We start from the raw sequence: 256,186 nt of genomic DNA, 5'->3' as shown, positions 1-256,186 counted from the left end.
ACAACAGTCCCAGTACAGTCCAATAGCAGTCTAAATTCAATACACCAAGGTCAAATCCAGCAAACCAAAGATGCAGCTTCAATCTACTTCCTGCATGTCGGATGCATCCTCATACCTCTCAAGAAGTAGGACTTCTTCAACAGCTTGTGAGCTGGTCTCCTCCACAACGTCCTCATTATAATTGATGCTTGATCATTTGGTAAATACAGTTTGAGTGTGTTTGAAGATCATCCAATGAGAACCTCAAAGATAACAGCACAATCTCAAAGAGCAAGATGACAAAATCCTTCACAGCTTTGTATTGTCTACCTCAGCATATTTGCCTCAGGATGTGCACAATTGGGTGGACAGGGTTGGCTTTCAGGTGCATCTTAGCCATCGTATAACCCATGGGTGATTTGTGTTTTCGAGCCTGAGCCTTCATTAAGCTATCCATGTTTGCAGTTCAGTCATAGGTACTGGTCACAGTATGGGATGGGAAGGATACAAGCTGGTTGGATACAGTCACCTTTTCCACCTTCTTGTCTAGGATTTGCTTCATGAGCTTGCACAGGTTGTTAAACTTGGCTCAATCATCTTCATGCTTCTTTTCATCATCATCCTCAGGCAGTTCAAGACCCTTCTTTGTGATAGAGATAAGCTGCTTACCATCAAACTCCTTCACCTGCTGCACTCAATATTTGTCAAAAAGCATTGTCACGTAAACCACCTCAAAGTCCCACTTCCTCACAGGCTCCATAAAGGCAGAATTAGCTGCTAAATCTTGGTTTTCACCAGTTATGTAGCAGATACACTTCTGGTTCTCCTTCATGCAGAGACAAAGTCTGCCACTGGAGTGAGTTCATCTCCACATTGCGAGGTGTGACAATATAGCAGTTCGGGCAGCTTCTTGCAATTCTGGCGGTCCGCATGAATACAATGCATGAGATTCTTGGAGAACTGGAGGTAATTGGATTTTAAGTAAATTGATCAGATGAAGGAGCGTCGCTCCGAAAGCTAGTGTGCTTCCAATTAAACCTGTTGGACTATAACCTGGTGTTGTGTGATTTTTAACTTTGTATACCCCAGTCCAACACCGGCATCTCTGAATCATTTAATATATGATGACTTTAGGCCAGATGCATATGGATACAAATGCTGAGAATAATTTAAAAGATGTAAGCAGAAAACATGGAAATAAGCAACAGGATAGGCAGCATTTGTGGAGAGTAAAACATTGGCTTGAACCATCTGAACATTGACAATGACAAGCAGATTGCTGCTGCACTTATAAATGTTGCCACCTGAAGCTGCTGTGCATTTCTTCCAGTGTCTTCTGATCCTAGTTTACACAAAAATGTAATATGGTCAAGCAACCACAGGCCCAAAATCAGTCTTTCTAAATTGATATATAGCTGGAGAAATTGTCTCTGACAGGAAAGTGGCCAAACTAAACAACAGCTATAGCTACAGCTAACTGTGGAAACCAAAGTCAGAGGTCACAAAGATTCAGGGGAAACCAGTTACAGTACAACCAACCCAAGGATTGTGCATTGGAGAAGTATTATGCAGACATTCTGGGACCAGTGGCTACCTCCAGCCAGTGCCTGAGGTCGTGCACTTTACACCTTCCCAGCATGGCAACAGTGAAGGGTTTATAACTGTACTGATAGATGAGCTGTTTAAGTGTATGGGTGGGTAGCTGGTTAGAAAATGGTCAGGCTGGGAGGGTCAGTGGTTTGAGAGTAATGAGGAGGGGAAGTCAGGGTAGGAAGGATAGTCAGGTGAAGTTGTGGGAATAGTCAGGTTGGGTTGGATCCACTAACAACTGAAAGAATTGAACTTGATGTTGATTTACCAGATTTAAATTCATGTTAACTGATTCTGATATAATTGATTTTAAGTAAATTGTAATGTTTTATTTTTCCCTTTTTGGCTGAATGTGTTCTCCAAACCATTCCCCCTGAGTTTTGTATGTACTGTAATGAACTGTACATTATTTTAATTGTAAAGAATTGCTGTGGACTATTGTAAATTGGATTTCATAAATAGGGAAACATGCAGCTAGGAGGTCCTCTGAAGACCTTCTCATGCTTGTGCTGCCACCTAGCCCCGAAGTTTCCATGGTTTTACTCCTGTTCATCCACTGACTTCAGTCCCGGCACCCCCCATCCATTAACACACCAGTTCCTGTTCCCAACGTCCGTTCTTATCTTTAAACTCTCCAGTATCCACATCTCCCTTAACTCCTCTTCTGAATTTGAAGTGATGTTTTGGGCCTTGCCTTGTGTCAGGAATTGGTCAGTGCTAGTAGTTCTGCCTGGACTAACCATATTCTGCATCTAGGCAAGTGTAATTTTAACATGTATGGAAGGATCCAAATTGGTGGCGACCCAGCAAGTCTGAGTCTACAGTTCTCCTCCCAAGACTTGGGCAAAGTGAGCCACCCGCCTCCACCACACTCACCAAATCATTTAAAATAGCTTTTACTTAATATAATTAGTTTCTTAGTATTGAATTTAACAATTTAATCTCCAGTAAAAATGACTAAAGGGAAGGGAGCCCGCAGCTCTCAGCAAACAGGAACCCCTCCCCCACCCTCTCCAGGTGAAGCAGAGGCATCCGCAGCCGCCCCGGGGGACTTACCTACAGTGGAAATAACTTGACGCGAAGATCGATACCTTCATCGAAGAGTCCCGGAGCAGATGGAATTCGCTCTCGGCCGCGCTGCAAAAGCACGACCGAGACATTAAGGAAATCGAGCGCCGAGTCGGAGGAGCGGAGCTAAAGGCCGCGACCTCCGAAACTACAGCACAATCGGCCGTGGATCGGGTCCGGACTCTCGAACAGTGAGTCCGGACCTTAGAGAACCACATTGACGACCTCGAGAATCGAGGTCGTCGAAAAAATATTCGTTTGCTGGGCCTTCCCGAACGGGAAGAGGAAGGCCAGCTTACAGCGTTTCTCGAGCAGTGGCTGCCACAGCTTTTAAATCTGGAGGCTGGATCAGGCCAGGTAAGGGTGGAATGGGCCTACCGGGTCGCAATATGCGGGCCTGGCTCGAACCAGCGACCCCGCCCGGTCCTGTTTCGGCTGCAGAGCTACAAGGAGAGGCAGATACTCCTAGAAGCCTCCACAAATCTTGGAAAAGATCCCCAAGCCATGATCTATAAAGGATCCAAGATCATGTTATTCCAGGACTTTTCCCCAGCTCTGGTCCGAAAGAGGAAGGCGTTCGAGGAGGCGAAGTAGTGTTTAAGGGACTTAAATATTCAGTACTCCTTGCACTACCCAGCGACGCTACGCTTTAACCATGAAGGATCCGTGTATAACTTCAGATCTCCAGAAAAGGCCAAGGAATTTTTGGACTCTCTTAGATAAATTGTAACAGTTAATTGATGTTGTTTTGCTCTCTCCCCAGTCCGGTTTACACACTTTTGTTATATTAATCCCTTTCTTTACCTTCCCTTAATATTATCTTCGGGGAGTGGGGAGAGGGGTTTATTTATTTGTTCTCTACTTATCGATTTTCTCTCCCTTTTCTTTATATATATATATATACGTACATATAGGCCGGGGGGTCTAGTTAATGTTGGTGGGGGGAGGTGGTTACCTTATACTATTTTATTTCTGTCTTTAGGAGCGGGGTTGTTTTCCCCTGTTAATTTTGTTACTATATTTAATTATTACTTGTTGAGGCTGTAATTTTATAGTTATATATGTTTATACAAGATATTAACATTACCAAATATATCCAGGTGTTGGTGTGGGTTGGGGGGTGGGGGTAGGGTGCTCACTGTTAACTCTAGCTCTGTAGTATATTTGAATTTTCTTCATCCTATCGTGGGGCACCTGGGTCAAGGGTGGAGCATTGGTTGGGAGAGGATATGATGGACTTTTGGAAAGGAAGTGATGCCCCCTGGGAACAAGGGGGGAAATCCCCATTTAAATACATTTTTTTTATTTAGAAATAGTTTTTTATTATATTGATGTGAGTGTATTAAAGAGCCTTTATTTTTGTGGATTTTATATGCTCTATGCTCGGGATGTTCTGGATAGAGTTTCCCCTCCCAAGGGGTCTCAGATTTGCACGGACAATTATGGTTGATCAGTCGGTTAAATGGTGCACCTGGAATGTCAAGGGGAGTAATTCACCAGTCAAAAGGAAGAAAATATTATCAAAGCTCGTCATACAATTATAGGGGGAGATTTTAATTGTATTATGGATCCGGAAATAGATAGGATTCCCAAGAGTACTGCAGGAGTATCTCCCAGATCTAGACAATTGTTGGATCTGAACAAAGAATTAGGATTAGTAGATGTATGGAGATGTCTTCATCCACAGGACAGAGATTTTTCTTTTTACTCCAATCCACATAAATGTCATACCAGAATTGATTTGTTTTTTACCCCCTCGATTTTTTAAAATTCCATATCATCCTGTAAATTAGGCAGTACAGCAATTTCCGATCACGCCGCTGTATATATGGAAATCAAGGTGAGGAACAATGAGACATCCCCCCGGCATTGGCGTATGGACCCTTTCCTGATGAAAGATAGTAAATTTGTAAGGTACTTCTCTCAAGAATTTAAAACTTTTTTAGAAATTAATTCAGGTATGGCTAGCAACCCATCAATGATGTGGGAGAACATCAAAGCTTACGCGCAAGGTTTGATCATCTCATACTCAGCGACTCAGAAAAAAATTAAAGGGAGAACAACAGTGTCTGCTCGAAGCAAAGAAAAAGAAGGCCCCTCAAACTATCACGTCTATCAAGGAAAGTATGGGTATTTTGACTCATGATCATAAAAGGATTAACGCAATTATTAGAAAATTTTATTCTGATTTATATAAATCGCAGGATTGTGAAGACAGGACTAGGAGGATGCAATCATTTTTTAAAAATTTGACCTTTCCGGACCTAACTTCGGAACAGGTATCGGTCTTGAATGTTCCCCTAACAATCCAAGAAATACTTGACGCAATCAGGCCACTTCAGAGCGGTAAGGAACCTGGCCCAGATGGCTTTAAAGCTGAATTCTATAAAGAATTTACAGGGATATTGGCTGGTCCACTTATGGACATGTATAACTACTCATACAGTCAGGGCTGTCTCCCGCCTTCGTTGAAAGAGGCAAATATCTCTCTTATCCTTAAAAAAGGAAAAGACCCAGAAGATTGCGCGTCATACAGACCAATATCCTTGCTAAATGTAGATTTTAAAATCCTCTTTAAAATGTTAGCATTGAGGCTAGAAAGGGTATTGCCACATATCATAAAGGAGGATCAGACGGAGTTTATTAAGGGCCGTAGATCATCCAATAATATTAGAAGGGTTTTGAATATGATTCAAGCCTGCCATCAGGGAAAGCTACCAGGAGTAGTAGTCTCATTAGACGTGGAAAAGGCATTCGACAGGGTTGAATGGTCATATTTGTTTTACACATTGGAAAGGTTTGGCATTGGAAAGGTGTTTACCAAATGGGTCTCAACACTGTATAATGATCCCAAAGCAGTTGTGATTACCAATGGATTAGGTTCGGATAGCTTCAGTGTGGGTAGGGGCTGCCATCAGGGATGTCCTCTCTCGCCATTGCTATTTACGCTAATAATTGAGCCACTAGCAGAAGCTATACGAGCTGACCCTAATATAATGGCCCCGAGGATTGGTACAGGTAAACATAAAATTACCCTTTATGCAGATGATGTTCTTCTATTTCTCAGTAATCCTTTAGATTAGATTACTTACAGTGTGGAAACAGGCCCTTCGGCCCAACAAGTCCACACCAACCCTCAGAAGAGCAACCCACCCAGACCCATTCACCTACATTTACCCCTACACCTAACTCTACGGGCAATTTAGCATGGCCAATTCACCTAACCTGCACATTTTTGGACTGTGGGAGGAAACCGGAGCACCCGGAGGAAACCCACACAGACACGGGGAGAATATGCAAACTCCACACAGTCAGTCACCTGAGGCGGGAATTGAACCCAGGTCTCTGGCGCTGTGAGGCAGCAGTGCTAACCACTGTGCCACCGTGCTGCCCAGGGTGTCCATGCCTCACTTAATCCAAGTTATTAATACATTTAGTGCATTCACAGGCTATAAAATTAATTTCTCAAAATCGGAGGCTATGCCAATGGGTGGCCTTGCTAGTATATCCCACTTAGTGGACGGATCCTACTTTCCCTTTTGGTGGTCCCTGGAGGTTTCTTATATTTAGGCATTTTTATCACCCCAGTATTTGGTCAGTTATACAAGGTTAACTTTGTGCATTTACTGGAAAGGATAAGGCAGGACCTCCAGCGATGGGGAGACCTTCCAATTTCCTGGCTGGGTAGAATAGCACTAATTAAAATGAATGTCCTGCCCCGTCTCCTATATCCTGTGAGACTGCTTCCGGTGATGCAGACGAGACTGGCACTACGTAAATTATATGGCAGGTTGGATTCCTTTATCTGGAATCATAGACGGCCCCTCATTAAGCTGAAGAAGCTACAGCTTCCACAGGCAAGGGGAGGATTGGATTTCCCAGATTTCAGGAAATATCAGTTAAGTTCCCTATTAAGTTACATAGCTGATTGGGTCTTGTCTGACCCGCAATCAATCTGGCTGGACATTGAGGCTTCTCAAGCAAAATGCCCACTTATTAACCTCTTATTTTCAGACAAGAGGAAAATCATTACGGATCAATGTAAAAACCGTATAATACTAAACACAATTAAAGCTTGGAATATAATGTGGCAAAATGAGGGCAACTCACATAAAACATCCCCCTATGCACCGATAGTGGGAGCATGGGGATTTCAACTGGGGCTTACAGATGCCACTTTCAAACTCTGGAGATCCAGGGGTATCTCCTGTTTAGGGGATCTGTTTAAAGAAGGGGTCCTGATGTCTTTTGAACAGCTGCATCAGAAATTTGGATTACCTAATGGAGACCTCTTTCGATACTTCCAAATTAGAGATTACATACAGAAGAAGACTACGTTATTAGATAGTCTTTATAAATCAGATGGAGAATAAAGAGTGCTATGGCCAACGGGGGTATCTTCCGTCAGCACTATTTATCATTTACTACATGATGAAGTATCAGGAGATATGGACAATCTGCTTAAAACATGGGATCAGGATTTGGGACTGGAAATCACTATAGAAATGTGGAATAACATTTGGGAAAATGCCAGAAGAATCACCATCTGCAACAGAACTCAGGCTATTCAGCTGAAGATACTTCATAGGGCCCATATAGCACCGGATCGATTGGCAAAATTTAAGGCAGGAGCATCTCCAATGTGTCCCAAATGTAAAATAGAGGTGGGCACTCTTGTACATTGCTTATGCACCTGTCATAAGATCTGTAGATATTGCACTAAAGTATTTGACAGAAATCGTAGGAACGGAAATTAGAGTGGATCCTGTATCTCTCCTTTTGGGCTTTTCGAACTTACCCTCCCTGGATATGCACGGGAAGAGATTAGTTTCTATTCTCTCTTTCTGTGCAAGGAAAAATACTTTGGTAAACTGGGTGGCTGAGGGCCCCCCTAGACTTTCAAATTGGCACAGATTAATCATGGAATGTATTCCCCTTGACTTCCTTACAAATATGGTGCACTGAAAGACCGCATTATTCCATGAAAGAGTTGTCCAGGGAAGAGAGTTGTCCAGGGAGTCCTCAAGATCAACTCCAAACCCTATGAACTCTTATTGGCATCAAGTAAAACATGAGCAAATAAACCTCCTGCTGAATACCACATGCCATATCCCTCCACCTCCATTCTTGTCTAATGAATCAGTACTCCTCCAAGTTGAACACTATTTGGAGGAAGCAGCGAGTGTGACAAAAGCACAGATGTTCTCTGGGTAGGGGACTTCAAGGTGGTACAACAGTGGCTCAACAGCAGAACTACTGATAAAGCTAGTTGGACATAGCCGAAGACTAATACACATAAGGTTGTGAGGAAACCAACGAAAGGGGAAAACATACTTGACCTCATCAATCTGTCTACTGCAGATGCATCTGTCTATGACAGTATTAATGAGTGCCTACTACAGTCTTTGTCGAGACAATGTCTCACCTTCTCATTGAGAATAATCTCCATCATGTTGTGTGATACTAGCAGTTTTAAATGGAACAGATTTGTTCAGATCTAGTAACTCAAGCCTGTGGATCATCAACAGCAGTTGAATTGCACTCCAAAACAATCTGAAAACTCATGGGCTGCATATTCCTCAATCAAACATTCATCAAGCCAGGGAATGGATTCAACGGAAAATGCAGGAGGGCATGGCAGGAACAGCACCAGGCTGCCTAAAAATGAGGTATCAACCTGGTGATGCCACTAAACAGGACAACCTATGTGTTAAACAGCATAAACAACAAGTTATAGAGCTAAGTGATCCCCCAACCAATGGATCAGACCTAAGCTTTGCAGTCTAGCCGTATCGTCATGATTCCTTTTCATGTTACTGAATAAATTTGGTGTTGTCATTTTATTCTGAGTCACAGTCAGAAGCAAATTGGGCTTTTCTGTTGATTCACTGACTTTTAACATCTTGGGAATATTGGGGCTTGATTTTCAGTGCACTACCCCAATAATTCATGACAACATGCTTGCTTGAAAAAGCTATCTATAGTTCAGGTGAAAATGACTGCCTGATCTTTGCAAAAATAAAAAAAAGTCACGTTCACAGAACTGAAGATGAAATCAGTTTTACTTAGATTTTAAAATCTAAATTTCCCAAATAATAATATACTGCATACATATATCACACCATCCCTAAAATGAAATTTTTAGGGCAATACCATTTCTGATGCCCTGGCATGTGATTAAATATTTATCTTCTTTAAAGGTTTTCATTTTATGTTCACCAGTTATGTTCTAGAGACTTTTCCCACTCTGTGAGTTTAATGCAGGATTCCCACAAAACATTTTGGAATGAGACCTGAATCATTCATTCTTTTAAACTGATCAATGATCATTTGTTTTAAATAACTGAAATTACAACTTTCCTGGCGCTCCACTCCTAAATAATGTGAGTTTCCTGCTGGCGCTGTTAATACCGTTTTTTTTTAATCTAGTTGTACTACATTGTATCCTCACACTATGGCAGCAACACCCAACCTGAGCTGCAATTAACTTTAAGTTCTCACACTTTCAGCCTGAATTACTGTATAGTATAGTTAGGGTTAGGGTTATATACTATATAATTACTGTATAGTTAGGGTTAGGGTTAGGGTTAGGGTAACTATATAGTAACTATATAGTATACTGTATCACGGATATTTATATTTGACTGTTGCAAGTTCCAATGTCTGTTCGTTCACTGACTTAAGGAATTGCTCCCACAGACCACTGTGCTATGATTCAGCCTGAATGTCTGCCTTGGAGCTGCAGTTTCTTTCATTTCAGCGTGCTTCTTAACAGGTCTGAAATACTTTCTACTGTTCTTTGAGATGTTCTTCAGTGTTGTGTGTTGCCACAACGATTTTTGGGGTCAACTATCCTCAGCAATAAGTGCATCTGTTTTCCGTGAAGTCATATCAGCAAGGTTGCCTTATTGAGACCAGTGCTGCTAAATTAAATCTTCAGATTCCACCCCGATCATGATGTGTTATCGTCTGTATCTTTGAAGTGCATGGGTTCTTTAGTGGCTTACGCGATCTATTTTGTAGAGTGAAACCAATTTCTGGTCAAATCAGAAGTCTTGTAGAGTAAACAAGATGCAAGGATAGGCTCTACATTACCACAAAGCTCGTAACTTCCCATTGGTCTCCCACAAGATCCCGATTACTTTTCTACTAAGTCATTATGACATTGTCAAAGTGGAGAGTGCTATTTCAATCAATCAATATCAAGAAATCCTCTTGTGACATTTGAAATGTTTGTGCTGTGTATGTGGGATCAAGAATAATATGAGTAATATGATAAAATGTTTTCATACAGTGGCTAAGGACTGGAACAATGTTCTCTCCAAGCTGTATGACTGCACGCACGCTCAGCCACTCCATTGTTCCACACACAATGATTGGCATTGAAAGCCAACTGTAACACTGACTTCTGGTTCTGGTACATGGATCTCAGAGGCCACACAGCCAAGAAGAAAATTTGAGTCTGGAATTCACTGCCTGATATTATGGTGTTAGCAGGTTCAAATGAGGCATTTAACAGGGAATTGGACAGTTATTTGAAGGAGAACAATGTGCATTTTATAGGGAGATGGAAGAAGAATGGTAGTAAGGGAACAGCTTAATTGGGAGTTGATATATGCATGATAGATTGAATTGTAATAATTTTGTGATCCTATGACCTACTATCAACAAAATACTCTTGGAAGTTGGAAGTATGCATCTGAAGCAAACAAACATCCTGCTGGGTTGAAAAATACGGTGTACTGAATCACGTGAGACGTTTAACACTCCCCTGGTGCTTTTTGTCTCAGTTGAGATACATGAAGAACTCATATTACTGAACCTTGAAAAGGCCACTGATTCCTTAGTATCTAAAGAAATCAGCAAAAATGGAATTCCACCTGAATTGCTGAAGCATTGAAAATATCACATTCATTTATACCTTTATGAGATACTACTGAAAGGTAGTACCTGTTGCATGAGACATATTTGATGAAAATACCATCATATTCTCCAAAAAAAAGGCGACAGAGGAGATTGCAACAACTACAGAGACATCTCACTTAGCCATCAGTGGGAAGACCTTGGCTAAGGTAATATTCAACAGACTTTTACCTACGTGCAAGTAGTGTTGATCGGAAGGACAATGCAGTTTTGTGTCTGACAGATCTAAAGTGGACCTAATCATCTTAGGCTAGCTGCAACAGAAGCCTAGAGAACAGGAGTTACATATCCCTCTAAACCCTTCCTATCCATGCACCCATCTAGATGCCTCTTAAATGTTATTGTGCCAGCTTCCACCAATTCGTCTGGCTGTTAATTCCATACACGTATCACCCTGTGTGAAAAAGTAGTCCATTAGATTAGTTACAGTGTGGAAACAGACCCTTTGTCCCAGCAAGTCCACACCAACTCGCCAAAGCGCAAACCACCCAGACCCATTCCCCTACACCTAATGCTACAGGCAATTTAGCATGGCCAATTCACCTAACCTGCACATTTTTGGACTATGGGAGGAAACCCACGCAGACACGGGGAGAATGTGCAAACTCCACACAGTCAGTCGCCTGAGGCGGGAATTGAACCCGGGTCTCTGGCGCTGTGAGGCAGTAGTGCTAACCGTGCTGCCCACATTAGTTCCCTTTTAAATCTTTCTCCTCTCACCTTAAACCTATGCCATCTAGTTTTGGACTTCCCAATTCTGAGGAAAAGACCTTGACTATTCATCCTATCAATGCCCCTTATGCTTTTATAAACCTCTTTCAGATCATCGCTCAGCCTCCAACACTTCAGGGAAAATAGCCCTTGCCTATTCAGCCTCTCCATACAGCTCAAACCCTCCAAACCTGGCCACATCCTTGTAAATATTTTCTGAACCCTTTCAAGTTTCACAGCATCTTTCCTATAGCAGGGAAACCAGAATTGAATACTGTATTCCAAAAGTGCCTAAGCAATGTCCTGTACAGCCGCAATATGACCTCCCAACTCCTCTATGAGGATATGATTATTGTCACTGACCAATAAAGGCAAGCATACCACATGCCTTCTTCACTATCCTGTCTGCCTGTGACTCCACTCTCAAGGAACTATGCATCTGCACTTCGAGGTCTCTTTGTTCGGCAACACTCCCCAGGTACCTTACCACTAAACTTATAGGTCCTGCCCTAATTTACACTACCAAAATGCAGCACTTCACTTTTATCTAGATTCAACTCCATCTGCCGCCACTCAGCCTCTGATCAAGGTCTCATTGTATTCTGAGGTCTCATTGCACACTGCTGGCCTCCAGTCTAAATATCGATCCTCCATCACCACCCTCTTTCTCTTACCTTTGAGCCAACTTTGGATTCAAATGGCTAGTTCTCCCTTTATTCCATGTGATCTAACCTTGTTAACCAGTCTACCATGCGGAACCTAGTCAACTGCTTTACGAGGTCCATATAGACAACTTCTGCCACTTTGGCCTCATCAATCCTCTTTGTCACTTCTTCAAAAAAACTCAATCAAGTTAATGAGACACAATTTCCCAAGCACAAAGCTATGTTGACTATCCCTAATCAGTCCCTGTCTTTCCAAATACATGTAAATCCTGTCCCTCAGAATCCCCTCCAACAACTTGTCCACCACTGATGCCAGGTTCACCAGTTTTTAGTTCCCTGGCTTTTCCTTACCACCTTTCTTATAGAATGGCACCATGTTAGTGAACCTCCAGCCCTCTGGCACCTCACTCGTGACTATTGATGATTCAAATATCTCCACAAGGGACCCTAGCTTTTCATATAGTTATGGATTTTCTGTTTAGATAGTTGATTTGAGTAAAGCTATGTTTCATGGATGCTTGCCAGCAAGGCACAGATGCCTTGAACATTGATTTTCATACCTGGAAGAAAATGGTGATCTCAATTGTGCCTGGGAAACTAATCATTCCCAATGCGGTTTGCAATGTGTCTATCAGCATGTTTTGACAGTAGGATATTGAATAAGACTAATTTATGCTGCTTTCCCCCATTCTTTCTGCCAAAATATATCACATCACACTTTTCCATTCTAAATCATCTGCCATGCATTCACCCATGAAGTACCCAAACATTTTGTGCTCTCTGCCTATGAAAGTGTAGCCAAGAAACATTGTATTATCAGAAAAGACCAATTTCCTGCAACATAGGAATGAGCAAACCTGGATAAGATTGGGGTTGATGGTAATAGATAAATCTAAACAGCCAGCTAGTGACCCTGAAAATGGTTATTCCCCCAGATGAAGATGCCGAAAAAAATCAGGAAAGTAGCGTTTAGGTGATTCACATAAGATGAATGTCTCAAGGTATCGAAATATGGGATAAAATTACTGTAAATATTAATATTTTATTATATTAGTTTAACAATCTATTTATACAAATAATAGCATAACCAACTGCTGTGAACAAAGTAGCCACTGAGTCAGCACAAACTTTGTCTTTTACAAATATCAAACATTGCTGAATAAATACACAATTCAAGAGAAAACTTATCAAAAGATAATACATTGGAACTAAGTATGTAAACATCTTAAGCCAAAACTCATCTTTTTTTTAACCTATTACTTGCATTACAAGCAAAGCCTTGACAGAGCTTTTATCATTGTATTTTAATTGACATATAGGCATATTAAAGTATTCTTCTTTTTAAAGAATTGTTCCATCAAGATATAAAAAATATATTAGATAAAGAACAAATAATCAGATCTGGTAGTATACCTCAAGTTAAAGTATTTTTCAAAACTGGATTTGTTTAAGATTTGCATACATTTAGTAGACATTATATATCTGCTATTATCCTGAAAAATACAGTATTCTTTAATTCTGTAAGCCCCTTCCATGTCTTAGCTGCAAGACTGTCCTTAAAATTATTAGTAGTTAAACACAGAATGCTAATAATAAGCCACTCATTTAATTGTATTTTGATAAAGGCAGAAAACCTGTCTAACACTTTTAACCCATTGACTATACAACAATTCAGCTGAAATCACTTTGGATTCTCAGGGTATGGATGATTGTGGAAAATGAAAACAACTTCTGGTTGTTCTGCAAAAATTACATGGTCCATGAAGAAATTAATAACATGCATAATACCAACATACACGCACTGCATTGACTCCGCTGAATTGAACCTTCCCCTGGAAGACAGAAAACAACATGAGGGATTATTGAGCAAGTTCTAATAACCAAATTATTCAAAATAAATCATATATTTCAACTTAAAATATCAAGTTTGAATGTCTCTCATTTCCTGTGAATGTAACATTAGGGCTGAATATTAACTCAAATGCTGAGGTTGAAGTGCGTCGGTGAGGGGAATTATGAATGGGAGGGCATTGTTGTCAGATAAGGAAATGCTGAAAAATATGTTTTGGGGGATTGTGGCTAAGATTTCATTATCTTCATTTCTTAGGTGCATCACATTTAGAGAGTTAGAGGTTGGCTATTATGAAGCAGAGGTTGACCACCTCTGATAGTTAAAATCAAAACACCCAGACATAAGTACCTTGCCCGTAATCTGATGAAGAAGTGTGACAAAGGGTATAACCTACCTCTCACCCCCCTGCGAACCTCTCCAATCTGTTATAAAAGAGTGGTTAAATGAAATGAAATCCTTTCACTTACTCTACAATTAACAAGTAACAATTTATTTATCTAACTCCAACAGTGAACAAATTAACAGAATTCCTAACAAACCAAACAATTACTCCCTAACTACTAACTATTCCCTAACTGAACTAAATTCTATTGGCATGCTGTTTCAATAACATAGGTCCCACATATATATACCAGGTAAGAAGAAAACAATAAATGAAAACATAGTCTATCAAAGTTCACACAGAATGCATCTTCCAGAATGCTATTCTTCCTCTCTGCTGATTCTGCTCTCGGGGATGTTTCTCTATAAGTCTTCTGTTCTGAATGCCTCTCTCCATCGAACTCTCGTGTCAGGAATAGTTGCTAAATGTGCTGTATATCTTAATGAATAGATGGTGTTTTTTTTCCTGACAGTTTAGAGATGCAGCTATCACCTCCTTGCTCTTATATTTGATGCCTCTATTAATATGACACACATCTGAAGCAGGTGGGACTTAAATCTTGGACCCAGCCCAGCAGTAGGGACAACTATACCACAAGAGTCTCCTTTTGAAGATACTGTATGCTTTATTATTTCTCTCTAAATCTGTCTGCCACCTTCAGTGACCTCTGCACATATACACCCATTTAGAATTGTATCCCCTATTTTATACTGTTTTTCAATATGGTTCCTACCGAAGTGTGTAACCTCATATTTCTCTATACTGAACCTCATCTGCCATTTATCTGTCCACTCCACCAACTTGTCAATGTCATTTTGAAGTTCGACACTGTCCTCCTCATGGTTTACAATTCTTCCAAGATTTGGGTCATCTGTAAACTTTGAAATTGTCTCCTACACACCAAGATTTAGATCATCAATATCTATCAGGAAAAGCAAGAATCCCAATACCGAATCCCTCTTGAACTCTACTATACTCTTCCAGAAAAATATCCATTTACCATTACTCTCTGCTTCCTATCTCCCAGCCAAATTTGTAGGTACATTGTTCCTGTACCTTTTATGTCATGACCTATTACCTTCCTCATAAGGCTGTTATGTAGCACTACACTGACCTTTCCAGAGGTTCATGTACATCACATTAACAGTACTATCCTCATCAAGCCTTCCTGTTCAAAAAACACTAGTAATTCATTAAACATGATTGTCCAGTCAGAAATCCATGCTGACTCTTCCCAACCAAGCCAGCTTTTTTTCATGTGACTACTAATTCTTTCCAGAATTTGTTTTTCTGGAAACTTCTCACCACTGAAGTGACAGTGGTCTGTAATTGCTGGGATTATCCTTACAATATACTGTATATTTACATATATATTTAGTGACTGATTTAAAAAATACAACTACAGTCTAACCAAGATGGTTGTTCTGATCATATATCTGGATTTAGCAATAACCTTCCGGAAATGTTTCCAAAGTCAATACCAGCCAGACAATCAAGAACCTTCTGATGGTTTTGGAATGCTCTGGACTGTGACATAATCTGCTACAGATATAATTGTCTACAGGAAAACCACCTAAATATTAGAATTAAAAGTTACACACAAACCTCACATGCAAATATATTAATGAATTTCTACTTACCTGCTCGAAGTAGGCCATAGACAACTGGCTATCTACAATGCAAGCCTTTACCTAGATGTTAACTGCTTCCCCTCCACAAACAGGTTTGGTTACATGACTACCACAGCATTGAACCCAACTGCTTTTTGAACCAAAAAATTTTTAAATTGCAGACAACTAAGGGGTGAGTGCTGCTCCACACATTAGCTGCAAAAATAATCAAAATCTCTAGTCCCAGGATTTTAAAAAAAATTTGGCACAAAACAAGCAGTCACAACCTGTATTTATATACTCTGAAAGTAAAATAAATTCCTTTAGTCAAAACAGTGAAGGAAAAGTTACATTTCATCAAAATCTCCACAGAAGACTTTCAAATGAAAAAACTTGCTGACAACTTCTCAACTGCTGCCGAGCAAATCAACCCACCCTCTCAAATTAATTCCAAGCTGCTAACTTCACCTTTACTCTTTTGGACTCCACCTCAAAAACAGGAACATCGATTAACTGGTATCCCTCAGTTGCTTTGTATTTACACAGAACTGAATCTTATGTTTCTTCGGCTAAATCCGAGTTTTCTGGAGGAATTCCCCGCATGAGTCCTCGTGAGTTCTCTCATCATACCTTACCAAATGCACCTCATTAAATACCTACTCTGTCCCTATGGTGTCCAAGGCCCATTTCAGAACAACTCAAGCATGAATCCTGCATGCCTTCTGTGCTGTCAGAGTGGGTACCTGGCAACTTCTTCTCACCAACTCCTGCTCGTCCAGTCCATCATCTTGGATAGCAGCCATCAACATCTCAGGGTACGCTCCATGCACAGTGAGCCTCAATACAATCAGTTCTTCTATACTGTGATGGTTGTGTTCTTGTGAAAGCCCGCGTTAGAGAAAAATCCCGCTTTAGAAACAGTGCTTAAAGTCTTGGCGATGTAATCACGTTACACCCAACACATTTTAGAAGTTTGCACTGTAGAAATAGCTTCCCCAATTCGTCAATTGTGTTACAGCGAATTTGCATTGATGAAACGCATGTTATAACAGAATGACCTGAATTAATACAGTAATATCCATTGCAATTGCAGTGAGCAATTTGGTTTTCTGTTTCCAGGTATCAACTTGTAGTCATACCAACAAGCAGGCTGCCTGATACCCAACATGCTTGTGTACAGTAGAAATGTTAAAGGTGAACTATAATCAGAGAAATGATTTCTTCATGAGCTGTATCCACTTAGTTCACACTTGCATAATAAACCATTTCCTTTGTTTAGGCCCTCAACATCCTCTGTCTTTTGTGCCATTTGAACTCCACAATAATTATAACGAAAACAACTCTAACCAAAGGAAAACAAAATATGAATTTTTAATTTATAACATTACTAGCTTAAGTTCTATCCCTGTTCCTAAACCTCTGCACATAACTACAGACAGATACACACAGATAAACAAACATAGATGTTGTGAGTAGAGGGAAAAGAAGTTAGGGAAACACAGTCCAGTATCACACTGCATTTGATTAAATAAGGTGTTGCTCCTGGCTGTTCCAGGGCCAATTGAATTTCCATTTTCACAAACAAATCCTTTCAGTTATTTTCTGAAGACATGGGAGGGTTGACACTTCAATTGTTCAGTTTCTCAGTCACTGGTTAGTGCAACAGCTTAGAACAAATGGTGTGCAGGAATGGCTACCTTTCAATTCTCAGTTACACAGGAACATCGCAGCATAGGAATTAGGAGCGGAGTAGACAATTTAGCCTTTTGAGCCTGCTCCATCATTTAACATGATCATGGCTAATCTTATTCAGTCTCAACTCCACTTTCCTGCCTGCTCCCCACAGCCCCATATCATGCTTTTCATCAGAAGCATGCGTATTCGTTTCTTGAATCTGTTGATTGATTCTTTCTCTGCTGCACTCTGGGGCACTGAGTTCCACAGATTCACAATCCTCTGAGAGAAGTAGCTTCTCCTCATCACAGTTTTGAACCTACCTCCTCTCAATCTATATTTATGATCTCTTGTTCTAAAATGTCCCAAAAGGGGGAACATCTGTTCAATGCCCACTTTATCAATTCTCTTTAGCATTTTATATACCTCAATCAGATTCTCCCTCTTTCTTCTGAACTCTAGCATGTACAAACCCAAGCTATTCAACTGCCCCTCGTACAGTAGCCCTTTCATCCCTGGAATCAATTCAGTGAATCTCCTCTGAATAGCCTGCAGTGTCACTACATCCTTCCTTAAGTAAAGACACCAAAACTAAACACAATACTCCAGGTTTGGTCTCAACAACATCCTATATAATTGTAACAACACTTCTTACTATTACACTCCAATCCTTTTGCAATCAATGCCAAGGTTCCATTTGCCTTTCTTATGATATGCTGTACCTGCATGCCCACTCTCTGCGATTCATGCACATGAACACCCAGATCCCTCTGCACTGACACACTTTGAATCTGCTTCCCATTTAAATAATAATTTGCCATTTTAATTTTCTGACTAAAATGGATAACCTCACAATTATACACATTAAACTATCTGTCATATTTTGGCTCATTCTCCTAGTCTATTAATATCCACTTGTCAACTCGCTATCTCGTCATAGCTTGCCTTCCCACTTATTTTAGTATCATCTGCAAATTTTGCTATGTTATACACTGTCTCTGCTTGCAGATAATTTATATAGATTATAAATAGTTGAGGTCTGAGAACTGAAACCTTCAGCACCCTACTAGTTGCAGTTCACCATCACGAGAAGACTCATTTATCCTGATCCTTTGCTTTGTCGGTCAGCCTATCCTCTATCCAAGCCAATACGCTACACCTAACACCCTCGGATCTAACTTTATAGATCAGTCTTTTAGGCAGAACCTTGTCAAATGCCTCTAGAAGTCTAGATACACCACATCCACCAGATTCCCATATCTACCTTACTGGTTATATCTTCAAAGAACTTCAGCAAGTTTGTCAAGCACAACTTTCTCTGCTGACACTGGTGAAACAAGCTTTGTTTTTCCAAGTGTTCAGTTATCTCCTCCTTTATGAATGATTCCAGCAACTTCCCCACTGCAGAGGTCAAATAACTGATCTATAATTTCCCACTTCTTCCCTAACTCCTTTTTTGAATAAGGCTGTCACATTAGCATGTTTCCATTCCACTGTTTCCTTTCCAGAATTCAGGATTTCTGGAATATTATAATGAATGTATCCACTAATTCTGCTACCACCTCCTTTAATACCCTAGGGTGAAGGCCATTAGGCCCTGGGGACTTATCTGCCTTTAATTCTATCAGTTTACTTAATACCTTCACCCTAGTTATAGTCATCACATCAAGTTATAGAGTCATAGAGATGTACAGCAGCTAAACAGACCCTTTGGTCCAACTAACCTAATCTAGTCCCATTTGCCAGCACTTGGCCCTTATCCCTCTAAACCCTTCCTATTCATATACCCGTCCTGATGCTTTTTAAATGCTGTAATTGTACCAGCCTCCACCACTTCCTCTGGCAGCCCATTCTATACACGCACCACCCTCTGTGTGAAAAAATTGCCTCTTAGATTCCTTTTATATCTTTCCCCCCTCACTCTAAACCTATGCCCTCTACCGGGGAAAAGACCTTGTCCATTTATCCTATCCATGCTCCTCATCATCTTATAAACCTCCATAAGGTGCCCCCTCAGCCTCTGACGCTCCAGGGAAAACAGCCCCAGCCTATTGAACCTCTTCCTATAGCTCAAATCCTCCAGCCCTTGCAACATCCTTGTAAATCTTTTCTGAATCCTTTCAAATTTCACAACATCTTTCCGATAGGAAGGAGACCAGAATTGCACACGATATTCCAAAAGTGGCCTAACTGATGCCCTGTACAGCCATAACATGACTTCCCAACTCTTATATCCAATGCTCTGACCAGTAAAGGAAAGCATACCAAATGCCTTCTTCACTATCCTATCTCCCTGCGAATCTACTTTCAAGGAGCTATGAACCTGCACTCCAAGATCTCTTTGCTCAGCAACACTCCCGAAGACCTTACCATTAAGTGTATAAACCGTGCCCTGATTTGCTTTTCCAAAAATGCAACACCTCTCATTTATCTAAATTAAACTCCATCCGCCTGAACTCAGCCTGTCGGCCCAACTCAATTACCTCTGAAGTAACTGCAGTTTTTGGGAAGAGAGAATAAATTATTATTTTCCATTGTGAAAACAAAGACAAAACTTTGGTTCAGTGCCCCTGACATTTTTGAGTTTCCCATTATTACCTTGCCATTTTGTTCCTCTAAAGGGTCAACATTTACTTTCACTATTCTCTTCCTTTTTAGATACTTGTAGAAACTTTTGATATTGGTAATAATGTTTTCTGCTAGTTTCCTTTCATAGTTCATTTTAGCTCTTTTGATTTCATCTTTAGTAACGCTTTGCTACGTTTGAAGTTCTCCCAGCCCTCCAGAGTGCCACTAACTTTTACGGTATGATTTGCCCTAGTTTTTGCCTTTATGTTATTCCTGACTTCTTTGTTAAGCCATGGATGATTTTTTTTTACTTTTTACAACTCCTCTTCTTCTCAGGAACATGCTTTAATTGAGAGGTATTTAGCATCTTCCTAAGCATTTGCCACTGTTCTTGAACAGTTCTGCCCCTTAATATTTTTGCCCAGCCCACCATGGCTAACTCCTTCCTCAGCCCTGTTTAATTATCTTTGCCCAACATTAAAATTTTAGTATGTGACTGTCTTCACTCCTTCAATCTGAATTTGAAACTCTAGCATGTTGTGATCACTACATCCAAGAGAATCCTTAACTGCAAGACTATTTATCCATCCTTCCTTGTTACATAGTACCAAATCTGAAGTAGTCAGTTTTCTAGTTGGTTCCAATGACATACTGCTATAAGAAACAATTCCTCCGACATTCTATGAACTGTTTGCCAAGGCTACCCTTGCCAAGTTGATTAATCCAGCCAATATGCATGTTAAAATCACCTATAATTACCATTGTGCCCATCTCATGAGCCCTCATTATTTCCTGGTTTATACTATGCCCTACTTTGGAAGTATTTTTTGGGGCCTGTAAATTACTCTTACCAACGGGTTTCTTTCCTTGCTTTTTATTTCCACCCAGACTCATTCAACATTTTGCTCCTTAGTGCCAGGCTTGAAGGCTTGATGTCATCCTTAATCAATAAAGCAATTCCACCTCCATCTCCTTCTAGTTTTGGAATACTGAGCATTGTGGGACATTTAAGTCCTAGCCCTGACCTTTCTGTAACCATGTTTTAGTAATCCCCACCAGGTCATACCCATTTGTCTCTATTTGTGCCGTCATCTCATCAATTTTATTCTGAATACTGCAGGCAATTAGGTACAAGGTTATTAAATATGTTCTAAGGATTTGTCTTTCTCTTTTAATATTTTTTGTACACTATACTTTTCACACTCTTTATCCTTATTTATTAATTCCTGACAACACTGAGCCTCATCTTTATCATTTACTCCAACTTCCAACTCACATTTTGATCTTCTATAATTTCTTATTAGACGGGCCTGGCATGTTTATCCTGTTAACCTGTACCTTCTGTTCACATTCTGACCTGCTTTGGTTCCCAGCCCTCTACCATGTTAATTTAAATGAGCCAAGTCGCACTAGTAAACCTTCCCACCAGAATGTTGGTGCCCTTCCAGTTCAGATGCAACCTGTCCTTTTTATACAGGTCCCACCTGTCTTGGAAGAGTTTCCAAAGATCCAAAAATCTGAAATCCTCCCCTCTACATCAGCTCTTTAGCTGTGTTAAGCTACACTATTTTCGTAATCCTTCCTCACTTCACAGCAGACAGAAAGAAAAAGAGATGCTGCCTTTTGCAGACTGGAGGCTTCTGCCTCTGTACTATTTACACACTTTTTTTTATCTGTTTAGGAGACAATCAGAGAGTTGTCCTCATGCTAATGACTCCTACACTCCAAAACTGGTCCACTGGATTGTGCACTGGTCACTCTTCATGATACTGTCATGGTCAGGCACATCTGTGATTGTTAGATTGATGAAGACAACATGAAGGAATAATAAGCCATTATGAGACACTAGTGCAAGACAGAAAGGGGTGTCAGATTGGAATAGCCTACAGCATGGCCATACACACCACTCAGGAGAAAGTGAGGACTGCAGATGCTGGAGATCAGAGTCAAAAGGTGTGGCACTGGAAAAGCATGGCTGGTCAGGCAGCATCACATTTCTGATGAAGAGCTTATGCTCAAAACATCAACTCTCCTGCTCCTCGGATGCTGCCTGACTGGCTGTGTTTTTCCAGTGCCACATTTTTTGACTCATACACACCACTCAGGTCAAGAAAGTTAAAAATCACACACCAGGTTATAGTCCAACAGGTTTAATTGGAAACACACTAGCTTTCGGAGCAACGCTCCTTTATCAAGTGATATCAAATCAGGTCAAGAAAGGACTTCTAGAGTGTAGCTCAGAGTCTATGTACTTTAGTTTACCTCACTTTGCACTCCAGCAGACTCTAGCCAGGTCCAACATAACAGCCCAAATCCTCATAGGAGGGTTAAAGGGCCTGCAGAATGTGGTGTGTTCTATTTTGCCAATTCAGAAGAGCAGCCATTATGGCTGTAAATTCAGATGGTTCAAACTCTGATACTGACTGTCCAGATTGACAGGGTACTCAGTGAATGTCTCCTGGTCCTTGTAAAAGCACAATCTTTGGATGAGCAGTACCACATGCATACCTCTCCCAGATTTACACCAATCAAAACATTCTTACAACATGATCTTTTACCATCAGTTCATTTCATTCATGTTCTTCACCTGATCCTTATACAGACAATTGCACAATGGTTCTCTTCCTCTGAGCCAAAAGGTCCGGGTTCAAGTCCCACTTGCTCCAGAGGTGTGTAATAACATCTCTAAATAGGTTGGTAAGAAAATATCTCTGGAAGCAATGTGGAAGTGTCCTTCTGAACCTGAGGGGCTGAATGGAAGCCCCACCTGTCTGGATGTTTGTCATAACATGTAAGTTCATAATTAAAAGAAAACATAGTCCGTCACAGTTAAAACAAACCATTCAAACTTATAGACAATTTGTTCAGCCAATAACAACAGCTGGAAAAAAAATCCGTATGTCCTGTATGATGGGAGACAGGCTGGGAATACCATGTGCAGCAGGAAGCAGGTTTTTAGTGGTGGTGCAGTTATAGTGCCCCTGCCTCTGAGTGAAGGGGCCTGGGGTACAAGTCCCACTTTCTCCAGTATTGTCCAATAACATTACTGAACAGTTTGATTAAAAATATCTGCAGACAAAGTGAACTTTGAAGAGTGAAGACCTAAACAGAAAATGTCTACAAGGCAAACAGTATAATAAATGAACAAATTGGAGGTAATGAGAACTGCAGATGCTAGAAAGTCAGACTCGATAAAACATGGAGTGGCGAAAGCACAGTAGGTGAGGAGCAGGACAATTGATGTTTCAAGTCGGACCTTTCATCAGGACTGGGGAGGGGGAAGGAGGCTGAGAAATAAATAGAGTGGGAGGGTGGGGCTGGGGAAAAAGTAGGTGGAATGGTGACAGATGGATTCTGGTAAGTGGTGATTCTGGTTGGTCAGTGGAAAGGTGGAGTGGATAGGTGGGAAGGAAGAAGATGGTCAGGTAAGGTCAGGTCAAGGAGATTGGGCAGAGATGGAGGGCTGGACCTGGGATGAGGTGGGGGTTGGAGAGATTTGGAAGCTGGTGAATCCAATGTTGAGGCCATAAGGCTGTAAGCGCCCGAGGCAGAAGATGATGTGTTCTTCCTCCAGTTTGCGTGTTACCATATTTTGACAGTGGAGGTGGCCCAGGATTATCATGACGTTGGGGAACTGGGAGTGGGAGGGGGAGTTGAAATGGCTGACAACTGGGAGGTGAGGTGGATCGGAGCATGCAAATCATAGATGTTCCCTGAACCGGTCCCCGGGTTTGCACTCTCTCCAATGCAAAGGATGCAGTAAATCAGGTTAAGAGGAAACGAAGGTGAATCTCTGCCAAACGTGGAAAGATTCTTCGGGACCTTGGATAGAAATAAGAGGGGAGGTGTGCTGGCAGATATTGCACATCCTACGGCCACAGGGAAATGTGCCACGTGTGGAGGAGAGATTGGTAGGGAATGTGGACCTAATGAGTGAGTCGCGGAGGGAACTGTTCCTGCAGAAAGCACTTAGGAGTGGGAAAGGAAACATCTTTTTGGTGGTGGGGTCAGATTGCAGGTGGCGAAAATAGCAGAGGATTTGGATTGGATGATGCATTGGATTTGTAGATTGGTGGGGTGGAATGTGAGGACCGAGGCACTCTATCTTTGTTATGGTTGGGGGGGGGAGGGAGGGGAGTGCATTTGAGAGCAAGGGTGTGGGAGATGGAGGAGATGCAGCTGAGGGGAGGGGAAATTACGGTCCTTGAAGTAAGAGGATATCTGGGATGTCCCAGAGTAGAATTGCTCATCCAGATATGGGAGAGGTGGAGGAACTGGGAGTATGGGATCACATTTTTGCAGGAAGGAGGGTGGGAGGAGGTGTAATCGAGGTAGTTATGGGAGTTGGTTGGTTTGAACTAGATGCCGGTGCTAAGTCAGTTACTGGAGATGGAGGCGGAGAGGAAGGGGAAGGAGGTGTCAGAAATGGTCCAGGTGAATTTGAGATGAGGATGAAAGGTAAGGGTGAAGGTGATGAACTGTGAGACACCAGCCAGGTCCTCTACCCTTTCCATGACATTCAATTCTAAGACTCCCAACACTTCATCATCACCATTGACATCCAGTCTCTGTACACCTGTATGCCCCACCAAGACTGCCGAAAATCCCTCCACTTCTTCCTCTCCTGCAGTCCCAACCAGTCCCCCTCCACCGACACACTTATTCGCTTAGTGGAACTGGCCCTCACCCTAAACAATATTTCCTTTGAATCCTCCCACTTCCTACAAATCAGAGGGCTGGCTATCGTTCCGAGCTATGCATGTCTCTTTGTGGGTTTGTCCCTCTTCTGCAGCTACATTAGCACTATCCCCCACCTTTTCCTCCACTTTCTCAGCACTACCTCATGCTCCCACAAGGAGCTTGAACAGTTCTCCAACTCATGTCCATTGTGGGCCTCCTCCACTGTCAAAGTAAGGCAATGCGCGAACTGGAGGAAGAACGCCTCATCTTCTGCCTCGGGCACTTACAACCTCATGGCCTCAACATCAGATTCATCAGCTTCCAAATCTCCCCACCCCCTACCTCATCTCAGGACCATCCCTCCCTCTCCGCCCCACCCCCTTGACCTAACCTGACCTGTCCATTTTCCTTCCCACCTATCTGCTGCACCCTTCTTACTGACCAATCACAATCACCTCCTACCTGTGTCTACCTATTGCCATCCCACATACCTTTCCCCCAGCCTCATCCCCTTCCTCCTCCTCCCCAGTCCTGATAAAGGGTCCTTCCTGAAATGTTGACTCTCCAGCTCCTCTGTTGACGGTTGACTTGCTGTGCTTTTACCAGCTCCATATTTTATCAACCCCAATAAATGAACAAATAACCTGTAAGGACCACTCTTTGAGTACTGTTGCTCAGGAAACGTTCTTGCCATTGTACTTTGCGTTTAGAATGTACAGGTAAAACACAGAAAATGTGTCTTGTATGAATGCAGGTTCTAAATCTGAATTTGTTTTCACTTTAAATGTTGCCAGTGAATTCTCCTAACACAAGTCACACTTTCAACCAACATAGAAAGCAGTACATTTCCAGCAGGTGTGCATATGCTTCTGCAGCTCTACTTTAGAGTCTTAGTATACCAGGTGCACCCGAAGCAGTGAATTATCTATGCAAAAATCAAAGCTAAGAAAAATTATAGATACACTTGTTTGCTTAACTTCAGCTAAACCACTTCACAGAATCATTGAAACACAGAGTGGTAAGAGGCCATTCAGTCTATCACATCTGTACCAACCCATTGAATACCCCCGCCCCCCCCACCCCCCACCTTCCCATCTCTGTAACCCCACATTTACTATGGTCAATTCACCTAAACTGCACATCTTTGGAATGTGGGAGGAAACTGGGGCATCTGAAAGAAACTTATGCAAACATGGCAAAAATGTGCAAACTCCACACAAACAGTTGCTCAAGGCTGGAAACGAACTACTAAGTCACCATGCTTCCCCTTCCATTAGATTAGATTAAATTAGTTTAGATTCTCTACAGTATGGAAACAGGCCCTTCGGCCCAACAAGTCCACACCGACCTCCAAAGAATAACCTACCCAGACCCATTCCCCTTTCCTAACACTATGGGCAATTTAGCATGGCCAATTCACCTGGCCTGCATATCATTTTGGATTGTGGGAGGAAACCCATGTAGACATAGGGAGAAAGTGCAAACTCCACACAGTCACCCGAGGCTGGAATCGATCCCGGGTCCCTGGTGCTGTGAGGCAGCAGTGCTAACCACGGAGCCACCGTGCCGCCCTCAATAAATAAATTATTTTGAGATCTTATTCTATATATGACTTTGAGATCAGCTAGTGATTTTAAAGGCAAAAAGTCTTGAAAAATTTACTTTGATGCGCTGATTATCTTACCTTTTCTTTCAGTTGGATTAGCAACGCATTTATAGTCAATTCTGAGTCCAGGTTGTGTCTTTGATCCAGGATGACTGAATTCTATCAAAAGGGCAATGCCCTCAATCACAGGTATTGGTCTTTTTCCACAGAATATTCCTCTTTTGATGGGGGGTGCTACAGAGACATCATGAATTTCAAGGTAGGCATCTATACATTTGATAGATTGTTGAAAATTGTATGTTGTAATTTCAAGAACAACCTGTTGAGGAACAATAATGTTAGGGAGCCATTTAAAATTTTTAAGGAGTTTCAAAAATCAATGTAAACAGGAAATATCTCAGAGAGGCAGACAACTTAGTATTCTATTGAGCAGTTATTTTAAAAATTATATTTTGCCCAGTGAATTAGATTTTTAAATCAATTTTCTTGCCTTATTTGTACTTTCCTGACTTTTATTAACACTGTCAAAGAAAAATGATCCCTGTCTAATATGGCCAAAGCAAAATATTGCAAATGCTGGAAATCTTAAACGAAATGAAAACTGAAAGTGTAGAAGAGAACTGAAATATTAATGGCTTATTGCTTCACAGATGCTGCCACACCTGAGTTTCTATAGCATTTTGTTTTTATTATAGATAATCATTGATGCTTTTCTTTCACAGGCTTGGAGAAGGGACCCCAATAAGATCACCTCGTGCAATTTTCTATTTGCCTTTTAATCAGTTTGACTCAGTTTGAATATGATTCAAAACTCGGAACCGAATATGAAAACTAACAACTGATGGTGTATTAAATTGCTTTAAAAGATTATTTCATGATCTATGATCAAATTTCTGGATTCAAAATACTGTTTTTTATTTATGAAAACCACTTTGAATTGACGTTCAGATTCGCACCAGTCTGCTGTGAGACATAAGGTATGAAACTGGATACCTACATTCTTAATTAAACAAATGGTTAATTGGTAATTCAAATGGCAGGCATTTTCTTTTCCATATTCCGTCAAGCAGGATCCCTGATTTTGAGATCTCCAACTGGGAGTTCAGGGGTTACTAAATTGTATATACTGAATGAAACTCCACCAGTGAGGAGGAGAACTAGAAAACTAAGAAGATATATATCAGGCATGTGTGTGCTCTTCTGACTAAGTGTGTAAGACACCTGGTGTTGTGCAAGGGCAGAAGGATACAGGGACCAACATCGAGTCCTTCCAAGGAAGGTCTTTATAAAGAGTTTACAAGTGGAGTATGAACAACTGTCAGAGATCTAATGTTTTCAGAAAATCAACTGGGACAGAATGATGTCCCTTTCCATGATCCTGGCAAGAGAGGTTAGTTCAAGTTGGACAAGTGGACACCCAACACCATTTGCTTTGGGCTCTTTCCATACATGAGTGGAAGATTCTTCAGGTATTTCCCAGGCAATGGCACATTATTACATCAAGCTAGGTCATATTTACTGCATACCCACTACACTTGAGCTGAGCTCTGCGAATGAATACTTCAATTCCAGTTATTTATGCTCATTGAAGTTCATGTCTTAGCGCTGGGACTTTGTTCTCCCATTTGTACCTATGCTAGTTTATATGCATCTCATGTGGACCAATGACTTCATTGGTCTTCAGGAGGTGATGCATTTCTCACAGACATACAGAAGAGCAGATAATGGTACATTCAGCAGGTTTTGTTGAAAGTTTTGTATGTTATTTTCTCCATAGTCTCTTGCATAAGTTGTGAAAGGCTGAGCTTTCTCTGTCATAATTATTTGTTGCTTTCCTGTCAATGTAAACACTTCTGGAGATAGGACCTTTAAGATCAGTACAGTTATCTGCAGCCTTCAGGGTCATGTCATTCACAGTTACACTGGGTGGGGTAAAATCAGAGCTTGATGCTGGTCATTGGAGTATCTTTGTCTTCCTAAGCGAACAGTTTAGGCACAGTCATAATCATCAGCTGCTTTTGAAAAACAGTTTGATTTATTGAAAGCCATGCTCAAGAGTCACATGCATCTTTGGCAAACTGTAGCTTCTGCACTATCATCTGTGATGTCTGAAAGACTACATCTCTTTACTTCCTTTATTTTTGGACTGTGAACTGAAAATAAAAGTACATCTTAAAACCAAGGAGCTGTGCGAACATAGGAACAGAAGTATGCCATTCAGCCTATCAAGCCTGCTTCACCATTTAATATGACTATGGCTGATCAAACATTTCGATGTCTTTTACCCACATTATCTTCATAATCTTGTATGACATTGATAATCAAAATTTTAATCTACTTTAAATATACGCAGAGGCAGAGTTTTCCACAGCCTCTATGGTAGCGAATTCTAAAGGTTCCCAACTCTGTGTAAAAAGAGAGTTATTTGCAGAACAAGTAAGATTTGCATCATAGTCAATAGATGTGAAACTGGAAAAGTACAGCAGGTCAGACAGCAACCAAGAGATAGGAAAGTCAACGTTTCGGGCTGCCTTCATCAGGACATGAAGCTTTATTTGATAAAAAATAGTTTTCCCTTCCCATGGTGCAGAGCAAGTATTATAATTGCAATGTTAGAACCAAACACCTGACAGGATCAGGTGCACAAAGTCTTGCTAATTGAATTTTTTTTTCTGGAGGATTGCACTGTTTGAATATTCTAAGCTGGGAGATTTGAATAAGGCTGTTTTGGGTACTTTCAGTAATGATTAATGGATGAATTCTGCAGACAAATTCAGCCTGGAACATTGACTTTCCTGCTCCTCAAGCACTGCCTGACCTGCTGCACTTTTCCAGCTTCACATCTATTGACTCTGCCTTCTAGCAGCTGCAGTCGATACTGTCTCCAAGATTTGCATCATTCCAGCCTCTAGAAAAGGTTGAGTAAGAGAATGCTGCATCTCAGACATACAGAGTCATATATTTACCCTATCCATGCTTTGAAAACCTCAGCATCTGACACTCCAGGGAAAACAGCCCCAGCCTATTCAGCCTCTCCCCTATAGCTCAAACCCTCCAACTCCCGCAATATCCTTGTCAATCTTTTCTGAACCCTTTCAGTTTCACAACATCCTTCTATTAGGAGAGAAACCAGAACTGCACACAATATTCCAAAAGTGGCCTAACGCAACATGACCTCCCAACTGCTGTATTCATTACTCTGACCAATAAAGGAAAGCATACCAAATGCCTTCTTCACTATCCTATCTACCTGCTATTTCAGTTTCAAGGAGCTATGAACCTGCACTCCATGGTCTCTTTGTTCAGCAACATTCCCCAGGACCTTACCATTAAGTGTATAAGTCCTGCTCTGATTTCCCTTTCCAAAATGCAGCACCTCACATTTATCTAAATTAAACTCCATCTGTTACTCCTCGGCCCACTGGCCCATCAGATCAAGATCCCATTGTACTCTGAGGTAACCTTCTTTGCTTCCACTACAGCTCCAATTTTGGTGTCATCTGCAAACTTCCAAACTATACCTGCTATGTTCACATACAGGAGAAAGTGAGGACTGCAGATGCTGGAGATCAGAGCTGAAAATGTGTTGCTGGAAAAGCGCAGCAGGTCAGGCAGCATCCAAGGAGCAGGAGAATCGCTTTTCGGGCATAAGCCCTTCTTCAGGAATGATTCCTGAAGAAGGGCTTATGCCCGAAACGTCGATTCTCCTGTTCTTTGGATGCTGCCTGACCTGCTGCGCTTTTCCAGCAACACATTTTCAGCTATGTTCACATACAGACCATTTATATAAATGATGAAAAGCAGTGGGTCCAGCACCGATCCTTGTGGCATTCTGCTGGTCACAGGTCTCCAGTCTGAAAGGCAACCCTCCACCACCACCCTCTGTCTTCTACCTTTAAGCCAGTTCTGTATCCAAATGGCAAGTTCCATGAGATCTAACCTTGCTCAACAGTCTCCCATGGGGAACCTTGTCGAACGCCTTACTAAAGTGATATATAGATCACATCCACCGCTCTGCCCTTATCAATCTTCTCCGTTACTTCTTCAAAAAAACTCAATCAAGTTCATGAGACATGATTTCCCACACACAAAGCCATGTTGACTATCCCTAATCAGTCCTGTCTTTCCAAATACATGTACATCCTGTCCCTCAGGATTCCCTCCAACAACTTGCCCACCACCAATGTTAGGCTCACTGGTCCATAGTTCCCTGGCTTGTCCTTACCACCATTCTTAAACAGTGGCACCATGTTAGCCAACCTCCGGTCTTCCCCCACCTCACCTGTGACTATCGATAATACAAATATCTCAGCAAAGGGCCCAGCAATCACTTCCCTCGCTTCCCACAAAGTTCTAGTGTACACCTGATCAGGTCCTTGGGATTTATCCACCTTGATTTGTTTTAAGACATCCAGCACCTCCTCCCCTGTGATATGGACATTTTAAAATGTCTAATCTATTTGCCCACATTCTATATCTTCCATGTCCTTCTCCACCGTAAACACTGATGCAAAGTACTGGTTTAGTATCTCCCCCATCTCCTGCGGCTCCACACAAAGGCTGCCTTGTTGATCTTTGAAGGGCCCTATTCTCTCCCTAGTTACCTTTTTGTCCTTAATGTATTTATAGAATCCCTTTGGATTGTCCTTAACCCTATTTGTCAAAGGTATCTCATGTCTTCTTTTTGACCTCCTGATTTCCCACTTAAGTGTATGCCTACTGCCTTTGTACTATTCTAAGGAATCTCTGCTATCTAAACCTGATATATGCTTCCTTCTTTTTCTTAAGCAAAACCTCAATTTCTCTCATAATCCAGCATTCCCTACACTACCAGCTTTGTCTTTCACCCTAACAGGAATGATGATGACATTAAAACAGGCGGACTCTTGTTATCTCATTTTTGAAGACTTCCCATTTTCCAGCCGTCCCTTTACTGGTGAACATCTGCCCCCAATCAGCTATTAAAGGTTATTGCCTAATACCATCAAAATTGGCCTTCCTCCAATTTAGAACTTCAACTTTTAGATCTATGTATCCTTTTCCATCATTCTTTCAAAACTAGTTATGGTTGCTGGATCTAAAGTGCCCCGCCACTGACACCTCAGTCACCTACCCTGTCATAGAGTCCTACAGCACAGAAACAGGCCCTTCAGTCCCAAACTGGTCCATGCTGACAAAAATGTCTGTCCACACTAACCCCATTTCCCTGCACTTGACCCAAATTCTTTTAATCCCTTCCTATTTATGTATTTGTCCGAATGCCTTTTAAATGTTGTTTATGTAGCCGCCTCAACCACTTCCACTGGCAGCTCATTCCGTATGCATACCACCATCTCCATAAAAATGTTGCCCCTCAGCTTCACTTTCATTCTTTCTCCTCTAACCTTAAACTACTGCCCTCTAGTCCTCAATTCCCCAACCCTGGGAAAAAGACTGAGTACATTCATCCTATCCATGCCTCTCATGATTGTATACACTTCTATAAGGTCCTCCCTCAGTCTCCTGCGCTCTAAAGAAAAACATCCTGGCTTGTCCAACCTCTCCCTATAACTCAGATCATTGAGTCCTGGCACCATCCTTGTAAATTTCATCTGCATTCTTTCCATTTTAACAACATCCTTCCAAAGCAAGGCTACCAAAACTGATCACAGTACTCCAAGTGCAGCCTCACAAATATCCTGTACAACTGCAACATATCTTTCCAACTTCTATACTCAATGCCCTGACTGAAGGCCAGTGTGCCAAAAGCCCCCTTCACTGCCCTGTCTACCTGTGGTTCCACTTTCAAAGAACAATGAAGCTGAACTCCAAGATCTCTCTGCTCCACAACACTTCTTAAAGTCCTACATTCATTATGAAACTTCTACCGTGATTTGACTTTCCAAAATGGAAGACCTCACACTTATCTATATTAGACTCCATTTGAAATATTCTTGACCCACTTTCCCAGCTGATCAAGCTCCTGCTGCAATTTCTGATAACCTTCTTCATTGTCCACTATACTGCCTATTTTAGTGTCATCTGCAAACTTACTAATCATGCCTTGTACATTCTCATCCAAATCATTGATATAGATAACAAACAGTAACGGGTCCAGCACTGACCCTGATCAAAGCCTCAATATCTCTCGTGTCATCCAGGGTTCCTTATTCCTGCCAACCTTGACCTTCACCCTCACTGGAACATATAGATCTTGAACTCTAGCTATCTCACTTTTAAAGGCTTCCCACTTGCCAGAGGTCCCTTTGCCTGCAATCAAACTACTCCAATCAACCCCCTGCAGTTTCCTATCTAATTCTATCAAAATTTGCCTTGCCCCCATTTAGAACTTGAACCTGTGGACCAGTTTTAACCCTCTCCATAACTATTTTAAAATTATAGAACTATTGTCACTGATCCCAAAGCGCTACCCCACTGTCACCTACGTCACCTGTCCTGCCCTATTTCCCAAAAGTAAGTTGAGTTTTGCCCCCTCACAAGTACATACAGCTTGAGGAAACTCTCTATACAGCTTGAGGAAACTTTCCTGAACACATTTAACAAATTCTACCCCATCTAAGCCCTTAACGCTCTGGCAATCCCAGTCTATGTTAGGAAAATGAAAATTCCCTAGTATGACAACCCTTTTGTTCCTGCAAGTCTCTCCAAACTCCCTGTATATTTATTCCTCTAATTCCTGTTGACTATTTGGAGGCCTATAGTACAACCCCAATAACGGCACTATCCCCTTGTTATTTCTTAGCTCCACCCACAAAGACTCACTGGATGATCCTTCAATTATTTCATCTCTGACTGCTGCAGTGATACACACCTTAATCAAAAATACAACTCCCCCTCCCCTCCTTCCACCACCTCTGTCCTGCCTAAAGTACCTGTATCCTGCCACATTAAGCTCCCAGTCTCCATTTGAAATATTCTTGACCCACTTTCCTTTAGCCATGTTTCTATAATGGCTATAATATTGCAATGCCACGTAACTACGGATACCCTGAGTTCACATGCCTTATTTGTCAGCCCTTTTGAAATAAATACAATTTAATCCAACAAGCATTCCTTGCTCCATGTCATGTTCCAGCCTGACCTGATTCTTCAAATTACTATTTCTGATTACCATATCTCCATCCAGTCTTGCACTTGCCTCCCTGCTGTTGAGGATCCCAATCCCCTGCCAATCTAGTTTAAACCCTCCCTTGCAGAACTAGCAAACCTGACTACCAAGATATTGGTCCTCCTCCAGTTCAGGTGCAACCTGTATCGCTTGAACAGGTCACCTCTGCCCCAGAAAAGATCCCAATGATCTAAAAATCGGAATCCCTGCCCCCTGCACCAATTCTTTAGCCAAACATTCATCTGCCATATGGCACTGGAAGCAATCTGGAGACTATCACCAACGAGGTCCTGGGTTTTTTTTCTCACTTTTTTCCTATCTATATATAACCACTCTGCAGGGCCTCATCTCTTTTTCTGCCTATGTCGTTTATGCCAACGTGCACAATGACTTCTGGTTGCTCACCCTCACCCTTGACACATTCTGGATTGTGGCAGCTGGGAGGCAACACACCATCCTGGATTCCCACTTGCGGCCATGGAATCTCCTATCTGTCCTTCTAATTATCGAGTCGCCTATCACTAAGGTCTTGTTTACCTTTAGTCTTTCCCACTGTGCCCCAGAGCCAGTTGTAGTGCCACCGACTTGGTTACTGCCACTTTCCCCGAAATGGTCATTTCCCCCAATGGTATCCTTGTCATGACACGGAGTGATCATGCGAACATGCGAATTCGAGTGGGAGTAGGATACCCGGCTCCTCAAGCCTGCTCTACCTTTCAATAAAATCTTGGCTGATCTGATTACTCCACAATCTTGCATACCCTGATAATCCCTCACCACCTGTTTATCAAGATCTATCTATATTCAGCTCTGCTTCTACCCCTCTTTGAGGAAAACAGTTCCAAAGACTCACTACCCTCTGTGACAAAGTACTTCTTCTCACCTATTTTATATGGATGATCCCTTATTTTTAAACAATGACCACTAGTTCTAGATCCTCCCACAACAGAAAACATCCTGTACAGAAGACACATACATTCCTTCCTCTTCCACTGCTGAACATCTAAACCCATTCCCCTATCTATATCTTCGACTCAACAAATGCCTCTAAGTTTCCCACCCATTTCCCAGCCCAAAACTCAGCCTTGCCATAACCAACAGTTCTTCACTCCTGGTGCTTGGCAGATGCAGAATGATATCCTTTACTGTCATCATAAATATCAGGTTAAACACACCTTGGCAACAACCTCTCAGTGGAGGCCTTCTACTAAAAAGAGAATGAGAAATGATTAGACTCATCTTCAGAAAGACTAACTCTTACATTTGAACTCTTCTCGCATGTAGCCAGCCTAACCACTGACAAAGCTGTTTCTGAGAAACTCTTTCTTTCCACTCATCGCCATCCACCAGTCGTTTTAAGTCATGCAGGTGATTACATATTCTGACCACTGCACAATCTCCACTTGCAATTCACAACACTCTCAAAAAACTTCCAATAGTTGTGCAGCACTTGAGCAACAAGATTTGTCACTCAGCTTTACAGGGTGAATGTTCCTCAGCTTGTTGCAACATTTAAGCAGGTCTTCCAGATACTCCTGTGGCTGCTGGCCTCCTCTGCTACTTCAACCCAGGTTTTCAGATGGTGGTGTTAGCTGTGGCGGAGTTTGGTGTCCAGAACGAGGCTGCCGTAGATCCACAGCAGGGACTCGATGGTACATGGAGGCAAGGTTCTGGCACAGACTGTCGAGGGGCAGTAGGAGGAGGTGTCTCCTTGACCATGACCCCACCTCCCACCACCAAACCATCATCTCCCAGACCATCCATAACCTCATCACCTCAGGGGATCTCCCATCCACCGCCTCCAACCTCATAGTCCCTCAACCCCGCACCGCCCAGTTCTACCTCCTGCCCAAAATCCACAAATCTGACTCCCCCGGCCGACCCATTGTCTCAGCCTGCTCCTGCTCCACCGAACTCATCTTTGCATACCTTGACACGGTCCTGTCCCCCTTAGTCCAAGAACTCCCCACCTACGTTCGGGACATCACTCACGTTCTCCACCTCCTCCATGATTTTCGCTTCCCTGGCCCCCAACGCCTTATCTTCACCTCCATCCCCCATCACGAAGGCCTCAAAGCCCTCCGCTTCTTCCTTTCCCGCCGACTAAACCAGTACCCTTCCACTGACACCCTCCTTCGACTGACTGAACTGGTCCTCACTCTGAACAACTTCTCTTTCCAATCCTCCCACTTCCTTCAAACCAAAGGAGTAGCCATGGGCACCCGCTTGGGCCCCAGCTATACCTGCCTCTTCGTCGGATATGTGGAACAGTCTATCTTCCGCAGCTACACTGGCACCACCCCCTACCTTTTCCTCCGCTACATCGATGACTGTATCGGCGCTACCTCGTCCTCCCATGAGGAGGTTGAATAGTTCATCCACTTTACTAACACCTTCCAAGCCGACCTCAAATTTACCTGGACCGTCTCAGACTTCTCCCTCCCCTTCCTAGACCTCTCCATTTTTATCTCGGGCGACCGACTCAACACGGACATTTACTATAAACTGACCGACTCCCACAGCTACCTAGACTACACCTCCTCCCACCCTGCCCCCTGTAAAAACACCATCCCATATTCCCAATTCCTTCCCCTCCGCCGCATCTGCTCCCAAGAGGATGAATTCCAATACCGTACAACCCAGATGGCCTCCTTCTTCAAAGACCGCAATTTCCCCTCAGATGTGGTTGACGATGCTCTCCACCACATCTCCTCCACTTCCCGCTCCTCCACCCTTGAACCCGCCCCTCCAATCGCCACCAGGACAGAACCCCACTGGTCCTCATCTACCACCCCACCAACCTCCAGATACATCGTATCATCCTTCGTCATTTCCACCACCTCCAAACAGACCCCACCACCAAGGATATATTTCCCTCCCCTCCCCTATCAGCGTTCCGGAAAGACTACTCCCTCCGCAACTCCCTCGTCAGGTCCACACCCCCCACCAACCCAACCTCCACTCCCAGCACCTTCCCCTGCAACCGCAAGAAATGCAAAACTTGCGCCCACACCTCCCCCTCACTTCCCTCCAAGGCCCCAATGGATCCTTCCATATCCATCACAAATTCACCTGCACCTCCACACACATCATTTACTGCATTCGCTGCACCCGATGTGGCCTCCTCTATATTGGGGAGACAGACTGCCTACTCGCGGAATGTTTCAGAGAACACCTCTGGGACACCCGCACCAACCAACCCAACCGCCCTGTGGCTGAACACTTTAACTCTCCCTCCCACTCCGCCAAGTTCATGCAGGTCCTTGGCCTCCTCCATCGCCAGACCATGGCAACATGACGCCTGGAGGAAGAGCGCCTCATCTTCCGCCTAGGAACCCTCCAACCACAAGGGATGAATGCAGATTTCTCCAGCTTCCTCATTTCCCCTCCCCCCACCTTATTTCTGTCCCAACCCTTGGACTCAGCACCGCCTTCTTGACCTGCAATCTTCTTCCCGACTGCTCCGCCCCCACCCCCTCTCCGGCCTATCACCCTCACCTTAACCTCCTTCCACCTATCGCATTCCCAGCGCCCCTCCCCCAAGTCCCTCCTCCCTACCTTTTATCTTCGCTGCTTGGCACACCCTCCTCATTCCTGAAGAAGGGCTTATGCCCGAAACGTTGATTCTCCTGCTCCTTGGATGCTGCCTGACCTGCTGCGCTTTTCCAGCAACATTTTTCAGCTCTGTTATAGGAAACTGCCTGCATATGCTGTTTAGTGTTCAAGAAATGGCATAGATTGGTAATCACCTTTTCAGATGACTTCTGTCTTTTTCTATACTGTTGAGAATGTACAGAAAGTTCTTGGCTGTAGACACCGCGGTTGATTAAAGTGGTTTACAGGAAGCCTTCATTCTGCTTTCCTGCAACAATGCACATTCTTACTTATCCCGGAGGATACAATAACTAGAAATTAAGTTTGGAACACCAAGAACTGTTAGAAAATTTATTATATCAATGTAGAATAGAACTAAATAGTGAATGAGTCCCTAGTTAATATAATTAATTAGTAGAGATTTAAAATAAAATCTCAGTATGAACAATGCTTTTTCTCACAAAGTGCAAATTTTAAACGGCCAACAGATGTTTTTTCATCTTTTTCTACATTAAACACCAAATTAAGAGCTGGTAGCAGACAATATACTCTACCGATCACAAGACAATGTATTATATTCATACCTTATGCCCTCTATGTGCTTGAATCAGCCAAAAACAGCTTGACACTTCATGTGGTTTCATGGAACCTTTATATTCAACTCTACCTATAATTCTGGTTGGTGAAGCAGTCAGCATTTCTCCACATTTAACTGGAAAATGGGCAAAAGAACAACATGCTGAATCATATTAAGTCTTTCAATTCTTTTATATGTAGATAACCAAATAAATAAATTGAAAAGAACACACCAATTATTGTACCAAGATTTTACCAAATTGATACTTAGCACTGAAACCCCGAGAGTGTTTCTGTCCACCCGAGAAAAATGTAATTAACAATTTATTCTGGGAAGAGATCACTGCTGGAGCCGCTTTGCCACAAGCTGGTCCTTTAAGAATTGGTGATCGAATATTGGAACCATCATGAATTTTTAGATGATCTCGATAGCAGCCTATAAATGGTTGAATGTAAAAGAAATCGAATTCCACAATGATCTGTAATGAGGAATAAGATGTCAAATTTATTTTTATTATCTTGGGAATCAGAATATAGAAGACTGATCAGTACACAACTGCAAAAGCAATTTGCACAGTACAAAATAAGAACATTATCCAGGAAAATCAGCAAGTCTGAGTTATTCTGTTATCAATAATGATCAGATGAAGTTAAAATTTTGATGCTCTGAATATAATTAGTAACCAAAATTCCAATTTTCTTGATTGCTTCTCAACTCTGAAACTACAATTTGAGTCAGCCAAAATCCAAATAATCCTCACATTGTAACTTTGTGATGTAGGACTGAAACCAGACGAAGGAAACATACCCTATTCTAGGACTCTTAAAGGTAAGACAGCCAAATGTTAAAAAACAAAACACTGAAGTCTAATGTTTATACACTTATACAGTATTACTGACAGAGACACACATTAAGTCTCAAGCAACTCCAACCAACAACCCTGACTATACCTATCAATTGTCCTCAATTATTCTATCTGTTACGTCCATGAAAATTCAATCACATTAATTAGACATGACTTTCCTTTACAAATTCATGCTGACTTTCCTCGAGTATCAATGTGTTTTGAAAATTTATATTATACTTCAGAACTGATTATAACAAATTTCCCACAACAGTTATTAACAGGCCCCAAAGCTCCCTTCCAAGCTTTTAAATAATGGCTAAATGTTGATAATGCTTCAAACCTCTGGTGTAGTTACTGTAAACAGGAAGTTTTGGAGTATGATGGTCAGAATCAACACATTTTTCACTCGTTTCTTTTAGAATCCTAGGAGAAACTTGATCTAAGCATTTTAATTTATCCACTTCCAAATAAGCCAAATCCTTTAACATTTTTTCTGTTACAATGGTTATTCAATCCAATATTTCACATTCTTTCTCATTAATCATCACATTGTAATTGGATCCATCTTTTGTGAACATTACTGCAAAGTATTTCTTAAGAAACTTCTTCATAGAATTTCATAGAATCCCTACAGCGTGGAAACAGGCCCTTTGGCCCAACAAGTCACATCAACCCTCCAAAAAAATCCCACTCAAACTCATTACTCGACATTTACCCCTGACTAATGCACCTAACCTAAACATCCCAGAACACAATGGGCAATTTAGCATGGCCAATTCACCTAACCTGCACATCTTTGGATAGTGGGAGGATACTGGAGCACCCAAAGAAAACCCACGCAGACACGAGGAGAATGTGTAAACTCCAAACAGACAGTCATCCAAAACTAGTTTTGAACAGGGTCCCTGGTGCTGTGAAGCAGCAGTGCTAACCACTGAGCCACCTTGCCACCATGCTATTCTCCATCTCTTTTCATACCACCAGCAGCTTTTCATACTCTGTCTTGGCTATCTTCACGATTTTTTAATAAGCTTTACCTCTCCACTTCTCCTCGGCTCTTTACAGTATTAAGTTTTCAGTATTTGACTTAAGCTTCCCTTTATTTAAAACTTGTCTCAGAATCATATAATGTGGAAGCAAGCCATTTGGCTCAACCGGTCCATACCAACCCTCCAAAGAGTATCCCACCCAGACCCACCCCCTACCCTATCCCTGTAACCCAGCATTCCATTGCTAATCCATTTAACTAACACATCCCCAAAAACTATGATCATTTAGCATGGCCAATCCACCTAACCTGCAAATCTTTGCACTGTGGGACGAAACCTGAGCACCCAGAGGAAACCTACTCAGCACAGGGAGAATGCGCAAACACCACACAGTTGCCTGAGGGTGGAATCTAACTGGAGTCCCTGTCACTGTGAGATAGCAGTGCTAACCACTTCATGCCACTCCTCAGAAGGCTGACCCACTTTTTATGGGCACATGCTCACCCTGAATGCCTCCCATTGCTCTAACATGATTTACCTTTATGTATTTGTTTGCAACCTCTTTTGCCAAGTCATTTCTCAGCATAATAAAATTTAGAACGTTTATTCTGTATCATCTTTGCATTTGCCACGACTATGCTAGATCTAATTGACTTATGATCATTTCAAAACTGATACTCTGCTCATTGTCCATTTCATTCCTTAAAACTGAATCCAATATTGCAGTCCTTACTCCTCATTACCCCACAACCAATTCAACCCCACCACAACAACACCTGCTAGATTCATCACATACCAACTAACAAAATTTTTTGAATGCGATTTATTAACTCTGGGCCCTACATACTTTTACATTGACTGTATGCCAGTTATTATTAGGGTAACTGAAATCTCCCACTCGGGCCTTATTGTTTCTTTCATTTGGCAGACATTTATTGACACACTTGCTTTTCTAATTCCCTCAGACTATTTGAAGATCTTTTCTGATTCCTAGTTCAATGCATGTAGCCTATTTAATGATCCCTGTAAAAGCCGGTCTTTCAGCTCCTTTAGCTAGATCCACCATTCAATAAGATCATGGTTGATCTTATTTTAGCCTCAACTGAGCAATCCCACCTACTTCTGATACACTATGACTTCTTGATTAATCCAGAATATATCTATATCTGGCTTAGAAGTATTAAATGATCCCACTCTATCGCCTTCTGACGCAAAGAATTCCTAAGTTGCACAACATGCTGAGAGAAAAATATTACCCTAATCTGTCCTAAAAGGGCAACCCCAAATTTTAGAACAGTGCCCTATATCTGCTGACTGACTTACAAGAATAAATTCCTTCTCATTTCAACTGTCTCAAGACTTTTTTGGGATTTTATACACTTCAATCAAGTCACCATCACTCTTCTAAACTCCAGTGAAAACAAATCTAGCCTGTTTAATCTATACTCATAAAACAACCTGCTCAGTCCATGCATCAATGTAGTAAGCCTTCTGCAAACTGGTTCCAATGCATTTACATCCTTCCTTAAATAAGGAGACCAAAACTACACATGGTATCCAAGGTGTTGTCTCACCAATTCCCCTGTAAAACTAAAGTATAACTTTCTTACTTTATGTTCAATCCCCTAATAATGAAAGTGTAGTGATTGGAATGAGGTCAGCCAGATGGATCTCATAGAATGAGTTCCTTGACTGAGGCTGTTAACCTGTCCAATCAGGGAGTCCTGGCTGATAGGTATAAATAGGCGTGTCAGTGGTTCTGCTCACTCAAGGAGCCGGCTCTTAGCTATCTGGGTCAGTGTCATATACTATGCATGTGTAAACAAAGGGTGACTTGGTGACAGGATACTGGCCTTCATGGAATTATTTCAAAAAGATAGCTTTGTGTATCTTGATTACTTACCTTGGCTGCGATCATGTGTCACTCTTCCATAGTTACTCTCCATTTAAGTAAATCTCATTTTTTTCATTCTTCCTGCCAAATTAAACAACTTGATATTTTTCCATAATCCCTCAGGAACAAAGTTTCAAAGAGTCACACCTCTCTGAGGAAACTTGCCACCTCATCGCCTTCTTAAGTAGAATACAGTTAAATTTAAATTATGTCCCTTAGTTCTAGCCCCTACATAAGCAAACTTCTTTTCAGCATCTACCCTGTCACATTCTCTCAGGATTGCTGAATAAGATTACCTCTCAGGTTCCTAAACTCCAATGAATATAGGCCCAGTTTGTCCAAACTTTCTACTGAGAAAACATCTTCTGTGTCAGACCATACCCCCAACTCCACTAATCTATTCGAGATATCATTTGTGTAAATCCTCTCCAAGCTGCTTCTTTACATCTTTTCTTTTAAGGGAGCCAAAACCAAATAGAAAATTGCAGATATAGCCTCAAAATATGTTCTATATAACTCTAGCATTCCATTTCTCTTACAGTAAATGAGAACATTTCACTTCTTAATTGCTTGCTATAGTTGCATATTACAATTTTGATTCATATATTGATACACAGAGATCTCTCTTGTGATGATACTATGACTTTAAGAGGTGTATTTTGTCCTGGTTGTTTTGTACAAAGAAAGGTTGAGACAGAGGTGGTGAGTAGTCTACTCCAAGCTTGTGAGGTCTTGGGATTTTTTAAAAAAGTTGGAACAACAGAAGCAGCCTGAATGAGTGAGGACAAGCTTCCACAGAACCAAGACTTTTAGTTTTAGCTTTCTGCAGTTGTGGCAGTCTTGAAGCTGGATGCTGAAGACCTTATTCCACTCTTTTACAGCTCAAAGCTGAGGTTCTCTTCCTGCTGCTGGAGTTGCATGTGAGACAATCTACTTTACTGAATTTACCTTTACCAAGCATGTATTTAAGATCTGTACAGGTAGACAATCCTTTATCCGAAGTCCTGAAATTTGAAAAGCTCCAAAGGTGTTTTTTGCGAAGTTTTTGTTTCATTAATAAGGTTGCTTGGTTAACCCAAGTTGAAACCCACTCAATTTGATTCACTCAGATGCGACGTGGGTGTGCGTGACCCAGCACTGGCAGGCCTCGATTCTGTTTCAAGTCCCTGTTTTACTTAGTGAGTCATGCTCCTCCGGTAAGATTTAAAAAAAATTCACTATCCAACTGTCACTTATTCTGAAATTTGAAAAATTCTGAATTCCGAAAACCAGCTGGTCCCAAGTATTTCAGATAAAAGATTGTTCACCCGGTTAAGCCAATTCTTTTCTTTCCTTTTTATATTGTCTGTATTTTATCTGTAGTGTAAAAATAATGTGTTTTGTTTAAAGTTAAGTAGTCTGACCAATTGAATTGCATCTGGAATATAACCTCTTGCACTTACCTTTCAAATAATAAGTTAGACTATCTTCTTAGGGTTTAGTATTCTTGGACTCAAAGGCACTGAGTGGTGAGTTTGTTTTTTTTATTTGAAGTGTTCCATTTGGCAGTGTGCCTTCTGTCGTAATGTATCTTTCAGTCACTAAAACTGGAGGGGCGGAAGAAATCACTTCAGGAATTTTATATAAAGTGAGTAAGGCAACGTTTTTGGAATTGGCAGACAAGCTGGAGCTGGGGTTGCCTTTGTCCTTGTGAAAAGGGGTGCAATTGCAGCAATAGCTCGACAATTGGTGGAGGTTCCATCAGAATAATTGCAAATGGCTAAAATTCAATTGCAAATGAAGCAGCTTGAACATGACAGGAAATGAAACAGATGGAATTACAATTGAAAGCAGAGGAAAAAGAAAGTGAAGGCCCGAGCAGAAGAAAGTGAGAAAGAACTTTGGAAGTTGGAACTGAAAACTCAAAGTTGACTTGAAATGAAGGAGGTGGAGGTGAAAGGTATAAGTACTGTTGAAAACAGTGATGGAGACCTGGTGGAAATATGTTTAAATATGTCCAAGCTATACTAAAGTTTGACAAGAAGAAAGTAGAAGCTGTTTTCATGTTTTGGTTCTGTTCTCCGAGCTGGGAATTTGTGCTGCAGACGTTTTGTCCCCTGTCTAGGTGAAATCTTCAGTGCTTGGGAGCCTCCATGTGAAGCGCTTCTGTGATCTTTCCTCCGTCATTTGTAGTGGTTTGAATCTGCTGCTTCCGGTTGTCAGTTCCAGTAGCTGGCACTGACAACCAGTAGCGGCAGATTCAAACCACTACAAATGACGGAGGAAAGATCACAGAAGCGCTTCACAGAAGGCTCCCAAGCACTGAGGATGTCACCTAGACAGGGGATGAAATGTCTGCACCAGAAATTCCCAGCTCGGCGAACAGAACCACAACAACGAGCACCCGAGCTACAAATCTTCGCACAAACTTAAGCTGTTTTCATTTCATTTGAGAAAGTAGATAAACAAATAAAATGGCCAGTGACCATGTGGGCATTGTTGATTCAAACAAAGATGGTAGGCAGAGCTAGTGAGGCATTTGCTTCACTATCATAGGAGGTATCTTTGGAGCATGATGAGCAGAAAAAAGCTATCTTAAGTGCATATGAGCAAGTACCAGAAGCCTCTAGACATTTTAGGAATCTAAGGAGAGAATCTGATCAAATGTACATAGAGTTTCAAACGATCAAAGTAATTTTAAGAAGTAGATAAGGGAATTGAAAATAGATAAAGCACACAATGCTCTTCGAGAGATGATTATTTTGGAAGAATTCAAAAATTGGTTTCCTGAAGTAGCGAGAACTCATGGAAGAGCAGAGAGTTAAGACTGCAAGATTAGCAATGGAAATGGCAGATGTTTATGAATTGGTTCATAAATCAAAGTTTGGCTTCCGACATCAATTTCAATCTCTGAGGGATAGAAATTGGGGAAAAGAGAAATCCTCAGGTGGTAAGGGAAATGGAGATCTCAATGAAGATCGCAGAAGCAGTTTAAAAAAAACTACTGGGTATAAAGGCAACTGAGGAGGCGGAAAGGGAAGTTAAAAAGCTCAGATGTTTGTACTGTAAAAACGTAGGCCACATGAGTTGCAGTGTTGGTGGATTAGAAAAAGCACTGGGAAGACGGATGTGGGAAAAACAGGTTAAACCACTGAGTTTTGTTGAAGTGATAAAGGAAAGCATAGTGGAAGCTTAAAAACTGCAAAAGAATGTACAGTTTAATCGGGGGTGGTTGAGAAACAAGTGCTAGATCTCTTTAAAGCATGTACTTGCAAGGGTAAGCTTTATTCATGTATGCTAGGTGGAGTAGATAAAGAAAATAATAGTTTTGATCTGAGAGATGTGATAATTTAGAAGGAGTATTGCCAGGAAAGTGGTAATATGTGGAATTCAGGGTAAGAAGTGGTCAATTATACAAAGTAAGGTTGGACAGTCTGATGAAAAGTGATGGTGGTGGCAGGAGTAGTAGAGAAATTCTCAGTTCCAGAAATACAGTTTATTCTTGGTAATGATATAGCTGGATCGTAGGTGGGAGTGATGCTTACTGCATTTGAAAAGCCAGTGGAAAATCAGGGTACAGGTGTTAAAGGAAGTACAGGGTATATCCTGGGATTTTTTCTTGACTGTATTAACAAGCCACAGGTGGAAACAGGAGAAGAAATTTAAAAAAATAAGGAAGTTGGAGTTCAGTTATCAGAACTATGTTTGAGCAACTGGTTCACAAATAAACAAGAACAGGTGAAGGACAAAGTGGATATTTTTAGTTCAGAGAAATTAACTGCATTATAACAGAAAGATGAAAAACTAAAGCAGTTGTATCAAAAAGCATACACAGAAAAAGAATCTGAGTGTATCCTAGAATATTACTGTCTTAAAATTGAAGTCTTGATGAGGAAATGGAGACTATTATATGTATGGGCAGATGAGAAATGGGCATAAGTTCATCAAGTTGTATTACTGGCAGATTATACAAAGGAGGTTTATGGGTAGCACATGAATTACCAGTGGGAGGTCATTTGGAAATAAGGACAAGTCAAGCCAAAATGCAACATTTTTATTGGTCTGGACTGCATAAGGACATTGTTGAACTTTGTCAGACAGTCATATGTGTCAGGTAATTGGAAAATCTCAGGCTGTGACGAAACCAACACCCTTAAAACCCAATCCCGCATTTGAAAGACCTTGTACAAGTGTCATAATTGACTGCATAGGACCCCTACCTAAAACAAAAGGTGGGAATCGGTATTTGTTGACCATAATGGATGAGTCTACTAGATTTCCAGAGGCCATTCCATGGTGCAATACCACGGCTAAAAGAATTGTTAAAGACTTACTTAGACTTTTTACGAGATACAGGACTACCCACAGAAATACAATTGGATCAAGGATCAAATTTTGTAAGGAAGTTATGGATAGCTTAGGAATAAAATAATTCAAGTCCACTGCATACCATCTAGACAATAGACAATAGGTGCAGGAGGAGGCCATTCTGCCCTTCGAGCCTACACTACCATTCAATATGATCATGGCTGATCATCCTTAATTAGTATCCTGTTCCTGCCTTATCTCTATAACCCTTGATTCCACAATCCTTGAGAGCTCTATCCAACTCTTTCTTAAATGAATCCAGAGACTGGGCCTCCACTGCCCTCTGGGGCAGAGCATTCCACACAGCCACCACTCTCTGGGTGAAGAGGTTTCTCCTCATCTCTGTCCTAAATGGTCTACCCCGTATTTTTAAGCTGTGTCCTCTGGTTCGGCACTCACCCATCAGCGGAAACATGTTTCCTGCCTCCAGACTGTTCAATCCTTTAATAATCTTATATGTCTCAATCAGATCCCCTCTCAGCCTTCTAAACTCAAGGGTATACAAGCCCAGTCACTCAAGTCTTTCAGTGTAAGGTAATCCCGCCAATCCAGGAATTGACCTCTAGAATCGCAGGCAGCATTAGAACAGTGGTATCAAATTTTAAAGATCATGCTAAAGGCTTACAGTCAAGACTATCCAAAGGATTGGGATAAATGAATTATATTTGTACGTTTTGCAATTATGAATCTACTAAACTCAGTCCATTTGAATTATTTTTGGGCATGAGGTGAGAGGACCACTGAAATTAATTAAAGAGAAATTGATGAACCAAAGTTCAGAGACCACACATTTGGACTATGGTCAAACATTAATGAAAAATAAAATAGGGCCGGTGAGCTCAATATTTAGCATTTGGAAGTGGTATGGCATGAAATGAATCCGACAGCAGACAAAAAATCAAAAATTCGCAACTTTGTTAGTGGAGATAAAATGTTAGTGTTACTCTAAGTGTTCTACGAACTTTTAAAGATAAAGCTTAGTGGGCCATATTAAATTAAAAGGAAATTGACTGAGGTGAATTATTTGACAAGAACAGAGTGTGAAGAAACAATTTCAGATAATTCTGAATTAGACATTCTTGAAATTAAATTGAACAATGAGGAACTTCTCAAAAATTGGGATAAATTACTCAGTTACCTTTCAGAGGAAAATCAAAATGACCTGAAAGAATTATTACAATCACATGGGGAGATATGTGGGAATATGCTGGAAAGTACTAATCTGACTATGCATTATGTAGACTTGGCAGTACTGTTCCAATTAAGCAGCATCCTTATAGACTTATCTCTATAAAGTTAGCATAGGTTCTAAAAGAGATTGAATGCATGCTCAGAGCAGAAGAGACCCTGCTCTTGAATTTAGGCCTTCTGGTTCAAAGATAGGGACATTACTGCATAGAACACAGCACAGTACAATCCCTTTGGCCCTCAATGTTGTGCCGATCCAACTCTAAGATCAGACTAACCTACATACCGTTCATTGTATTATCTTCTGTGTGCCTATCTGAGAATCACTTAAATGTCCCTAATGTATGTGACTTTACTACCACTGCTGGCAGTGCATTCCATGCACCCACCATTCTCTGTGTAAAGAACACACCTCTGACATCTACCCTCAATCTTCCTCCAATCACCTTAAACCTATGCCCCCCCTCATGATAGACATTTCCACCATGGGAAAAAGTCTCTGGCTATCCATTCTATCTGTGGCCCTCATCATCTTGTACACCTCTATCAAGTCACCTCTCATCCTTTTTTGCCCCAATGAGAAAAGCCCTAGCTCCCTCATTCTTTCTTCATAAGACATGCCCTCCAGTCCAGGCAGCATCCTGGTAAATCTCCTCTGCACCCTTTCTAAAGCTTCCACACCCTTCCTATAATGAGGCAACCAAAACTGAACAAAATATTCCAAGTGTGGTCTAACCAGGGCTCCACAGAGCTGCAGCATAACTACTGCATCACAAGAGCTGTCCTGCATGTGCTTTAGTATTTTCTATTCAAACTGTTCATAAATGTTTATAAACTCCACTTCTGGAGCAAGTAGGATTTGAATCCAGGTCTCTAGATTCAGTGGTAAATACATTATCACTGTGTCACAAGAGCCCTTGTGGGCCTATTTATTTTTCTATACGTAATAGTGCTATTGTGCACAGCTAAGGGACTTTTCAAACAGTAAAATCACCGTGACTTTTTTTGCATTGTATTTTTTCTTTTAAGTACTACCAGTGTTCATCTCTGCAGCCAACTGAATATTTGAATTGAATGTATTGTCACGTGTACCAAGGCACATAAAATCCATGGGCAATACAAACCATTAAATGTGAAGGGAAGGTAAGGTGGGAGGGAAGGGGTTAAATCAAAACTGAGATGGAGGAGGAAATAAAGCACTGTATCTCCTGTGGTGTCCACCTCTCTCTTAATGGCATTGATGGAAACCGTGCGCTCCCTCTCCAAGAATACCACGTAATGGTGGAAGAGGAGCAGATTATCAGCAAATATGACTGGGTCCTATTTTTCTCATCAACCAGTTCAGAGATGTTATTTTGAATTCTAGAGCAGGTGTGACTTGAACCTGAGCCTCCCAGTCTGGGAAAATAAATGCTACCTCTACGCCACAATAGGAGCCCACCTGGGTTTGCATTATAAGTTTAATCTTTTTTTAAAATATAACCTATTTTTCTAATCAACCTGTTCAGAGATGTAATTCTAAACCTCTGGAGCAGTAAGGACTTGAAGACAGACCTCCTGGCCCACGAACAGGAATACTACCCCTGTGCCACAAGAGGAACCCAGCTGCATTTGCATTATAAATTTAATTTTTTTAAAGAACATAACCTATATTTTCTAATCCATCTGTTTAGGGATGCAATTCTAAACCTCTGCACAGGTGATTCTTGAACCCAGGCCTCCCAGTCCAGGAATACGAATACTACCACTGCACGACAAGAGGGACCCATCTGGGGTCTGCTGTTTTTTTTATTTAACCTATTGTTCAAATCAACCTGTTCAGAGATGTCATTACACACCTCTGGAGCAGTTTGGACTTGAACCTGCTGGGTCTGCTCTTTTTTTTCCTCTTTTCTTTTATCAATCAGTTCAGAGATATTATACATCTCTGGAGCAGGTGTGACTTGTACAAAGGCCTCCCATTCAGGGGTAGGGATACTACCACTGCACCACAAGAGGGACTCCTAGTTTGCACACTTTTTGTTTGAAACTGGACCTCCCAATCCAGGGGTAGGAACATTATTATTGCACAACAAGAGAGCCCTCTGGATTTGCTTTATTTCCATATATGTATCTACCTATCTTTCTAATAAACGTATTCAGAGATGTTACAATACACCTCTGAGGCAGATGGGTCTTAAACCAGAGCCTCCTGGTCCAGAGGCAGTGGCATTAACACTGTACCAGCAGAACCCATTATTATATAGAATTTTTGATTAAATGAACCTATTTTTCTAATCAACCTGTTCAGAGGTTTTATTGTATACCTCCGGAGTAGGTGGGACTTCAATCTAAGCCAGGAGAAGGTGAGGGCTACAGGTGATGCAGATCAGAGTCGAGGGTGTGGTGCTGGAAAAGCACAGCAGGTGATGAAGGGCTTATGCCTGAAATGTTGATTCTCCTGCTCCTTGGATGCTGTCTGATCTGCAGTTCTTTTCCAGCACCACACTTTTAACTTCTATCCAAGCCACTGTGCCACAAGAAAGTTGTTGTATAGAATTTATGGTGTTTTTCTAATCAATCTGTTCAACGATGTTATTATCCGTCTTTGGAGCAGTTGGGACCTGAATCCACTGGGTCTGCTTTATTTATTTTGGCTCTACTGGGAAGTGTTATCACACACAACTGAATGACCCCATTTGTATGTTTCTCATTTGATTTTTTAAAAATCTAACCTATTTTCTAATCTACCTGTTCAGGAATGTTATGATACAATTCTGGAACCGGTGGGACTTAACCCAGGTCTCAGTCCAAGGGTAGGTATAAGAACTTTATTAGATTACATCTCGAGTATTGTGTGTAGCTTTAGTCTCCTTATCTCAGTAAAGATATTATTTCCACAAAGGTTCATCACACTTGCTCCCAGAATGGCGAGACTATTGTATGAAACAAAATTAGGGCACACTGTGTCTGCATTCTCTAGCAGTTCAAAGAATGAGAGGTGATTTTAATGAATATTATAAAATTCTTAAAAAGAATAGGCAGGGAGACACAGGTAAGACGTTCCCCTTGGTTGGGGGTCTAGATCAGGGGGTACAATTTAAAAAAAGGGGTGATTGCACTTTGATCCAAACTGAGGAGAACTGGTTTTACTCAGAGGGTTGTACACTTTTGGAATCCCATACCACAGAAGACTGTGGAGGCTCAGCCTTTGGATAGTTTAATGGAGAGTCAAGGAGTGTGGTACTGGAAAAGGACAGTCGGTCAGGCAGCATCCAGGGAGCAGGAGACTCAATGTTTTGAGCACAAGTTCTTCATCAGGAATGTGGGAGGGGCCAAAGGGGGCAGAGAGATAATTGGGAAGGGGTGGGGCTGGGGGGAAGGTAAATGGGAATGCGATAGGTAGATGAAGGTGGGGGGTGATGGTTGGAATGGAGAGTGGAGTGGATAGGTGGGAAGGAAGATGGACAGGTAGGACAGTTCAAGACGGTGGTGCCAAGTTGAAGGATTGGATATGGGATAAGGTGGGGGGAGGGGAGATAAGAAAACTGGCGAAATCAAAATTGATCCAGTGTTGTTGGAGGGTCCCAAGAGGAAGATGAGGTGTTCCTCCTCCAGGCGTCATGTGGCTAAAATTTGGCAGAGGCAGCGGCCCAGGACTTGCATGTCAGGACTTTAATGTAGAGATTGGTGGATTTATGATTACTTGTGGCATACAAGGTAAAGGGATGAGGTAAGTAAAAGGTATTGAAGTGTTCAGTTAGCTATGCTTGTATTGATTGGTGGAGCAGGATCAGTGGACTGAATGCTTACTCATGTTCCTATGTTAGAATGATGTTCCGATTTGCAGTGTGGCAAGAATTCTGGGGGTAAAGGTGTTATACCTTGAGCAATTGCCAGGGAAGGGGCTATGAGCCTGTGGGGCCTTACTGGGAATGAAGGAGGAGAGGACCAGGTGGACATGCATCATCTGTTCCGGTTCCCTCTCTCATACTGAACTAGAAAAGTTTATCTATTTCAATCCCAATTTCCACTCTGCTCTCACCTTCACCTCATCTATCTCTGACTCCTCCTTTCCTTTCCTCGACATCTGTTTCAACTTTTGGGGACAGACTAGCCGCCAATATCTACTACAAATGCACTGACTCTCACAGTTACCTTGACTACACATTCTTAGATTTGCTTTCTGGAAAGACTTTATTCCATTCTCCCAGTTCCGCTGTCTCCACTGCATCTGTTCTGATGATACCAACTTCGATAAAGGAACCTTTGAAATGCCCATCTTCTTCCTCAATCAAGGATTCCCCAGCACCGTAGTTAACAGGGTCAGCTGGGTCCAACCCAGCTCCTGCACTTCAGCCTCATGCCCTCTCTTCCTTCCCACAACAGCGATAGGATCCTTTTGTCCTCACCTACTATCCTACTAGCATCCACAGGCAGAGGATTATTAGCCACCATTTCCACCACCTCCAGTGGGATGCCACCACCAGACACATATTCTGCCCCCCTTTCTCAGTCTTCTGCAAGGACCATTACCTCCCTGACACTCTGGTCTTCTCCTCCTTCATTCCCAACACATCCATAGAGCCCCATGGCAGCTTCCCCTGCAACCACGGAAGGTTAACACCTGCCCATTTACTTCCTCCCTCCTCACTATCCTAAGTCCCAAGCACATCTTCCAGGTGAAGCAATGCTTTACTAGCACTTCACTCAGTCTAGTGCTCACACTGTGGTTTCCTTTCCACTGGTGAAACGAAGGGCAGAAATGGGAGGCTGTTTCACAAAATATCTATACTCTGTTTGCAAAAAAAGCTTTCAGTTGCTTGTCACTCCAACACACTATTATGTTCTCCAGCCAAAATCACTGCCTCAGGCTTGCTGCAGCAAAGCTCAGTGCAAGCTGGAAGAACAGGATCTCATTTCCCGCTGGGCAGTCCTGAAGCATTTTGGACTTAATATTGAGTTCAATAATGTTAGGGCTTGAGCACCTTTTTCCATGCTTTCCCCACCTCCACACACTAGGTCTTGTCATCACATGGGCTGCTACCAAACACTATCCATTGTCAGCTACTAACAGTCCCCATTAGCAACTATTTATCCCCCCACATTGACCTTTAACCACTGCTTTGTCTGTTTAACTGTATTTTTCTCTTCAGGGATGTCTCTCTACCTAATGTTTACTCTCCACCTCCATCTTCTGTATAAAATAAATCCTTTTCCTAGTTACCATCATTCTGAAGGGGGGTCACTGGGCTCGAAACGTTAACTCTGATTTCTTGCCACAGATCCTGCTGAGATTATTCAGCAATTTCTGTAATTTTTTTCAGATCCACAGTTCTTTCAGTTTTTTTGTAAGGTATGATTTATCTAGTTAGCACACAAAACAATACTTTTCACTGTACCTCGGTTCATGTGACAATAATCAAGTCAAATATTGCAAATGATTCTGGTCCAACACTGTTACCTCTGGCATTCCACTAGTGACAGGTTGTCATCTTGAAAATGCACCCTTGTCTCATCTGTCTGTCTTCAATTTGTTAGCCAATCCCCTATTCATGCAAATTTTACTATGCCCAATACTGTGGGCTTACATCTTATTAGGTAGCCTAATGTGTGGAATCTTATACTAAATCCACTGCTTCCCCTTTTTCTATCTTGCTTGTTACCTCCTCAAAGAATTCTAATCAATTCATCTGGCATGATTTCCCCTTTGTGAAGCCATGCGGACTCTGCTTCATCATATTATGTATTTCTAAATATTCTGCTATTATATCCTTTATAATACTCTTTTTGCTAATTACTGATATTAAGCTAAATGGCCCTTATTACTTGTTTTTGTTTCCTTTCCTTTCTAAATAAAGGTATTACATTGGCAGTCTTCCAATCCTTTTGGATTTTTCCAGAATCTAATCCAGATTGGAAAGTTACTACTGGTGCATCCACTATCTCTGTAGCTACTGCTTATGCAAGGTAGAGTAGGAAGAAAATCAGTTTTTCTTCTAATTTCTCAATTAAGTGAACAGTTCAGAGTGTTTTTTTTTTAAGAGTCATAGAATCCTACAGCACGGATACAGACCCTTTGGCCCAAACTGGTCCATGCTGATGCTAACCCTATTGCTCTGTATTTGGTCCATATATTTCTAATCCTTTCCTATCCTTGTATTTGTCCAAATGTCTTTTAAATGTTGTTAATGTAACCGCCTCAATCACTTCCGCTGGCAGCTCATTCCATATGCTTACTGTGGCCGGACAGGCCACTCAAAATGATAAATTTATGATGAACTGGATAAGGTGGACAAGGACTAAAGTTATGCTGGAAAATGAAGCCAACCTTGACTGGTTAGCACTCAGTGGTTAGCACTGCTGCCTTACAGCACCAGGGTCCCAGGTTCATTTCCAGCCTCAGGCGACTGTCTGTGTGGAGTTTGCACATTCTCCCCCGTGTTTGCGTGGGTTTCCTCCGGGTGCTCCAGTTTTCTCTCACAATCCAAAGATGTGTGGGGCAGGTGAATTGGCCATGCTAATTTGCAGAGGGAAATGTGTCTGGATAGGTCGGTGTGGACTGGTTGGGTCGAAGGGCCTGCTTCTACACTGTAGGGAATCTAATCTAATGTGATTGTGTCAATCCACATGCTGCAGAATCCAGACAGGCTGCAGCTGCTCAAACAAACTGATAGCTGCAGACCCTATAATACAACCCGGAATTTGGGTTTGAATAGGTCAATGGAATGTCACCCTCGGAACAATCGGAAACACTGAGGTGGGTATGAGAACAGAAGCACTTCGCAGCCTTATTTGGAGGAAGTTACGCGTACCCAGCACCTCCAGTAATGGACACTTGAGGACCATCTTGCCATCAGCGTGCCAACACCTGGTTGGGTCTGATCGATCAGGGTGATCGAACCTGATCAATCCATTGGAAGATACTCAAGATCCTCCTAAAAGAGCACGAAGACTTTGGAGTATAAGAATCGCTGCAACATCCCCCTCAGGAGCAGTAATTTGAACAGTAACTCTAGAATAACCACCGAAAGAAAAGACACCTCTGAAACCATCTGAAGAAGATCAGAAAACATCACCATATGGAGCCCGGCCAAGTTCTAGTGTGATGATGCATGATCAAAGTTAAAGCATAAGATAGCTGTGTTGTGTTTATCATTAGTTCATAGTGTATTTGTTGTTCTAATATTAATTGTGTCAAGTAAACAAATATTATTGTTTTACAGTTATTAAGAGTCGACTCACAGTTCTTTTATTAGATATAGGAGTTCAAACACAGTATGGCAGGTGCAACAGTACCATATGTTTCTTATACAATTACCACATACCTTATACTCCAAAGGTGCCCTGATTATCCACTTGCAGTTGGCAAAACTAGGATACATGTCTGGGTAGTTTGGAGAGGTGAAAATGCCATCACTTTTAGTGAGTAGGTTTCCACATACCTCTAAGAAAAATCAAGCCAGAACACACAAAATAAAACTATGAAACAATGATAATATATCTTACTGTTAAATTCACATTCCTCAGATATCAGTATGTCAAGTCAGCAGAGCAACACGTTCAGCTATCAGTATATTCATGTAATCATCCACTGTGTATGAAAAACAATGAGCCAATAAAAATATTTATTTGATAAAATAATGAAAAAAGCAAGAAAATTCAAAAAATCTACTTGGAAACTATTTCCAGGAGGAAATTGTACTAGTACAGAGGAGAACTTATGTTTTGTGATATTCAGAACTCTTAGAAATCCAAGAGTTAATGGGCAAAGGCTCAAAGCTATCAACTACAGGTACAGCAAATTAAGGAGAATCAAAATAGTCATGGATGCAAAACAAAGACAAAAATTGATGGAGAAGCTCAGCAGGTTGGTCAGCATTTGTGGGAAGAAAGCAAAGTGAATGTTTTGAGTCCGGTGACTCATCATCAGAACTGTTAAGAACTGGAAAAGAAGTGGTATTTATGCTGAAGCTGAAACTGGGGGAGGAGAGAGTAGATAGGTGGAGGTGGAGCCCAGAGAGAGACACGAAAGGGGTAGGTAGACAAGGAAATTATGGATAGCAGGCCATGATAGAGGAAAAGCTGGGTAAGTGATAATAAGTGTTAAGAGTATGAGAAAATGAGTAAGCTGTACGGAAAGCAACCCATTTACTGTGACAATGGGCCTAAGAATATTGAGAATGGGTGACTGTGCTAAAAGTAACGCATGACATAACAGGACCAAGTATGTGGCTGCAATCAAGACTCTAGAATGATGTGTTACCTCCAGTGTGCCAGGGTCAAGCAGGTCTCTGAGCGTTTGGATGGAATTCTTAAGGGACAGTGAGCAGTCAGAGTTGTTCCACATATTGGTACTGACATCGTAGGTAGGAAAAAGGATGAGGTCCGAAGAGAGATTATAGGGAATTCGGCAAAAGGTTAAAATGTAGGCCCTCAAGGGTATTAATTTGTGGACTATTTCTGGTACCAATTGTTATGGAGAGTAGGAATAGGAGGATGTGGCAGATGAATGCATGGCTTGAGAGCTGGTGCAGGGATTCAGATTCTTGGACCATTGGAATTTCTTCTGGGTAGAGGTGACCTGGACAGGAGGGACAGATTGCACCTGAATTGGAGGGGGACAAATATCCTGGTGGGGAGATTAGCCGGAGGACAGCACAGAAGTTAACAAGAGCAAGTTAAATAGTAAAGGCAGTGTCGATAATCCTACTACGAGACAACAATATTGCAGGAAGCAAGAGAAATCTGGGTTAAACTGCATTTATTTCAAAGCAAGAGAGCTGAGAGTTATGGCAAATGAATCTGGGGCATGGATACGTATATGGGAATGGGATATAATATCTATTACAGAAATATTGCTGAGGGATAGACAGAACTGGCAGCTCAATGTTCCAGGGTAAAGATTCTATAGCTAGCACAGAAGGGGAGGAGAGAGGAGGGGTCTTGTGTTTTTGATTACAGAAAAAATTGCAGTATTTTTTCTTGAGGGTTCATCCACTGAGTTTATATGGGTAGAACTGAGAAACAAAAAGGGGTGGATCACTTTGATAGCATTGCACGAAAGGCAGTCAGTGGGATATTGAGGAGCAAATATGAAGGAGATAGCAGAAAGCTGCAAGAATAATAGGATTGTAATAGTGGGGGATTTTAACTTCCTAACACTATGGCAGTTTCAGTTGATATCTCAGCCTTTTGGCTCAGAATATGTGTAGTTCCTGAGGACCAGAGGAAGAGATTCTGCTCGAGTGCTGCAGGTTCGACACAGCGGACGTGTGCTGGCGGGGGAGAAACCACGGGGATCGTGTTGGGAGTCGTTGGAGCTGCTGGAGACCATCGCTGGATTGTGATTGGATGTTGGAGGATCATTTGGTTGTGCTGACCTGCTCTTGGTGGATCTTTATGCTGGCTTCGGCCTAACGCCAATTCAGGTACCAGCCAACCTCAGAGCTATGGCCTCAGCAGCCGCTCGCAGCCCAGGCCAGGGCATTCGCAACACAGTCAGGGTGACTGTGAAGGTGGAGCAGCGTACACCAGTTGATCGGACAGTATCTGTTAAGAAGATTTAGCTGGAGTGCTGCGGGTTCGACCCCGGGAAACATTGAGTATGTCAGTATGCTTCGGGCAGGTACCATGAATGAATCCATGAGGAAAGGCATATCACCCTCGTCTACAAGCGGAAGGGGGAGAGAGAGGAACTCAAAAATTGGAGACCAATCTCACTGTTGAATGCAGATTACAAAATTCTGTCAAAGGTTATCGCCAACCGGGTCAGGTCTGCTCTAGGGTCGGTGATTCACCCTGACCAAACCTGTGCTGTGCCGGGCAGGAAGATCGCTGAGAGTCTCGCACTCCTCAGGGATACGATCGCCTACGTGCAGGACAGAGGGTTGGACACCTGCCTGATCAGCCTGGACCAGGAGAAAGCCTTTGACAGGATATCACACACATATATGAGAGATGTTCTCTCCAAAATGGGCTTTGGGGAGGGAATCTGCAATTGGATCAGACTGCTCTACACCAACATTGTCAGTGCAGTCTCAATCAATGGGTGGGAATCAGATAGCTTCCCAGTCAGATCTGAAGTCAGGCAGGGCTGTCCTCTCTCTCCTGCCTTGTTTGTGAGCTGCATAGAGCCATTTGCCGAGTCCATCAGGAAGGATGCGAGCCTGAGAGGGATGACTATTCCTGGCAGTGGGGGCCTGCAGGTTAAGGCCTCCCTGTACATGGATGACGTCGCCGTTTTCTGCTCGGATCCGCTGTCCGTGCGCAGACTCATGTGCATTTGTGACCAGTTCGAATGGGCCTCGGGGGCCAAGGTAAACCGAGGCAAGAGCGAGGCCATGCTCTTCGGGAACTGGGCCGACCAATCCTCGATCCCCTTCACCGTCAGGACCGACCACCTGAAGGTGCTGGGTATTTGGTTCGGAGGGGCTGGGGCGTGCGCCAAGTCTTGGGAGGAGCGTATCAGCAAAGTGAGGCAGAAACTGGGCAAATGGAAGCTACGGTCGCTCTCCATCGCGGGAAAAAACCTGGTCATCAGGTGTGAGGCACTGTCATTGCTATTATACGTGGCACAGGTCTGGCCTATTCCCAGAACCTGTGCCGCTGCAGTCACCCAGGCCATCTTCCAATTTATATGGAGGTCAAAGATGGACCGGGTCCGAAGGGACTCGCTGTACAAAGATCTGGGCAACGGGGGAAAAAATACACCCAATGCCTCAACCTGATGGCCACCTTTGTGTGTGGCTGCATCAAGCTGTGCGTGGATCCCCGGTACGCAAACACCAAGTGTCACTACGTACTGAGGTTCTACCTGTCCCCGGTGTTGCGAAGGATGGGCCTGGCCTCGCTGCCGCGGAACGCTCCGAGTAGTTGGACCGTTCTGCATCACCTGTCCTTCGTGGAGAAGTTTATGAAGAAAAACACCTTTGACCACAAGTCCATCAGGAAGTGGTCAGCACGTAGTGTCCTTGAGACCCTTTGGGAAAAGGAGAGGGCAGATCCTATCGAGCGGTTCCCTGAGCAGACTGTCAAAGCCATTTGGCAGAATGCCTCATTGCCAGAACTTTCCAAAAAGCACCAAGACATGGCTTGGCTGGTGGTGAGAAGGGCTCTGCCTGTGAGATCCTTTATGCATTCCCGGACTCTCAGCCGCACCGCAAGCTGCCCTCGAAGCGGCTGCGGGGGGGGGGAGGAGACTGTCACACATCTCCTTCTGGAATGTGCCTACGCAGAAGTAGTCTGGAGAGGAATGCAGTGGTGTTTGTCGAGGTTCGTCCCGAGCAGTGCCGTGACGCGGGACTCCGTGCTCTATGGCCTGTTCCCCGGGACGCACACCGAGACAAACATCAACTGTGCCTGGAGGATCATCAACTCGGTGAAGGATGCTCTCTGGGTGGTCCGAAACCTGCTGATCTTCCAGCTGAAGGAGTTGACCCCGACTGAGTATTGCAGACTGGCACATCCCAAGGTCCAGGACTACGTGTTGAGGAATGCGCTGAAGCTTGGGGCAGCTGCCGCCAAGGCGCGGTGGGGAAAGACCACTGTGTAAAGTCTGCCTGCCTAAGAAGAACAGGGGGCCCACGCAGTCATTTGGGCTCTGCTGACGCCTCAGCTAAATATATGGACATATGATTGATAAACATACAGACCTGTATATACAAATGATAAATTCAGATCTCTGTATGTAAATGTTTATGTATGTATGGCATGACCAACTGTACAGACCATCAAATTATTTTATGAATAAAGTATATTTGTGAAATAAAAAAAAGGTTTCAGTTGATATCAAGAGCTTGGATGATGGGCAGCTTGTTAAATGTGTTCAGGAAGAATTTCTCGAACAATATGTAGATGGCCCTACTACAGAAGGGTGAAAGTCAGTAGTGCAGATGCTGGAGATTAGAGTCAAGAGTGTTGTGCTGGAAAAGCATAGCAGGTTATGCAGCATCTGAGGAGTAGAAAAATCGACGTTTCAGGCAAAAGCCCTTCATCAGGAATCTACTAGAGAAGGGGCCAGAAGTTTCCTCGTCTTGGGAAATAAGGCTGAGCAAATGACAGTAGGGTTAACAGGGAACAGTTTAGGACCAGTGACCATAATTCCATTAATTTTAAAATAGCTATGGAAAAGGATTAGGTCTGATCCACAAGTTCAAGTTCTAAATTGGGTTAAGGCCAATTTTGATGGTCTTAAACAGGAACTTGCAGAAGTTGATTCGGGAGGCTATTTACAGGCAAAGGGATGTCTGTTAAGTGGGAGGTTTTCAAAAGTGAGTTAATGGGGGTTCAGGGTCAGTGTGTTCCTGCCAAAGTGAAGGGTAAGGTTGGTAGGAGTGGGGAACCCCAGACAATTGGAGTTAATGAGGCTGTGGTCAGGAAAAAGGTGGAGGCATATGACATGTATATGCAGCTGGGATCAAGTGAATTCCTTGAGGAGTCTACAAGTAGTCAAAATCAGGAAGGGCTGAAAGGTGACATGAGATGTGGAGAGAGGTGGATTAGTCGGGGTAAATTTAGGGGAATGGGTCTGGGTGGGTTGCTATTCGGAGGGTAGGTGTGGACTTGTTGGGCCGAAGGGCCTGTTTCCACACTGTAGGGAATCTTAAAAAAAAGATGGCTTTGGCAGATAAGGTAAAGGAGAATCCAAAGAGATACTACAAGTACATGAAGAACAAAAGAATACCTAGGGAGAGAAAGGGCCTCTTAAAGATCAACAAGGAGCTACAAAAGATGACAGATCCTAAATTAATGTTTCCTGTCAGTATTTAACATCGAGAAAAAATAGTGGTGTCTTGAAGAAAGCCCACATTATAGAAGAGGAGGTGCTGGATGTTTCAAAAAGTATTAAGGTAGATAAATCTCTGGGACCTGATGAAGTGTATCCTAAGACTTTGTAGGACACTGGATAAAAATTGGTTTGACAAGAGAAGACAGAGGAGGGTGGTAGAGGGTCATTTTTCAGACTGGAAACCTTTGACCACTAGTTTGCCACAGGGATTGGTGCTGGGTCCACTGTTATTCATCATTTATATAAATAGTTTGGATGAGAAGTTCAGAGATATGGTTAGTAAGTTGGCAGATGACACCAAGACTGGTGGTCTGGCGGACAGTGAAGAAGGTTCAAAGTTTGTGAGAAGATTTGGGTTGAATTTGCGGTAAGACTGTTTGTTCTAATCTTTGCATTTCCGGTTCTGCTATGAGTCCAGAGATGGGTGAGCCCATGGGTGTGCTGTTGATTTGTTCATATATTTGGTTGTGAGGCACAGGTCCAGTAGTTTGAGTATGCCATCTTTGTTGATAGGTTCAACGTCCTGTTGTCTGTTCTGTATGTCCAGCAGGTTGGCTATTGTTTCTCTGGCTAGAGTTTTGTTGATAGAGGTGAACAGTGCCGTTACATCGAATGAGACCATGGTTTCTTCCTTGTCTATGTGTATATTTCTGATGATGTCCAAGAATTCCTGTGTTGATTGTATAGAATGTCTGGATCCGCTGATCAGGTGTTTTAGTTTCTGGGTCAGATATGTGGATGACACCTTTGTAATCATTAAAAACACAGAAATAGAGAACACACACCGGATCATCAACCCCACACTCACAGGAATCCGATTCACTAGAGAGGAAGAAAAGGACAACCAACTCCCATTCCTAGACGTGATGGTATAGAGAACACCGAACAGAGAATTCACCACAAAGGTATACAGGAAAGCCACACACACAGACCAAGTCCTAAACTACGAAAGCAACCACCCCAACACACACCAAAGAAGTTGCATCAAGACACTATTCAAAAGGGCCAAACACACTGCAGTACACCAGAACTGCAAAAAGAGGAAGAAGAACACCTATACAATGTATTCACCAAAAACGGATACCCGAGCAATTTCATCAACAGATGCCTAAGGGAAAGACAACGGAACGAGGACATGCCGCAACCCAAAGGACTAGCCACACTACCATACATCAAGAACATTTCTGAACTGACAGTCAGACTACTGCGACCACTAGGACTCATAACAGCACACAAACCAACAGCCATTCTCAGACAACAACTCACCAGAACGAAGGACCCGATACCCAGCATGAGCAAAACCAATATAGTGTACAAAATCCCATGCAAGGACTGCACAAAACACTACATAGGACAAACAGGAAGACAGCTAACGATCCGCATCCATGAACACCAACTAGCCATGAAACGACACGACCAGCTATCCTTAGTAGCCACACATGCAGATGACAAGCAACATGAATTCGACTGGGACAACACTACTATTATAGGACAAGCCAAACAGAGAACAGCCAGGGAATTCCTAGATGCATGGCACTCATCCACAGATTCAATCAATAAGCACATCGACCTGGACCCTATATACTGACCACTGCAACGGACAGCTGGAACTGACAACCGAAATTCAAACCACTACAAATGCCGGAGGAAACATCACAGAAGCGCTTCACAGGAGGCTCCCAAGCACTGAGGATGTCGCCTAGACAGGGGACGAAACGTCTGCAACACAAATTCCCAGCTCGGCGAACAGAACCACAACAGTGAAGAAGGTGCTCTGGGAATGCAGTGAGATATTGATTAACTGGGCCAGGGGCTAAGGAATGGCAGATAGAGTTTAATTTACATAAATGCAAGGAGTTGCATCTTCGTGGGTCAATCCAGGGCAGGATTCACAACCAATGGGAGGGTGCTAAACAGTGTTATAGAACAAAAAGATCTAGGTGGACAGGTTCATAGCTCCTTGAAAGTGGACTCACAGGCTTTTGGCATTCTTGCTTTCATCGGTCAGAGCGCTGAGTGTAGGAATCTTGTTAAGTGTCTTGTTGCAGCTGTACAAAATGTTGGTGTGGTGAGGCCACATTGGAATATTGCAAGACATTTGGTCACCCTACTGTCGTAATGACATTAAATTAGGAAGAGTGCAGAAGAAAATTCCTCAGATGCTATCTGGAGTGCAACGTTTGAGTTATAAGAAGAAGTTGGATACACTGACATTTTTTTCCCTGAAGCATAGGAGGCTGAGGGATGACCTTGTAGCCTATCTGTAAAATCATGACAGGCATTGATAAGGTAGAAAGCCAACAGCTTTTCCCGATGGTAGGGGATTCTAAAACTAGAGGGCGTAGGTTTAAAGTGAGAGAGTAGAGACACAAAAGGGTCCAGAGGGGCAATTTGTTTCACTAAGAGGGAGGTGAATGCTCTTCATCAGGAAGCTTATGCTTGAAACATCAATTCTTCTGCTCCTCAGATGCTGCCTGACCGGCTGTGCTTTCCCAGCACCGTACCCTCGACTCTGATCTCCAGCATCTGCAGTCCACAATTTCTCCTACAAGAACAAGGATGTAGTTTTAAACTTTTTTAAGACACTGGTTCATTCTCAGCTGGAGTACTGTGTACAGTTCTGGGTACCGCATTATTGGAAAGATGTGAATGCAGTGGAGAGAATGGAGAAGGAATTCACAAGAATGGTTCCAGGAATGGCAGACTTCACTTATAAGAACAGACTGAAGAAATTGTGGCTGCTTATCAGTCATGATTAAATGGTGGAGCTGACTCGAGGCTGAATGGAAATCTGATGGAGGTTTCCAAACTCATGAATGAGCTGGTTACAGTAGATAAGGGGGAAACTGTTCCCTCTCATAACAGAAACAAGACAGTACATACTAAAATGATCTGCAAAAGATGCAGGGGTGAAATGAGGAAAGATTTTTCACTCAATGATTGTGGTACAGAATGCACTGCCTAAAAATATGGTGGAGACAGTTAAGGGATTGGATGATTATTTGGATAAAAATAATGTGCAAAGGTGTCGGGAAAACGCAAGAGATTGGCACCAGGCAGTGATGCTTATTTAACGGGTCGATACAGGCTTCCTTGTGTACTGTAACGCTTCTGTAATTCTAAGAGATAGACATGGGGTCTATAGTGTGTGATAAATGTTTGTTCATTTTGTTGCAGGTAGCACAGTAAATTGATACTGCTCGTTATTTCAAATGATCAATGCAGACAAGTAGTATCTCTGCAATACCTATTGCTAATACATTTTGGCAGGGTATCTGAAATTGCCAGAATAACTTGTGCTCAAAGACTATTTGCATCTGGTAAAGGGGATTCATACTGTGGCTGCAAAGTGTTATGAGAAAATGAGCTTTTGGGGGAACAATAGTCCAAGAGTTAGATATTCCTACATTAACGAATGGAATGACTGCTCTGTAAGCCTTTGGAATTTTAAAATCATAAAATGCAGAAGCAGGCCATTCTATTTATCAAGCTTGCTCTGTGATTCCATGAAATCATGGTGGATCTGATAATCCCAACTCCATGCTCCTGCTTTCTCCCCATATCTCTTGAATCCTTTACTGATTAAAAATCTGTCAATGTCAGATTTGAATATATTTCACAATCTTGCCTCCATAGCCCTCTCTGGTAATAATGTTGGGGACCTCAGGATGAGGCAAAATGGACCATTCTTTTGGCACTTCTAGTGGAATATGGATGCACCAAGAAGTCAGTGAGAGCACTGGGTACTGTAAAAACTATGGATTCCCACCACATTTAGCAATAGTACTGAAGACATGAATTCCAGAATTAGCAGGCCCCCTAAACAAGCAGTTCCAGCACAGACACAACATTGCCATCTACTCAATGTGAAAAACTGTCCAGGTATATCCAGTTGCCAGGTATATTCTATCCACAAAAAGCAGCAGGATAAATCCTACACAGCCAATTATTGCCCCATCCGTCTCCCCTCAAACTTCATTAAGTGATGAAAAGGGTTGTCAACAGTGCTATCAACAAGCCCTTTGCTAAGGAATAACCTGCTCACTGAAGCTTAGTTTGAGTTTAGCCAGGGATATCCAGTTCCTGCCGTCATTACAGTTTGGTTCAACATGGCCACAACAGCTGAATTCCTGAGGTGAAGTGAGAGTGAATGCCCTTGACAGCAAGGCAGCCATTGAACAAGTATGGAACATGTCTGAAGTGAATAGGAATCCAGCAGAAATCCCTACACTGTTTGACATTGTACATGAAAGATGTTTGTGGTTGTTAGAATTCAATCTTAATGCAAGGACATTACTTCATTACTGTGTTACTGTCAATCATCCTGTGTGGGCAGGATATAACTGGGCAATTTTCCATATTGTCAGGCACATAACAGTGTTGTAGCTATACTGGAACAGTTTGGCTAAGTGCACAGCTAGTCATGGAGCACAAGTCTTCAAGACAATGCCGGAACATTTTCAGATCCCACAGCCTTTGTAGTAATCCATTCAATAATTTCTTGATACTATGTGGAGAGAATCAAATCAATTGAAGTTATAGAGTCATACAGCACGGAAACGGACCATTTGGTGCAACCAGTCCATGCCGAATATAATTCCAAACTAAACCAATCCCACATGTCTGCTCCTGGTCCATATCCCTCCAAACCTTTCTTGTCAGGGACCTCAAGAGGAGGCTGAAATGGATTAGCTACCCATTACTTCTGGCTGAAGTTGGATATTTTAGCCTTATCCCTTTGCACTGATGTGCTGGACTCTCCAATTGAGGATGGAGATATTTGTGAAGCCTTCATTTCCAGTTAGTTAAGATTGTCCTGTGGCAGGGCTGCAGAGCTTAAATCTGATCCTTTGATTGTGGAATCACTTAACCCTGTCCATTGCATGCTCCTTCCACTTTCTGGCATGCAAGCAGTCATGTGTTTGAGGTTCACCAAATTCATACATCATTTTTCGATATGCATGGTGCTGCCCTTGGCATACCCTTCAGCATTCTTCATTTGAACCAGGGTTGATCTACCAGCATTATGGTAATGGTAGAGTTGGGGGAATGCTGGGCCATTGGTTTGCAGATTGTGATTGAATACAATTCTGCTACTGACAATTACCTATAACACCTTATAGATGGCCAGTCTTGAGGTGCTAAATCTGTTCAAAGTCTGTCCCATTTGGCATGACCAACAATATGATGCAAGATATCCACAACGCAAAAATGGGACATCATCTTCATAAGTACTGTGTGACAGTAACCCCGACTGACAGTGTGACAGACGGACACATCTGTAACAGATTCTTTGGTGAGGACAACACCAAGTAGATTTTTTTCTTTATTGCTGGTCTCCTTACCACTTGCTGAAGACTCAATCTGGCAGCAATGTCCTTTTGGACTCAGCAGGCTCAGTGAGTAGTAATGCTACCAAGATTTTCTTGGTGATAGACATGGAAGTTGCCGTAGGAACAATCCCTAGGATAAGACTGCAGTACTGAATAGAATTTAATACAATCGTCAAGGAAAGATCCCATCTCAGAACACACATCTCCCCAAACATCACACCCTCAACAGACTATATCCACCTTCTAACTACAGACTTATATTAATACAGTCCGCACTACTCCAACTATCACAGGTACAGACCACACTTCAGATATATTTAACAGTCTCCTCTGATAACAGGTATCAATGCATAAACATGTAGACAAATATACCTGCCAATGCACTCATTCACAACTGTCACCATTTCTCTTTCAGGACAAAGCAGTCTCAGAAGGAGATACAATGCATCCAGCTTCTTCACATATCACAACTATTCTCCTTTGCTAATTCCTCAAAAATACCCTCACTTTCAAGCTCTATATGGTCCCAACACACACATGGGTCAACAGAAAATTTAGACTTAGATGTTGAGACGATATTTACTATAGCCAAATTTGCAGATGCACAGGTTGGTGGGAAAGCAAACAATGAAGAGTTTGCAAATTGATCCAGACAGTCAATGAGTGGGCAAAAAAGTTGGCAGACATATATAAAATGTGCAAAGATGTGAAGTTATCGATTTTTGCACTGAAGAACAGAAAAGCAAAATATGCTAGCTGTATGGAGTAACAACAAAAATCTGTAAAGTCATATAGATAGGTCAGAACAGGATGAAAATAAGGACCAACACATAATGAATCTTATGGGCTGTAAGAGAAAGGCAGCACCTCTTAAACAGCTGCTGGGTGCTTTGTAATAGCTCATCCTGTAAAGAGGGATACACATACATTGGAACCAGTTCAGAAAAGGCTCCCTAGTCGATCATGGGATGACAAGGTTGTCATATGAGGAAACTTTCAGCAGATTTGGCCTATACTGAACAAAATTTAGAAGAATAAAATGCAATCTTATTGAAGCATAAAAGGATTTTGGAAGTTGTGGGGGTTAACAGAATAAGTGCTGAGATGCTGTCTGCCTTCATAGAGAAATCTAAAATTACAAATCTAGGAGGCATTTTCAGAGAAAAGGGTTGCCCATTTGTCACAGAAGTAAGAAGGAATTTCTTCTTGCAGAAGGTTGCAAAATCTTTGGAATTCTCAATCCAATAGGCTAAGGCAGGTACATCAATGAATATATTCAAGGCTGAAATTTACATTTTTAAACAATAAGGAATTCAAGGGACAGGTAGGCAAGTTGGGTTAAGGTGAAATCAGATCAGCCATGATCGGATTGAATGGAGAAGCAGACTGCAGATGTCTTATATCTTATATTCTCACATATGCTAAAAAAAATCTTTAATTTTATCATTGCAGGCTCAGCAACCCAGTACACTCCTCTCTTCTCATGCCCAAACCCCCATTCCACTTTATCCTCTGCACTCTGGAAAACAAGTAGAAAAAGAAATGCAACTACTTTCTGTCCTGGAGGAAGAGGACAAAATGAAGATATAAGACAAAATGAAGGACAGTTTGTTAATTACAATACTGTCATAGGCATCAGATCAGACATTGACATCCAGTGTAACCTAATGGCTATGCAATAGAAGGATCCTCAACGTAGCACACAGTGGGTATTAGCCAGTGGTTATACAGATGGAATTCTACAGGTGATACAATCATATATTAGTTCAGCCTTAGAGGAGTCAGATGATGAAATACCAACACACAAGATAATGGTTGAAATTTGGAAGCAATTTCCCAGTAAAAAAACTGATATGACTAGGTGAACAGATGCTTAAACAAACCTGGAATGCAAAAGAGTTGAGTTCATGGGAATACCTGACAGGATCTTGGGCAAAGCCTGAATCTTCAGCTGCAAGTTTCAGGGTCAGAGAAACAGTGTGAGCTTTGAATAATGGTTTACTATTTCATGTGGGACATTTCCACTCCAACTCATCGTATAATTTTGTTTGTCTGCCAATGTAACATGCCCTGGACTGCATAATATCAAGATTGTTGCTACGTTTTTCATTGGGCAGGAGCAAGGTCACAGTAGTCTTCCACTGCCAATTGAATGAGACTTACAGAATTCTGCCCTAGAAAGTACTCTCTGTATCTCTGTTGCTCACTGGCATTATGACATTTCCAATTAATAACAATACTTATTTCTTATTCTATTTGTCTTGTAACTCCAGAATTTTTTTCATAGAAGTGAGCATCCCTAACATTTACTGTCTATTCTTAAGGTCCTTCAAGGAGATGGTGAGCAGCCTTCTTGAACTGCTGAAGTCCATGTGGTGTGGGTACGCTTACAATGGTGTTAAGGAGTGTGTTCTAAGATTTTGACTCAGCGATACATAAGGAACAATGATTTAAGCCCTAATTAGGATGCTGTCAGATTTGGAGAGGACCTTTCAGGTTCCTATGCATCTTCCGATCTTGCTCTTCTAGGTGGTAAAGGTCACATATTTGGAAGGTGCTGTCATGACTTCTTTTTCCAGGAAATATTTTTTAACAATCCTGATTCAGCTACGGTTACAGTTCAGTTGCTGTAATAATACCAAGATTTTTCTAATTAATTAATGGCTTTAATTCAGTAATTCTATATTTTTATGCATGTATATGATATAAGTAGTTTAGATTCTGTTTGTTTCAAAATGTTTCCTTTCCTTGGTTCTATTAATTTATATTTTCTTTTATTCTATCTTGTCCTGTTTAAACTTTCCTACCATTTATTATCTCACATCACTCTTGATGGTTCCTAGAAAGATAAACAAAGTCTCTGAACCACAATACCTTCTCTCAATAGCTGCCTGAAATTGGGACTTTCCTGCATAGATTATTGTGGCGAGTAAATTTTTGTTTAATGTTCTGGCTCAAAATCATGTTGCAACATCGATAATTTTTGTCACTTTTAGTTTATGACACAAGATTACAGTCACCATAGATGTACAACAATATATTTTGGAAAAATACATTTGTATTTAAACTTACGGCATTGATACAACTTGATTATCTTTAAAACATCTAATTCAGAGAAACCCATATATTGTCCAATCTCCACATTTGGATCTGGTTTTGGCACAATGGTGGGTAAATCGAGACTTTTGGAAAAAACATACCTAAATCAAGAAATATAAATGTTAGTACCTTTGTTTGATTGGAACGTTAAGTGTTTTCTATATAAAAAAAATGCTAACAACATACACTTGATAATGCAACTAACACAGTATGTAGCAGGATGGAAGCTCTCTGTGCATACTACATGCCAACAGTACTACAACCGCTCACTATAATGCATGGTCAGCTCATTTGTGTAGTTTTGCAGTGCATTGCAGTGTAATGTACTAAGCATTCATTTTCCAAAAACTCATAAAAGTCTGCTTGATGTACTTAAAACTGTTTTGCTACTAAAAGGCAAAATTCAATGTCCTTTGGGTTGCTGCTGGCCAAAAACTGAACTGGACCAGTCACATAAAGGTTTATAAAATCATGAGGGTCATGAATAGGATAAATAGATAAGGTCGTTTCCCTGGGCTGGGGGAATCCAGAATGACAGGGCATAGGTTTAGGGTGAGAGGGGAAAGATATAAAAGGTACCTAAGGGGCAACGTTTTCACACAGAGGTACATGTATGGAATGAGCTGCTAGAGGAAGTGGTGGAGGCTGGTACAATTACAGCATTTAAAGAGCACCTGGATGGTTATATGAATAGGAAGGCTTTAGAGGGATACGGGCCAAATGATCTGTTTCCGTGTTGTTCATCTCTACGACTCTATGAGTCTATGTACAGTAAAATTACAATAAGTCAAATTGTAGGCAGACCACCCTTGAACTCTTGTTAAGTGGAGCCTCAAACAGGCCAAGGAGACATGTCTATTTACATCAGCAGGTCTGACAGCATCTGTGAGGAGAAATCAGAGTTAATGTTTCTGGTCCGGTGACCCTTACTTCGAACTGATGGTAGTTAGGAAAATGTTGATTTATATGCAGAAGCTAGTGTGGGGCAAGGGGGTAAGGAGTACACAATAGGTGGGGATAGAGCCCAAAGAGAGAGAGAAGGACAGTTGGAAAGACAAAGGAGTTGTTAAAGGTCTGGCTAGGAGGGTGAATGGCTGTTAATAGAAACAGTGATTGAGTGAATCGAGCCAAATGAAGAATGGGAATCTGTGATACTGGGGACTTCAAAAAATCATCCTTTCTCACCAACAATGTATTTTCATTCACATATTAGTTGAATATCCTTTTCAAGCATTACCAAAGTTACACAACATTACCACAGTGCTAATGAATAGCTGAGGTGCATTTTAATGAATTTCTTTAAGGTCACTTCCTTTATTTTCATAATGAAATATAAAGAAAATCAGTACTTACCTTCCATAATGCATAACTGAAACATAATCATAATCTGTAACCAAGTTATTGGATTTCTGTATTTTAAAGTTATTCTCTGCTTCTGTAAAAACATCAATTAAAACCAACATTCTAATTTGCACTAGCTTGTTACATAACGTTAGATATCACCACATAACGTCGTTTTAGACAAAATATGTTTTGTAGACATTTCACCGTAAGTTACAATTTAAAATGAAATATATATATGGATATATTGTTTGATTTATAACGTAACATAAACCGACCCAACTAACAGACAGCGCAGGGATAATGGTATTCACTTTCATTGGAAAGAAATTACTCTCCCTGTCTCACCAGTTTATGTGTTAAGTCTCAATTAGACACTACTGCTATTGTAAATAAATTGGAGTTTTTTTGGAGTGGGGGAAGATGTCAGCTAGTCCAGTTAGCTAGATAACTACAGCAATACAAAGCCAAAGGCATAGCTCAATTCTGTGGCTGTGGAAATTCATGGAGGCCTGCCTCCTTAACTTATTCCACATTTGAGGAGTGGTTACTCTCATGCTATGTGTAATCAATTAGATTAGAATTCTTACAGTATGGAAACAGGACCTTCGGCCCAACAAGTCCACCGACCCGCAACCCACCCAGACCCATTCCCCTACATTTACCCCATCACCTAACACTACAGGCAATTTGGCATGGCCAATTCACCTGACCTGCACATTTTTGGATTGTGGGAGGAAACCGGAGCACCCGGAGGAAACCCACACAGACACAGGGAGAATGTGCAAACTCCACACAGAGAGTCGCTTGAGGCGGGAATTGAACCCGGATCTCTAGCGCTGTGAGGCAGCAGTGCTAACCACTGTGCCACTGTGCCGCCCATAAACAAAACAGAAACCTGTTTCTCCTTAATGGAGAGTGATGCCTACTGTCCTTTGTAGGCTATGACTCCATACTATCATAAATATAGTATGTAATGATACCCATTAATGTTACTACTGGACAAGTCAAAGCCCAGAATTGAGAACCAAAACAAAAACAGAAATTACTGGAAAAACTCAGCAGTTCTGGCAGCATCTGTGGAGAGTTACTGTTCCAGTTACCCTTCTTCAGAACTGATGGTAGCTAGGAAAAGATTAATATTTATATTGAAGATGGAGTGGGGGAGAGAAGTGTTAGGTGGAGATAGAGCCAATATAGAGGGTGAAACAGTTTGACAGACAAAAAAGAATTTAAAAGGTCAGCCTGGGAATGAATACCTGCAAATCGGGACACTTCGTAGCTGATAATGGGTTGTGTATGATAGCAGCCGATGTTATGACAAAGGCCTGGTTTGTAGGGGTTGGGGTAAAGACATGGCCTCAAGCCCTAAAATTGCTGAACTTGATATTAAGTCCAACAGTGTTCCCAAGCAGAAAATGAGGTGTTGTTTTTCCAGCTTGCACTGAGCTCCACTGCAGCATTGCAGCAAACCTGAGACAGAGATGTTGGCCACGGGACATTGAAGTGACAGGCAACTGGAAGCTCAGGGCCTTTTTTTTTGCAGACAGAATAGAGGTGCTCTGTCTGCTCATTTCTCCAATAGAGAAAAATGTAAACTTGGAAGATGTCTTTGGGACCTTGGATGGTGAGGAGGGAGGAAGTAAATGGGCAGGTATTATTCCTTCTGCAACTACGGGGAAGATGCCGTGAGGCTATGGGGATGTGTTGGAAGTGAAGGAGGGCATCCTGGAGGGAACGGTCCTGTGGAAGGCTGAGAAAGGAGGGAAGGGGAATATGTGTTTGGTGGTGGCATCCGCTGTAGATTGTGGAATTGGCAGTTAATGATCCTATGGATGTGGTTGCTAGTGGCATGGTAGGTGAGGACAAGAAGACCCTATCACTGCTGTGGGAAGGAGTAGAGGGAGTGAGAGCCAAAGTGCGGGAGATGGATTGGACCTGGCTGAGGGCCCTGTCAACTACAATGCTGGGGAATTCTTGGTTGAGGAAAATGTTGACATTTTAGAAGTCCCCTTGTCAAACTTGACATCATCAGAACAGATGCACCAGAGACAGAGGAACTTGGAGAATGGAATAGAATCTTTACAGGAAACAGGGTGTGGATTTGTAATCAAGGTAAGTGTGGGAGTCAGTGGGCCCGTAGTGGATATTGGTTGCCAGTCTATCCCAGAAACTGAAATAGATGTTGAGAAGAGAAGGGAGGAGTCAGAGGTGAATCATGTGAAGGTGAGAGGGGTAGAAATTGGAAGTGAAATTGATAAACTTTTCCAGGATGATGGAAAGAAGCAGTGCTGATGACATTGACGATATACTGGAGAAAGAGTGGGGGTCAAAATAGGACTGGAACAAGAAATGTTCCAAGTTTCCTACACAGAGACAGGCATAACTGGGGCCCAAGCAGGTAGCCATGACCACACTATTGACCTGAAAGAAGTGGGAGGAGTTAAAACAGAATTTGTTCAGAGTGAGGATGAGCTCAGCCAGGCAGAGGAGGATGGTAGTGGGTGGGGACAGTTCAAGCCTTTTTTCCACAAAAAGACTGAGACAGCCTGGACACCATCCTAATTGGGGATGAACGTATAAAAGGACTGCATGTCCAAGGTGATCAGGAGGCAGCTGCAGCCCGAAAACTGGAAATACTGAAACTAATATAAAGCATCAGAGGAATCGGGGATGAAAATGGGAAGGGGCGGACAACATGAGAAAAAAAAAGAATTGAGTTAAGGTAGGAAGAGATTAGTTGTGTGGGGCAGGCTGTGTACATGGAGTCCTTTAACTTCTTCAGTAGTTGTTTTAGTATGATAGTAAGTTTGTGGGCTACCATGATGCCTAGGGGCCACAACACACTACAGCACCCTGGAACTACGAGAAGCCGAGGAGAAACACCTATACAACATATTCAGGAACAATGGTTACCCAATAAGCGCAGTGCACTGATGTCTACACAACAGACCAAAACAGGAAGACACAACGCATCTGGAGACTCTTTGCTTCCAGAACACTTACACTGAAGTCTTAGGCTTTCTCAGACTTTGAAAAATCTGCAGAATATTGGACAAACATTCATGGACTGCAAGTTCCACAAACTACACTGTTTTATTGAGATAACTTAAACCCGTATTAGCTCTGAACAATTTCCTTTGCATGATAAATTGTACTTATATTGGACCCCAGCCAGGTCTCCTTCAATCCGAACCCAAAGTTTACAATCATGGGTCCAGAAAGACTAGTCAATTTTTAAATGCTTTCATAAAGATAAACCAATACTCATACATACTCTCAAAATGATATTAATATTTATATAAAAATCACACACCTTTCATCGCAAGAGGGACATTAAATCAAACTTTGCCAAATCTCACATAGAAAGGTATCATTGGACATAGCGTGGGAAGAAGCAGGGAAATGAAAAAAGAGATATTGTGTGGAAACTTATGGGGTGGGTTCTGAGTGACATGGGCTATGACAAGATTCATGACATAATTGGATGAAAAATCTGGCAAAGCCTATTTCAGGAGCATGTCACTCCATTTAGTGAACTGCTCACTAAATTTCTACATGCATTGTACAGGCTGCTCCAAATGACGCCAGTAAAACATGACAGGATCTACTTTGAAATGAAGACAAGCCAATTTTAATAAGACAAAGTTTACTGAGAAGTACCAAACCTAGAGGTTTAATTTAGGCTTTTTATGCATTTATTTACCTACCAGAACAACTCTAATGAATTTGGTGCCTCATCTGGAGGACAAAGAAACAATCCCCACATAAGTTGCTTTCCCTGCGAAAAGGCAGCTTTTATATCAAATAATCAATACTCCCATGCTTTATTGTTCACAAAACAAAAAAAGCTTAAAAGTTGCTGCGGCCTTCTTTGAATTTACCCTTTGAGCCTGACTTTGCAGTCTTTCTTCAAAACCTCATGTCATTAGCCTTACTTTCGCCTGATAAGTTCAATCAAGAGACACCTTGCCCCATACTTGGCTCCTCTTGGTGCACCTCAAATTCTCTATAGCTCCCTTGTTGTTTGGCATCTTTTATGAACCTGCCTTGCAGTTTGTTCATGGCCAAAATCTGCCTGGTCACATGAACTTTTGGTATATTCCTGGATTATATTATATTTCTTGCCCTTGTTAAACAAACAAATCTATCTTGCCTTCCATCTCCTTTTGGACTATGACCTCCCTTCCCTATTAACAGGATTTCTTTCTGTACTTCAAGACCAACTTCTTGGGACATGTGTACTCCCGAACTGTTCGAGTTTACACTACTTTTCTTGCCTTTCATCTTTGCACTTCGTGGTCCTGTTCCATGGCATGAACCACCTGCCCCTCATCCAGCTTTTACATTTTCCAGTGGCCTTCCCTATTTCACTTCAAATAATCACATTTCTCTATTGAGTGGTTGTTTCTGGTAAGTATTTGGCTTTGGTATCCATTTTTGTCAGTTGTCCTTTGGAAGTAATGGACTCATACTGACCATCCGAACTGACCTACCCATTAGCAGGCACTGCTAATTGTGGCAGTTTGATCCACCATTTCTCATGCAATGTTTAAGTATGAGAAGTACTTGGTTCTTCACTATTTTCTATAGCTCCTTCAGAATCTGTACATTTGGAATCCATACTAAGCAATCTCGACAAGTCTATTTCACAGCTATTCTATTATTATTCTTCTCTCTTTACCAAAAACCTTTCATTTTTAAATCTGTCTCTTATACTAAACCATATCTTGCAGACTGAAAGTAGTTTCCAATTGGCCTTACCTTATATCTTAAGGCTCACTGAATTCTTTCTGATACTTAGGTTTTAATGGAAATCTTTCTGCTTACATAGAGCTTATTCAAATTTTCTGAAAGAAGGTAGAACCAATTGCAGCCCCTTCCAAAACTTGGTGCTAGTCACTTATCCCTGATGGAACTTCATGATTTCTACAAAAACTAATACAAATGATATTTTCCCAGCACCTGCAACAAATTCTAAGCATGCATAGCCAATGCTAGCACAAAGCACAATTTACAATTTGACTGAACTATCAAGATTTTATGAACCATTTCATCTTTTTCTGCATGTTTTACATGGCCCATTGCAAAAAGAGCTTCTGCTGCCTTACCTATAACAATTATTTTAACTACTAAAACTATGTACTAATTCACGCACACATCTCAAAATTCATTATTAACAGCCTTTCCCCCATTATCAATGAGGTATTTTGCAAGTAGTCCAAGTCCAGTTCCCAATCACAGTTCCATTAGCTTATCCACAATTATATTTTTAACTTTAGTATGTATTATCCCCAAACCCCAGAACATTGAGCTTCCAATCCTGTCTCTCCCTCAGCCACGATTCTCTAATAGTTATGATGTCCCAGTCTCATGTTTCCATACATGTCCTGAATTCATCTGCCTTACCTCTAAAACCCCTTGTATTGATATAAATGCAGTTTAAATTTTTAGTTACCTCTGACTTGCTCTTGCCTGACTTTTCTGAGTATCTTGCTCTAACTTCAGAACCACCTCACCTGTCTCTGCATTCTCACTTGAACTTATCGCTCCCTTCCTCCCCCAATTAGATCAGATTCCCTACAGTATGGAAACAGGCCCTTCTGCCCGACAATTCCGCACCGAGCCCCCCGAAGAGTAACCCACCCAGACCCATTCCCCTACATTTACCCCTGACTAATGTACCTAACACTAAGCGAATTTAGCATGACCAATTCACCTGATCTGCACATCTCTGGATTGTGGGAAGAAACTGGAGCACCCAGAGGAAACCCATGCAGACACGGGGAGAATGTGCAAACTCTACATAGACAATTGGGAGGCCGATTCCGAGGCTTGACTCAAACCCGGGACCCTGGCGCTACGAGGCAGTAGTGCTAACCATTGAGCCATCGTGCTGCCCTGAGGCTCCCAAATAGAACTAGCATATCTTGCACCTGGACATTAGTCCTCCTCCAGTTCAAGTGAAACCAATCCTTTTTGAACAGGTCTCTCTGCCCCAGAGGAAATTACAATGATCCAAAATCTGAATCACTGACCCTGCACCAGCTCCTCAGCCACTTATCTGCCCTATCTTCCTGCTCCTACCCTCACGAGCACGCGGATCTCAAATATTTGCTCTTTTCTTGAAAGCATCTATATATCATTGAAACTGTGAACTGGACAATTCTTTAACTATCATTCAGTTTTACCAGAACCAACCAGACTGTTTAATGAGGTTTAGTAAAGGATAAAGCAGCCTCCTGGATATCTATGTCACTGACTGATGTGAAACTACTAAAGAGCCTCTGCAGGAGTGTGCCATTTGAGTGCCAACTCAAAAAGTATATTGAGTGTAACAGAACAGGTGAGGAAAGGGCCCATATCAGGCAGTTAGAGACAGAGCTAGATTCCTTGGAGCTGACTGGAATTCATTCTTGCTCTATTTCAGAGAAATAATGTCACCTGTTTGATGAGAATCTGTGATATGGTTAGGTTCCTTCCTATTCTTAAAATTTAGCCTAGTTCATTTTGACAACAGTTCATAAATTGATAGTAGAGTTAATAAAATATATAAAAGACAACACAAGTATGTGAACATGATTAAAATTTATTAACGATGGCAGTTTAGGTGATGCGTCTCTGCAATTGTCCAATAGGTTTGAGGATGGCCAGCGTGAGGATAGGGCTGATCAGGGATAGTGGAGGGAACTTGTGCCTGGAGTCGGAGGAGGGAGAGGAGGTCCTTAATGAATACTTTGCTTCAGTATTCATTACTGAGAGGGACCTTAATGTTTGTGAGGAGAGCGTGAAACAGATTGATAGCTCAACAGGTTGATGCTAAGAAGGAGAATGTGCTGACATTTTTGAAAACGTAAGGATAGATAAGTTTCCTGAGCCAGTTGGGATATTCCCAAGGTTATTACAGGAAGCGACGGAAGAGATTGCTGCACATTTGGTGACGATCTTTGCATCCTCACTGTCCACTGGAGTAGTGCCAGATGATTGAAGGGTGGCAAATGTTATTCCCTTGTTCAAAAAAGGGAATAGGGATAATCCTGGGAACTATAGGCCAATCAGTCTTACGTTTGTAGTGGGCAAATTATTGGAGACGATTTTGAAAGATTTAGCATAGCTCGATTAGAGGTAGTCAGCATGGCTTTGTGTGGGGCAGGTCATGCCTCACAAACCTTTTTGAATTCTTTGAGAATGTGGCAAAACACATTGATGAAAGTAGAGCAGTAGATGTGGTGCACATGGATTCTAGCAAGGCATTTGATAAGGTTCCCTATAGTAGGCTCATTCAGAAAGTAAGGAGGCATGGGATACAGAGAAATCCGGCTGTCTGTATACTGAATTGGCAGACACATAGAAGACAAAGGATGGTAGTAGATGGAAAGTATTCAGCCAGGAGCTTGGTGAGCAGTGGTGTTCCGCAAGGATCGGTTCTGGGACCTCTGCTCTTTGTGATTAGTTTAAATAACTTGGATGAGAAAGTGGAAGGGTGGATTAGTAAGTTTGCCAATGATGCAAAGGTTGGTGGAGTGGTAAATAGTATGGAGGGCTGTTGTAGATTGAAATGGGACATTGATAGGATGCAGAACTGGGCTAGTAACTGGTAAACAGAGTTCAACCCAAACAAGTGTGAAGTGATTCATTTTGAAAGGTTGAATTTGAATGCAAAGTACAGGTTTAATGCAGAATTCTTGACAGTGTGGAGGAACAGAGGGATCTTGGGGTCCATGTCCATAGATTCCTCAAAGTTGCCGCCCAAGTTGATAGAGTCCAAGCCATATTGGGGTGGGGGGGCCACGGTGTTGAGTTAATGAGGCACAAGGTTACACTGCAGCTCTACAGAGCCTTGGTTAGACCACACTTGGAATATTGTGTTCAGTTCTAGTCACCTCATTATAGGAAGGCTGTGGAAGCTTTACAGAGGGTGCAGAAGAGATTTACCAGGATGTTGCCTGGACTGGAGGGCATATCTTTTGAAGGTTGAGGGAGCTAGGACTTTTCTCATTGTAGTGAAGAAGGATGAGAGGTGACTCAATACAGGGGTACAAAATAATGAGAGGCATAGATAGAATGTATAACCAGAGACTATTTCACAGGTCTATCATGAGGGGGCATAATTTTAAGGTGATTGGAGGAGATGTGGTGGTTGTATGGAATGCACTGCCAGTAGTGGTATTCGAGTAAGATACATTAGGGACATTTAAGCGATTCTTGGATAGGCACACAGAAGACAGTATAATGAAGGGTATTAGATTAGATTACTTACAGTGTGGAAACAGGCCCTTCAGCCCAACAAGTCCACACCGACACACAACCCACCCAGACCCATTCCTCTACATTTACCCCTTCACCTAACACTACAAGCAATTTAGCATGGCCAATTCACCTGACCTACACATTTTTGGACTGTGGGAGGAAACCAGAGCACCCGGAGGAAACCCACGCAGATAATGTGCAAACTCCAGTCAGTTGCCTGAGGCAGGAATTGAACCCAGGTCTCTGGAACTGTGAGGCAGCAGTGCTAACCACTGTGCCACCGAGCCACCCACGGTATGTGGGTTAGTTTGATCTTAGAGTAGGATAAAAGGTTGGCACAACATCAATGGCTGAAGTGAAGGACTCTGACACTATTTTCAAAGGGGGAGTCCAGTTGGTGTCAGGATTCATGACATCTACTCAGGATCACTCACTATATTACCAAATAGGCCTTTCTCACTGCATAATACCCAGTCTAAGATGGCCTGTTCTCTGGTAGGATTCTCAACATATTGGTCCAGGAAACTATCCCATACACACTCTAGGTATTCCTCCTCTACAAGATTGAGACTAATCTGATTTGCAAAAATCTATATGCAGATTAAATTCACCTATAATTACGGATGTCCTTTTACCGCAAGCATTTCTGATTTCCTGTATAATATCATTCCCAACATCACCACTACAGTTTAATGGTCCATGTAGCGCCCCTACTGTTTTTTATCCTTTGGTACTCCTCAATTCTCTCCACAAAGATTCTACACTGTTTGAACGAATACCTTGTCTCAATATTGTTTATATTCTATATAACCAGTAATGGAATTCCACTGCCTTTGCCCTTTTGTTTGTCCTTCCTAAATAATGAATCTCTGGAAATTCAGTTTCCATCCTTGGTCACATTGCAATCACATCTCTGTATTCCCAACTCTATTATACCCATTTAGATCTATTTGCCTGATGAATTCGCCCACTTTATTTCAATTGCTCCATACATTCAGAAACCAAGCTTTAAGGCTTGACTTTTTAATGTTCCTTGTTCCATTCCTACTACTTTTTATTTTACTGTAACCTTATTTGATTCTGGTCTTTGACTCCTCTGCTGATCATTTCTTTAATGCCCCTTTCTGTCTTTTGTTCTTTGTCCTTGATTTCTCTTCCTTTGACTTCTCGCATAGGTTCCCAACACCTTGTCAATTTAGTTTATAGTCTCCCCAAGCATTCTGGCAAATACTCTCCTAGGGTAGCAATCCCATTTCACACAGGTATAACCCCCATCCAGTTTGCACTGATTCCACACACCCCCCCCCCCCCCGCCCCAAAACCGGTTCCAATGTCCCAGAAACTGTCTCCAAACCATAACAGACTTCCAAACCATAACCAGATGGATCCAACCCCCCACGCTTCCATGGATCACCAAAAATACACAAACATCCCCACCACCCCCCCAACCGTGGGGTGTTGGATCCATCTGGTTATGGTTTGGAAGTCTGTCATGTTTAATTCTCCTGATTTTTTAAGTGCTGTTAAAAAGGATGGGAGTCTGTTTAATAGCTAGGTCAATCGCCACCTGCTGGTAAGTGTCAGTATCTGCTAGTAGAACATTTGCCTTTTTAAAATAGATTAGATTAGATTAGCTTCGCTACAGTGTGGAAACAGGCCCTTCAGCCCAACCAGTCCACACCAACCCCCCCGAAGAGTAATCCACCCAGACCCATTTCACTCTGACTAATACACCTAGCGCTATGGCCAATCCACCTGACCTGCACATCTCTGGACTGTGGGAGGAAACCGGAGCAAATCCACGCAGACACAGGAAGAATGTGCAAACTCCACACAGTCACCCGAGGCTGAATCGAACCTGGGACCCTGGTGCTGTGAGGCAGCAGTGTTAACCACTGAGCCACCGTGCCGCCCCCAGATTATTGGCTTATTTTAAAATAACGGTCACGCGTCCCTTGTCTGCAGGTAGGATAAGTATTTCAAGAAAATAAAACCTTAGAAAAACTTAAAAAAGACAAAAAAAATTCATTATCCTACCAGCAAGGAAGGGACACATAACCGTTATTTTAAAATAATCTGACTACTTTAAAAAGGCAAATGCTCTATTTGCACATACTGACACTTAAAAAATCAGGGCAGACTTCCAAAGCATGAAACCAGATGGATCCAACATACCACGCTTCTATGGATTACCAAATATACACAAACCAGGACCCCTTCTCAGACCCATAGTGTCCCAACCTGGTACACCTATATACAGACTCGCCGAAGAACTCCACCAAAAACTAAAACACATAATTGAAGGTTCACACCACTCCATTCCCTCACCAAAGAATTCCTCAACACCAAAGACACCAAGATCGAAGAGAACTAAATAATGGCTTTGACGTTACGGCCCTTTTCACACCAATTAACATCAAACTGGCCAAAGAAACACTGGCATCACTACTAGGAAAACCAGGCCCACAAACACATGACAGCACCAACCTCATCAACAAAGATAACATCCTCAAGCTAGTGGTCCTGTGTCTCATCACCCAGTTCACATTCAATACCAAAACCTACAAACAAGTCAATAGAACACCCATGGGATTACCAATATCAGGGCTCATAGTGGAAACAGTAATGCAGAGACCTGAACATGCTGCCCTCCCATCTATCCAACCGAAACTTTGGGTCCGCTACATAGATGATGCCTTTGTCATCACAAAATTGAACAAATTAGAGGAAACATACAACACCATCAACAATATCCTGACAGGCATAAAATTCACAAAAGAGGAGGAGAATGACAACAGACTCCCATTGCAAGACGTGACAGTTAAACATAGAGTTAACAGAGAGCTTCAAACCAGAATCTACAGTAAAACAACAAACCCAGACCAAATACTTAACTTCAGAAGCAATCATCCCAACATCCACAAGCGGAGCTGCATCAAGACATTATTTCAATGTGCTACATCACACTGCAGCACCCAAGAACTCCAAAAAGCAGAAGAAACAAATTTACACAACGTTTTCAAGAAAAACAGGTACCCAATAAACACAATCCGCCGATTCCTCAGAAACAAACCCAAACAAGCAGACACAACGCAACCAAAAAACATAACCACATTACCTTACATCAAAGACATATCAGAAATGACTTCCAGACTGCTCAGACCCTTTGGCATCATGGTATCCACAAACCTACCAACACATTTAAACAGCGACTAATGAACCTAAAGGATCCAATATATGCCACCAGCAAAACCAACATTATTTACAAGATACCATGCAAGAACTAGGAAGGGTTTAGAGGGATGTGGGCTGGGTGCTAGCAAATAGAACTAGATTGGGTTGGGATATCTGGTCAGCATAGAATAGTTGGACCGAATGGTCTGTTTCCATGCTGTACATCTCTATGACTATGACTATGACTATGAACTGCAAAAAAAATTACATCAGACAAACTAGCAGGAAACCTGCCACCAGGTTACATGAACACCAACTGGCCACCAAAAGACATGACCCACTCTCACTAGTTTGTATACATACAGACAAAGAAGGACACCACTTTGATGGGACAACATGAAACAAAGACACGCACGAGAATTCTTAGAGGCATGGCATTCTAACCAGAACTCCATCAATAAACACATCGATTTAGACCCTATGTACGTTCTCCTGAAAAAGCAGCAACGGAAATGGCATCACCTACCTTAAGAAACCAAGGCCTATAAAGAGAGAGGTTGGACAAACCATTAGCACTGCAGCGGAGACTCTCACTGATGACGTTATCCAGTATGATGATGAAACGTCTGAAAACAAACCTTCAAGCTCAGCGAGCTAAGTCACATACTTGTCATCAACCTGAGCTACAAAATCTTCTCAAAAATAGCCAGAAGTTTTAAATATTTGCCTAACATTTACTACTAAGCAATCAACTCTCTCTGCCTTGAAGCCTCTGATCCTGCAGTCAGATAAGACGACTCCAGATTTCCTGTGATGTCACTTTTTACTTCCTTTCAGTAAGCAGGACACTCTTCCCTGACTGCTTCAAGGCAATGCTGATTGAGAGGACACTTCCAGGATGCTTCTCTGCAAGTGGCATTTACCACCGACCATCCCATCTCACCAGTCTGTCCGTATCCTCCTGTAATCAAAGGCTAGCCTCCTGGTTACCACCCCACTAATTTTTGTATCATCCCTAAACTTACTGGTCAGCCCTCCGATAATCAAGAATAAACTTTAATCTTGAAAATGATCCTCCTACTTGATTATTGGTGCCAAAGTATCTTATCTCTATTCACTTAGCAAACTGTCTTTGGCCATAATTATTTTGAACAGATAACACAGGGCACTGCTACATGTTATGCGCAAAAGCCCTTCATCAGGAACACCTGTACCAGTATTCCTGATGAAGGGCTTTTGTCCGAACTGTCAATTTTACTGCTCCTCGGATACTGCCTGAACTGCTGTACTTTTCCAGCACCAGTCTAATCTAGACTCTGATTTCCAGCATCTGAAGTCATTGTTTTTACCCACTGTTACATGTTATTAACCCCCATCCAGGCCTCCATCAGGATCCCATTGGCCCAAAGGCCTTCCTACTTTTGGCTCAATTCAGAGCTGTTCTCATTTCCTTTTTTCTAACTGTTAGCCAGGTGGAAGCAATTCTTTGGATTGCCTTTCTGTCCTTCCAATTATTTACTCCGGTGCATTTAACAGCTCCTGGAAGGAGGAGGCCCCCATAATTCATTGATTGTGAGTACATTCCCTGCATTATCATTAACTATCTTACATGTTTCACATCTTTAGCTGCTCCCTCCTCTTTTTTCACAATTCTGAATACCTGCCACAGCTTTATTTTTGCTTTGTTGAACTCAAGTCTGTCATATACTGTATCACTCACATCACTCCATCCTTCATCCGCTAATCCTCTCTATGTTTGTCCATTTCCATTGATCCCATCCTTGTGTGTGGTGAATTCTCTGTTCTTCCCCAACCACCAAAATATTGAGGTTGAAAAGCCCCTCCTGACCCCGCTCATTCTCAAGGCAATCTATACCTTCACTTTTCTTTGATTTGTGATCTTTCACCTCGAGACTGTACCATCCTACAGCAACACCCTGCAATATCCAGATTCCAATATGACTGTGACTATACCTTCTGCTGTGCAGTACAATATTCAGGCCCCAGACATAATTGTTCAATAGTACTGCTTATGCAAAATTTTAAAATAAAACAAAGGAACTGTGGATGCTGAAAATCAGAAACAAAGCAGAAGTTGCTGGAAAATCTCAGCAGGTTTGGCAGCATCTCTGGAGAAAGATCAGTGTTAATGTTTCAGAATTGCCGACGCCCTTGACGCTAAAATTTCTGTGACACACCTTGTCATAACTCAATGGGGTAGCACACTGGAAAACAAACACCATTATTCCCAGAATGGACATGAAAGCATATGTTTTAAAGGAAACACGCAAAATTGCAAACTGATTTTTCAGCCACAGCACAGACCAGGTTTCTGCACTATTTATTGCAATCAATTAGATTCTAGCTAAAGGTAGACTCTACCTTTAGCTCTACAAATTAAAACTTTGAACGCTTTATAAACTAACCAATCCTGACCCCTTCCCCCCACCAACACACACACGTACAGACCCCCAAAAAAAGACAATGAGAGCAGGTGAAATTGGAGAACAGTTTTGCAAAAGACACAGGATGGCTGGTCCACTTGTGAAAAGTCTCTGATTTATTTGCAGTATCTGCTGAAGGAAAGGTCAACTGGTTTTCTTCAGGTTTGAGACGGTTTATTGCAGAGAACTAAGACGGTTTTTTTGACTGCTGTAAATCCGTTTTTTTTCCTGGTCCTTCTAGCTTCTTAGCATCTTGTTCACAAGACAGTGATCCAAGCTTTTCAGCTACTGATAACTAAGCACATTGTTGTTGGCAGGCAAACGACGCCTTTGTCATTGATAACTGATCCCTAGTCTGCAAACCAGGTTTGCTGGTAAACAATTCCTCAGCTCCAATTCATCCGCACGTGATTGGAACCCACATCTACAACTGCAGGGTACACAAGAGGATTCACAATAGGTATCAAATTCCTTACATTCAAAGCATGCAGTTATACTTGCAAATCCCTCATTTTAAAAGGTCCTTCTCATTTTTGTCTACAGTTTTGGGTTTCACAAAAAAATTAAGACAACACTGGTTTTACATCTGCACAGCCATCAGACCAAACAACAGGGTAGGGAAGAAATGTTCCATCTTGTCTACCTTTCCGTGGACAATGCCTCACTCTTCTCCTCCTTTCTGCATGATGCTCCCTCCTTTGAGCTGCCTTTGCATCCTGCCCATAGGCCAAACCTGTCTCTATGCTGTGCCATTCTTGCTCCGCCCTGACCCATAGACTCAGCTAGTCTCTTCTCCTTGTCACTTGCACTGTACTTGGAGGACCAACACTGCAACTCTATCATTAATCTTGATTTTATGTTATATCACCAGAAGAACAAAGCACTACAAATTTACTCTAATGTTCAGGAAGAAGCCAAGCTCATCAAATGTATACTTCTTACACACAGGTTTATGAAGACATATATTTCTCTAAATGGGTAGAATTTAGCTGGGTCAGTGCACTTGATTCCAACTAGTCGTGCTTTTAATGAAGTGTAAGCAGAAAATCCAACCTGACTTTTAAGATTAGACAATTTAATCAACAAAATTCCAACTCATGTCAAGATTTTACATTTTGGACTTGTGTTCAACTAAATTCCCCATGTACCAATTTGTTTCGGTTCCCCCAGGACTGGTAGATTCCACCTATAGTATTGTTGGTTAACTGATATGCCTTCCAGAGCTTATTGGATCAGGTATACATAAGCTATGAAGGATAAATGTGAGGCTGGGAACATTGATTACGATATTAGAGTGAAGTGGTTCATTTGGATATTGGGCCTGTGTCTTGAGTGCGACTACTGAATGAGAAGGATGTGGCGCACTCAGCAGTATAACAGCTGCTGTTGTGGGATATTTCACATAAAGGTGTATAAACCAATACTGACCACCTGTTGTAAGGTGGTTAGATTTCTTGACACAATTGTTAGTGTCTTGTGTACAGCCAGAGAGATTGACCACAAGTAGCATCAAGGCTTCTAGGTGATAGAGATGTGCTCTTCTCAACTTTCCAAGCAAAAGGTGGTGCCGCAACTTGCACTTTAAATTTCAGCTGTTGTTTCCTACACAATACAGGTAGCATGGTGGCTCAGTGGTTAGCCACAACACCAGGGACCCGGGTTTGATTCCAGCCTTGGGCAACTGTCTTTGTGGAGTTTGAATATTCTCCCAGTGTCTGCATGGGTTTCCTCCAGATGCTTTGGTTTCCTTCCACAGTCCAAAGATGTGTAGGTCAGGTGAATTGGCCATGCTAAGTTGCCCAGTGTTCAGAGATGTGTAGGTTAGGTGCATTAGTCAGGAGACACGTAGACCAACTGGGATGGGATAATGGGTCTAGGTGGGATACCCTTCGGAGGGTTGGTGTGGACTTGTTGGGCCAAATGGCCTATTTCCACACTGTAGGGATTCTACGATGAATAATAGTGACTACACTTCTCCAGTACTTAATTAGCTACATAGCATCTTCAGACTTCCTGAGGTTTTGAATGATGTAAAGAAATACAAGCATTTCTTTTTTCTTTCTTTATTTCTCCTACCTAAAGATACATTTAAATTATAAAATTTTATTTTTTCTTCTCAGTAGAAGAAAGACTTGCATTTATACAATATTATTCATGACCTCAGCAAGTATTCTGCAGCCAAGGAGATATCTATGAAGTTTAGTCACTGTCGTAAAATGCAGGAAATTCATAAATCAATTTGTGCCCAGCAAGAACCAATAACAGCAATGATGATGGCCAGACAATCTATCTGCAATGTTTGTCAAAGGCTAAATATTAGCCAGAACACGAATAGAACACCCTGTACATCACTGAAATATTTTATGCTTATTTAAGAATGGAAACAGATGTAATTTTTGTTTATAAATCATTCACAGGATGAAGGAGTTACTGGCTAGGTCAATATTTATTGTCCATCCCAAAGAGTAGTTAAGAGTTGACCATATAGTTGTGGGTCTGCAGTCACATGTAGTCCAGACCAGAGAAGAATGGCAGTTTCCTTCCCTAAAGGACAGTGGTGAACCAGATGGTTTTTCTAACAATCAGTAATGGTGTCATGCTCATCATCAGACTCTTAATCCCAGATTTCATCAAATTCAAATTCCACCATCTGCCATATGGGGATTTGAACCCAGATCCCAGAACATTGCCTGGGTCTCTGGATTAATAGTCCGCAACAATACTAGATCATCGCCTCCCCATCTGATCTCATTTGAAAGACAACATATCTCAGATCGTAGCATGCCCTGAGCTTGACGAGGAATTTTTTCTTTAATCAAACTACCTTTAAATATGATAATACATCCCAAACATGTCACAGGACCATTATAAAACAAAATAAGACACCAAGCCAAAAAAACGTTATGAAGAAACTGGCCAAAAGCTTGATATCACTCTAGCTGATGTTAATACTGGACAAGACAGATTCCCAGAGACATTTGACTTGATAGGTCAAAACTTTGTGCTTATTTAAAAAAAAAATTATTATTGGACATATGTTGAAGAATCTGCCAGTGTACTTTTAGCACAAGCGATTAAATGCTTATTACAAAAGATAAACTTGAATCACGTTATATCAAAGGACTGAAAGGATTGCACTACAACACCAGAAAAAGACTGAAATCTACACTATTCTTTCCATTCCAGTGATATCCTTATACACAAGAACTGTAGCAAAGATTTACCACTACCTCTACACCAAGGCTTGTTGCTCAGACTGGCATAAGCGCAACCAGTTTTCTTCCAATAAATCTTTGCATTCATCAGCAGCCTTTGTTCTAATTTTTTTTAAACCAGTTGTGTACCTCCGAGGCCTGTACATGGCAGTGTCTTCCAGACTCAGAACATCACCATGCCAATTGCCATACATGGAATATTGGAATGGTTGTGCTTGCGCAGCTTTGAAGAAACATTGTTTGCCAAATGCTTTTCTCTCAATAGTATGCCCCCAAGATACCTAAACCAAACTGGAAACTAAACTCACCAATACTTTAACTTCAGAGCAAACACAAGTTTTCTAAACTCAAGTGGAGGTTTTGCATTTTGTCACACCCCACACTACTTTGCTGACTTTTAAAAGTTTCTGTCTGTGTGTGACCCTGGACCTTCGCCAGTAGGCAGGAGCACATGCATTTTTTTCAATCTTTTTCTTTATCGCACTAAACCCTCATTGCTTCACCTCAAAGTCTGTAGATTTAGACATTAACAAACGCCTTAAAAGAAGAAAATGTGGTTAAAAGGGCAGAGAAGTTTAGGGAGAGAACTCCAAGGCTTAGAGCTCAGCAGCAAAAGGCATAGCTATAATAATGGAACTCAATGCTCAAGTGGGCACTCATGTAAGCATGGCTGTCTCATTGATTTGAGGGATGGGTCAAAGCTACAGACTTCGTTAGGGTGAAGCCATGGAAGGAGTTGAAAATAAGAAAATGAATTGAGGTATTGCTTAACCAGGAGTCAATGTAACTCAGCGAGCAAGAAATGATAGGTTAACATGTCTTGGCATGATTAATTCCCACAGATAGAACAATTTTAGATGACCTCAACTATATGGAGGGTGACTGTGGGTGTGCAAATTATATTTCTAATAGTCAAGACTAGACAAAGTAAAGACTTAAATGAGTTTCAGCAGATGAACATACAGAAATCAAGTTAAAGGATGTTAGAGGTACCTGAGAAATGGCATGCATTTGTGATTGAAATGGGACAATTTATTCACCACAGTTATAATTAGTCCAGGAAAGTCTCAGACAAGAGTGATTCAAACAGGAAGGTTGGAGTTGGTAGCTGGGGAAAAGGTTTGGAATTGGGACTGAGGACAACAGCACTAGTGTTTGCAACATTAAACTGGAGAAAATGTCTGCCCATCTAATACTGTCTGAGAAGCAGGCTGATTAATTAGCAACAGAAGTGTTATGAGAGATGGTGTTTTGCCACTTTATTATCTGCCCACAGCTTCTGGCCTCCATATTTGTTTTCTCTTTTTTGGTTTTTGTGATACACCCATTTTCTCCATACAATCTTTGTAAGCACAGTAAGGTCAAATCTGTAGACATTTACTTTAGACTCAATGTATAGTTCATTAGAGTAATGCTGAAAAAGACTGTGCAGATCTGGTGCTACAATCCTGCTGGAATTGAAAGATATTTCTGAAGTTTTCATCTTCTTACCTTTTTTAATATTCTCCATTTTAAGCTCAACATAGTCGTCACGATCAGTTCTACAATTTTCATGATAAAAACCAAGTGCATGCATCAACTGATGCTGTATTATACCAACTTGCACACAGTGGGGTTTTTGCAGAGAAATTTCTTGTGCTCTTTGCTTTCCTGGCCCTACATAGGACCAGCATCTAGGAAAAATGATGTTTTAAAGTAATTTCTCTCTAAAATATTTCAGCTTATATCTTTACATCAAAATCTAAGTGTATTGTGATAACACACATTTCTATCTCTTCAGCAACTCTTTCAACTTTACACATGTATTTTGTGACAATTTGTCAGATTTTCATTCTTTAAAAAAGAACTATTTTCACCCATTAAATATGGACAAAAAAAAATTCATTACTTTCAACCTCTATTACAAGCTCTTCAAATCGTACTGAATTCAAACCAGTTCTGCCCCATGCCATTACATCAGGTCCAAATTCCTTCAATGCTATACTAGCCAATTCCTATCCTTCACTAATTAGAACGACCATACAGCTCTATGTTAACTAAGAACACTTCAGCACAAGAATCCTCAGCGCATCATGACAGCTCGAACACATGATGCCTTTTTAAACAAAAATTATTTTGCCTCTGTATTCCTTCACTATTCGTATATCTGTCAAGATACCTTTTAAAAGTGACTATTGTATCCACCTCCACTACTTTTTCTGGCAGCGCACTCCAGGCACTTATCACCTTCTGTGTAAAAGACATGCCTCTCACCCCTTCTTTAGACTTACCCCCTTTTACCTTAAACTTATGTCCCCTAATAACTAACATCTCTTCCCTGAGAAAATGACTATCCATTCTGTTATGTCTTTCATAATTTTACAAACTTCTATTAGGTAGATGTTCATCTGTTTTTCTCCTTTAACTAAACCTCTGTTTCACATCTTTTCCCCCCATCTTTAAACAGCCCATAAATAACTCTTCTTTACAATTTGTATGACTAATAGGCATATTAGTCAATGTGCCTAATATCTTTTTCTTTAATGTGACATTAGTTTATTTCTGATTATAGTTCAATGAATCCCATTTAAAAACTGTTTTACAGTGAGGACATTTACGATATTCTGGTTTTCTTGTTGCTGAGGTGGGACTTTCATTAAAGAAATTACTAATTTACTTTATCTAAAAACTAAAATATGCTTAAGGATAAAAAAGCTTATACATGTAAAATGTAGCACTTCTGCCTAATCCAGTAATGATTCAGGTTTCTTCCATCCTCTTCCATCGGGCAGAAGATGCAAAAGTTTGAAAACATGCACCAACAGATTCAAGAACAGCTTCTTCCCCACAGTTATCAGACATATGAACGGACCTTTGATATATTCGTGTTGATCTTTCTCTGCACATTCTCTGTAGCTTTAACACTATATACTGCATTCTATTACCCTGATGTACTTATGTAAGGTATGATTTGCCTAGATTGCATGCAAAACAATACTTTTCTCTGTATCTTGGTACATTTGACAATAATAAGTCAAATCAAGGTTGCAGTAGAGAAGAGCTGTCTCGGTTTTAAATGGACGAAAGCACAACAATATAAGATGTGACGAAAAATTAGTAGAATAGGTCATTTGGAAGTAGTGACATAAAAACATCAATTTTGAGCTTCTCAAACCTGTGGGTTGCTGGAAAAAGGGAAACGAAAGGTACTTAAGAATTCCTGTGTTAACATTTTTGAAAACAATAGAGAAGAATTTTACTTTTACTGATCATCAGAGTAGAGTGCAGAGAGGAAATTTCAGTCAAGATAATGATTCAAAAATTACACAACTCGCTTCATTTCCCTTTCATTAATTTAAATGAAATGAAAATTATAAAGATTTTGTTCAGAGTATACATTCCTCCCTGCTGGATTCTCCTTTTCGTGCTCTACACAGGATGGTGCTTCATAGATACCAAGAAGCTGATTCCCCTGGTTGGAGTATTAAGAACTGCTTAGCTACAATCTTAAGATTAGCCATTTAAGACTTAGATTGGAGAAATGTCTTCACTCAGAGGGTTGCACAACATAGGCACTCTCTACCTTAGCAGGCTACAGATTGACAAGCATATTCAAGAATGAGATTGACAGATTATTGGGCACTCAAGGAATCAAGAGACACGCAGACAAGACAAATAGAAGTGCAGATAATTTTGAATGTCAGCCATGATCTTATTGTATGACACAGCAGGATCAATATGGTTCACCCCATTACCATTTCTTATGCCCTTAAACCCAAAGGCAAAGATCTATGCTGGTGAGTGAAGTAATAAAAAGGGAGATTGCTTCAATAACTGCAAGCTAACCTATCATGCTTGCATTATACCAAAGCAACAACGTGAAAAACTTCCCAAAACATGATTTTAATGGGCAATAATTTTCAAGTACAAAAATGAAAGGTAGGGTTGTGTACTAGCAAGCTGATATAAGCAAATACATAGCTGTGGTTCCACACTGGCAGCATGTAACTGTAAAATTCCCTCCCTTTAATTTGTATCTCAACAGAAATGTACATACAATAGACTTACTTATAGCAAAGAAGGAAAAAGCGATCAATATATAGAGAAGTAAATACCTACTTGCATTGACAAATAACAACTAGCATTTAACATTTTAAAAAAATCGTTCATTGGATACAGGCATCACTTAATCGCCCATCCCTAATTGTTGTACAAAAGGTGGTTGTGAACTGCATTCCTGAAGTCCTAGAATCATTTTGTGTGTAGGGGGATCCACAGTACTGTTAGGAAGTGTGTGCCAGGATTTTGATTCAACCCCAGTAAATGAACATCAATATAGGTCTAAGTCATTATGGTATGTGGCTTGATTTTTCAAGTAATGGTGCTCCCATGTAACTGCTACCCTTAACCTTCTAAATGGTAAAGGTCATTTTGAAGGTGCAGCATTGGTACACATTGCTCTGCTGTGTGAATTGGTAAAGACAGTCAATATTAAAAGTAGTGAATGGAGTGGCAATCCAGTGTTCAAGTTTTGCTGAAGCTGCGCTCATTCAAAAAGTGGACAGTATTCTACCATAACTCTGACTTGTGTCTTGTAAATGGTGGAGCATTGGAGATACACTTGCTGCAGTATTCCTATTGTCTGAATCAACCATCTGCCACAGTTTCTATATGGCTGTCCTGTTCAGTTTCTGGTCAATGGCATGCCTAAAGTTTTAATACCATGTTTCAGCAATGCTCATGCAAGTGAATGTTTGTGAGAAGAGATGATGTACTACAGTTGTGCAAAAGGATCATAAATGGGTTAACAAATGAGGCTTTATGGTTTGCGTTTAGGAATAAAAAAGGGGCAGTAACATTACTAGGAGTATACTATAGACCCCTGAATAATGAGAGGGAAATAGAAGACATAAGTAGACAAATTGCTGCTGAAGGAATAAGAGGGCAATAACAGTTGGAGCCTTTAATCATTCCAATATCAACTGGGTTTCAAAGACTATAAAAGGCATCGAGGGTGAAACATTCATGTACTGTATCCAGGACTTTTCTTAAAAATAATATGTGACAAGTCCAATTAGAAGTAATGCAATTCTGGATTTAATTTTGGGAAATGAAGTTGGGCAAGTGGGTGAAGTGACAGTTGGTGACCATATCGGGGACTGTAACTAAAATTCGCTTAGATTTAATATTTTTTTAAATGAAAAAAGACAGCGATAAGTCAGGAATAAAAGTTTTAAACTGGGGGAGGGGGAAGGCAAATTTTACAAAACTAAGAAGTGATTTGGCTGAGATGAACTCAACAGGACTCCTATAGGATAAATCAGTGGTAAACTAATGGGAGGCACTAAAAAGTAAGATATTTAGGGCACAAAGCAGAGATGCCCCTCCAAAAATAAGAATGGTACTGCCAAACCTAAACCCCCATGTTGTCTCTAAAAATACATGGGAAAAGCATATAATAGCTTTTAATATTCACAAAAACTCAACACTGCAGATAGCCTAGAGGACCATAGACAATAGAAGAATCTAAGACATGGCCTGAAAAATTATTAGCAATTAAGATAAATGAAAACCCCAAGATGATTTACCAGTTTGTAAACAGTAAATGGCTCATGAAGAAAAACAGCTGGGCCTACAAGAGATAAAGAAGGGAACTGTGTGAAAATGCAGAGGAAATGGGAAGAATTTTAAATTAATTTTTCTTCTCCATATTCACAAAGGAAAATAATTATGTGGATCTAATAATCCAAGAGAAGCAGTGTGAAATCTGGGACAAAATAATCTTAACAAGAGAAAAAGTGTAAGAGGAGTTAAAGTCCTTGAAAGTGGATAAATTGCCAGGGCTGGATGGATAGTTCCCTAGGAGGTCAGAGAAGGAGGTCAGGGAAGAAGTAGCAGACGTTCAGAGGATTATTTTCCAATCTTCATCAGACACAGGTGAGGAATTAGAGGACAGGAGGAATATAAATGTAGTTCTGTTGTTTAAAAAGAGTACAAAGGAAACATCAAACAATTATAGGCCAGTTAGTCTTAATTTGGTAGTGGGGAAATTGTTGGAATCAATCCTGAAAGATCGAATCAGTTAGAGTAGCATGAACTAGTCAGGGACAGTCAGCATAGCTTTGTTATGGGAAGTTCATGCCTTATAAATTTGATTGAAGCCTTTGAGGAAGTGACAAGGAAGATCAATGAGGGTTGTGCAGTCGATGTTGTCAACGTGGATTTTAACAAGGAGTTTGACAAGGACCCACATGGCTGACTGATCAAAAAGGTAAAAGCCTATGGGATACAGGGTAATGTGTCAAAATTGGATCCAAAGTTGACTTGGTAATAGGAAACAAAGGGTAACGACATCAAATGGAAAGCTGTTTCAAGTGGTATTCCACAGGGTTTGGTTTTGAGATCCCTGCTGTTTGTTTTATATATTAATTATTTGGACTTGAACTGGGTGTGGAGGTGGGTGGGGGGGCAGTGTCATGCATAGAGGATATTAACTGTAACTAAATGGGTTGGCTGTGTGGGCAGAAATGTGGCAAATGGAGTTCAACTCTGATAAGAGTGAGGCAATGCATTTAGGAAGGTCAAACATTAAAAGCGAATACACAATAAATGGGAATATACTGAGAGGGGTAGATGAAGTAAGAGATCTTGGTGCGCAAGTGCACAGATCCCTAAAGGTAGCAGTTATGGTAAAACAGATAAGGTTGTAAAGGAGGATTGTAGAATACTTTCCTTCACTGGCAGAGGTACAGAATATAAAAGGGAGGGCACGATGATGAAAATGTATAAGAGCACTAGTGAGGTGACAACTAGAGTACTGTGTTCAGTTCTAGTCACTATATAACAGAAAGGACATTATTGCTTTGTAGAGTGTGCAGAGAAGATTTACTAGAATGCTACCAGGGAAGAATAATTGGAGATATGTCAAGCTGGCCTTTGCTGAGTAGCACATGATGGCTGACAGCAACATTTTTCTCGAGAAAGACTAACAACATTTGAGATTTGATTCAACTCTGTAAGCCAAGGGTAAAACAATTAACATTTGCAGCTGACATACAAGTTAACAAACATTAGAACAGGCGTAGCTAATACTGTACATAACTGAAGAATAGTTGTAGCTATCACATATGATAACCATGATATGGAGATGTCAGTGTTGGACTGGGTGTATAAAGTTAAAAATCACACAACACCAGGTTATAGTCCAACAAGTTTAATTGGAAGCACACTAGCTTTCGGAGCACCTGACAATCACCTGATGAAGGAGTGGTGCTCCGAAAGCTAGTGTGTTTCCAATTAAACTATAACCTGGTGTTGTGTGATTTTTAACTTTAAACATATGATAACATTAGACCTTGCATTAATTAATTGTTTAATCAATAATTATAGAACCAAATTAGTTCATAAAAGGATTCAAACCAGACCACAAATAGTTAACAATTAGCTCAGCAACTGCAACAGGAAAGGTCTTTTCTCTCTCACTCACTCAAGATATTGGAATTTTAATTGGAATGTGCTAAACCACATAACTGTGTTGGAACTGATCAAAAGTCACTATTCTTTAATTTTCCCTGTAATGAGAAATTTTTAATTAATTGACAGTTCTGGCAAATATTACTCACACAGAAATCATTGTGAAAAGCTTCAACAACATCATTGTGACTGTGACTATGCCACAAGCCTATCGATCTCAATAAAGATGGTGTACAAGAGAGTTAATCACAGAATGACAACTTAGCTCTGCTGACCAATAGCAATTGGCATAGTGGGGATGCATGTGCATTCTAAGTCAAAATGTATAAAGAAGGACTTTGTGAAGTCTATGGGTTCTTCTGCTTTTATTCAAGCCTTACTGAATTTGTGCCTTTTTTTTGCTGTAACTGAACGTACCCTGCGACTTGGACTCTTGTTGAAATGTGTGAGATCTATCAACTTGGCGCGGTAGGCAGGCTCACTGAAAAAAAACAGACCTCTCCATAGACGTAACACCCATTATCGGTGCCGAAGAGGTAAGGACGCCTCCTATTAAAAGTCCTTGGTCAGTTCTCTAAACCTGAAGCTCTTTCTCTTCACGTGATTTCAAACTCTGGCAGAGCAGGCTGGCTCAAGCTCTCTTAAAATTTGATGTCAGCATACAGATGAGTCTCTGTCCAAGGCTAATTAAGCATAGGACCTGAGATCCATAAATATCACAATGGCAGATGATGAGTTCAGAACTACCAACAACCGCAAAGGGTTGCCTGACACCTCCTGACATATCAGAAGAGATTCCATTGAAACAAAAGGAAAATATAGAACAACAATTTGACCTACCTAAAACCTGGGTAAAAATCAGACAGAAGTACAATACCTGCACGGGACAAAGGTCTTTGAACGATGTTAAAAGGATCTGGGGAAAGGCCACATGAACAAAAGAGAAAGAATGAATAAGGTGGTCCCTCCTCCTAATGGGACAAATCCATTCTCAGAAAAGGAATGAGATAATACAGAAATCAAGTCATTAAAAAAAGTTCAAAAGCCAATCAAAGGCTGTCTGTGAGGAATCAAAATGTACTAAAATAAGCCTGGAAGAATGGGAGGAAATCCTCCGCTGACTCCAGCAACAAGAAGGAGCATTATTTAGCCCCTTTACAGATCAAGCAACACAAAACCCAGTCCCAGCACAAAAAAACTAAGAGGGAAAGGAATGGAAACCTGGGAACAATTGAAACAGCTGAGGGTTATATTGATTTGCACTTTGAGAGAGAAATTCTTTGGTTATTGGCTTCTGGAATGTGAAAACTGTGATAGGAGAGAAAAGGTTAGAAGTGTGGAAAACTCTTTGTGGCTTTGTTTGAATGTACGTTTGCTCATTGATTGATAGATATTGATGTGATAAAGATAGATAAAGATGATGTGAAATTTAAGTTTAGTCCCCCAGAGCATAAGATCTGAGTATGTTATGAATGTAGTTTGCATGTTGGGAAGCCATGGTGATCAGAGTGTTTATGTGTGCCTGTATCAGTGTGGAACATATTTAGTTAATGTAATATCCTTTTAAAGAATTACCAGAGGTGGTATTATGCACAAATCTGTGATGAAATCGTGATTTAAAATCTGTATCTTAAAACATGATAAAAATTTACTTTTTGGACTTGGTTGCAGTTGATTAAAATTAGATTTTAATCTCAGAAACTTTGTGCATAGATTACCATGTTTGGAATTTCACTTTCTGGCCAGAGCGAACTTCCAAATACTAGTTTAACAAGAATGAATCTTTAATTCCGGATGATAAGATTTGCTTATGGTAATGTACATTAGTGTGAGACTATCCAAGTAATAGGGAAATTAGAATCTTGGAAATGCAATTCTCTTTGAATAAAATTCTGATGATATGTTCAAAAATCTGAGAAAACTGATATCGAGGAGTTAAAAAAAACAATACAATCTAACAAAGGAGATGGGCTTTTCCTTTGTTAATTATAACACACAATTCCTTACAGGAGGAGAAGAGATGGTGATGTAATTACATCCAGGAGTTTTCACCCTAACCCTTAAAGTATTACTAATTTACCCATTCTGCTTGAAGTGGAATGCATGGACGCTTTTTTTCAGCTACTGAAGTCTTTCATAGATGACTACAAACTTCTGAACCCATTTGCAGACTTACAACGTCACGACACAGTCGTCAATGAGGCATCCTCAACCTATCAAGCCATTCATGAACAACACATTCCAGCATTAGAGAAATACTTGAAAACATTAAATATAATGAATTTGGACAAATTTATATGGGAAATTTACTAAAAATGTTTTACAAACTGGGTCATCTTCAAGGAAGAGCAAACAAAGTATGTTTTGCCTGAGTCAAACAGAAATATTTGACTTCTGTTTTATTAAGACGAAGTTCTATCCTCTATGGATGGCCTATAAATCTTTCCACATCTCTGGAATTAGATAGGTGGTAATAGTAAAATTGCAAAATTGGATCAGAAGTAGTAATAAGGAATGGAGAGCATTGTCGGAAGAAAAACAATGAGTTAAAACGGCAAATGAAGTTAACATGCGTTTTAGTGATAAGGTAGTTTAGGTGAGAGCATTAAACTGATAATTTTCTTTTGGTGATGTTTGTGTTGTTGTCTTTTTCTTTTCAGAAGAACTGAATTTGATGATCAAGCCACTAGCAGGGGCATTGGTACTGCATGTGGGGAGAAAAGCAAAATCTCACAGACCTTTTGATAAGATCATACCAAACATGGTCTTGATGTAAGTGTGCAAAAGTGATCGTTACCTTGGAAATAACACACATAACACAGGATTTTTAAAAAATGCACTGAAGAATGAGACTCAGACATGTACACCTACGTGACAAATGGATCAGTGTGACTTAGAAGAGCAAACAAGTATAGCTTAAACAAAAGACACTGACACATAGAGAAATTGAGTTTAAAACAGTGATAGCTGAAGTGAAGAGGCCAAAATTATAACATACAGATACTTCAAAAAGAAAGGGCAAGCATAAACTTAAGGTAATGCCTGATAAATGCTGTAATTTATTACAGCTGTATTGTTTGAGACTATGGACATCACAGCTCATAGGGATACTTGCATGTGGATGCAGTCACCACCCAATGACACAATCTAATTGGCAGTTCTGGCAAATATTACTCGGACAGAAATTCTTGTGAGAAGTTTCAAAAACATCACTGTGATTGTGCTACAATCCTGTCCATCTCAATAAAGATGCTGTACGAGAGACTGGGATTGTTCTCCTTGGATCAGAGAAAGCTGTGGGGTGACTTGATTAAGGTATATAAAATTGTGATGGGTAGAGATAACGTAGACAGGAGGAACCTGTTCCCCTTAGTAGAGAGCTCAAAAATAAGGTGTTATGGATTCAAGCGAAGTGGCAGAAGGATTGGTGGGTGGTGCGTGTATGGAATTCACTGCCCGAGTTGGTGGTGGGTGTAAAGGTCCTAAACTGTTTCCAATAAAGTACTTGGATCCATACCTTACTTGCTATAAGTTGTAGGGCTATGGGCCCTGTGCAGGAAGATGGGATTAGGAAGGGTATTTGGGTCGGCCTGGTCAAGATGAGCCAAATAACTCCTTTCTTTGTTGTATCATTTACATAGTTCTTTGAATATCAAGGGGAGATGGTTGGAGTCACTCTTGTTAGAAATGCTCATTATCTGCCACTTGTGTGGCTTGAATGTTACTTGCCGCTTATCAGAGTTGAAAAATGTGGCGCTGGAAAAACACAGCAGGCCAGACAGCATGAGGAGCAGGAGAATCGATGTTTCAGGCATAAGCCCTTCCTCAGGATCTCCTGCATCTGCTCCAGCATCTGCAGTCCTCACTTTCTCCTCCTTGCCGCTTATCAGCTTATTGCCTGGACATCCTCCAGGTCCTGGTGGACTTGAGCACAAACTGCTTCATAGTTATGTTGTCATTAAAGAATATTGTCACTTCCGATCTTTTATGGAGGGAACATCATGGTCCCCCATGTCATTACCGTGAGGAACTCGTGCACTGATGTTCTGGGCTGAGATGATTGATCTCCAATAAGCATAAAAGTCTTTGCCAGCTCAATGTTCCCTTTAAATTGGACACTATTGTGTGCATGCTCAGTTGTAAGCATGTCAATCAGTGTCAGCAAGCAATTCTGGTTCCAGACGTCGCTGCTGCGCATGCATGCTGGAGTCCACACAGCTAGTAAGGAAATTGGAGGCAACACTTCTCCAGAAGCCCACCCCATCTATATTGATTCCACTTTGCTAGGACTCATGTTAGTCAGTTAAATACTGCCTTGGTTTTGGATATGATCATTCTCGACTCACTTCTGAAATCCAGCTCTTTTGTCCACGTCAGATCAAAGTTTTAATAAGGTCAGGAGTCAAGTGGCACTAGTAGAAACCAAACTGGGCAGCTCTGTGCAGGTTATGCCTTTGTAAGTTGAAACCTGATAGCACTGTCAACAATCAAAGCCCTCACTTTGCTGATGATCAAGAATGGACTGATGGAGTGGAAACTGCATAGTTTAGATTTGTCCTGCTTTCGGCATACAGGGCATACCTAGTTAATTTGCTACAGTTGGGTAGTTGGTAGTGTGTAGCGACATGGGAACAGCTTGACCAGAAGCACAGATAGTTCTATTAGACCCATATTCAGCAATCTTGCCAAAATGATGTGAGGTCTTGCTGACACTGATTGACATGCTTACAACGAAGCATACACACAATAGTGTGCAATTTAAAGGGAACATTCAGCAAGGGGAAGTCTTTTCCGCTGGCAAAGACTTTTATGCTTATTGGAGATCACGTGAACTGAATCAGCTGAAGACTAACATCTATAATGCTGCTAACCAATGGCCTCCTCCTTTACAGACCGCAATTTCCCTTCCCACGTGGTTAAAGATGCCCTCTAACGTATCTCATCCACATCCCGCACCTCCACCCTCAGACCCCACCCCTCCAACTGTAACAAGGACAGAATGCCCCTGGTGCTCACTTTCCACCCTACCAACCTTCGCATAAATCAAATCATCCGCTGACATTTCCACCACCTCCAAACAGACCCCATCACCAGGGATATATTTCCCTCTCCACCTTCCGCAAAGATCGTTCCCTCCGTAACTACTTGGTCAGGTCCAAGCCCCCCTACAGCCTACCCTCCCATCCTGGCACCTTCCCCTGCCACCGCAGGAATTGCAAAACCTGCGCCCACACCTCCATCCGCGGCTCTAAAGGAGTCTTCCACATCCATCAAAGTTTTACCTGCACATCCACCAATATAATTTATTTAATCCGTTGCTCCCGATGTGATCTACTGTACATTGGGGAGACTGGACGCCTCCTAGCAGAGCGCTTTAGGGAAAATCTCTGTGACACCTGCACCAATCAACCACACCGCCCTGTGACCCAACATTTCAACTCCCCCTCCCACTCTGCCGAGGACATGGAGGACCTGGGCCTCCTGCGCCATCACTCCCTCACCACCAGATACCTGGAGGAAGAACCCCTCAACTTCCGCCTTGGAACACTTCAACCCCAGGGCATCAATGTGGACTTCAACAGTTTCCTCATTTCCCCTTCCCCCACCTCACCCCAGTTCCAAACTTCCAGCTCAGCACTGTCCCCATGACCTGTCCTACCTGCCTATCTTCTTTTCCACCTGTCCACTCCACCCTCCCCCCCGACCTATCACCTTCATCCCCTCCCCACTCACCTATTGTACTCTATGCTACTTTCTCCCCACCCCCACCCTCCTCTCACTTATCTCTCCAACCTTCAGGCTCTCTGCCTGTATTCCTGATGAAGGGCTTTTGCCCGAAACGTCGATTTTACCGGTCCTCGGATGCTGCCTGAACCACTCTAATCTAGACTCTGGTTTCCAGCACCTGCAGTCATTGTTTTTACCTAGATGTTCGCAGGTAAAGGACGGCTGGGAAATGGGAAGCCTTCAGAAATGAGATAACAAGAATCCAGAGAAATTATATTCCTGTCAGGGTGAAAGCAAAGGCTAGTAGGTATAGGAAATGCTGGATGACTAAAGAAATTGAGGGTTTGGTTAAGAAAAAGAAGGAAGCTTATGTCAGGTGTAGACAGGAGAGATCGAGTGAATCCTGAGAAGAGTGTAAAGGAAGGAGGAGTATACCTAAGAGGGAAATCAGGAGGGCAAAAAGGGGACATGAGATAGCTTTGGCAAATAGAATTAAGGAGAATCCAAAGGGTTTTTACAAATATATTAAGGACAAAAGGGGAACTGGGGAGAGAATAGGGCCCCTCAAAGATCAGCAAGGCGGCCTTTGTGTGGAGCCGCAGAAAATGGGGAGATACTAACTGAATATTTTGTATCAGTATTTACTGTGGAAAAGTATATGGAAGATATAGACTGTAGGGAAATAGATGGAGACATCTTGCAAAATGTCCAGAGGAAGTGCTGGATGTCTTGAAACAGTTAAAGGTGGATAAATCCCCAGGACTTGATCAGGTGTACCCGAGAACTCTGTGGGAAGCTAGAGAAGTGATTGCTGGGCCTCTTGCTGAGATATTTGTATCATCGATAGTCACAGGTGAAGTGCCGGAAGACTGGAGGTTGGCAAACGTGGTGCCACTGTTTAAGAAGGGCAGTAAAGACAAGCCAGGGAACTATAGACCGGTGAGCCTGACCTCAGTGGTGGGCAAGTCGTTGGAGGGAATCCTGAGGGACAGGATGTACATGTATTTAGAAAGGCAAGGACTGATTAGGGATAGTCAACATGGCTTTGTGCATGGGAAATCATGTCTCCCAAACTTGATTGAGTTTTTTGAAGAAACAAAGAGGAGATGTGATCTATATGGACTTCAGTAAAGTGTTCAACAAGGGAGACTGATTAGCAAGGTTAGATCTCATGGAATACAGGGAGAACTAGCCATTTGGATACAGAACTGGCTCAAAGGTAGAAGACAGCGGGTGTTGGTGGAGGGTTGTTTTTCAGACTGGAGGCCTGTGACCAGTGGAGTGCCACAAGGATCAGTGCTGGGTCCTCTATTTTTTGTCATTTACATAAATGATTTGGATGCGAGCATAAGAGGTACAGTTAGTAAATTTGCAGATGACACCAAAATTGGAGGTGTAGTGGACAGCAAAGAGGGTTACCTCAGATTACAACAGGATCTTGACCAGATGGGCCAATGGGGCTGAGAAGTGGCAGATGGAGTTTAATTCAGATAAATGCGAGGTGCTGCATTTTGGGAAAGTAAATCTTAGTAGGACTTATACACTTAATGGTAAGGTCCTAGGGAGTGTTGCTGAACAAAGAGACCTTGGAGTGCAGGGTCATAGCTCCTTGAAAGTGGAGTCGCGGGTAGATAGGATAGTGAAGAAGGCGTTTGGCATACCTTCCTTTATTGATCAGAGTAGAGTTGGGAGGTCATGTTGCGGCTGTACAGTACACTGGTTAGGCCACTGTTGGAATATTGCGTGCAATTCTGGTCTCCTTCCTATCGGAAAGATGTTGTGAAACTTGAAAGGAATCAGAAAAGATTTACAAGGATGCTGCCAGAGTTGGAGGACTTGAGCTATAGGGAGAGGCTGAACAGGCTGGGGCTGTTTTCCCTGGAACAACAGATGCTGAGGTGTGACCTTATAGAAGTTTACAAAATTATGAGGGGCATGGATAAGGTAATTAGGCAAAGTCTTTTCCCTGGGGTCGGGGAGTCCAGAACTAGAGGGCATAGGTTTAGGGTGAGAGGGGAAAGATATAAAAGAGACAGAACGGGCAACTTTTTCAGAGGGTGAAATGTGTATGGAATGAGCTGCCAGAGGACGTGGTGCAGGCTGGTACAATTGCAACATTTAAGTGGCATTTGGATGGGTATATGAATAGGAAGGGTTTGGAGGGGTATGGGCCGGGTGCTGGCAGATGGGACTAGATTGGGTTGGGATATCTGGTCAGCATGGACGGGTTGGACCGAAGGGTCTGTTTCCATGCTGAATATCTCTTTGATATGGCTGGAATATTAGTATGGGAGGGCATGCAATAGACTTGAGGATTCAGAACCATGATATGGAGGTGCCGATGTTGGACTGGGGTGCACAAAGTCAGAATTCACATGGCATCAGGTTATACTCCAACAGGATTATATGAAATCACATGCTTTCGGAGTACTGCTCCTTCATCAGGTCCTCATCTAATGAAGGAGCAGCGCATGCTCAGATCCGCTCTCCATGCACAGACATATGTGACCAGTTCGAACGGGCCTCGGCGGCCAAGGTAAATCGAGGCAAGAGCAAGGCCATGCTCTTCGGGAACTGGGTCGACCAATCCTCGATCCCCTTCACCGTCAGGACTGACCACCTGAAGGTGCTGGGTATTTGGTTCGGAGGGGCTGCGGCGTGCACCAAGTCTTGGGAGGAGCGTATCAGGAAAGTGAGGCAGAAACTGGGCAGATGGAAGCTATGGTTGCTCTTCATCACGGGTAAGAACCTGGTCATCAGGTGTGAGGCACTGTCATTGTTGTTATATGTGGCACAGGTCTGGCCTATTGCCAGAACCTGTGCCATTGCAGTCATCCGAGCCATCTTCCATTTTCTATGGAGATCAAAGATGGACCGGGTCTGAAGGGACTCGATGTATAAAGATCTGGGCAACGGTGGGAGAAAAAACACACCCATACCATCCTCACCCTGATGGCCGCCTTTGTGTGTGTCTGCATCAAGCTGTGCGTGGATCCTTGGTACGCAAACATCAAGTGTCACTACGTACTGAGGTTCTACCTGTCCCCGTTGTTGCGAAGGATGGGCCTGGCCTCGCCGCCGCGGAACGCTCCGAGTAGTTGGACCGTTCCGTAACGCCTGTCCTTCGTGGAGAAATTTGTGAAGAAAAACACCTTTGACCACAAGTCCATCAGGAAGTGGTCAACACGTAGTGTCCTTGAGAGCCTTCGGGAAAAAGAGAGGGCGGATCCTGTCAAGCTGTTCCCTGAGCAGATTGTCAAAGTCATTTGGCAGAATGCCTCATCACCAGAACTTTTCAATAAGCACTAAGACATGGCTTGGCTGGTGGTGAGAAGGGCTCTGCCTGTGAGATCCTTTATGCACGCCCGGACTCTCTGCCAAGGTGCAGTAGGGAAAGACCACCGTGTAATGTCTGCTTCCCAAAGAAGAACAGGGGGCCCACTCAGTAAGTGGGCTCCGCTGACGCCTCAGCTAAATATATGGATAGTAAACGTATATACAAATGATTAATTCCGATCTCTCTATGTCAAGAAATGCAAGGTGCGCCTATGAATGGTGCCACCAATTGTACAGATCAAAATATTTTTAGAATAAAGTATATTTTTGAAATTAAAAAAATGAAAACTGTGATTTCAAATAAACCTATTGAACAAGAACCTGGTGTTGTGTGACTTCTGAATTAGAACCAGCTCTTGGGCATGTGTGATCTGTACAAGCTGGACAGTTTACAATTTCATGGAAGTGAAATGTTTGCAAAGAGATATGCTAGTGGCATTGGGGTACAGTCAAACTAGCTTGTCAGGGGGATGGAAACTTGGGGGCTAGCCCAAAGTGGAAGAGTAAAGCTGGTAACAGGAAGGTGAAAAGATGAGAGGAAGATTAAAAAATCAGGGGAAATAAAGTCAAGCATCAAATATGCTTCAAACGCAGTATAACATCAAAGGGACAAAGTGCACTCGACCTTATAGTGTTTCATCAAAATTATATCCATGAATGCAATAAAACAGAAATTGCTGGAGAATCTCAGCAGATCTGCTCGGAGGAAAGTAGAGTTAACATTTCAAGTCCAATGACCCTTCATCAGATTTGTTAGCAGCTAGCAAACAAATGCTATTTGTGCTGAAGCCGAATTATTTTTGGAATTGTGTACAAGAGAACTGTAGAAGCCTAATCTTCGAGAATGTATATGGTAAAGATTGATAGATTTCCAATTACCAATGGTGTATAGGTTTATGGGAATAGGGTGGGTAAAAGACATTGGCACTGAATGGCAAGGCAGGGTCAATGATTGGAGTGGCCTAGCTGATTTCTTTCCGCACATCCTGCCAGACCTGCTGAGTTTTTCCAGCAATTTCTGCTTTGGAATCTTTGCCAGTCAGGTCGGAACTCAGTTAGCTTGAACCTTCAATTTAGTTTGTGAAGCACTAGCTGTGACACATTCCATCTTGACCAGAATCACAAGTGCACAATCAAAATGAAAACCACTGGTATCACACCTGGAATGGACAAGTAAAGTGTTTTTTTTTGCCTGAGGAGTAGGGTCTACATGTGAGCAATGTCAAGTTCTTCTACAGGTGACAGTATTAATCAGACACACACTGGACAGGTTAAAGATATATAGAATTCTGATGTGAACTCATGTATTGACCAACTCTATCACTTTCACCATCCTATAGTGCAGCAGTGTTGGTTGAAACTACACAGGACTTTAATTAGAACTGAGTTGTGTCAAGTCATCCTTCACTGACTGTCACGATTTGGAGCTGCCGGTGTTGGACTGGGGTGTACAAAGATAAAAATCATGCAACACCTGATTATAGTCCAACAGGTTTATTTGGAAGGACTAGCTTTCAGAGCGCTGCTCCTTCATCAGGTAGTTGTGGAGCATAAGATTGTAAGACATAAAATTTATAGCAAAAGTTTACGGTGTGATGCAACTGAAATTATACATTCTCAAGTTACATTTGCTCAAAACTGCATGAATCCATACAAGATTCTATAAATCCTTTTTTTAGAAATAGAATCAGTCTGAACATTGGAACACAAACAGACTTTACCCTTACACCTTCAATGCATTATCTGAACTGACATGGCACCTATTGTTAAAGTTCACCTGAGAATGTAACTTTTAAAATTAAAAGTTCTTGGATTTACATACGCAAGAACTGAAACCAACATGGTCATTGTAAAAGATGAGAGACTTAACAAACAATCCAGGTCCATTTCAATATATCATTTCAGTTGCATCACACTGTAAACTTTTGCTGTAAATTCTGTGTCCTACGATCTTATACTCCACAACCACCTGATGGAGCAGGGCTCCAAAAGCTAGAGCTTCCAAATAAACCTGTTGGACTATAATCTGATTTGGAGATGCCAGTGTTGACTACCATCTGATGAAGGAGCGTCGCTCCAAAAGCTAGTGTGCTTCCAATTAAATCTGTTGGACTATAACCTGGTATTGTGGGATTTTTAACTTTATTCACTGACTGTAAATGCTTTGATACTGCAATGGCCAGCTTCTTCCATTTAATCTCAACTGCAGTTTAATGGTTTATTCTTTCTTCACTTTTTCTGTTGTTTAATAGAAGGTTACAATTTCAGAGAAGTCTTCACAATATCTGAAACTCCTTTATTCAAATTTAATGCTAGCATGTGTTACAGAGTGGAGGTTGACACCCCTCTGATAATTCAAACCGAAATACCCAGGAAGGTTCATCTCGCCTCTTATCCTCAATCTGTTAAAAAGGAGTGGTTAAATAAAATGTAATCCTTTCACTCACTTTACAATCAAGAAAGAACAATTTATTCATCTAACTTCAACAATGAACAAATTAACAGAATTACTAACAAACCAACTACCTCCTCCCTAACTATTACCTACTCCCTAACAGAACTAAATTCTACTGGTATGCTGTTTCAATAACAGGTCCCACTTATATAAATCTAAGTACAGGGGAATCTCAATTATCCAAACGAGATGGGCAGGCACTATTTCGTTCAGATAATCAATTATTCAGTTAGTTGATTAAATGCCTTTCCTCTGGGGCTCGGAGTTTTTAAAGTCTGCTCCCTGTTCAGGTGACCCCGCCTCCAACATCGCCCCCCCCACCCCTCCAACATCGCCCCGCCCACCCCACCGACCCCGCCTCCAACATCGCACCCCCACCCCACCCCACCGACCCCGCCTCCAACATCGCACCCCCCCACCCCACCGACCCCGCCTCCAACATCGCGCCCCCCACCCCACCCCCCCATTCCAACATCACGCCACCCCCCACCGACCCCGCCTCCAACATCGCGCCCCCCGCACCCCACCGACCCCGCCTCCAACATCGCGCCCCCCGCACCCCACCGACCCCGCCTCCAACATCGCGCCCCCCACCGACCCCACCTCAAACATCGCGCCCCCCACCGACCCCACCTCAAACATCGCGCCCCCCACCGACCCCACCTCCAACATCGCGCCCCCCACCGACCCCCTCCAACATCGGCTCCCCCCCACCCAACCCTGTCTGCCCTGGTTCCCTGTCTGCCCCCACCCCCTCCCCCAACCAACTTTGCCCCACTTGCCCCCGTCCCCTCTTCGGGGCAGCTGGACTGTACACCAACAAGACTGCTGCTGCTGCAGCTGCCTTTGGCGGTGGGGGGTAAGTCTCTAAATAACACACACACGCACAGATACCTTTACATCTTTTTACTACATGTTTTGACAGGTTCCACGTTTGCCCTGAACAGGACAATGTTGGAGAGATTATCTGCAGAAGGCGGGGGGGGGGGTGGTTAAGGAATGCCCCTCTGTAGAACTCCAGGGAAAGTATGGGGAGAGAGATAGAGAGGGCGGGAGGTCAGTCATTTTGAGACGGTGCCTGTTTAATCATTGTAAACAAAAGACACGATCACTGTTGGTAACACATCTTTGATGTAATGTTTCTATTGGGACCTAGAGATCTCCTTTGGATAATCTGATTTTCGGATAATCGAGGTTCCTCTGTAATAAGAAACAATTAATTAGTCTCTCAAAGTTCACACAATGTTTTCCAGAATGCTTTGCATTCTCCCATTTTTTCAGCCTTTCTTCCGCTGATCCCAAGACACAAATGTCTCTCTTCCGCTGATCCTGCTGTCAGGAATGTTTTCTCTGTGAATTCCTCTGTTAAGACGTTTAGCTAGAAGTGCCATGGTACCTTTTTATGAATAAATGGCGCTCTTTTAAAAAGAAAGCATTGAGTTTTCTTGAGAGAGACTGATTTCTTAGATGGAGCGTTTACTTTCTCTTCAGATAGCAGTTGGCTCTCCCCAATCTATTGAAGTTGCTATGTTAAATTCATTCCATCTCAACATAAGTCTGACCTGGTTCCTCCTTTAGGTTTCTGAACCATCGTCAAGATACTTCTGGTACCAATTTGTAGGTATTCAAAATAGCCTGCTTAACATCTGCGTAATCTCTTGACACCTCATCTGACAGCGCTGCAAACACCTCACTAGCCCTGCCTACCAACTTGGTCTGAATTAACATTACTGACAGAGTCTCTGGCCAATTCATCTGCTTAGCCAGTTTCTCAAAATAAATGAAAAAGGCTTCTGCATCTTTTTCATTGAATCTTTATAATGTTTTAACATATTTGTATATATCCCTACCAGGCTGTTGGCTACGATGGTTTTGCTCATCATTGCCCTCCTGTACTTTTACTTATGTCATGTGTAGTCTTTTTGCTTCAAGTTCCAACTTCATCTTTTCCAACTCGAACATTCTTTCCTTTATCTTCTGCCATGCTTCTTCTTTCCTTCTTTATCTTCTGCTTTTAACTGTAATTCAAACTCTCACTTTCCTTTCATTCTCTAATTCTTTCTAACTCCACCACACTTGACTGTTTCTCTAATATACCTATCGGTTAACTCCATTACAATTTCAGCTTTCCTATTATCCCTAAATAAACCCAATTCTAATCTCCTTTTTCTGTCTTTCTAAACATTCTTAGCAAATTTGGGAAGTATCTTCAAATCCCAGAACCTCTTTAGCAACATTAACAACCATTTCCCCCACTTTTGATCTTACTAACAAACAACCGAAATTAAACAGATTTTCCACTGTTCACCAAAGTTTTATTTAAAGATCCAGGACACTCATTTCCAAGTCTGTTTAAATTTGCTGGGACCTTTTGTACCCCAAATTTGTTCAATTTTGTACCCCAAATCCATCCAGATCCCAGACCGGATCTGTCCAGATCTGTCTAAATCCATCCAAATTTATCCAGATTCCAGACTTGAGCCCCAAATCTGTTAAGGCGGCGAGGTGCTTCACACTTGGTGTTTCAATTTTAATCAGAGGGATGTCGACCACTCCTTCGTACACGAGTTCTGCTGAAAGCATAGCAATCCTTCAGAAAGGGGAGGAAATCATTTCACTATAAGAATGGCTAGCCCCTCTAGCTTCATATCCTCTCCCCACAGCTCAAGGATTCTCTCCTCCAACCGGGTACAGAGATGGATGGCAGGTGTCGCATCATCGATCTTGTACTCTTCAGCCCTATTGTGGACCATTTTCTTCTGCAAGGAGAAAAGGGGAGGAATTGAGAGAGATGAAAACATGGAAAGATTAGTAGTTTGGGGCAATGGGTTGGGGGAAAATGCTACATGCAATGGTGAAACGTGGCAGTGAGCTTTGGTTCATGCAGTAGCAGAGTTAAAGTGAGTGTGGCACAGCAGACAAATGTTGGCACTTACCCTTGTAGAGTACAGAATATCATTAACATTCTTTCTGTACTGTTGGGTTTTCCTCCGGACTGTGGACAAAGCACTGATCCAGGTGTCAACTTCAGATCAGGTATGGTCTGGTACCATGACCTCTATTGTCAGTCACAGAGTCATACAACATAGAAACAAACCCATTCATCCAAACAGTCCATGCCGACCATGTTCCCAAACCACTTACCTCCAAACCTTTCCTAATCATGTACTTATCCAAATGTCTTTTAAGTGTTGTAACTGTACCTGCATCCACCACTTCCTCTGGCAGTTCATTCCACATGCAAAACACCGTGTAAAAAAAAGTTTCCCATGCCTTTCTTAAAATATCTCTTCCCCCATCTTAAAAATATGCCCCAAGATTTGAACTCCCCCGAATATGTGGAAAAAAAAGCCCCCATACTATGCACCTTATCTCCTAATTTTATGAACCTCTATAAAGTCACACCCCAATGTCTCAGGCTTTCCAGCCTAACTTAAACCTTCCATTCCTGACAACATCCTGGTAAATCTTTTCTGAACCTTCTTCAATTTAATGATGTTCTTCCGACAGCAGGGCAACCAGAATTGTACAGAGTACTCGAGAAGAGGCCTCATCAACATTCTGTACAAACTCAACGCAATATCCCAACTCCTATACTCAAAGGTCTGAGCAATGAAGAAAGATCCTCCTCTCAAACATTCTGTCCACATGGTCCCGGTCAACAACAGAGGTATCAACTTGCCTCTGTTAGCCATTTCTGGGCAATTCTTCCTATACAGGTTGTTCTGCTGTAACGTGACACTGTGTTCCTCTGCAACCTCACAATATAGAAAATCGTGCTATAGAAAACTGCTTTAGAAAATCGCACTGCATAAGATCACTAACAGAAAATTGCTATACCCATTCAGCAGAAAGTTCACATTATCCAAACAATGTCCACAATTCATCAATCACATTATAGCCAATTCATGCAAACAAAAATGCATTATACCAGAACGACATGTACAGAAACTGTGAAGGGTAATTTTTGGCTTGCAACCTTTGAACTGGTGCCTGCCTAGGCATTAAATATAGCATTAGTGGCAAGAAACCTGGAAGATCCCGACTACGGCAATCACTTCCATTGCTAGTGAGCGTAAGAAAGCATGAGTGCAGTGCCATGGTGCATGGCTGATGAGGTGCTCAGTGCAAATTTGTATGAGGAAACCCACTGGAACTCAGGAGGTCCAATTCTCCAGGCATCGTCCCAACCTTTACAGCTATATTTTGAGAAAATTCAGCCCTTTGCTCCAGGTTAGGAGTATATACTGCTAGGAAGTTAGCCATATCACACAAATTCTGTACAGAAACTTGATGAGAAGTCATCAGCTGTTAGATGGCTCTATGCTTTTAGATCTGAGTGAGAGATTCTGGAAAATAGTAAACAGTTGAGCGCTGGAGTCAGGCTATGGAAGTTGTCATAGGGAGCTAAGAAAATGGGAAGTCAGCGGCGCTATGTTGGGAAAAGCTGAAAGGGGCATGGATAACGCGAGGGAACATTAATACTTCAGTGCAGCTGAGTGAGTGGAGTGAAAAACTCACAGGCAATACATCCTTGAAGAACTGAACAAGATTGGAGTTCAGGGAAAAACCCAGGCTTGGTACTGACTCAGCAAGTCCAGCAGTCACTGTAGACATGCTTATGGATGAGTATTAGAGAACAGTTGGACTATCCAGGGGAATATTGACCCAGGAAGGAGGACGAGTACCAGAATGAGAGTAGTTGTTAAGGTAGGAGAAAGTGAGGACTGCAGATGCTGGAGATCAGAGCTGAAAATGTGTTGCTGGAAAAGCGCAGCAGGTCAGGCAGCATTCAAGGAGCAGGAGAATCGACGTTTCGGGCATGAGCCCTTCTTCAGGAAGTTGTTAAGGTAGTACATGACAAAATATTTCTTGAGCAGGCATTCAAGGCCAGATCAGAAAAAGTGAAAACTGTAATCTTCTTTAAAGTTAAATGAAATTTGATGACCCTCTGTGGCATTAATGTTCACTGAGGGAGCGACTGTCATTTTTCTTGATCGTATTTTGATTTACTTTATGCTGTGGAGTGTTTGATTATAGTTTATCACTCAAATTTACCGTGTGAATTCTGGATGTTCAAAATAAGTTACACAATTATTTTAAATTATATTACTGTTCTAATGTTGTACGACAAAGTTTATTATTACTTTGTGAATGTTGCGACTTTATTTTGTTAGCAAGTCAATGGATCTTGCACTCTTGTCTATTTCAAAAAACATAGTTACTGATTTCTAGCAAGATTGTAACATTAATTTAGTGATAAGGTCTGCCACTGTAAAGAAGAAGAATGTATTTTGGCCCTTGTTGCAAAGAATAAGGGCGAGAAAGTGAAGTACTGAGAACATTGTGTGTGTCCGTGAGTCATGAATGCTAATTTTGTCTTGGATGTATATAGCTAAGGTTGGATTTTGGGATGAGAGTATTGTCTTATGATGAAAGGTTGAGAAGGACAGGCTACGTATTAGAAAGAGAGGAGACAATCTTGATTAAACACACAAGATTCTAAGAGACTGATTCATCCTAGTTGGTGAATCTAAAATATGTGGGCACAACTTCAGGATATGAGATTGATTATTCAGGACTGAGCTGAGGAGAACACTCTTCATTCAGATGCTTGAAATCTTTTGAGTTTATCATTTCACAGAATTGTAGATGTTACATCTTATGAGTACATTCAAGGTTGCGATAGATAGTTTTTGATTTCTCAGGGAATCGAGGGATATGGGGGACGAACGAGAAAATGAAATTGAGACAAAAGGTCAACTTTGATCATACGGAATAGTTAAGCAGGTTCTACGGCAGTCTAGTGCATACTTCTATTCTCTTACATCTTTATGGAAGCCTTCTTGTGGACATCATAAATTTAATTATTAGGAAAGGGTGACATTTAATTTCTTCCACTAAATTTTCAGAGATTGAATTGCAATACCTTTCCCCTTCTTTTAATGAAAAATTGTCCTTACTGAACAATGTTTATAAAACATCTTTATGATTTCTCAATTTTCTAAACATCTTTACTTTCAACTGGTATGTTCCTTCCTTCTTAATTTCTGTCTTACTGCATTTTTATTTTGAGCCAATCAACAAGTTTGTTACAGACAAGAAATGGTATAACAGCAAGAATATTCAGCTGCAAAACGTCTAATAGAAGTTGCTAAACAGATGAGGTGACAAATTTTACAGATCAAAATAGAAACTACTATTACATCAGATGTTAATTTACCAAAGTTACAGGTAAAACTAAATTCACAATAATTAACTTTTTCCACTTACCCTATCCCATCAATAAACTCAAGATAGGTCATTTCCCTTGTTCTGTATTTAAATTTGACACATGTCAAAGTCTCAAGCTCTGCCATAGAAGCAGTTATTACTGCTCGTTGAGCTTTATCTGTGAAAAAGAATAACCAATGTGATAAATAATCAACTTCCTTCAAATTTAAAGACCTACAAATGTAGCGATACATATGCTGATAACTTTACTCCTCAGTCACTTCTAGGATAAAAAAAAAACTTAACTGTAACTGGATTGGGTTACTTGGAACCTAGTTATACAGAGGAACCTTGATTATCCGAAGGACACAGGCGGGGAGTATTTCGTTCGGTTAATTGAATTCCGGATAATCGAATGCTGGATAACATAGGTTAGCCAAGCATCGGGACCTTACGGTCCTGCCAGATAATCCGATATTTGGATAATCGAGGTTCCTCTGTACTCACATGTAAACTAAACCTTGATTAGCTAAGTGGCAAGTTTAAGACCAGCTTCAATACAGCTTTTAGTGACAGCTGCCAAACCTAGTTAAAATACAGGCGAGAAGCCACTGGGAGGATTCTAGAAGTTGGCTCAGTCACTGCACCTGAGGAGGGGTTCACTGGGGGTTAGAGGGGTGGGAATGGACAGACAACCACATATTCTCAGATGACTGGTATTGACAATATAAGCCATTAATCTCTAAAGGACAGTGAGGTGTCACCTTTCAGCAAAAAAACTGAAACAAAGGGCAACTAGAGGGAAGGACAGGCCAGAGAGGAGAAAAAGGTAGCCAATCTTCACCTAAACAGAGTCAATGAAGGAGGAGGAAACAAAGGGGGCAGGGGATACAAGTGAGAACCACCCAGAAAAGAAAAGGTGCACCACTCAACATAGAAACACAAGATTTCGTGAGGGGCCCAGTGAAACTCAACCTCTAGCTGTCAGGAATGAAGGGGTACCCACCACAGCACAGCTCTGGGCAACAGGGAGCAGCAATGCTCTGAATAAGGAGCAGAGGATGACAGCCTCTCTGTTGGAGTATGAACTGGACCTTCCTGGCTTTGTCCTCACCCCAATGACACCAGAGGAAGGGCCCCAGGGAGGAACAGGACAGTTACTTCAGCCACGTGAGGGTCAGCAGTTCACCCATCCAAAAGGGATGCAGATACACCTTAGTAACAAGACTGCAGATAAACAGACATTGGGTCTATAGGTAATTCTACAAAATCTCAATGGGTTTTAAAATTGCTATTATTAATGTGCATTGTACTAAATCTATTTCGTAATGTGGGTAAATAGGCAAAGCCTTTTCCCTGGGGTCGGGGAGTCCAGAACTAGAGGGCATAGGTTTAGGGTGAGAGGGGAAAGACCTACGGAGCAACTTTTTCACGCAGAGGGTGGTACGTGTATGGAATGAACTGCCAGAGGATGTGGTGGAGGCTGGTACAATTGCAACATTTATGAGGCATTTGGATGGGTATATGAATAGGAAGGGTTTGGAGGAATATGGGTTGGGTGCTGGCAGGTGGGACTAGATTGGGTTGGGATATCTGGTCGGTATGGACGGTTTGGACCGAAGGCTCTGCTTCCATGCTGTACATCTCTATGACTCTATTGTGTTTTCACTTTGGCTTAACCTCAAAGTGGACCACCTGTTCTGCAGGAGTGTGGGATACCAATCCTCTGCAACTATAGGAAATGGCTGAGCTTGTAGGCCCACCGGTCTCGATTTAATCAGGAAGGAATGATTGTCATTCCTCCAGCCTGGGTAGTCTGCTGCGAGATGGCATCTTCACCACCTGCAAAGCTAAGACGGTGGTGGGCGGGCACTCTTTGCAGTAGATGATATGTACGAAAATACTCCCTAGACTAATTAACATGTACACCCCACTGGTAAGGTGAATAGCTAGCCATCTTGGAGCAACTCCTACTGCTACTGGCAACATCCAGGCCAGTCATTCTGGTCAGACTTCAACTGCAAGATGGACAATCCAGAAGATCTGACAACAAACTGGACACCACTTCCAAATTCCTGATAGAAATGGCTGAAGTCACCAAGCTGCAAGTCAGTACCCCTGCAGACTGTACACAGCATAGATACACCTGGTCGCAGCCAGATGGGTTTATCCACTCCAGGATAGGTTTCCTGTTCATGTTCCACATGTTCTTGGTCAGATCCATCGATGTCAAGCCAGTTTTCTTCTCTGACCACTGTCTCCTGCTAGGCAACTGTCCCCTAGAGAATAACCAGCAGGCTGTTAAGGGAACATGGAAACTGAATGTGAAACAGTTAACCCTAGAACCCATAACGGAGCTCAAAAGGGAATAAAAGATCAGAGGACTGTGAAGCCACTCTTCGAGTGTCTAGCAGTCTAGTACAAAACAGTCAAGGGTTTCATCAAGAGGTTCTTTATCCTCAAAGGTGTTCAGAAGGCGAGATGGAGAAGGGGGAAGACTGTCCAAATTCTAAAAATGCACGTGGAACTAAATCCTGCTGCAGATAATAGGGGTTGATGTTATGTCGGATCTCCAGGAGGTGAAGAGCCAGCAAGCCTCGCTCTTTGCCTTGGAGACCTCCAAGATAATCTTTCAGCTTAGGGCCCATGGAGCAAGATGAAATGTGCTCATTTTTCTTCTTCCAGAAGGTGCACAAGGAGAGCTCCATGCACAGCAGCCTGAAGAAAGGTGGGGTAAGCAACACTGTCTCAGTCTGACATCCTGAGGAATAGCAAATCCTTTTATGTCAGACTCTATGGGATGAAACCCACAGATAGAGGGCAGGCAGGCAGGCTGCACTATCATGGTGGTCTTCGATGACAGCATATGGGGGCGCCTGGAGCAGGTGTTATCTCTGGTTAGCTAACAAAGGCCCTCAAGTCCTTAGCAAAAACTAAAGTTCCTGGAACGTACAGGGTTGTATTCAGCTCTGTGGGACTTGATTGGCCAGGACTTGAAGGTGTATAACAGTATGCATCTGGTTTGTAACATGTGCAAATCTATGAAGAAAGGTGCCATCACCCTCATCTTCAAGCAGAGGGGAGAGGGAGGAAATTAGAAATTGGTGACCAATTTCACTGCTGAATGCAGATTATAAAATCCTGGATAATATCATTACCCAACAGGTCAGGTCAGCTGTCAGTGGGCAGAATCATAAGCATCTGCGACCATTCAAACTGGCCTTGGGAGCCAAGGCAAATCAAGGCAAGAGCAAGGCCATGCTCTGTGAGACCTGGGGCTAACCAATCCTTTATCCCTTTCAGAGTCTAGACAGATTACCTGACTGTGCCCAGAATATGTTTCAGAAGGGCCAGGGCATACGCAAAATCTTAGCATTTCACCAAGTTGAGGCAGAAACTGGGGCTTTTGGGAATACCGTTCCCCCTCTGTTGTGGGTAAAAACCTGTTCATCTCCCTTTTGGTATACGTGGCACAGGTCTGGCCCATTCCCAGAGCTTGCGTTGTTACAGTCACCCCAGCCATCATCCACTGGAGATCTAAGATGACTATGTTCACCAGGATACTATGTACAAAGCCCTGGGTAAGGGGGAGGGGAAGGAAGAACATACATTACGCTGCCCTCAACCTGATGGCCACCTGTGTGTGGCTGCATCAATCTGTGCATTGACTGTTGGTACTTAAATGTCATTCAGTACTGAGGTTCTACCTGTCCCCAGTGTTGCGAAGGATGGGTCTGACTTCAGTGCCACTGAATGCTCCAAGTGGCTGGACTGTTCTGTATCGTCTGTATTTCTGCGTGGAGAAATCAGCAAAGAAAAATATCTTTGATCTCAAGTCCATCAGGAGTTGGTCAGCACATAGTGTTCACAAGACCCTGTGGGAAAAGGAGAGGGTGGATCCTGTCAGGTTGTTCCCAGAGTAGATTGTTATGGCATTTGGCAGAATGCCTCATCACCAGAACATTCCAACAAGTACTAAGACATCACTTGGCTGATGTTGAAAAGGGCACTACCTGCGAGATCCTTCATATATGCCTGGAATCTCTGTGCCACCTCACGCTGCCCTCACAGCAGCGCAGTGGTAGGGTAGAGACCGTCACCCACCTCCTTCTGGGATGTGCCTATGCAAAGGAAGTTTGGAGAGAGATGCAGTGTTTTTTTATCCTAAACAGCTCCATGATGTAGTACTCTGCTGTACGGCCAGTTCCCTTGGATGCACTGACTGCACCTGGATGACCATCAACTCGGTGAAAGATGCTTTTTGGTCTGCCCAAAACTTGTTGGTCTTCCAGAGCAAGGAACTGACGTCAACCGAATGTTACAGACTGGCACATTCCAAGATCCAGGACTATGTCCTGAAGGATGCACTAAAGCTTGGTGCATCTGCAGCTAAGACGCAGCAGGGAAAAAAATTCCATCTTTGGTCTTTCTGCCAAAGGGACACGGGGTCGTTTCAGTTATTGGACTCTCCTGATGTCTCAAAGAAAGAATTTCTTGGGTTTGTTTGTTCTACATGTGTTCAGAAGTTGTGGAAAAGCTATTTGTCTTGCATCCATCAGGGAAAACACAAGAATTCAAAATTTCAAATGATCTCAATAAATTATACTACAGAAAAACAAGGTGCTAGTTAGGTGGCAAGTTGAATCTGATTGGCCAAAACAATGCCATGGAGGAATTAACAGGAAACCAAAGGTTCCCAAGCTCTTGGGGTAATTTAAAAAATTGAAAGATACAAAAAGAATATGTTTTTTGAAGGCAAATTACCTCAAATATATGAGCGACAAGCCATTTCATGCAGCTTCTATGCCGTGGTGAAACAGGTAAATTTTTTTCCATTACTATGATGCTGTCATCGGTCCAGAAAGACATTCTGCCTATTGTATATTTGAGCAATATTGTATGTGAATTTTAATGCTGTTTAGCGCCGGATATGTATGATGTACATTGCAAAGATTACCTAATCGAATCAAGCAATTGTTCGTAATAAGCAAACTGCAGACTAGATCAAGCTTGCAAAGCCTAAAAAAAATCTGTTAGCTATGATGCTCTGATAGGACTGTTCAGCAAATGCTAGCCAAAGTGTGCTAACAGATACACTGACAGACAATTTAAGACAGTCAGTCAAACTTCTAAAATGTCTTATTTACACTTGCTAGAAACATGCAATAATTTGTACGGGATCACTAGATCTGGATAGATGGTATTAAAAAGGATAATCAAGTGACTTTGATTTTGATCCAAGCAGAAAAACAAGGGGTGACTGGGATTCAGGTTGCAAAAAACCATGAAAGCAGTCCATAGCTCTATTATGGAGATGTGAAACTCAGACATCTGGGAGCGATATCAGCTGAAGTGATGTCTGCTCATTGTAGGTGGAAGCCATGGCATGGAAGGCAACCTGTGTGGTGTTATTAGCAGCTCAGTGAAACTGAAGTGATTGCCCGCATCATAAAATGAGAGTTAGACAAAGAAACATTCGTGAGTATGTTTCTCAGTTTGCTAGGCTGTTTGCTCAGTGCCGTGCCAGCAATTAAATGATGAGGTCCTTATAAATTCAGTGGACCATAATCTTGGAATAATCAATTGAGAACCTAGGAGGTCAGCACTCATTGGGGAAGCTTTAATTCAGTCTTATTGATTGACAACATATTAAATACAGAAGCAACAAGAAAGCTTCCAGGTTAATTTGGAATTGCTGCTGAAGGGAAATCAGAAGCGAGAAAAGACAGATTTAAAAGTTGTTTTTTATTATCCTATGTGTCTCACTGAGGTAGTGCACTAGAAATCAAGCCCCACTATTCTGAGTAATTTCAAAAGTTAAAGGTTTTATGCAAGTAAGGAAATTCCCAGATTTAACTGCCTTTTAGCTGCCGCAGATCAGGTTTCTGAATGAACAGGGATTACTATTAGAAATAAATCAGGTAGCATTACAGGTAAGCGTTTAAGACCCATCATTATATAACACAACTAGTTAAAACACTAACAACTTCCCTTATAAAACACCCCCTACATATACACACAAGATGAAACAAAGACATAAGTGTTAAGGGTAGACATAAAAACGAAGAAGGCAGTCTTGTTCACAAAGACCTTTTGACTTTCTAGAATCATAGAATCCCAACAATGAGGAAACGGGCCATTCGGCTCAACTGGTCCTCACCAACCCTGCGAAGAGCATCCTACGCAGACGATCACTCTACCCTTCCCATGGCTAACCCACCTCGCCTCTACATCCCTGAACACTATGGGCAATTTAGCATCCAATCCGCCTAACCTGCAAATCTTTGGACTGTGGGAGGAAACCAGAGCACCTGGTGGAAACTCATGCAGACCCAGGGAGAAAGTACAAACTCCACACGTAACTTTGCCCAAGGGAGGAACTGAACCCAGGTCCCTGGCACTGTGAGGCAGGAGTGCTAATCACTGAGCCACCGAACCACCCAAAGTCACTTATCAGGACCTTCTACTCCATCTTCCTCCTCCAGGAGACACAGGGCAACCTATCTAGAATCTATCTATTATAGAATCTCTGATATAGGGCTTAGAGGAATTCATTAGGGAACATAAAATGGTCTTATTCAGGTTTCGGACATTTTTATTTCAGGAAAAAGAACAGCTTCATCCTTCTTGGAGGTCTAATAGCTTTTGACTAAACGTGCTCACACACGAGTTATCAGTCATAGAATTATGCAGCACAGAAACAAACCCTTTGGTCCAACTCGTCTGCGATGACCAGGTATCCTAAACTGATCGAGTCACATTTGCCAGCATTTAGTCCACATCCTTCTAAACCTGTCCTTTTTGTGTATTCTTACAGATGCCTTTTAAATACTGTAACTTTTCTCACCTCTTCCACTTCCTTTGGCAGCTCATTCCATGCATGCACCACCTAGTGTGTGAAGAAATTGACCCTTCGGTCCCTTTTAAGTCTTGCCCCTTTCACGTTAAACGTAACCACTCTAAGTGTTGGACTTCACTGGCCTGGGGAAAAAAGACCTTCGTTATTCACCCTATCCACGTCCCTCTATAATTCACTCCTCAGCCTCCGATGCTGCACGGGAAAAAAGCCCCAGCTAAATCAGCCTCTTCCTATAACGCAAAACTTTCAATCCTAACAACATCCTTGTAAATCACTTCTGCACCATTTCAAGCTTAACATCTTTCCTATAGGAAGATCAGAATTGAATGCTGCATTCCAGAAGTGACCTCACCAATATCCTGTACAGCTGCAACATGACTCCTCAATTCCTGTACTTAATGCATTGACCAATGACGTCATGCGAACAAATGGGTTCTCCACCATCTTTCTACCAGTGACTCCACTTTCAAAGAACTATGCACCTGTACTGCAAGGTCTCTACTTGCCAACACTCTAATGGACCTTACCATTAATTGTGTAAATTCTGCCTGGTTTGCCTTACCAAAATGCAACACCTCACATTTATCTAAATTAAACCCATCACCATCAGCCACCCCTTCGCCCACTGGCACAAATGATCAAGGTCTCAGAGGACAATGAGATAACCATCTTCACGGTCACTGCACCACCACTTTTGGTATCATCTGCAAATTTACTAACCATACTTCCTATATTTACATCCAAATTATTTATATAAATAACAAAACGCAATGGACCCAGCAACAATCATTGCAGCACACCGCTGATCACAGATCTCCAGTCCGAAAACAATCCTCAAACTCATATCTTCAAGCCAATTTTGTATTCAATTGGCTAACTTCCCCTGGACTCCAAGTATTCTAAATATGTGGAACCTTGTCGAAAACCTTGAAATCCACATAGACAATCTTTACCGCTCTGCCTCTTTGTCACCTCTTCAAAAACTCAAATTAACAAGACAATTTCCCATGCACAAAACCATGTTGACTATCCCTAATCGATTCTTGCCTTTCCAAATGCACGTAAATCCTATTCCTTCAGAATCCCCTCAGATAACACGAGGGTGGCATGGTAGCTTGAGGACAACACGGTGGCTCAGTGGTTAGCACTGCTGCCTCACAACACCAGGGACCAGGTTCAATTTCCACCTCAGGCCCCTGTCTGTGTGGAATTTGCACATTCTCCCCCTATCTGCGTGGGTTTCCTCCAGGTGCACTGGTTTCCTCACACAGTCCAAAGATGTGCAGATCAGGTGAGTTATTGACAGACTGAAAACCTTTGTCATAGTCACTTATATCTAATTGTGCTGTTAATTCATTAACTTTGCTCTGAATACAATGTGCATTAAATAATGAGTCATTAATTTTGTCTTTTTATCAATTCCTCCCACCATCCCTGTTTTTCTTTATTTGTATATTCTATTTTTTCCTGTCCCACACTTCGTATCATCATCCAAATTGTTGCCTATAAAGTTGCTATATTCTTTTCCTTTGTATACCCACATTTCCCTACTCTAATTAGTTTAACACGCTCCCTGCAACTTTACTTATTCATTTTGTCAGGAACACTGGTCCCAGCACCAGTCAATTGAAGTAAAGAGCATCCCACCAGAACTTTTCCCTTCTACTGCAGTACAGGTGGCAGTGTCCCATGAATTGAAACCCATTCAACCCACACCAATCTTTGAGCTTTTAACCTCTTGACTTTATTTACCTTTTGCCAAGGATTCAGCTAGTAATCGAAAGGTTAATACCTTGTAGATTTTGCATTTTAAATTACCTCAACAGTTCAAAATCTTTCATCAGAACCTCCTATTTGGTACTATGAAGGTTGTTGGCACCATCATAGATGACGACAACTGGATTCCACACCTTTCACAGCAGGTTCCTCTCCAGACCAGACTTTAGATTAGATTAGATTAGATTAGATTACAGTGTAGAAACAGGCCCTTCGGCCCAACAAGTCCACACCGACCCGCCGAAGCGAAACCCACCCATACCCCTACATTTACCCCTTACCTAACACTACAGGCAATTTAGTATGGCCAATTCACCTGACCCTGCACATCTTTGGATGGTGGGAGGAAACCGGAGCACCCGGAGGAAACCCACGCAGACACGGGGAGAACGTGCAAACTCCACACAGTCAGTCAGAAATATACTATGGAACCTGATAGCTAACGAGCCTTCGGGTCTCTCCATTACAACTGCAGAGCACGGTATCCACCCCCATAAATATACAATTCTCCTTGTGGCTGCTCAAAGATTTCATCAAATCACTATCTTTCCTAAACAACCACACTGGCTGGCAGTCCTTGATTACTCTATGTCTTTCTAAGTGACAGTGATCCTGCTAACCTAAATGGATTCTAATAATTTGCAAACTGCTAATAGAAACTGAAGACTGCAGATGCTGGAGATCAGAGTCAAAAAGTGTGACACTGGAAAAGCACAGCAGGTCAGGCAACATCCGAGGAGCAGGAGAGTTGACGTTTCAGCATCATCAGGATTGTATTCCAGCCCCACACTTTTCAATGTAAACTGCTAAACTCAGACTGATTGGCCTGTAAGTATTTGGTCTATCCCTTGATCATTTCTAAACAAAGGTACAATGGTTTTTGTAAGCTGAAGGCCCACATGAAGGCATACTTCTCTCAACAGAGGCAAAGATTAAGAAAGCTCCTATGTTCTTATGAACTGAAGTTGGAAAAAAAATATGCAAAAGTAATTTGCATCACACAGCAGGACCTTTATGAAACCACATGTGAAGGAGGAGGCCACTGGAATACTGTTTTTCAGTTCTACTGAAAGGCTATAAAACTACTGCAATAAAACAGAAATAACTTAGTCACTGCTTCTTAAAAAAGTTTCAATGCATCCTCCTTTAACATTCAGTTTGCTAAGAAAATACGAGAAAGACAACATAATTGGTAAAGCTCTATCCATAGTTTAAACGTTGCAAAGAAAATCAGGCCTTACTTATGATATTTCTATTATGTGTAAAACTTGCTAAGCTTATTTGTTATACATATTTGCTTTTGTTTTGGTTAGAAACAAAAAAATGGCAGATGCTGGAATCCAACATAGACAAGCAGGAGGCTGGGACAGCACAGCGAGCCAGGTAGCATCAGGAGGCGGAGAAGTAACTTTACTCGTGTAACCCTTCTTTAGGGCTGGGGGTGAGTGCAAGGGAAGCTGCAAATAAGGGGTAGTTGGAGTAGTGGGTGGTGAGGTAGGCATGGTCGGCAGGAGGAATGAATCTGGTTAGTAGCTGGAAGGAGGGGTTGATCAGAGGAATAGAAAGGGGGGCGAGGGGGGGCTGGAATGGAGAACTCGGTGTTAAGTCCTCCGGGCTGTACACTGCCCAGGCAGAAGATGAGGTGTAATTTCTCCAATATGCAATCTGATTCACTGTGGTAATGGAGGAGGCCAAGGATGGTCATGTTGGAAAGGGAGTGGGAAGGGGATTAAAATGGGCGGTGACAGGGAGGTCAGATCGGCCCCTGCAGGCCCAGCTGAGATGCTTGGCAAAACATGCTCGAGTTTACATTTGATCTCACCGATGTAGAGAAGACCACATCGAGAGCACCGGATATAATAAATGAGGTTGGAGGAGAGGCAGGTGAACCTCTGTCTCACCTGGAAGGACTGTTTGGGGCCTTGTATATATTGAACAGTCCCTCTTCATTACCTACACAGACACTGCGCCTCAACTTTTCTACCATTACATCGATGATTACATCGGTGCAGCATCCTGTACCCAGGATGAACTGGAACACAAGTTCCACCCTATCGTTAAATTCACCTTGTCCACCTTGGACACCTCCCTGCCCTTTCTTGACTTCCCCATTTCCATCTCTGGTGATTGCCTCCAGAATGTTTACTATAAACCCACAGACTTCCAAAACTACCTGGACTACACCTCCTCCCACCCAGTATCCTGCATGAACTCAATCCTGTTTACCCAATTCCTCTGCCTCCGCCACATCTGGTCAGACAAGGAGACATTCCATTCCCAAGCATCCCAGATGTCCACCTGTTTTGACCAACGTGCTTTTCTCCCTCTGTCATCCACACACCTCCTTCATTCCCTGCTCCACCGTTCTGAACCCAGCCCCCTCCAAACGCAATAAAGACAGGGTCTTCCTTGACCTCACCTACCACCCCACCAGTCTTAGCATCCAGCATATCATTCTTAAAACACTTCTGCAAACTCCAATTAGGCACCACCAAGAATATCTTCCCCTCCTCACCCCTCTCTGCCTTCTGCAAAGACTGTTCCCTTCACCAATCCTTGCTTCGTGCCTCTCTCCGCACTAAACCCCCCAAACCCCCAGGTACCTTCCCCTGCCACCATAAAAGATGCAAAACCTGCCAGCACATCACCCCTCCTCACCTCCATGCAGGGCCCGAAACAGTCCTTCCAGGTGAGTCAGAGGATCACCTACCTCTCCACCAACCTAGTTCACTGTATTCGGTGCTCCCAACGTGGTCTTCTCTACGTTGGTGAGACCAAATGCAAACTCAGGGGCGCCTTTTGCCGAGCATCTCAGCCAGGCCCACAGGGCCGACCTGACGTTCCAGTCACCGCCCATTTTAATTACCCTTCCCACTCCCTTTACGACATGACCATCCTTGGACTCCTCCACTGCCACAGCCAATCAGACTGCAAATTGGAGGAAACACACCTCACCTTCCCACTGCGCAGCCTTTAGTCCAGAGGACTTAACATTGAGTTCTCCAATTTCAAATAACATTCCTTCCCATCCCCCAACTCCCTTTCCAGTCCTTCCCCCTCGCTTGCATTCCTCTGATCGATCCCTCCTTCCAGCTACCACCAGATTAATTTCTCCCATTGACCAATCAGGTCATACCCTCTACTTGTGTACACCTATGCCTATTTCACCATCCCGCCCTCATCCCATCCAAAACCCACCCCCACCCCACCACTTTATCTGCAGGTCCCCTAACACCCATCCCCTGTGTTGAAGAAGGGTTATACCCAAAACGTTGACTTCTCCACCTCCTCATGCTGCCTGGTGTGCTATGTTCTTCAGCCTCCTGCTTGTCTACTTTTGTATTGGTTACGCTCTTCTCACATTATAAATAAAACCAGAAAGGTTTAAGGAAAGGTTTGAGAAGGATCACCAACCCTCAACATTAACTCTGATTTCGCTTTACAGATGCTGCCAGAGCTGTTGAGCTTTTCCAGCAAATACTGCTGTTTTTATTTCTCACATTATAAACACCGTTACAAAGGTGTTTCATATTTAATATTTCTTTAAGAACATAACAAAAAGAACACAAGAGTGCAGGAGTCAGCTATCTGGCCCTTCAAGCCTCCTTTGCCATTCAATAAAGTCATGGCTGATCTTTTAGTAGACTCAAATCCCCTTATCTGTGCTCTTACTGTATTCCTTAATTCCTTTATTGTTAAAAAAAGTCTATCTTTAGCCTTAAAAATGTTTACTGAACTACTTCCCTGGGCAGGGAATTCCATAGATTCACAACCCTCTGGTGAAGAAGTTCCTTCTCAATTCAGTCCTTAATCAGCTCCCTCTAATCTTGAGGCCATGCCCTCTTCTCCTAGTTTCACCTGCCAGTGGAAATATCCTCTCTACATCTAGCTTATCTATTCCCTTCATAATTTTATAGGTTTCAAAAAGATCCCCCCTCATTTTTCTAAATTCCAATGATTATAATCCCAGTTCACGCAGTCTCTCCTCACAAGCCAACCACCTCAACTCCAGAATCAACCTGGTAAACCTCCTCTGCACCCCCTCCAGTGTTAATACATCCTTTCTCAAGTAAGGAGACCAAAACTGCACACAGTGCACACAGTACTCTAGGTTTAACCTCACCAGCACCCTGTACAGCTGCAACATAACCTCTCTGCTTTTAAACTCAATTCCTTTCTCAATGAAGGACAAAATTCCATTTGCATTCCTAATTACTTGTTGTACCTGCAGGCCAACCTTCTGTGATTCATGCACAAGGACACCCAGGTCCCTCTGCACAGCAGCATGCTGCAACCTTTTACCATTCATGTAATTGAAGAGTTGTGGAGAATGGTTTCATTTTATATTTGTGAAAATAACAAGAGTTCTTCAGGGTAGTATCATTGGCCCAAATATTTTCAGGCACTTCATCAATAACTTTCCCACATCATAAAATCAGAGTGGGAATGTTCACAGATGATCTCACAATAATCAGCAGCATTCACAACACTTCACATACTGCAGCAGTCCATGTGCAGCAAAGCCTGGACAATCTTTAGACTTGGGTTGTTAATTAGCAATTAAGATTTATGCCAATGAATGTCAGGCAATGACCATTTCCAATGATAGAATCTAACCTCTGACATTCAACGACCATTAACACATTTTCCCCAGGGCAGAAATGGCTGTCATGAGCGGTCATAAGTTTAAGGTGATTGGTGGAAGGTATAGGGGATATGTCAGAGATAGGTTCTTTACAGAAAGTGGTGGGTACGTGGAATGTACTGCCAGCAGTGGTAGCAGAGTCAGAGACAATAGGGACATTTAAGCGACTGCTGGGCAAGCACATGGATGGCAGTAAAATGAGGGTTGTGTAGGTTAGGTTGATCTTAGATTAAGATAAATGTATGGCACAGCATCATGGGCGGAAGAGCTTGTATTATCCTGTACTGTTCTATGAATCCTCCACTAGCAACATCCTCAGGGTCACCATCAACTAGAAATCTAACCAACCAGTTATACAGAACAACCTTGGTTATCTGAATGTCAATTATCCAAATTTCAAATTATCCAAACAAGATCTCAAGATCCTGTAAAAACATTATCTATAATCCAAACAATCATCTGAACAAAATACTCCTTGCCTGTCTCGTTCGGATAATTGAGTTGGTCTGTATACACGTGAGCAGATCAAGGGCTAGAAATTTACCAGTGAGTAACACACCTCCTATCTCATTGTCACCGAGAAATATGAGTCATGAGACAGGAATGTGATAGAATGCTTTCCATTTGCCTGCATGGTTCCAACTCAAGCGACAATCAATTAGCCAGACACCATCTAGGATAAAGAAACCTGTTTGACTGGCATCCTATCTACCAACTTCAACACTCCCCTCACCAAGGTTCCTTTGACAGCACGTCCCAAAACTGTAATCTTTGCTGTCTCAAATGACAAGGGCAACAAATGCATAAGAACATCACTGCCTGCAAGACAGCCGCCATCCTGACTTGGAACTATATCATCTTTCTTTCACTGTTACCAGCTCAAAATCCTGGAACTTCTTTCTGATAAAAATTTCAGATGTCCAAACCCCAAAGACTGCAATGCTTCAAGATGACAACCCACAGCTTCTCAAGGTCATGTAAAAAAGGGCAATAAATGCTAGATTAGCTGGCATGTCCACATTGCATAAACAAATTATAAAAGGTTTATTATAAGATCATGTGTAAAGAATTGGTAGAGAAACTGTAAAACCATTGTACAGGCATTTTGTCTAGGGTAAAGTTTCTTTTTATTCCCTAATGGATTAATTATGAAGGAATCTACCTCTTTTAAAATTATTCAAACTTTTCTGAAAGACAGAGGCTGAGGTATACAATTTGTACCATTCAGGATTATGCAAGAAGGGCAGCAGACAAAACTCTCAAGCTTGGAGATGGCAAAATGCCAACTACAGAATCTGGGGGATGTTGCAAAAAGACTATACTGGTGACAGATATTTTGGTGCAAAAACACTGACGAGACGATATGGGTTTGGAGTGCAAGCAAATGAGTCCATTTAACAAGGTTCGCCAAAGAACATAAGAAAAGGGTTTGACCCCATCAGCTGCAGTGCTGTCTTTAATCTTGTGCACATGGGGCCTAAGAAAAACCTGGAAGCCACTAACAACTCCACATTGTTATTGAATTGGGGCTCAGTAGTGTCAGCTCAGTGAAAGGATGTGGGTTAGTCCAAGAAAATGTCATTGCAATAGAAAATCAACGATGTTCTAGTTGAATGGTACTCAAAGGCAAAATAACATCTTCTGACTTCCTATGTTCCTAAGAAGCTTTAGAAATACCTATTTAGCACATTTGGAAGCTTGGGCAGAAAAGAAATTCCATGAGGGGGTAGTTGTTGGCTCAATGAAACTTTTAAGTGGTTGTCTGGTGGCAGTAGGGATAAAGAAAAGTCTGTGCGCCAGTGGTTACCTACTCCTTTCAACTTCAATGCTGGGATACTGCCAGTGATTAGATGCTGGGCAGTCTTGTAAACCCAGAGAAACCGTTTCAGAAGTGACTGAGCAACTGGGACATGAGCAGTCACTTGGGCGGACTTAGTTTGAGTCCCAACAGAAGCAAGATAGCTTTCAAGCTGAGTAGCTATTGGAAGAAAATTGGATAAATGCCTTGATTGAGAGGAGCTTTGAAAGTCTTGAAACCCTTCATGATGAAGATCGAATTTAAAAGATTTTATGTGACTCATTACTGATTGCGGGTGTGGGAAAAGATCTGCCACACAGAATACAGAAAATCAAACTTGTCCAAACCATACAAGAAACACCCAGAATGCCTCAGCATTGACCAAACAGGCTGACGAGGGAAACCAGACATGACTACAGTCACTTGCAGACCATGGAATGCACTTCCCAAGACAAACTGACAAAAAGCTTCCTGGACCTGATAAATATAGCTGTCCCAAAGCCTTCAGGGCAGTCTTGTACACCAGTGACACCAAAGTATGCAAAGCTCAGGTCAGACGGAGAGGCACCAGAATATCTCGCTCACAGGAGAGCAACAATGGAAACACTTTACTGCCAAGATAACGGACATTCTCACCTACCCTTAAAGAGAGCTGGAATCTCCTGATCCCATTAAGAACTGATTGATGCTGCCATTCAGGACATTCTTCTGAAAACTGCTTTGCAATTATCACCATCGTAACTTGATTACTTGACTATCAAGGCCATTGTATTTTCACTATTATTAATTAGCATCATTGTACAGTATTCTTATAAAATACTGGCTGGAATTTCAGCTCAGAAAGAGAGTTTCCACTACCTGGACAGACTGGCTGTGCTGTTTCAGATGGGTCAATTTCTCTTCCACGATATCGTAGTTTGTTAATTTTACTTTGATCTGTGTTTTGTGATCTCTGCTTTATTGGGCTAATTTCTCCAACAGCAGGATTGGTTACTGATAAAACTGGTGAAATCTAATGCATTTTGTGATGCAGTGTATTTGATGCATTATAATTCACATTTACTTCACCCTCTATCGATGCATTTACAGATATATGTGACACAGGACATAAAAGGATAATTGAATTGATAAGTCTCTCCTCCCATCGCAACCCACCAAAGTTCAGCAGTCTAGTTAAAAGATCTGTTAACTGCTTCAGTCACCTGAAACCTGAATCATGCCTCAGTACTGATTACTATAGAGGTAAAAACAATGACTGCAGATGCTGGAAACCAGATTCTGGATCAGTGGTGCTGGAAGAGCACAGCAATTCAGGCAGCATCCGAGGACAGGCAAAATCGACGTTTCGGGCAAAAGCCCTTCATCAGGAATAAAGGCAGAGAGCCTGAAGCGTGGAGAGATAAGCTAGAGGAGGGTGGGGGTGGGGAGAGAGTAGCATAGAGTACAATAGGTCAGTGGGGAAGGAGATGAAGGTGATAGTCAGGGAGGAGAGGGTGGAGTGGATAGGTGGAAAAGGAGCTGGGCAGGTCGGACAAGTCCGGACAAGTCAGGGGATCGAGTTGCTGGAGATTAGAAACTAGGATGAGGTGGGGGAAGGGGAAATGAGGAAACTGTTGAAATCCACATTGATGCCCTGGGGTTGAAGTGTTCCGAGGCGGAAGATGAGGCGTTCTTCCTCCAGGCGTCTGGTGGTGAGGGAGCGGCGGTGGAGGAGGCCCAGCACCTCCATATCCTCGGCAGAGTGGGAGGGGGAGTTGAAATGTTGAGCCACGGGGCGATTTGGTTAATTGGTGCGGGTGTCTCAGAGATGTTCCCTAAAGCGCTCTGCTAGGAGGCGCCCAGTCTCCCCAATGTAGAGGAGACCGCATCGGGAGCAACGGATACAATAGATGATATTAGTGGATGTGCAGGTAAAACTTTGATGGATGTGGAAGGCTCCTTTAGGGCCTTGGATGGAGGTGAGGGAGGAGGTGTGGGCACAGGTTTTACAGTTCCTGCGGTGGCAGGGGAAAGTGCCAGGATGGGAGGGTGGGTCATAGGGGGACGTGGACCTGACCAGGTAGTCACGGAGGGAACGGTCTTTGCGGAAGGCGGAGAGGGGTGGGGAGGGAAATATATCCCTGGTGGTGGGGTCTGTTTGGAGGTGGCGGAAATGTCGGCGGATGATTTGGTTTATGCGAAGGTTGGTAGGGTGGAAGGTGAGCACCAGAGGCGTTCCGTCCTTGTTGCGGTTGGAGGGGTTGAGTCTGAGGGCGGAGGTGCGGGATGTGGATGAGATGCGTTGGAGGGCATCTTTAACCACGTGGGAAGGGAAATTGCGGTCTCTAAGGAGGCCATCTGGTGTGTTCTATGGTGGAACTGGTCCTCCTGGGAGCAGATACGGCGGAGGCGGAGGAATTGGGAATACGGGATGGCATTTTTGCAAGAGGTAGGGTGGGAAGAGGTGTAATCCAGGTAGCTGTGGGAGTCGGTGGGTTTGTAGAAAATGTCAGTGTCAAGTCGGTCGTCACTGATGGAGATGGAGAGGTCCAGGAAGGGGAGGGAGGTGTCAGAGATGGTCCAGGTAAATTTAAGGTCAGGTGGAATGTGTTGGTGAAGTTGATGAATTGCTCAACCTCCTCGCGGGAGCACGAGGTGGCGCCAATGCAGTCATCAATGTAGCGGAGGAAGAGGTGGGGAGTGGTGCCGGTGTAATTACGGAAGATCAACTGCTCTACGTAGCCAACAAAGAGACAGGCATAGCTGGGGCCCATACGTGTGCCCATGGCTACCCCTTTGGTCTGGAGGAAGTGGGAGGATTCAAAGGAGAAATTGTTAAGGATGAGGACCAGTTCGGCCAAGCGAATGAGAGTGTCGGTGGAGGGGTACTGTTGGGAACGTCTGGAGAGGAAAAAACGGAGGGCTTGGAGGCCCTGGTCATGGCGGATGGAGGTGTAGAGGGATTGGATATCCATGGTGAAGATGAGGCGTTGGGGGCCGGGGAAACGGAAGTCTTGGAGGAGGTGGAGGGCGTGGGTGGTGTCTCGAACGTATGTGGGGAGTTCCTGGACTAGGGGGGATAGGACAGTGTCGAGGTAGGTAGAGATGAGTTCAGTGGGGCAGGAGCATGCTGAGACAATGGGTCGGCCAGGGTGGTCAGGCTTGTGGATCTTGGGAAGGAGGTAGAACCGGGCAGTGCGGGGTTCCCGGACTATGAGGTTGGAAGCTGTGGGTGGGAGATCTCCTGAGGTGATGAGGTTCTGTATGGTCTGGGAGATGATGGTTTGGTGATGGGGGGTGGGGTCATAGTCAAGGGGGCAGTAGGAAGAGGTGTCCTCGAGTTGGCGTTTGGCTTCAGCGATGTAGAGGTCAGTGCGCCAGACTACCACTGCGCCCCCTTTGTCCGCTGGCTTGATGGTGAGGTCAGGATTGGAGCAGAGGGATTGGAGGGCTGCGCGTTGTGAGGGTGAGAGGTTGGATTGGGGGTCGACAGGTTGAGGCGGTTAATGTCCCGGCGGCAGTTGGAAATGAAGAGGTCGAGGGCAGGTAATAGGCCAGCGCGGGGTGTCCAGGTGGATGCAGTGTGTTGGAGGTGGGCGAAGGGGTCCTCGGAAGGTGGGTGGGAGTCCTGATTGTGAAAGTAAGCTCGGAGACAGAGGCGACGGAAGAATTGTTCGATGTCACGGCGCGTATTAAATTCATTGATGCGTGGATGGAGGGGGACAAAGGTGAGTCCTTTGCTGAGGACTGATCGTTCGTCCTCAGTGAGGGGGAGGTCTGGGGGGATGGTGAAAACTCAGCAGGGCTGGGAGCTGGTGTGGGTGTAGAGCTGGGAGTGGGGTCGGAGCCAGTACCTGGAGTGGGTGTGATGGTGGGGGGAATGGGGGTAGAGTCATGAGCAGGGGTAGTGTTCCCCTCGGGGTTCTGGGGGGGTGGGGATAGTGACAGTGGGGTCTGTGGGGGGCGTGTCAGCAGAATGCAGGTGAGTGGCGTTGGTGAGGGTGGAAGTGGTGGCAGACACGGCAGTAGGGGTGGCGGAAGTCACTGAGCGTGTGGCATCGGCGATGATGTGAGGGCCGGAAGTGGCTGTGGGAGTGGCCATGATGGGGGCAGAAGTGACATCATCAATCAGCGTGGGGGTGGTAGCTGCATCAGCCGCATGGCTAATGGTGTTTCTGAGGCCATGAAATAAGGGCCCTAGACTAATAGATATCATTTGATTTTAAGCATTTTCCAGAAGATTTAAGTCATGGTGTGTTCTTCCTGCTCTATGAGGGAAGCCTGAAACATTATCTGAGCCCAGGGCCAGCATGAGTGCAGGAAGTGTCTCTAGTTGCAGCTCCTGGAAGCTTGGATTCAGAGCTGGAGCAGCAGCTCAGGACACGGTGGAGAATTTGTGAAGCAGTGTGTGTCATGGATAGTATGCATCTGTGCTATACTATGCAAGGAAGTGATCACATTTCAGGCTAAGACTCCATAGGCAGAAAGGGAATTGGGACCACCAGGCAGAGAAAGAGGTACAGGCAGGCAGTGCATGAGTCTCCTGTGGTTGTTCGCTTGCTAAACAGATATAGCACTGAGTACACGCAAGGGGAACAGTCTCTCTCACAAAGCAGCATCAGCAAATTTGATGCATCGTGGCTGACTCTGCTGTACAGGGTAAAGGTTTAAAAAAAAGTGAATGCAATAGTTATAGAGGATTCATTATAAGGGGAAGAGATAAGACATTTTGACCAACGCAAATGAGACTCCAGGATGGCATGTTGCCTCCCTGATGCCAGGGTGGCACAGTGGTTAGCACTGCTGCCTCACAGCGCCAGAGACCCGGGTTCAATTCCCGTCTGTGTGGAGTTTGCACATTCCCCCAGTGTCTACGTGGGTTTCCCCCTGGTGCTTCGGTTTCCTCCCACAGTCAAAAAATGCTAAATTGCTTGTAATGTTAGGTGAAGGGGTAAATGTAGGGGAATGGGTCTGGGTGGGTTGCTCTTCGGAGGGTCGGTGTGGACTTGTTGGGCCGAAGGGCCTGTTTCCACACTAAGTAATCTAAGTCAAGCAAGTCTCAAAGCGGCTACAGGACAGTTTGGAATGGGAGGATGAACAGCCTGTAGTCATGAAATACATTGGCTTAACGAAAAGGGATGAAGTCCTAAAAGGAGAACATAGGGAGTTAAGAATAAGTTGAAAAGTAGGACCTCAAAGTTAGTGATCTCAGGGTTATTACCAGTGCTACAAGCTTAATCAGAGTAGAAGTAGCAGAACCTATCAGATGAACACATGGCTGAAGAAATGGTGGGACAGGGAGGGTTCCAGATTCGTGGCATTTTGGAACCAGTTCTGGGGGAGGTGGAACAAATACATACTGGACAGGGCCGATACCCTAAGGACTGTATTTGCCAGTGACTAGGCAGGCTTCAAATGAAAACGGCAGGGTGATGGAAATCTATGCATGGAGTCAGAGGAAAGAAAATCAAGGACAAAGCCAAAAGACAGAAAGGGTAATAAGAAATGTGACTGGCATAGAAATCAAGGACCAGGATTAACCAGGGACACAATGAAAAATAATGGAAATGAGTCAAATAATGTTAAAAAGATAAGCCTTAAGGCTTTGTAACTTTATATATAGAACATTTACAATAAAGTGGATGAATTAATCATACAAATAGATGAAAACAGGTATGACATAGTCGGGATTACAGAGACATGGCGCTAGGGTGACCAGGGATAGGAACTGAATATCTAATATTTGGGAAGGACAGACAAAATACAAAAGGTGGTGGAGTCGTACAGCTGATTAAAGAGGAATTCAGTGCAATAGTAAAGATATGCACTGATGATGTGGAATCTTTATGGGTTGGGCTGAGGAACACCAAGGGGCAAAAAACACCAGTGGGGGTTGTACATAAACCTCAAAATTGTAGGGGAGATATTAGGAATGGTAATAAACAGGACATTAGAGATACATGAAGTAAACAAGCTAAGACTGATAAATCTAACTGCATTTATTTCAATGCAAAAGATTTAACAGGTAAGGCTGACAAACTCAGGGCATGGTTGGGAACATGGGACTGGGATATCACAGCTTTTACAGAAACATGGCTCAGGAAAGGGCAGAACTGGCAGCTTAATGTTCCAGGGTATAGATTTATAACAAGTACAGAAGAGGTACCAAAACAGGAGTGGGAGTGGGTCTTTGGTTTGAAAACCTTATGGATGTACTTAGGCAAAATATTCGTGAGAGTATGTCCGGGGATGTTATGTGGGTAGAAATGAGAAATGATTACCTTATTGGGATTGTACTACAGTCCGCCCAGTAGTCAGCAGTAAATTGAGAAGCAAACTCATAAGGAGATCTCAGGGTTGTAATGGTGGGGAATTTTAACTTTCCATCATTGACTCGGACTGTCATAGTGTTAAGGACTGGGATGGAGAGGCATTTATTAAGTCTGTACAAGAAAATTATTAATTTTTTTATTCATTATGTGGATGAACCTACTAGAGAAGGAGCAAAACTTGAACTCCCCTTGGGAAATAAGCAGAGCATGTCACTTAGGTGTCATTGGGGGTCCACTTTGGGGTCAATGATCATAATTCTGTTAGTTTTAAAATAGTTATGGAAAAGGATAGACCTGATCTAAAAGTTAAAAGTAAGGCCAATTTTAATGGTATTAGGCAAGAACTTTCAAACGCTGCTTGGGAGAGGTTATTCACAGGTTGGAAAGTTGAAGGCCTTCAAAAATGAGATAACAAGAGTCCAAAGGCAGCATGTTCCTATTATTGTGAAGGGCAAGTCTAATAGGTGGAGGGATTAATGGATGACGAGAGAAATTGAGGCCTTGATCAAGAAAAAGGAGATGTAAAGCAGAGGTAGATGGCTGGGATCAAGTGACTCCCTCAAGAAGTATAACGGCAGTAAGAGCATTCGCAAGAGGGAAATTGTGTGTGTGTGTGTGTGGGTGTGTGTGTGTGTGTGGGGGGGGGGGGGGGGGGGAATGGTCATAAAGGGGACACGAGATAGCTTTGGAAGATAAGGTTAAGGAGAATCCAAAGACATTCCACAAATACATTAAGGATAAAGGAGTAATTAGGGAGAGACAGGACCCCATAAAGATCATCAAGGCCATCTTCGTGTGGAACCATAGGAGATAAGTGAGATGCTAGACGAGAACTGTGCCACGATATGGAAGCTAAAGAACTTGGTGAAATAAACAGTGATATCTTGAAAAGTATCCATATTACAGTAGTAGTAGTGCTGGTTGTCTTAAAGTGCATATAGGTGGATAAATCCCTATGATTTGATCAGGTGCATCAGGGAAGCCAGGGGAGTGATTGTTGAGCACCTTGCTGAGTTACATTTAATCATAATAGCCACAAGTGAAGTGCTGGAAGATTGACAGTGGCTAATGTGATGCCATTATTTAAGAACGGTGGTAAGGAAAAGAAACAGAACTATAGACCGGTGAGCCTGATGCCAGTGGTGTCAAAGTTATTGGACAGGATTCTGAAGGACAAGATTTACATGCATTTGGAAAGGCAAGGACTGATTAGGAATAGTCAACATGGCTTTCTGGCTGGAAAATTGTGTCTCAATAACTTGATTGAGTTTTTTGAAGTGATAAAAGACTGAAGAAGGCAGGGCAGTGGATGTTTGCCATATGGACTTAGCAAGGCATTCGACAAGATTCTGCATAGTAGACTGGTTAGCAAGGTTAGAACACACGAGTTAAGGGAGAGCTAGCCATTTTGATACAAAATTGGTTTGAAGATAAGAGACAGAGAGTGATGGTGGAGGGTTGTTTATCGGACTGGAAACCTGTGTCCAGCAGTGTTTCGCAAGGGCCGGTGCTGGGTCTACTGTTTTTGGTCATTTACATAAATGATTTGGATGTGAATATAGGAGGAATGGTTAGTAAGTCTGCAGATGACACCAAAATTGGGGATGTGAAGAAGGTTATCTCAGAATACAATGGGACCTTCATCAGATGGGCTGAGGAGTAGCAAATGGAATTTAGTTTTGTTAAATGCGAGGTGTGCACTTTGGTAAGGCCAATCAGGAAATGACTTAATGGAAAGGTGTTGCTGAACAAATGACCTAGGGGTGTAGGTTCATATTTCCTTGAAGTTGGAGTCTCAAGTTGACAGGATAGTGAAGGCAGCATTTGGTACACTCGCCTTTATTGGTCAGTGCATTGAGTATAGCAGTTGGGATATCATGTTGCAGCAGGACATTAGTTTGGAACATGGGCAGTTCTTATGTAACGTGATTGTTGCGTTCTTGTGCAACCCCACATTATAGAAAAATTGTGCTTTAGAGACAGCATTTAAAGCACTGGCAAAGTAATTGCATTACAGCCCAACAAATGTCTTAAATGTTTGTGCTTTAGAAACAGTGTCCCCAATTTGTCAATCGCATTACAGTGAACCAGTGTTAATGAACCACACATTATAGCAATGACCTGTTCTGCGTTTACTTCTGACCCCCTGCTACAGGAAAGATACTGTTAAACTTGAAAGGATGCTGCTGGGATTGGAGAGTTTGAGCATACAAGGAGAGGGTGAATGGGCTGGGGCTTTTTTCCCTGGAGCATCAGAGGCTGAGGGGTGACCTTATAGAGGTTCATAAAATCATGAGGGGCATGGACAGATTGAGTAGACAGGGTCCTTTTCTCCAGGTAAGGGAGTCCAAAACTAGTTTAAGGTGAGAGAGGAAAAGACTTAAAAGGGAACAAAGGAGTAACTTTTTCACACAGAGGGCGGTGCATGTATTGAATGAGTTGCCAGAGGAAGTACAGGAGGCTGATAACTTTTAAATGTTATAATTGTATCTGGATGAATACATGAATAAGGAGGGTTTGGTGGGATATGGACCAAATTCTGGCAAATGGGACTGAATTTTGGATAACTGATAAGTATGGACAAGTTGGACTAAAGGGTCTGGTTACATGCTGTACAACTCCAATATTCTGTCTGTAGTTATGGATGACTTTAATCCGCACACAAGTTGGGCAAATCAAATTAGTAACAATACTGGCAAGGAGGAATTCTTGGAATGTACATGGGATGACCTTCTGGATACTTACATTGAGGAACCAACAAGAGAACTGGCCATTGTAGGCTAGGTATTGTGTAATCAGAAAAGAATGCTTTGCAATTTGGTTGTGTGAGGCCCCTTGGGAATGAGTGATCATAATATGATGAATTTCTCATCAAGACGGAGAGCGACAGTTGATTCTGAGACGAAGGTCTTAAATTTGAAGAGAGGAGTTTATGATGGTATGAGGTATAGGTTAGCTATGGTATATTTAAAAGGGATGACAGTAAAGGCAATGGCAAATATTCAAAGAGCACATGGGTGAACTACAATGATTGGGAGAAAGTGAGGACTGCAAATGCTGGAGTTCAGAATCAAGAGTGTGTGGTGCTGGAAAAGCACAGTAGGTCATGCAGCATCTGAGGAGCAGGAGAATCAACGTTTCAGGCAGGAGCCCTTCATCAAGAATGAAACTGGGAGCCTCAGGGGTGGAGAGATAAATGGAAGGGGGATGGGGCTAGGGAAAAGTTAGCTGAAAGTGCAATAGGTGGATGGAAGTGGGGATGAAGGTGATAGGTGGGAAGGAGGATTGACAGCTGGGACAGATCATGGGGACGGTGCTGAGCTGGAAGGTTGGAACTGGCGTAAGATGGGGGGAGGGGAAATAAGGAGACTGGTGAAGTCCACATTGATGCCTTGTAATTGAAGGGTCCCGAGGCGGCAGATGAGCCGTTCTTCCTCCTGGCATTGGGTGGTGAGGAAGCAGTGATGGAGGAGGCAGAGTAGGAGGGGGAATTGAAATGTTCGGCCACGGGGCAGTGGGGTTGATTGGTGCGGGTGTCCCGGTGATGTTCCCTGAAGCACTCTGCCAGAAGGCATCCAGTCTTCCCAACATAAAGGAGACTGCATCGGGAGCAACGGATACAATAAATGGCATGGGTGGAAGTGCAGGTGAAACTCTGTGGAAGGCTCCTTTGGGACCTTGGATGGAGGTGAGGGATGAGGTGTGGGCGCAGGCTTTGCAATTCCTGCAGTGACGAGGAGGGTGCCAGGATGGGAGGGTGGGTTGTAGGGGGGCGTGGACCTGACCAGGTAGTCACGGAGAGAACGGTCTTTGAGGAAAGCGGATGGGGTGGGGTGGGACACATATCCCTTCCCTGGTGGTGGGGTCTATTTGTAGGTGGCGGAAATGCCGGTGGATGATGCGGTTTACGCGGAGGTTGGTGGGGTGAGGTTCTGTCCTTGTTGCAATTGGAGGGGTGGGGTTCGAGGATGGAGGTGTGGGATGTGGATGAGATGCATTGGATGGCATCTTCAACCATGTGGGAGGGGAAATTTCAGTCTTTAAAGAAGGAGGCCATCTGGTGTGTTCTGTGGTGGAACTGGTTCTTCTGGGAGCAGATGCGACGGAAGCGGGGGGATTGGGAATACAGGATAGCATTTTTGCAGGAGGTAGGGTGGGAGGAGGTGTAATCCAGGTAGCTGTGGGAATCGGTGGGTTTGTAAAAAATTTCAAATATAGTTTTGCACGAGCTATCTTCCATATAGCAACTGTTGCAGAGGCAATAAAATCTTGGTAGATGACCACTAATGCAATCGCTATATGGAAGGTAGCTCATGCAACACTATATTTGAGAAGGCAGGCAGAGAGAAAACTAGGAAATTATAGAATGTCGTAATTGTAACAAAGTCAGCTAAGATGACCCTCCTTAATTGGACCAGGTTAACAGCCCCAAGAGAGCCCTTGTTGGCAGATATAAACAGGAGTATCAGAGGGTCTGTTCACTCTGAGGAAGCCAGGCTAGTGCTAACTACTATGCATGTGTAAATAAAGGATAATGTGTGGACGGGATACCAACCTTTCTGGAGTTATTTCATAGACTAGTCAGTCTGGCATCAGTCGTGGGGAAATGCTAGTGCTGATTATAAAAGAATTAATAGCTGAGCATTTGGAAAACAGTGGTAGGGCTGTCTAGAATCAGCATGGATTTATGAAAGGGAAATCAAGCTTGGGAAATCTACTGGAAAACTTTGATGATGTAACCATTAGAGTTGATGAGGAGCCGCCAGTGGTTTATTTGAACTTACAGAAGGCTTTCAAGAAAGTCCTATTTAAGAGATTAGCATGTAAAACTGAAGAGTATGGAACTGAAAGTAATGTATTGAGTCTAGTTCGCAGACACGAAACAAAGAAAGAATAAATGGGTCTTTTTCCAAATAGCAAGCCATTCCTAGTGGGTTATTACGGAGGTCAGTGCTAGGATCCCAGATATTCACAACATGAATTAATTGTTTAGATGACAGAACGAAATGTAATATCTCCAAATTTGCAAATGACAGCTGGGTGGGAGGGTGAGTTGTGAAGAAGATGTAGAGATGTTTCAGTGCGATTTGGACAAAGCCACGTGAATGGGCAAATGCTTGGCAGATGCAGTATAATATGGATAAATGTTAAGTTATCCACTTTGGTGGTAAAAACAGGAAGGCAGATTATTATCTGAAAGGCTATAAATTGAGACAGTTTCTTTATACACAGCCTCTGAAGGTAAACGTGCAAGTGGTAAAAGGGGCAAATGGTACATTGGTCTTTGTAGTGAAAGGATTCAAGTACAGAATGTCTTTCTGCAATTATTCAGAGCCTTGGGAGGAGACCACACCTGGAATAGTGTATGCTGTTTTGGACTCCTTATTTGAGGAAAAATGTACTTGCAAGAAAGGGAGTACAGTACAGATTGAATCGATGAAAATTATTTTTGCTGGAGTTAGGAAGAATTAGAGGAGATTTCATAGAAATCTAGAAACTTCTAGCAGGACTAAAGAGGATAGATGCAGCAAGGATGTTCCCGAGGGCAGGAGTCCAGAACCAGGAGTCACAGTCTAAGGATACAGGGTGAACCATTTAAGACCAAGATGAGGAGAAATTTCTTCAGCCAGTGAATGGTCAGCTTGTGGAACTCATCATCACAGAAAGCAGTTGAGGCCAAAATATTGCATGATTTCAAAAAGGAATTGGATGTAAAGGGATCAAAGGAATAGTGCGAAAAGTATGAACAGGCTGAGTTGGATGATCAGCCACGATCATAATGAATAGCGGAGCAGACTCGAAGGACCAAATCATGTACTCCTGCTCCTATTTTCTATGTTTCGATGTTAATCATCCACAAGTCAAAGGTTCACAAGTCACTGCCCCATACTATCAAGATCCACAATGATCCACTTGGACAATGTGGAACAATAGCTATACCTTGACAGTCTGCACCCAGTGAAGGCACACTTTAATAATGAAATTAATCATTGTAACTCCAATACACTAGTGCAGCCAATGGCTTTGTGAGAAATAGAGTGCTTGATCAGAACGATCTCAAACCCAACACCAAGCTTATGGTCTACAGGCAGCAGTGTTACCAGTCCTCCTGTATGCATTAGAGATAGGTAACTTCCACTGAGGTAACTTACTTACAGTGTGGAAACAGGCCCTTCAGCCCAACAAGTCCACACTGACCCGCTGAAGCGCAACCCACCTAGACCTATTCCCCTACATTTGCCCCTTCACCTAACTACGGGCAACTTAGCATGATCAATTCACCTAACCTGCACATTTTTGGACTATAGGAGGAAACCGGAGCACCCGGAGGAAACCCACACAGACACAGGGAGAATGTGCAAACTCCACACAGTCAGTCGCCTGAGGTGGGAATTGAACCCGGGTCTCTGGCGCTGTGAGACAGCAGTGCTAACCACTGTGCCACCATGTCGCCCATGTACAGCGGACACTTCAAACTACTTCAGAAAACTAACCAGTGATGCCTCCATAAAATCCTGCAAATCCAATGGCAGGAAAGGCACTGTGGTATCAGTGTTTTCTCAGGTCATATATCTCTAACACAAAGGCACTAGTTATGATCAACTGGTTGCATTTTCCACATGTCATCACAACTTTCGAAACTAGGTCTCTATTCTGAGCTTTGTCATGGCAATGGTTATCAAGATGGCAATGAAACATTTCAGAAACTTCCTCAAAGCCTACTGGAAAAAATATCCCTCTCTGCGATAATTGCCGACAGTTTGAAGAACTTCAGCTCAGGGTTAATGATGTCCAAACTTCAGACACTGAAATGCACTGGGGAGGCAGAAAGTTGCTCAATGCTTTATTCCAAAAGGCAATCACGTTTGCTCGTAGCCAGAGGAGGGAGATATGATTGTGAGTAAGGTAGATGTAGAGATCCAGAAGATAGCGTTGCAAGAGCCTTAACCTTTGCATTTGTCAAATACATTTGAGGATGAGACGTATGGATAAAAACAGTGACTGCAGGGATGACGAGTAAACTGATCACACCACTATATTATATGCAGCAATTCAAGTGAGGGGAGTAAGAATTATGTTCTAATAGTAAGAAGCAGTGTGGATATGGAGACAAGATTAAGGTAACCTCCTCAGGGCTGCAGAGGGACGGGCTGCAGGAGAGGAAGGATCCAGTTGCAGGAATACAAATGATATACAGGCAGTCCCCAGGTTTCAAATGGGTTCCATTTTGGAGTCCATTCGCAAGTTGATTAATACACAAGTTGGAACACAATGCAGAATAATATGAAGGAGCTGTTCGTAAGTACAGGAAATGCTTCAATGTTGGATCTTTAAAATTCTTATGAAATCATGTACGTAAGTATGAGCATTCATGAGTTAGACATATATATTGGGGACACTGTAGGTAAGACTAAGAAAGACGTTATATGAAGGGAGTATGAGCAACTAGTAAATTAAACAGTAGAGCAATAAAGATAATAACCTTTTGGCATGGATCTTCGCATGAGCAAACAAGCCAACCTATTAGCAGAGATGATCTACAGCTATCTAATCGGTGACTGATCTAACAACTTTTGTTGCACAAGTTTTGCCTTAATACTTCAAGGAGGACACTAACATTTGTTCAACAGTCCTACCACTGAATCTGGAGAATGCAGCAGCGGCATTGATAAAATTCTTTGAGTGCTTTCGTGTTCCTGACACAAAGTCCAAGACTCAATGCTGATAGCAATTCTTCTGTATACCAGGACTGTTGATGACTTGTAGAGATTTATTTTTCAACTTTGTTATCAAATACTTGTAGAGATATTTTGTGGAAGATTGAACTAATACAACCAATCTAGAATTGGATTCCCTTATCGTTGGTGGATCTTTGAGAGAGGTGGGTTGACAAGATACAAGAATTGCACAGCAATTTGAAGAGATTCTCAATCAACACATAATAAATTGAACATTTCACTGACCAGCTGTGGGCTATACAAGTTTCTTCTATAAACTATTGATGAAATCCAAAAATGGCTTGCAATTTTGGTGCAGCATGGGCAACAGCAATGCAGTCATCCACAAAACAATATTCAAAACACACAGGAGTGCTGGGAAACTGTGCCAACAAAGGTCCCAGAATTTCTGACAAAAATTCATGCAGATTAATCAAAGAGAAACTGGCCCCATTAACAGAATGCTCATTCAATCACATACTGGCTTCTTCCACTGCTTGTTGGTCAAAGGCTCAACAGTGGGGGAAGAAAAAAGTGAGATTGAACAATCAATAGGCATTTATGAAAGTAAGCAAAGACAGTGAGGAAGTCACTGGGAAATAAACCCTGGTTGAGGCAGTGATTGAGGGTAGCTTTAGTCAAGCTCTTGATCAGGGGCTATCTTTAATCAAAAGCAGGAGCCTAAAGTTCTGATGAAGGCTCACTGAACTGGAAATGCAAACTCTGCTTTTCTCTCTCTACAGATGTTGCTTGCGAAGTTTTTTCAGTACTTCAGATGATTGCAAGATGGCTCTGAGAAGGGAAGAAGACCGCATCAGGGTTATGGGCAAGGAGGAGTCTATAAGGATGCTGTTGAGAGGAGTTGTAAGAGGATTATTGGGATTTGGAGAAAGAGGTTGCAAGTGGTGGGTGGGGCGGGGAGAAGAGAGAGAGAGAATAGTTTTAATCTGTCAACAAACCAATACTTGGCCAATTGGAATCCAAGAAAACTTTAAATCTCTCAGGTATTGAATTCCTTACAAATTAATGTGCAATGTCTTGTTTAATGCGCCTAAGTTCAGGAGCACAGACAGCTGGAAAGAATGTGGTGGATCCTATGCTAATGAAATCTTAGTCAACAGCTCTAGTTAAATTTGAAATTGAGACTTTAGATGCAGTAATAAGGGTAATTGTCAAATTAAATGTTCCAATTTTGCACAAATTTAATGGAAATGCATTAACTGTCACCTCACCATCTGTGGTAGATGTATTTAGGGTGATGACTTGTTTATGTAGAAAAATGTTAATTATTCTAAAAAAACTACCTTTTGTTCTTAACTTATGCCTGCTGTCTTGTACCAATTTAAATATTGCTGTATCTGAGAAATTAATGCTTTTTCCCCCATGTAGGGGAAAGGAGAGGTAGAACATAGAACAATACAGCGCAGTACAGGCCCTTCAGTTCTTGCTGTGCCGACCAGAGAAACCAATCAAAAACCCATCTATCCTACACTATTCCATTATCATCCATATGTTTATCAAATGACCATTTAAGTACCCTTAAAGTTGGCGTTCCATGCCCTTACTATTCTCTGAGTAAAGAGCCTACCTTTGACATCTGTCCTATATCTATCACCCCTCAATTTAAAACCACGTCCCCTTGTGTTAGCCAGCACCATCCAAGGAAAAAGGCTCTCACTGTCCACCATATCTAATTCTCTGATCATCTTATATGTCTCTATTAAGTCACCTCTGAACCCTCTCTCTTACAAAAACAGCCTCAAGACCCTCAGCCTTTCCTCATAAGACCTTCCCTCCTTACCAGGCAATATCCTGGTAAATCTCTGCACCATTTCCAAAGTTTCCACATGCTTCCATAATGCAGTAACCTGAGCTGTCCACAATACTCCCAGTGTGGCCGCACCAGGGTTTTGTACAGCTGCAACATGACCTCATGGCTCTGGAATTCAATCCCTCCAGCAATAAAAGCTAATACACCATATGCCTTCTTAATAACCCTATCAACCTGGATAGCAATTTTCAGGGATCCACGCACATGGCCACCGAGATCTCTCTGCTCATCCACACTACTAAGAATCTTACCATTAGCCCAGTATCCTCTATTCCTGTTACTCCTTCCAAAGTGAATCACCTCACACTTTCCCACATTAAACTTAATTTTCCACCTCTCAGCCCAGCTCCGCAACATCCTTCCGCACTGTCCACAACTCCACTGACTTTTGGGTCATCCGCAAATTTACTAACCCATCCTTCTACGCCCTCATCCAGGTCACTTACAAAAATGAGAAACAGCAGTGGCCCCAAAAGAGACCCCTATGGTACACCACTAGTAACTGAACTCCAGGATGAACGTTTCCCATCAACCACCCCCCCTGTCTTCTTTCACCTAGCCGATTTCTGATGTAAACTGATAAAGCACCATCAATCCCATGCCTCTGTATTTTCTGCTATAGTCTATTGTGGGAAACCTTATCAAATGCTTTCCATATAAAAGTTACAAATCACACAACACCAGGTTATAGTCCAAGAGGTCTAATTGGAAGCACTAGCTTTCAGAGTGCCACTCCTTCATCAGGTGGCGAAGGAGTGTTTCCAATTAAACCTGTTGGACTATAACCTGATGTTGTGTGATTTGTAACTTTGTACGCCCCAGTCTAACACCGGCTTCTCCAAATCATGCTTTCCATATATACCACATCAACCACCTGTTTGGTCACTTTACTCTCATCCACCTGTTTGGTCACTTTCTCAAAGAACTCAATAATGTTTGTGAGACACGATTTATCCTTCACAAAACCGTTGACTATCCCTAAACAAATTATTCCTTTTGGATGATTATAAATCCTCTCTGTTATAATCCTTTCCAACACTTTACCCACAACTGAAGTAAGGCTCACTGGTCTATAATTACTAGGGCTGTCTCTACAACCCTTCTTGAACAAGGGGACATTTGCTATCCTCCAGTCTTCTGGCACTATTGCTGTAGACAATGAAGACATAAAGATCAAAGTCAAAGGTTCTGCAATCTCCTCCCTAGCTTTACATAGAATCCTGGGATAAATCCCATCCTGCCCATGGGATTTATCTGTTTCATACTTTCCAAAATTGCCAACACTTCCTCCTTATGAACCTTCCTCCTTATGAACCTCAATCCCGTCTAATCTAATATCCTGTACCTCAGTATTCTCCTCAACAACACTGTCTTTTTCCTGTGTGAATACTGATGCAAAATATTCATTCAGCATCTCTCCTGTCTCCTCAGACTCCACGCACACCTTCCCACTACTGTCCTTGACTGGTTTAAGGATATTGATGAATTCTTCCAGTCTTATTTCTGCGAGAGTCCAAATATCTCATTTATCAATACAAGTAAGGAAGATACTGTTACTATGTGACTGCATTGCATAATAAGTCAGTTAGTGAGAATGAAAAAGTAGCTCCTCATAACCAAAAGCAGATGAACAAAGAGGAGTCAGTTCAGCCTTCTTACCCAGAAGCATGAGAATTTGGTATATCCATTTTGGAAACATAATACATATATAATACCTTGGGAAACCTCATCTGAGGACTGGTAACAACAGGTTGTAAGTTCGCTTGATGAGCTGGTAGGTTTGTTCTCAGATGCTTTGTCACTATGCTAGGTAACATCATCAGTGAGCCTCCATTGAAGAGCTGGTGGTCTGTCCAGCTTTGTATTTGTATGTCTTGGTCTCTTAAAGTGGATGATATTATTTCCCTTAAGGTTGATAAATGGGGTCCAAATTGACTTGTTTAGTGATGGAGTTCCAGTTTGAATGCCAGGCCTCTGGGAATTCCAGTGGGTGTCTTTATTTAGCCTGTCTGCGGATGGATGTGTTGTCCCAGTCAAAGTGGTGTTCTTCTTCGTCTGTGATACTAGTGATAGCTAGCCATGTCTTTTTGGGGTTAGTTGGTGTTCGTGTATCCTGGTGGCTAGTTTCCTGCCTGACTGTCCGATGTAGTGTTTGTTGCAGACCTTGCAGGGACAATACATCCATCCTAGGACAGGCTAAACAGAAATATGCACAGGAATTCCTAGAAGTCTGTCATTCAAACTGGAACTCCATCACTATTTGGACCCCATTTGGGTGGGCGGCACGGTGGCTAGCACTGCTGCCTCACAGCGCTAGAGACCCGGGTTCAATTCCCGACTCAGGCGACTGACTGTGTGGAGTTTGCACGTTCTCCCCGTGTCTGCGTGGGTTTCCTCCGGGTGCTCCGGTTTCCTCCCACAGTCCAAAGATGTGCAGGTCAGGTGAATTGGCTATGCTAAATTGCCCGTAGCGTTAGGTAAGGGGTAAATGTAGGGGTATGGGTGGGTTGCGCTTCGGCGGGTCGGTGTGGACTTGTTGGGCCGAAGGGCCTGTTTCCACACTGTAAGTAATCTAGTCTAGTCTAGTCTAATTTACCAACCTCTAATATGACCCACCTTAAGAGACTAAGTCACATAAATAGAAAGCGGGACAGAACACCAGCACTTCAATGAAGGCTCACTGATTATGTTACCTAGCATGGTGACGTAACATCTGAGAACAAACGTACCAGCTCAGCAAGCAAACTTACAACCTGAACTTCAACCTGAGCTACAAATCTTCGCAAAAATCATACTGGTCAAAATTGTGGTTATATCCACATTATATACTAGAAAATCAAATAAGTGCTAAATCTACTCTTATTCACAACACTTAATTTTAGTTAAGTTAAAGATTAATAGTAATAAGCAACATTAAACTTACTATAATTTGATCTGAAAATATAGGGTACATAAATATTCATATTTGAGGAAGGCCATAAGCAGCTATCGTGACCGCCGAAACAACTTGACCCAGGGTGTTCACGGTAATCTCCACCAATAACGTTCTCTGAGGCACTGGTATTTACTATAAAGAAAGAAAATGAAAGAGGTTCAAGTGAAAGTTCTGTTTGAAATCACTGTTGCATTTTTGTATTTGCACACTGCAGTGCTTACATTTAATTATACTTATTACATAAGATATTTTGTAAAAAACTTGGAATGAATTCAGAATTATTTCACTTCCTGTCCATACCCACCCTTCAGGATATTATATGTTTCACTCAGTGAACCCCTGTGGATACAAGCCTAGCCTGTCCAATCTTTTAAGGCAACTCACACATTCCAGGTATTAACTTAGTCAACCTTTGAGAAACTGCATCCAACACATTTACCTCCTTCTTTCAATATGGCACTATTACCATGCGACTCTTTGCGAGCTCACTTCAACAGATCTAATTCTAACATTTCTTATAACTTTTCTACACTTCTAAACTTAAATTCTAAATCTGTAAAAATTACTGATAATATTCCCGCAGCGACCTGACCGCAACTATGACTTGGAACGATAAGTACTGCCCAGAGGGCAGTGGAAGCCCAGTCTCTGGATTCATTTAAGAAAGAGTTGGATAGAGCTCTCAAAGATAGTGGAATCAAGGGTTATGGAGATAAGGCAGGAAGAGGATACTGATTAGGAATAATCAGCCATGATCATATTGAATGGCGGTGCAGGCTCGAAGGGCTGAATGGCCTACTCCTGCACCTATTGTCTCTTGTACTTGACCGGCAGCAACACGACTTCAAGGATGCCCAGCCCAACCAGAACTCACTCACATACAGAAAAAAGTCCCACTTCATCAGCACCTGGTACTGCCCAAAAACGAAAATTTTACCACCAAGACCTGTTAGCAAAGAGACCAGACCAGCCCAGACCTGATCTGATCTATAATCTCGTAGCATCCCACCCCTGGAGTAGTCCAGCCCAACTGGACCCGACACACTGCTGCAACAGAAGACTCGCTCCACCAACTCCAACGAATGACCAGATGCAGGAATAGGGCAAACGTTCTGGCCTGAAGGTGAGGTTGAAACAATATAGTTTCAACACCCCCTCCCCCTGCATACTCCTAGGCTATCAAAAACAAAATGGGTAAACTCAGATCTTGAGTTTAGATTAGAGTGGTACTGGAAAAGCACAGCAGGTCAGGCAGCATCCGAGGAGCAGGAAAATCGATGATTCGGGCATAGAGGCAGGGTGCCTGCAGGGTAGAGAGATAAATGAGAGGGGGGTTGGGGTGGGGAGAAAGTAGCAAAGAGTACAATGGGTGAATGGGGGTGGGGCTGAAGGTGATAGGTCAGAGAGGAGGGTGGAGTAGATAGGTGGAATAACTGAGAGACTGTTGTGTGCTGTGTTTCACAGAGATTTGGCTCACCCCTGCCACTCCTGACTGCATCCTACAAGCTGACAGGTTCTCCATACACCACATGGACCACATGACATCCTCAGGCAAGAAAAAGGTGGTGGGGTATGCTTCCTGATCAACACTTCCTCGTGCTCAGACGTAGTGATCCGGGCAAGCCATTGCTTCACAGACACAGATCGTAATGCACCTGGACAGTATGTTTTCAGTTATCATCATTCCAAGGAACTTGATGCTCTCTACCCTTTCAATCTCAGTCCTGTTGATGTAGATTTCAGCAACATACTGTCCGTAATATCTACCATGTGAATACACCTCCACCATCCTGACAGCTGTACACATACCACCCATGCGGATGTGGGGAATACAGCAGTCAGGATTTACACCATCACAAACACTCTAGAGCCAAAATTCTCCAAGGCTTTATTCATTGTGGCTGGTGACTTCAATCAAGCCAACCTCAAGAAGGTGCTAAGTACCACTAAAATATCTCCTGCCCCACCAGAGAACTGAACATCCTGGACCACTGCTACACAGCCATCAAATATGTCTACCTCTCCATCCTCTGCCCACACTTCAGAAAATCAGATTACAGCACCGTGTTCAGCTTCTGTTTGTAAGCTGGGAAGAGGAAGCGGGTGGAGCCTTCATAAAAGGAAGTACAATGCTGGTGTGAGGCTGTGGATGACCATCTCTGGGACTGCTTGGAATTAGTGGACTGGACTATGTTCAAATACTTGGTAGAAAACCCACACGGGTATGGCACCACCATCATGGACTTCATTAGCAAAAGTGTGGAGGACTGTGTACCAAAGTTCACCAATTATAAACCTTGGGTGAACCTGGAAATCCATTCCTTACTGAAGGCCAGACATGCAGCATTCAAGTCAGACATCCCAGATCTAACCTTCGCAAAGAAATCAGGGATGCCAAGAGGTAGTACCTGACCAGGTTAGAGGTCCACATGTACCAAACAGACTCCCACTGCTTATGGCAAGGCCTAAACAACATTACAGGTTACTAAATGAAGCAGAGCTACACAGTAGACAAAGACACATCCCTCCCTGACACGCTCATTGCTTTCTGTGCTCAGTTTTAGCAGAATGGCAGTGGCACAGTGACGCCTATCCCGACGGCCCTGCACACAGCTGCTCCCACTGCTGCAGACGTCAGATTGGTCTTCCCGGAAGCCAGCCTCGATCCCCTGCAATTTGCCTATTGGTGTAACAGGTCCACAGTGGATACCATATCCCTAATCCTACATTCATCCCTGGAGCATCAGGACAACAGGACACCTACATTAGACTTCTGCTCATTGGCTATAGCTCTGACTTCAAAATCTTACTGCAGCTTTCCTCAGCTTTCTCACCCATAGAACGCAATTGAGGTAGAAGACAGGTAACTTCACCACATCCTCAATAACACTCAACACCCCCCGCCCCCAAGGATGTGTCCTCAGCCATCTACTGTACTTCCTGTACACCCACAACTAAATTGTCAAATTTCAAACGAATGCTATCTATAAGTTCACTGACAAAACCATCATAGTAGGACGGATGTCTAACAACAAGTCAAAATACAGCTGGGAGATAGAAGTGGTGCAATGATAACTATCTCTCTCTCAATGTTGGCAAAATTAAAGAATTGATCATTAACTTTAGTAAGAAAGGAGGAGAACACACCCCCATCTACATCAACAGGACTGAGATTAGATTAGATTAGATTTTAGATTAGATTAGATTACATTACAGTGTGGAAACAGGCCCTTCGGCCCAACAAGTCCACACCGACCCGCCGAAGCGAAACCCACCCATACCCCTACATTTACCCATTACCTAACACTACGGGCAATTTAGCATGGCCAATTCACCTGACCCTGCACATCTTTTGGACTGTGGGAGGAAACCGGAGCACCCGGAGGAAACCCACGCAGACACGGGGAGAACGTGCAAACTCCACACAGTCAGTCGCCTGAGGCGGGAATTGAACCCGGGTCTCAGGCGCTGTGAGGCAGCAGTGCTAACCACTGTGCCACCGTGCCGCCCACAAAAAATTGAAAGGGTAGACAGCATCAAGTTCCTTGGAATGATGATAACCGACCTGTTCTAGTCTCCCCATATAGATGAAATGGCCAACACCACTTCTTCCTCAGACAGCTCAGGAAATTTTTCATGGTCATAAGGACCCTCACCAACTCCTACAGATGCACAGCTGAAAACATACTGTCAGGTGCATAACAATCTGGTATGGCAACTTCTCTGCCCAGCTTCACAGGAAACTACAAAGGGTGATGTGCAGAGCCCAAGCCATCATGGGAGCCAACCTTCCATCTTGGATTCCATTTACATGGCTCGCTGCTGCGGAAAGACTGCCTACATTAAAGGTCCTTCACACCCTGGTCAGGATCTCCCACAATCTCTTCCATTAGACTGAAGATATAGGAGCCTGAACACACCCATCAGTAGTTTCAGGGACAGCTTCTTCCTAACCATTATTAGACTACTGAATGGACACTCTAGCCTCAAATAATGTTGATCTTGCTAACACTGATCTCTTATGTATACCCTGTCAAATGTTACCTGTATGCCTCTGTCTAAACATTGTGTTCTGTACATCCATGCAAACTATGATCTGCCTGTACTGCTCATAAACCAAGTTTTTCACTGTCCGGGTCATTCTGTTATAATGTGAGTTTTGTCAACACAAATTCACTGTGATGAATTGGGGTCGCAGTTTCTACAGCGCAAACTTTTAAAACTTTTATGTTGGTTGAAACACGATTATATCGTCAACACTAAGTCCTGTTTCTAAAGCATGATTGTTCCATAATACGGGGAAGCACAAGAAAACAACCATTGCATTACAGAAGTACTTTGATACAATTGACAATAAGTAAATCAATCAATAAATTTGAAAACTAATACTGTACACAGTACTCCAGATATAGTGTCATCAGTACCCTGAAATACTGAAGCATAGCCTCCTTTCCTTTTGTATTTGGACCTCATGATAAATAATTCTATCAATTTTTCTAATGTCTTACTGTGCTTGCATACTAACTTGCTATTCGTGCATTCAGACACCCAGATCGCTCTGCATCTCTGAGCTCGATAATCACCTACCATTTAGAACAATATGCTTTATTTTTGCTCTTCTTTCCAAAACAGACAAGTTCAAACTTTCCCATATTATAATCCATTTGCCAGCTTGTGTTACTTTCTCAAAGAAATGTAATAAATTGGTTAAACAGGATTTCTCTTTCAGAAATTAATGGCAAAGTTGAAATTTTAAAAATGCTCTATTCAATTGCCTTTAAAATAATAGCTTTTTAATATTCTCCTTAAGAAATTATTAATTTTGATTCCTAACTTGTCTCAGGGAAGATATTAGAAGTAATCTGCTTTCTGTCTCACCCCTTCTTTAATAAAGGAGTATATTTACTATTTTCCAAACAAAAGCTTCAACCTCTCCGCAGTTTTTGATGTCATGGACTACAATATCCTGATCAAATGCTTTGTCTCCATCATCCACTTGGGACTGTACTTAACTGAAAGCTTTTGGGAGTGCCACTTGTAGTCAGATTATCACTGCAAGGTGAACCTTCTTAATCTCCCATGAATAAACTCAGGTTTCCTTCAAGCATCGACCTTTGCCGTCTTCTGTTTCTTACTATCATGCTGCCCCTTGCCAGCATCACGAAAATTCATCAGATTTCACATGTACACTACCATACCAGCACCTTGAAATTGTCAGAGTACAGGATGAGAAGAAATTTCCTCCAGCTAAATATCAGGGAGGCCAAAAACTTTGTTTCCTTGCCTCTGTTGACTGTCAGAGGAGGCAGTGATTTGTTTTACACTGACTGGATCTCTTGGTCACATAGCCATAGCATCATTAACCATCTACTGCTACCTACCTCTGGTCCTGCCTCAGCATATCTCTTTCACCTCTAGACTTAGCTATTCTAATGTTGTCTTTGTAGCCTCCTATCTTCAACCCTCCATAAATTCATCCAGAAGTCTGCTGCCAGAATCCTAAACTTTCCATATCTTGCACATGCAGTACTTTGGTTCAATTTTGACATTCTTATCCTGCGCTACTTACATCACATTATACCGAGCTACCATTTACTGAGTTACTCAAGTATCTTATGCTCCAATGAGAAATATTTCCTTCTGATAAGATGGTTCAATTCATATGGTGATGATTTTTGACAACTGCTGTGTTGCAGCCTTCCAGAGACTGATAAAATTCAGTCCTTTATCTTTCTAACTTCCTCCAGCGCTACAAGCATCAAGGTATATATGCTTCTTTAACACGCTGCCATTGATAGCAATGCCTTCAGCTGCTGACCATGTAAGATTTTGTATTCCTTCCTTGAACACCTTCCTTTTTTGTGCCCCTTTTCCCCACACCACCTGGTCTAATATCCTTTCATAGGACTGTATTGCTATGATTACCAGGTGACCACTACAATTCAAAAACAAAATTCAAACTTCTAGTTAACAGCTGAATGGATAACAAGATTTCATAGTCTGAGACATTCACTGTAGCAAACACATGAAGGCACTGTTGCTTAATCACTGCTATTGTAGGCAATTTATATATTGAACTGTTAAACAGAATGTCTAGTATCAAACTAAGAAACCCTTAACACTATTTCCAATATTGTGCTTCAAGTATTCAAGCATTCACTTCCAATTATTTTCCTTTCCCAATCTGGAAACATTTTAAAAAAATGACAGTTTTTCTGAATACTTCGCCTTCTAGCTAAAGGCAAGTTTTCTAGACTCCTTTTAACTCCCATGAATACTAGCTTTCCAAATCAAATGTGAGCTCTACCTACATTCCTGCAGTGATTCTCGGAAACCTTCAGCTTCTGGCAGTTCTCTCTTTTTCTCCTGGAATGTGGCAGACTAACTTTGTCTGAAAGTCTTCAGGGACATCTTAAAAATTCTTTCATGCTTGTACTCCAACTATGCAGTATTGTAAAACAGATGGTCCTTGTAGCCATCTTACATTCTGAACATTTTGTGGGGAGATAGTGATGCAATAATAACATAAGTAGACTATTCATCCAGAGAACGAGGCTAATTCTCAAGAGTTCAAATCCCACCATGGTGATTAACAAATCTGGAACATAAAATTTCTGATGATCAAAACACCTGGGGGGTTTGCTGTCTTCAGAAGTTTTAATACCACCTTCAATTTACTAACAGACTCTTCAGTCCAACTAGTCTATGCTGACCATGTCCCAAACTAAACTAGTCTAATTTGTCTTTGTTTGGTCCATATCCCTCCAAATCAATGTTTGTACTTATCCAAATGTCTTTTTTTTTAGATATTTTTAATTGAAAATTTAACATTTTATAAGTTTATAAAAATAAAAAAAATCCCAAGTATAAACATTGATATACAATTAAATCTTAAATAAATAATAACCAAAATTTAACAAAAGAAAAATACCGAGGAAAAAAAACAAAACTCAACTACTAATCTAACCTACAACTAACCAGAGTGTATAATTAAGTCTCTTACATTATTCAAATAATAGAAAAACAAAACGACGGATAACACAGAAATTGGGTAGTGAGATACATGCTCGGAATGTGTTAACATCAAATGTAACAAAACCTGTATTCGTGTGGGATTCCTCTCCCAAGGGGCCCCGGACCAGCCAGGTTCGCTATCTCAATTAAATAAAAGCCCTCGTTAGGATGGCCGAAATATCTGTATTTACATAATTCAAGAAGGGCTGCCATATTTTATGGAATAATGCAGTCTTTTGGTGCACCATATTTGTAAGGAAGTCAAGGGGAATAATTCCATAATTAATCTGTGCCAATTTGAGAGTCTAGGGGGGCCCTCAGCCACCTAGTTTACCAAAATATGTTTCCTTGCACAGAAAGAGAGAATAGAAAATAATCTCTTCCCGGGCATATCCAGGGAGGGTAAGTTCGAAAAGCCCAAAAGGAGAGATACAGGGTCCACTCTAATTTCTGTTCCTAAGATTTCTGTCAGAGCACTTGCTACTTTAGCCCAATATCTACGGATCTTACAACAGGCCCGTAGGCAATGTACAAGAGTGCCCATCTCTATTTTACATTTGGGACACATTGGAGATGCTCCTGCCTTAAATTTTGCCAATCGGTCTGGTGCTATATGGGCCCTATGAAGTACCTTCAGCTGAATAGCCTGAGTTCTGTTGCAGATGGTGATTCTTCTGGCGTTTACCCAAATGTCATTCCACGTTTCTATAGAGATTTCTCGTCCCAAATCCTGATCCCATGTTTTAAGCAGATTGTCCATATCTCCCGATACTTCATCATGTAGTAAATGAAAAATAGTGCTGACGGAAGATACCCCCGTTGGCTGTAGCACTCTACATTCTCTATCTGATTTATAAAGACTATCTAATAACGTAGTCTTCTTCTGTATGTAATCTCGAATTTGGAAGTATCGAAAGAGGTCTCCATTAGGTAATCCGAATTTCTGACGCAGCTGTTCAAAAGACATCAGGACCCCTTCTTTAAATAGGTCCCCTAGACATGAGATACCCCTGGATCTCCAGAGTTTGAAAGTGGCATCTGTAAGCCCCAGTTGAAATCCCCATACTCCCACTATTGGAGCATAGGGGAATGTTTTATGTGAGTTGCCCTCATTTTGCCACATTATATTCCAAGCTTTAATTGTGTTTAGTATTATAGGGTTTTTACAGTGATCCGTAATGGTTTTCCTCTTGTCTGAAATAAAAGGTTAATAAGTGGGCATTTTGCTTGAGAAGCCTCAATGTCCAGCCAGATTGATTGCGGGTCAGACAAGACCCAATCAGCTATGTAATTTAATAGGGAACTTAACTGATATTTCCTAAAATCTGGGAAGTCCAATCCTCCCCTTGCCTGTGGAAGCTGTAGCTTCTTCAGCTTAATGAGGGGCCGTCTATGATTCCAGATAAAGGAACCCAACCAGCCATATAGTTTGGGGAGTGCCAGCCTCAGCAGCATCACCGGAAGCATTCTCATAGGGGGCAGGACATTCATTTTAATTAGTACTATTCTACCTAGCCAGGAAATTGGAAGGTTTCCCCATCGCTGGAGGTCCTGCCTTACCCTCTCCAGTAAATGCACAAAGTTAGCCTTGTATAACTGACCAAATACTGGGGTAATAAAAATGCCTAAATATAAGAAACCCTCCAGGGACCACCGAAAGGGAAAGTAGGATCTGTCCACTAAGTGGGATATACTAGCAAGGCCACCCATTGGCATAGCCTCAGATTTTGAAAAATTAATTTTATAGCCTGAGAATGCACTAAATGTATTAATAACTTGGATTAAGTGAGGCATGGACATCAGAGGATTACTGAGGAATAGGAGAACATCATCTGAATAGAGGGCAATTTTATCTTTACCTGTACCAATCCTCAGGGCCGTTATATTAGGATCAGCTCGTATAGCTTCTGCTAGTGGCTCAATTATTTGCGTAAATAGCAATGGCGAGAGAGGACATCCCTGACGGCAGCCCCTATCCACACTGAAGCTATCCGAGCCTAATCCATTGGCAATCACAACTGCTTTGGGATCACTATACATTGTTGAGACCCATTTGGTAAACACCTTTCCAACGCCAAACCTTTCCAATGTGTAGAACAAATATGACCATTCAACCCTATCGAATGCCTTTTCCGCGTCTAATGAAACTACTACTCCTGGTATCTTTCCCTGATGGCAGGCTTGAATCACATCCAAAACTCTAACATTATTGGACATATTATTGGCCCTTAATAAACCCTGTCTGATCCTCCTTTATGATATGTGGCAATACCCTTTCTAGTCTCAATGCTAACGTTTTAGAGAGAATTTTAAAATCTACATTTAGCAAGGATATTGGTCTGTATGACGCGCAATCTTCTGGGTCCTTTCCTTTTAAGGATAAGAGAGATATTTGCATTTTTCAGCGAAGGCGGGAGACAGCCCTGACTGTATGAGTAGTTATACATGTCCATAAGTGGACCAGCCAATATTCCTGTAAATTCTTTACAGAATTCAGCTTGAAAGCCATCTGGGCCAGGCGCGTTACCGCTCTGAAGTTGCCTGATTGCGTCAAGTATTTCTTGGACTGTTAGGGGAGCATTCAAGACCGATACCTGTTCCGGAGTTAGGTCCGGAAAGGTCAGGTTTTTAAAAAATGATTGCATCCTCCTAGTCCTGTCTTCACAATCCTGTGATTTATATAAATCAGAATAAAATTTTCTAATGATTGCGTTAATCTTTTTATAATCATGAGTCAGAATACCCGTACTTTCCTTGATAGACGTGATAGCATTTCTTGCAAAGAAAAAGAAGGCCCCTCAAACTAAGTATCCACCCAGATTATCACCAAATTCATATAACCTTTGTTTTGCAAATAATATTTCCCTCTTCGCTGTTTGGGTAAACGTGGTATTTAGAGCTGTCCTAAGGGCGGTAATCCTTTGTAATTTGATAATAGAAGGTCTGTCAGCGTATGCTGTTTCAGCCGCTTTTAAATGAGCTTCGAGCAGACACTATTGTTCTCCTTTTAATTTTTTCTGGGTTGCTGAGTATGAGATGATCAAACCTCGCGCGAAAGCTTTGATGGTCTCCCACATCACTGATGGGTTGCTAGCCGTATCTAAATTAATTTCTAAAAAAGGTTTAAATTCTTGAGAGAAGTACCTTACAAATTTACTATCTCTCATCAGGAAGGGGTCCTTACACCAATGCCGGGGGGATGTCTCATTGTTCCTCACCTTGATTTCCATTTAACCAGCGACGTGATGGGAAATTGCTATACTGCCTATTTTACAGGATGATATGGAATTTTTAAAAATCGAGGGGGGCAAACAACATATCGATTCTGGTGTGACATTTATGTGGATTGGAGTAAAAGGAAAAATCTCTGCCCTGTGGATGAAAACATCTCCATACATCTACTAGTCCTAATTCTTTGTTCAGATCCACCAATTGTCTAGATCTGGGAGATACTCCTGCAGTACTCTTGGGAATCCTATCTATTTCCGGATCCATAATACAATTATAGGGGAAGACTTTAATTGTATGACGAGCACTGAGAGCCATCAATTTTGAGAAGGCTTCTGTTATAAATTTAAAAGGATGTGCTGGGGGGGCAATACAAATTTAAAATCCCATATTCCTCTCCATTGATAAGGGCTTTAATCAGAATATATCGTCCAGATTCGTCTTTTATCTGATTTAGGATTTTGAAAGGGAAATTCTTCCAAATAAGAATAACTTCCCTGCTTTTTAAGCTAAAAGAAGCAAAAATGGCCTGATCAAATCCACCCTGTCGTAATTTCAAGTGTTCTTTATCCAATAAGTGTGTCTCCTGTAGGAGAGCTATATCAACCCTTTCTTTCTTGAGGTTTGATAATATTTTCTTCCTTTTGACTGGTGAATTACTCCCCTTGACATTCCAGGTGCACCACTTAGCCGACTGATCAACCATAATTGTCCGGGCAAATCCAAGACCCCTCGGGAGGGGAAACCCTATTCAGAACATCCCGAGCATAGAGCATATAAAGTTCACAAAAATAAAGGCTCTCTAATACACTCACAACAGTATAATAAAAAACTAATTCTAAGTTAAAAAAAAACACTTATTTAAATGGAGATTTTTCCCCCTTGTTCCCAGGGGGTATCACTTCCTTTCCAAAGGTCCATCTTATCCTCTCCCAACCAATGTCCCACCCTTGACCCAGGCGCTCAATAGGATGAAGAAAATTCAAATATACTACAGAGCTAGAGTTAACAGTGAGTACCCTACCCCCCCACCCACACCTGGATATATTTGGTAATGTTAATACCATGTATAAACATATATAACTATAAATTTACAACCTCAACAAGTAATAATTAAATATAATAATACAAAATAACAAGAGAAAACAACCCCGCTCCTAGAGATAGAGGTAAAATAGGATAAGGTAACCACCTCCCCCCACCAACATTAACTAGACCCCCCCGGCCTATATATATATATAGAATAATTTAAAAAAAACGGGGGGGGGGGGGGGGGGAGAGAAAATCATTCAGTAGAGAACAAATAAATAAATCCCTCTCCCCACCCCCCAAGATAATATTAAACAGTAAGGTAAAAAGAAAAGGGATTAATATATTAAAAAAAAAGGGAGGGGAGGATGTAAACCGGAGTGGGGGGGAAAGCAAACCAACATCAATTATCTCTTACAATTTATCTAAGAGAGTCCAAAAATTCCTTGGCCTTTTCCGGCGATCCAAAGTTATACATGGATCCTTCATGGTTAAAGTGCAGTGTTGCTGGGTAGCACAAGGAGTACTGAATATTTAAGTCCCTTAAACACTTCTTCGCCTCATCGAACGGCTTCCTCTTTCGGACCAGAGCTGGGGAAAAGTCCTGGAATAACATGATCTTGGATCCTTTATAGATCATGGCTTGGGGATCTTTTCCAAGATTTCTGGAGGCTTCTAAAAGTATGTGCCTCTCCTTGTAGCTCTGCAGCCGGAACAGGACCGGGCGGGGGCACTGGTTCGAGCCAGGCCCGCGTATTGCAACCCGATAGGCCCATTCCACCCTTACCTGGCCTGATCCAGCCTCCAGATTTAAAAGCTGTGGAAGCCACTGCTCGAGGAACGCTGTAAGCTGGCCTTCCTCTTCCTGTTCGGGCAGGCCCAGCAAACAAATATTTTTTTGACGACCTCGATTCTCGATTTCCTTAATGTCTCGGTCATGCTTTTGCAGCGCGGCTGAGAGTGAGTCCCATCGGCTTCGGGATTCTTCAATAAAAGTGTCGATCTTCGCATCCAGTTTGGAGATGATTTCCACAAGGCTCGCCACCGCAGATAAGTCCCCCGGGGCAGCTGCGGACGCCTCTGCTGCAGCTGGAGAGGGTGGGGGAGGGGTTCCTACTTGCTGAGAGCTGCGGGCTCCTTTCCCTTTAGTCATGTTTACTGGAGATTAAATTGTTTAAATTCAATACTAAACAACTAATTGTATTAAGTAAAAACTATTTTAAATGATTTGGTGAGTGTGGTGGGGGTGGGTGACCCACTTTGCCCAAATCTTGGGAGGAGCACTGTAGACTCAGACTTGCTGGGTCGCCGCCATCTTGGATCCCCCCCAAATGTCTTTTAAATGTTGTAACTGTACCTGCATCCACCAATTCCTCTGGCAGTTCATTCCAAACACAAACCACCCTCTGTATAAAAACACTGCCCCTTGTGTCCTTTTCAAATCTTTCTCCTCTCACCTTAAAAATATGCCCCCTAGTTTTGAACTCCCCCACCCTAGGGAAAATACGCTTGCTATTCAACTTATTCTATGTCCCTTATAATTTCATAAATCTCAACCTCCTATGCTCCTGTGAAAAAAGACCCAGCATAACTTTATAACTCAAACCCTCCATTTCCAGAAGCATTCTGGAAATTCTTTTCTGAACCCTAACTAATTTAATAATATATTTCCTATAGTATGGTGATAAGATCTGTATACAGTATTCCAGAAGAATTCCCATCAACATCCTGCACAACCTCAACATGATATCCCAACTCCTATTCTCAACTGCCTGAGCAATTAGCATGCTAAACGCCTTCTCAATCACACTGTCTGTACGCGACGCTGATTTCAAAGAATTACAGACATGAGCCCCTAGGTTACTCTGTTCTACAACTTCACCCAAGGCCCTACCATTAAATGTATATTTACTGCCCTTGTTTGTTTCTTACCTCGCAGTTATCCAAATTTAACTCCATCTGCCACTTTACAATCCACTGAGCCAACTGATTAAGATTTCTTTGTAATCCCAGATAACCTCCTTCACCGTTCACTACACCACCAGTTTTGATGTCATCTACAAATTTACCATGTCTACTAAATTCTCATGTAAACAATTTCTCTCAATGACAAACAGAACTGAATCCAGTACTGATCCCTGTGGAAAACTGCTGGTCACAGGCCGCCATTTCAAAAACAACCCTCTGTCTCCCATACTGTCAAGTCAATTTTGCTGGCAAGCTCTCCCTGAATCCCATGTGATCTAACTTTACTCATTAGTCTATGTGGAACCTTGTGAAAGGTTTTACTAAAGTCCATGTAAACAACGTCTACCACTTTTGCCCTCATCAAACATTTTGGTTACCTCCCCAAAAATCTCAAACAAGTTTGAGACACCCAATTTGCCTCGTACAAAGCCATACCAACAAGCCTTAATCAGTCCTTACCTCTCCAAATGTATGTAAATCCTATCTTTCAGAATCACCAACAACTAACCCACCATAGATATCAGACTCACAGGTCTCTAGTTCCCAGGCTTCCTTAAAAAAAAGTCATAACATTTGCCACTTTCCTGTCCTCTGGCACCTTGCCCTTGATAATAGATGATACAAATATACTTTAAATTAAGAACACAGTCACAAAACATAATAGTGTTTTGTCACCATGCAAAAAGTGCCAAATATGTGCTTGTGATAATGATTTTCAATTATATCTGCATTCAAAGCATTTACAGCTTACAGAATTTATGAATATTGGATCTTATCATATTGAGTACTAAATGTGGGTTGGGTCCGATGCGTGAAACAAGGAATAAATATGCTTAGAAGCACTGAGCAAGGTAGGATACTTCAGGAGTACTTTGTATCAGTGTTTACGAAGAAGCAAGATGCTGACAACTATTGGCTGAAGAATACATTATAGATGAACACATATAGTGAAAATTAATGGCCAGACTGTACTGAAAATGATGGCTATGTTTAGAGTACGTAAACTGCTGCAACAATTGGTTGCATCACAGATTATGAAGGGAGGTGCAGGTGAAGATAGTGGAATGGCTTATCATAATCTAGCAGGAAGCAGAACAAAATTGTACAGTATTAAATATGACATTGGTGCTCAAGAAAGGTATGCATTTCTGGTAACTTAAAGCCAATAAATTAAACAAGTTACAGGCACTTGAAGAGGTTTTGGTTAGTTACGCTGAGATAACACAAATTTGTATAAGGTTGATTACATTTGACTAGTTTGAATGAATTCTTTTCAATGACGTCACAGATGAGTTTAATGAAGGGAAACAAATGAGCTTTGTCCAACTTGATTTTAGGAAAACATTTGACGAAAAGCTACTTAAAGACTAATTGAGGCTCATGGAATAGGCGGAGCAGTGTCAGCTTGGATAAAAAAAAGTTGGCTTAAGGGAAAAAAAACAAAGTCACAGGCAAGATTTTACATATTAGCAGGGTTTGCTAAAAAAGCTGCACTGCAGTCATTTACTATTTAAAAGAGCATTAATTAGCTCAGGGAGAGATTTCTGCTCTCGTCTGGGGAGGAGACCACCTGTGCAAAATCTGCCAGTTTGTCAAAGTGGCCACTAATTCAGTAATTGGTCACTTAAAAATTTCAAATAGTCCAAGTATGATTGATTGTATTACTTCGTGCCTCTCACACCGTAAGTAAAAGTGCAATTGAATCTGGGATCTAGGTGAGTGGGTCGATGCATATACACAATTTTATGACTCCTCTACCCCATGCAGTCCCACATACCTGCTAACCAACCCCTAACATCTACCTGCTTGCATCCGCTTTCCCACTATCCAAGAACATATACAATTTTATGTATGGTAAATGGTTGTTTTCCAGACTGCAGGATTGTTGACATTGATCTTCAAAAGGTCAGTGCTAGGACCAATACGTATTTTTAATATAATAAATAACTTGGATATTGGAATGCATGACGTTCCAATATTTGCAAATGGCACCAAACCTAGAGGTGTGAAAAAGGCAAGGACAATATAAGTCCATTTAGGTTATCAGAATGCGCAGACAATAGGGAATTTAATAGAGAAAGTGTGTGGTGACGTAGCTTTGCAGAAGAGGTAGGAAGGGACAACACAAACATAATGGCATAGTTTTCAAATGTGCCCTAATGTGACACAGGGCTCTGGAGATTCCTGTATACAGACTTTTGAAGGTGGCAGGACATCAGAATGACCACCTGACAAAACAATGGGATTTTGGGTTTAATAGAAGAATTGATGACAAATGCAATAGTCATGCTGAAGACTTATAAATCTTTAGTTAAATTCCACTTAGAGTACTGTGTCCAGCTCTGCTTAACACATTTTAGAAAGGATGTCAAGGTCCTTGAGAGAGTTTGTTGATGCAAGTTACTCATATGGTTCAAATAACCAGGGAATTTAGCTACTAGTTTACATCAATAAGCTTCGCATGAGCAGTTGCAAATGATCGCATGTAGAGTGAGGCACAGCCCAACTGTGCGTGCATTCTAGGAATTCGAAACAGTGTGGAATTCAGTGAAGAGGAATGTTTTTTGGTTCATAGCTTGTCAGGCTTTTAACATGATAAATTGAGGCCCAGGATTGGAAAGCAACACAAAACAGTGACATCACAGGAAAATAATCATTTATTGGTAATAGTTGTTAATTTGAATATCTATTATGAAGTTGCTTTCAAATTATAGCTAAGTAGGATTTTTTTTCAAAACGGAGTGACATCAGAGAAAAAAACAATGAGCTGACTGGTTAGTAAGAAACTATTTTTAAGGATTAAAATAAATTTTATTTAGAGTTAAAGTGTAAAAATCACTTTGGATAAACTAAAAATTAATTTTAAAAAATGCACTACAGATACATAACAGTCAGAATAAGAGAAGGGGATTAAGGTTAAAAATAAATTAATTTCTTTTATATAGTGAAGTTAGCTCATAAGACTAAGTAAGTTTAAGGTTAGATCATGTCAGGCTGAGTGGAATATATGACTTGTCATTTGTGGGAAGTCATGGACCCTACCAGCATCCATGATTATGATGTGTGCAGGAAGTACTCCCCAGTTGCAGAAATGTAAGCACGGGATTTCAGAGCTCAAGCAATGGCTGGAGATACTGTGCCATATCCTTACATAGATAGCATGTTTGGAGTTACACTAAGCTCAAGGTACTGAAGGAAAGAAGGGAATGAGTGACCACCAGACAGCTAAAGAAGGACAATCAGGTAGTACAGGAGTCCCCTGGGCTCCTGCGCACAAATTGGTTTCATTTTGTAAGCTAATAAGGGTACTGGTTCAAGGGGGTGAAGGTAGAACCAAGCTTCTGGCACCATAAGCGGCTTGACTGCATAAGAGGACATGAAGAAAAAGCAAGAGTAATCAGAACATGTGATTCATTAATTAGAACAGATAGGCATTTCTATGGACGCAGACATGACTTCAGGTTATTGTGTTGCCTCCCTGGTACCAGGGTCTAGGGTGTCAATGAGTGGCTGCAGGGCATTCTCAAGGCAAAAGCTGATAAGAAAGAAGTTGTGGTAAACAGTTGTATAGACGATGTAGCTAGAACAAGGGATGAAGGTCTTGTATCAAGAGTTCAGGAAGTGAGACATTAGATTAAATACACAACCTCAAAGGTCGTAATCTCAGGATTCTAGTGCTATGTGCCAGTGATTATAAAATAGGAATGCAGATGAATATGTGGCGCAGCAGTTGGTGCAGGATAGAGGGCTGGAGGTTCCCGGGTCACTGGAACCATTTCTGGGGAAGGTGAGATCTCTACAAGCAGGAAGGCATCAACATCCTTGCTGGAGTGTTTATTTGTGCAGTTGGGAGAAGTTCAGTAAAGTGGGGAACACAGCGTATTAATCCACTTGAGTCACAGCTTTCCTAGAAAAGAAACAAAGCCATGTTGTGTCTCAAGTGAGTAAGGTAAGGATGGAGGACCTCCACGTTAATGCCAGGAGTATTATTAGTAAAACAGATGAGTTAAGGGTGTGGTCAACTCGTGGAATTGCAACATTACCATTCAACTTTCCAGGGTAGAGGTGCTTCAACCCAGACAGGGAAGGGTATAAAAGAGGTTGTTGCATTATTAAGTGAGGAGTCAGTTACTGCAGTAAGGAGGGACGATGTCTTGAAAGGTCTGCCAAATGAGAGATTTTAAAAAAAAAGAGATGAGGGGCAATTTTTTTACATAGAGGGTGATTCATATGTGGAATGAACTTCCTGAGGGAGTGGTGGATGTGGGCATAGTTACAACTTTTAAAAGACACTTAGATAAGTACATGAATAGGAAAGGTTTGGAGGGAGGGCCAGGAGCAGGCAGGTGGGACAAGTTTAGCTTGGGATTACGTTTGGCATAAACTGGTTGGACTAAAGAGTCTGTTTCCATGCTGTATGATTCGATAACTTTGTGGGTAGAGTTTAAGAATTTAAAAGGTGGGAGTTAGGAGTATATACTAGCCCCCAAAACAGTCAGCAGGCAATTGAGAAGATGTATGGCCAATTCACTGAGGCACATAAAAGTAATAATTAGGTAATTATTATTAATTGGAATAATCACAATATACCGGATTTAGAAGGGGCAAATTTCTTGACAAGTATTCAGATGAGCTTATTATATCAATATGTAAATACTCCTAGAAAGTACTGGACCCAATCCTGGGAAAGGAATCAGACAGGTGTTTGAAGTGACAGTAAGGGAGCATTTTAGTGAGAGTGATCACAATCTCATACTTTTTAAGTTTGTTACAGAAAAGAATAAAGACAGCCTGCAAAAAAAAACCTTTTTTGATTGGGGGAAGGCAGAATTTATTAAAGGAAGGAAGGATCTAGACAAAGTAGACTAGGAACAGCTACTGAAGGGTAAATCTCCAGCAGATCAGTGGCACAAGTTCAAAAACTCCAATCAATTAGGGTGGTGGAAGCGATGATTAATGATTTCAAAGATAAATGTGAGAAGAAGAGTATGGGGAATAGAACTGGACTGACTAGATTTCGCTACAGAGTGCCAACATGGACTCAATAGCCCAAATAGCCTCCTTCTGTAAATTAATGATACTATTGCTCCAGGTAAGGGCAAACTGAATTCTATCTTATGTGAATCCCTTATCAGCACAGAATTCCCAAAAAATCTTCACTTTTTTTCTGCAGCACCAATCTACTGTGTATATGTATTTTTATGAATGTTTTATTAGTTTAGCAAATGTAAAAAAAAGTTTTGAATTCCTAAGATTTGCCATAAATACATCCTTCTCCTTTAAATGCTCATTGCATTGCTTTACAGAAATGTTCTGCACCCGATTTAGAAAATGGCTTCTGAATGGGAAATTAATGAGATTATACCTTTTTATTTGCAAAATAAAATTGAATATGCATCACTTTGGTATGCATAAAAAGCTCCACTGTCATCCATTACCACCATCGAAAATCAAATTCAAATTCAAAGGGAGAACTGAATTATGACCAAGAAATGAGGAGTATAAGGGACTAGAAGAAAACTATTTCTCAAATAATTCATTGAAAACAAACTAGACACCAAAGCAGAACTTGCACAGATGGACTAGATTCCAAACCTTTTTCTTTTGTATATTTAAAGTTTCATTGACAGTAAAGTGGTACACTATAGCCAGGATATTGTCAAGCTAACTGGGGCCAAAATGTGAGAACTGGCATTAACCTTTCCTCAGTTCAGAGGAGATCAGGTCTTTCCAATGGTCAAGACCCCTGATGATGGTGGAAAATGCAACTGCGGTCATCAACTTGCCTACCATTGCTCTAATCACCAGGAGAAACAATAGCTTTTGCCAACATTGCATTAACCACAGGCTCTGGATCACGTGTGAGCCCAACTAAAGGTGACTGAGCGTGTAAAGTGAGTCATGGAGTGGATCCGAAGTTGTCATCTCTCTCCACAAATATCCAACTGGGCATAGAGTGCCTTACTACAAAGAACCTCCTGAGAAGCCACTGGCAAAACAGTAGGACACCTTGGACAATTACTGAAAGTCATGTGTTGCCAATTTAATATCTGAGCCACTCCTAAACTATAGTGTATTCAGGGATAAAGATTCTGCGTTAGCAATTTCCCACCTTCCAAATTACTTCATGGTGATTTTGTCAGGACGTTGACTTGGTCTTTCATATGATTACAGAGGTCTGGCCACCATATTTCCCATTGTTTCAAGCTGCATTAAATCTAGATCCATGTTTAAAGCATCTAGTTTCACCAGTGCAGTAATTTTTTTTTTCGGTCCTCATATTTTTAACCCTGAAAACACCTAAGTAAATTTAGGAATAATATTTATGCAACATTATAAACTTGAAATGTTCTTACTGAGATCTTTGTTAATTTCCATGATTAGGTTAACTACATCACTCTGGTCCACTGTTACTCCAAAAGCATCTGCAAAACAAAGGCAATTTGAAATTTTTTAGAAATTCCCCTCAATTTAAAACATTTCGACTTTCTTTCAATCCTTCCAATCATTTAAATCCCTTATGGCCGCCCAGATGTTGATTAGAGAAAATACATTTAGATAACTTGCTAAAGTATGTCTATAATTGTCTTGCCCCACACAAACTCACTCCACTCTCCCCCCCCCCCCCCCCCCCCCACCCCCACCCAACAACCACTCCACTTCAATCACAGGAAGGAGTGGATCAAAATGCAGAGGTGATGTTTCTTTGAATTTTATTTCCTTTCTGGAGCAGGAAGCCTTTCTTTCATCAAAGGCTCTCTAACAATATTACAAACTTACAATTTTCAGTATTTTTCCAAAACTGAAGACATTTAGTGGCTAAGTGGAATATTGATCTGACATGAATGTTGGAATTAAATGACATTAAAATTATTTTATCATTTGATATAATATATGTTAAATATGACCATGCATATTGAAACATTCTCTTGAGGATGATTCAAATTCACCTATAGAAAAGTGGCATGAAAGTGAACTTCAATAGAATCATAATAATTTGTCTAATGGCAGTTGAAAAAAAAAATCTAATAGGAAAACAATGGGTGGATTTTATGCAGGTTCAAACTACAGTGGAGAAGATATGGGAGAAGTACATCATCTCTCTAAGAGGCACCCAATGCTTCTTAAGTTCAATTATGTAGCATTGAGATTCTCTACAGAATAAAGCCCCCAGAAAGGCTCAATCCCATTCCCAAAAGCTGCCAGGAGTGGTGGCTGCTGGTGACATGGCATTGAGGCTTTCAACAGGATTCTTTGTTGAATGCCAAATTACATCTGTTAAAAATCACCCAACACCAGGTTATAGTCGAACAGGTTTACTTGGAAGTACTATCTTTCGAAGCACTGCTCCTTTGTCAGATAGCTAGTGGGACAGGATCACAGGACACAGAATTTATAGTAAAAGATCAAAGTGATATACAACGGATGCAATGTATTCAACAAATCTAGACTGCTGTTCAGTCTGTAATCACTTAGAACGGGATGCAGGTTTGGATTGATTAGTATGTAAATCCCAGAATTTCTTTCAAGTCACTGTCCCGAGATAACTGAAGATTTTATTTAAAACAAAAGAGACATCTCAGCTCAGACAATGCATTAAAGAGGTGAGGTTAGATCTTTTACTATAAATTCTGCGTCTTATGATCCTGCCCCACTAGCTACCTAACGAAGGAGCAGTGCTCCGAAAGCTTGCACTTTCAAATAAACCTGTTGGACTATTACCTAGTGTTGTGTAATTTTTAACTCTGTCCACCCCAATCCAACACTGGCAACTACAGGTCAAAATTACAGCTGAGTATTGATGGGACAGCAGCTGCACTGAGTGTATTGTTGATAAGAGGTGGGTCATTTGCAAGTACAAGGTGGAGTCACACTCAGTGGACACTTCCCTTTCTGATCCTGGTTCTGAAATCTGATTGTGTGCATTCACGTGAGAGAACCCTTTAGGGTGCAACTAGTAATAGAGACATCGAGCACAGAAAGATGTCCTTCAGCCCTTTGTATCCATGCCAATCATCAAGCACCTAGCTAGTCTCAGTCTATCTCACAGGATTTGGATTGTAGTCTTGTATCCTGTGACATTTCAAGTGTTCATCTAAATAGTTCTTCATATAATAGTTGCTACCACCCTCTGGGTGAAAACTTTCCCCTTAAATATCTTCTAAACCTCAAGCCCCTTACTTTAAATCTATGTCCCCTGTAAATGACCCTTGAGTAAAAGGAAAAATTTATTCATATTGACCCTACCTAGCTATTCAATTTTGTAGGACTCTGAGGTCCTCCACCTCAGTTCTCTGCTTTCAGGATAATAATACCAGTTTATTTAATTTCTCATCATAGTTCAAACACTCCAGCTTGAACAACATGCTTATGAATCACCTCTACACTTTCTCCAGTACAAACACATCCTTCCTGTATTGTAGTGGCCAGAACTGCACAGTACTCCAGCTGTGGCCTAATGAACAATCTAAAATTGCAAGCATAACATCCCAGCTCCTGTATTCTATGCCTCAATTAATAAAGATAAGTATCCCATATGCCTTCATAACCACACTATCCACCTGTTCTGTTGCCTTCAAGGATCAAAATAGATGCACACCAAAGTCTCACTCATATTCTGTAATAGCAGGGTACCACCATTCATCATGTACTTTATTAGTCCTCCACAATTACATCCCTTCATATGTTTCAGGATTAAGCCCCATTTCCCCATCTGACCAGTCTATCTTTATTTTGCTGCAGTCTAAAACATTTCTCCTCACTATCACACAATCAATTTTAGTACTATAGAACATAGAAAAATACAGCGCCCTTTGGCCCTCGATGTTGCGCCGATCCAAGCCCACCTAATCTACACTAGCCCACTATCCTCCATATGCCTATCCAATGCGCGTTTAAATGCCCATAAAAAGGGAGAGTCCACCACTGCTACTGGCAGTGCATTCCATGAACTCACGACTCACTGAGTAAAGAATCTACCCCGAACATCTGTCCTATACCTACCACCCCTTAATTTAAAGCTATGCCCCCTCGTAATAGCTGACTCCATACGTGGAAAAAGGTTCTCATGGTCAACCCTATCTAAACCCCTAATCATCTTGTACACCTCTATCAAGTCCCCACTAAACCTTCTTTTGTCCAATGAAAACAGCCCCAAGTGCCTCAGCCTTTCCTCATACAATCTTCCTACCATACCAGGCAACATCCTGGTAAACCTCCTCTGCACCTGTCCCAGTGCCTCCACATCCTTCCTATAGTATGGTGACCAAAACTGCACACAATACTCCAAGTGCGGCCGCACCAGAGTCTTATACAACTGCAACATGACCTCAGGGCTCCGGAATTCAATTCCTCTACCAATAAAAGCCAGTACGCCATATGCCTTCCTCACCGCACTATTTACCTGGGGTGGCAACTTTCAGAGATCTGTGTACATGGACACCAAGATCCCTCTGCTCATCCACACTACCAAGTATCCGACCATTAGCCCAGTACCCCGTCTTTTTGTTACTCTTACCAAAGTGAATCACCTCACACTTACCTACATTGAACTCCATTTGCCACCTTTCTGCCCAGCTCTGCAACTTATCTATATCCTGCTGTAACCTGACACATCCTTCCTCACTGTCAACAACTCCACCGACTTTCGTATCATCCGTAAACTTGCTCACCCAACCTTCTAGCCCCTCCTCCAGGTCATTTATAAAAATGACAAACAGCAATGGTCCCAAAACAGATCCTTGCGGAACACCGCTAGTAACTGCACTCCAAGATGAACCTTTACCATCAACTACTACCCTGTCTTCTTCCAGCCAGCCAATTCCTAATCCAAACCTCCAACTCACCCTCAATGCCATACCTCCGTATTTTTTGCAGTAGCCTACCATGGGGAAGCTTATCAAACGCCTTACTAAAATCCATATACACATCTACCACTTTACCCTCGTCTACCTCCTTAGTCACCTTCTCAAAGAATTCAATAAGGTTTGTGAGGCACGACCTGCCCTTCACAAAACCATGCTGACTATCCTTGATCACATTATTCCTATCCAGATGTTCATAAATCCTATCCCTTACAATTCTCTCTAAGACTTTGCCCACAACAGAAGTGAGACTCACCGGCCTATAGTTACTAGGGTTATCCCTACTTCCCTTCTTGAACAAGGGAACCACATTTGCTATCCTCCAGTCTACTGGCACTATTCCTGAAGACAACGAGGACATAAAAATCAAGGCCAATGGCTCTGCAATCTCCTCCCTTGCTTCCCAGAGAATCCTAGGATAAATGCCATCAGGCCCAGGGGACTTATCTATTTTCACCCTTTCCAGAATTTCCAACACCTCTTCCCTACATACCTCAAAGCCATCCATTCTAATTAATTGTGACTCAATATTCACATCGGCAACAATGTCCTGTTCCTGAGTGAATACTGACGAAAAGTATTCATTCAGTGTTTCCCCAATCTCTTCAGCCTCCACACGCAACTTCCCACTACTATCCTTGACTGGACCTATTCCTACCCTAGTCATTCTTTTATTGCTGACATACCTATAGAAGCCTTAGGGTTTTCCCTAATCCTACCAACTAAGGACTTTTCATGTCCCCTCCTTGCTGCTCTTAGCTCTCTCTTCAGATCCTTCCTGGCTACCTTATAACACTCAATCGCCCCAATTGAACCTTCATGCCTCATCTTTACACAGGCCACCCTCTTCCATTTAACAAGGGATTCCAATTCCTTATTAAACCACGGCTCCCTCACACGACCCTTTCCTCCCTGCCTGACAGGTACATACTTATCAAGAACATTCAATAGTTGCTCCTTGAACAAGCTCCACATATCAATTGTGCCCATGCCTTGAAGCCTACTTTTCCAAGCCACGCATCCTAGGTCGTGCCTCACCGCATCATAATTTCCCTGCCCCCAGCTATAACTCTCGCCCTGCAGTGCACACTTATCCCTCTCCATCACTAGAGTAAAAGTCACCGAATTGTGGTCACTGTCCCCAAAGTGCTCACCTACCTCCAATTCTAACACCTGGCCTGGTTCGTTACCCAGAACCAAATCCAGTATGGCCTCACCTCTTGTTGGCCTGTCTACATATTGTGTCAGGAAACCCTTCTGCACACATTGGACAAAACACTGACCCATCTAACGAACTCGAGCTATAGCTTTCCCAGTCAATATCTGGAAAGTTAAAGTCCCCCATAACAACCACCCTATTACTTTCACTCTTCTCCTGAATCATCCTCGCAATCCTTTCTTCTACATCTCTAGGACTATTAGGAGGCCTGTAGAAAACTCCTAACAGGGTGAACTCACCTTTCCTATTCCTAACCTCAGCCCAAACTACCTCAGATGGAGAGACCTCATCCATCGTCCTTTCCACCGCTGTAATACTATCTTTGACAAGCAATGCCACACCTCCCCCTCTTTTACCCCCACCTCTGACCCTTCTAAAACATTTAAATCCTGGAACCTGCAACAGCCAATCCTGTCGCTGTTCTACCCATGTCTCCGTAATAGCCACAACATCGAAATCCCAGGTACCAACCCATGCTCCAAGTTCACCTACCTTATTTCGTATACTTCTTGCATTGAAGTATACACACTTCAAGCCACTTTCCTTTTTACAGGCACCCTCCTTTGAGATTGATGCCATGTTCCTAACCTCCCTACACTCCAGGTCCCGCACCCTAAAGCTACAGTCTAGGTTCCCATGCCCCTGCAGAGTTAGTTTAACCCCCCCCCCCCCCCCCCAAGAGCACTAGCAAACCTCCCCCCAAGGATACTGGTGCCCCTCAGGTTCAGGTTTAGACCATCCTGTTTATAGGGGTCCCACCTTCCCCAGAAAGAACCCCAGTTATCCAGATACTGGAATCCCTCCCTCCTGCACCATCCCTGTAGCCACGCATTTAACTGTTCTCTCTCCCTATTCCTCGACTCTCTATCTGCAAACTTACTGATGAAATTTCACACATTAATGTTGAACTCATTAGCATTTCTAAAAACAGCAAGGGAACCACAATCCTGTGGTGCACCACTGGACATAGGCTTCTAGCCACAAAAACAATCTTCAACCAGCATTCTTTGCCTCCTGCCACTCAGCCAACTATGGATCCAATTTGCCAAATTGTCCTTGATCCCAAGTAAAATAATGCCAGAGAGGTTAGTATCCAGTTATCAAGTCATTCTTTATTTACACATGAACAGTTCTTTAGCATCGCCTCTTCAGAGTCAGCCATCAGAGTGGCAGTATCTCCGATACACCCCTTTTCAATCAGTCAACCAGGGCTCCCTCATTGGACCAGATAACAGCCCCAATCAATGTACTCATTCTATGAGGTCTAGCTGGTGAGAAGTTCCAAACACTACATTCCTCCCCATGATCTGGTCCTTTTCCTTGGAGAGCCTCCTGGAGCATTTTAGCACTAAATTGGGTTCCTCTGACTCAGCACACAAAATTGGTGCTGAGTAACAATGGGTGCTTGCCTCAGGAGTGCCTCGGTAGACATTCACTCTCTTCTTCTGGCAGCAAAGGTGTCGAGGTAGTTAAATCCATCATGTCCATTACTGATTATGAGGACCTGTCAACACTTGGAGAAGGTGAATCAATGGGCTCTGGCAACCTTTCCTACTGTTCCAAGAGCAGGGCACACTTTGCTCCCACACTGTTTGCAAAATCGCAGCTTTTGTATGGTCTACTTGCTTGTTCATGACCATCACATCTCCACAAACTTTACATGCCACTGGTCCTGACCTCACATCGACCATGCCTTTTACACATGTAGGGCCATTTCCATGATTCTTACACCAAACTTAGTCTCCCTGTATCAAACTGTCTCTCTAGCTTAGCAGAGTCTTGTGCCCAGCAATAGTATTTCCAATGCTGTTTCACCTCCCCACCCATGCCCACCCCAGGTCGAGGAAGATCATACTTAACCTGGTGCAGAGTCTTCAACTCATAAGCACACTGCTAGTGCTATCCCTGTGGTTACATGTGAGGTGGTCCATTATCAAATAAGAACCGTGATAGCATGGCATCGAGCAAGGTCATAGGCTGTTTTTTCAAGCCAACCTTCAAAGTTTGGAATGTTCTTTCTGCCTGGCCATTGGACAATCGGGTGGCACAGTGGTTAGCATTGTTGCCTCACAGTGCCAGGGACCCAGGTTTGATTCTAGCCTTGGGTGACTGTCTGTTTGGAGTTTGCACATTCTCCCTGTGTCTGCATTGCATTAGTCAGGGAAAATGTAGAGTAATAGGGTGGGGGAATCTTCGGAGGTTGGTGAGGACTCGTTGGGCCAAATGGCCTGTCCCACACTGTAGGGATTCTATGAAGGTGCTATGGAGCTGTCCTTATATGTCAAATCTCATTCAACTTTAGGAAATACTCAAATTCCCTACTGCAAAAACGCTGGCCCATTACCTGGGACTCCATGTACTGAAAAATATATGCAATTTTCTATTGTCCTCTCAGTGTTTGATGAATGGATCCTATGCACATTTTGAGCGAGCGTCTACAATGACTAAGAACATTGAAACCATGAAAGCATCTGCAGAGTCAACATATAACTGAATCAAAAGTTCACCGAGCTATTTGCATGATTTGGGGGAATTGCTGGTGGTAGTTTTTGTCCCTGTGGACACTTTAGGCACTGCCCCACCAATGTGGCTACGTCTGCATCCAGGACTGGCGGGTAACCTGTGCTTGGGACAATCACTCTTGATCCACATAACATGCCATCCTCTACTGTGACCTGATCTCTCCAGGTCCAGGAAGTTTTCCACTCTAGCTGTAGCGGCTCTTTGGTATCCTCCATCGCTACCAGTTATGTCGATTTTGAAAGGACTGGATCTTTCTGCATCCAAAGTCTGATATTGTCAGTTGTGACAGGGAGTGTGTCTAGAAACTTTGATGTCATTAGACTCTTCTACTTGGAATACTACCAAGGTGTATCTGCTAATGGGAGGCGGCTCAAAGCATCCACATTCACTACTCAGCCTCCCAGACAACTTGCAATTATAAGCACTTAGTATAAGCCATGGTGGCACTGCCTTATCCTATTTAAATAGACCAAGGAGGGGATTGTGGTCCATGAGTATCTCAAATTTTCGACCATAAAGGTACTGGTGGAACTTCCTGACTCCAAATATGATCCTTATTCCTGAAGGGCTTATGCCCGAAACGTCGATTCTCCTGCTCCTTGGATGCTGCCTGACCTGCTGCGCTTTTCCAGCAACACATTTTCAGCTCTGATCTCCAGCATCTGCAGTCCTCACTTTCTCCTCCAAATATGATCACCAATCCTCCTTTCTCTATCGGAGTGTATTTATGCTGTGCATTAGCCAAAATCCTGGATGCATTGGACAATAAATGAGCTAATACCATCCTGTATGAGAAGTCATAGCACGTCAATAACAGATCTTTTCCTTTATTGAACAAAGTCACCCTTTATTTACACATAAACAGTCCTTGACTTTAGTACTGCATCTTCATAGTCAGCTATCAGAGGAGCAATTTCTCTGATAGACGCTTTTTTAACTGTAAGGCTGGCTTCCCTGATTTGAACAGATTAACAGCCCCAATCAGAGAACTTTCATTCTATGAAGTCCAATTGGCTGACCTCCTGACAATCACTACACCAAGGGCTTTCACCTTCTTGGTCAGTTTCGCCCATGTAACATCTGGTCAAAAGGCTTTCTGAAGCCCAAGTAGACCACATCAATCACACTAACCTCATCCACATACATTTCGATATCTCAAAAAATTCAACCACATTTTTCAGGCATGATGTCCCCCTGACAAAACCAGATAAATTATTCTTGATACACCTTTGTCTTTCCAAGTTAAGATAAATTCTGTTCCTAAGAATTTTTTCCAAAAAAGTTTCCCATTCACTGAAATCAGACTCACTGACATATAGCACCTTGGTTTATCCCTACCACCATTCTTGAATAATACCACATTGGCAGTCTTCCAATCCTTTTGAACCACTCATGCCCAGAAATAATTTAAAAATCAATGTTAAGACCCTTGCAAACTTTGTTCTGCATCCCATAACAGCCGAGGATGCATCTCATCTGGCCCTGGGAATTTAGAATCATCGAAGTTTACAATACAAGAGGAGGTCATTTGACCCATTGTGTTTTAAGCCCACTAAACTGGTAATACCTCTGTCTCATGCTAATCTGTTCAAGTTTATCACAGTTGCCCCCCATGATTTCTAAACCTATATCTTTCTCCTTGACAGTAGTATACAGTTTCTAAAAGCTGACCTACCTTTTCTGGATCCATAAAAACATTGTCACTTTGGTCCCTGATGGCCCCCATTCTTTCCCTAGTTACGTTCTTTCCTCTAATTTTCTTATAAAATGCCTTTGGATTATCCTTTATTTTAGCAGCCAGTGATTTTTCATGTCCTCTCTTTGTTCTCTTAATTTCTTTAGTTTTAGTAATTATTCCTCTGTATCTGCGAAATTATTTTAGTAAATTCACCTATCCACCCCCAAAACAAGTCGCAGATCTGCAATATTTTAAACCATTTTAATCCTATTTTTACTGAGCTTTACCAAATTTATCACTCCAGGATTTTCAGGAATAGAAACCATAACCCTCTACAATTTTGATAATCTTGAAGACTTCTACAGTTTTTAGCCTCTGACAGCTACCTTAAGCTTCCTTTTTATTCCCTATCCAAACCTGTTCATTCCTTAGCATTTGGGGCTCCTTGAATATATTTGCTTGCATTCATCCTCACAGGAAAGTTTTGGCCTTACACTGTCACTATTTTCTTTTTAAATGACTCCCACTTTCTGATGTAGATCTTCCTACAAGTAGCCGATGCTAGTCCACTGTGGCCAGTTCTGGTATTATATTAAAATCAGTCTTCTCCCAATTCAGAGCCTTTATTTCTGGTCCAATTTTGTCCTTCTTGATAACTACCTGCACTTTAAATGTTAGCTATGGCCCCCTTCACTGGAATTCTCCCCAGTTGTACCACTTACCCAGCTTCATGCCCCAAAATTTCATCCAGCAGGGATTCCTCTCTTGGGAAGATTTTCTATATGCTGGCTTAAAGAGATCTTCTAATCTTTTCACACTTTATCTATACCAGTTAATGTTGGGGAAGTTGAAATCCCTTCATATTATTACCCTATTATTTTCACACACCTCTGACAATTGCCTACATATCTGCTCTTCATTAGCTCTGACTCTTTAGTGGTCTACAGTATAGACCCAATAAGTGATTAAAAACTGAAAGAGCTGCTGAGGTTTGAAATTAGAAACAAAAACAGAAATAGATAGAAACACTCAGCAGGTCTGGCAACATCTGTGGAGAGAAATCAGAGTTAACCTTTTGAGTCCAGTGACCCTTCTTCAGGACTGATAGTAGTGAGGAAGAAGTTGGTTTTTACGTTGAAGATAGGGTGAAGGAGGGGGAAACAGTAAACAATAGGTGGGGTTAGAGCCCAAAGAGAGAGAAGAACAGTTGGACAGACAAAGGAGTGGATAGCAATCAGCCTTCGGGGAGTAAGTAACTACTAATAGGGACTATTACTGGCTAACAATAGCAGACCATATGATAACAAGGCCTGGTGTGTGGGGATTGGGGTACCTCAAAAGCCTTAAAATTGTTGAACTCGATATTGAGTCCAGAAGGCCGTACAGTTCTCAAGCAAAAAAGGAGATGCTATTTTTCCCGCTCGCACTTAATTTCACTGGAGTACCGCAGTAAGCCTGATATAGAGATGTTAGCCAGGGAACAAGGTGGTGTGTTGAACTATCAGGCTACTAGAAGCTCAGGGTCTTTTTTGCAGACAGACCATAGTTTCCGCAAAGCAGTCACGCAGTCTACACTTTGTTTCCCTAATGTAGAGCAGACCACACCACATTGTGAGTAGCAAAAGCAGTAGACTGGACGGAGCAAAGTGCAGGTAAAGCACTGTTTCACTTGGATGGTATGTTTGGGAGCTTGGATACTAAGGAGGGAGGAAGTAAACATTTTTTGTGGTTGCAGGGGAAGGTGCCAAGGGGCTGTTGGTGATGGTGGAGGAAGTCTGGGGTGCAGGATTGGACCAGAGTACCCCAGAGGGAAGAGTCCTTGTGGAAGGCTGACAATGGAGAAGAAAGGAATGTGTCTCTGGTGGTGGCATCCTGCTGGAAGTGGTGGAAATGGCAGCTAAGGTCGTATAGATGTGGATGCCAGTGGAATGGTAGCTGAGGACAAGAGGGACCTTATTGCTGTTTTGGTAGAGGAGAGGTGAGGGCTGAAATGCAGGAGATGAATGCAACTTGGCTGAGGGCCATGTGAACTGCAGTACTGGTGTGTCATCAGTTGAGGAAGAAAATTGATATTTCTGAGGACCCCTGTCAAAATTTGCATCAGAACAAAGACAGAGAAGGAGACGTCAGAACTAGGAAAATGGAATCGAGTTTTTACAGGAGCAGGGTGTGAGGATAACTGGGAGTCAGTTGGTTTGTAGTGGACATTGGCTGCCAGCGTATCCCCAGAAATGGAAATAGAGATGTTGAAAAAGGAAGAAGTCAGAGATAAGATCACGTGAAGGTGAAAGCAGAGTGGAAATTGGAAGTGAAATTGATTAACTTTTCCAATTCCAGACAATAGAGGGAAGCAGCACCGAGGACAGGGCAGCATGGCAGCTCAATGCTGCCTCTCAGCTCCAGGGACCCAGGTTCGATTCCCCCCTTGGGCAACAGTCTGTGTGGAATTTGCATGTTCTCTCCATGTCAGTGAGTTTCCTCTGGGTGCTCCGGTTTCCTCCCACAGTCTAAAGTGTGCAGGCTAGTTGGATTAGCCATAGGAAATGCAATTACAGGGCTGAAAGTCTTGGTCAGATGCTCTCCGGAGAGTTGGTGTGGACTTGATGGGCCGAACGGTCTGATTCCACATTGTAGAGATTCTGTGATATCAATATACTGGAGAAAGAGCTGGGTGTGAGGGCCTAAATAGGACTGGAACAAGGAATGTGGCACAGACCCCACAAAGACACAGGAATAACTTAGACCCATGCAGGTACCCATAGCTACCCCTCTGACCTGAAAAAAGTGAGAGGAGTTAAAACATGTTCAGAGTTGGAAAAGCTTGGCCAAGCAGAGGAGGGTGGTGCTGGATTGGTATGGTTCAAACCCTTTTTCCAGGAAGAAATGGTGAGCCCTGATATCATCCTGATAAGGGATGGATGAGTAGAAGGACTACAGGTACCTGGAGCCCACAAACTGGAAATTTTGAAACTACATAAAGCTTCAGAGGAATTACAGATCTAAGTGGGATGGGACTGGACAAGAATTGTGTTCACTACGGTCACTAACCTCAGTTCATCTGGTGCTCTCCCCCCAACCTGATAGTCTCCCAACCCTACAAAGCACTTCTACCTCCTTCTGAGCATGTGGTAGGTAGATGAAGTTGGGGGAGAAGGTGATAGGTCAGAGAGGAAGGTGGAGGGAAGGAAGATGAACAGGTAGGACAAGTTAAGGTGGGGTTCAGAGTTCAAAAAGTTGGATCTGGGATAAGGTGGGGTAGGTGAAATGAGGAAACTGGTGAAATCCACATTTATCCCATGTGTCGGGTGGTAAGGGTTTGACAGTGGAGGTGGCCCAAGACCTGCATATCCTTGGCAAAATGGGAGGGAGAGTTAAAGTGTTTCACCACGAGGTGTAGGGGTTGTTTTGTGCATGCATCCCAGAGATGTTCTCTTAAGAACGTACTCATGTGGAGAACTTACTAATTAGGTGCATTAAATAAACTAAGATTAGTTTTCCTACAGGTGGAAAAGAATGTTCCTGACTATAATGACCATTAGCTAGAAGTAAAAATGAATTTGATTGTTTCTGCTTATTTCCAATTTGAAGTAGAATGTACAATACTCATTTTAATTCTAATTTTCATGCAGATAATTACTATAGGAAATAATTAAAGTTTAGTCTTTTACCACCACAACAATTGTTACAAATACTACACTTACAAGCTGTCATTTGAATTTAGAAGCATAATGGCATTTGATTGAGTACTTGAACAAAACAGAAACAGCTCACGTTGACTTGTACAGAGTTAAGTCATATCTAATTAAAGTTAATTTTTTTTTTAATAAGTCATATGTGGTAGATAAAGGGTTATCTATGGATAATATTTATGTGGATTTCAAGAAAGCATTTACTAAGGTTCCACCTGAATGTATTATTGAATTAAATGTGCACGACATCCAACACAATATTTTACAGGAGTAAGAAACTGGATTGGAAGGAAGTGTAAGAAAAAAAATTGGCACGTACTCCAGTTAGTAGAATGCAAATAGTAGGGCTGAAATTTGGATCCGTGGTCAGGACACTTCCAAGTCTCAGCCCTAGAAACTAGCATACAGTTTCTAAAAATAGCATGGAAACAGGCCATTGGGCCCACCACCCAGAATCATCTCTCCCATTCTTATTCCTGTCTTATGTTGACACATTATCATTTTAAATGAACAAATCAATTCATGAAAGAGAGCACCTGAGATCTAAGACAGTATAAGCAGTACAGGAGCAAGGCAAGCAAGATTTAAACAGGAACCAGCTGCCATTTTGATGGTTGTCACTTTGCATGGAAGATAGCAGAGAGAGAGGATCAGCTTCCCAAAGTAAAGACACACATAACAGGGCATGTGATTTATGCTTCTTCAAAGGAAGCAAGATAAATTTTTTCAGTGATTGGCAAGAGATGACCAAATAATCAAAACAAATAATTAGGCTGCAGGAGGAACATGAAGTGAATAAGTACAGTGGAGTAAAGGGGACATGGTGTTAAAAATGCTTCAGTGGCCTTTTGTGCACAGGCTGGCAAGATGAGTTTAGCATCTCATCTAGATGATATCCTCTAAATCCACAGTCAGAAGCACACATATTGAGCAGTCTGAAAGTTCTGCCAAATAGTTGGAATACCTATGGCAAGGAACATGGTTGTTCCATGCACAAAACTAACTTCTCAGTCAGAAATGCAGATCAGCATCATCACACATTGGTGCTGCTGATATCACTGGGGGAGTGCATATTGATCTTCAAATTTGTCCTTTAGGAGATGAATCCATCTAAGTTATAATGAAAAAAATCTGATTACAGCAGTGGAATGCTCTCACTCTGCCCCAGTTATTTTGAAGTCCAAGCAGTTGCTCTAAGGAGTTTTAGTTGTTTTAGTTCTGTGAAAGTGCTTCACAAACCCAGACACAGTCATTTTGCACATAACATGGCACATCACAAAAGAGATTGAGGAATGGGTAACTTGGGCAGCCCACTCAAAAGCTGGAGGAAAGACAGTTATTCTGAGGTCGACATAGATGTTGAACATAACTCATTTAAAACCGATCAACAGCAGGCAATGTCAGAGCAAATTAAATGCTTTAGTAGTGTATAGACTGTCAGAAATGAATGCCATTTTAGGTAGCTGTACCATCAGCACCACTGATCAACCAATGACATAGGGAGTGGATCTCAGGTGTACTGTATTTGGTCTTTCATTGTTATTCAAGCCAGCCATAAGAGTGATAAATCATATGTAGGAAGAGACCGCCTTTGGGAAATTCACCACCATTGATTATACCTAGACTGCTCCAACTGAGGTGCCATCAATGCAGGAAGGCAACTTGGCAGCAGCTGCTTCTCAATCATCCAGGTGGAACAGCTTATTGTGGTGCTACAGAGGGACGGAGGCAAATTCTCAAAGGGATCGAGCTTCATCCACACACATGAACAGACTGCCTTCACTTGGACACTTCCTTACTACAGTACCAAAAAAAGCAACACACACACACACGCCAAACAGCAAACTTGCGCATATCATGCATTACAAAATTAGTGTGGTGAAAAGGACCGAGGGCTAGAATTGTTTTTTAAAAAGTGGAAACTTAAAAGCCCAAGAACCTGTTCAGGTTACATCAATTAAAAATGTCAAAGTCAAGGTTGATTTTTATTTGGCAACGACATTCAGGAATGTAGAACAGACAGAGTTAAAGGAGTTATAATCTAGATTAACCACAATTTTATCAGGTCAAGATGGCAGTGGAGTAGGACCCTCCAACCTGAGCTCCTCCATTCTATTTCCAGTTTTATTCTCTTTTTTCCTCTCTTGGTATTTTCTCCTGAGGTAGAGTGGGCTGGAGGCATGGAGTGGCCAGTGGGTTGGACGCTCAAGCGGAGTGGGAACTGCCAGCAGACTGGAGGCCTGAGTGGACTGGGCAGGTGTTGGCCTGGTGCAGACGGTCAGCAGCTTGTGAGCCTGGGCAGACCACATGTGGAAATCTGAAAGACTAATGTTTATCTTTTTAACTTTATTCTCATTTTCCTAACTTATACTATGAACAACTGTTGGTTGTTCCCTTTACTTCTGTATTTTGGATCTCAGATCTATACCTAAGATGGCGCCATATGGGGCAACATTATAAACTTTTCACTGTACTTTGTACTTCTGTACACATGACAATAAAAGGATATTCTGTTCTATTCAATTTAACTGAATGGATTAAAAAGCTGAATTTTAAAGCAAGGGCCAAAAATCTCTGAGCCTTTGATCCCTGCATACTTGTTTGAATGCACCTGCAAGTGATTGCTAGTTCCTCTAAGCACTCTGGTCACAAAGGATATGAAGGGAAAATATTTAAATTCAAAATAGAGCAGATGCAATAGACCTGACAGCTGTAGGCAACTTTAGTGCTTGTTTTACTGTCCTAATAAGACCATTTAACAACAAAAAAGCTTGAACTTGGGCCTTTCTGACTTAGTTGTTCATTGGCTACCTCACTAAGCTGAAGAAATTAGTCTTATAGTGCTCAAGAAGTTTTTAAAACAACTATGATATTCAAATTATTTCTTGGGAAATTGGCATTGCTGGCTTGGCACCAGTTGTTGTCCATTCCTAATTTCAGTTGAAGTGCCTTCCTGAACTGCTTCAATCCTTGAGGAATAGGTACAACCCACAGTGCTGTTAGGTAGTGAATAGTCAACAGTGAACAATTTAAAACATTTTATGGAAACTGTGTAACATTGAGAAACATGATCTAATCAAAGCTTTTTAGTATTTGTACCAAATTTCTAATTGGCATTGAATGAAATAAGACATGTGAGGTAACTTGTCCCCTATAACAGGGTGATGGGTTAAAGTGGCAGGCAACTGGAAGCTCAGGGACACTTTTGGGAGCAGAATGTCGACTGGCTGACCGCTTTGCAGAACATCTATGTTCTGCCCGCAAAAAAGACTCTGAGCTTCCAGTTGCCTGTCACCATGTTTCCTGGCCAACATCTCCATATCAGGTTTGCTGCAGTGCTCCAGTAAAGATTAGTGCAAGCTGGAAGAACAATGCCTCATTTTCTGCTTAGAGACTGTGCAGCCCTCAGGACACAATACAGAGTTCAATAATTTTAGGGCCTGAATTCTCCTATGTTCTCGCTCCCAACCCCACACACTAGGCCGTGTTATCACATAATCTGCCATTACACACCACTTACTGTTAGCCACTATTACTCTCCATTAACAGCTACTCACTGTCCTTGTCAGATATCCACTTCTTTGTCTGTCCAATTGTTCTTGTCTCTCTTTGGACTCTATCCCCATCTACTGTTTGGTCCTTACCTCCACCCCATCTTCTGCACATAAACCAACATTTTCCTAGCTACCACCAGTTCCGAAGAAGTGTCACCGGACTTGAAACATTAACTCTGATTTCTCTTCACAATTGTTAATTTCAGTCTGGCACAGAAACAAAGCAGGCAATGTGGCCCGACCATGATAACAAGGTAAATTAAGGATAGTATTAGATTCACAGAGTTTGCAAGCATCTCATAACTAGGGGACAACTGCCAATCCCACATGACATTCAATGGCATGACCATTGCTTAATCTCCTATCATCGAGTGTCTGGGTGTCACCAATACCCAGAGACTAACTGGACCATCAATAGCAGATCAAAGGGAGTTCTGTGGTGAATAACTCATCTTCTAACATCCACAAGGCACAAGCCTTGCAATATTCTCCACTGTCACAGGTGAGTTCAACTCCAACAACATGCAAGAGACCCAACCCCACCATCCAGACCAACTTTAACATTCATGAAAACCAAAAGAATTGCAGATGCTGGAAATCAGAAATAAAACAGAAATTGTTGGTGCAGCTCAGCAGGTCTGGCAGCATCTGTGGGAAGAAATCAGAGTTAATGCGTTAGTCCAGTGACCATTCCTCAGAACATTCATGACCTCCATCACTGGTGTAGTCAGTGGCAAAAATGTGTTTCATGTAAGATGCACAGCACCAACTCTTGTTGATAGCAATTTCCAAAGCTGCAACAGCTTGAAGAACCACAGCAGCATTTGCATGGGAGCACCACCACCATCTATAAGTTCCACTCAAAGTCACACATCAATGTGACTTGGAATTATTTCACTGATCCCTGTCTGTTGCTGGGTCGACCTCGTGGAACAACCTCCCTAACAGCACTAAAAGTGGACTTACACCACATTGTCTGCAGATGTTCAAGAAGTCGGTTTACCACCACCTTACTGAGGACATTTAGGTGCGAACAATAATTTCTGGCCTTCAATGAATGAAATAATTAGAAAAACTGGATATTGTACAGCATGATTGCAATTACCTTCCTAAAATGCACTGAAAAATAAAATACTATGAATAATCTTTATGAAAAATCCTTTGCTTTCCTTTTGAATTCAGCATGCATCAAATTAGGATGTCCAGTTATACTTTCAAACTTGAAATACCTGGCCTTGAAAGTCTGTACAAGAAACGAACCTTGAAATGAGGACGTCAATAAATGCTGTTCCTGCATTAAAATAATAATGTGTTATAATGTTGTTATCAAAGCAATTAGGGATATAAATATATGCAATTTGTCATCCACATCTTACCATAGCTGCATTGCTCCATAAGACGTTCAATAGACAGGTCAATGCTAATCCAAAGGGAAAGTACATCTTCTGTAGTTAGCTACAAATCTGCCTTATACAAATGTGGAAAAGATCAAGATGGGAAATTTTTCTGCACATAATGCACATAATATCACTTTAAAACATCATTTTAGTCCACATTTCCATAGAAATTTGTATTCATAATTGTATCAGTGCCTTAATATGTTACACCTCAACATCAATGTGGATAACTTATTTTTACAAACTTTATTGATTTCAAAATCTCAAAAATCTAAGCAGTTACAGTCAATTTGGTGCACTGTTCTCCAAATATGCAAGTGTCAGATTTCAAATTCAAGTTGACACTACTGTAAGGGAATGCACTGAGGAGCGGACTCAGTAGATTCACAATTTGGTATTCTTACGTTGCAGTTGCTCCACCATCCTTTGCATCCTAGACATAACAGCTGAAGCCTTTTCAATAATGTTTTTATTTCAGAATGAAGTGACAGATTCTGCAGTGCTCAGGCCATTCCTACGATCCACTACCTCTCTGGTACTTGCTATTTATCCACCAACCCTCTCACTCATTTGCTCCCTCTGACCATCTTTCTCCAAAACACTCACTCAAAGAGGACCAAGATAAGAAAGCAGCAAGCAGGAGAAAGGGTTGATAAGTGGGTGGTTTGGGAGGGAAACACTAAGTAGGACTGTTGGCAAGCAGAAAAGAAGGCAAATATGAGATAGGTGGCAAGTGGGTGGGTGCTGTACAGCTAACGCAGCTAAGGTTTAACAACTCAGTTCCACTGATGGCAGGACTAACATATGTGGAGAGACTGAATCAGTTAAGATTGTATTCACTGGAGTTTAGAAGAATGAGAGGGGTTCTCAAAGAAACCTATAAAAATTCTAACAGGACCAGATAAGCAAGATGCAGGAAGAATGTTCCTTATGTTTGGGGAATTCAGTACCAGAGGTCATAGTCAGAAGATAAGTGGTCACCTTTTAGGACTGAGATAAGGGAACATTTCTTCATCCAGAAAATGGTCAGCTGGTGTAACTCACTATCACAGGAAATAGTCAAGACCAAATCATTGTTTTCAAGGAGAAGGAAGATATAGTTATTTTGTGTCAAAAGGCATGTGGATGTAGGGTGGGATTAGGGTATTGAGCTTGACGGATCAATTTGAATTTTTAATGGTGAAGCAGGTTCAAGGGGTGACATGGCCTACTCCTGCTTCTAACTTCTATGTTTTTAAGCTTCTCTGCTGTGGGTTTGATTTCTGCCATTACTGACAGACAGGCCCCCAAGTTTCAATTTACACTGAATTGCACACAAGGGAGAACTAAGTAGTATCCTATTCCACTTACCAACTATTTATTGTATTTGGTGATGAACTCTTTTGTATACTGAGATACAGTGAAAAGTATTGCTTTGCATGGTAATGAGACAAATAATACCTTACACAAATATAAATCATACAACTGATGTTGCCTGGCATTATGATCTTGTGCTATAAATTCTGTGTCTTATGATCCTGCCCCACTAGCTACCTGACAAAGGAGCAGCACTGCAAAAACTAATACTTCCGAATAAACCTGTTGTTGTGTGATCTTTAACTTTACCCACCCCAGTCCAACACCAGCACTTCCTCGTCATTACATTATGATAACTGGGTAATAGCTTTCCTAATTCCTTTTAATTCATTTTGGGTTTTGTTCACTGGTGGAAAGGCTCCACAATTTGTTCTCTAGCCTCCTGAAATTGCTCTTGCAAAAGGTAGGGACAGTCAATCTGGTACTATTGGGAAAGGATTTCCAGGATTTTGATCCAGTGACAGTGAAGCAATGGAGGCAGAGTTCCACATCAGGGTTGCGTGCAGCTTGGAAAGAACCTTTTCTTTACCTTAAAGCAGGAAACCCCGAATGTATCAATGTAAAACATATAGAGACAACATGTTAACAGTAACGGCACAGCTGCAAGATACTATGCCTTCTCCATGCAGCACGACAACAGCCTCTAACAGTAAAATGGTTTTGCAACCCTTGCCCAAAACATGATTCTTCGTGCCAGCAGTTGTTAGGCCACACTTTTCTTTGTGCTTAAGTCCAGAATTTGTGATCAATTGATATTAAGATTGGGATAGATCGCTTTGTAAAAAGGCTCAGTGAGAACAACCTCAAAGAACTTGTATGTGGCATCTTCACCTAGCCAGTACAAGTCTAATACTCTCTACCCTCTACAGCGTTGACCAGCTTACTCCTCAGCATCAGACTGAAGGCTTTGTGCAAACTTCAGATGACTGACACCATGATGCACTGGTGTACCATAGATTGCACAGGATTAGGACATTTTCTGCCACCATTACAAACCTGCACTCAAGACATAACATAACCCTGCTTGGCCTCATAGCCCAGTTTGCAAGCCTTGTCAGGCCTAACAGGCCGGACAGCACAATGAAAAGCCAAGAGCTGGCAGTACAGCCAAAACGGGCATCCAACAAAAATACTATCACATTCAACTGCTTCTTCCCCTGTAATTCCAGCAGTGATGTCACTGACCCAGTCTTAAGTGGTAAAGTTTGTTGGATTACTAAATGTTTACAAAGGAAGCTTGGCAAGTTATTGCAGGCATCCTTATATCAAACACACAATGTCAATCTATATATCAATGTTATAGGGTGCAAATATATACAGTAGTAAATGGGGAGCATGGCTAATCTAGCAGGCTGATTTGTCTTTGATGATATTGTACTTCCAACATTTGTGAAGATCAGTCAATCAGGAAAGTAACAAATATTTCATAAGACTCTTGACTTGTGCCTTAAATATGGTGCTACTGTTTTTTATATTGCTACTTTTAAGTTTCTAGCTAATCGTAACCAGAGGATGTTGTTTGTGGAAAATCTGGCAATATATGTCAAGGGAGATAGTTGGATTTTCTCCAATTGGAAATGGTCATTGGTTGGTACTTCTGTGGCATGAATATGACTACTTATCAGTTCAATTGCAGATATTGTCTGGTTATTGCTGCATATGGACATGGACTGCTTCAGTATCCAAGTTGTGAACTGTTGAAAACTGTGCAAACATTAGCACACATCCACACTTCTGACCTTTTGTTAGAGGAAAGTTCATTGATGAAATAGACCAAGATGGGAGACCTGTATTACATAGGAACACCTGCTATAATGTCCTGAGGCTGAAATGAGTGGCCCCTAATAATCACAAACATTTTCCTTTGTTCTAGATTTACCTCCAACCATTGGGGAGCATTCCCCAATTCCCACTGGGAATTTCTTTACATCAAAAATCAAATGCAGTCTTAACGTCATGGACAATCACTTTCATCTTACATCTTCAGCTAACCTCCTTTGCCCAAGTTTGAAACAAATCTGAAATGAAAATCTAAACGAGCAAAGAGCAGGTCATTGCTGTGTAAGTGTCATGTGATAGCACTGCTGACAACACTTTCCATCACTTTGCTGATGATACAGAGTTGACAGATTGGACAGTAACTTGTTGAATTTGCAGTGTTCTTTGTGGACAGGACACACCTGCATAATTATTCACATTGTTGCATAGATGCTAGTGTACTAAAACAGCTTAGCTAGGGAGCATGGCTAGTTCTGGAGCATAGTACCTCTTCAGTAACACTGCCAAGATGTTGTCACTGCTCATAGCTTTTTGTTCTTTCAGTGTCTTCAGCCATTTCTTGATATCATGTGGAATGAATCAAGTTGATTGAAGGTTGCCATCGGTAATGCTGGTGACGTCAGGAGCAGGCAAAAACAGACCATCCACTTGGCACTTATATTAGATTTAGTGTCATATGTAAAAATGTTTTTTTTCAAAAGCAGAACACAAAGTGTCACTATGCCCCAGCGCAGCATCTTGAAACACTGAATACAAGAGTTTACTGCAACAGAGTTCACCTTTCCCTCTTCTTTGTTAGCTTCTGCTGCTACTCCGTTCGCTGCTCGACATTGGCCGGGGTCTCCGGCTGAAGGTGTGCGCAAATTCTCCAGTCTTGTCTTTTGAACTGATGGAGGAGCCCCAACAGATCTTTGGAGATGGGGATCTTTGTGTAACATCCTCTTCCAGTTAGTTGCCCAGTTCAATTCATGACTGGATGAACAACAATGTTGAGCTTTGAGCTGAATGATTGGTTATGAGATTGCTTAGCTCTACCACATCAGCTTTCACTGTTTGGCATTTAGGGAGCCCCAAGTTGTAGTTTTCTCTCATTTTTATATATGCCTGATGCTGTTTTATTGCCAGAAACACACTGTATTGGCTACTCTTGCCAGTATTATCCTGGACTGATGGTTTGTAACAGATCTATTTGGAAAGAGTAAAGTTAAGTATATTTTCTCTCATTGGCTTTCTTACCAGCTACTGCAAACCCAGTCCGGCAGGAACGGCGTTCAAGACAAGGCCACCAAACCACAACTGGTAATGGACAATGAAGTCCCAAACACATCTTCTGTGCCTTTTATTCCAAGCGATGTTCAATATAGAGGATATTCATTCAATAGTTGAGGGATAGCATAAGATAGTAATCAGATTTCCACTCCATCCCCACCCCGCTCCGCTCCCATTTATCTCACCGCCCCCTCAATTCACAACCTCATTCCTGATGAAGGGCATGTGACTGAAACATTGACTCTTCTGCTCCTTGGATGCTGCCTGACCCGATGTGCTTTTCCAGCACCACACTCTTGTAATTTCTGCATAGTCTGTTTTGTCTGTAAGTCAGGACATATACAGAACAGCGTTAACAATATCGAGGACACTGTCTTTACAGCATGGACGAGTTGACTATGTCAGGCTGTTACCAACTACTGTGTGGGGCAGTTTCACCAGTCTTGCTACAAGCGCCAAGATGTCAGAAAAGATCTTGCACATTTGCCTAGTTTGCCTTTTGTTTCTAGTGCCTTGGTGAAATGAGGCTTATTCTTTTTCAATTTTCTTTAATCCTTTGGTACGGTTGAGCTGCTCGAAAGGCCATCTGTCAGGACAGTTAAGAGTCAACTAAATCGATGTGGGTGTGGAATTACACATTGACCACAGCGGGCAACTATGAAACATTTCTTCTCCTGAAGGATATTACTAAACCAGATAAATGTTTTCCAAAATCTAATAATTCCAAAGGGCAGAATCTATTAGGGGTCTGAGTAACATCAGCTATGGTAAGCTGTGTAGCAGAATAGGATGAGAAGTTCAGCAAGACTGATCTCAATATGAGGAGCAGCTGGACCATTTTTTAAAATGTTTTTTACAAGCATTGTGGAATTTGGCAGTTAAGTGGCACTATTGCCTGTTAAATGCCTTGTTGACAGCCCAACTTTTTCATTAATATTCTATCCACCTTACCAAACTTGACAAATAAGCTAGGTGTCAAGAAAACCGGACATAGGATTTGAAGCATATATTTTCCAAATGCAGCTTGCCATTTGCTCCAAATGATTTCCAGGTTGGACACCAGGCAACAATATCTCAGGAGATGGCCACACACAATTCATATCCAGACATCGGCATCCAAAACATGCCAGCCACTAGGAACTATCATTGCAAGTCTCCAATTACTGAATGCTTCTGTACTCCAACAACTGCAGCAAGGACACTTTGGACACAGGAACACACAGACTGGACCAGGATCTTCATTGCTCTCTTTATGTTCACTCACTCTGAGCCTACTTAGATGCTCATATGATTCCTGTCTTGTATTGCTTTCTTGCACTTTGAACCCCTCAGGTCCATATTACAGTTGTCTTGCCATGCTGTTTAGCACAGACATAGAGGAAGGAATCAAGTTTTGAGAAAATTTGAGGCTCAGGTTGAGGTTCTAGATGTAGGTTTGCTCGTTAAGCTGGAAGTTTCATTTTCGGACGTTGTGTCACCATATTAGGTAACATCACGGTGGCACAGTTGTTAGCACTGCTGCCTCACAGCGCCGGAGACCCGGGTTCAATTCCCGCCTCAGGCGACTGACTCTGTGGAGTTTGCACATTCTCCCCGTGTCTGCGTGGGTTTCCTCCGGGTGCTCCGGTTTCCTCCCACAGTCCAAAGATGTGCAGGTCAGGTGAATTGGCCATGCTAAATTGCCCGCAGTGTTAGGTAAAGGGTAAATGTAGGGGTATGGGTGGGTTTCGCTTCAGCGGGGCGGTGTGGACTTGTTGGGCCGAAGGGCCTGTTTCCACACTGTAATGTAATCTAAATCTAAAAATCTAATCTTCAGTAAGCCACCGGGATACATGAACATCAACTAGCCACAAAACCTAGCCATGACCCTCTCTCACTAGCATCCTTACATACAGATAAGGAAGGACACTACTTCGACTGGGACAACACATCCGTCCTAGGACAAGCCAAACAGAAACACATACGAGAATTCCTAGAAAGATGGCATTCCAACCGGAACTCTATCAACAAAAACATTGACTTGAACCCCATTTACCACCCCTGAGAAAAAGAACAGGAAGTGACATCACCACAGAAAACAATGACATCGCAGGAAATGACATCACCAACCCAAGGAAACCCAAACATATAAATAGAAAGCAGGACAAACCATCTGGAGGCTCACTGAAGAGGTTACCTAGTATGGTGATGAAACGTCTGAAAACTAACCTTCCAGCTCAGCAAACAAACCTACATTCATAGAGGAAGGAAGTTTGTCATAGTTGTCTGCAGGCTTCAGTCAACAGGAAATGGGGGAATAGAGTGAGGATTGGGTGGTAGCCTTCACTCAGCCCTTGCACAGCAAATCAACAGCTTGGGGAGGTCAGCCAGATGCTTTCTACGGAAAGAATGATGAGCTAATTGTCAAGTTAGCCCAACACCTGTCTCGATTCTTTTTGTCCTATTGTGGGCTGTTTCACAATGGAATGAGAGGCTGACATTAATGGAGATGAAATTAGGTAGCACAACCACAACTTGTGATGCAAGTTAGCATGCAGTGCAGAGCACATGCAGGGTTATAGTGGTGTTGGGGTTTGGAGTATTTTGCCCTATTGCCATCCTGCTCCTTGTCCCAGATATGTAACTGTACCCCTTCTACACACAAACAAGGGTACAGATTTGGAACTGTCTCCCACAAACCATTGTTAGTGCTACATCAGTTGTTAGTTTTAACTAAGATAGATTTTTAAAATAAATATAAATGGGATATGGACCAAAGGCAGGTATACTGAGTTGGGCTACAGATCAGCCATGATCTCACCGAGTGGCGGAACAGGCTCGAGGGGCTGAATGACCCACTCCTGTTCCCATGACTTAGAACCTGGTGACAGCATGCACTCTCAGTCCTGATCACTATGTCACTGTGAGGCAAGCTTCATGCAGAACTGAGCTGGTGAACTGTTTTTCTGGAAAAGAAAAATGAATTAGATGCTTATTGAGAAGCAGTTAGCAAAAAGCTCCAATGAGCAAGTACTGGAGGGCAACCTTTGGAGTCAAGCTAAGTAGGATAGGGGAATGAATGGTCTTGAGACAGAGATTGGCAAAAGTAAAGATTTGTTATCCACTGTGAAGTTTAACAAGATTTGATAATCCACAGTAGCATTAACATCTGTGGGGGCCCTTACTAAATAATTTGTGACATCTTTCTTGACACCATTTGCCATTTGATGGCACAATGCACAATATAATATCCAATCACTATACATTATTCATATTAACCATGGTAGTTTTGGGTGCTAGAAATAAGTTATACATATATTGTAGATGTTGCACAATAGTTCTAGCTGATATAGTACCATTGTTTGTGCAAAGAAATTGAACCTTTTGGCTTCATTCTTTTAATGAATCTCTTGGATCTCATATTTTGTCTCATTTCAAAATAATGGTGACAGATCCCTAACAATATGGGAAAATAATTTGGTGATCCTGTCTTAAACCATAACAATAGCGTTACCTCGGAGAAAGTGAGGACTGCAGATGCTGGAGATCAGAGTCGAGAGTGTATTGCTGGAAAAGCATAGCCAGTCAGGCAGCATCTAATAAGCAGGAGAATCGACATTTTGGGCATAAGCCCTTCATCTGAATGAGGCTTGTGGGTTGGGGCTGAGAGATAAATGGGAGTGGGTTGGGGGAGGTAGCTGGGAAAGTGATAGGTAGATGAAGGTGAGAGAGAAGGTGATAGGTAAGAGTGATGGACGGTTCCGGAGGGTGATGCTGAGTTAGAGGCTTGGGACTGGAATAATGTGGGGGGAGAGGAAATGAGGAAGCTGTTGAAATCCACATTTATCCCGTGAGGTTGCAGGGTCCCAAGATGGAATATGAGGCGTTCCTCCTCCAAACGTCAGATGGTAATGGTTTGGCAGCGGTGGCAGCCCAGGACCTGCATGTCCTTGACAGAGTGGGAGGCGGAGTTAAGTGTTCAGCCACGGGATGGTGGGGTTGGTGGGTGCGGGTGTCCCAGAGATGTTCTCTCGAATGATCCGCAAAAAGTGTCTCCCCGATGCAGAGGAAACCACACCGGGTGCAACGGATGCAGTAGATGACATTGGGAGAGGCGCAGGTGAATATTTGATGCATGTGGAATGATCCCTTAGGGTTTTGGACAGAGGAGAGTGGTGTGCGCGCAGGTTTGCACTTCATGTGGTGGCAGGGAAAGGTGCCAGGAACAGGTATGGACCTGACAAGGGAGTCGTGGAAGGAATGGTCTTTTCGGAACACTGATAGGGGTGGGAAGGGAAAATATATCTTTGGTGGTGGGGTCTGTTTGGAGGTGGCAGAATTAGCGGACGATGATGCCTTGTATGCAGAGGTTGGTGGGGTGGAAGGTGAGGACCAGGGAGGTTCTATCCTTATTGCTTTGGGAGTGTGGGATTCAAGGGTGACAGTGCATGGAGGAGATGCACTGGAGGGCATTGCCACCCACGTGAGAAGTAAAGTCCCAGATGGCCTCCTTCCACAATTCACGTTCCGAAAAGACCATTCCCTCCGCAACTCCCTTGTCAGGTCCACATCTCTCACCAGCCCACACCCCACTCCTGGCACCTTTCCCTGCCACCGCAGGAAGTGCAAAATCTGCACCCACACCACTCCCCTCACCTCCATCAAAGGCCCTAAGGGATCTTTCCATATCTGTTAGAAATTCACCTGCACCTCTACCAATGTCATCTACTGCATTAGTTGCACCCGATGTGGTCTCCTCTACATCGGGGAAACAGGCGCCTTCTTGTGGATTATTTCACAGAACATCTCTGGGACACCCACACCCAACCACCTCACCGCTCTGTGGCTGAACACCTCAACTCCCCCTCCCACTCCATCAAGGACATGGAAGTCCTGAGCTGCCTCCACCACCAAACCATTACCATCTGACACCTGGAGGAGGAACGCTTCATATTCTGCCTTGGACCCTGCAACCACACGAGATGAATGTGGATTTCAACAGCTTTCTCATTTCCCCTCCCCCCACATTATCCCAGTCCCAAGCCTCCAACTCGGCACTGCCCGCCAGACCCGTCCATCACCTTCTCCCTCACCTTCAGTCATCTATCGCTTTCCCAGCTAGCTCCCCCCAACCCCAACCCCTCCCATTTATCTCTTAGCCCCGACCCACAAGCCTCATTCTTGATGAAGAGCTTATGCCCGAAACCCCTGCTCCTCGGATGCTGCCTGACTGCCTGCGCTTTTCCAGCACCACACTCTCGACAATAATGTTAACTGTCTGATCTGAGATCATAACAATTCAAGATGATGGTGGAGTAGGACACTGCACCCAGAGCTCATCTTCTCTGTCCATTTCTTTCTCGTTTCTTTTCAGTAATTCTTTGCAACTTTTGTTCGTTCAGGACCTCAGCGCGAACCCAGCAGGGCGCTCTCTCAGCCCAGCCCATGACAGTCACTTGGCGGCCTCTGGTGGTCCCACGGCTTGGTGTGGCAGTATCTTGGCGTGCGAGTGAGTCCTGCCTGGGCATGTTTCATAGGCAGCAGGAGGAGATCGGAGAGGCGGCAACTTCAGCAGCAGCGATAGCACCACAGCTCAACACAGGAAGAGTAAGCAGTGAGGGAGGTTCTCCTGTATCTACAGTGGCAGGATAGAGAACAGGCAGCGGAGGTCTCCTGGTGAGCAAACTAAATGGAGGACCCATCAAGGCTTGTGGAACGTTTAACTTCATTCCATTATTTATATTAAGGAAGACTTGAATGGTAACTATTGCCTTATTTATTTTTCTACTTATTCTAGTAGGGTAATGCTTAAGGGGCAGCACGGTGGCTCAGTGGTTAGCACTGCTGCCTCACAGTGCCAGGGATCTGGGTTCGATTCCTGCCTCAGGTGACTGTGGAGTTTGCACATGCTCCCCCTGTGTCTGCGTGGGTTTCCTCCAGGTGCTCCGGTTTCTTCCCACAATCTAAAGATGTGCAGATCAGGTGACTTGACCATGCTAAATTGCCTGTAGTGTTAGGTGCATTAGTCAGGTGTAAATATAGGGTAGGGCAATGGGTCTGGGTGTGCTATTCTTCGGAGGGTTGGTGTGGACCTGTTGGGCCGAAAGGCCTGTTTCCATAATGAAGGGAATCTAACCTAATCTTAACTTTTCAACTTTGTTTCTTTTTCTATTTTGTACTGAAGTACCATTGCATCTAAGATGGCACAGTGTGAGGCAACATTATATACTTTTCACTGTATTCCTAAATGCCTCTTAAATGTTACACTTGTGCCAGCCTCCACCACTTCCTCTGGCAGCACATTCCATACACGTACCACCCTCTGTGAAAAAGTTGCCCCTTAGGTCTCTTCTATATCTTTCCTCTCTCACCCTAAACCTATGCCCTCTAGTTCTGGACTCCCTGACCCCAGGGAAAAGATTTTGCCTATTTACCCAAACCATGCCCCTCACAATTTTGTAAACCTCTATAAGGTCACCCCTCAGCCTCCGACGCTCCAAGGAAAACAGCCCCAGCCTGTTCAGCCTTTCCCTATAGCTCAGATCCTCCAACCCTGGCAACGTCCTTGTAAATCTTTTCTGAACCCTTTCAAGTTTCACAACATCTTTCCGATGGGAAGGAGACCAGAATTGCATGCAATATTCCAGCAGTGGCATAACCAATGTCCTGTACAGCTGCAACATGACCTCCCAACTCCTGTACTCAATACTCTGACCAATAAAAGAAAGCATACCAAGCGCCTTCTTCACTATCCTATCTACCTGCGACTCCACTTTCAATGAGTGATGAACCTACACTCCCAAGGTCTCTTTGTTCAGCAACACTCCCTAGGACCTTACTATTAAGTGTATAAGTCCTGCTAAGATTTGCTTTCCCAAAATGCAACACCTCGCATTTATCTGAATTAAGCTCCATCTGCTACTTCTCAGCCCCATTGGCCCATCTGGTCAAGATCCTGTTGTAATCTGAGGTAATCCTCTTCGCTGTCCACTACACCTCCAATTTTGGTGTCATCTGCAAACTTACTAACTGTACCTCTTATGCTCGCATCCAAATCATTTATGTAAATGACAAAAAGTAGAGGGCCCAGCAATGATCCTTGTGGCACTCCACTGGTCACAGGCCTCCAGTCTGAAAAAAAACCCTCCACCACCACGCTCTGTCTTCTACCTTTGAGCCTGTTGTGTATCCAAATGGCTAGTTCTCCCTGTATTCCGTGAGATCTAACCTTGCTAATCAATCTCCCATGGGGAACCTTGTCGAATGCCTTACTGAAGTCCATATAGATCACTTCTACCGCTCTGCCCTCATCAATCCTTTGTTACTTCCTCAAAAAATCTCAATCAAGTTTGTGAGTTCTCACGCACAATCCCTAATCAGTCCTTGCCTTTCCAAATACTGTTGACTATCCCTAATCAGTCCTTACCTTGCTCGGTTTCCACCTCTGAATTACAGATAATGATTGTTTTACTTATTAATTTTTAAATGATCAATTATATTAGCCCTGAATCACAAAATCAGAATTAATTGTCAGGATCGCTTGGTTTTATTACTTTACACATTGTCAGTGACCTGTCTCATTGCCTCATGGTTAATTTAAAGCATGGCTGCATTAATTTGATGCAAACTAAAGAATGGAAAGATACCTTAGAGGCCAATTGAAGGAATTCTGCATGTGACTGAGGGATAGAAGTATGTATACCAGATGGAACTCCCAAAAGCTGGGAGATGTTCATAGCTGACTGTGGATGGGTAGACGAGTGTAAGGTCGCTAAGGCTGAGAAATATACAAACAGAATTAAAGCAACAATGCTGTAAAATAAAGAACATAGATTCTACTCAGAATCCCAAGCCTATGTCTGGCATACCAACTCTATTTTGAGGATGGGGATTTTACTCTTGGATATCCGCTGAGCCCCGAACATCTCCTAATCGTCCCCAGCACAATCCCCCATCCCAACACCAATTACAAACCTTTACTTCTTTTGAAAATTAAGCATCCAGTCTTCATAGCTGATATCATGCGGATGAGCGGCCTGCACCATCCTAAACTAGGGCCCATCCCGGAATCAGAGTAGTATTAATGAAGCATGCCCCTGACCACAAGAACAAACCGACCCAACTTGCTCAATATGTCCAAAGGATGATGCAGATGTGAACGCAGTAAAATTCTGGGAGTAGCTGAATATGAATGGCTTGTGTTACAAGACTGAAATACGTGGCCAACTATCTGACAGAAGCGGTATACGATTGAAAAAAAAATCAAGAAGCTGAATCACCTTTGTTTAACCTTATGCTTTTGCAAGGTTTCCCTCCTGGTGTCACTGACATGATCCAGACAGACAATATGAACTAGTCCAAGAATTTCCAGTCACAAATGAGGTGAGTGGTGGTTTTCTTTTGGGATGGCCAGAACCAGACTAAATCACGATGCAAGTTTCAGGTAAAACCAATTATATCCAGAGCCTTCGCATTCCTAAATGCCACGTGCCAGCCCTGATAGGGTTGACTGGGATCAGGATACCCATCTGTGTTAATCGTTTGTTACTTCCTCAAAAAATTCTAGAAGTGGCAATCCTTCAGAAGTCACTAGAATGAGGGGTGGTCCCAGAGGACTGGAAAATCGCTAACGTAATACCCCTGTTTAAGAATGGAGTAAGGCAGAAGATGGAAAGTTACAGAACAATTAGCCTAACCTCGGTCATGGGTAAGATCCTGGAATCCATTGTTAAGAATGAAATTTTGAATACTTGAAAGCATTTGGTAAAATAGGGTAGAGTCAGCATGGTTTCATCAAGGGGAGGTCATGCATGACAAATCTGCTAGAATTCTTTTGAGGAAGTAACAAGCAGATTAGACAAAGGAGAACCAAAGGATGTTATCTACCTGGACTTCAAGGTGGCCTTTGATAAGGTTCCATATAGAAAACTACTGAGTAAGATAAGGGCCCATGGTGTTAGAGGCTTGGTTGTCTGGCAGAAAGCAGAGAGTGGGGTGGCAGCTGGTGACAAGCGGTGTTCCGCAAGGCTCAGTATGGTACAACTTTTCACATTATACATCAACAATCTAGATGAAGGAACTGAGGGAATTCTGGCTACGTTTGCAGATGATACAAAGATAGGCAAAGGGACAGGTAGCACTGAGGCGGCGGGGAGGCTGCACAGAGATTTGGACAGGTTAGGAGAGGGGCAAAGTGGGGGATCTAAGATGGCGGTGATCCAGTCCTTTAACCTGCCCAACCCAGGTCATCAGGATTTCTTGGGGCGTTGGAAAGATTGTGGAGCCCCAAGAAACATTTAAAAATTGACTTACCTGTATCTTCAGCTATCCAGCAATGCCTAAAAAGGGAGGAGGAGCATTCAAGGCCGGGTCTGCAGTTCAGCCTGCAGCAGCCTCGGAGCCGATTACTCTCCAGGACCTGGTGAACCAACTCTCAATCTCGCAAGATGCTGGGGAAACAGATTGGAGAGAAGCTGGCTCCAGTCTCTCTCATGCTGCAGAAGCATGAGCAGCAGCTGGGAGATCTAGAGGACGGATGAGGTGGAGCACAGGGTCACAGTGGTGGAAGCTGAAGCCAGTTCATTCAAGGATGAGATCCAAGCCCTGAAGACGCAGGTTCGTAATTTGCATGTCCAAGTGGATGATCTTGAAAACAGGGGAAGGAGAAAAAACGTTCGGATTATCTTTCTGCCTGAGGGTAAGGAAGGTGAGCAGCCTGCAGAATTTGTTGAAGATTGGCTTCTGAAATTCCTTGACTTGGAGACTGGCATGAGAGGATTGAAGATAGAAAGGGCTCACCGGGTCGCAGCACGGGGGTCGGGTCTGGGTCAACGACCTCGTCCTTTCCTGGTGCGGTTTCATCATTACCAGGATAAGGAGAGAGTCATGGAGGCTTCCACACTCCAGGGGAAGGATCCAAAGGCTCTAATTTAAAAGGGGTCTAAGATCATGTTTGTTCAGGACTTTTCAGCGGCGGTGATCCAGAAACAAAAATCATATGATGGTGTCAAGAGAAGACTGAAGGAGCTTGGGATTCAGTACTCCCTGAGATATCCGGCAGTGCTTCAGATCACCTTAGATGGATCCATGCATCTCTTTGGCACATCGGAGAAGGCAAGAGATGTGGACAAACTAACCTAATTTAAACAATTGTAGTATGTATAAATATTGTTGCTTGGGTATGTGTTTATCATTCTGTAAAAGAAATGGAGGAAATCCGGTTGGAGCTTTGTTTTTCCCCCCTTTTTTTCCTCTATTGATAATAATTTGGTTCGAACTATGTCTGGCGGTGATTAAGATGTACATTTTAAATTTCTAAGTTAGGACATATCAAAGGATGGGTGGGGTATTTATTCCGCTTTTCTTAATAAAAGATTTTTTTTTATTCATATTGATATTCTATGGGATGTTTATTCTTTTTAGCTTGTGCTTGCAATGCAGCTCTAGCTGGGAGAAGTGAAGGTGGTTGAGATGGCTAGATGCCTATTTATGGGCAGTTCGGGACAGGCAGTTGCCCCCTCCGGGCAGGGGGTGAGTTCCCCTACTCAGCGCTATTGGCGCTTTATATGTTGGTTTGTTTTCTGGTTTTTGTTGTTTTTTATTTTTAAAAATTTTGTATGTTTGTTAAATGTAGTGGTTTTAGTTTGTGTAGTTTTTATATTTGGTGGACCATGCAACACTAAGGCTCAGCAATTTGTGGTTCGGGTTCCTCCTCTCTGGAATTTAAATGTAATTTCAGAAGATTATGGCTAATGATTTGATTAAATGGTGTACCTGGAATATCAAGGGAAGTCACTCACCAATTAAGAACAAGAAGGTACTCTTGAGTCTTGAGAGAACAAGAAAGGAGGTGGATATTGCTTTGTTATAGGAGATACATTTGGATGACAAGGAGCATCTGAAATTACAGCAGAATGGCTTTGACCGAGTTTATTTTTCATCATTTAATACCAGAAGTAGGGGAGTGGCTATATTGGTTTGGAAAAATCTCTCATTTAAATTGTTGGAATGTGTTAAAGATACATACGGGAGGTTTGTAATTCTTAAAGCCTTGATAAATGGGGAAGAATATGGTGTTTTAAATGTTTATTGTCCCCCAGCTCATCCTCTTAAATTCTTGGTAGATGTTTTTTCTATAATGATAAGTCTCAAGTCTCGGCAAATCATTATAGGGGGAAATTTTAACTGCCTCATGGACCCCACAGTAGACAGGTTGCCTGAAGGTCCCTCGATACCCTCTGCACAAACGAAACAGTTATTGGGTCTGTGTGTGGAATTAGGGTTGGTGGACATCTGGAGATGCGCCACCCTACAGGTAGGGATTTCACGTTTTTCTCCAATCCACATAGATGTCACACGAGGATTGATTTTTTTTTCTGACCCCTACGGTAACCCTGTATCTGGTGGCATCCTGTACGATTGGTAATATTGCCATCTCTGCTCATGCTCCAGTGTACCTCATGGTTATGATTAAGGATGTTACAGTGGATTCAAGGTACTGGTGAATGGACCCCTTTATTCTCATGGACAGTAAGTTTGTGGAGTATTTCTCTAGGGAATTTCGGGCATTCCTAGACATCAACATAGGCTCGGTTGATAGCTTATCTGTTCTCTGAGAAACTTCCAAAGCTCATGCCAGGGGGTTAGTTATTTCATATTCCACCAGGAGGAAGTGGCAGAAGGGTGAGCTGCAACGGCTCCTTGAAGCACGGTTGAAGGCAGCCAAGGAGGCCTATTTTGACAGACCCTCGTTGGTCAAACTACAGAGGATTACGGCACTGCACGCAGACGGCAAAGAAGGAGCTGCAAAGCAAAGGTTATATGAGCAAGGTGGCAAGCCAGGCAAATACTTAGCATACCTTGCCAGAAAGAGAAGTGCCCCACAAACCATTACAGGAGATGGGCAAAGTGGCAGATGGAGTACAACATGGGAAAATATGAGATCATGCGCCCTGGTAGGAAGAATGACTATTTTCTAAATGGAGAGAAAATTTAGAAATCCGAAGTGAAATTAAGGCACTTATTTTGAGAGGACTTGAATATAAAAGCAGGAACGTATTTCTGAGGCTCTATAAGGCTTTGGTTGACCACATTTGGAGTATTATTGTGCGGTCGTGGGCCCCATGTCTCAGGAAGGATGTACTGGCCCTGGAGCGTGTTCGGAGGAGATTCACAAGAACGGTTCCAGAAATTAACTTAACATGAGGAATGTTTGAGAACTCTGTGTCTGTACTCAATAGAGTTTAGAAGGGTGAGGAGGAATTTAATTACAGAATACTGAATGGCTTGAACCAATGTTTCCATTGGTAGGAGGGTCTGAGGACCTGAGGCCACAGCCTTAGAATGAAGGGAAGACCTTTTAGAACAGAGATTAGGAGAAACGTCTTCAGCCAGAGAGTAGACAATCTATGGAAGTCACTGCCACAGAAAGCTGTAGAAGCCAGATCATTGAGTGTACCTAAGACAGAAATGATTAGGTACTTGATTGTAAAGGGGATCAAGGGTTATAGAGAGAAAGTGGGATAATGGGGTTGAGAAACTTATCAGCCATAGTTGAGTGGCAGAGCAGACTCGATGGGCTAAATGGCCTAATTTCTGCTCCTATGTCTTATGGTCTAATAATGAAATGTTCCTACCAGGATATTGGTCCCTTTCCAGTACAGGTGAAACCCATTCTTTTTGAACAAATATTTTCTTCTCTAAGAGAGATCCCAATGATCCAAGAAACTGAATCCCTGAACATTACACTATCACTTCAGTCATCGATTTCTCCTCTTTATCCTTTTATTATTTTCCTCATTTGAGCTTCACACTTGGAGTAAACTGTGATTACTACTTTTGAGGTTCAGTTTTTTAAATCTTCCACGTAACCTATCATATCACTCTGTAAAGCCTTAATCTTTTCCCTATGTCATTCCTACCAATGAGTACAATAATGCCTGGTTTCTCTCCCCTTTAACAATATGCTTTAAACTTGAGAGACATTCTTAATCCTGGCACCACAAAAGCAACATACTGTCCTAGATTCACGCTGCTGTTGGTGCCCTTGACAAGAGAGTTCCCTATAACGATTATTCTTTTAAATTTTGTCAAACCTCACCTAACATAAGATTCATTCTTAGTGCCCAAGATCTGACTGACTCCTCTATTTTGCTCAGAGAGACTATCCTTTTCAACAGTACCCAAAACTGAGTATCTGTTTGAGAGAGGAATAGCAATAGGAGATTTCTGAACTACCTGACCTTTCCTACAGTCACCCATCTAAATGACTGATCCTGCTGTGTAATCACATCTCTAAACATCCAATAGTATTACAAAATTTTCAGATACTGAAGCAGTCTGCGCCTAATTTCAGCAGGACTTGGTGAAGGTTCAGGTTTGGACTAATAAAGGTCATGTAACTGGCAATTAATTATTAATTTGGTGGGTTAAAACAGTAAAACACATAAGTTTATGAAGTAAACTATGACAACATAACCAAATGGGGTGTGTGTACATCCACAGCAGACCAACATTCAGAATTGAAGCACATCAGACATGCTGTCCTTAAAGGTCTGGCTCGAAGGCAAGGTACACAAAGGACACAGTGAGGATGCAGATGCTGTTGAGTCAGGGGCAATAAAATGTGGCAACAGAAAAAGCACAGCAGGTCAGACATTACCTGAGCAGCAAGAGAATCAACATTTCAGCTTAACCCTTCTTCAGGACTGGAAGAAGGAAGGGGGCTGAGAAATAAACTTGGAGGATAGGGCAAGGGAAAACGTAAGTGGGATGGCGATGGGTAGGCAAAGATAGGAGGTGATAGTGATAGGTCGGTGGGAAGTGTGGAGCTGATAGATGGGAAAGGAAGATGGACAAATAGACAGCTAGGCCAGGTCAAAAGGATGGAGTTGAGTTCGAGGGTTGGATTCGGGTTGGGGTTGGGTGGGGTGGGGTAGATTTGGAAACCAGTGTATTCAATGTTGAGGCCGTTTGATTGTAGGCTCCTAAGGCGGAAGATGAGGTGTTCCTACTCCAATTTAAGGATGGCCTTGTTTAGGTGGTGAAGGAGGCCCAGATGGACATGTCATGAGGGGAGTAGGAAGAGGAGTTGAAATGGATTGCCACAGGAAGGTGGAGTGCATCGGTGTGTACAGACCAGAGGCGTTCCCTGAACCATTTCACGAGTTTGCACTCAATCTGTCCGTTGTAGAGGAGCTCAAGTCACGAGCAACAAAGGAGATTCAAGGATACACAATTAAATCTTGCTGGATTTGGAATGATGCCTGGGATCTTGCACTCTTACGGTAGCAGGGGACGGTTCCAGGTGTGGAGAGTGGGTTATGGTGGTGTGTGGACCTAACGAGGGAGTCACGGAGGGAACAGTCCCTCAGGAATGCAGATGGGAAGGGAAGAGAAATATATTTTTGGTGATGGGGTCTGACAGTAAGTGGCAAAAATGACAAAGGATGATATGCTGTATTTGGAGATTAGTGGGGTGTAACGTGAGGACCGAGGGATACTATCCTTACTAAGGTTCAAGGGTCAGAGGCGCGGGAAATGGAGGAGAAGCGATTGAGGGCACTGTTGGTCACAGGGGAGAGGAAATTACGGTCCTTGAAATAAGAGATCATCAGGGATATTCTACAGCGGAATCACTCATTCAAGCAGAGGAATTGATAGTAAGGGATCACATTTTAAGGGGTTGAGGGAGGGGGGTACTGTCATGGTAGCTGTGGGAGTCAGTGAGTTTGAAGTAGATGTCGGTGTTGAGCTGATCGCTGGAAACAAAGAGATCCAGGAAGGGGAGGGAGATACTGAAGATGGTCCAGGTGAATTTGAGGTCAGAGTGGAAGGTGTTGGTGTGGTGGATGAACTGTTCAACCTCATCGTGGGACCACAATACAGTTATCGATGCAGCAGAGGAAAAGGTGGGGGATGGTGCCAGCAGAGCTGTAGAAGAGGGACTCTTTCACACGTCCTACGAAGAGGCAGGCATAGCTGGGATCTATGCAGGTACCCATAGCCACCCCTCTGGCTTATAGTAAGTGGGGGGATTGAAAGGAGAAGTTAAGGATAACTATCAGTTATGCCAATTAAATGACTATGTCTGTGGCGCGGGGCTGGGTGGGTCAGCGCGAAGGGAAGAAATGGAGGACTTTTAGGCCTTCCTCATGGAGGATGCAAGCGTAGAGGGATTGAATGACCATGAAGAGGAGGAGATATTGGGGGCTGGGGAATCGGAAGTCATGAGGTGGTAGAGGGTCTGGATGTGTCTTGAACATATGAGGGGAGTTCCTGGACCATATGGGACAGGACAGAGTCAAGATAAGCAGAGATGAGTTCAGTAGGGCAGGAGCAGGCAGAGACAGAGACAATCAGTCAACTGGGGCAGTCAGTTTGTGGATTTTGGGTAAGAGATAGAACTGATCAGTGCAGGGTTGGGGAACTGAGGTTGGAGGCTGAGGATGGGAAAATCACCTGAGGTGATGAGATTGCGGATGGTCTTGGAGATGAGAGGTGGGGTCATGGTGGTTGTGGGAGGGGTGTCAGCAAGTTGGCATCTGGCCTCCGCAATGTAAAGGTTAGTGCACCATACTCCCATCACGCCTTGTCAGTTGGTTTGATGATGAATTTGGAGTTGGAGGGGAGCAAATGGAGGGCTGCACGTTGCAAGGGCAGGAGGTCGGAGTATTTGAGAGGGGTGGAGAGATTGAGGCAGTTAGAGATGAAGAGGTGGAGGGAGGGTATGAAGCCAGCACAGGGTACACATATACACTGAATCTGCCTCTAAAAACCTGGAAGAACAGAGTATTGATAAAGAGACTATTGTTAAAGATGTGCTATTTGATTATACAGTCAGCAAAGCCTTGCATCAATACAGAAATATTTGAGAATAGCCTGATGCAGTGGATTGGATTAGTCCTTTTACAGACAGAACATAGCTGGACAACATTGCATGATCGGTGCCAGTGTAGTGTTGTAGCTGTACAAAGCTGAAAATGTGTTGCTGGAAAAGCGCAGCAGGCCAGGCAGCATCCAAGGAGCAGGAGAATGACGTTTCGGGCATGAGCCCTTCTTCAGGAATTTGAATTTTTGTAGCTGTACAAAGGTAGGGCTATGATTAATTCTAAGACAAAGGTTTTCAGTACCATACCAAGATGCTGTCAGAGCTGAAAATGTGTTGCTGTCAGGCCCATAATCTTTGAGGTACCCAGTACTTTTACCAATTTCATAACATCACATGGAGTGTATCAATTTGACAAGGGTGTTGAGTCAGGGATATTCATTGACTCTGCCCATCAGTTGTTTAATTACCCAACAATTTTATAACTTTATGTGGCAGAGCTTCAGACTTCAAACATAACATAGATTATGGAATAGTTTAGTTCTTATTGCGTGCAGTGTCCTGTTTGACACACAAGTAATCCTGTGCTGCAGCTTCACCAGATTGACATCTCCATTTTGGTTATGCCTGACACTGTTTCTAGTACATCTCCCTGCATCATTCTTTGAACCATGTTCCCGAAATTAACAGTAAGGTTAGAGTGGAGGATATGATAAATACATTATTACCACTTTGCAGATATTGATTTAAAACAGACGCAATGGATTTTGGTCAGTTCTATGAAAATAATTTTATTAATCAGATCAGGTCAATTGGAATAATATCTAAAGTACACATATCTGCACTCAAGAAAGAACCTGTGTCGCACTGTTGGATGAAATGTTTATATTGCTGGATTTATGACAGACACAATCAACACATTAAGCCAATTACTTCAATTTTGACTTCAGAACAGAGGCTCAAAAGTTTTAGTGCAGAGGAATCTGGAGGTCAGTTCAGAAGAGAGAACAGTTTTTCTAGCAAGTGAACCATGTTACTTCAGGGAAACAAGTCACTTCAGAAGTGGTTTCTAGTTTATACAGCTTGCAAGCCAAGATGTTACGGATAGAAATCCTTAAGTTGTTAGAACTGACAAAATTTAGGCCATCAGAATGGAGAGAGGTTCATGCCAGTGGAATTGTATAAAATAAAAGTCTGAATAGTCCAAGGGAAACAAATTAGAAAGCATTAGTATTATAAAGATTTTAAAGTTGAAAGAGTAATGATATTTTTCTGGGATTCAGTCTCTGCAACAGATACTGGAAAAGCTTGTTTTGATGTTACGTAAGGTTGTTACATAAACATATACAGCTTTGTTTCTTCTTTTGTGTATTATCAGCTAACTTAACACTTATTATGTTGAGACAAGAAGATACAAACTATGATTAATTGCAATTCTGCAGCTGATAATGGCCCCCGGAGCTGCATGGATGCCCAAACTGTTACACCTGTTGTGACAGGAAGACATTGACGTTTAAGGAGCACATTTCAAACTGTCAATCTTTATATGCCTTCAATAGGTATAATATTAGTCCTATGACTTTACATCAAACAGAGAATGAGTGCAACATTCAAATGCTGATACTCGAAATTCAGCAGAAATTATCAGCATATGCCCAGGAACATCATTATATCATGTACGAATAACCTGACAGTGAGACAAAACAAGATGACAAATCAAAATGCAATGAGAAACACTGATTAACCCCATTGCAACTAAAATACATTCTGAAAATATACAGCAGGCTCCAGTAAAGATCACAACTACAGCTGGATGGATAAGCAAAACATTGAAACACTTCAGAGACTTGCAAATTCATTGCTGTGTTGAATACATGTAGGTACAAAGCTTCACTCAAGGGTCAAAATCTTGGAATTCCCTCCCTCATGACAGCAGGTGGACTGCAAAGGTTCAACAAGGCAGTTCACCACCACCGTCTCAAGGCAACTAGGAACTGGCAACAAATGTTGGCCAGCCAGTGACACTCACATCTCATAAATGAATAAGTTAAAAAGTAAGCCTGTGGATGCCAGAAATCTGAAACAAAAACAGAAATTGCTGGAGAAACACAGGTCTGGGGGCAGCACGGTGACTCAATGGTTAGCACTGCTGCCTCATAGTGCTAGGGACCCAGGTTTGATATGTGCCCCAGATGACTGTCTGTGTGGAGTTTGCATGTTCTCTGTGTTTGTGTGGGTTTCCTCTGGGTGCTCCAATTTCCTCCCACAATCCAAAGATGTGCAGATCAGGTGAATTGGTCATGTTAAATTGCCCATAGTGTTAGGTGCATTCATCGGGGTTAAGTGTAGGGTGGGGGAATGGGTCTGGGTGGGTTACTCTTCGGAGGGTCAATGTGGATTTGTTGAGCCGAAGGCCTGTTTCCATACTGTACAGAATCTAAGGTCTAGCAGCATCTGTGAGAGTAGAGTCAACATTTCAGATCCCATGACCCTTCTGGTTCAGTTCAAAAGGTGGTCACTGGACCCAAAACTCTACTTTCTCTCCACAGATACTGTTAGGCCATGAGTTTCTCCAACAATGTTTTTGTTTGAAATATAACGCTACTTTATTTTGTAACATAAATACTGATTTTTTAAAAATAAGTCATTTGCTTAGAAAAAGTGAGGGCTGTTGCAATATGACAGGCACCTTTAAATAAATATAACTTTAACTATATAACATGTGCTCTCTTAATAGGAATCAAATCAACTTAGTTCTCAATGAACATTACTGATTTATATATATGTATCATCAAATATTATTTCACTAATACTTGTGAGCTTAAGATTTGGTTGTAATTTTTTTTCCATTTAGCACAGTAGTGATGACACAACATGATGGTGGCTATCCTCTGTGTGAAGATAGATTGGGCCACGTTAAAATGGTTTACACTGTGACCCAAAGACTGGGTGAATGTCTCTATATCAACCTCTCACATCCTGCATCCAGGCACTTCAAGGAAGATGCTCGTACATCTATATTTATCTTAATACAGAGGTTGGAGACCAATGGGAGGAGGTTATGAAGTCACCCTCCCTGTGACACAGCAAATACAGACCTGAGGAGGGGAGAGAACATCAGCTCAGCCAAAGGGGAAGGCCAGGAGCTGCTCCCTCTACCGGGCCCCGAATCCCTGGCGCTAACAGCCAGCTCTACGCCACCATTCTCACTCACAAATCCTCAATATTTCAGTAAGATTCTTGATACATTCCGCCATCGACAACTCACTCACATTCACTTTTACTTTCCAGAAAGTTCCTCAGCTTCACGCATGCGCCCATTCAGCAGATGTCCTCGTGCGCTTCAACTGAGTATGCGCGCACCTTGCGGTCAATCAGTGCGCACGCGCTGTTTGAAACCTTTGGGCGGGGTATCACTTTGTATCGTCCTTTTGTGGACCCTGTCCGCGTGTCTCTGAATACAACATGGGAAGTATTTGATTGTACATGGAAGTGGCCATCTGTTGAGGGGTGCAGTGTCGGGGTGGGGGGAGGTTTTTGTGTACTAGCTTGAGCCTACACTCATGCTGTTGTCGAGATTTCTCTCTGAGCCATAAACAATTCTGTTTTACGAATATATTGCTGTGCGTTTATCCATTGCATATGTTACTTGCTCAAAGAATTCCAATAGGTTGTTTGAATATGATTTTTCTTTCATAAAACCACGCTACTAAATTTCTTGAACTTCTTCAAATGCTCTATTATAACATATTTAATAATAGTTTCTAACATTTTCTCTGACAGATGTTAAGTAAATGACGTAGTTTCTTGCTTTCTGTCTTTTTTTTGAATAAGGGAGTTACATTTGCTATCTTCCAATCTAATGAGCCCATGCCTGCATGAAGGGAGTGTTGGAAAATTAAAACCAATGTATCAACTATCTCACCAGCCATTTCTTACAATCTTGAAATAAACTGCACCTTATTTAAGATGAGTCTCTTCCTGTTCAGATGCACAAATGGTTGTTCCACCAACACTGTAAACTATTAGGTGCTTAGACTCAGTCAAAGTGAGAAAGATCTGTAGCAGCAGTTCTTCTATTCACCACTACCACATTGTGATCAGCACTGGGAACCATTGCTTAATACTGAAAGGTACAAGTGAAAAAATACATTGGATACAGGGGAACAAATTTCCAGATGATCAGAGAAGTTCATGGTTTTATGAATTTTACTGCCTTAACTATAAACACAAAACAGGAACTTGCTACGAAGGTGTAATGGGTACTCTAGCTTTAAGAGAGCTGGAAGCTGGCAAAGAATTTGAGAGGCACACAGAGTACTGGAAAATTCATAATGTAACATGTGGTCAGCAGCTAGTAGTACCTGAGTTGCTATGACAAAAACAAATTCAAATTCAGCCAATCAGTTTAAATTATGCCCCAAGATACTAAACTCCAATAGAGTTTGAATTTGGTATTTTGGCAATATTAACATCAATGAAATGATCTGATGCTTTGGGATATAAATATTAAACAAATTGAAGAGTTGGAGAAGGACTGCCAAGCTACCAACATATGCAGACTGCCTGGAGAATAGCTCTCTTAAAGATACCTTTATCAATGACCTGTAAACTAGAATCCCTAACAAGAAGACAGAGGAAGATACAAAGAGAAGATTCGATAGCTGGCTGGTTTGAAATTTGAATTTCTTTGGTAAATCTTAATTGGGGGATTTTATTGGATCAGTATTGTAGAAGAGAAAATAAAAGATAGGTTAGATAAAAGGAGTTGTAAATAGTTGTTCGTTAATATTCTATGATAGACTTAAAGAATAAAGTAAATTTTTACTTTAAATAATGACCTTTGGGATAGTTCTTGGCCTCTCGAATTTTAACAGATTACAGCATGAGTTAAATCATTCCTATATTGCTGGTTTAAATTAACATAGGGGTTTTACCTCATGTCGTAACAAACTTGTGGAAAGATCAGGTCAACCCAGCCCTCCACGCTAAAGCATTTACTCAGACCTCATAAGAAAGCACAGAAGAAGCAGTGTGTGTTTGTGATAGAAACTGGTTTCCCCGACAGTTGCACTGGAAATTGAGGGTCTAACCCATTCCTGATTATAGGTTAAGCTAGGAAGCAAACTAATAGATGCACTATGAGTAAAATTTTTTTTAAAATCCTGTTTGACAAGGGGAGAAACCTCAAATTAATTATGAAAACACAGGCAGAGAAGGGTGGAAGTAAAAGAACACTTATAGTTCACAAGTGCTGCCACAGTCAGCAGAAATCTCAACGTACGGATGCTGTGGGAAAATGAAAGAATATAGAAGTGCTTGTTATGGACCAGGCCAGACCCCCTCAAAATATTTTAAGAAAGTGGCTCAGACCCTAACTTTGCTAGTTGGTTTAAGCAGGTGGATATTCCAGGAGAGATGCAGTTGGTCAAACCACGTAGTTTTAAACAAAACGATTTATTTACAACATTACCGAATGAAACACAAAAAAAAACACAATACCTCATAAAAGGCTTTTGACCGAAACATTAATTTTCCTGCTCCTTGGATGCTGCCTGACCTGCTGTGCTTTCCCAGCACCACTCTGATCTAAACTCTGGTTTCCAGCATCTGCAGCCCTCACTTTTGCCTAAAATACTGAATAACCAATCCAAAAGCCCAACATATCAACGTGATGCTGTTCTAATACTTGCAACAATCCTCATAAACACCCCTTGGCGCAAAAGGTAAAATCATACACAGCGTGTTACAGGAGAGATGTCAGACAGAAAGTATCAGCATGGATCTGCTTCTTTGGGACCAGCAGCATCCAAAAACCTACTGTGCTAAAAATAAACCAAACCAGAGAAAATCTGAGCTGGGAGAACTGGCCGCTCCCCTTTCATTGTACTGTGTTTTTAAAACTTGAGAGCCTTTTGTCTGAAACAATATCTGTTAGCTATAATCAAATTGGCCCTAAAACCCTTCCAAGCCCAGACTTTTTGGAGTCTGTGTCTTTTACGATGACCTGAAGACAAAGCCCAGGACCCCATAACCTTGTTAAAGGAGCAGTATCGTCACATACTTTAAACAGAGAATGTTCAAAACGAAGTTAAGGTGGCTAAAGAAACACACTTTGTAATCTAAAGCAGAAGGTGTTTGAGATTATGCTAAAAGTGGAGAATCAATGATTTAAACTGCAAACCTGGTGAGAAGAATTTATTCAAGTAATAGACACAAGACTTTACTTGGAGAAGTCTCGGAAAAGGACTGCAGTTTGGTTCTGAGAGCTGGGAAATCTCCATTTATTTTCCTGCAATAGGCAGGAACCCTCTATTTTGATTAAAACATGGGGAAAACCCTAATAAGCAACATAGTTACGAAACATTGGTATGTAACAGAAATAAATGCTTTCAAGGAAGATAAAAAGTACATTGTTATTATACTTCAGAGTTTAAAAGCTTCAAAAGGAAAAGGAAACAGCATTGCTACTTACAAGGTAAAAATTTTCAAGGGAAAGGTTTTACAGCAATATTGAGAAGCTGCAGAATTTAAATACTTTACAGTAAGAAAAATAAATATTCACATTAGAAAGATATAGTTGGAGAAATATCAGAGATGGGCCAAAAAGAACACAAGATTGAGTATCTTGGATAAAAAAAATTAAGATACAGTACTGCTGCAAACATCAATATTAAATCACAAGCTGAACAATACACAGATGTATTTAATAGTGCCTTTAACTAATGACAGTATAAATCATCAAAACATAAAATAACACACAATTACTTTTGAAGCTTTTCTAGCTTTTTATAATTACTTTAATCAAAAACAGACTAAATTTGTGAAACTGTAACATTTAAAGGAAGAATTCAACATCTAACTGAATTCATAGATAATTGAAATAATTATCTTTACAGATTAGTGGAAATCTGTAGCTGTTGGGCTTTGAAAGGCTCAATATTACGTCAGGAAGACATCTTCTGTATGCATATATCCTTGAAATGAATACCAATGTATTGTTTGACTTCTAATTACTTGTTGCACCTGCGAACCTTTGGTCACTCATGGACAAGGATACCCAGATCCCTTTGGACACTTCCCAATCTCTCACCACTTACAAAAAATTGACTTTTTTTTACACAAAAATGGAAACGTTTCATGTTTATTCATATTGTATTCCATTTGGTATGCTATTGCCCATTGACTTAGCATGTCTAAATCTTCTTGAAGCCACCTTGTACCTTTGTCACAATTTAGTCCCCACACAATTTGGTGTTATCTGCAAATCTGGAAAAAGTACAATACCACATCTAAATCATTACTGTAAATTGGAACAGCTGAATCTAGCACTGACCATAGTTTTAAGATTTAAGGTAAAAGGTAGAAAGATAACAAAGGAATTGAGAAGATTTTAAGCTCACTGCCTGAATCAGTAGTCGAGTCAAGAACTCTCAGGATATTTAAGCAGTATTTAGATATTCACTTATGCTTCATAGACTCCAGTGCTTTGGACCAATAGCTGGGAAATGGGATTAATGTAGTTAGATTTTTGTTGAGTGACACCAATAACAGCTTGGCATCCTGAGAAAGATTCCTAAAATTCTTCACAAGTTTAAGGTATCTCAATACTGAAAACAGCATCACATTAAAGAAGGATATTAAACCCTTATGTCTACACACTCTGAGTTGTCTTGCATCTTTTAATGAATCAAATTCAGAAGCAATAGAGGGAAATGACTGAAACAGTTGCGTCACTTCCCTGGCGGACAAGAACAAATCAGTAGTGTTTCTGCATGTTACTGAATCCAAATGCAATAGGTCCATCAAAATGTACATTGATGTAACACAACTCAACAACGTTATGGTGACAGAAATTTGGCTCTTGGCTCCAGGAGATGGATGCCTAGACTGTGGAGTAGACAGTAACTAGGAGCATAGATTTAAGGCCAGCATTAGAAGAATAAATGGGAAATTGATAATTTTTTTAAACTCACTGCTTGAATGGGGAGCTGAGTCAGAAACTCACAGGATATGTAAGTAGTATTACACATTCAGTTGTGTTGACACAGACTCCACCACAGTGGGCTAAAAGCTGGGAAATGGAATTAGTCTAGTTAGACTTTTATTGACTGGCATGACAGGTTGGGTTGAATGGCCTCTATCTGTGGTGTCAATGTCTATGAGTCTAATGACTCTTCAATTTGGAATTGAAAAGTAATAATGATGACCATGACCGTAAAGCCCCACCTGATTCATTCACGTTCTTTAGCAAAGGAGGTCTGTTGTTTTACTTTATCTGCCCTAATGTAACCACCAGACCCACAGCACGTGGTTGATGCATAATTACTCTCTGAAATGATCCGAATATCACCTAGTTTCAGGGGCAGTTAAGGATGGGCAACAAGACACTTTAAATTTTTTTAAAAACCTAGGAGAGGAGGAAAAGACATTCTTTATGAGGAAGGAACTTTACAAATGAGATTGATGGCGAATATTGCAAGTGGACTGCTAAGTCAATTTATAAGAACTGTCATAGTTTATTTGCCATTTAATGTGTAATTCATAACCTATAGTTGATCGGAATATTCCTATTTATTAACATTTAATGGATATTAATTCGGGGTTTACAGGCAATTACATAAGACAATATTTAGCATTAGTTTTATTTAACTCTTGTAACAAATTATAAGAAATTCTTTCAGCCAAACATTATACTTTCAATGGTGTTCACATGTTTATTCACCTGTAGTCACTCTTGTGCAACTTGCATGGGGTCTATTGCTACTCGGTCTCAAAAAGCATCATTATCTCAATATTATAATTTGTACAGCCTGACAACAAGGATATGTTACTGACTTTTCGTTTAGGTAATTGGAAAAGATCAAATAGATTTGTTCTTTGAGATCCATAAGTCACAAGGCTTACTAAATTCCGGTTGTTGCTTCTCTTTAAATGCTGTGTGCATGCATAGCCATGTTACTAGGCATTAGCCACCTTGCATTGTACAAACTAGTTGTGCACAACAGCAACATTTCAAAGGGGACATGGTTTGTCATGCTATGGCAGAGAAACAATCCAACCATCATGCCTCATTATGGAATATTACAAATTTCTGATCCAGGTTAACTTTCTAAATAGCAGGTAGGTTCTCTTCTTGCATACCTTCAGACTCAGCTTGTATCTGATTAAAAAAAAAATCAAAGCTAGCATTTGAAGGGAATTTCTTAACATCTATGTGAGGAGATTGGAAAAAAATGGAAGAATTCCAGCCAAGTGTGTAACACCTGATACATATCTGTAATCGTAAGGCATCACAACATTTTGAGCTGACAAATTATTTTGCAGTTAACATGCTATGTCATGTTTATTTTCATGACACATGACTGAAACGAATAAACCATAAATTCTCACCTGGCAAAAAATTTGTTGCATCTTAATAGAAGAACAAACATGGGTAATTTATGTTGTCATCGATGTAAAAGCCAGGTGAAAACTAACAACCAGCAAAATACTTGTGTTATTGTCCTTGGGGTTATTGGAAAGTTTATCCTGGAACCAAAACTAAGTTATTATTATGGGTATTGTCTATATTTGCAGATAAAGCCTTTACAAAGTTATCACCATTGCAGTCAAATGGAAGTATTGACGTTTCAGCAATTTTTTAAAAGACTATTCTGTCTGTGCAACCCAAAATATTTTAAAAATATCTCCGAGTGAAAAGAAAAAAATTGATCCACAGTAAAGGAATACGGGAAAAATGTGACTCTACTTAATGTGGCAAAAAGAATCACTTTCAAACTTAATACAGATTAAGTTTGCATAAATCTTTCAAAATATTTCAAATAATCAATGCACTCCAAATTTGCTGAAAATCTTTTTCCATTCTGAATGATATCAATGTGCAGAGATTAAAACAAAAGCAGTTTCTGGTTGTTCTGCATAAGTTATATCGTGAACAAGTAAATCAGTAATGTGCACAATATCAGTATAAATGTATTGCAGTGACTTTGCTGAATAGAAACTGCACCTGTAAAAACAAAATGAAAACTCAGAAATTGCTGAAATATACAGTCACACTGATGTTTTTAAAAAACTCATTATAAAATATTCATAAAAGCTATCATTTTACTTTAAGGCACATGTTCAACTTTCAATAAAGCCACCTGGGAGAAATTTTATGAACAATTGAACCCAAGTGATGAACATATAGTTGGAACAGTTGAAAGAAGTAGACCTAACAGCAATGGATGGAATCATCCTTGTCAAGAGGAGATAAGGAAGGAGACAGAAGACCATGAAACTGAGGTGGACCGTTGAGAGGACTATTGCTGGACATCTTCCTGCCTCCATGCAATGGGATATGGTACTGCTTTGCCTCCATTTAACACCCTTAAGTGGTCATTCACTTAACAACCATTTAAGGATTACTTGGGGCCTCTTCCCAGCTTGGTTGTAATTTTCACTGCTCTCGGTGAGACAACCGGACCACAAAACCTGGTGCGTGCATATTAATTGCTGGGTTGGGAGGGATTTAATCTTCAATAATTTCTATATAATTGAGGGCATGGCTAACCATTGACAGCTATCTCTCTGCCTGTGCTTTTCACCTCTATGGTCCCCCACTCCATGCAATTCGCCTCCTCTGAGGCAACATCCCCTGTAGTACCTACCCTTTATTTCAGTCAATTCTTAACTCTGTGACCCTGGAAATTGCTGTACTGGCAACTGCAAAGTTACATTATAAACATGTAAATCAGTAATGTGCACAATATCAGTGCTAGGGCTGTGAGCCTATAATAGGTGTTCACAGGTATGGTATGGCTGCCAACACAGAGTCATGGCTGCAGAATGACCAAAGCTAAACATTCAAGGGTATTCAATCTTTAGGAAGGAGAGTCAAAAAGGAAAATGAGATGGAATGACGGTGTTATTGTAAGATGAAATCAATGTAGTAGTGAAAAAGGATGTTTGTTCAAAAAAAACCTAGATGTAGGAATCAGACTGAGGTGAACCTAAAAAATATTGTTGGGAGTTGTCAAACATTTCCAAACAGTAGTGGTAAAATAAGCGGTTGGCATTAAACACAAATTAGAGACACACTGAACAATGATGCTACAGTAATCACAAGTGACTTTAATCATAATCAATAATATTATGGGAATTGGATTTTTGGATTGTCTACAAGGTGCATTTTTAGACAGTACATTGGGGAACAAATGAGGGAGCATGTCATTCCAGAAGATATTTTATGCAAAGAGGTGTTAATTAATAATCTTTTGAGGGGTACATTAGGAAATCAGCGTACTTCAGAAACACTCATTCCCTCCAACTCCTTCAGCCTCACGAATCAGTGTTCCTTTGCAATTAGGATCAGGCCTCATCCCGTCCTCACAGTAACAACAGCAGGAAACTCACTTGTGGCTGCAGCCTCCTCTGAACTAACCGGTGACCAAATATGAACTAACTGCAAAATTGTTCATTTTCCCACCACTAGTTGGGGAGAGAGGAAGCACGAATGGGCCATAAAATTAACTTGACACCTTTCCAACTAGCTTACCATCCTGACCTCTCCTTATTTTACAATTTATCCCTACAAAGGTCCTAAAGTGCCCAATTAATGACCTCTTAAGAGCCATTTCTTATCTTGCGTGGTGTTCAGCAACAAGTGGGAGCTGGAAGGTGACCCTGTTCAGGCCATACGTGGGAAGTGAGGCTGGGTAATGCGTCAATAAATAGCCATATTTCAACAGCTGGCCACACACATGAATACCACAACTACCCCCATCCCAACCTCCCAAACTGCTGCGGTCTCCTCAGGTCTCTCCAGTAACAGTCCCATCACTTCTCTTCCCACTGTGTAGTCTCACCTCCCCTCCCTGCCCTATGTTCCCCACACTTAACTTGAACTTGACCCTGGGGACAGCTTGTCCTCCTAGATGCGACTAGCGCAGCTTCTGTTGCTGCTCAGACTAGACAATTCCAATGAGTGGAGATGCCAGAGGATGGTAGAATTTCAAGAATCATGCTTTTGTTGAAAAAGTGTTGTAAGGATGAGCCCAGCAATTACAGAGCAGTCAGTTTAACTTCAGTGGTGGGGAACTTCTGAAACAATTCATTGGAATAGAATGAGTAGTCACATGAGAATAAGTGGGTGGTTTACATAACAGCCAGCATAGGTTTATGAATGGAAAATCACATTTAACTAATTGTAAGCATTTTCTGAAAAGGTAGCAGAAAGGGTCAATGCCCTTGATGTGGTATACATGGACACTCAGGAGGCTTTTTGATACAGTGCCACAGACTTGTGTGAAAATTTATAGTCCATGAAACAATAGGGACAGCAGCAATGTTGGTACAAAATTGGCTTAGTGATAGGAAACAAAGAGTAACGGCCAATGGATTTTTTTTAGGCTGGAGAAAGGTTTGTCATGGAGTTTCTCAGGGGTCAGTATTGGGAGGGCCTGAAGAAGGGCCTGTGCCCGAAACGTCGAATCTCCTGTTCCCTGGATGCTGCCTGACCTGCTGTGCTGTTCCAGCAATAAAGTTTCAACTTTGATCTCCAGCATCTGCAGACCTCACTTTCTCCTCAGTATTGGGACCCTTGCTTTTTCTCATGCATTTTAATAATATAGATCTTGATGTGCAAGGGAAGTTTCAACATTTGCAGAAGACATTCATTAAGAATTTATTAATTTAAACTGTGAGGAGGACAGTGTAAAACTCCAACAGAATGTTGACAAGTTTGTGGAGTGGGTTGACAGGTGGCAGATGCAACTCAGTGCATGGTAGCATGAAGTGATACTTTGTAAAATCATTGAAAGACAATAAAATTTAGAGGTACAGTTCTCAAGGGGAAGTACAGGGTCTGGATGTATATGTGCACAGATCATTGAAGGTGGCAGGACAGTGGAGAGAACAGTTAAAAAATTGTAAGTGCCCTCGGCTTTATTAATAGCGGCATAGAGCACAAGAGCAGGGAGATGACGTTGAACTTGTATAAGACATTTATTAGACCTGAGCTGGACTCCTGTTTACAGTTGTAGCACCATATCATCAGAAGTAGGTGAATGCACTCAAGAGTATGCAAATGCAATTTGCGAGAATGGTACCAGGAGTTAAAAACATAACATATGATTGGAGAGGTTTGGGACTGGTACCATTGGAAAGAAGAAGGTGAAGGGGAAGACCTGATAGAAGTTTTAAAGTCATGAGGGGTCTGGACAGATACAAAGAAACTCAAAGTTTGTGAGAAGATCTGTAGCTCGGGTGCTCGTTGCTGTGGTTCTGTTCGCCGAGCTGGAAGTTTTTGTTGCAAACGTTTCGTCCCCTGTCTAGGTGACGTCCTCAGTGCTTGGGAGCCTCCTGTGAAGCGTTTCTGTGGTGTTTCCTCCGGCATTTATAGTGGCCTGTCCCTGCCGCTTCCGGTTGTCAGTTTCAGCTGTCTGCTGTAGTGACCGGTATATTGGGTCCAGGTCGATGTATTTGTTGATGGAGTTTGTGGATGAGTGCCAAGCTTCTAGGAATTCCCTGGCTGTTTTTTGTTTCGCTTGCCCTATAATGGTAGTGTTGTCCCAGTCAAATACATGTTGCTTGTCGTCTGTGTGTGTGGCTAGTTGATGTTCGTGGATGCGGATCGTTAGCTGTCTTCCTGTTTGTCCTATATAGTGTTTTGTGCAGTCCTTGCATGGGATTTTGTACACTACATTAGTTTTGCTCATGGACCTGGACCCAATATACCGGCCACTACAGCGGACAGCTGAAACTGACAACCGGAACTGGCAGGGACAGGCCACTATAAATGCCGGAGGAAACACCACAGAAGCGCTTCACAGGAGGCTCCCAAGCACTGAGGATGTCACCTAGACAGGGGATGAAACGTTTGCAACAAAAACTTCCAGCTCGGCGAACAGAACCACAGCTACAAAGAAACTGTTTCAGCTCATAAAGTAATTGAGAATGAAAGAGCGCACCATTAAGGTGATTTGCAAGTGAAACAACTGTGACACAAGTAAAGCTTTTTTACACAAAAAATGATTTGGCCTGGAATGTCTAGAAATGTGGTGGTAGCTGGGTTAATTAAAGCATTCAAGAGGTATTGGACAATTATTTAAATCGGAACAATGTGCAAGGATATGGGGAAAAGTAGGGCAATTGACAATAAGTCACAAAGTTTATTTGAAGACCCCAGTTCAGACACAATGGGCTGAAAAGTCTCCTTCTGTGCTGTAACTTTTCTGTGTTTCTGTAATGCAGGAACTACAGTTATTGATGTCCACATTGCAAGTTTCATTCCCCATACAGAATTTCAAGACAAGGTATTTTCTCATTTGAATATATGACTAGATATGTAATCTGAAGTATGCAAAGGAAAGCAAAGGAATTTTCATACAGAATATTGATAATAGTTTTCTTTCCAATACATTTTAATAATGTAATTGCTGCTGTGCTGTACAATATCCAGGTCAGTCAGGTGGACCTCATAGAATATGATTTACCTGATAGGACCAGACTAACGTCCCCAGTCAGGAAGTCCTGGCTGACAGATATAGACAGGAGTGACAGTGGTTTTGTTCACTCTAAGAAATGATTCTGAGAATGCTGGACCAGTGTTGTGCACTGTACATGTGTAAATTAAGGGTATCTTGGTGACGGGATACCAGCCTCTATGGAGTTATTTCAGTGGCAAGAAGAGAAAAAACAGATGCTCCGGAAGACGATCGCTTGCAACAGTCATCTTTGAGGTGGGAAGGTAAGCTTTTGTGGTATCATGCCATTATTTGGGAAACTTGACTTGTTTGATCCCCACACTAGGCCCAGTATGTGGAAAGAATGCATTATTTTGTCTGGGCAGATGACATTGTGACAGATGAAAAGCAATGAGGTAATTCTCCTGACAGCTTGTGGAGCCGCAGCTTTTTCGGAGCTTAACATTTCCTGAGGCACCAGATATTAAAGCCTTTCAAGAGTTGACTGATTCATGACCAGAATATCAAGACCAGAAGCCTCCTCTAGTTCTGAGATGCTATCAGTTTTACTCCACAGTTCAAGGACCAAAGAAATCCCTAACAGTATTTTTGACGAGGTTGAGATGACTGTCAGAAACATGTGACTGGGGTTTAACTCTTAATGAGATGCTGAGAGACCTTTTGGTATGTATGATAAATGATCATGCAAAAGCATCTACTAGCTGAAGCACAACTTCAAACAGGTACTACAACTGGATTCGCTATCAGAAAATGCGGCAAGTGGAACTTATATGTTACTAGGTACACTGAAGGAAGTGGACACCCTCACCAGGCTGACTGACCTTGGAGGACAACATTTGAGTGAGGGCAATTTCATAGCCTCAGTTAAGACATATCCTGAACAGAATGATGCGAGGTCAGCCCACAGCAAACCCCAAAACAGATCCAAGCCTCAGCTAAACAGTTAACATTTTCTTCAGGATCTAGGCTGGCCAGCCACTTTATCACTGCTAGTATGCAGACTCAAGACAGCAAAAGAGTCCCACAAGGCCTGAATTGAGTAAGAGAACTCACAGGCTGGCATATAGGAGCATGCACACTCAGAAAACCCACCTAAATCTGGTTTGGAACAGTTAAATTACTCAGCAACATCCAAACCGAACCAATCAAAATAAATAACTGCTTAAATGGTCACCCGGTTCTAATGAAGATTGATACTGGTGCGGCTGAATCAGCAAAATTAGTCTTTCAAAAAATTTACTCAGGACTCCAACACCTCAGTTTTTTTTAAGACCTTGGTTAGACTGACAACCTATGCCTGGGAGCCTTTACTGAATAAGGGTACCACATTGGTTCCAGTCTTATATGGGAAGCAGCTGGTTCGGTTACTGCTGATAGTAGATCGGGCCCAAGCCTGATGGGTGAAGTTGGTTGAGAAGGATTGATTGGCTCAACATTTTTTGATTAGAAAATAGCTGCCTAAGTGAAGTCCTAACTAAATATCTATAAGCTTTTCAGGAAGGTCTAAGGACTAAAAGGAGCCAAAGGCTACCTTTCAGGAAGTAATTCCATGATTCTGCAATGTCCACGCAGTACCATTTGCCTTACATGCAAAAATAGAGGCAGAAGTCGGGACGCTGGAAAGTAAAAAATCAGCAACCAGTGCAGTTTGCAGAATGGGCAGCACCAGCTGTCCCAATTGTGAAGCTCAACAGCTCGATTTGCCTTTCTAGGGATTTGTAATATAGGGTAAACTATTATTGACTTCACCAGCTTCAAAATTCCTCCAGCCCAGCCTTATCCTATGTCTAGCACCCCCTCCTCCTTGCCTCCCTGACCTGCTCTAACCTAACTGGTCCATCTTCCGACTCATCTTTCTGCTCCGCCCTTCCCACTGAGCAATGACAATAACCCCCTACCTGCATCCACCTATCACTATCCTATCTAGTCTTCCCCTAGCCTCACCATCCTTGACCAAAATGTTGATGTTTCTGCTCCTCGGATGCTGTCTGACGTGCTGTGCTTCTTCAGCATCTTATCTATTGTCTCTAGCTGCAGTCCTTACTGTCTCCAAGTCATGGTTAATCACTTCTCACAGGTGGATAAATACCCAATTCCTTGCACAGAGGACTTGTATGCAAAGCTGGCAGTGGGGGAGGGCAGGCTGTCCTTCACAAAGTTGGATGTGAGCCATGCTGCTTGCAATTGCCGTTTGATGAAGATTCCCAGAAGTATGCTGTAATTAATACTAATAACGGTTTATACCAAAATATGCCATTTGAGGTATCGTCAACCGGTGCAATTTTTCAACAGATGATGGAGAACATTTCACAAGGTTTATGGCAGATTACCATTTATCTGGATGATGTGCCAATTACAAGAAAGACCAATAAGGAACACTTAGATAACATAGTATTGTTCTTAGCTGTTTCTCAAAGGCAGGCATATGCCTTAGAAGGAAAAAATGTGTGTTCCAGACACCTAGGTGACCTACCTGGGTTACAGAGTCAACAAGACTGAGGCGATCAAAGATGCTCTGGGTCTCACATCTATACCGGAGCTTAGGTCTTTCCATGGATTGGTGAATTATTAGGAAAGTTCATGTGTAATCTGGCCTCCATCCTGGCACCCTTACATCTGCTTTTGAAAAAGGATCAATATTGGAAATAGTCTTGTAGCCAAGACATAGCATTGAGGGAAGTGATGAAGCAGCTATCATCATCTAAGGTGTTGGCACATTTTGATCCCAAGTGAGATTTAGTTCTGATATGCAATGCCTCCCCTGTGGTAATGGGTTGTGTTGGCTCACAGATGACACAATATAGAGGAATGCCCAATAGTGTATGCTTCCTGGACTTTGGCTGATGATAAGCACGAATACACCCAGACAGAAGAGGAAGGTTTGGCAGTCATCTCTGTTGTGAGAAAGTTCCACCAGCACCTTTACGAACATGATTTTGTCCTAGTAACAGATCACAAACCCCTGTTAGGGTTACACGAAGATGACAAAACTGTGCTACCCATAGCTTCAGGTGGAATTCAGTAGTGTTTTTGAAATTGAAACCATTCTGGACCTGGTGAGACCAGATCACCCTACAGGACAGCATATTATAATGGGGAGCAAGGGTGATTGTCCCCAGTTAAGGTTGCTGCCCAGTTACTTGCTGAACTTAACCAGGGTCATTCAGTGGTGTCCAAAATGAAGATGTTCGTGAGAAGTTATGTCTGGTGGCTACAATTTAATTACTTCTTGTCAGATGTGGGAGTTTAAAGAGAGTTTATATCTGCCATAAATGCTGTTGGCTGTGAATCTTATCAGATCAAACGGATCGGTTGGAGAGGCAGTTAGAAGCAATGAGGAATTTGCAACAGCAACTGTATGTGATGGATGGCAGTTATAGGAAGGGGGAAAAGTCTCAGATACAGATGGGTTAACTCCAGAAAAGGTAAGAGAGGGAGGCAGCTAGTGCTGGAGTCTTTTGTGGATATACCCATTTCAAACAAGAATGCTGTTTTGGAAAATGTAGGGGATGATAGACTCTCAGGGGAACGTAGCATGAACAGCCAAGTTTCTCGTATTGAGACTGGCTCGAATGCCACGAGGGGTATGTCGGGTTCCAAGAGATCAAATGTGTTAGGCGATTCTCTAGAGTGAGGTACAGACAGATGTTTCTGTGGCCAGCAGCGAAAAAGCAGAATGGTGTGTTGCTTCCCTGGTGCCAGGATCAAGGATGTCTCAGAGAGGGTGCAGAGTGTTCTCATGGGGGAGAAGGGCCAGCAGGAGGTCATTGTCCACATTGGAACCAACGACATAGGAAGGGAAAAGGTTGAGATTCTGAAGGGAGAGTTAGGCAGAAATTTAAAAAGGAGGTCCTCTGGATTACTCCCGGTGCCTCGAGCTAGTGAGGGCAGGAATAGGAGGATAGAGCAGATGAATGCATGGCTGAGGAGCTGGTGTATGGGAGAAGGATTCGCATTTTTGGATCATTGGAATCTCTTTTGGGGCAGAAGTGATCTGTACAAGAAGGACGGATTGCACCTAAATTGGAAGGGGACTAATATACTGGCAGGGATATTTGCTAGAACTGCTCGGGAGGATTTAAACTAGTAAGGTGGGACCCAGGGAGATAGTGAGGAAAGGGATCAATCTGAGACTGGTACAGTTGAGAACAGAAGTGAGTCAAATAGTCATGGCAGGCAGGGACAAGATAGGACTAATAAATTAAACTGCATTTATTTCAATGCAAGGGGCCTAACAGGGTAAGCAGGTGAACTCAGGGCATGGGTAGGAACATGGGACTGGATATCATTGCAATTACAGAAACTTTTCCCCCTTCCTATAACTGCCATCCATCACATACAGTTGCTGTTGCAAATTCCTCAGGGATGGGCAGGACTGGTAGCTTAATGTTCCAGGATACAAATACTACAGGAAGGATAGAAAGAGAGGGAAGAGAGAAGGAGTGGCATTTTTGATAAGGGATAGCATTATAGCTGTGCTGAGGGAGATATTCCTGGAAATACATCCAGGGAAGTTATTTGGGTAGAACTGAGAAATAAGAAAGGGATGATCACCTTATTGGGATTGTATTATAGACCCCCCAATAGTCAGAGGGAAATTGAGAAACAAACTTGTAAGGAGATCTCAGCTATCTGTAAGAATAATAGGGTAGTTATGGAGGGGATTTTAACTTTAACGACTGGGACTGCCATAGTGTTAAAGGTTTAGATGGAGAGGAATTTCTTAAGTGTGTACAAGTCAATTTTCTGATTCAGTATGTGGATGTACCTACTACAGAAGGTGCAAAACTTGACCTACTCTTGGGAAATAAGGTAGGGCAGGTGACTGGGGTGTCAGTGGGGGAGCACTTTGGGGCCAGCGATCATAATTCTATTAGATTTAAAATAATGATGGAAAAGGATAGACCAGATCTAAAAGTTGTAGTTCTAAATTGGAGAAAGGCCAATTTTGATGGTATTAGGCAAGAACTTTCAAAAGCTGATTGGGGGCAGATGTTCGCAGGTAAAGGGACGACTGGAAAATGGGAAGCCTTCAGAAATGAGATCACGAGAATCCAGAGAAAGTATATTCTTGTTAGGGTGAAAGGAAAGGCTAGGAGAAAGTGAGGACTGCAGATGCTGGAGATCAGAGCTGAAAATGTGTTGCTGGAAAAGTGCAGCAGGTCAGGCAGCATCCAAGGAGCAGGAGAATCGACGTTTCGGGCATGATTCCTGAAGAAGGGCTCATGCCCGAAACGTCGATTCTCCTGCTCCTTGAATGCTGCCTGACCTGCTGCACTTTTCCAGCAACACATTTTCAGCTCTGAAAAGAAAGGCTGGTAGGTATAGGGAATGCTGGACGACGAAAGGAATTGAGGTTTTGGTAAAGAAAAAGGAGGAAGCATATGTAAGGTATAGACAGGATAGATTGAGTGAATCCTTAGAAGAGTATAAAGGAAGAAGGAGTATACTTACGAGGGAAATCAGGAGGGCAAAAAGGGGACATGAGATAGCTTTGGCAAATAGAATTAAGGAGAATCCAAAGAGTTTTTACAAATACATGAAGGACAAAAGGGTAACTAGGGAGAGAATAGGGCCCCTCAAAGAACAGCAAGATGGCCTTTGTGTGGAGCCGCAGAAAATGGGGGAGATACTAAATGAGTATTTTGTATCAGTATTTACTGTGGAAACGGATATGGATGATATAGACAGTAGGGAAATAGATGGTGACATCTTGTAAAATGTCCATATTACTGAGGAGGAAGTGCTGGATGTCTTGAAACACATAAAGGTGGATAAATCCCCAGGACCTGATCGGGTATACCCTAGAACTCTATGGGAAGCTAGAGAAGCGATTGCTGGGCCTCCTGCTGAGATATTTGTATCATCGATAGTCACAGGTGAGGTGCCAGAAGACTGGAGGGTGGCTAACGTGGTGCCACTGTTTAAGAAGGGTGGTAAAGACAAGCCAGGGAACGATAGACCAGTGAGCCTGACGTTGGTAGTGGGCAAGTTGTTGGAGGGAATCCTGAGGGACAGAATGTACATGTATTTGGAAAGGCAAGGACTGATTAGGCATAGTCAAAATGGCTTTGTGCGTGGGAAATCATATCTCATAAACTTGATTGAGTTTTTTGAAGAAGTAACAAAGAAGATTGATGAGGGCAGAGCAGTAGAAGTGATCTATATGGACTTCAGTAAGGTGTTCGACAAGGTTCCCTATGGGAGACGGATTTGTAAGGTTAGATCTCATGGAATACAGGGAGAACTAGCCATTTGGATACACAACTGGCTCAAAGGTAGAAGACAGAGGGTGTGGCGGAGGGTTGTTTTTCAGACTGGAGGCTTGTGACCAGTGGAGTGCCACAGGGATCAGTGCTGGGTCCTCTACATTTTGTCATTTACATAAATGATTTGGATGCGAGCATAAGAGGTCCAGTTAGTAAGTTTGCAGATGACACCAAAATTGGAGGTGTAGTGGACAAAGAAGAGGGTTATCTCAGATTACAACAGGATCTTGACCAGATGGGCCAATGGGGCTGAGAAGTGGCAGATGGAGTTTAATTTAGATAAATGCGAGGTGCTGCATTTTGGGAAAGCAAATCTTAGCAGGACTTATACACTTAATAGTAAGGTCCTAGGGAGTGTTGCTGAACAAAGGGACCTTGGAGTGCAGGTTCATAGCTCCTTGAAAGTGGAGTCGCAGGTAGATAGGATAGTGAAGAAGGCGTTTGGTATGCTTTCCTTTATTGGTCAGAGTATTGAGTACAGGAGTTGGGAGGTCATGTTGCAGCTGTACAAGGCATTGGTTAGACCACTGTTGGAATATTGCATGCAATTCTGGTCTCCTTCCTATCGGAAAGATGTTGTGAAACTTGAAAGGGTTCAGAAAAGATTTACAAGGATGTTGCCAGGGTTGGAGGATATCTGATCAGCATGGACGGGTTGGACCGAAGGGTCTGTTTCCATGCTGTACATCTCTATGACTCTATGACATAATCATGTTGTTGTGTCAGTGCCTAGAGTGCCAACAAGGAGAAAGATTACCGTCAGCAGCTCCTCCACAGGAATGGAAACGGCCAGGTGTACCCTGAACTCAGTTGCACATCAACTATACTGATCCTTTCATGAGCCCAACATTATTAGTCATTATGAATGCCCACTCAAAGTGGTTGGACATGCGTAGACTTCATTCGTCAAACATGGGATCAACGACAGAAAAGCTGTGAGCAGCTTTTGCAATACATGGACTCCCGGAAGCATTGGTTACAGACACCAGGCCAGTATTTACCTGCAGAGAATTTGGTATTTCCTAAAGTCCAATGGCATTAGGCATATAAAGACAGCTCCATACCATTCATTTTCCAATGGTCTGGCGGAAAGAGCAGTCTGAATTTTGAAGGCAGGCTTAAAAAAAAGCCTACAGCTTCACTCAATACCAAACAATCCTAGCTTGTATTTGCTTATTAGACCACCCTTCATGCAACTACAGGGGTAGCTCCAGCAAAGTTGCTAATGCAGAGAAGACTCCGTACCAGGATATATATGATCTTCCTGGACCTGCTGAGGGTGCGAAAGGGTCAAAGTTTGGTGCTGAAACCATGGACATGGTCCTTTATGGGTAAAGAGTCATGGTCGACGTGAGATCAGGTACCATGACGGACAAAGTTCAGGTAGGCGAAGCAGTCCTGAACGTGGACTACATGAAAGCTGCAAACCGCAAACAGGAAAGGAGAAAACATACCCAGCCCTTCAGAACAGTTGGAAAGGCTGTTGAATCCCATGGGTTCTCCCATTCCATCCAGCATCGAAGAAACCTTGGAGTCCTAGGTGGACAGGGTAGATGTCAGAATCTCAATGCCTTTACCACCTGAAGAAGAGGATGAATTTCTTTTGAGACACTCCAGGTGCAAGAGATGGGTTACGGTCTGGTACATACCTGAGTATCCAAGGTTGAGTAGGAGGAATTGGACCCATAGTGAAAATGCCCAAAGAGAAACTACAAGATAAAGAACAGGCCTATGTCTCTGCAATGTAGTGATTGTAAGGAGGTCAGCCAAGTGGACCTCTTGGAATGAGTCCCTTGATTGGGGCTGTTAACTGGATCCAATCAATGAGTTCTGGCTGACAGATATAAACAGTTAAATCCCTACCCTCCCCTTCACTGTTTTGATCACACAGCACTGCCCTTTGAAAAAATAAGCACTACCGCACTTAGGTGGTAGTGTGGGAGTTAAATAATTTTTAAAAAATAAAATAAACAGGAGTGAGCACGCGGTTAAAAAAAAGAAAAAAAAAGATAAACAGTTAAATCCCTAGCCTCCCCTTCACTGTTTTGATCACACAGCATTGCCCTTTGATGTGAAGGGCAGTGTTTGTCACTGGCCACTCGGGTGTTTCCTGTCTTCCTGGTGGTGGAAATTGAATAAAGATTCGTGCACTTTGTGTCTTTCACTGTGTCTCACACCTGCACACACACACACCATGGGTGCTGGGGGAAAAATAAGCACTACCGCACTTAGGTGGTAGTGTGGGGTTAAATTTAAAAACATAAAATAAACAGGGAATTACAAAAAAAAATAGAAGTGTCTTCCCCCTCCAACTCTATTAAAAAAAACAGTTAAATCCCTAGCCTCCCCTTCACTGTTTTGATCACACAGCATTGCCCTTTGATGTGAAGGGCACTGCTTGTCACTGGCCACCTGGGTGTTTTCCTATCTTCCTGGTGGTGGAAATTGAATAACGATTCGTGCACTTTGTGTCTTTCACTGTGTCTCACACCTGCACACACACACACCATGGGTGCTGGGGAAAAAATAAGCACTACCGCAGTTAGGCGGTAGTGTGGGGGTTAAAATATAAAAAAAACAGTTAAAAATCACACAACACCAGGTTATAGTCCAACAGGTTTAATTGGAAGCACACTAGCTTTCGGAGCAACGCTCCTTCATCAGGTGATTGTCACCTGAGCGTCGCTCAGGTGTGAAGGGCAGTGCTTGTCACTGGCCACCCGGGTGTTTCCTATCTTCCTGGTGGTGGAAATTGAATAAAGATTCGTGCACTTTGTGTCTTTCACTGTGTCTCACACCTGCACACACACACACCATTTGCTGGGGAAAAATTAAGCACTACCGGAGTTAGGCGGTAGTGTAAAAAGAAAAAAAGAAAAATAAATTAAATCCTTCATCAGGTGATTGTCACCTGAGCGTCGCTCTGAAAGCTAGTGTGCTTCCAATTAAACCTGTTGGACTATAACCTGGTGTTGTGTGATTTTTAACTTTGTACACTCCAGTCCAACACCGGCATCTCCAAATCATGAGATATAAACAGGAGTGTGAACAGGTCCAAGCAGCAGGCTGTGGAGGGGGTCGTTAGGGCCGACTGCCTGCCCTCTTCCGCGGTTATGTTAGAGCCCGGGTGTCCTTGGAGAAGGAGCATGCGGTGTCCACCAACACCCTGGGGTTGTTCAGGGAGAGGTGGGCACCGCAGGGAGTGGAGTGCATCATTTCCCCCTCCAACTCTATTTTGATTTAGTCCCTACCCTCCCCTTCACTGTTTTGATCACACAGCACTGCCCTTTGATGTGAAGGGCAGTGTTTGTCACTGGCCACCCGGGTGTTTTCCTATCTTCCTGGTGGTGGAAATTGAATAAAGATTCGTGCACTTTGTGTCTTTCACTGTGTCTCACACCTGCACACACACACACCATGGGTGCTGGGGGAAAAATAATAAGCACTACCGCAGTTAGGCGGCAGTGTGGGGTTAAATTTAAAAACATAAAATAAACAGGGAATTACAAAAAAAAATAGAAGTGTCTTCCCCCGCCAACTCTATTAAAAAAAACAGTTAAATCCCTACCCTCCCCTTCACTGTTTGATCACACAGCACTGCCCTTTGATGTGAAGGGCACTGCTTGTCACTGGCCACCCGGGTGTTTTCCTATCTTCCTGGTGGTGGAAATTGAATAACGATTCGTGCACTTTGTGTCTTTCACTGTGTCTCACACCTGCACACACACACACCATGGGTGCTGGGGAAAAAATAAGCACTACCGCAGTTAGGCGGTAGTGTGGGGGTTAAAATATAAAAAAAACAGTTAAAAATCACACAACACCAGGTTATAGTCCAACAGGTTTAATTGGAAGCACACTAGCTTTCGGAGCAACGCTCCTTCATCAGGTGATTGTCACCTGAGCGTCGCTCAGGTGTGAAGGGCAGTGCTTGTCACTGGCCACTCGGGTGTTTCCTATCTTCCTGGTGGTGGAAATTGAATAAAGATTCGTGCACTTTGTGTCTTTCACTGTGTCTCACACCTGCACACACACACACACCATTTGCTGGGGAAAAATTAAGCACTACCGGAGTTAGGCGGTAGTGTAAAAAGAAAAAAAGAAAAATAAATTAAATCCTTCATCAGGTGATTGTCACCTGAGCGTCGCTCTGAAAGCTAGTGTGCTTCCAATTAAACCTGTTGGACTATAACCTGGTGTTGTGTGATTTTTAACTTTGTACACCCCAGTCCAACACCGGCAACTCCGAATCATGAGATATAAACAGGAGTGTGAACAGGTCCAAGCAGCAGGCTGTGGAGGGGGTCGTTAGGGCCGACTGCCTGCCCCTCTTCCGCGGTTATGTTAGAGCCCGGGTGTCCTTGGAGAAGGAGCACGCGGTGTCGACCAACACCCTGGAGTTGTTCAGGGAGAGGTGGGCACCGCAGGGAGTGGAGTGCATCATTTCCCCCTCCAACTCTATTTTGATTTAGTCCCTACCCTCCCCTTCACTGTTTTGATCACACAGCACTGCCCTTTGATGTGAAGGGCAGTGTTTGTCACTGGCCACCCGGGTGTTTTCCTATCTTCCTGGTGGTGGAAATTGAATAAAGATTCGTGCACTTTGTGTCTTTCACTGTGTCTCACACCTGCACACACACACACCATGGGTGCTGGGGGAAAAATAATAAGCACTACCGCAGTTAGGCGGCAGTGTGGGGGAAAACAGAAAAAAAAAATAAACAGCAATGTTCCCATCTCCTCTACCTGGGGAAGAAAAAAAAAATAAACAGGAGTGTGAGCATTACCCTTTGATGTGAAGGGCACTGCTTGTCACTGGCCATTTGGGTGTTTTCCTTTTGAGAGCTTAAAAAAAAAATATATAAACAGGAGTGTGAACAGGTCCAGGCAGCGGGCCGTGGAGGGGGTCATTAGGGCCGACTGCCTGCCCCTCTTCCGCGGTTACGTTAGAGCCCGGGTGTCCTTGGAGAAGGAGCACGCGGTGTCCACCAACACCCTGGAGATGTTCAGGGAGAGGTAGGCGCCGCAGGGAGTGGAGTGCATTATTTCCCCCTCTAACTCTATTTTGATTTAGTCCCCACCCTCCCCTTCACTGGTTGATCGCACAGCACTGTCCTTTTGTGAAGGGCATTGCTTGTCACTGACCACTCAGGTGTTTTCATATCTTCCTGGTGGTGGAAATTGAATAAAGTTTCATGCACCTTGTGTCTCTCACTGTGTCTCACACCTGCACACACACACCATGGGTGCTGGGGAAAAAAAAAATAAACAGGAGTGTCAAACAGCCTGGTCACTCTGAGAAAAAAAACAATGTCAGACATCTTGTTCACTCTGACACTGGCTCTGAGGGATCTGGATCAGTGTCAAGAACTTTCCATGTGCAAACAAAGGATGACTTGGTGTTGGGATACCAACCTCTGCTGAGCTTTTTCAAAGGATTTATCAGGATGTCACTTAGTCTGGAAGGTTTTTGCTATGAGGAAAAAAATTAACAGAAGTGTGAACAGGTCGAGGCAGCGGGCTGTGGAGGGGGTCGTTAGGGCCGACTGCCTGTCCCTCTTCCGTGGTTACGTTAGGGCCCGGGTGTCCTTGGAGAAGGAGCACGCGGTGTCCACCAACACCCTGGAGTTGTTCAGGGAGAGGTGGGCGCCACAGGGAGTGGAGTGCATTATTTCCCCCTCCAACTCTATTTTGATTTAGTCCCTACCCTTCCCTTCACTGTTTGATCACACAGCACTGTCCTTTGATGTGAAGGGCACTGCTTGTCACTGGCCACTTCGGTGTTTCCTTTCTTCCTGGTGGTGGAAATTGAATAAAGATTCATGCACCTTGTGTCTCTCACTGTGTTTCACACCTGCACATACAAAACATGGGTGCTGGGGAAAAAATAAGCACTACCGCAGTTAGGTGGTAGTGTGGGGGTTTAAAAAAAAAGTGTAAAATAAAGAAAAAAAGAAAAGAAAAAAAAAAGGAGTGTGGGTGGCATGGTGGCTTAGTGGTTAGCACTGCTGCCTCACAGCACCAGGGACTTGGGTTCGATTCCAGCCTTGGGTGACTGCCTGTACGGAGTTTGCACATTCTCCCCATGTCTTTGTGGGTTTCGTCTGGGTGCTCTGGTTTCCCCCCACAGTCCAAAGATGTGCAGATTGCCCATAATGTTAGGTGCATTAGTCAGGGGTAAATATAGGGGAATGGGTTCTGTTCCCTCTGAGAGGTGGCTCTGAAGATATCTGATCAGTGTCAAGTACTATCCATGTGCAAATAAATGGTGACTTGGTGACAGGATAACAGCCTCTATGGAGTTATTTCAGTCCACACCTAAAGGCCCTCAAGCAAGTGGTGGTAAACTGACTTCTTGAACATTTGCAGACAATGTGGTGTAAGTCCACTCTCAATGCTGTTAGAGAAATTGTTCCACAAGTTTGACCCAGCAACAGAGAATGATCAGTGAAATAATTCCAAGTCAGATTGAGTGGAACTTATAGATGGTGGTGGTGCTCCCATGCAAATGCTGCTGTGGTTCTTCAAGCTGTTGCAGCTTTGGAAATTGCTATCAATGAGAGTTGCTGCTATGCATCTTGCATGAAACACATTTTTATCACTGACTACACCAGTGATGGAGGTCATGAATGTTCTGAGGAATGGACACTTGTCTAAAGAGAGAATGATTTCTCTCCGCAGATGCTGCCAGACCTGCTGAGCTGCACCAGCAATTTCTGTTTTATTTCTGATTTCCAGCATCTGCAATTCTTTTGGTTTTCATGAATGTTAAAGTTGGTCTGGATGGTGGGGTTGGGTCTCTTGCATGTTGTTGGAGTTGAACTCACCTGTGACAGTGGAGAATATTGCAAGGCTTGTGCCTTGTGGATGTTAGAAGATGAGTTATTCACCACAGAACTCCCTTTGATCTGCTGTTGATGGTCCAGTTAGTGTCTGGGTATTGGTGACATCCAGACACTCGATGATAAGGAATTAAGCAATGGTCATGCCATTGAATGTCATGTGGGATTGGCAGTTGTCCCCCAGTTATGAGATACTTGCAAACTGTGTGGACAGGAGTGAAGACTGCAGGGTGGATCAGCAAACTGATCACAGTACCGTGGTACAGGGAACCATTCAGATGGACGGAAAAAATAGAAACATGGTAGTAGTGGGGCACAGTTTAATTAGGGGATAGATATTGTTCTCTGTGGCTGTGAGTGTGTGTCTCAAAGGCTACATTGCCTGACCCATTCCAGGAATAAGGTCATCTCTTTGGCAGGAGAGGATCTTAGAATGGGGTCGGGGATGGAGGGATCCAGTTGTTATCATCTACATTGGTACTAATGACATTGATAGAAATAGAAAGGATTTTCAACAAAAGATTTTGATCAGCTAGATGCTAAACTAAAAAGTAGAATCTCCAACTTTAGGATTGCTACCTGAGCCAGGGGCAAGCTGGCTCAAAGTAAACAAAGTTGAATGCATAACTTAAAGATTAGTGTGGGAGCATTGTTTTCAGTTCATACGGCACTGGCACTAGTAATGAGGTAGAACAGAACAGTTCTGAGTTGATGGGCATGAGGGCTGGAGACAGGGCTTTAATTTTATTTGGAGGTGCATGGGGAGAGTTCTGGAGAGAGGTTTTAAAGCTTAAAAAGCAAGAGGATAGGTGGCATTGCAGGACAACTATTCTGATAATGATTCCAAGAGTGGGACAGGAAGGGATAGTGTGTACAAACAGCGAAACACAGCAGCAAATAGGATTGGTGGGGGGGGGGGGGGGGGGGGGTGTAAGGAGGAGGAGGAGGTGGTGATGAAAAGACAAATTTTCAACAACTCTGAAGTATATATCAAAATTAATGGCTCTCTACTTAAATGTCCAAAGTATTCAGATTAAAATAAAGAATGAACAGCACAACAGGGGTTTTGATCTTAAAGGAACTTTGGGGATATGGTTACAAGGACATCAAAATTGGCATGTCAAAAAGGCAACGCACATGGGTGACTTTAATTTTTCAAATCTACACGAAGATTAAATTGGTAAAGGTAGCCATGAGGAAAAATTAATTGAGCATCTTTGGAACCATTTCCTGGATCTAACTCGGTCAGCCTATTTTAGATCTGGTGTTATATTATTACTTGGTGTTAGAAATTATTTCTGAATATGAATTCCTCTCGGGAATAACATGACACGTTAGAATTCAACATTTCAGAGAATCAAGTGCAAAACAGGGTAATTAAACACAGAAAAGGACCAAGTTGGCTGAATAGAATGGAAAAGGTGTTCAGAAAAAACAAACAGTTGAACAATGGCATAAATTTAAAATTGTGTATGGAACAAGCTGTCAGGGGATGTATTGGAGCCAAGTACAATTACAGCATTTTAAAAGGCATCTGTATAGGTATATGAATAGGAACGGTTCAGAGGGATACGGGCCAAATGCTGGCAAATGGAACTCGATCAGATTGGGATGTCTGGTTGATGTGGATGTGTTGGACTGAAGGGTCTGTTTCTGTGCTGTATGACTCTATGACTGCTTTAAATAGGCATTTGAGTTAGACTCTGGCAGTTGACCATGAAACTAAACAATAAAACTGTATTTGTTTACTTGACTGAAGGTAAATACTAATACAAAATGCTGTTCCATTATTGAAGATAAATAGGTAAAGATAGAGTTAAATAATGCTAATATTTTTGGGTCTCTTTTCCATCCCTTGAGATCTCATATTTTCAGGATACAAGGAAATGAAACAATCATTTCTGTGTTATATACTTTTGTTTACCTCTTGGTTTCATCGATTGTGATTTGTAGTCAACTTTGAATCCAGATGCTTTCTTTCTCCCAGAATGTTTGAACTCTAACAAAAGAGAATGACCTTCAACCACAGGCACTGGTTCTGCTCCACAGAATTTCCCTTTATTTTCTGGAGGAGCTTTAGAAACATCATGAATTTGCAAATAAGCCTTTGAACACTTGAAAGATGCGTGAAAGTTGTAGATAACAATGTTCAGCATTACCTGTTGAAGGGTAACAACATCAGTTAAATAATTAAATATGTCAGTTTTAAATGTATCCTCAGAAAAGAAATGGCAAATCTTGAAGAATTCTAAAGTAAATCTCAAAAGGCAATTCAGAATATCATTAGTTGCGCTGCCTGAACAGCAATACATCATGTTCATGATTTGCAAAAGTTATAGATTTGAGTCTGCAGAATTTTATGAAGCCAGTCATAGACAAGGAAACAGACCCTTCAGTCCAACTCACCCATGCCGACCAAATATCCTAAACTAATCTGGTCCCATTTGCCAGCACTTAACTCATATCTCTCTGAAACCTTCCTATTCATTTAGCCATCCAGATGCCTTTTAAATGTTGTAATTGGACCAGCCTCCACCATTTCCTCTGGCAGCTCTTTCTATATACGCACCATCCTCTGCATGAAAAAGTTGACCCTTAGGTCCCTTTTAAATCTTTCCCCTCTCATCCTAAACCTATGCCGTCTAGTTCTGAACACCCCCACCCCAGGGAAAAGACTTTGTCTATTTACCCTATCCACGCCCCTCATGATTTTGTAAACCTCTATAAGGTCACCTCTCGGCCTCAACGCTCCAGTGAAAACAGCCGCAGCCTATTTAGCCTCTTCCGATAGCTCAAACTCTCCAACCCTGGCAACATCCTTATAAATCTTTTCTGAACCGTCTCAAGTTTCACAACATCCTTCTGATAAATAATGATCATATGCTCTCTGTACAGGTTGGCTGATGTGAAGTGAATGTACAAGATAGCAGAACAAGGGATCTGGTGATCAGAAATGACCACCAGTAACACTTAAAACTAAAACCATACATTAAGAATAGAAACATGGAAAGGAATAGCATTCCTGATGGAGGGTCCTGACCCAAAAAGTCGACTTCCCTGCTCCTCCAATGCTGCCAGACCTGGTGTGCTTTTTCAGCTGACTCTGACCTCCAGCATCTGCAGTCCTTACCATCTCCAAATCGTTGAAAACCATACTGCAAAGCCTCTTCCAAGGATGCCAACTTGAAGATGTTTTCCTTCTCCCTGCATAAAGATCTCAGTGAGGCTCTCTCCCACTGCAACCCCCAGGTTACCTCCTCCACCCTGTAGCTTTAACCACATCCTGAAACAATCCCGCCACTACAGCCATGTCCCCTTCCTCAGTGCCTGTCTATGCAGCTGGCTTATCCACCATGGACTCCAGACAATGTTCAGACAATCTCAATTTGAACCAAACTGCGACAACTGTTATCTATAGTACTTCCAGAGCCTCCAGAAATGTTTCTCTCCATGGATCCTCAGCTCCACACTTGCAGCCATGTGCTGATATCTCCTTTCACTACAGTCAGCCCAGCCTCAACTCAGGGCCTCTCCCCCAGACCTGCAAAGGACCTCTATTGTTCTTCATTCTTAGAAGGATCCATACCCTCAACAAACGCTTTTTATCCACCTTATTGGACATCATAGATTTAAAGTACACCAAACAGTCTCATACCCATCTTCAGACACAGACCTCCTCAACCACCATTTTAAACCCTAACTGATCCAAGACCACCTACTGAATCCGCTTGGAGCCATTAGCCAGGCCTTTGCTCCAGGTGCTTCCACGGATGTCAGCGACCATGCCAATCCCACAGATGCTGCCAGACGTCAACCCTGTGAATGCTGCCGACCATGCCGATCCCGCGAGCGCCGATTCTGCTGACGCCACCGACCACATGATTACTGCTGTTGCCCACATGCTCATTTCCACATACATACCCACTCCTGAAGCAGTCTCCACCCTCAACCCATACTCCAGCTTAACATTCAGCCCCTGTCCTGTATTCACCATCATCCCAGATCCCCCCCCCAACTGAGGACGAATAGTCAGTCCTCAGCAAAGGATTCAAATTCATTCCCCCGCGCAAACACATTTCGCACATGCCACAATGTCAAGCTCTTCTTCTGCCACCTCCACCTCTGTCCCCATTTCTTTAAATGTGAATGCCATCCACCCTCTGTAGACCACTTCTCCCAACTCCAACAAACTCTATCCTCCTGGAGACCGCTGCTCGGCTCCCTACCCTCGCTCGAACTCAGCCATCGCAACATCAATCACCTGAATCTCTCCACCCCTCTTACCCGCTCCAACCCTATCCCATTGGAACGTGCAGCCACACCAATCTCATGATCAAACCAGCTGACAAGGGTGGGGGGCCGTGGTGGTACATTGCTGAGGCCAGACGCCAACTCTCTGACCCCTTCTCCTACCATCCCCTCAATCATGACCCCACCTCTCAACAATCTCCCAAACCTCATCACCATGGGAGATCATCCATCCACAGCCTCCAACCTGATAGTTTCTCAATCCTGCACCGCCCTTTTCTATCTCCTACCAGTCCTGCTGGAGGGACCCGACCCAAAATGTTGACTTCCCTGTTCCTCCAATGCTGCCTCACCTGCTGTCCCTTTGCAGCTCCACATTTTATCAAGTAGTTTTTTCAAATCAATTTAATGATCAATAATTCATTTTTAATATTTGGAAAACCCCATCTGGTTGGGGAGGGAAACTGTTATCCTTACCTGGTCTGGCCTACATGTGACTCCAGTCCCACAGCAATGTGGTTGACTCTTAACAGCCCTCTGGTCAATTAGAGATGGGTAATAAATGCTGGCCTAGCCCGTGTCAGCCTCATCCCGTTAATTAAAAAAATACGTTTGCTTTGGAGATCCTACAGGAAAGGCAGTGTGTGAGGAGGTAGTCTGATTGTCCAGTAAGGTTCAGTGAAGGTTGGGCATTGTCATTGGCTAGAAAACCAATTGCTTCCTGACTCTTCCCAATTAAATCTAGCAGGAAAAGGATCAAGATGGCTTCCTACCTCTAAAGTAAGTGAAGCTCCTAAAAAAAGCCACATTTAGAATTACCTGTTGATATTTTACCAGCAGAGGGGGCAGGCTGCTAGATGTCCCATGGTTAGCCTACAATTTGCCTAAGGTACAGACCAGCTGACAATTGGCTCCCTTCCCTTTAAACCAACTTTTCTCCCTTTTCTTATTGTGTCGTGTTGGACCCAATCATGTCCCTTATGCCAGTATTGCAGAGCTACTTAGATCTTCCTCATCCTGAGGCCTTCACCAGTACCAGCTAGGACCAGTGCTCCTATTGGTGCTGTTTCATTACACTTAAGATCCACCTCATTGGCCAGCAGTTCTCAGAGGCAGGTCATGTACCCTATCAGGAATCTCACTGCTGACCAAGAGTGCCTAATTGGCTTTTGATTGCATTGGGTTACTTGTAATAGGCTGCAGTAGGGATATCGACGTCCAGTTGGTGGATGGGTTCCCAACCTTTGCCAATATGTACAGTGCCTACATTCTGCTTTGAAACCTGACCTACAGGTATTGTAAGTAATATTCCTGTGAACTTAGAGGAGTTCATCCTCAATAATACTTTACTGATGGGCTCATCTTCTAAAAGAAAATTAGACATCCCACATTTCCTGCTCCAAATGGAGTAGGAATTGGGCAAATTGTGGTTAGGTTCCAGCTTTTTGAATTTTTAATCTCTTTTCTATCCTGCTTATCCTAGGAGCTTACATGACACTACTGTATTTTAAAATTTTTCACCAAATGCGCTTCATGACTTCCACAATAGTGCAATGCACTCAGTCTTATTTGGCAGTACTTCCAAACCCACAACCTAAAAGCACAAGAACATCAGATGCAACTGCACAATGTCTTTCCACTCACAAACCATCTAGACTTTAATATTCTTTCAATGTGGTTCATCAAAATCCGGGAACTCTCTGCACAATAGCCCTCTAAAACTACACACCAAAACAGCTCAAAAAGGTAGCTCATTATCACATTCATAGGGCAACTGGGGATGTGCAGAAAATACTTTGTATAAACAAATACATTTCAGGAGCATACACTGGAATGGAATAAGTAAATATTTCAAGCGTGGTAGAAATCTGCTTTTCCAAGGGCATGTTTGTATCAGAGCTGGTACCAGGAGTTGTTTTCTCATAGGACCTGCCTCTTGTTAAAGTCATATATTTGAATATGGGTGAAAAATGCATAATCTAGGATTTTCTATAAATTAGTCAACTACAGGCAACAGTGCAATAATTTCTGACTGCCTAACCTATTGACAATGCTACTGTCAAAGGTATTCCATCAACTGCAGCACTTCGTTCATACTGGGCTAAATGTTGCTCTTAATAGTAGATTTGCTGTGGGACAAGGCTCTTGACAATTCCTCTGACTCCACTGTGATGGAGGCATATTTCTCTTAGTCAGTTATAACAGAATTCAAAGAAGTCACCAAAAATAAAGAGAATTTAGCAGTGTCACAGTGATTGACATTAAAGGGATGGAAAAGGGTCAAAAAGTGATTTTTTAAATCATTTAATCAGACATCTCCAGGATTGAGTGAAGACAGCCAACACAAACTAAATGATGCTCCTGGATTGCAGAGAAGAGAGCACTTTCCAACTTCCTTTTAAACATAATGGCTGGAAGTTCAACTCTAGAAGGTCCTTTTGGGAATCTGCCTGCACCCAAACGATTTGGCATTGCACTCACACATTCATATGAAATAAGCTGAGAAGCATATTCTGAAGCTGTGTTACATAATCTGAACAGCCCTCAAATTGGAAATAGCTCTTGCTTATATGCCAGATTCCACACTTAGGCTACAAACCAGAAGATTCTACCCCACTAGTTTTTTAAAAAGGTGAAAAATACTTCAAAATAAATTCATGCACTGTGATCCATAACTGTTAACAGATCTAAAACTATGTTTCATTGTGTTACAAGCATACCTTATGCAAGCTTTTTGACTGGACAAGCCAAAAACAGCTTGACTCTTCCTCTGTTTTTGATGAACTTTTATATTCAATTACACCATTTTTTGATTCAGAAGTAAGTATCATATCCCCACATTGAACTGGAAAATGGAAGAATATGACATATTAAAGCATGTTGAAAAGGATATTAATTTTCACTTATAGCTCTATAAAATTGAGAACAGAACATTGAGAATGCTAATAAAATATTACCGAATTGATACAAAGCACTAAATCCCGTACTTTCTTTTATGCCATTCGATAAAAATATAAATAACAACGTTGGGGATTTAGAGATCACTGCTGGAGCTATCTGGCCACAAACTGGTCCCATAATAATTGGTGAGTTTGTTGTAGCACCATCATAAATCCCTACATGCGAACGACTGCAACCTAAGAATTCTTGAACATGAAAATACTTGAATTGCAAGAGAACCTACAAAAATAATGAGATTTAATAATTAAGTTCAAAGATTTTATTCAGGAAACTATAATAGAATAAATAGATGACCATCACAAATATTTCTTGTATAATATGAAATGATGAACAAAGAACAGTACAGCAAAAGAACAGGCTCTTTGACTCATCAAGATTGTGTAGACACACATAATGCCTTTATAAACAAAAAACTTTTTGCCTCTATGGTATCCATACCCCTCTATTCCATATATTTGTCGAGATGCCTTTTAAATGTTCCTATTATATCCGCCACCACCCCCTCCTCTCAAAGTGTATTTCAGGCACTTACCACCCTCTGTGTAGAAATCTTGCCTCTCACATCTTGTTTAAGTTTACACCTTATAACCTTAAACCTATGTCCCTTAGTAATTGACATTTCCACCACAGGGAAAATACTCTGACTATCCATTCTATCCAACCTTTCATAATTTTATAAACTTTTATCAGGTCACCCCTCATCCTTCGAAGTTCAAATGAAATCAAATCAAATTTATCCAATCTCTCTTCATAGTTAATTCCCTCTAAACCAGGCAACATTCTAGTAAACTGTACCTGTACCCTCTCCAAAGCTTCCATATCTTCTGGTAACCAGAAATGTGCACAATATTCCAAATACAACCTGACTAAAGTTCTATACAGCTGCAACATAACTTGCCAATTTTTATACTCTATGCTCTGACTGATGAAGGGAAACATGCCATAAGCCTTCCTGACCACTTCTTCCATTTATGTTGCCACTTTCAGGGAACTGTGGGCCTGTACGCTTAGATCCCTCTGTACATTGATCTGACAAAGGGGTCTGGTGTTTACTGTATATTTCCTTTCTACATTAGATCTCCAAAAATGCATCTGAAATAACTCCACAGAGGTCACCAAGTCATCAAGTCACCCTTTATTTATAAGTACATAGTACTTCATACTGGTCCAGCTTCCTCAGTGCCAGCTCCTTGAGTGAGTTAACACCTGACCGTTCTGTTTACATTTGTCCGCCTTGATTCCCTGATTGGATGTTCTAACAGTCCCACTCAGGGAACTCATATTCTATGAGGTCCACTTGGCTGACCTTGTCACAAACACTACATCCCTCCCCCTCCAGTCTAGGGATGTAGGCCTGTTCTTTATCTTGTAACCTCTCCTAGGCATTTTCACACTGGGTTCAGCTCCTCCTCCTCAGATACAGGCAGTCTGTACCAGACCATGGCATGCTTCTTGAGCCCATACCATCTTAGAAGGAATTCATCCTCTTCTCCAGGCAGTAAAGGCGTTGAGGTTCCAACATCCACCTTGCCCATCTCAGACTCCGAGGTTTCTTCAACACTAAATGGAGGGAGAGAACCCATGGGTTCCAGCAATGTGGGAAGAGTTCAGCCAGTATCTGGTGGTGACCTTTGCTCATGACAATCACGCTTCTTGCTTCCAGAGACTGATATTGTCAGCGGTGACCAAAAGGATGTCCAGAAAGTTTAAAACAGAATGGACTCTTCCAGCAGTGGCACCACTGGTGGTGTATTTGCCAGTGGAAGGTGGGTGAAGGCATCTGCATTTGCTACTTTCCCTTCCGGACAGTTTCGAAAAGTAGAAAAACAGCAGGTCAGGTAGTATCCGAAGAGCAGGAGAATCGACATTTCAGGCATAAGCCCTTCATCAGGAATGTGGGACTGGGGTTGTGTGGGGGTGGGGTTGTGGGGGGATGCGGGGGTGGGGGGGAAGGAGGTGAAGGGGGCTGAGAGATAAATGGGAGGGTGGGGGCTGTTGGGGGGGGAAGGTAGCTGGGAAAGTGATAGGCAGATGCAGGTGGGGGGTGATGGTAACAGGTCGGAATGGAGGGTGGAGTCGATAGATGGGAAGGTCCCAGACAGTGTTCCAACTTGTAGTTATGCACTTTGAATGAGAGGCTACCATTGAATTCAACATATGGGGACCCTGTCCTCTTTGAGAAGACCTATTGGGGATTTGTGGTCTGTTACTGTTACAAATTTACATCCATGAAGCTATTAGTGGCAATTTCTCATTCCAAAGATGACCGTCAAACCATACTTCTCTATCCAGGCATATTTGCCTCTGCATCAGCCAAAGTCCAGGAAACAAGCAATATTGGGCATTCCTTTCTATTGGGCCATCTATGAGCCAATATTGCCCTGATACTGCATGGGGAGGAATTGCATATCAGCAACAGATCTCATTTGGGATTGCAATGTCCTAACACCTTAGATGATGATAGCTGCTTTTTCACTTCCCTAAAGGCAATATTTTGGCATCAACACCATTTCCAAGGCTGACCTTTTCAATAGCAGATGTAAGGGTGCCAGGATGGAGGCCAAGTTATGTATGAACTTTCTGTAATAATTTACCAATCCAAGGAAAGACCTAAGCTTCAGTACAGATGTGGGAACCCTTACTTTATCTTCCAACAGATGTAACCTGGTCCAGTCAATTCTGTAGTCCAAGTAAATCACATGGGGTGCCTGGAACACACATTTTACCTTCTAAGGTGCAAGGTGCATGCCTTCCTTGTCTAAGGATGATGTCCAAGTTCTCTAAGTGCTCCTTATTGGTCTTCCCTGTTATTAGGACTTCATCCAGATAAATGATGACTGGGGGTAGACCTTGTAAAATGTCCTTCATCATCCACTGAAAAACAGTACAGGTTGATGATACCCAAATTGCAGTCTCAAATATTGCAGGATATTTCTGAGAATGCTCACCTTATCGCAATTGCAGTTATGCGTGGCTTATGTCCATCACATGTGAGGAATTGGATATTTATCCAGCTGCGAGCGGCAGTTTATCATTTGTTTAAAATTCCCACAGGGGGATCCAAGATGGCGGCGACCCAGCAAGATTGAGTCTATAGTGCTCCTCCCAAGACTTGGGTATAGTGGGTCACCCACCCCCTACCAAGCTCACCAAATCATTTATAATAGTTGTGTAATTTAATTAGTTGTGTAATATTACATTTAAACAATTTAATCCTAAGTTAAAATAACTAAAGGGAAGGGAGCCTGCAGCTCTCAGCAAGCAGGAACCCCTCCCCCACCCTCTCCAGCTGCAGCAGAGGCGTCCACAGCCGCCCCGGGGGACTTACCAACAGTAACAAGCCTTGCAGAAATGCTTTCCAAGCTTGACTCAAAGATCGATGCCTTTATTGCAGAATCCAGAAATCGTTGGGAGTCGCTCTCGGCCGCGCTGAAGAAGCACGACCGTGAAATTGATGAAATTCAACGCCGAGTCGGAGGGGCGGAGCTAAAGGCCGCGACCTCCGAAACCACAGCTCAATCGGCCGTGGATCAGGTCCGGACTCTCGAGCAGCGAGTCCGGACCTTGGAAAATCATATTGACGACCTCAATAATTGAGGTCGCCGATAAAATATTCGTTTGCTGGGCCTTCCCGAACGGGAAGAGGAAGGCCAGCTTACAGCATTCCTGGAGCAGTGGCTGCCACAGCTTTTAAATCTGGAAGCTGGATCAGGCCAGGTAAGGGTAGAATGGGCCTACCGGGTCGCAATACGCGGGCCCGGCTCGAACCAGCGCCCACGTCCGGTCCTGTTCCGGCTGCAGAGCTACAAGGAGAGGCAGATACTCCTAGAAGCCTCTAGAAATCTCGGAAAAGACCCCCAAGCCATGATCTACAAAGGATCCAAGATAATGCTATTTCAGGACTTTTCCCCGGTTCTGGTTCGAAAGAGGAAGGCATTCGACGAGGTGAAGAAGCGTTTAAGGGACTTAAATATTCAGTACTCCTTACGCTACCCAGCGATGTTACGCTTTAACCATGAAGGATCCGTATATAACTTTGGATCACCAGAAAAGGCTAAGGAATTCTTGTACTCTCTTAGATAAACTGTAAGACATAATGGATGTTGGTCTGCCTTTCCCCCCCGCTTTGGTTTATATCCCCCCCTTTTTTTTTCTCTTACCTTACTGTTTAATATTATCATGGGGGGTGGGGAGAGGGATTTGATTTTCTCCCCCGGGGTTGTTTTCTGTTATTATTTTATGTATATATGAGGGATGTATGTATATGTGTGTATATATATATATATAAAAGCTGGGGGGTTTGGTTAATGTTGGTGGGGGGAGGTAGTTACCTTATTCAATTTTACCTCTGTCTCTAGGAGCGGGGTTGTTTTCCCTTCGTTATTTTGTATTATCATATTTAATTATTATTTGTTGAGGTGGTAATTTTATAGTTATATGTTTATATATGGTATTAACATTACCAAATATACCCAGGTGTTGGTATGGGTGGGGGTAGGGTGCTCACTGTTAACTCTAGCTTTGTATTATATTTGAATTCTCCTCATTTTATTGAGGAGTGCCTGGGTCAAGGGTGGGGCATTGGTTGGGAGAGGATATGAGGGACTTCTGGAGAGGAAGTGATGCCCCCTGGGAACAAGGGGGAAAGTCTCCACTTAGATACGTTTTATATTTTTTTTATGTAGAAATAGGTTTTTACTGTATTGTTGTGGGTGTATTAAAGAGGCTTTATTTTTGTAAATTTTACATGTTCTACGCTCGGGATGTTCTGGATAGGGTTCCCCCTCCCGAGGGGTCTCGGATTGGCCCAGAGGATTATGGTTGATCAGTCGGTTAAGTGGTGCACCTGGAATGTCAAGGGGAGTAATTCGCCAGTCAAAAGGAAGAAAATATTATCAAATCTTAAGAAGGAAAGAGTTGATATAGCTCTCCTACAGGAGACACACCTGTCAGATAAAGAACACTTGAAATTACGACAGGGCGGATTTGATCAGGCCTTTTTTTCTTCTTTTAGCTCAAAAAGCAGGGGAGTTGTTATTCTTGTTCGGAAGAATTTCCCTTTCAAAATCCTAAAGCAGATAAAATACGAATCTGGATGATATATCTTGATTAAAGCCCTCATAAATGGTGAGGAATATGGAATTTTAAATTTGTACTGCCCCCCGGCACACCCCTTTAAATTTATAACGGAAGCCTTTTCAAAATTGATGGCTTTTGATGCCCGTCATATAATTATAGGGGGAGACTTTAATTGTATTATGGATCCGGAAATAGATAGGATTCCCAAGAGTACTGCAGGAGTATCTCCCAGATCCAGACAATTGATGGATCTGAACAAAGAATTAGGATTAGTAGATGTATGGAGATGTCTTCATCCACAGGGTAGAGATTTTTCTTTCTACTCTAATCCACATAAATGTCATACCAGAATTGATACGTTTTTTGCCCCCTCGATTTTTTAAAATTCCATATCATCCTGTAAAATAGGTAATATAGCAATTTCTGACCACGCTGCTGTACATATGGAAACTAAGACGAGGAACAATGGGACATCCCCTCGGCATTGGCGTATGGACCCCTTCCTAATGAAAGATAGTAAATTTGTAAAGTACTTCTCTCAAGAATTTAAAACTTTTTTAGAAATTAATTCAGGTACAGCTAGCAACCCGTCAATGATGTGGGAGACCATCAAAGCTTACATGCGAGGCTTGATCATCTCCTACTCAGCGACCCAGAAGAAATTAAAGGGAGAACAACAGCGTCTGCTTGAAGCCCGCTTAAAAGCGGCTGAAATAGCATACACTGATAGACCTTCTATTATTAAATTGCAAAGGATTACAGCTCTTAGGACAGCTCTAAACACTACACTTACTCAAACGGCTAAGAGGGAAATATTATTTGCAAAGCAAAGGTAATATGAATATGGCGACAAACCGGGTAGATACTTAGCATTTCTTGCAAAGAAAAAAAAGGCCCCTCAGACTATTATGTCTATCAAGGAAAGTACGGGTATTTTGACTCATGATCACAAAAAGATTAATGCGACCTTAAGAGAATTTTATTCTGAGTTATATAAATCACAGGATTGTGAAGATAAGACGAAGAGGATGCAGTCATTTTTTAAAAATTTGACTTTTCCAGGCCTAACTCCGGAACAAGTATTGGTCCTAAATGCTCCTCTTACACCCCAAGAAATAGTTGATGCAATTAGGCACCTTCAAAATGGTAAGGCGTCGGGCCCAGATGGTTTTCAAGCTGAATTCTATAAAGAATTTACAGAAATACTGGTTGGTCCACTTACGGACATGTATAACTATGCATATAGTCAGGGCTGTCTCCCGCCTTCGCTGAAAGAGGCAAATATCTCTCTTATCCTTAAAAAAGGAAAGGACCCAGAAGATTGTACATCATACAGACCAATATCCTTGCCAAATGTAGATTTTAAAATCCTCTCTAAAACGTTAGCACTGAGACTAGAAAGGATACTGCCACATATTATAAAGGAGGATCAGACGGGGTTTATTAAGGGCTGTAGATCATCCAATAATGTTAGAAGGGCTCTGAATATGATACAAGCTTGTCATCAGGGAAAGATACCAGGAGTAGTGGTTTCATTAGACGCGGAAAAGGCATTTGATAGGGTCGAATGGTCATATTTGTTTTACACATTGGAGAGGTTTGGCGTTGGACAGGTGTTTACCAAATGGGTCTCAACATTGTATAGTGATCCCAAAGCAGTTGTGGTTACCAATGGATTAGGTTCGGATAGCTTCAGTGTGGGTAGGGGCTGCCGTCAGGGATGTCCCCTCTCGCCATTGTTATTCACACTAATAATTGAACCACTAGCAGAAGCTATACGAGCTGATCCTAATATAGTGGCCCCAAGGATTGGTACAGGTAAACATAAAATTACCCTTTACGCAGATGATGTTCTTCTATTCCTCAGTAACCCTTTGATGTCCATACCTCGCTTAATCCAAGTTATTAATACATTTAGTGCATTCTCAGGCTATAAAATTAATTTTTCAAAATCGGAGGCTATGCCAATGGGTGGCCTTGCTATGATACCCCGCTTAGCGGACGGATCCCTTTTTCCCTTTCGCTGGTCCCTGGAGGGTTTCTTATATTTAGGCATTTTTATTACTCCAGTATTTGGTCAGTTGTATAAGGCTAATTTTGTGTATTTACTGGAAAGGATAAGGCAGGACCTCCAGCGATGGGGAGACCTACCAATTTCCTGGTTGGGTAGAATAGCATTAATCAAAATGAATGTCCTGCCCCGTCTCCTATATCCTATGAGAATGCTTCCGGTGATGTTGCCGAGGACGGCTTTATGTAAATGAAATGGCTGGCTGAGTTCCTTTATCTGGAATCATAGGCGGGCCCTCATTAAGCTGAAGAAGCTACAGCTTCCACAGGCAAGGGGTGGATTGGACTTCCCAGACTTTAGGAAATATCAGTTAAGTTCCCTATTAAGTTACATAGCTGATTGGGTCTTATCTGACCTGCAATCAATCTGGCTGGACATCGAGGCTTCTCAAGTAAAATACCCACTTATTAACCTTTTATTCTCAGACAAGAGGAAAATCATTACAGATCACTGTAAAAACCCTATAATACTAAATACAATCAAGGCTTGGAATATAATGTGGCAAAATGAGGGTAATTCACATAAAACATCCCCCTATGCACCGATAGTGGGAGCATGGGGATTCCAACCGGGGTTAACAGATGCCACTTTTAAACTCTGGAGATCCAGGGGTATCTCATGTCTAGGGGATCTATTTAAAGATGGGGTCCTGATGTTTTTCGAACAGCTGCGTCAGAAATTCGGATTACCCAATGGAGACCTCTTTCGATACTTCCAAATTCAAGATTATATACAGAAGAAGACTACGTTATTAGATAGTCTTTATAAATCCGATAGAGAATGTAGTGTCCTACGACCAGTGGGGGTATCTTCCGTCAGTACTATTTATCATTTACTACATGATGAAGTATCGGGAGATATGGATAATCTGCTTAAAACATGGGATCAGGATTTGGGACTAGAAATCTCCACAGAAACGTGGAATGATATTTGGGAAAATGCTAGAAGAATTACTATTTGTAACAGAACCCAGGCTATCCAGCTGAAGATACTTCATAGGGCCCATATAGCACCGGATCGATTGGCAAAATTTAAGGCAGGAGCATCTCCAATGTGTCCTAAATGCAAAATGGAGGTGGGCACTCTTGTACATTGCCTATGGACCTGACATAAGATCCGTAGATATTGGACTAAAGTAGCAAGTACCCTGACAGAAATTTTAGGAACAGAAATTAAAGTGGACCCTGTATCTCTCCTCTTGGGCTTTTCGAACTTTCCCTCCCTGGACACATACGGGAAGAGACTATTTTCTATTCTTTCTTTCTGTGCAAGGAAAAATATTTTGGTGAACTGGGTGGCTGAGGGCCCCCCTGGACTTTCAAATTGGCACAGACTAATTATGGAATGTATTCCCCTTGACTTCCTTACAAATATGGTGCACCAAAAGACCGAATTATTTTATAAAATATGGCAGCCCTTTTTGAATTACATAAATACAGATATTTTGGCTATCCTAACAAGGGCTTTTATTTAATTGAGATTACAAACCTGGCTGGTCCGCGGCCCCTCGGGGGAGGAATCCCGCACGAATACGGGTTTTATTATATCTGATGCTAACACATCCCGAGCATGTAAGAGACTTAAATATACACCCTGGTTAGTTGTAGGTTAGATTAGTAGATAGTTGAGTTTTGTTTGTTTTTTTTCTTCTTTTTTTCTTTTTGGTTTTTTTTTGTTGTTTTGTTTTTTTTGTTAAATTTTGGCTATTGTATATTTGAGCTAATTGTATATCAATGTTTATATCTGAGAGTTTTGTTTATTTTTGTAAAAATGTTAAATTTCTAATAAAAATATCTATTAAAAAAAAAATTCCCACAAAGGAGAATCGAACCATCAGGCTTCACAATTTGTAAAACTGGTGCAGCCAAACTGTTCTGATTTGATAATTCCTTTGTCTTCCAGCCTCCTGATTCCTGCTTCTGCTTTTGCACATGAGGCAAATGGTACAGGGTAGGCCTTGCAGAATTATGAGTTACAACATGATTCTGCAAGGCCTACCTTTTACCATTCATTCCTGATGAAGGGCTTTTGCCCAAAACGTCGATTTTCCTGCTCCTTGAATGCTGTGCTTTTCCAGCACCACTCAAATCTTGACTCTGATCTCCAGCATCTGCAGTTCTCACTTCTGTTATGACACAGGGTAAACTCTCCTGCTCAATTTAACCCAGCAACACAGAAAAGATTTATCCCGTGCAGTAATCTGTGAAAATCCGAGAGGACAAGAACTATTTAAAATTAACAACTTTATTTCTTAAGGCATAACAGAGAATAATTAACGAACAACTATTTACAACTTCTTCCTCTAACCTATCTTTTACCTTCCCCTTCTATAATACTAGTTTGATAAAACCTCTGATTAAGATTTATAAAACAAAACTTCTTATCTCAAAACCAGGCAGCTTTTAGTTCTTCTCTGTATTCCGGTCATTTCTTCTTTTTGGGGATTCTGCCTCACAGATTACTGATCGATAAAGATACCATTAAAAGAACTATTATTCAGACCGTCTTTACATGCTGGTAGCTTGGCAATTCTCCTCTTAACTGTTCAATTTTCCTGGTCCTATACCCCCAAAGAATCGGATTGTGTCATTGGCCTTTAAGATTGTCAATATACTCAATTCAAACTTGATTGGAATTTGGTATTTTCGGAGTATAATTTAAACTGATTGGCCAAATTCAAATTTATTTTTGTCTCGTAGCAACTTAGCCAGTGCTTTCTGTTCTGAGCTAAATGTTACATTGTAAATTCTCCAGCACTCAGAGTGCTTGGCAAGTCCTTCACTCTCTTAAATGTACAGTACATTTCTACACCTTCATAACACATGGAATTGCTTCCTGGTTAACATGCAAAATGGCCTTGGTTCCTTTGATAGTTCCTGGACCTTCCTGAAATAATCTGGGTATTTAATTAGGACTTCACTCAGGCAGCCATTTTCTAATCAAAAAATGTTGAGCCAATCCAGGTGACTCTTTCTCAACAAATTTCACCCCATCAAGCTTGGGCCCAAGCCTTTTACAACAATTACTGGTAACAGAACCAGCTGTTTCTCATACGAGACTGGAACCGAAGTTGTACCCCTAACCTGTAAATGTTTCCCGGTACATGTTCTCAGTCTAGCCAAGGGCTTACGTAAACTTAAGGGTTGGAATCCAGAGTGAATTTTGTTAAAGACAGGTTCTGCAATCGCTAACACAGCTGCACTGCTATCAATCTCCATTAGAACCAGCTGACTGTTCAACCAGATGTTTATTTTGATTTGATCTAATTTGGATTTCACTGAGCAATTTAAATGTTCCAGCCAGATGTAGGTGAGCGTACCGGACACAAGTACAATGGCTTGCCAGCCTGGATCCTCAAGAAAATATTAACTGTTTGCCTGAGGCTTGGCTTTGTTTTGGGTTTTGCTTTGGGCTGACCTAGCATCTCTCTGTTCAGGAAATGTCCTGACTGAAACTGAGGCTATGCAATTGCCTTAACTGAAGTGCTGTGCCTCAAGCTCAGTTGTACTGCTTGTTTGAGGTCCACTTGGTCTTCAGCTAGTAGGAGCTTTTAATCCCATATATAAAACAGTCTCTCAGCATCTCATTCAGGGTTAAACCAAAGTCACATGCCTCTGCTAGTCATCTTAACCTCGTCAAAAATCCCAACATGGATTTCCCTGGTTCTCATATTGCTGAGTAAAACTGATAGCATCTCAAATGAGAGGAGGCTTCAGTTTGTAATATTCCTAAACCAAATCAGTCAAATCCTGAAAGGTTTTAGTATCTGGTGCCTCAGGAAAAGTTGGGCTCCTAATAACCAAAAAAGCTGTGTGTCCACAAGCTGTCAGAATTACTCATAACTTTTCATCTGCCCCAATGTCATTTGCCTGGATAAAAAGCACATTCTTTCACATATTCAGCCCAGTCTTTGACGGCAGAATTGAATGAGTCAAGTTTCCCAACTAACAGCATGACGTTAGAAATTCCAATTGCTATTTTATACAGGAATAGTAAATAAACAATATTTCCAACTTTGGAGAGGACAGTGCAAGAAGTTGCAAAATCCAATGAAAGTATTAGGTAGAGTCGCAGATAGAAAGGATAGTGAAGAGGGCATTTGGTATGCTTTCCTTTATTGGTCAGAGTATTAAGATAGGAGTTGGGAGGTCATGTTGTGGCTGTACAAGCAAATTTCTTTAGGCATTCATTTTTTCTCTTGTCGCCATTGAAGTAACTCACAAAGGCTGGTATCCCATCATCAAGTCACCCTTTGTCTACATGTGCATTTTTACTATGTTCTTGACTTCTGAATCTTGGGTAGAAATATTTTATGCAATTTGCAAACATAGAACAGACTAGGTGGTTCCTTTTATAAACTAAAATGCCTATTAATGCACTGAGCTGACAAGTTCTAATTCCTAGGAGAAAGTGAGGACTGCAGATGCTGGAGATCAGAGCTGAAAATGTGTTGCTGGAAAAGCGCAGCAAGTCAGGCAGTATTTAAGGAGCAGGAGAATTGATGTTTCGGAGCAGGAGCACTTCTTCAGGAATGAGGAAAGTGTGTCCAGCAAGCTAAGATAAAAGGTAGGGAGGAGGGACTTGGGGGAGGTATGTTGGAAATGCGATAGGTGGAAGGAGGTTAAGGTGAGGGTGATAGGCCGGAATGGGGGTGGGGGCAGAGAGGTCAGGAATAAGATTGCAGGTTAGGAAGGTGGTGCTGAGTTCGAGGATTGGGACTGAGACAAGATGGGGGAGGGGAAATGAGGAAACTGGAGAAATCTGAGTTCATCCCTTGTGGTTGGAGGTTTCCTCGGCAGAAGATGAGGCGCTCTTCCTCCAGCCATCGTGTTACTATGGTCTGGCGATGGAGGAGTCCAAGGAGCTGCATGTCCTTGGTGGAGTTGGAGGGGGAGTTGAAGTGTAGAGCCATGGGGTGGTTGGGTTGATTGGTCCAGGTGTCCCAGAGGTGTTCTCTGAAATGTTCCGCAAGTAGGCGGCCGGTCTCCCCAATATAGAGGAGGCCACATCGGGTGCAGAGGATGCAGTAAATGAGGTGTGTGGAGGTGTAGGTGAATTTGTGGTGGATATGGAAGGATCCCTTGGGGCCTTGGAGGGAAGTAAGGGGGGAGGTGTGGGTGCAAGTTTTGCATTTCTTGCGGTTGCAGGGGAAGGTGCCGGGAGTGGAGGTTGAGTTGGTGGGGTGTGTGGACCTGACGAGGAAGTCACAGAGGGAGTGGTCTTTTCAGAACGCTGATAGGGGAGGGGACGGAAATATATCCCTGGTGGTGGGGTCCGTTTGGAGGTGGCAGAAATGATGACGGATGATATGATGTATATGGAGGTTGGTGGGGTGGTAGGTGAGGACCAGTGGGCTTCTGTCCTGGTGGGGATTGGAGGAGCGGGAAGTGGAGGAGATGCAGTGGAGAGCATCGTCACCACGTCTGAGGGGAAATTGCGGTCTTTGAAGAAGGAGGCCATCTGGGTTGTACGGTATTGGAACTAGTCCTCCTGGGAGCAGACGCGGCGGAGACAAAGGAATTGGGAATATGGGATGGCGTTTTTACAGGGGGCAGGGTGGGAGGAAGTGTAGTCTAGGTAGCTGTGGGAGTCGGTCGATTTATAGTAAATGTCCATGTTGATTTGGTCGCCCGAGATAGAAATGGAGAGGTCTAGGAAGGGGAGGGAGGAGTCTGAGACGGTCCAGGTAAATTTGAGGTCGGGGTTGAAGGTGTTGGTAAAATCCATAAACCTGACTGCCCCGGCCGACCCATTGTCTCAGCCTGCTCCTACCCCACCGAACCCATCTCTGCATACCTCGACACGGTCCTGTCCCTCTGAGTCCAAGAACTCCCCACCTACGTTCGGGACACCACCCACGTCCTCCACCTCCTCCATGATTTTCGGTTCCCCGGTCACCAACGCCTTATCTTCACCATGGACATCCAGTCCCTGTACACCTCCATCCCCCATCACGAAGGACTCAAAGCCCTCCGCTTCTTCCTTTCCCGCCGTACCAATAGGTACCCTTCCACTGACACCCTCCTTCGACTGACTGAACTGGTTCTCACCCTGAACAACTTCTCTTTCCAATCCTCCCACTTCCTCCAAACCAAAGGAGTAGCCATGGGCACCTGCATGGGCCCCAGCTATGCCTGCCTCTTCATAGGATACGTGGAACAGTCCATCTTCCGCAGCTTAACTGGCACCACCCCCCACCATTTCCTCCGCTACATCGATGACTGTATCGGCCCTGCCTCGTGCTCGCATGAGGAGGTTGAACGGTTCATCTACTTTACCAACACCTTCCACCCTGACCTCAAATTCACCTGGACCGTCTCAGACTCCTCCCTCCCCTTCCTAGACCTCTCCATTTCTATCTCGGGCGACTGAATCAACATGGATATTTACTATAAACCGACCAACTCCCACCCTGCTCTCTGTAAAAACGCCATCCCATATTCCCAATTCCTTCGTCTCCACCGCATCTGCTCCCAGGAGGACCAGTTCCAATACCGTACAACCAGATGGCCTCCTTCTTCAAAGACCGCAATTTCCCCCCAGACGTGATCGATGATGCTCTCCACCGCATCTCCTCCACTTCCCCCTCCTCCGCCCTTGAGCCCCGCCCCTCCAATCGCCACCAAGACAGAACCCCACTGGTCCTCACCTACCACCCCACCAACCTCCATATACATCGTATCATCCGTCATCATTTCCGCCACCTCCAAACGGACCCCACCACCAGGGATATATTTCCGTCCCCTCCCCTATCAGCGTTCTGAAAAGACCACTCCCTCGTCAGGTCCACACCCCCCACCAACCCAACCTCCACTCCCAGCACCTTCCCCTGCAACCGCAAGAAATGCAAAACTTGCACCCACACCTCCCCCCTTACTTCCCTCCAAGGCCCCAAGGGACCCTTCCATATCCACCACAAATTCACCTTCACCTCCACACACATCATTTACTGCATCCACTGCACCCGATGTGGCCTCCTCTATATTGGGGAGACAGGCCGCCTACTTGTGGAATGTTTCAGAGAACACCTCTGGGACACCTGGACCAACCAACCTAACCACCCCGTGGCTCAACACTTCAACTCCCCCTCCCACTCCACCAAGGACATGCAGCTCCTTGGACTCCTCCATCGCCAAACCATAGCAACACGATGGCTGGAGGAAGAGCACCTCATCTTCCGCCTAGGAACCCTCCAACCACAAGGGATGAACTCAGATTTCTCCAGTTTCCTCATTTCCCCTCCCCCATCTTGTCTCAGTCCCAATCCTCGAACTCAGCACCACCTTCCTAACCTGCAATCTTATTCCTGACCTCTCTGCCCCCACCCCCATTCCGGCCTATCACCCTCACCTTAACCTCCTTCCACCTATCGCATTTCCAACGCCCTTCTCCCAAGTCCCTCCTCCCTACCTTTTATCTTAGCCTGCTTGGCACACTTTCCTCATTCCTGAAGAAGGGCTCATGCCTGAAACGTCGTTTCTCCTGCTCCTTGGATGTGCCTGACCTGCTGCACCTTTCTAGCAACACATTTTCAGTTCTAATTCCTAATCAACTTTGGAGTTTTAAAACTTTTAGATTAGATTACTGACAGTGTGGAAACAGGCCCTTCAGCCCAACAAGTCCACACTGACCCACCGAAGCGCAACCCACCCATTCCCCTACATTTACCCCTTTACCTAACACTACAGGCCAATTCACCTGACCTGCACATCTTTGGACTGTGGGAGGAAACCGGTGCACCCAGAGGAAACCCACGCAGACACGGGGAGAATGTGCAAACTCCACACAGTCAGTCGCCTGAGTCGGGAATTGAACTCGGGTCTCTGGCGCTGCGAGGCAGCAGTGCTAACCACTGTGCCACCGTGCCGCCCCAACTTCTGTTGGAATTTGTAAATTGTTTGAGTTGCAATCATTAAATGGACAGAAGGAATAAAACAATTTCCTCTTGCAGGGAGTCGAAGATGTTGAGGTAACCACTAGTGATCTGAGGCTTCTGAGGCTTCACATGCCTGAAAAATTAGTGCTGTTTCTCCTTTCATAAAAGGTACCGGAGCTACTGAGTATTCCCAGCAGCTTTATTTGGAGGAGAATGTTGGGACCATTTGTTTGAGACCTGGAGATTTCTTTTTTTTTGGGTAACTGCATTTGTGCAAAGCATCCTCACCTTAACCTCAATGGATTATTCATTTATGCAGTTCAACAACTATGCAATATCTTTTCTAAGTGTGAGGCTGACTAAACAACTACAATTCATTTGTTACATTCTGTTCTGTATTAAACTATTATAATATTGCCCATCCACAATGTCTCCATACTGACTTATGCTTAGCAGCACAACTTCCCAAACCACCAATAACTGTGAACCTCCAATAGACTTGTCTGCATGGCACATGCCCGAAACAGTATGGTGGAAGCAGCTGTGGTTGGTATGTAATGTAGATAATTCTTCTGATCTCAGAAAGTAAGTCCGCTCAGATGAGTGTAGACAATTTTGATACGTGCCCCACTGTGGACCTTGGGACTCATATCGTACGATTACCTTTGCTATTTTATACAGGAATAGTAAATAAACAGTATTTCCAACTTTGGAGAGCAAGTGCAAGAAGTTGCAAAATCCAATGAAAGTATAAAGTGGAGTCACAGGTAGAAAGGATAGTGAAGAAGGCATTTGGTATGCTTTCCTTTATTGGTCAGAGTATTAAGACAGGAGTTGGGAGGTCATGTTATGGCTGTACAGGACATTGGTTAGGACGCTTTTCGAATATTGCATGCAATTCTGGTCTTCTTCCTATCGGAAAGATGTTGTGAAACTTGAAAGGGTTCAGAAAAGATTTACAAGGATGTTGCCAGGGTTGGAGGATTTGAGCTACAGGGAGAGGTTGAATAGGCTGGTGCTGTTTTCCCTGGAGCGTTGGAGGCTGAGGGGTGACCTTATAGAGGTTCATAATATCATGAGGGGCATGGATAGAATAAATAGACAAAGACTTTTCCCTGGGGTGAAGGAGTCCAGAACTAGCGGGTATAGGTTTAGGGTGAGAGGGGAAAGATATAAAAGAGACGTAAGGGGCAAATTTTTTCACTCAGAGGGTGGTACCTATATGGAATGACCTGCCAGAGGAAATGGTGGAGGCGAGTAAAATTGCAACATTTAAGAGGCATCTGGATGGGTATATGACCAGGAAGGGTTTGGAGGGATAAGGGCCGGGTGCTGGCATGTGGGACTAGACTGGCTTGGAATATCTGGATGGCAGGAACAAGTTGGACTGAAGGGTCTGTTTCATGCTGTACATCTCTATGACTCTATGGATAGAGCTGATGGTATTTTAACAAACTTTCTTTTCCTAAATCCACTTAAAAAAAAACCTTTTTCAATTCTCGCAAAGATACAATTCTTTCCTCATTACTTCAACAAACATTTCTTATTTTTCTCTATTGTCTTCAAGCTAGATAAATTTATCTATTCAGTACTCCAGTGGAGCAGCATGTTTGAGTTTCATTAATCTATTGGACAGTTAGTTTTCAGTTTTCTAATTTCACAACTTAGATGATAATTTAACACCACTTTTGTAAAAAAGTTTAACAAGGTCAACCAAGTTTGCTCTGTATAGCATACTAAGTAAAATTAATTCATGAGAAAAGCCTGTGTTTCACTGATGTTCCAAACAGGAATTAACTGTAACGAAAGAGCAGTCCCCTAGCATACTAAGGTCACCACCGTTCAGAAGTTTGAAAAAATGTAATTAGATAAATTTAGTTTCCAATGGTAAACATAAATTACAGCAAGGTTCCCACATTTCTAAATCATTAAAAAGAATACCAAAGATTAAATGAGTTGAACTTAACACAACCTGAGAGGTAAATCAAGTGAACTATAATTCTTGGGATGACTAATATCAACAAATATCTTTCAAAGATATTCAGGATCTGCATGTTTCATATAGGACATGAGAAGCAGAAGATTATAATGTACTGATTGCATATGAAAAGTAGATATAATGAAAAGAGTCATTGCATTATAACTGCCTGTTGGTGAGGAGGCAGTTGGAAAACTACTTGCATTCCACAGTGGAATATTTTCTCTCCGCAAAGTATTAACATAATTTCAAACTTTCTTCTTAAAATGAATATTTATTAATGTAATTACTTGAATGAATAATTTTTGTATTTAATATGTGGTTTCCACATACCTTTTGATTTCTAGGTGCCCTAATAATCCATTTGCATTTCACATTACTGGAATGAAAAGCAGGATAATTTGGTGAGGTGAAACTACCAGCATTTCTTGTGAATAGTTTTCCACACTTCTCTTAATTTAAAAAAGAACAAAAAACATTTATACAGCATCTTTCATGACCACAGAATATTCAAAAGCAGCTACAGTCAATTAAATACTTTTAAAGGGAAACCATTGTTGAAAATAGGGAATCATGACAATTAACTTATCCTTAGCTGATATGTTATCAAAAAACGGCTGAAGGCACTGGATTACTATGGGCCCTGACAACATTTAACCATAGTACAAAAGACATAGGCTCCAGATCTAGCCACATCCCTAGCCAAACTGTTCCAGTAGAGCTACAACATTGGCACCTACGCTGTAAGTGGAACATTTCCAGATATGTGTTCTGCACAAAAAGCAGAACAAAACCAACCAGGCCAATTAATACCCTATCATTTTACTCTTTTCATAACTAAAATGATAGGTGGGGCCATCATCACTACTATCAAGTAGCCCTTGCTCAACAACAACCTGCTCACTGACGCCCAGTTTGGGTTCAGCCAGGGCCACCCAGCTCCTGAGCTGATTACATCCTTGGTTCAAACATGGACAAAAGAGCTAAATTCCAGAGGTAAGGTGAGAGTGACAGCCTTAATACTAAGGTCATGTCTGACCAAGTGTGGCATCAAGGATCCCTAGAAAAATTGTAGCAAAATTCTGGCTGAGTCAATATTTATTCCCTAACTGCCCTTGAGAAACTGGTGGTGAGCTGCCTTCTTTAACACTGTAGCACATGACAGTGTAGGTAGACCAACAATGCCATTAAGGAGAGAATTCAAAAGTTTCTCACAGGGACACTGAAGAAATGATGATATTTTCCAAGTCGGGATGGTGAGTGGCAATAAGGAGAAATTGCAGATGCAGTATTCCAATGTATCTGGTGCCCTTGACCTTCTAGATGATAATGGTTGTGGATTTGGAAGGTGATGTCTAAGGAATCTTAGTGAATTTTGAAAATGTATCTTGTAGGTGCTATACACTGCTGCTACTGAGCATTGGTGAAGTGGGGAGTCAATATTTGTTGATGGGGTACTAATCAAGTGGGCTCCTTTGTCCTGGATGGTG

At 42.4% G+C, this 256,186-nt stretch overlaps 1 protein-coding gene and 1 pseudogene across 7 annotated transcripts; both read right to left on the bottom strand.

The window, feature by feature from the left end:
* Window positions 1–12,953: 12,953 nt before the first annotated feature.
* LOC122558116 (embryonic protein UVS.2-like) lies at window positions 12,954–206,170 on the bottom strand. Of its 7 annotated transcripts, none has more exons than XM_087996795.1 (11): window positions 206,003–206,170; window positions 182,675–182,761; window positions 182,559–182,589; window positions 165,129–165,197; window positions 69,407–69,488; window positions 68,027–68,154; window positions 54,160–54,278; window positions 37,843–38,065; window positions 37,595–37,722; window positions 26,387–26,627; window positions 12,954–13,768 (listed from the first exon to the last, which is right to left on the bottom strand). In XM_087996795.1, the coding sequence occupies exons 2-11, from the start codon at window positions 182,738–182,740 to the stop codon at window positions 13,686–13,688; spliced, it is 1,170 nt and encodes a 389-aa protein (XP_087852921.1). In that variant the 5' UTR covers window positions 182,741–182,761; window positions 206,003–206,170; the 3' UTR covers window positions 12,954–13,685. The 7 variants fall into 7 exon arrangements, with proteins under 7 accessions (XP_087852921.1, XP_087852915.1, XP_087852917.1 ...); XM_087996789.1 differs by lacking the exons at window positions 69,407–69,488; window positions 206,003–206,170 and adding exons at window positions 111,721–111,838; window positions 145,522–145,665 and having other exon boundaries at window positions 182,528–182,589; window positions 182,675–182,748; XM_087996791.1 differs by lacking the exon at window positions 206,003–206,170 and adding an exon at window positions 145,522–145,665 and having other exon boundaries at window positions 182,528–182,589; window positions 182,675–182,748.
* On the bottom strand, window positions 184,634–186,768 carry LOC122558115 (large ribosomal subunit protein eL15 pseudogene; annotated as a pseudogene).
* Window positions 206,171–256,186: the final 50,016 nt, after the last annotated feature.

This window comes from Chiloscyllium plagiosum, unplaced genomic scaffold (assembly GCF_037043375.1).
Source record: "Chiloscyllium plagiosum isolate Xiang-an unplaced genomic scaffold, Cpla_swu_hap1 HiC_scaffold_18, whole genome shotgun sequence".
NCBI classification, from domain to species: Eukaryota; Metazoa; Chordata; class Chondrichthyes; order Orectolobiformes; family Hemiscylliidae; genus Chiloscyllium; species Chiloscyllium plagiosum.
The sequence above is the reverse complement of the archived record's forward strand: the minus strand, read 5'-3'. Positions and strand labels throughout refer to the sequence as shown.

What these genes read in the sequence shown, in the direction of transcription:
- LOC122558116 (XM_087996790.1), bottom strand. Translation starts at nt 165,150, where the DNA reads ATGGAAATTAACAAAGATCTCA. An exon ending in GAGTTTATTGATGGGATAGG is followed by an intron (nt 68,155 to 111,720) that starts GTAAGTGGAAAA and finishes TTCTTGATTTAG; the next exon opens with GTATGTTTTTTCCAAAAGTC. An exon ending in AATCAAGTTGTATCAATGCC is followed by an intron (nt 54,279 to 68,026) that starts GTAAGTTTAAAT and finishes GATTTTTCTTAG; the next exon opens with AGGTATGTGGAAACCTACTC.